General features: G+C 44.2%; 1 protein-coding gene across 1 annotated transcript; it reads left to right on the top strand.

The window, feature by feature from the left end:
• The first annotated feature begins 35,819 nt into the window (after window positions 1–35,819).
• Window positions 35,820–215,531, top strand: KIZ (kizuna centrosomal protein). Its single transcript, XM_040429697.1, has 13 exons — window positions 35,820–35,953; window positions 38,982–39,044; window positions 41,402–41,564; window positions 84,743–85,388; window positions 88,361–88,625; window positions 95,283–95,417; window positions 99,853–99,996; window positions 112,997–113,132; window positions 120,796–120,946; window positions 124,281–124,346; window positions 168,508–168,604; window positions 208,731–208,801; window positions 215,215–215,531. Exons 1-13 carry the CDS (start codon window positions 35,874–35,876, stop codon window positions 215,316–215,318), a joined length of 2,121 nt encoding a protein of 706 aa, XP_040285631.1. The 5' UTR covers window positions 35,820–35,873; the 3' UTR covers window positions 215,319–215,531.
• Window positions 215,532–288,358: the final 72,827 nt, after the last annotated feature.

The following is a 288,358-nucleotide window of genomic DNA, read 5'->3' on the forward strand; positions in this document are numbered from 1 at the left end:
CATGGCAGGGTTCAAAAGGGAAGTAGCACCATAGGGCTTTTGGAGGACAGATTGTGCAGGATTGGCTTTTGGGAGCTATGTCGCATATGAAGACACCCTGAGGTACCCCTAGAGTGGAAACCCCCAAAAAGTGACCCCATTCTGGAAACTACACCCCTCAAGAATATTTCAAGGTGTGCAGTGAGCACTTTGACCCATTGGGCGTTTCACAGAATTAGGAAACGCTTGGCTGTGAAAATGAAAAATTACAATTTTTTCCAGAAAAAGTTGCTTTACACTCACATTTTTCACTTTCACAAGGAGTAACAGGACAAAATGCACCCCACATTTTGTTCCCGATTTCCCCCTGAATATGCCAACACCCCATATGAGCTCCAAAAATGATGTATGGGCGCATGGCAGGGCTCTAGAGTCAAACAGCTAAATATTGATTTTGCTGACCTGAATTGGCAGACATGGATTTTAGGTGCCAAATAAATACCTGAGGTCCCCAGAAATGAAAAACCCCAACAAGTGACCCCATTTCGGAAAAAGCACCCTGTACAAACATTTTAAGTGGTAGAAAGGGTACTTTTCAGCAAACAGGTGTCTCACAGAACACAGAAATACTTAAGAAAGCATTTCAAAGCACATATTTGTGAAAAAAATATTACCAGCAGACCCCAATTTTTTTTCCCACAAGGGGTTAAAGGAGAAAATGCACCCCAGGTTGTGTTCCCCATTTTCTTCCCATTCAGGAAACACCCCATATGTGCTTGTAGCCTGCTGTATGGGTGCAGAGCAGGCAAACGGCAAAATATGAAATTTGCTGACAGGCCTGAATTGGCAGACATGGATTTTAGGTGCCATGTCGCATTAAATAAATTTCCTGAGGTCCCCAGAAATGAAAAACCCCAAGAAGTGACCTCATTTTGGAAAGAGTACCCCTGTACGAACATTTTAAGTGATGGAAAGGGTACTTTTCATCAAACAAGTGTCTCACAGAAGGCAGAAATAGTAGAGAAAGGATTTCATAGCACACATTTGTAAAAATGAAAAATTACTAGCAGACCCCAATTTTTTACTTTCACAAAGGGGTTAATGGAGAAAATGCACCCCAGCATATGTTCCCCATTTTCTCCCCTTTTTGCAAACACCCCATATGTGCTTGTAGCCTGCTGTACATATATATGGCGCTGGTGTCCTATGGGTTAGTAACTAAATGATTTTTGGGCCATAAAGGGGTTGTAAACAAGGGTCAGAATGATGAAAAAGGGTTGTATTATGATAGTCTGCAGCAGCTGAGGTGTGTGTTATGAAGTTCTGCAGCAGCCCAGGTGTGCATTGTTATGCTCTGCAGCAGCTGAGGTGTGTATTATGAAGTTCTACAGCACTTGAGGTATGTATTATATTTAAACGATTTTATTGAGTTTACATATATTATAACATCGTTAACTGCAAGCCACAATAAAGATATTTGTAAATCAGCAAGACAATGTCAGTACAATTTTAGTTTTACAAATTCAAGCGTAAAATGGGTGCTATCGGATGTGGCCTAGTAAAGACACCAGATCGACTGATAAAGAAAGTAAAATGGGAAAGATAAAAGGAGAAGAGATAAGAAAAGAAGAGAAGAGGGGAAGACGAGGGAAAAAGGAAGGAAAGGAAAAGAAAAAGAAAAGGGTGGGGGGTGTTATTCTTGTATGTATTTGATAATCTCGGCGGTAAAGACCTCACATTTGTAATGGTGCAGAACCCCAAACAACCAGACAGAGTTTAAACAATGGTGGATTTATTAAATGACGGCAGTACAGTCCAGACATCATATGCAGGTAATCAATCCAAATAATAACTTGTGCAGGAAAACTCACAAGGGACAGCCAGACCAGGCCAAAGTTCATATGCACAGAAATAGTCTGTGCAACATAGTACCTAGGGACGAGACATTTCCAGGGTCCGATCCGAGGTCCAACACGAGACAAACTGTTCCGCATAGAAGTTTCCCACAGGCAGTCTCTAGAGATGGATTGATGAAGTCAGAGGTCATGCACAGGTAGTCTGGAAGAATGTGAACAGCAACATACACCCGGGTTGTCAAAACAACAGTGGGCACTGACCAGCCAGGGAGATCACCTCTTAAACACCTGCTAGCCAATCACAGAGTGCCATGTGTCTTTTCCTCATAGGCCATATGATTATCCTAATCCCTGACACTTGTGCGGCCTTGGCTGGTCATTGATCACTTAACCCATGCCTGCCTTCTAATCTACTAGAGCTTATGTACAGGTATATTCCCCGTCAGCGGCCGACGTAGCGAATAAGATGGGAGTACGTTCGGTCGCCTGACGCCTTTGCGAACCTCCTCTCAAGCGTGCACGCGGACGCTCAAGCGGCCCAGCATGGATACCCGATCGCGTCGGCACGGACGCCGGAACCGCGTCCGCCCGCAAAGGAGTCGGAACCGAAGATTCCGCAGGCACATGTGTGACCTGTCCCGCTACTCCAATGGGGTCCCCCGCAGGCCGAGCCCCACGAGAATTCCTGGTGGCCCCACTGGGCCGTGAAACAGGAGAGTGTCTTACAACAATACTGGCGATTCCTGCAGGAATTTTCTCAATTGGAGAGCAAGTGAAGGAAGTCTGGAGAATTCTGAAAATCTATCCATGTCGACCAGATCTTTATATATCTGGAGGACTGATTATTTGCTTTCGTGGAAATCTCTTCCATTCTAGCAATATATAGCATTTCTTGGTACCATTCTCTCAGGTTAGGTACATGTGTCAAACGCCAATGTCTAGGTATTACTGATCTAGCTGCCGTGATACAGAATCTCAGCAAGCTCTTTTTTTGAGATGCGATGGAGCCCGGCAAGATGGAGAGGAGCACTATCTGAGAGGAGCTGCGAACCGTTTTCTGGGTGATACTGTGGAATATGTCAAAAACTTTATCCCAAAATGTTTTAACCAGTTCACACCCCCACTAAACGTGTAGCATTGTACCTTTCTCTTTGCCGCATCTCCAGCAAAGATCAGAAAACTCGGGGAATATCCTATGTACTCTAACTTAGTACCTGTACCACCGGGACATGATCTTGTAGTTTTTCTCCTGTGCCGAACATGCCATAGAGAGCTTTGCTGGTCGGCACGATCAATATCTGCTTCTAATTCTTGTTCCCGCCCTGAGACAAAGCTTGGAGTGTCTTTATATAAGTCTGCCAAAAGGTTTCGGTAGAGCTGAGAAATCAGGTGTGTCGGCGGAGATGACAGCGTAAATAATTTTTCAGTCTCTGTCAGAGATCTCCCAAAAGTGCATTCCTCTCCAACAGAGGAAACGTATGACTTCAGTTGTTCATATTCCAGCCATGAAATCCGTACATTAGGTAATTTTGCCGCTAATGCTGAAAAAGAGGGCAGGGGGTTCCCCAACAGTAGATGGTTGAAACGAGGATCGTCTATAGCACGCATGCCAAGGAAAAAGTTCCTGCCTGTACTAGCGGGGAAGGCTGTGTTGTGAAAGATCAGGGTAAGTGGGCTGAGTCTTCTGGCGCAAATGTCTTTCTGTGTCAGGGAATACCACAGTTTAAGAGTTTGTCGTAGTAAGGCGTTCTTTTTGGTCAATTGTGGGCGGGCTTCAGGAGCAATCCACGGGGTATATTTAAGAGGAAGAGGATATAAGGACTGTTCTAATCATACCCACTGTTTCCTTTCCCCATTACACTGCCAATCAAGTAATCTTGTAAGGGATGCCCCCATGTGGTATAGTTTAAGGTCAGAGAAACCCACTCCCCCTTGAGACTTGGGTCTAGTTAAAGTAGAGAATCCTATCTGAGGACTAAGCTGTCTCCAAACAAATCAGGTGATGGCTGTTCTCAATTTCCGGAAATTTCCGGATGAGGGTGGTGTTAGTGGGATGGTCTGGAAGATGTACAGGAATTTTGGTAGGATGTCCATTTTAAGGGACGTTTATTCTACCGAACCATGACAAGCTATTTTTGTTAAACGCATTCAGTGTAAAAAGGTGATCCATATTTGCTGGAATATGAATTCACAAATATTTAAGCGAGGATGGTTGATGTCTAAATGGGAATGAGGGGAGGAGTCTTGCAAACTCACTTTGAGAGATAGATATATTGTGAATTTCAGATTTTGTGTAGTTAACCTTGAAGTTGCTTAAATGGCCAAATCGTTCGAATTCGCTTAAAGGGATTCTGTCATGACATTTGAGGCCTATAACCTAAACATATGGCCAGGTCCCTACTAATAACCTGAATCCGAAACTGTCCTTATTAAATGTGCCTGTGGTTCTATTAGCACATAAAACAGTTTTTTATAACCTGTCATTCACCTACCTAAGGTGCCCAAGGGGACGTCGCTTCATACAGGGTGCCCGGCTGCAGCCATCTCTGTCTGGTGCCCAGCGCCGCCTTCCCACTAGAAATCACCGCCTTCCCTTTCTATAGAGCCGCCTTCCTCACCTCAGCGCACACCAGATCACCCACATTCAGGTCTGGACCAGACACACGTCTCTTATCCGCCACACGCTTATATCTCTCACTCATCCTCTTCAGATTACCCTGAATCTTTTGCCAAATAAATGACAAAGACGAGGAAAATCTCTCCTCATCAGGTAAACCAGAAGACCCCTCTCCAGAGAATGTCTCAAACTGTGGATGACACCCATATGCACCAAAAAATGGTGACTTATCAGAGGACTCTGGCGACGGTTATTTAAAGCAAACTCGGCATTCGACTGCGGGTGAGAAGCAGAAGAAAATGACAACTGAATCCCCAAGCGAGAACAGAAGGCCTTCCATAATCTGGAAACAAATTGCGTGCCCCTATCAGAAACAATGTCTGAAGGAATGCCATGCAATTTAACAATGTGATCAACAAACGCTTGCGCCAACGTCTTAGCATTGGGTAACCCAGGAAAGGGAATGAAATGCGCCATTTTGCTAAAACGGTCCACTACCGCCAGAATCACAGTCTTCCCTGAGGAACGAGACAGGTCCATAATGAAGTCCATGGACAGATGCGTCCAAGGACGGGAAGGAATGGGTAACGGGAGGAGAGAACCCGATGGTTGTGAATGAGGGACCTTGGCACGAGCGCAGGTCTCGCAGGCTGCCACAAAACCCTCAACCGTCTTACGAAGAGCCGGCCACCAGAATCTCCGAGCAATGAGATCTACTGTGGCTCTACTCCCCGGGTGCCCAGCAAGGACAGTATCGTGGTGCTCCTTAAAAACCTTGTGTCGTTTTTCTTCAAATATGGTCACCCTGGAGAAAATATAGGGAATTCTCATAGTTTATTTTCCTACACTGAATGTCCTCATCTGTAACATTATTGACAAGCTGTGTGCTATGCACAAGAAACTACTGGTACCTTTTCATGTCTACCTTTTGTTGTTACAGTTATGTTACTAATTGTATTGAATATAATACCTATACCCCCGTGTTGGGACTGTCATAGGTTCATTTTCGCTTCATTTACGCTTCTTGCACTTATATCTGTAACTTGCGTGTACAAGATTGTATGTATGATTTCTACTCATGGATATTTGTGACTAACTAGTAAAAACAATAAAAATTGTTAATTATAAAAAAAACTAAAAACTTGTGTCGTAAATAGAGATGGCCCGAATAGTTCGCCAGCGAATAGTTCCCGGCGAACATAGCTTGTTCGCGTTCGCCGCGGCGGGCGAACATATGCGATGTTCGGTCCGCCCCCTATACATCATCATTGAGTAAACTTTGACCCTGTACCTCACAGTCAGCAGACACATTCCAGCCAATCAGCAGCAGACCCTCCCTCCCAGACCCTCCCACCTCCTGGACAGCATCCATTTTAGATTCATTCGGAATCTGCATTCTCAGTGAGAGGAGGGACAGTGCTGCTGCTGCTGATTCAATAGGGAAAGCGTTAGCTAGGGCAGTGCTGCTGCTGATTCAATAGGGAAAGCGTTAGCTAGGGCATTGTTCTGTGTCCACAGACTCATCTGCTGTAAGGACAGCGTCCTGACAGCACCCCAAAAAGCCCTTTTCAGGGCTGGTACATCAGTCTGCTTTTTTTATTTTATTTTATTTTATATATACATATATTGCAGTTGCCTGCCTGTGTGTGAGAGGCTGCAGGCTCAGTCACAGACAGTACTGTGTGCACACCATTCATACAGGGTGTGACAGAAAACACCTCGCAGATAAAAAAAATTATATTTAATATTTTTCTGCAATCACAGTTGCAAGCCCGTGTGTGTCAGGCCCACACAGACTGTATTGTGGCCACTGGCTAGTGGCTAGACCTCCACTTATACCGTTACAGGTTGTCACTCACTCACAAATACCTTGCAGATAAAAAAAAATTCTATTTAATATTTTTCTGTGATCTAATCCCATTTGCAAGCCCGTGTGTGTCAGGCCCACACAGACTGTATTGTGGCCAATGGCTAGTGGCTAGACCTCCACTTATACCGTTACAGGGTGTCACTCACTCTCAAATACCTTGCAGATAAATAAAAATTATATTTAATATTTTTCTGTGATCTAATCACAGTTGCAAGCCCGTGTGTGTCAGGCCCACACAGACTGTATTGTGGCCACTGGCTAGTGGCTACACCTCCACTTATACCGTTACAGGGTGTCACTCACTCACAAATACCTCGCAGATAAATAAAAATTATATTTAATATTTTTCTGTGATATAATCCCATTTGCAAGCCCGTGTGTGTCAGGCCCACACAGACTGTATTGTGGCCACTGGCTAGTGGCTAGACTTCCACTTATACTGTTACAGGGTGTCACTCACTCACAAATACCTCGCAGATAAATAAAAATTCTATTTAATATTTTTCTGTGATATAATCACAGTTGCAAGCCCGTGTGTGTCAGGCCCACACAGACTGTATGGTAGCCACTGGCTAGTGGCTAGACCTCCACTTATACCGTTACAGGATGTCACTCACTCACAAATACCTTGCAGAAAAAAAAAATTCTATTTAATATTTTTCTGTAATATAATCCCATTTGCAAGCCCGTGTGTGTCAGGCCCACACAGACTGTATTGTGTCCACTGGCTAGTGGCTAGACTTCCACTTATACTGTTACAGGGTGTCACTCACTCACAAATACCTCGCAGATAAATAAAAATTCTATTAAATATTTTTCTGTAATATAATCCCATTTGCAAGCCCGTGTGTGTCAGGCTAACACAGACTATATTGTGTCCACTGGCTAGTGGCTAGACCTCCACTTATACCGTTACAGGGTGTCATTCACTCACAAATACCTCGCAGATAAATAAAAATTCTACAAGGGTCTCAGAGGTAGACGATTGTATGCCCACATACCTAAGACTTTGTGACACCTGAAAACCCTATAATAGTGAGGGGACACGACCACCGGCTCCCTGCACTTCATACGGAGGGAGTCAGGGTCACCTAGAATCAAGCCGGCAAGGAAACACAATACATGAAAGGACTTATCTGAACAAGCAGCAGCAGAAGCCTCCAGCAGTGAACACTTCAATCCAGGAAGTAGTATAAACTGCAAAGTGAGGCAGTATGGGAGGGAATATAAAGGAAAGAGGATTAGTCCAAATAGGTGACACCTGGGAGAAGGAAATGAGATGAGAAAGTGAAACCAAAACAAAGAACATCATGCAAGAGGTAGAGAAGAACGTCTGTCAGACCTTCTCACAGAACTGGTGGTGACATTCCCACTGCATGGGTAGAGAAGTAGCATCAGTGGCATGAAAAGTCTTCAGTCATTTTTTGAATGTCTGCCACACACATACTTAAGGAGGTTGTCATTTAACCTCCAGTTCCGTGGCTTAGGGGCTTCATCGGGTAGTTCTACCGTCAGATAAATCGGTGCGTGGTCAGAGAGCAGTATGTCCCCGATAGAGGCCTGTGGTTTCAATGCTACTGTGTGGTGACTAACAAGGAAGAGGTCTATGCGGCTATAGGATTGGTGTGGGGGGGAAAAGAATGTATAATCTTTACCTTGTGGATGAAGAATCCGCCAAATATCTACAAGCTGGAGAGAGTGTAGATGCGAAAGTAAGGATCTCAGTTGCTGGTGAGGAGCTGCGCTCTGACCTGTAGAGGAATCCATAAGTGGATCCATTGTAAAGTTAAAGTCTCCACCGACTATCACCTGTCCCTCAGCAAACTCAGACAGTTGGAGTAGGAAAGATCTGCAAGTAGAAAGCTGTCTCTGGTTAGGCAGGTACCAATTAACCACAATGATTAAGGTCGAGTAAATCCGCAAATTAAGAAACATAAAGCGCCCTCTCCATCCATCGCCACGTCCACCACAGTCCCGTGAAGGGATTTGTACAAGCCCACAGAGACTTCCCTCGAACGCGAATCGGAGCTCGGGTTATGATGCCATTGTGTAAAGTACCTATCCCGTAGCACCGGCACATGCCCTTTTTTTAAATGTGTTTCCTGCAGGAGCACGATTTGTGTTCTCCATTTATGCATATGGTAGAGGATCTGAGACCTCTTTTGAGGAGTCCTGAATTCCCAAACATTCAGGAATCCTATTTTTAAGGAGGTCATCTTTCTTAGGTACAAGTGGAATAAAATAAATGGATAAAGTGAGAAAGAGAAAGAAAAAAAAAGAAAAAAAAAGAAAAAAGGGGGGGGGGGGGTGGAGAAAGAGAAGAAGAGGGAGGGTGGAAGCAATGAAAAGAGGAACAAAAGAAGGAAAGGAAACGTTAAGACAGGTAAAGATCAAGAGTAAGACTTGGAAGATATTGAATTGAAGAGAAAATGGCAGGAGAGATTGCCAAGTCTAGTCCAATACTTAGATTGGAGATTTCAGGATAATGCTAAGGACATAGAAAGGAGGGAAAAGTATATCTCACATCAAGAGAGACGTGAGTCCCTATGTGGAAGTGAGCTTTCAACAGGGGAGCTACCTCCTCAGAACAGGAGGGACCCTGTATGATAATCTCTGCAGAATAATAATAAAATATGAACATCATCACTATATAACCATTAATGTCTAGCAAGCCATAAGCCCTTACTCATAAAGTTATTCTATTAATATAAACATGTCTCAGAGGCTAGTAACATCTATATGATTTTTGACACTATGCCCATGAGGGCTAGCCCCCAAAGGGACCTGGCCCCCCCAAAAAAGGAAGCTGCGTCCCCCGAAGCCAACCAGCACGGGAGGGCCATGCAAACATCTCAACATTTGCGAACATATAACAGGTCTGAACCAAGGCCCCACTTCGAATTTTGCTGTTCAACGACAACTTCAAATCCAGGTGTATGTATCAACAACACATACATCTATGTCTAGAATGTTTGGCGAGAGCCCTGAGCGGCCTCAGTACGTGGAGCCCTCAGCCCCCCGAGCTGGCCACCCGCCAGATCCCCCCCCCAGGCGCCAATTTAGGTTGTGTATATCACTAGATTAGGCATCACTCGTACTAGGCATGACGCCATGTTCAAGGGGGTACACCGTCCAGACACCCCCCACCTCCATGGAGAGCTAGGACCCAGCGAGCAGACCAGCACGGGAGAGCCAGATAGACCAGCTAGGAATTGTAGCCCTGTAACAGGGCCTAGCTCGGCTAAACCGAGCATCAACAATAAACATTATATTAAAACTCTGAGACAGCTTCTAAAGTAAACGTATTGAGCAAATTGCCAGAGTATCCCCCAACAGGCCCGGACAGCTTTGTTTCCTGACAGTCTACCTCTATGAGGGCACCAGCCAACCCAGCTGGTAGTGCGACAAGCTTTCCGGCGCGGTGGTTTGGCTTCCCTCTGAGGCATTGGTGCTGTATCCCTCGGGATTCCATTGGGAAGAGAGGGCCATTCCGAGATCTCCACTAATGCAATATTTAACGCTGCAGAGAAGGTTGGTAAATCACTGGGGTGTCGCAGGACCACCATCTGACCATTTACGAGGGCTTGTAAGCAGAAAGGAAATCCCCAAGTGTACACAATTTTGTGTTGTTGTAGGAGGGAAAGCAAGGGGCGCAAGGCTTTCCGTTTAAGGGCTCTTTCACACCTGCGTTATTGTCTTCCGGCATAGAGTTCCGTCGTCGGGGCTCTATGCCGGAAGAATCCTGATCAGGATTATCCTAATGCATTCTGAATGGAGAGTAATCCGTTCAGGATGCATCAGGATGTCTTCAGTTCCGGTACGGAACGTTTGTTGGCCGGAGAAAATACCGCAGCATGCTGCGCTTTTTGCTCCGGCCAAAAATCCGGAACACTTGCCGCAAGGCCGGATCCGGAATTAATGCCCATTGGAAGGCATTGATCCGGATCCGGCCTTAAGCTAAACGTCGTTTCGGCGCATTGCCGGAGCCGACATTTAGCTTTTTCAGAGTGGTTACCATGGCTGCCGGGACGCTAAAGTCCTGACAGCCATGGTAAGTGTAGCGGGGAGCGGGGGAGCAGTGTACTTACCGTCCGTGCGGCTCCCCGGGCGCTCCAGAGTGACGTCAGGGCGCCCCAAGCGCATGGATCACGTGATCGCATGGATCACGTCATCCATGCGCATGGGGCGCTCTGACGTCATTCTGGAGCGCCCGGGGAGCCGCACGGACTGTAAGTATACTGCTCCCCCGCTCCCCACTACTACTATGGCAACCAGGACTTTAATAGCGTCCTGGGTGCCATAGTAACACTGAAAGCATTTGGAAGACGGTTCCGTCTTCAAATGCTTTCAGTACACTTGCGTTTTTCCGGATCCGGAGTGTAATTCCGGCAAGTGGAGTACACGCCGGATCCAGACAACGCAAGTGTGAAAGAGGCCTTAGTAAAGTATAGCGTGAAAGGTCTGACAGAAGTTGCATGTTGGAATCTCTAAATTACACCTGACCAGCTTCTCTGGATTTCTTCATTATGGCTTCCTTTTGTTGATAGTGGTGCACTCGGCAAATCTAACACTGTTTCGAGAAGTAGGTTTAGGCCCCAGGGCGCGATAAGAGGTTGTTGAAGAGAGAGCGTAGTGGTGCCAGGGCTCGTGTGGGAACGGGCAAAAGGACCAGGGAGATGTGAATGCTTTGTACTCACCGCTTCCTGGTCCTCTGTAGGTAATGCTTGAAGTTAAAATATACCATCGGATTGGAGAAAACTCTGATCCGATGGTATATTCTAAATCCGAGGCGTTCCCATGGTGATGGGGACGCTGCATCATTGGTGGGCAGTGTGCCCTTCCCAGTATTAAAATCATTGGTGGGCAGTGCGCCCTCCTCCCGCCCTTCCCAGTATTAAAATCATTGGTGGGCAGTGTGCCGCCCCCTCCTCCGGTATTAAAATCATTGGTGGGCAGTGCGCCCTCCCCCCCTCCCGAGTATTAAAGTCATTGGTGGGCAGTGCGCCCTCCCCAGTATTAAAATCATTGGTGGGCAGTGCGCCCTCCCCTTCCCCATCATTGGTGACAGCGGCAGTTCCGATCGGAGTCCCAGCAGTGTAATGCTGGTGCTCCGATCGGTTACCATGGAAGCCAGGATGCTACTGAAGTCCTGTCTGCCATGGCCAGTTACTCTGCAGCATTATACTTACATGCGCTGTGGCTGCCCGGTTGCTTCTTTTTCTTATAACTCACAGGTCTGTGCGGCGCATTGCTGTAAGCATAAGCAATGTGCCGCACAGACCTGTGAGTTACAAGAAGAAGGAACGCCGGGCGGCCACACCGCATGTATGCTGCTGACTAACTGACCATGGCAGCCAGAAAGGACTTCAGTTGGTGTCCTGGCTGCCATGGTAACCGATCAGAGCCCCAGCATTACACTGCTGGTACTCCGATCGGAACTGCCGCTGCCACCAATGATGGGGGGGGAGGGCGCACTGCCCACCAATGATTTTAATTCTGGGGAGGGCACACTGCCCACCAATGATTTTAATACTGGGGAGGGCGCACTGCCCACCAATGATTTTAATACTGGGGAGGGGGGGGAGGGCGCACACTGCCCACCAATGATTTTAATACCGGGGAGTGGGGGGCGCAGTGCCCACCAATGATTTTAATACTGGGGAGGGGGGAAGGGTGCACTGCCCACTAATGATTTTAATACCGGGGGGGGGGGGGAGGGTGCACTGCCCACCAATGATTTTAATACCGGGGAGGGGGGGAGGGCGCACTGCCCACCAATGATTTTAATACCGGGGAAGGGGGGAGGGCGCACTGCCCACCAATGATTTTAATACCGGGGAGGGGGGGTGCACTGCCCACCAATGATTTTAATACCGGGGAGGGGGGCGCACTGCCCACCAATGATTTTAATACCAGGGAGGGTGCACTGGGGGCTGATGGAGAGGCACTGGGGGCTGATGGAGAGGCACTGGGGGCTGATGGAGAGGCACTGGGGGCTGATGGAGAGGCACTGGGGGCTGGTGAAAGGCACCGGGGGCTGATGGATAGGCTACTTGGGGCTGCTATGAGGCTACTGGGGGTTGCTATAAGGCAGTGCTTCTCAAATGGGGGGGCGCCAGGCTCCGTAAAGGGGGGCTCGTTCAGGGCCGGCCTTTGGGGTGTGCGAATTTCTTCTGTACAATGCCAGCAGGCAGGCCGGGAGGCCGGCGCGTCCCTCAGTGATGTCACGTGCCTGCGCCGCCTGCTTTATGAATGAAGCAGGCGGCGCAGACAAGTGACGTCACTGAGGGACGCGCCGGCCGCCCGGCCCGCCTGCCGGCATTATACAGAAGAAATTCGTATATACGGTACTATTAGGAGTGAGGGGGGCATGTTTAATAACTTTAAACGGCGGCGGCGGGCACACAGAATCTGTGGATGGCACATTTAAGGGTGGGGGTCTGTGGATGGCACTGTTATGGGCTGGGGGGGGCACTGTGGATGGCACTGTTATGGGGTGGGGGGGTCTGTGGATGGCACATATATAACAGTGCCAGCCACAGATCCCCCTGTAACAGTGCCAGCCACAGATCCCCCCCATAAGTGTCCGTCATCCACAGATCCCCCCATAAGTGTCCGTCATCCACAGATCCCCCCATAAGTGTCCGTCATCCACAGATCCCCCCATAAGTGTCCGTCATCCACAGATCCCCCCATAAGTGTCCGTCATCCACAGATCCCCCCATAAGTGTCCGTCATCCACAGATCCCCCCCATAAGTGTCCGTCATCCACAGATCCCCCCATAAGTGTCCGTCATCCACAGATCCCCCCATAAGTGTCCGTCATCCACAGATCCCCCCATAAGTGTCCGTCATCCACAGATCCCCCCATAAGTGTCCGTCATCCACAGATCCCCCCATAAGTGTCCGTCATCCACAGATCCCCCCATAAGTGTGTGTCCGATCCACATTTCTTTCTTTTTTTATTCTCTTATACGTTAATAAGGATACAGTGTTATGCAGAGGTGTACTTATAACAATTTTATAGACAAATGATACTATTTACAGTCGCGCGGGGCGCGCAAAATGTTTTCTTCTTCCTAGGGGGGGCATGACAGAAAATAATTGAGAAGCACTGCTATAAGGCTACTGGGGGCTGCTATGAGGCTACTGGGGGCTGCTATGAGGCTATTGTGGGCTGCTATGAGGCTACTGGGGGCTTCTATGAGGCTACTGGGGGTTGCTATGAGGCATGGGGCTCTTATCTGAGGTCTGATTTGGGGTCATTCATATTGGGGTCTGAGCTGAGGTGTGATCTGAGGTCTTATTGGGGTCTTATTAACATTGGGGATTGTATTGGGGCTGTTAGCTGAGGTCTGATTAACATTGGGGGTATGATTGGTGGTCTGACCTGAGGTGTCATGAACATTTTTTTTTTTCCCCGGAGCAGCTTAGAGAAAAAAGGCCTCACAGTCTCCCACACTCCTTTTGCCCAGCCAAGCCTGCCAGCACCCCTGAGGCCAAGCCTGTCAGCACCCCTGAGGCCAAGCCAGCCAGCACCCCTGAGGCCAAGCCATCCAGCACCCCTGAGGCCAAGCCATCCAGCACCCCTGAGGCCAAGCCATCCAGCACCCCTGAGGCCAAGCCTGCCAGCACCCCTGAGTCTTCAGAACTGTAAGTAAATTATATATAAGGGGAGCTTATAATATGAAATAGACTAATTATGTCTGAACAGACATATAGCGCAAGTTCCAGTTTTTGTTTCCGTTTTATGTTGCACTGAATTTTCTGCGAAATATATATATATTTTTTTTTGGGGGGAGGGGTCGGGTGGCAGTGGATCTTGGGTGAGTTCCCACACTTTTTTTTTCCCAGGACTTGACCCCTGCCTGGTGCCACTTCTTCAGAGAAGCCTCGTACTCTGATATTATTACACCTCTCTCTGTTCTCAGCTTCGTCTAACATGTCTGCAAGGTGCTGTATTTGGAAAGCATGTGAGGTTATGAAAGCATCTTGAGCTCCTTGTTTAGCAGCCACTGCTGTTACAGATTGTTACATGGATGTCACTTTTGCCTCCAGGGAATGCACCTCGTTCCTAATATTTTTTACTTCTGCCTATAGGCCCTTTCTAATCTGGAAATATAGGACTCTGGTTGCCACCCTGGTTGGAATGGTGGCAATGCGTGCATGTAGATCTCTTAGTTCAGTGAGGGTCGAGGTCTCTGTGGCAGCCTGTGTGGCCATGATGTTTGTGGTCAGAGATTTACCCGCATGGAATACTGGAGTGGTATCGTGGGCTGTGGGGCTCGGCGAGTGTTGCTAAAATAAGGGAGTTTTTCCATTCCCCATCTCCTCACTCACTTGGTGTAGCCGAGGGAATGGCGGCTTCCCGTGCTTCCACTTCCAAGCCACATGGCGACAGTAGGTGGGTATCACGTGCTGGGTGTTCCCCTGTTGTGTCAGACTCCCACTCCATAGCGTGGGTCTCCTCCGGTTCTCCTCCCGAGTCACCGTGATCTCTAAAGTCAGTCTCCAGAAGGGCGGGAGTCGTCAACTTCTCGACCGCTGAATCTGTGCGCTCTCCCCAGGAAGATGCGCTGAGAACCCGAGGCAAGGAACCTCTCAATACTCTGAGGAGGTGTTTTCCGGCTGGCTGGTGGTCGGCTGCAGACTTCTCTTCTTTCTGATGCCCATAGCTGATGCACTGGTTGTGAGTATATCGTCAGTTAAGGTCCCTCTGGTTGTTCCAAGGCAGGAGCTGAAGCAGCACACGTCTCTACTCCTCTATAGCCAGGCCACACCCCTTGTGTTATGTATTATGAGGTTCTGCAGCAGCTGAGTTGTGTATTATGATCTTCTACAGCATCTGCAGTGTGTTTTATAATCTGCATCAGCTGAGGTGTGTATTATTAGGTTCTGCAGCAGCTGAGATGTGTACTATGAGGGCCTGTCGCAGCTGAGGTGTGTATTATGAGGTTCTGCAGCAGCTGAGGTCTTATGTGTATTATGAGGTTCTGTAGCAGCTGAGGTGGGTATTAGGAGGTTCTGCAGCAGCTGAGGTGTGTATTAGGAGGTTCTGCAGCAGCTGAGGTGTGTATTAGGGGATTCTGCAGCAGCTGAGGTGTGTATTAGGAGGTCCTGTCGCAGCTGACGTGTGTATTATGAGGTTCTGTGACAGCTCAGGTGTATTAGGAGGTTCTGCAGCAGTTGTGTGTTTTATGAAGGTTTATGCAGCAGCAGGTCCCCAAGGTACTGTTTTAATATTGGTGTCTTGTATAGCAGAGGAATCTTTGTTCTCACAGGCCCAGATGTGACTGCTACCTCTTAACCACTATATCTATGTCACTAGCCAAAGTGACTCTGCAGTCTTTGGGAGAACTTTTCATGGCGGACGGGGGCGAATGGGGAAGAAGGTGAATGACTCCAGTCAGAGAAAGATCAGTTGTGACTAGACTAGCGTTAGGGATTCTGTTATGGCTTTCCGTTATAACATGGTTATAACGGAAAATAACGGAATCCATAAGACGGAAGGACGGATCAGTTCTTCTGCCCATAGACTTGTATTATGAAGGAATGCAAAACGGAAGCCTTTAAAAGGCATTCCGTTTGCTCTCCGTCCTAATAGAAGTCTATGGGAATCAAAACGGATCCGTCTGGGTCCCGTTATGCAAGACAGAAAACTAAGTCCTGTCGTTTTCCGTCTTGCATAACGGAACCCAGACGGATGCGTTATGCTTTCCCATAGACTTCTATTAGGACGGAAAGCAAACGGAATGCCTTTTAAAGGCTTCCATTTTGCATTCTGTCTGGGCATGCCGTTATTTTCCGTTGTAACCATGTTATAACGGAAAGCCATAATGGAATCCCTAACGCTAGTGTGAACCCACCCATAAACAAAACAAAAAAAGTACAAATGATGTAAATAAGAACCAACAGTCGTTGTGGGATGTGGATGTGAGGGGTTAGTGGTGTTCTGGGTTAGCCCATAATAACATCCTATAAAAGCTGAGAGTTGTAGTTCCTTCCTATTATACCCCTATCCCTGTAATGTCTATTGAGGCCCGTGATAACAGTGTGGACATGCTGGGAGCTGTAGTTCTCTCCTCTTAAAACCCTCACCCAATAATGCTGGCTGATACCCTATAATAACAATCTGAACATGCTGGAAGCTGTAGTTCTCTCCTCTTCCGTCCTATTATACCCTCTCCCTGTAATGTTCACTTATGTCCAATAATAACAGTCTGGACATGCTGGGAGTTCTAATTCTCTCATCTGTTACCCCTCTATGTATTGTCCTCTCATTTCCAATAACAACCTGGTCATGATGAGACTTGTAGTTCTCTTGTCACTATGATGTTCTGCAGCATCTGAGGTGTGTATTAGACTTTGTTTACATCTGCACTGGTGACTTTCACTGTTCTGCTCTGTCATAGCAACACAACAATGAAAATCACAGTAGTGCTGGATCTGGCACATCACGGACAACAGCACCTGATGGATCCTGCGGACTATGATGAGATCTGATGGGTTTCCATCATGAGGCCTGGCAGGCTGCAAAATTGCGTCCAGCATTTATGGCCTGATCTGTGACTCAGTCCCGTAACACAGATGTGATCAAAGCCTTATGTGTTCTGTAGCATCGGATTATCATGTTCTGTGCAGCTGAGGTGTGTATTATGAGGTTCTGCAGCACCTGAGGTGTGTATTGTGAAGTTCTGTAGCAGCTGAGGTGTGTGTTATGAGGTTCTTCAGCTGAGTTGTGTATTATGAGGTTTTGCAGCAACTGAGGTGTGTATTATGAGGTTCTGCAGCAGCTGAGGTGTGTATTATGAGGTTCTGTAGCAGCTGAGGTGTGTATTATGAGGTTCTGTAGCAGCTGAGGTGTGTATTATGAGGTTCTGCAGCACCTGAGGTGTGTATTATGAAGTTCTGTAGCAGCTGAGGTGTGTGTTATGAGGTTCTTCAGCTGAGTTGTGTATTATGAGGTTTTGCAGCAACTGAGGTGTGTATTATGAGGTTCTGCAGCAGCTGAGGTGTGTATTAGGAGGTTCTGTAGCAGCTGATGTGTGTGTTATGAGGTTCTTCAGCTGAGTTGTGTATTATGAGGTTTTGCAGCAGCTGAGGTGTGTATTATGAGGTTCTGCAGCAGCTGAAGTGTGTATTATGAGGTTCTGTAGCAGCTGAGGTGTGTATTATGAGGTTTTGCAGCAGCTGAGGTGTGTATTATGAGGTTCTGTAGCAGCTGAGGTGTGTATTATGAAGTTCTGTAGCAGCTGAGGTTTGTGTTATGAGGTTCTTCAGCTGAGTTGTGTATTATGAGGTTTTGCAGCAGCTGGGTTGTGTATTATGAAGTTCTGCAGTAGCTGAGATGTGTCTTACGAGGTTCGGCAGCAGTTAAAGAAACAACAACTGTGACCGGATTAAATACTTTCGTTTTCTATGTCTGCACCTTGTAAAATGTTTTAAAATTCCTTTTATTAGCAAGTAAGGTAGTTCTTAATTATTTCTACAAAGGGGGTGCTATTTGCCTAATCTGCCTGGGCACCAAAATTCCTTGTCCCAGCCCTGTACCTCTGCCAGCACACATCACACTTTGACCTGACTGACCAGTCCCGACCTGACCTGATCCAGAAGCTCCACCAGTCAAGACTCCAGTCCAGCGGAGTCGAGTGGATATCCGCCTTAGGCCTTCACTGCGCTCTGCCATAGTGACAGCTGGCTGTAGCAGCACAAACAGTAAGTCAGCATTGGGGGGACGGGACAGTCGCAAGCACAGTTCACGGGGGGGGATGGAACGCTATTTAAAAGTAAGACTAGGTGCACATTTACAATCAGATTACAGGATTCTGTTCCAGCATAGCCGGAGCAGGTAGTCGGAGGGGCTAGGGGTGGGTAGTGGGAGGGGCCAAGGCATGGGGACCCAATTCAGATTTTTGCTATGGGGCCTAATGATTTTGATGTGCGCCCCTGGCCATGAATATTAAAATCCTAGATAAATTGCTATAACTCGTAGGGTATGGCCACAAGGAGTGGGCATGCTTTTGGCGGGTTGCGGACATGCTGTGGTGTAGAACTGCACAGCCAATTAGCCTGCAGCTGCCTTTCGTTTAACACAATATTGACTGGCATACCCACTTCTCCAACCCCAGCGTTCTTCTGCCCTACAGGTCGGAGCCCTTCCTCTGCCATCTGCTTTTCCACTTTTTCCACATTATCTAATGTTGATGAAAAAATTTCATCAGGAACATCCAGCTCCTCCTCTCTTTGCATCTTGCTGACTTTTCTAGGAAGTAAAGCCAGCAAAAGATGAGAATGGTCATCATTAAGACCTGGCCCCCCTAAGGGGTGCAAGACTGGATGGTATTAGTTGGCACGCTGGCAGTGGAATCATAAAGGCTTCCATCTTATTGGTACTGAATTATTCTATTAATCATTTTCAGCAACACTGTCCCTAGCGCATGAGCACTTGCCATGTCTCTCCTTATGCTCAGCTAACAGGACAATGGCAGAGACCACGCGGGATGAGGGTTTTATAGGTCTGTGACATCACAGGGGATGCCTATCTGTGGATTGGCTGGCTACACGGTGATCTTGCATTCCCGAGCTTGTCTCCTCTACGCTTAGTTTTGCTTTGTAACACGTGCAGCTGCCATTTTAGGCAAACCTGATTAGTTACCATAAAGCGCGAGGAAATTTGGATTCGTTGTGAATTGAAGTTTTTCTAAACTTTGGACCAAATTCCGCTTCAAATGCTTTGCGTCACTCAACACTACTCTTTAACATTGTCTGAGTTTGACCCTTTACGGGTATCTTATTATGAATGCGTGCTGGCTTGTGACTTTTTTCAACATAAGGAACCATTGGAGATCCCATGGTGATATTAATATAATTTGCATGTGACTGAAAGCCTCCATGTAGCCCCATCCTAAATGAGAATCATAAACTGATGCCATCTATGAAACTGTTCAGTGACTAGCAATTCCTTAAATGTCCAAAAATATTTTAGGAGGTTCTCAGCATCAAAGCATTGATTGATATATGTCAGGTAACGCAGCCTCTGCTTTCCAAAGGGAAGGTGATTGAGTTTAATGGATGCCGATATGAATTTATTCCATCATCCCCTGCTGTTGTAAGCCTCATACATGAATTCTGAGCACTTCTTACTACAATGAACTAAAATCCTAGTAGTATCCCTGTATTTTAAGATTACTTGGACAAAATGTCTTACATTTCTGCTAGCAGGAGTCTGAGGCATCTTCCATAGGGCACAGAACTGATTTCACAACCTAAGACCTTGAACTTCCCTGCCAAGCAACACGCTCATCTATATTCTGGGCACTATAAGTACTCCTCATACCTTTATTTCTGAGATCCACCACCAGGGCAGGCCCTTTCAGAGTCCCTGTTGTCTTCTAGTGGAATGGAGAGTGTGGGGGCAAAGACCCCTTACTCTAATTTATGCTGAGTTCCAAATCATTATTGGCCATATATTTAGTAATGGGTACCCATTGAGGATTGATTGACCGACACTCAGTGATCAAACAAGTCTTTGTTTATTCAAACAAAATGCATCTAATGTTATACTGTCTTGGCGAGGAGGGGGTCATGACCATATTTGTACATATATGTGCTTATAGAAACAGAAAATATGAAACAACCAGAATATTAAAACCATTAAATGGGACACAATATAGTATAACTCAATCTTTATTAATTAAAAGAGAATAAATAAATACATGATACAACAAGATACAATTACATGTAATGGTAGCAGTGCAGGAGTGTACTGCGACAAGTCACGTGTCACGCCCCCTGAAGAAGCGAGGCGAAACGCGCGTCGGGTTGGTGCCATCATCCTCTCTCCTCTCCTGGTCAGTATTAGCTGCTTCATGTCCTCTCTTTCATCCATTGCTCCTTGTCCTCTGGCTGCATGTATGTCAGTACACTGTTTATGTGTTGGGATTCTGGACACAGACCCCACTCTGACTTCTATGTAGCGGTAATACTATGGGCAGGGTGAAATGATGTCATGAGGTCAAGTATTGAGTTGCCTACTTTCTGCGCTGCTATATATGCATAATTACATTGGTATCGCAGCACTGTAGGTGTGTACTCTCCTTGACAGCGCTTAACATACCATAGGATCAATATTTTTGTAGGAGGGACGGTGGTTGTTATACTTGTCGCAGTACAGTCGTGGCCAAAAGTTTTGAGAATTACATAAATATTGGAAATTGGAAAAGTTGCTGCTTAAGTTTTTATAATAGCAATTTGCATATACTCCAGCAGGGGCGTTGCTAGGGTCTAAAGACATCCGGGGCACGAGCCCACGTGAAGCCACAGCCCCACCCCACGAAGCCACGCCCTCATAGGCATCGGGGGCCTTCACAGTAGTTATTAACCCCTTTCAGCAGTCACCCCTTCAGTGAATGGGGGACTGCTGAAAGGGGTTAATAACTACAGTGAAGGGCCTAGCCGTCTGGGCAACCCTACAGATCATCCTAACCTATGGTCAGCCTAATTTAAAATGAAGCAAACCCCCCAACTATAAACTAATCACAGAAGTTGTAACCCATCAACCCCCCTTGTACTTGTTCCGCTACTTGCAGGCTGTGCGGGCATGAGTTCAGATTTTCAGACCGAAGTGACAGAAGTTTTGAACTCATTTTCAAACTTACCCGTATTTTTCGCCCTATAAGACGCTCCGGCCCATAAGATGCACCTAGGTTTTAGAGGGGGACAATAAGAAAAAAATATTTTTCATTACACCCGAGGTCAGACCACCAATCAGACCCCCACTGTTAATTAGACCTCAGCTGACAGCCCCAATAAGACCCCCAATGTTAATAAGACCTCAGATCAGACCCCAATGTGAATGACCCCAATCAGACCTCAGATAAGAGCCCCAGTGCCTCATATCTGCCCTCTGTGCCCCTCTTTAGCCCCCCAGTGCCCCTCTTCAGCCCCCGTGTCCATCTTCAGCCCCCCAGTGTCCATCTTCAGCCCCCCAGTGCCTCATATAAGGTCCCAGTGCCTCATATCAGCCCCCCAGCAGCCTCATAACAGCCCCCAGTGCCTCATAACAGCCCCCCAGTGCCTCATATCAGCCCCCTAGTGCCTCATATCAGCCCCCCAGTGTCTCTCTTAAGCCCGCCAGTGCCTCATATCAGTCCCCAGTGCCTCATATCAGCCCCCCAGTGTCTCATATCAGCCCCCAGTGCCTCATATCAGCCCCCTAGTGCCTCATATCAGCCCCCCAGTGCCTCATATCAGCCCCCTAGTGCCTCATATCAGCCCCCCAGTGTCTCTCTTAAGCCCCCCAGTGCCTCATATCAGTCCCCAGTGCCTCATATCAGCCCCCAGTGTCTCATATCAGCCCCCAGTGCCTCATATCAGCCCCCTAGTGCCTCATATCAGCCCCCCAATGCCTCATATCAGCCCCCCAATGCCTCATATCAGCCCCCCAGTGTCTCATATCAGTCCCCAGTGCCTCATATCAGCCCCCAGCAGACTCTTTTAAACCCCCAGTGCCTCACATCAGCCCTCAATGCCCCTCTTCAGCCCCCAGTGCCTCATATCTGCACCCAGTGCCCCTCTTCAGCCCCCCAGCAGCCCTCTTCAGCCCCTCAGTGCCTCACATCAGCCCCCAATGCCCCTCTTCAGCCCCCCCAGTGCCTCACATCAGCCCTAATGCTTCTCTTCAGCCCCCAAGTGCCCCATAACAGCCCCCCAGCAGCCTCTTTTCAGCCCCCAGTGCCCCTCTTCATCCCCCAGTGCCTCCATCAGCCCCTAAATAAAATAAAATTAAAAAAACACTTACAGTTCCTGCTCCGGATGCTGCTCCTCTTCACCACTCGGTAATCCTCTTGTATAGTCTGCTGTGCAGCCTTCACAGTGGAGCGCCGAGGACCAGGAAGTAAAAGGTGAGTATAGCTCTTCCCGGCCAGCATAAACATTCGGGGCACTGGAAAAAACATTCGGGGCTCCAGCCCTGACAAACTCCAAGAAGTGATTATGAAAGAATGGGTTGCTATCAGTCAGGAATTGGCCCAGAAGTTGATTGAGAGCATGCCCAGTCGAATTGCAGAGGTCCTGAAAAAGAAGGGCCAACACTGCAAATACTGACTCTTTGCATAAATGTCATGTAATTGTCGATAAAATCCTTTGAAACGTATGAAGTGCGTGTAATTATATTTCACTACATCACAGAAACAACTGAAACAAAGATCTAAAAGTAGTTTAGCAGCAAACTTTGTGAAAACTAATATTTTTGTCATTCTCAAAACTTTTGGCCACGACTGTACACTCCTGCACTGCTACCATTACATGTAATTGTATCTTGTTGTATCATGTATTTATTTATTCTCTTTTAATTAATAAAGATTGAGTTATACTATATTGTGTGCCATTTAATGGGTTTATTGTCAGTTCTACACACATATTCTATTATTCTAATATGTATTGGTTGTTATGTAACAGATATCAGCTTGACCACAAATTAGGAACCTAGTTTCTCGGAAAATTATACAAGGAAACGATACCAGGTGCAAACAGCTAAAACTGCAATGACATTTAAAAATGAAAAAGACAGAAGAGGAAGTATGTGAAATATGTAACCATTATTTTAAAATAATCACAAGCACTTCAACCTTTTAAGATGGCTGACATGAGACAAGAAAAGATCTCCTATCCCTCACAGAGAGTAGCCTCATGACAGCAAGGACTGGTCGCTTCATTCTTACTTGTATTTATACATGTATTTTGAATAAAGATGTTATTTAAGATTTAGTAGTGGTGTGGTGTTGTGTTTTTTTTTTTGTTTGTTTTTTTCATCCGTGAATTAAAGACGGTAGAATGGCAGGAAACATATGCATTCCTGACCATGGACATCACAGCCCTCTACACAAATATACAACATGATCTAGGTCTCCAGTGTATCAGAACAGTCCTAGAAGCAGACACCAGCCTCAAACCCCCTCAAATAATGTTCCTGTTGGAAAGTTTACACTTCATACTAGAAAATAACTACTTTATATACAATCGTACCATATATCGCCAGTGTAAAGGGACTGCGATGGGGACACGAGTAGAGCCTTCTTTCACAAATCTATTCATGGGGGGATTTAAAAAAATACACATCGCCAACCATCCCATCCATAAAGATCGTATTGTATACTTTAAAAGATACATTGACGACATATTCATCATATGGAATGGAGATTAAATATCTGCCAAGTCCTTTAGCGAGTCCCTTAATTGCACCGATTGGGGAATCACTTTTAGTCTGAACTTTAATAAAACAGAAATAGAATTTTTGGATATTAACATCTCCAGTCAAAACAACATCATCTCTACAAAAACCTACTTTAGGTCTGTTGACACAAACAGTTACATCCATTACTCCAGCTTTCACCATAAAAAAATGGTTACAAAATATACCATATAGCCAATGCAAACGAATAAGGCGAAACTGCACTAATGAAAATGACTTCATACAGCAAAATCACATTATCAAAAAAAGGTTCTCTGAGAAGGGATACCCCACTCGGCTACTAAAAAATGCAATAACAAAAAGTTTATCGTCATCCCAAGAGGAATGCCTAGCAAAAACTATAAAGAAACACGAAGGACCAGACCATATAAACTTCATAACACAGTACAGCACCTCGAATAAATACATCATAGAGACACTGGCCAAACACTGGCACATATTACTTCAGGACCCACACCTAGCAAAACATCTCTCCTGTAACCCAAAAATTACCTATAGACGGGCCCCAACCATCAAGAGCATCCTAGTCCCCTGCAAACCCAGACAGCATAATATCAAGGAAAATAGCTCTAAAACAATAACATCAACGGAACTGGGGAGTTTTAGATGCAGATCAAACCTGTGTCTGTGCTGAAAAATTATCACTCACAATCAGACGACCTTCATTTCAAAATACAATGGAATAATTTTTCCCATAAAACAGCATATGACGTGCCACTCCATGTACGTCATATATCTGATTGAATGCGGGTGCGGCCTACAGTATGTGGGGCGGACCATGCAAGCACTACACTGTCGTATGAATCAGCACAGATATAATATCCAAAGACAATATCAGAAACACAGTCTCTCAAGACATCGCGCCTCTACACCGGATAAAGAAAAGTACCCCATTAAAGTCACCCCAATAGAGTACATACCAGAAAACCCATTCAATCGAATTGACAATTTACAAAAACGGGAAGTCTTCTGGATTTACCAACTTGACACCCTAACCCCGCACGCATGGTCTAAACGAAATAATCATATAACAATACACCAATACCCACCCCTATACACGTATTTTTGACAATACATATATTTATCATCAATGTATATATATATATATATATATCCACAAGTGTTGTTGAATATAATATATGGCTCATTAATCTGGACCTACTCCTTTTAGACTCAGAGGGTGGGGATGTGCGTATGAATGCATGTAGATGCGTGCGTGTGCAAATATGGATGCACGTACAGTACAGACCAAAAGTTTGAACACACCTTCTCATTCAAAGAGTTTTCTTTATTTTCATGACTATGAAAATTGTAGATTTACACTGAAGGCATCAAAACTATGAATTAACACATGTGGAATTATATACATAACAAACAAGTGTGAAACAACTGAAAATATGTCATATTCTAGGTTCTTGAAAGTAGCCACCTTTTGCTTTGATTACTGCTTTGCACACTCTTGGCATTCTCTTGATGAGCTTCAAGAGGTAGTCCCCTGAAATGGTTTTCACTTCACAGGTGTGCCCTGTCAGGTTTAATAAGTGGGATTTCATGCCTTATAAATGGGGTTGGGACCATCAGTTGCGTTGAGGAGAAGTCAGGTGGATACACAGCTGATAGTCCTACTGAATAGACTGTTAGAATTTGTATTATGTCAAGAAAAACAAGTAAAGAAAAACAAGTGGCCATCATTACTTTAAGAAATTAGGGTCAGTCAGTCAGCCGAAAAATTGGGAAAACGTTGAAAGTAAGGCTATTTGACCATGAAGGAGAGTGATGGGGTGCTGCGCCAGATGACCTGGCCTCCACAGTCACCGGACCTAAACCCAATCGAGATGGTTTGGGGTGAGCTGGACCGCAGAGTGAAGGCAAAAGGGCCAACAAGTGCTAAGCATCTCTGGGAACTCCTTCAAGACTGTTGGAAGACCATTTCAGGTGACTACCTCTTGAAGCTCATCAAGAGAATGCCAAGAGTGTGCAAAGCAGTAATCAAAGCAAAAGGTGGCTACTTTGAAGAACCTAGAATATGACATATTTTCAGTTGTTTTACACTTGTTTGTTATGTATATAATTCCACATGTGTTAATTCATAGTTTTGATGCCTTCATAGTCATGAAAATAAAGAAAACTCTTTGAATGAGGTGTGTCCAAACTTTTGGTCTGTACTGTACATGAGTGCATATGGTCATTTGCATGCAAACCCATTCAGTAATATATGTTTTGGTCCTCTAATGTGCGGACCCCACTAGTACTATTACTATTGTTATTTGTTATATGATTTGTCTAACAATAGGTCACAACTTTTAGATCTTTTTTGTGTATCATTTAGTGCACTTTTTAATGTGTGTATGATATATGCATCTATGTATCTTAAGAAAAAAATCACCCCCATAAATTAACCATAAAAATAGGACCCTCTGCCCCTTCCTCTCCCTCCTCTTTTACCTTTAAACCATTTATCTATGTATTTATTCATTCACCTACTTCTACTACTGATTATTCCCACATATGTGTGCATATGACTTACATACATATACATATGTGCATATAAATTTGAATCCATGCGTCCGTGATAGACCTAGACCTGTATATGCAATCCATGTCAACACCTTTGGTCTAGAATATATAACTCTATACATATAAAGTCAGGTCCATAAATATTGGGACGTCGACACAATTCTAATTTTTTTGGCTCTATACACCACCACAATGGATTTGAAATGAAACGAACAAGATCTGCTTTACCTGCAGACTGTCAGCTTTAATTTAAGGGTATTTACATCCAAATCAGGTGAACAGTGTAGGAATTACAACAGTTGTGCCTCACACTTGTTAAGGGACCAAAAGTAATGGGACAGAATAATAATCATAAATCAAACTTTCACTTTTTAATACTTGGTTGCAAATCCTTTGCAGTAAATTACAGCCTGAGGTCTGGAACGCATAGACATCACCAGACGCTGGGTTTCATCCCTGGTGATGCTCTGCCAGGCCTCTACTGCAACTGTCTTCAGTTCCTGCTTGTTCTTGGGGCATTTTCCCTTCAGTTTTGTCTTCAGCAAGTGAAATGCATGCTCAATCGGATTCAGGTCAGGTGATTGACTTGGCCATTGCATAACATTCCACTTCTTTCCCTTAAAAAACTCTTTGGTTGCTTTTGCAGTATGCTTTGGGTCATTGTCCATCTGCACTGTGAAGCGCCGTCCAATGAGTTCTGAAGCATTTGGCTGAATATGAGTAGATAATATTGCCCGAAACACTTCAGAATTCATCCTGCTGCTTTTGTCAGCAGTCACATCATCAATAAATACAAGAGAACCAGTTCCATTGGCAGCCATACATGCCCAAGCCATGACACTACCACCACCATGCTTCACTGATGAGGTGGTATGCTTAGGATCATGAGCAGTTCCTTTCCTTGTCCATACTCTTCTCTTCTCATCATTCTGGTACCAGGGCCGGCCTTTGGGGTGTGCGAGCTGTGCAGCCGCACAGGGCCCCATGGCAACAGGGGCGCCCGGCGGCCGACACAGCTCGCAGTCGGTCTCTTACAGCAGGCCGGCCCGAGATTGTGTGAGGCGAGCCTGGCGAGCTGAGCCGCTGCAGCTGCCAGGTCAGGTTCCGGAGCGTGGAGGAGGAGCTTAGGGGCGCAGGCGCAGCGTCCAAGTGCTGTGCCTTCACAGAGAGCCGCGGAAGGATCCGCTCAATGTGCGAGGGCGGCGGCCGGTGCTCTGCAGACAGGGAGGGAGCAGAAGACTTCAAATAGTGAGTACCTGTTCTTATTGTTTTTTTTACCAAATATCTTTCATTAAATGGGGGCAGGGTCTAATTAAGGGGGGCAGGGGACAGGATAAGGGTGACAGACACTGGGTATGATTAAGGGGGAAGGGGACTGGATAAGGGTGACACTGGGTATGATTAAGGGGCAGGGGACTGGCTTTGGTTGACACTGGGTATTATTAAGGGGGGCAGGGTACTGGGTAAAGGTGACAGGGTATGATTAAGCGGGGCAGGAGACTGGCTATGGGTGACACTGGGTATGATTAAGGGGGCAGGGTCTAATTGAGGGGGCAGGGGACTGGCTTTGGTTGACACTGGGTATTATTAAGGGGGGCAGGGGACTGGGTAAAGGTGACAGGATATGATTAAGTGGGGCAGGGGACTGGCTCTGGGTGACACTGGGTATGATTGTACTTGTTTGCACTTGCACTTAAATTATCTGTAATTAAAAAAAAAACTTTGTTACAAAGATTGTTTTCCTCTTTTTGTATGTTTAGGTGAACAGGGGGGGGGGGAGGGGGATGCCACAAGATTAGCTCGCACAGGGCGCCTGAACACCTAAGGCCAGCCCTGTCTGGTACAAGTTGATCTTGGTCTCATCTGTCCATAGGATGTTGTTCCAGAACTGTGAAGGCTTTTTTAGATGTCGTTTGGTAAACTCCAATCTGGCATTCCTGTTTTTGAGGCTCACCAATGGTTTACATCTTGTGGTGAACCCTCTGTATTCACTCTGGTGAAGTCTTCTCTTGATGGTTGACTTTGACACACATACACCTACCTCCTGGAGAGTATTCTTGATCTGGCCAACTGTTGTGAAGGGTGTTTTCTTCACCAGTTAAAGAATTCTTCGGTCATCCACCACAGTTGTTTTCTGTGGACTTCCGGGTCTTTTGGTGTTGCTGAGCTCACCGGTGCGTCCCTTCTTTTTAAGAATGTTCCAAACAGTTGTTTTGGCCACGCCTAATGTTTTTGCTATCTCTCTGATGGGTTTGTTTTGTTTTTTCAGCCTAATGATGGCTTGCTTCACTGATAGTGACAGCTCTTTGGATCTCATCTTGAGAGTTGACATCAACAGATTCCAAATGCAAATAGCACACTTGAAATGAACTCTGGACCTTTTATCTGCTCATTGTAATTGGGATAATGAGGGAATAACACACACCTGGCCATGGAACAGCTGAGAAGCCAATTGTCCCATTACTTTTGTTCCTTAACAAGTGGGAGGCACATATGCAAACTGTTGTAATTCCTACACCGTTCACCTGATTTGGATGTAAATCCCCTTAAATTAAAGCTGACAGTCTGCAGTTAAAGCACATCTTGTTCGTTTCATTTCAAATCCATTGTGGTGGTGTATAGAGCCAAATGTTAGAATTGTGTCCATGTCCCAATATTTATGGACCTGACTGTATATAGATGATATTTACTGATCTATATCTCTGTATACATATATATCTACATCTTTCTCTCTCTCTCTATATATATATATGTATATAGATATATAGATTGATCTGCAATGTGACAGGAAGATCTGCCTGTGTGAGCTAGGAGATGATCATGTGACTGTGTTTGTATGCGAGGTTAGGTTGTGCAGTGCAGGGGGCGGGGAAGGGCAGATTATTCACACCCACAAATATTCATGAGAGCTCAGGCATTGTTGTTACACGCCCCCACAGCTTTGCTGCAGCATGTAAACAAAGCATGAATAACAGAACTATACAAAGGTGTATGTTTTTTTCTCTTAAGAAATCAAGCTTAACTAATGTACAGTACAGACCAAAAGTTTGGACACACCTTCTCATTCAAAGAGTTTTCTTTATTTTCATGACTATGAAGGCATCAAAACTATGAATTAACACATGTGGAATTATATACATAACAAACAAGTGTGAAACAACTGAAAATATGTCATATTCTAGGTTCTTCAAAGTAGCCACCTTTTGCTTTGATTACTGCTTTGCACACTCTTGGCATTCTCTTGATGAGCTTCAAGAGGTAGTCCCCTGAAATGGTCTTCCAACAGTCTTGAAGGAGTTCCCAGAGATGCTTAGCACTTGTTGGCCCTTTTGCCTTCACTCTGCGGTCCAGCTCACCCCAAACCATCTCGATTGGGTTCAGGTCCGGTGACTGTGGAGGCCAGGTCATCTGGTGCAGCACCCCATCACTCTCCTTCATGGTCAAATAGCCCTTACTTTCAAAGTTTTATTAATTTTTCGGCTGACTGACTGACCTTAATTTCTTAAAGTAATGATGGCCACTCGTTTTTCTTTACTTAGAATTTGTATTATGGCAAGAAAAAAGCAGCTAACAGTCTATTCAGTAGGACTATCAGCTGTGTATCCACCTGACTTTTCCTCAACGCAACTGATGGTCCCAACCCCATTTATAAGGCAAGAAATCCCACTTATTAAACCTGACAGGGCACACCTGTGAAGTGAAAACCATTTCAGGGGACTACCTCTTGAAGCTCATCAAGAGAATGCCAAGAGTGTGCAAAGCAGTAATCAAAGCAAAAGGTGGCTACTTTGAAGAACCTAGAATATGACATATTTTAGTTGTTTCACACTTGTTTGTTATGTATATAATTCCACATGTATTAATTCATAGTTTTGATGCCTTCAGTGTGAATCTACAATTTTCATAGTCATGAAAATAAAGAAAACTCTTTGAATGAGAAGGTGTGTCCAAACTTTTGGTCTGTACTGTATATGTGTGTCCTGAAGAGTTTTATAAGGTGTTTTTTTTCCCCATAACTCGGATAACCCCTTTAATGGTGCTGCACGTGTCACGGTGCTCCTACCTGGATACGCTGGACCCCAGGTGTGGCCTTCCGAAATGCAGAAAAAGGGGTAGTGGTCAGTGGCGCACCTACAGGGGGGGTCCAGCGGGTCTGGACCCCCCCTAGAACAACCAGACAAAATTTTTATTTTTAATCCTTCGCGCGCCGCATTCTTATTTTCCTGCAGGGCTTTTAGAATCGCCAATTAAAGAATCAGCGCAACACACTACACCCTTTCCCTTGCATTTTTAAATATAAAGGGGACTTTGAAAAATTGAATTAGCACAGCGCACTACACATGCCACATTTTTTTGCCTTTCGGACCCCCCCTAAACAAAATTCCTGGGTGCTCCCCTGGTAGTGGTAGTAGGGGATGAAGAATAAATTTGAGTCCAGACCTTGTGATGAAGTTGATAACAGCTTTACTTTCAATAAACCTTTCTCCAAATGATTTACAGGCTTTGTCTTGGTTTCCAGAAGGCTTTGGCATTAACTGTGGCAGGCAAACTCCTCTCTGTTACATCTGTTACTCTCTGGGTCTGCTGTGCTAACAGGCTGACTATAGAACTCAGCTTCTTCTTTATACTATACTTCACTTTCTGTGGTCTGGTCTGTTTCTAGCTTTGTCCAGGGAACTTTACTCCTGGTTTGTGAGGCTTCCAGCTTCTGCTTCCATATCCAGCTGAGCTGAAGGTGCTCCAGCTGGCCTAGACAAGGCTCATCCCGCAGGGACGGGCTCCTGCTTCCTTCCCCTAGCAGGGGGTACTCTCCACTAACTAGAACTCCACCCTCCCTGCAGCAAGTGGGACACGCCTACCACAGAGGAGGGTGTTAGAATGGAAAGGAAAGCTCCATTCTCTCTAAGATACAGTCCTGATCAAAAGTTTAAGACCACTTGAAAAATGGCAAAAAATCATATTTAGCATGGCTAGATCTTAACAAGGTTCCAAGTAGAGCTTCAACATGCAACAAGAAGAAATGGGAGTGAGACAAAACATTTTTTGAGCATTCAATTTAATGAAAACAACGAATAAACTGAAACAGGCTGTTTTTCAGCTGATCAAAAGTTAGGACCACACCTCCAAAAAAAAACTAAACCCCCCCAAAACAGAAATCCAACTTCCAAACATGAAAGTAATGAGTAGCGCCACCGTTATTGTTGATCACTTCAAAAATTTGTTTCGGCATGCTTGATGCAAGCGTTTCCATGAGGTGAGTGGGAACATTTCTCCAAGTGGTGAAGACGGCCGCACGAAGGCCATCTACTGTCTGGAACTGTTGTCCATTTTTGTAAACTTCCCTTGCCATCCATCCCCAAAGGTTCTCAATTGGATTTAGATCAGGGGAACACGCAGGATGGGCCAAAAGAGTGATGTTATTCTCCTGGAAGAAGTCCCTTGTCCTGCGGGCATTGTGTACTGTAGCGTTGTTCTGTTGAAAAACCCAGTCGTTACCACACAGACGAGGGCCCTCAGTCATGAGGAATGCTCTCTGCAACATCTGGACATAGCCAGCGGCCGTTTGACGCCCCTGCACTTCCTGAAGCTCCATTGTTCCACTGAAGGAAAAAGCACCCCAGACCATTATGGCGCCCCCTCCACTGTGGCGCGTAGAAAACATCTCAGGTGGGATCTGCTTGTCATGCCAGTAACGTTGGAAACCATCAGGACCATCAAGGTTAAATTTTTTCTCATCAGAGAATAAAACTTTCTTCCACCTTTGAAACTCCCATGTTTGGTGCTCTCTTGCAAAGTCCAAACGAGCAGTTATGTGGCGTTCAAGGAGACAAGGTCTTTGAAGACGTTTTTAGTTTTTCAAGCCCTTCAGTCTCAGATGCCGTCTGATGGTTATGGGGCTGCAGTCAGCACCAGTAAGGGCCTTAATTTGGGTCGAGGATCGTCCAGTGTCTTGACGGACAGCCAATTGGATCCTCCGGCTCAGTGCTGGTGAAATTTTTTTGGGTCTTCCACTTGACTTTTTTGTTCCATAACCCTCAGGATCATTTAAGAAATTCCAAATGACTGTCTTACTGCGTCCCACCTCAGCAGCGATGGCGCGCTGTGAGAGACCCTGCTTATGCAGTTCAACAACCCGACCACATTCAAAAAGGGAGAGTGTTTTTGCCTTTGCCATCACAACGTGTGACTACCTGACAGAAAATGACAATGAATCCACATCTTTGCACAGATTTGGCCTTTTAAAGGCATGTGGTCCTAAAATTTGGATCAGCTGAAAAACAGCCTGTTTCAGTTTAATCGTTATTTTCAATTAATTGAACGCTCAAAAAATGTTTTGTCTCACTCTCATTTCTTCTTGTTGCATGTTGAAGCTCTACTTGGAACCTTGTTAAGATCCAACAATGTAAAATATGATTTTTTGCCATTTTTCAAGTGGTCTTAAACTTTTGATCAGGACTGTAGCTCTGCCATGTATGCTACCACCTGCTGGTGAACCAGGCATATTACACTTGAACAGTTACAAAATAAGAAAAAGGAATACACATTTTGCAGAACCTGGAAATTAATACATAAAGATGACACGTGGTTAACCATAGGAGATAGTAGTGGGGTGCAAAAGTGGTAATGCACCTCTGGGACTTTACATAAACAGGTTGTGGCATTTCCTAGAAAATAAAAACCATAATTTTTTTATGTAAATGAGGGCTTCAATGGTTATTTCTCAAGCATAAAATATGCAGTACACTAGAGGAAAATGAAATAAAGAACACCTGGAAGACTTACTGCGATTGAGCTGAGACCGACAAAGTATAAACTGCTAGTGGTGCTTGGTCCCTTCTGCAGCAGGGTGTATGTTGAGGCATGGTCACATTAATACTGGGTGGCATCTCCCTTTGCTGTGATACAGCCTGCCACTCTGACATTGTAACGGTCATACAGATGCTGGATATCCTCCTCTGGTGATTCCAAGATCTTTCAACTTGGACCCGTAGTTTAGGTGGTTGTTGGCTGCTGTCCATCGGAGATCTGTTAATGCATTCAGCCCAAGACATTCTCAATAGGGGAGAGATCTGGTGATGAAGTTGGCCAGGGGAGCTGCTGGATATCATGAGAAGCATGTTGTATAGAGTGGACAGTGTGTGGGCAGGTGTTATCTTGTTGGAACACCATGTCTCCTAACTAGGTTTGTCATCTGACTGGTAAACCACCACCCTGGCAGAAGACCTCTGTAAATATTTTATTTTTACTGGCACATTGAAGTGCTCGTAATTTTTAGCAGTAGTGATCCTTAATAAAACCTCAGATCAGAGCCCCAATCTGAATGATCCTCAATAAGACCTCAGATCAGAGCAGCAATGTGAATAAGACCCCCATTCAGACCTCAGATCAGACCCCCAATGTGAATGATCCTCAATAAGACCTCAGATCAGAGCGCCAATGTGAATAAGACCCACTTTCAGACCTCAGATCAGACCACGATGGGAACGACCCCCAATCAGACCTAAAATCAGAGCGTCAATGTGAATAAGATCCACCAATCAGACCTCAGATCAGAGCGCCAATGTGAATAAGATCAACCAATCAGACCTCAGATCAGGCCCCTATGTTAATCAGAGCAGACAAAAACTAAACAACTCAACTCACCTTTCCTGCTCTGAACGCTGCCGCTACTCCTGTGATTCAGAGCTCCTCATAGGCTTCCTGGCACGCTGTGACTCAATGTCAGCATGAGATCACAGAATGCACCGCAATCCTTACGCTGTGCCCAAGTCACAGGAAAGAATGTGGCCGAGAAAGCCCAGGAAGCGGTGACTACAGAGTCCGCACAGGGTGTGCTGCATTCACCGCTCCCCGGTCCTACTGTACTAATAAGTGCTTCCATAACAGAAGCGCTCATTAGTATTCACCCCATAACACGCACTGACATTTCCCCCCCCACTTTGGGGGGGAAAAAAGCGAGAAAACTATAGTACATCAATTACCTAGTTTCTGCAAAACCATCCATGATAGGAGCAAATAGGCAAATTTAGCAGCAGGAGCTCCTGACAGATCCTCCAATACAGATATGAATATGGAATATGTAATTAATCCCCCAATCAGTTATATTATACTTGCTCTCTGATTATCCCATATAGAATAAAGGAGCGAGAAGATGAGTGTTTGCCATATAATCCCCCCTGTGCCTAATTAGATGATGTTTACCAGTGTCCGGGTCACAGTATCAGATTATATGCAGCAAACACACAAAGATCAGTAAAGTTTCCATGTTACACTGCACCCCCTCTCCATACCTGATCTAATAAAACCAGGATAGGTCATCATTATCACATCAGTGGGGGTCTGGGTCCCGGCAGTTTCAGGGAGCCATCACGCTCACCGGAGTTCTGGTGAGTGCAGCTGGCTCCCGGCAGCTCTCCAACCACAGCGCTGCTGATAGTACAGTGTATGTGCTTTGTGTTGCAGCTCAGCGCAGCGCTCATGGATTGATCTGATATTGATGGCCTGTCCAGAAGATAGGTCATCAATATTAATTACCGAATAACCTCTTTAAATCTGCATGGTCAAGCACAGGAGTCAGTAAGACTAGTTTCACACCAGCGGCAAGGGACTCCGGCAGGCTGTTGCGGCGGGTAAACAGCCTGTCGGATCCGTGCTGCCGATAGTGCACGCGTGTCCCCGGACTACCGCTCCGGCCCCATTGACTATAATGGAGGCGGGCTGGGGTTCCGGCGGCAGCACATGCCGAGAGGCGGCCGGAATAAAAGCACGACATGTCATACTTTTATTCCGTCCACCTATAGTCAATGGGGCCGGAGCGGTAGTCCGGGGGCATGCGTGTACTAGCGGCAGCACGGATCCGACAGGCTGTTCACCTGCCGGAGTTCCTTGCCGCTACTGTAAAAGTACCCTAAGGTAATCTGCGACTACAGCAATTCAGGACTCGCTGCTGTGAGGGACATTGTCAAGACACCCTTCACATGTGGTCACTCCCCGGCCAGATGTGCCTTCAAAAACCTGTAACCTGCAATGGACATTACAACCATTATTGCCAAGGTCCTGTTGCTCGCCATAGAGATACTATAGTAAGATAGTGTACAAAGAGGACCATAACTCCCATCCTTGCCTAAGTCTATACAGCGCTATCTGGGAGAGAATTGCACTGTGACTGCTATAGTTAGATGTACTACAACTCCCATTTTGCACTACGGTAAACAGAACTTTTATTTTTCCACCACTGGCCTGGTTTCCGGCACTCTACACGTCCTGCCCTGCACCCATCCAGACACCTAACATCAAGGACACCTCAGGCACCATCAGGCAGGAGCCCCAGAGTGCCCTAGGGAGCAATGGTGTGAGGACAACCAGAGCCACTACCACTCCCATCCTCCGCTCCTCCCAGGTCACTGCACATGTAACACACATCTCCACATGGCCCCAGCCTTGTACCCTGTAGGTAGCCCTGCAAGGTAGATATATAAAAGGGCAGTGCCATGAATCATGTGACGGTACAGGGACCCCCTGCTGCTGACATTTTGATTTCTCCCATCTGATTTCTCGCCTATCACAGACACAGAGCAGCTTTCATCAAGTCTTAGGAAGAAGGCAACAGAATGCAGCACGTGACCAGCCGGCGCGTGTCACGTGACAAGTCTTGGCTTCCTCGGTTGTTATGGTTTCCAGCGGCCATGACACGCCGCGTTGCATTCTGGGCTGGGAACCGCACAGAGATACAGAGGGCTCTGCTTTGGAACGGCGCTCGGTGTAGCCGGTGAGCTGGAAATCATGGCGGACGGAGCGGAGAATCACACTGGAGGGGACTTTGATAAAAGACTCACGGAACTGCGGTACAGCCTGAGAGACTGGTGAGTGTGGGAGGAGCTAACCGCCCGGGAGACTTGATTTTATAGGGTGAGGTGAGGGGCCACCAGTGCACTAGTGCAGCCGTAAAGTGAGAAGGGGCCGCACATAGCAACCAGACAGGGAAGAAGCTTGAGGCTGGTTGCTAGGGGCAGCATAGTGGTTTTTGCATACATTATATAGGTGCTCAGCTGGCCTAGTTATGGAGCTGGGATCTCTGGGCAGATGCTATGTGTAGGGTAATGAGTACTGATTAGCACTAGTACTGGTTGGGGGTAGTAGAAGAGTGCCCCCTCTTGGCTGAGGGATCATGTGAACAGTGCCCCCTCTTGGCTGAGGGATCATGTGAACAGTGCCCCCTCTTGGCTGAGGGATCATGTGAACAGTGTCCCCTCTTGGCTGAGGGATCATGTGAACAGTGTCCCCTCTTGGCTGAGGGATCATGTGAACAGTGCCTCCTCTTGGCTGAGGGCTCATGTGAACAGTGCCCCCTCTTGGCTGAAGGATCATGTGAACAGTGCCCCCTCTTGGCTGAGGGATCATGTGAACAGTGCCCCCTCTTGGCTGAGGGATCATGTGAACAGTGCCCCCTCTTGGCTGAGGGATCATGTGAACAGTGCCCCCTCTTGGCTGAGTGATCATGTGAACAGTGCCCCCTCTTGGCTGAGGGATCATGTGAACAGTGCCCCCTCTTGGCTGAGGGATCATGTGAACAGTGCCCCCTCTTGGCTGAGGGATCATGTGAACAGTGCCCCCTCTTGGCTGAGGGATCATGTGAACAGTGCCCTCTCTTGGCTGAGGGATCATGTGAACAGTGCCCCCTCTTGGCTGAGGGATCATGTGAACAGTGCCCCCTCTTGGCTGAGGGATCATGTGAACAGTGCCCCCTCTTGGCTGAGGGATCATGTGAACAGTGCCCCCTCTTGGCTGAGGGATCATGTGAACAGTGCCCCCTCTTGGCTGAGGGATCATGTGAACAGTGCCCCCTCTTGGCTGAGGGATCATGTGAACAGTGCCCCCTCTTGGCTGAGGGATCATGTGAACAGTGCCCCCTCTTGGCTGAGGGATCATGTGAACAGTGCCCCCTCTTGGCTGAGGGATCATGTGAACAGTGCCCCCTCTTGGCTGAGGGATCATGTGAACAGTGCCCCCTCTTGGCTGAGGGATCATGTGAACAGTGCCCCCTCTTGGCTGAGGGATCATGTGAACAGTGCCCTCTCTTGGCTGAGGGATCATGTGAACAGTGCCCCCTCTTGGCTGAGGGATCATGTGAACAGTGCCCCCTCTTGGCTGAGGGATCATGTGAACAGTGCCCCCTCTTGGCTGAGGGATCATGTGAACAGTGCCCCCTCTTGGCTGAGGGATCATGTGAACAGTGCCCCCTCTTGGCTGAGGCATCATGTGAACAGTGCCCCCTCTTGGCTGAGGGATCATATGACTCCTGTAAATAACAGAGGACACCTTTACTAATACTGGGGTACTACTGCTATAGTGTAGCATGTGCCATATTGTCAAAGACATGTGATTGGAGGTGATAGTGCAGCTACTGAGCTATGCCAGGTTGAACCTGCCATAGTTAACCTGTTACGTGCAGTCAAAAACATGAAGGCTGTGCCCGGGGGAGGGTTGGGTGCTATAGAAAGCATGCAGTAGATTGTAAGGTCTTGTGGGCAGAGTCCTCTCCCCCGCTGTACCAGTCTGTTAATAGTTTCTTTTTTTTCTTTTTTTATATTTGTGTAACCCCGTCTGGATGTCCAGAGCCATGGACTTAATGGAGCTTTCAAATAAATAATAATAATAGACATCAGTGCCCCCTTAGGGCTGATGACGTAATTGGCCTGCGCAAGCGTTCTGACCTCTGGGACTCCCACCTACATTTTGATTGAAGGGACTGTAGCTCCTCATGATTCTTCTGCATTTCTCAGGACGGCACCGCCCCAGAGGAGCCCCAACCTCTTTGTTCTTGTGATTGGTGGATGTCTGAACACTGACAAGTGACCTACAGCATATCCTGTGATGGTGGAACAAATCCTTTAGCCCCTTGGGAACCACCACCATATGTTACAGTACTGGTGGCAGGTACTTAAAGGAGTTTTTTTTTTTTTTTTAACTTTACCAAAGTGATGGGGGGGGGGGGGGGGGGGGCTAGTAAAATAAAAGAAAAAACCTTTACTTCCTGTGACTGCTCTGATTAGGGGCTGCAGCCCATGAAGTGCAGTGGTGACTGTCCATATACCGATGCAGCCAATCAAATACCGTAGTGTATGGCACAACACAGTGTATGGTGTAAGGTACTTTTTATTATTATTATTATTATTATTATTATTTTACCAGGCCCCCAGTCACTTTGGTAAAAAAAAAAAAAAATACATCTTCAGACAGCCCCTTTAATGACCAGCTATGTAAATGTGCCGCACAGTCGTGGCGCCAGCATGCAGTACTGACACCTTGTTGCAATGGCCAGGATCAGTTAGCTCTAATCCTGACCATAAAACCCCTTCAATACTATGGTCAGTAGTGACTGCAGCATTTAAATGGTTAGACAAAGAGAGTCACCTCATTTGTACCACTGCAGCGGGATCTTGGGGTGCTGACGGGTTCTCAGGGCACCCAGATCGCTGTTTTTTTCCCCCCCAATAGATTCCAGGTCTCGCAGGAACACAAAGTCCTATTTTATAACTTTTTGAAGCCAGAATTCTGGAGTGATGGCATAATAGATCAGGGCCACGGTGTCCAATATTTCTCTTCAAAATGGAATAACCCTTTAAGTTAGGGGCGCTATTGCATGTGTCGGTATTGGAGGATGACCCCATGTTCTAGCTCTGGTGCTGTACGCCCTCCTTCTAGACTTATGTAGGAAAAGTCGTCACATATCTGGAAGGTGAGACAGGAGGGGGGCTGGAGGGTGCAGATCCGGGGCACTGCTCAGGCCCAGGCCTAATTAGACAGTTGGTTTTGGTTTTCAGCTTGTTGGCTCTCCTAGAAGTTTGAAAGTTTTAATTCTGTTTCCTGATTTCTATTTCTATGTTGCAGTGAATTAAAAAGACTGGAATTGGAAAAAAAGATGTCTCGCTACCACTCATCCAATGCATACTTGTAAGTACGACTGACATCTACATCCCTAACCCCTTGAAGGACATGCATGTCATGGAAGGCTTTGTGTAAAGGACTTCACGGGATGAAAAATGGGAGCTTGGCAGTGATTGACACTTAAAGGGGTTATCCAGGAATTTGATATTGATGGCCTATATGACCTAATGAGCGCTCCTTGAGCGTGTAGGCCTCTTTCTTGGGCTACTTTCACACTGGCGTTTCGGCTTTCCGTTTGTGAGACCCGTTCAGGGCTCTCACAAGCGGTCCAAATCGGATCAGTTTTGCCCTAATGCATTCTGAATGGAAGAGGATCCGCTCAGAATGCATCGGTTTCCCTCCGTTCCGTCTCCATTCCACTTGCAGCGTTTTGGTGTCCGTCTGACGAAACTGAGCCAAATGGATCCATCCTAAAACGGATGCATGGGGTTGTATTATCTGAACGGATGCGTTTGTACAGATCCATGACGGATCCGTGCAGTGGTTATGTGGCCTTGGTGCGCTCAGTCCCGCGCAAGCACAGCTGCTATACGATGTACATGCGATACAGCGGGAAGCTGTGAAGAGAGCACAGCTCTCACCGGAGCGCCAGTTATCGAAGAGCCTCTTCAAACAGGTAATCAGTGGCTCCTGAGTATCGACCCCCGCCAATCTGATATTGATGACTTATTCTGAGTATAGGCCGTCTATATCAAATTTCTGGATAAGTCCTTTAACTAAGACCCACAAATTTGCCTGCAGTTTCTGTCGGTTAGGGCATGGCCTGATTTATTGACTGTCAGTGTTAAGGCTCCTTTAAACGACCGTATGGTGCCCACCCATTCATTTCAACGGGGCCGCAAAAGATACAGACAGCACACCGCGTGCTGTCCGCATCCGTATTACCGTTCCGCGATCCCTGCAAGAAACATTGAGCAAGTCCTATTGCGATTTCAGACAAGAATAGTAATTTCTATCATAGTGCCGGCCATGTGCGGTCCGCAAAATGTGGAACGCACACGGGCTGGTATCCGTGCATTGCGGATCCGCAATTTGCGGATCACGTTGGGAGCCTGGCAGTGATTTTCTGGCAGCTGTAACGGCTGGTATAAAAAAAAAAAACTTCTGATTCTGGCGGTTTATTCGCTGAAGTGCTATGGTCAATGCGGTCTGCGGCATCCAAGGTGTTTTAGGAGGGATCTTGCTCTGTTTGGCCTCAGGATAGGTAATCTATATCAGATCAGCGGGGGGCAACTATCGGCACCCCCTCCGATCAGCTGTTTGAAGAGAAAGCAGCCTTCGTTGTTTACCTGCTCGCTGCCGCAGCATTGAGCGGGTGCGCTTACATCTCAGCTGTCCCATTCACTTCAGTGGGACGGCTCCTTCCTATTCAATTGAAGCTGGAGCCGTCCCATAGGAGTGAATGTAACTGCACCTGCTCCGCAGGTAAACAATGAGGGCTGCTTTATCTTCAAACAGCTTATTGGTGGGGGTGGCGGACCCCTGCCGATCTGACATTGATGAGCTTTTCTGATGATAGGCCATCAATATAAATAAAGCAGACAACCCCTTTAAAACCTAGGCCCACAGGTCTGCCGTGAACTACTGCCTAATAGTCTGCCTGTTACTGTGACACTGACTAGGTGCTCGAAATCATTATATTAGCCCTCAAACCAACACTGCTTCATGTTCACTTGAGGGATAAAAAATAAAAAAAATAGGTAAAATGAAGTTTAACAAAACAAAATATCCCCCTCCAAAAATAAATGAAACAAGCCCATTTTACTTGAATATATATATATATATTTTTTAACAATTTACTAAATAAATACATATATGGTGTTGCCACTAAGGGTATTCCCATGTGGGACATTTATGGCATGTCGATAGGAAGATAACCCTGAATTGAACAGAGAGCAAGCCGTCCATGCACGACCGCCCTCCGTTCCCCTTACTGCCGCGTGACCTCTGAATATACCTGAACGCACTAGCTTGGCTCTTCTCAGAAGTCCTGCGCAGGCGTGACTTGCTCTCTGTTCACTCCCAGTCTGGAGACAGGTGTCGGTCCCAGAGTTGCTCCTATCTGATGTGTGCCATAAATGTCCAAGGTGGGACAACCTGCAGAATACAATGAACTTATTAGGTATTTATTGTATGATGGCAAAAGGTGGAAAAAAAATGCATAAAACTTGTAGAAATGGAGAAATTACTGAGCCACATTTTGTCCCCCCCTCTCCCCCCCAAACAAAAAAATTAAAGAAAACATATCAATAACGATGAAAAGCGAAGATATTGCTTGGTCCTCAAGGGGTTAAAGTGGCATTTCAGATTCGGGTAAAGTAAGTAAGGTAACTTGCTAATGATCACGTCATCCTTATTTCAAGGTGTCGTCGGCCGTACGAAAGGTTAAAAAACTCTTTGAGAGACATCTGTGAGAAGGAGAAGAAGGCGCGTCTCCGAAATCAAGCATTCCTGCAGGAATTTGGAAGCCTTGAGGCGCGCTTGAGTTTTCTCATATCCAATTCAAGGATATCCCAAAATATGAAGGTATTATATATACGGATGGTTTACTTTGTATTGAGCATAACCAATTTTTTAAAGGTTCAAAATAGAGAACTGTAAAAACAGCAAATGATGTGATCCGGTACAATCGCTGGAGCAGTTCTCGGTCACAGTGCGGACAGGCTTCCATCCTCTGCCAGCTTCTATTCCCTATGTATAAGATGAAAGGGCGCCTCACCAATTCTTCCTGTTTAGGCGCACAAGACTTTGCCCCTGCAGTCAAAGACCTAGCAATTCAAATCCAGCAGGATGCAATGTATTCCAGTATTAAAGGGATTGGCCTGTGTGGGACATTGATTGTATATTGCTAGGATATGCCATTAGTGTCATCTAGAAGCAGGTCCCACCTTTGGGACCCACTGCTATCTGGAAAACAGGGCCCCCAAAGTGAAGTAGAGCACACTGCGCATGCGCTGCATTCATCACCATGGGAGTTGTTCTGAAAAAACGGCCATGCAAGCGCACTCAGCTGTTTTTGGATGTTCCCTAGTGGTGATTGGAGAGCGCACACTCCGCTATGGGACTGCTGGAATTAGTCGAGCAAGCGCTTTGCTATTTTTGAAGCTCCCGTAACTTGAATGGAGGGTGGGGGGGGGGGGGGGGGGGGTATACATGGGCACAAAGTGATGACCTCATCAAGTAATCCCCTGATGACGTCACTCAGGTCAATAAATAACCAATCACATTGGGGCTCACAAGTCCCTACATAATAACCCTGCAAAGTGCCATTAGGACCTGTAGTGTTCAGTGTCCGGGGCTAGGGAATCTATAGCATCCTGATCGCCGATAATCCGGCTTCAATGAAAGTCAACTGTGGCTGCGCAGCTGTCAGGTCAAACACTGCACATGAAAAGGCCAGAGGAGAAGGCAGCATGAATCCTGCCAGAGCTCCAGCATCTCTATGTGCCCATGGGCATGCAAAGATGATGTGCACGTGCCCACCCCATAAGCTGTAAAAGATGGCATTTTTTTGGTATTCAAAACAGGAAACATTAAATGGACAAAATGTCACAAGATTTGTTACTACAGCAGCAATGAGAAATTCCATAGTAGCCGTACTTCAAATTTCTCTCAGTCTTAGGCCTCATGCACACGACCGTTGTCGTGTTCCGTTGTTACGTGATCCGTTTCCGTTTTTGTTTCCGTGTGTCTTCCTTGATTTTTGGAGGATCACCAGACATGAACGAAAGTAAAAGAAAAGTCTAAGTCAAGTTTGCCATGCAAATGATAGGAAAAAAACGGACGCAGACGTGGATGACAATCTTGTGTGCCTCCGCGTTTTTTCACGGTCCCATTGACTTGAATGGGTCCGCGAACCGTTTTCCGTGAACAAAATAGGACAGGTTATATTTTTTTTGTTGGACTGGAACCACGGATCACAGACGCGGATGACAAACCGTGCATTAGCCGAGTTTTCAACGGACCCATTGAAAGTCAATGGGTCCGCAGAAAATCACGAAAAACAGAACAACGGACACGGAATAAAACAATGGTCGTGTGCATGAGGCCTTAGGCCTTGTTCATACAGTCAGTGTTTGACCAGTGATTCCCATCAGTAATCATGAGAAAAAAACAGGAGTGAAGCCTACACAAAGACATGGTATAATAATGGATTGCCTAAAGCATCCTATCCTGTTATACGGATCTACAGCGAAAATATGATCTTCTTGGATCCTTTTTTTAGATACATACAGCTTTGAGGCACTTTAATTGCCCTCTGCTTGAGCTCCGATTTCACACTACTCTTACTTTAAATCTCAAGGTCCTAGATCAGGGATCAGCAACCTTCGACACTCCAGCTGTTGTGAAACTACAATTCCCAGCATGCTCCTTTCATTTCTGTGGGAGTTATTAGAAGAGCAGAGCCCATCTCATTCATCATTTTCTAAAATGGTCTAAATGTAAGACAGCAAGGAAGCCGTCTTACATTTAGACTCATGCAGGATAGGCCGAAGATACACTGGCACCTCTTTTAACTTCAGCGGATCCACCGCCAGCGATAGGGGTTATTAAGACCGGTGTCTAAAACGCCAGTCTTAATAAATGACCTCCCTTGTGCTTAGGAGGGATAGGGTGAAACTACAGGGTAATCAAGTTTTGCCATATGAAAGCCCTTCTCTTACGAATTATGCATCCCCCCCCCCCCCCTCCCCTCTAACCGTTTCTCTCACAGATAATCCTTTTATGTAGTCCTGGAATCTATTGAGTTACACTGACATAATGATGTCAGTGTAATTCAGTAGATACAGGTCCTGCAGGGTCACACAGCATTATAAATCATTATAACGCTGTGCAATCCTGACAGAGGAGCAGAGTTCAGTACGGGAATCTTACACTGCCGCACGCAGCGAGTTTCTTGCACTGACCTCGCTTGTCTGTGTCTGACTTAGGGTATATGCACACAATGTGGATCTTCATACAGAAACCCTCAGCATGATACAGTAGCAGCAATGTTATAAAAGGATAACTGTCATATTTTCATCAAAAAATCCATTTTAGCATATGTTGCTGCTGCAGCAGCATTATACATAAAGCAGTCTTTAGTTTCTTCACTTACCACTGTTTTCCTTGAGTTTTCCCCTTAGTTACGGCTGTTTTGAATCCTACATTATGAGGATCTTCTCAAGATGGCTCCTCTGCCAGTTCTCTGAGGCCAAAACTGCTTTCCCTCAGGTCACATACAAACTTGCTGTAGCCAGCAGCTTCCTGCTAGCCAATCAGATTGGATTACTGAGAGACACGCCTCCTCACTCTGAAGCCTAATGCAGGCATGCACTGTGAAGGACTGCCCCTCTGTCTTCCTAGCCGGAGACAGATGAGCCCTAGCAACGGTCTTTTAAGGGAGCAGTGGAAAGGGACAGAGGACATTAATGAAAGCTGTTATTATAAGGTAATTACAGATCTTTTGGCAATCATTGACAGACTAACTCAGGTATACATGCCTAGCTCTAATAAACTAGCAAATAAAAAAAAAATATGACAGTTATCCTTTAAGATTTTCTAAACCTCATGCACATGGTGCATTTTTTTATTTAAATTTTTTAACCTGCAGTGTGGATTTTGAAATCTGCAGCAATGTGAATTGTTTGTGTGGATTTTCTGCGGTGCAAAGTGTGAGCTCTGGGGCAAATCTGCATCATTATCCAGGACTTAATCCTCAAATGACATAGTGCGGAAATGCAGCAAAATTCGGAATTTGGAAAACTGTGTGCCTGGGGTTGTTTGGTGGGAAGCACATTAATTTCTGCAGGCCCCATTCAGATGAATGGAACTGATTTTCAGTCACAGAAATCTCTGCAACTTAGGCTACTTTCACACTAGCATTAATGTTTTCCGTTATTGAGTTCCGTCATGGGGTCTCAATACCGGAAAAAAAACGCTTCCATTTTTTGTCCCCATTCATTGTCAATGGGGACAAAACGTAACTGAACAGAACGGAATGCTCCAAAATTCATTCCGTTCCGTTCTGATGCTTTCCGTCCTGGGATGCGGAGCAAGACAGATCTGTCATGACCCACAATGCAAGTCAATAGGGACGGATCCGTTTTCTTTGACACAATCTGACACAATAGAAAACGGATCCGTCCTCCATTGACTTTCAATGGAGTTCATGACGGATCCGTCTTGGCTATGTTAAAGATAATACAACTGGATCTGTTCATAACAGATGCAGACGGTTGTATTATCAGTAACGGAAGCATTTTTGCTGAACCCTGCCGGATCCAGCAAAAATGCTAGTGTGAAAGTAGCCTAAGGCTGAGTTCACATGGGCGTTGCGGGAAAAGGTGCGGGTGCGTTGCAGGAACATGCACGATTTTTCCGTGCGAGTGCAAAACATTGTAATGCGTTTTGCACTCGCGTGAGAAAAATCGCGCATGTTTGGTACCCGAACTTCTTCACAGAAGTTCGAGCTTGGGATCAGTGTTCTGTAGATTGTATTATTTTCCCTTATAACATGGTTATAAGGGAAAATAATAGCATTCTGAACACAGAATGCATAGTAAAATAGCGCTGGAGGGGTTAAAAAAATAATAATAATAATTAAACTCACCTTAGTCCACTTGATCGCGGAGCCGGCTTCTCTTCTGTCTTCTTCGTTGCTGATTGCAGGAAAAGGACCTGTGGTGACGTCACTCCGGTCATCACATGGTCCATCACATGATCCATCACCATGGTAAAGGATCATGTGATGGATCATGTGATGACCGGAGTAACTTCACCACAGGTCCTTTTCCTGCAATCAGCAAAGAAGGAGACAGAAGAGAAGCCGGCTCCGCGATCAAGTGGACTAAGGTGAGTTTTAAATTTTTTTTTTTTTAACTCCTCCAGCGCTGTATTCAGAATGCTATTATTTTCCCTTATAACCATGTTATAAGGGAAAATAATAATGATCGGGTCTCCATCCGGCAACCGTGCGTGAAAATCGCACCGCATCCGCACTTGCTTGCGATTTTCACGCAGCCCCATTCACTTCTATCGGGCCTGCGTTGCATGGAAAACGCACAATATAGAGCATGCTGCGATTTTCACGCAATGCACAAGTGATGCGTGAAAATCACAGCTCATGTGCACAGCCCTATAGAAATGAATGGGTCGGTATTCAGTGCGGGTGCAATGCGTTCACCTCCCGCATTGCACCCGCGCGGAATACTCGCCCGTGTGAACTCAGCCTAAATCTGCTGCGTGGGAAGGCTCCCTTAGGCCCCTTTCACACGAGCGTGACGGATTAGGTCCGGATGCGTTCAGGGTGCGTTCAGTGAAACTCGCACTATTTTGCAAGCAAGTTCAGTCAGTTTTGTCTGCGATTGCGTCTTGTTGTTCAGTTTTTTCCGTGCGGGTGCAATGCGTTTTGAAGGTTTACAAACAACATCTCTTAGCAACCATCAGTGAAAAACGCATTGCACCCGCACTTGCTTGCGGATGCGATGCGTTTTTCACGCAGCCCCATTCACTTCTATAGGGCCAGGGAAAAGAACGCAGAATATAGAACATGCTTCGATTTTTACGCAACGCAGAACTGAAGTGTGAAAAACAACGCTCATGTGCACACACCCATTGAAATAAATGGGTCAGGATTCAGTGCGGGTGCTATGCGTTCATGTCACGCATTGCACCCGCGCGGAAAACTCGCTCGTGTGAAAGGGGCCTTAGAGCGCCTTACATCACATATTTTTGTAGTGAACAGAGATGAATTCAATTAAAGGGAGTCTGTCACCACATTTGGACATTTTAGACCGCTTACATAGCGTTCTGGCATAACTTTAGATGAATCAAATGGTACCTTTGTTGTGTTCTTCTGCGGTTCACCTGCGGCAAAAACGGGCTTTTATTCATATGTAAATGAGGTCTCCGGCCAACGGCGCGAACCCAGCTGCAAAGAGGCGGATCAGAGTTGTGCAGGAGAAGAGGAGGGTATCGCAGTGCACATGCTCCGGCCAAACGAGGCAGAGCGCAGGCGCGGGATTTCGCTGGGAGAGGAGGACGACGCAAGGGAAGAGGCTGGGGCGGGGATATTAGCAAAAGAGGATGAGCAGCCTGGGCTCCAAAGAAGTTAACGTCGCCCCTGGGCTCTTGCGAGCCCTAATTTACATATGAATAAAAGCCAGTTTTTGCCGCAGGTGAACCGCAGAAGAACGCAACAAAGGTACCATTTGATTTGTCTCAAGTTATGCCAGAACGCTGTGTAAGCGGTCTATAATGTCCAAATGTGGTGACAGACTCCCTTTTAATATAAAAAAAAAAAGTTGCCTCTTTACAATAAAATTTGGGCTGTGAGTCAAGCTCCTAAAATATGCAATTATACCAGGAGTGGGGTGAAGCTGCTGTGAAAAGCTGTGATTTACCCCTCCGCTCTCAGAGTTGTCACTCATTAGCTTCCTTTGTTTCTATTAATATTGTTATTTCACCTTATTCCAATGCAGAATAAAGACAATGTATCCACTAACTAACTGAACAAACTTCATGGCAAGGGTAAAATGTTAGTTTTCCTAACGAAATGCTTGCACTTGACACGCGTGCCTGATAATTACCGAGTGTTTATTCTTATTAAAGCCTTTTAATAAAGCCTATGACCATGTAATAACTTGTCGACTCCTGTCTATAGCAAGTATTCCACAGCAGTGGTTAGAATGAATTGCTACTTTCTGAGCATTCGTAAGGACAATAGACCGGTGTACATAGAAGAAAAGATCAAGGATTAATCTACAAATAAGTGTCTATTGTTAAACTCGTTCATTCATGTCACCTTAATATTAGACATTTTTGTAGGAAATGCTTCCTGTAGGAACGTTGCTGTGTAGTGCATGGCTAGCGTGAGAGTCCTTGACAGGCATCAGTGACACACCCCATCCGAAATTAGGGAATTTTCTGCTATGTCCTGAGGATAGATCATCATTATCAATTTCTGGATAACCCCTTTAAGGTTAAGGTTTAGTGAACATTCAGTGCCACCAATACAAGGACGCAGCAGTGTTTTGGACACATTGGGGGTCATTTATTAAACAGAAATATACCTAAATTAGGCGTATTTCTGGTTGCGCCGCAGTCTGCGACTTCTCCCCGCTCACGCCAGGTCTAAAAAAGTGGGCGTCTAGTTTGGTCTAGGAAGCTGTCTTACATTTAGAAGTGGTGGTGGATCCGCTCATGTAGAAGCCAGCGCCTCTTCATAACTGCGGCGGATCCACCGCCAGCGCAGGGCCTTATTAAGACCGGTGTCTAAAACGCCAGTCTTAATAAATGTGCCCCATTGTCCTTTATCAGGCTGGATTGGTGGACAAGGCTGGAGACCAGTCTTACTCCTTCTTGCATCATTAGATTTGCCTGTTGTCCTTGACTTAAAACAATCTTTGTAACAAACAGGTTTTTTTTTAATTACAGATAATTTAAGTGCAAACAAGTACAATCATACCCAGTGTCACCCATAGCCAGTCTCCTGCCCCCATTAATCATACCCTGTCACCTTTGCCCAGTCCCCTGCCCCCCTTAATCATACCCAGTGTCACCCAGAGCCAGTCCCCTGCCCCCCTTAATCATACCCTGTCACTTTTACCCAGTCCCCTGCCCTTCTTAATCATACCCAGTGTCACCCTTACCCAGTCCCATGCCCCCTCAATTAGACCCTGCCCCTCTTAAATTAAGGGTGATAGACACTGGGTATGATTAAGGGGGCAGGGGACTGGATAAGGGTGACACTGGGTATGATTAAGGGGCAGGGGACTGGCTCTCGGTGACACTGGGTATGATTAAGGGGGACAGGGGACTGGGCAAAGGTGACAGGGTATGATTAAGGGGGGCAGGGGACTGGCTATAGGTGACACTGGGTATGATTAAGGGGGGCAGGGGACTGGATAAGGGTGACACTGGGTATGATTAAGGGGCAGGGGACTGGCTCTGGGTGACACTGGGTATGATTAAGGGGGACAGGGGACTGGGCAAAGGTGACAGGGTATGATTAAGGGGGGCAGGGGACTGGCTATGGGTGACACTGGGTATGATTAAGGGGGGCAGGGGACTGGGTAAGGGTAACACTGGGTATGATTAAGAAGGGCAGGGGACTGGGTAAAGGTGACAGGATATGATTAAGGGGGGCAGGAGACTGGCTATGGGTGACACTGGGTATGATTAAGGGCCTTATAATTTGCCAGTAAAAAGGGAACCCCATAATGCCCCCCAATAATGTGCCAGTTAGTGTCCCCATAGATGCCCCCCATCATGTGCCAGTATCAAGTGTCTCTCTCCTTCCCACCCCCCATGTGCCAGTATCATAGTGCCAACCCCCCATGTGCCAGTATCAAGTGCCTCTCCCCCCCCCCCCCTATGTCCCAGTATCATAGTGCCATCTCCCCCCCAAAAGTGCCAGTATCAAGTGCCTCTCTCCTCCCCCCCCCATGTGCCAGTATCATAGTGCCATCTCCCCCCCTAATGTGCCAGTATCATTGTGCCATCCCCCCCCCCTCCCAATGTGCCAGTATCAAGTGCCTCTCTCCCCCCCATGTCCCAGTATCATAGTGCCACCCCCCCCCCAAAAGTGCCAGTATCAAGTGCCTCTCTCCCCCCCATGTCCCAGTATCATAGTGCCACCCCCCCCCAAAAGTGCCAGTATCAAGTGCCTCTCTCCTCCCCCCCCATGTCCCAGTATCATAGTGCCATCTCCCCCCCCCCAAAAGTGGCAGTATCAAGTGCCTCTCTCCCCCCCCATGTCCCAGTATCATAGTGCCATCTCCCCCCCATGTCCCAGTATCATAGTGCCATCTCCCCCCCCCCCCCAAAAGTGCCAGTATCAAGTGCCTCTCCCCCCCATGTGCCAGTATCATAGTGCCATCTCCCCCCCAATGTGCCAGTATCATAGTGCCATCTCCCCCCCAAAAGTGCCAGTATCAAGTGCCTCTCTCCCCCCCATGTCCCAGTATCATAGTGCCATCCCCCCCCCCCAAAAGTGCCAGTATTAAGTGCCTCTCTCCAAACCACCCACCCCCCATATGTGCCAGTATCATAGTGCCAACCCCCCCATGTGCCACTATCATAGTGCCAACCCCCCCATGTGCCAGTAACAAGTGCCTCTCTCCTTCCCCCCCATGTGCCAGTATCAGGTGCCAACCCCCCTCCCCCCATGTGCCAGTATCAAGTGCCTCCTGCTCCCCCCATGTGGCAGTAACAGTCGGGTATTTAAAAAAAAAAACACTTACCTCCATGTCAGCGATGTGATGCAGGCCTCTTCCTGTGTCCCGCGCTGTATGTCCATATATGGAGTCAGTGCTTGTGTATTTCAGAAAAGTTTCTGCTGGGACTTGAACTCACAACCTTCTGTATCAAAGGCAAGGCACTTAACCACACAGCTATAAGAGCTACATAGCTACTGACTGAAAAAATATGAGACTTCTACTGTAGACTCGTTGATAGCTTTGATAGCCAGGGTACATCCATACACATGACAGCTGCCCCAGCACACTCAGCTCTACAATATCTCTTTATATGATAGCTGCCCCAGCACACCCAGCTCTCCTATATCTATACACCTAACAGCAGCCCCAGCACACCCAGCTCTGCTACACATGACAGCTGTCCCAGCACACTCAGCTCTGCTACATCTATACATATGACAGCTGCCCCAGCACACCCAGCTCTGCTACATCTATACACATGACAGCTGCCCCAGCACACTCAGCTCTGCTATATATCTATCTACTGTATACTAATACTTAGAGATATATATATATAGATATAGCAGAGCTGAGTGTGCAGGGGCAGCTGTCATGTGTATAGATGTAGCAGAGATGGGTGTGCTGGGGCAGCTGTCATATATAGAGATATAGTAGAGCTTAGCGTGCTGGGGCAGCTGTCATGTGTATTAGATGTAGCATAGCTGGGTGTGCTGGGGCAGCTATCATATAGAGATATAGCAAAGCTGAGTGTGCTGGGGCAGCTGTCATATAGAGATATAGCAGTGCTGGGTGTGTTGGGGTAGCTGTCATGTGTATAGATGTACACTAGCTATAACAGCTATAACAAAGTCTACAGTAGAAGTCTCATATTTTTTTCAGGCAGTGGCTATGCAGCTCTTATAGCTGTGTGGGTAAGTGCTTTGCCTCTGATACAGAAGGTCGTGGGTTCGAATCCCAGCAGACACATCTCTCCTTCTCCTGAGGACAGTAGTACAGATGACTATGCCTGGAATTCGTCAGCTTCGAATCTCGTAAATGAGAAGCGTGCAAGTTGTGACACAGGCAGGGCGTCTATAAAGTAGTAAGGGCGCTGCCGGGAGGTGAGAGAAGGCCGCCGCCGTCCTGCATGTCCTTACAGTGTGTGGTGTTTGTGGCAGTCGCTACACAGTCTGGCCCTGGCTGCCGAGTGCCCCTGTTGCCATGGCGCCCTGTGCGGCTGCACAGCTCGCACACCCCAAAGGCCGGCCCTGTCTATCATTCCAGTTACCTTCCAGCGAGGACAGTGTTGTGACCACTATCAAAAAGGCTGTCCCACAAAGGACACAGGATAGGTAATAAAAGTCTGATCCCTAGGGCTTGCTCCAGAGCACTTTGTTCCTCCTCACGGTATGCAATGAAGAGTTTGAATTGAGCGGCGGTCGTGCATGTTCCCTTCCTGCCCATTCAATGTTTATGGTGCTGACAGAAACTGCTTGGCTGTTTCCTTTGACTAGGCCAACAGTCAGACTCCTCTTTCTGTACAACCACTACACCAGTGCCTCTGTAGTCTATACAATATATAATACAATTTAAAAGGTTTTCTGCAGGTTCTGTCCTCAGAATAGGTCATCAATAGAGTTGAGCGAACACCTGGATGTTCGGGTTCGAGAAGTTCGGCCGAACTTCCCGGAAATGTTCCGGTTCGGGATCCGAACCCGATCCGAACTTCGTCCCGAACCCGAACCCCATTGAAGTCAATGGGGACCCGAACTTTTCGGCACTAAAAAGGCTGTAAAACAGCCCAGGAAAGAGCTAGAGGGCTGCAAAAGGCAGCAACATGTAGGTAAATCCCCTGCAAACAAATGTGGATAGGGAAATGAATTTAAAAAAAAAAAAAAAAATGACCCAATATCAATTGGACAGAGGTCCCATAGCAGAGAATCTGGTTTCACGTCAGCAGAGAATCAGTCTCTTCATGCCATAGCAAAGAATCTGGCTTCATGTCAGCACAGAATCAGTCTCTTCATGCCATAGCAGAGAATCTGGCTTCATGTCAGCACAGAATCTGTCTTCATGTCATAGCAGAGAATCAGGCTTCACGTCACCCACCACTGGAACAGGCCACTGTCACACATTTAGGCCCCGGCACCCAGACAGAGGAGAGCGGTCCCGTAACAGAGAATCTGGCCTTATGTCAGCGCAGAATCTGTCTTCATGTCATAGCAGAGAATCAAGCTTCACGTCACCCACCACTGGAACAGGCCACTGTCACACATTTAGGCCCAGGCACCCAGTCAGAGGAGAGAGGTCCCGTAACAGAGAATCTGGCTTCATGTCAGCACAGAATCTGTCTTCATGTCATAGCAGAGAATCAGGCTTCATGTCATCCACCACTGGAACAGGCCACTGTCACACATTTAGGCCCAGGCACCCAGGCAGAGGAGAGAGGTCCCGTAACAGAGAATCTGGCCTTATGTCAGCGCAGAATCAGTCTTCATGTCATAGCAGAGAATCAGGCTTCACGTCACCCACCACTGGAACAGGCCACTGTCACACATTTAGGCCCCGGCACCCAGACAGAGGAGAGCGGTCCCGTAACAGAGAATCTGGCCTTATGTCAGCGCAGAATCTGTATTCATGTCATAGCAGAGAATCAGGCTTCACGTCACCCACCACTGGAACAGGCCACTGTCACACATTTAGGCCCAGGCACCCAGGCAGAGGAGAGAGGTCCCGTAACAGAGAATCTGGCCTGATGTCAGCGCAGAATCTGTCTTCATGTCATAGCAGAGAATCAGGCTTCACGTCACCCACCACTGGAACAGGCCACTGTCACACATTTAGGCCCCGGCACCCAGACAGAGGAGAGCGGTCCCGTAACAGAGAATCTGGCCTTATGTCAGCGCAGAATCTGTCTTCATGTCATAGCAGAGAATCAGGCTTCACGTCACCCACCACTGGAACAGGCCACTGTCACATATTTAGGCCCAGGCACCCAGGCAGAGGAGAGAGGTCGCGTAACAGAGAATCTGGCTTCATGTCAGCACAGAATAAGTCTTCATGTCATAGCAGAGAATCAGGCTTCACGTCACCCCCCACTGGAACAGGCCACTGTCACACATTTAGGCCCCGGCACCCAGACAGAGGAGAGGTTCATTCAACTTTGGGTTGCCCCGCAATATAATGGTAAAATGAAATTAAAAATAGTATTGAATGAGGAAGTGCCCTGGAGTAGAATAATATATTGTTAAGGGGAGGTAGTTAATATCTAATCTGCACAAGAGATGGACAGGTCCTGTGGGATCCATGCCTGGTTCATTTTTATGAACGTCAGCTTGTCCACATTGGCTGTAGACAGGCGGCTGCGTTTGTCTGTAATGACGCCCCCTGCCGTGCTCAATACACGTTCAGACAAAACGCTGGCCGCCGGGCAGGCCAGCACCTCCAAGGCATAAAAGGCTAGCTCTGGCCACGTGGACAATTTGGAGACCCAGAAGTTGAATGGGGCCGAACCATCAGTCAGTACGTGGAGGGGTGTGCACAGGTACTGTTCCACCATGTTAGTGAAATGTTGCCTCCTGCTAACACGTTCCGTATCAGGTGGTGGTGCACTTAGCTGTGGCGTGGTGACAAAACTTTTCCACATCTCTGCCATGCTAACCCTGCCCTCAGAGGAGCTGGCCGTGACACAGCTGCATTGGCGACCTCTTGCTCCTCCTCTGCCTTCGCCTTGGGCTTCCACTTGTTCCCCTGTGACATTTGGGAATGCTCTCAGTAGCGCGTCTACCAACGTGCGTTTGTACTCGCGCATCTTCCTATCACGCTCCAGTGTAGGAAGTAAGGTGGGCACATTGTCTTTGTACCGGGGATCCAGCAAGGTGGCAACCCAGTAGTCCGCACACGTTAAAATGTGGGCAACTCTGCTGTCGTTGCGCAGGCACTGCAGCATGTAGTCGCTCATGTGTGCCAGGCTGCCCAGAGGTAAGGACAAGCTGTCCTCTGTGGGAGGCGTATCGTCATCGTCCTGTGTTTCCCCCCAGCCACGCACCAGTGATGGGCCCGAGCTGCTTTGGGTGCCACCCCGCTGTGAACATGCTTCATCCTCATCCTCCTCCACCTCCTCCTCATCCTCGTCCTCCAGTAGTGGGCCCTGTCTGGCCACATTTGTACCTGGCCTCTGGTGTTGCAAAAAACCTCCCTCTGAGTCACTTTGAAGAGACTGGCCTGAAAGTGCTAAAAATTACCCCTCTTCCTCCTCTTCCTCCTGGGCCACCTCCTCTTCCATCATCGCCCTAAGTGTTTTCTCAAGGAGACATAGAAGTGGTATTGTAACGCTGATAACGGCGTCATCGCCACTGGCCATGTTGGTGGAGTACTCGAAACAGCGCAACAGGGCACACAGGTCTCGCATGGAGGCCCAGTCATTGGTGGTGAAGTGTGTCTGATCCGCAGTGCGACTGACCCGTGCGTGCTGCAGCTGAAACTCCACTATGGCCTGCTGCTGCTCGCACAGTCTGTCCAGCATATGCAAGGTGGAGTTCCACCTGGTGGGTACGTCGCATATGAGGCGGTGAGCGGGAAGGCCGAAGTTACGCTGTAGCGCAGACAGGCGAGCAGCGGCAGGGTGTGAACGCCGGAAGCGCGAACAGACGGCCCACACTTTATGCAGCAGCTCTGACATGTCGGGGTAGTTGTGAATGAACTTCTGCACCACCAAATTCAGCACATGCGCCAGGCAAGGGATGTGCGTCAAACCGGCTAGTCCCAGAGCTGCAACGAGATTTCGCCCATTATCGCACACCACCAGGCCGGGCTTGAGGCTCACCGGCAGCAACCACTCATCGGTCTGTTGTTCTATACCCCTCCACAACTCCTGTGCGGTGTGGGGCCTGTCCCCCAAACATATGAGTTTCAGAATGGCCTGCTGACGTTTACCCCGGGCTGTGCTGAAGTTGGTGGTGAAGGTGTGTGGCTGACTGGATGAGCAGGTGGAAGAAGAGGAGGAGGAAGCTGAGTAGGAGGAGGAGGAGACAGGAGGCAAAGAATGTTGCCCTGCGATCCTTGGCGGCGGAAGGACGTGCGCCAAACAGCTCTCCGCCTGGGGCCCAGCCGCCACTACATTTACCCAGTGTGCAGTTAGGGAGATATAGCGTCCCTGGCCGTGCTTACTGGTCCACGTATCTGTGGTTAGGTGGACCTTGCCACAGATGGCGTTGCGCAGTGCACACTTGATTTTATCAGACACTTGGTTGTGCAGGGAAGGCACGGCTCTCTTGGAGAAGTAGTGGCGGCTGGGAACAACATACTGTGGGACAGCAAGTGACATGAGCTGTTTGAAGCTGTGTGTGTCCACCAGCCTAAATGACAGCATTTCATAGGCCAGTAGTTTAGAAATGCTGGCATTCAGGGCCAGGGATCGAGGTTGGCTAGGTGGGGATTTACGCTTTCTCTCAAATGTTTGTGAGATGGAGAGCTGAACGCTGCCGTGTGACATGGTTGAGATGCTTGGTGACGCAGGTGGTGGTGTTGGTGGTACATCCCATGTTTGCTGGGCGGCAGGTGCCAACGTTCCTCCAGAGGCAGAGGAAGAGGCCGAGGCGGCGGCAGCAGCAGCAGAAGAGGCCGAGGCAGCAGCAGAAGAGGCCGAGGCGGCAGCAGCAGAAGGGGCAGCAGGGGGAGCCTGAGTGACTTCCTTGTTTTTAAGGTGTTTACTCCACTGCAGTTCATGCTTTGCATGCAGGTGCCTGGTCATGCAGGTTGTGCTAAGGTTCAGAACGTTAATGCCTCGCTTCAGGCTCTGATGGCACAGCGTGCAAACCACTCGGGTCTTGTCGTCAGCACATTGTTTGAAGAAGTGCCATGCCAGGGAACTCCTTGAAGTTGCCTTTGGGGTGCTCGGTCCCAGATGGCGGCGGTCAGTAGCAGGCGAAGTCTCTTGGCGGTGGGTGTTCTGATTTTGCCCACTGCTCCCTCTTTTGCTACGCTGTTGGCTCGGTCTCACCACTGCCTCTTCCTCCGAACTGTGAAAGTCAGTGGCACGACCTTCATTCCATGTGGGGTCTAGGACCTCATCGTCCCCTGCATCGTCTTCCACCCAGTCTTGACCCCTGACCTCCTGTTCAGTCTGCACACTGCAGAAAGACGCAGCAGTTGGCATCATCAGAGACGTGCTGAGGTGGTATTCCCATGTCCTCATCATCAGGAAAAATAAGTGGTTGTGCGTTAGTGCATTCTATCTCTTCCACCCCTGGGGAAGGGCTAGGTGGATGCCCTTGGGAAACCCTGGCAGCAGAGTCTTCAAACAGCATAAGAGACTGCTGCATAACTTGAGGCTCAGACAGTTTCCCTGATATGCATGGGGGTGATGTGACAGACCGATGGGCTTGGTTTTCATGCGCCATCTGTGCGCTTTCTGCAGAAGACTGGGTGGGAGATAATGTGAACGTGCTGGATCTACTGTCGGCCACCCAATTGACTAATGCCTGCACCTGCTCAGGCCTTACCATCCTTAGAACGGCATTGGGCCCCACCAAATATCGCTGTAAATTCTGCTGGCTACTGGGACCTGAGGTAGTTGGTTCACTAGGACGTGTGGCTGTGGCAGAACGGCCACGTCCTCTCCCAGCACCAGAGGGTACACTAACACCACCACGACCATGTCCACGTCCGCGTCCCTTATTAGATGTTTTCTTCATTGTTCCCGTTCACAACAATTTTGAGAATTGCAAATTTGGGAATGCTTTTTCAACCCAGAACAAAAAGTCTGCTTTTACGGTCACTACAAATAACTTGACCAGCTAAAACTGTGCAGATTTGGTTGAATAGAGATGTGAGACCTGTTTTTTTTTTGCGCTGTGTGACAGTTATAGGTTTAATCACAGAATGACACTTCTATCAGCACGCTAGCGTGTGTCTTAGGTTTTTCTGAATTACACTATCAATACCTTCAATGTAAGATTTTCTTTTTGGGATAGATTTCAAGTAGGCCTCAAATACCACAAACTAGTAATTTTGAGAATGGCAAATTTGGGAATGCTTTTTCAACCCAGAACAAAAAGTCTGCTTTTACGGTCACTACAAATAACTTGACCAGCTAAAACTGTGCAGATTTGGTTGAATAGAAATGTCAGGTCTATTTTTTAGGCGCTGGGTGACAGGCTCAACTTGCCCCTGATGTAATATATGGCCAAAAAATAACCACACTGTTGATGGTTAAATGCACTTGGGTGACACAGGCTCAGCCTGCAGCTGATGTAGTATATGGCCAAAAAATAATCAGACTGTTGATGGTTAAATGCACTTGGGTGACACAGGCTCAGCCTGCAGCTGATGTAGGATATAGCACAAAATAACCACACTATCGATGGCTAAATACACTTGGTGATAGCTCGTGCTGGCGCACCACAAGTCACAAAATGGCCGCCGATCACCCCAGAAAAAAAGTGATCTAAAAACGCTCTGGGCAGCCTCAAAAAAGTGAGCAAGTCAATAATAACACTTTAATGATCCACAGCTGCAGATCGATCACAGAATCAAGTCTTTTGGAGGAGTTAATCTGCCTAATCTCGCCCTAACGTCGCAGCTGCAACCTCTCCCTATACTGATCATAGCAGAGTGACGTGCGGCGCTACGTGACTCCAGCTTAAATAGAGGCTGGGTCACATGGTGCACTGGCCAATCACAGCCATGCCAATAGTAGGCATGGCTGTGATGGCCTCTTGGGCCAAGTAGTATGACGCTTGTTGATTGGCTGCTTTGCAGCCTTTCAAAAAGCGCCAAGAAAGCGCCGAACACCGAACCTGAACACGGACTTTTACGAAAATGTTCGGGTTCGGGTCCGTGTCACGGACACCCCAAAATTCGGTACGAACTCGAACTATACAGTTCGGGTTCGCTCATCCCTAGTCATCAATATATGATCGTGTGGGTCCGAGTGAAGAGCCACGTCCTCTTTCTAGGCTAGTTATGTGATGCTCATTGGTCACTTGGCTTATGTGCAGCTCATTCCATAGTGAATATGCATCTAAATAGAATCAGAATAGGCGGCACTCACCAGATAAGTGGGTATTACTCTGGCCTGAGGAAGCGCTAAGGCGCGAAACGGCCATCGCCACGAGCTACATGCCTGCGATGTATTTCTCCGCCCCATGCCTGTACTGGTGACTAGTTTTTGAGTCCGGAATAAAGAATATCCACTTATCTGGTAAGTGCCTCCTCCTATTCTGTTTCTGTTTGGATGCCTATTGTTAAGACTGGGAAAAGGGCTGGAGCACTGCCAGTGTTGGTACAGAAGAACCGGTCTGGGACATATAACAGCATTGAAGAGATAAGGAGCAGTGCCACCCCATCTGTGTTCTACAACTTGAGTACCCTTTAAAGCAGAGGCGTATCTAGTGAAAATGGCGCCTATGGCAAGCACTGAAACTGCGCCCCTGTCAAAATATTTTAAACCCATCTTTCAGATAACCTTAACAAAAAAAAAAACACGATAGCTCTTTTGTAGAACCCCCATAAAAACTTACAGTTACTTGACTTGGCCCTTGGGGATCTCGGACGCCACTTCAACACTTTGGCCGGGGGCTCGGCGGAGCTGATGTTGTGCTTTAACCTAATGAGAAAGATTTCATAATAAGGATTTGGAGAAAGGGCAGAGGGATAGCAGAGCAGGGAGAGGCTGGTGCTGCTACTAGGGGGTCATACCATGGGGGAGTAATAAAGCCCACCATAATGCCCCCCCAGTAGTAATAATTCTCCTTATAATATGCAAAACATTTGTAATGCCCCCAGTTGAGCTAATGTTCCCATAATGTGCCAATATAAAATACCCCTTCTCAGTGCCCCCGTAGATGACCCCCATAGTGCCCCCCCCTTCCCCATAGTACCCACCATAATGTGTCCCAGTATAAAATGCCCCTATACAGAGCCCCCATATAAAATATCTTCTTTTTTAGCCTCAGTAGATGCCCCTATAGTGCCCCCCAATAATCTGCAGTAAGATGTGCCCCCATAGATGCCCCCAATCATGTGCCAGTAATAAGAGCCCCCCCACCATCATGTGCCAGTAGCCAGAGCCCCCCCATATCATGTCAGTAGCCAGAGCCCCCCCATATCATGTGTCAGTAGCCAGAGCCCCCCATATCATGTGCCAGTAGCCAGAGTGCCCCCAATCATGTGCCAGAAATAAGAGCCCCCCCACCATCATGTGCCAGTAGCCAGAGCCCCCCATATCATATGCCAGTAGCCAGAGCCCCCCTATATCATGTGCCAGTAGCCCCCCTTATGTGCCAGTAGCCCCCCTATGTGCCAGTAGCCCTCCTTATCATGTGCCAGTAGCCCCCCTTATCATGTGCCAGTAGCCCCCTTATCATGTGCCAGTAGCCCCCCTTATCATGTGCCAGTAGCCCCCCTTATCATGTGCCAGTAGCCCCCCTTATCATGTGCCAGTAGCCCCCCATATCATGTGCCAGTAGCCCCCCATATCATGTGCCAGTAGCCAGAGCCCCCCCCATATCATGTGCCAGTAGCCAGAGCCCCCCCCCACCATCATGTGCCAGTAGCCAGAGCCCCCCCATATCATGTGTCAGTAGCCAGAGCCCCCCCATATCATGTGCCAGTAGCCCCCCTTATCATGTGCCAGTAGCCCCCCATATCATGTGCCAGTAGCCAGAGCCCCCCCCCATATCATGTGCCAGTAGCCAGAGCCCCCCCCCCACCATCATGTGCCAGTAGCCAGAGCCCCCCCATATCATGTGTCAGTAGCCAGAGTGCCCCCATATCATGTGCCAGTAGCCAGAGTGCCCCCATATCATGTGCCAGTAGCCCCCCATATCATGTGCCAGTAGCCCCCCTTATCATGTGCCAGCCCAGTAGTCCCCCCTTATCATGTGCCAGCCCAGTAGTCCCCCCTTATCATGTGCCAGCCCAGTAGCCCCCCTTATCATGTGCCAGCCCAGCCCAGTAGTCCCCCCTTATGTGCCAGCCCAGTAGCCCCCCTTATGTGCCAGCCCAGTAGCCCCCCTTATCATGTGCCAGCCCAGTATTGTACCTATATAAAAAAATAAAAAAAAATAATACACTTATACTTACCTCCAGCAATGCGATGCGATGCAGGCCACCTCTTCCGTCTGTGTGTCCCTCGCTATACGGCTCAGGCGACGCGATGACGTCATCGCGCCATCACCGGCCTCTGATAGGCTGCCAGCACTAAGCCGGCAGCCTATCAGAGGAACAGGAGGGGACACACCTCTCCCTCCTCTGCCGCAGCACAGACAGGCATCTGTATTGCCGTCCTGAGGACGGCAATACAGATGACTATGGAGATGAGCGCTTCCGCAATGGAGGCGCTCATCTCCTGCTCTGCCCTGCCGCCGGCCGCGGCCGCCCCCACTTGTCACCAGGGCCGCAGCGCTGGGGTGCGGGGCCCGGGCACCCACTGCACCCCGTGTAGGATCGGCCCTGGTCGCCCCCCCCGCTTGGCGCCTATGGCACTAGCTATGGCTGCCATAGCTTGGATACGCCACTGCTTTAAAGTGAATGTACGCCACTGTGCTTGGTAAGCTTCAGGGAGACTGGTGCGCTCTTGAAACTGATCGGTGGAGGTGCCAGGTGTCGAACCTCCACCAATAAGTTGTTGATTACCTGCCCCAAGGATAGGCCATCAATATTGAACTCCTGGAAACTTCCCACTCTCACCTACAAAGCTCTCTACTCAGTTTCACTGCCCTATATCTTCTCCCTCATCTCTGTCTACCACCCTATTCATCCATGCCCTCCATTCTGCCAAAAATGTAACCTCCTCCACTAACCCCACATTTCAGGCTCTCAAATTGCACCAGGTCTCTCGTATGCGCTTCCCCAGACAATGAGATGCATTCCCAAGATCCACAGTGTTAAGTGTGCCCTAAAAACCACATCTTAAAGTTATGTAAAAAAATAAATAAAATAAAAAAAATATGAAAAATTCTAATCACCCACTTTCCCAATTTTACATATAAAATTAAACAATAAATAAATAAACATAACAGGTGTCGCTGCGTCTGAAAATGTCTGAAATATTAAAATATTTTTTGCCTGTGTAGCGTTCGCTGGAATGGGGGAAAAATGTGATTCGCCATTTTTTAGTCCGCTTGTACCTCCCCAAAAAATGAATAACCGTTATCAAAAAGTTGTATGTACCCTAAAAATTGAACCAATAAAAACTACAGTTCTTCCCACAAAACATAAGCCCTCATGCAGCTCTGTAGACAGAAATATAAAAAAGTTATGGCTGTTAGAAAATGGCAATTCAAAGAAAATGTTTTTTTTTTTCTAAGTTTTTTTTAAAATTTTTAGTAAAACAAAAAAACCTACAAATTTGGCATTGCTGTCATTTTACTAACCCCCAGAATAAGGATGTCATGTTATTTTTTAAGCACACAATGAGCACTGTAATATCAAAAGGCAAAAAACCTTGTTGGAATTGTTTTATTTTTTTTTACTTCAATTCCGAAGAATTTTTTTCTAGTTTTTAAATCGGAAAATACAACTTATCCTGCAAAAAATAAGCCCCCATACGGCTATATGAACAGAAAACCTAAAAAAAAAAGTATGGCTATTGGAATGTGGGGAGTAAGAAATGAAAATGTAAAAACTAAAATGGGCCCAGTCCTTAAAGGGGTTGTCCGGTTTCAGAGCTGAACCCGGACATACCCCCATTTTCACTCAAGCAGCCCCCCTGACTTCAGCATCGGAGCAGTTCATGCTCCGATGCTCTCTTTTGCCCTGCTCTGAATTGCGCAGGGCAAAGGCATTTTATGGAGTTCCAGTGACGAACTGGGCTCCCCATAGGGCTGCCAGGCGGAGGCTTCCACCCAGCAGTGAGCCCGGTGACGTCACTGTAAAACGGCTAGGGCAGCGCTAAAGTCCGCCCATCAGAGACGGTGACGTCACCGAACACACTGCCGGGCGGAAGTTTCCACCCGGCAGTGTGTTGTTGTAAATAAAAGAGCCCTTGCCCTGTGCGATCTAGCTCAGGGCACGGGAGAGCATCGGAGCATGAAATGCTGCCTGGGTGAAATTATGGATATGTCCGGGTTCAGAGCTGAACCCGGACAACCCCTTTAAGGGATTCATTCAAATGTTAAAGGGATTTTACTGGGTAAATTCTCAGAGAACGGGCAAATAAAACCAAATTGTCTAATCGACATGGAGAAAGATGAAAATACAGTACATCACGTCATTCACTATTTCAGCTATAGGGGAAAAAAAAAAAACTATTAAAGGGGTTGTCCGGGTTCAGAGCTGAACCCGGACATATCCCCATTTTCACCCAGGCAGCCTCCCTGACAAGAGCATCGGAGCAGTTCATGCTCTGATGCTCTGCTTTGCCCTGCGCTGAATCGCGCTGAAGCCGCCCATCAGAGCCAGTGTCGTCACCGAACACACTGCCGGGTGGAAGCTTCCACCCGGCAATGTGTTATTGTAAATAAAAGAGCCCTTGCCCTGCGCGATCCTGCGCAGGGCAAGGGAGAGCATCGGAGCATGAACTGCTCCAATGCTCAGTTTAGGGGGGGCTGCCTGGATGAAATTATAGGTATGTTCAGGTTCAGCTCTGAACCCGGACAACCCCTTTAAGGCTGGGTTCGCATCACCGTTTAGTTTTCCGTTCTTCTGATCCGTCAGAAGAACAGGAAATAAAAAGAACCCAAAAGACAGATCCTTTAGGGCTCATGTACACCACTGTTGTTGTTTTGCAGTCCGCAAATTGTGGATCCGCAAGACGCGGATACTGGCAGTGAGCATTCCGTATTTTGCGGAATGGAACAGCTGGCCCCTAAAACAGTAGAACAGTCCTATCCTTGTCCGTAATGCGGACAATAATAGTACTTGTTTTGATTTTATTTTTATTTTTTTTGCGGAATGGCCATGTGGACGTACGGAAACGGAATGCACACGGAGTCATTTCCGTTTTTTGTGGCCCCATTGAAGTGAATGGTTCCGCATACGGACTGCAAAAAAACGGAACGGACATTGAAAAAAAATACGTTTGTGTTGCAACACAGTGAGAGGTTTGGTCTGGGAAAACGGGTATTATCCTCCCAGCATGTGCTGCTGGGCTGATTTACAGCTAGGTTAGGTCAAATACCGGACCGGATTTTAAAGGGAACCTGTCATCAACTTTATGCTGACCTCACTGAGGACAGCATAAAGTAGTGACAGACATGCAGATTTCAGCTGTGTGTCACACACGAGCTAATAATAAGTTGTTGCCGAGAACCAGCTTTATAATCAATACAGACCAGGCCTTGAAAAGAGTCACATCTACCTGAGAAGAGTCATGGTTAATCAAAATCTCCTGCTCTCTCGCCCATCTGCTGATGATTGGCAGTTCTCTTGTAGAAAACTAGGTAGAAGACTGTCAATTATCAGCAGGTGGGCAGGGAGAACAGGAATTTGTGAATAACCATGACTCTTCTCAGGTAAATTTTACTCTTTTTAAGGCCTGGGCTGTATTGATTATAAAGCTGGTTCTCGGCAACCACTTATTATTAGCTCATGTGTGACACACCGCTGAAATCTGCATTTCTGTCACTACTTTATGCTGTCCTCAGTGAGGTCAGCATAAAGTTGATGACTGGTTCTCTTTAAGTGCCGATCCAGGTTTTGTCAGCACCTGGCTGTCCTTAAATAGGCAGCTGGGCTCAGAAGCGATGTCTCTGTGTTGGGATCTCGGAGCCTTGTGTCTGGATGAAGGCTTGCTACCTGTTTGGCGTGAAAACAGGTTGGTGCTGCTATGAGTAAGGACTCTTTGAGGCAGAATCGCCTCATGGTGTGAATTACCACCAACACCGCAAGGTGACTTTTTGCTTGAATATGACTGCTTGTTTTGTCACTTGCCTAAAGTCTGAATAAAACACTGAACTGTTTGATCCAAATAACTTGTTGTTGCCTCTATACTGCGTTCGCTAATTTACCAGATCGAGTCCCCACAATTAGTGGAGGATGCGGCAAGAGCAGTGAGGCTGGCGTGGTGTTGTATGTCGTACATTAAACCAGCTGTATTACAACCAGTGCCCCGAGACAAAATGGAGGCTGTTGTGAAGGCCCTCATGGAGGCTAATCTGCAGCAGCAAGAGACAAACCTGCAGCAATGTAAGGCTAATAAGCAGCAGCAGGAGACTAACCAGTTGCTGCTACAACACGTGATGGCTTTGCAGACAGCAGGAGCGTCCACGATGCCCGGAAAGCAGTCCGTGCCGCGATTCCTAAGATGACGCTGCAGACGACATCGAAACCTACCTGGCGATGTATGAGAAAGTGGCCATCAGGGAAAAGCTACCCTGTGACCAGTGGGCTGAGGTCATCGCTCCGTTCCTGACATCCGATTCCCAGCGGGTGTATTTCGACTTGCCGGACGATCAAGCGGCCGACTACCAAAAAGTAAGGGGTGAGATTTTGGCAAGACTGGGGGTGAATGTGTTGGTCCGGGCCCAGTGGGTACATCAGGGGGGAAACCAGAACCCTGGGAACCTGAGACCAAAGGGCCAACGGTAGGGGTGACCGCCACTTCTGTGAAAGAGGGGGAGACAACCCCGCTAAGTGTGATTGTGGGAGACGTGGGGCAGAGTCAGTGTTTCCCCGTTTTGTGGTTCATCAGGATATGTTGTATCGGGTAAACAAACTACGTGGTGAGCCTATTGAAGAGTTGGTGGTCCCCAAGGCTTATTGCAAGCTTGTGTTAGATCTAGCCCACCAACACATTCTCGGGGGTCACCTGGGGCTGCAGAAAACTCAGGATCGTATTCTACAGTGGTTTTACTGGCCCAGCATATTCAAAGAACTGAAAGAGTTTTGTAAGTCTTGCCCGACCTGCCAGATAACTAGCCCCCAGCCACATTTCCGTAGTCCCATAGTACCTCTCCCGAGTATCGAAGTACCATTTTACCGAATAGCTATGGACCTCATAGGCCCAGTACCGAAGTACGCCAGAGGGCATTAACACATCTTAGTCGTTCTAGACTATTCCACTCGGTACCCAGAGGCAGTGCCACTGTGACATACCTCGGCCATACTCATAGCTAAGGAGTTAATGGAGATGTTTTCCCGAGTAGGACTACCTAAAGAGATTCTGACCGACCAAGGGACCTCTTTTATGTCCAAGGTGATGAGGTAACTCTGTTAGTTGCTGCACATAAAACAACTACAGACGTCCATTTACCACCCGCAAACGGACGGTCTGGTAGAAAGGTTTAACCAAACATTAAAAAATATGTTGATAAAGGTAGTGTCTAAAGATGGGAAGGACTGGGACCTCCTTCTGCCCTATCTCATGTTCGCAGTGCGAGAGGTACACAAGACCTCTACTGGGTTCTCGCCCTTTGAACTGCTTTATGGCAGACACCCTTGCGGTCTCTTGGACGTGGCCAATGAGGCGTGGGAACAACAACCCACTCCACATAAAAGTGTCATTGAGTATGTTACCCAGATGCAAGATCGGATAGAGACAGTGTTGCCTCTTGTTAGGGAGCATATGGAGGCAGCTCAGCGAGCCCAGAGTCAGGTCTATAATCGGCAGGCTCGGGTCCGGATCTTTAACCCGGGTGATCGGGTTTTGGTTCTGGTGCCAACCGTGGACAGTAAGTTCCTGGCTAGGTGGCAGGGGCCCTACGAGGTACTTGAGAAAATTGGAGATGTAAACTACAAGGTACACCAGCCAGGACAGCGAAAGCCGGAGCAGGTTTAACATGTGAATTTACTCAAACCGTGGGAAGATAGGGAAACCTGTACAGAAGACAGCCCGTGGCCAGGTTTTCTAGGAGAAGAGTCACCGGTGACACCAATAATGCATGCCCTGCCCAAGGTCCACAAGCAGATCAACCCTCCCCCCTTGTGACCAATAGTATCAGGGATGGGATCCCTAACGGAACGCCTGGGCAGTTGGCTGGATAACGTTTTACAGCCAATGGTGAGGCGTGTTCCGGGGTTCTTAAGGAACACGTCTGATGTCCTGAGAGCCATGTATAATTTAAAGTGGCAACCAGAGTATAAATGGATTACAGCTGACGTTGTGGCCTTATACCCATCTATCCCTCACAGGGTTGCTTTGCTGGCTATGGAGTTTCACCTACATAACTATACCAGACACAGTGATATTTTTATTGATTATGTTTGTGAGGTTACAGAATTCCTATTGCTTCACAACTACTTCATGTTTGATGATAGTTATTATCTCCAGATACGTGGAGTGTCAATGGGGGAGAAATTCTCGCCCTCATTGGCTAACCTAACCATGGCTTATTGGGAGGAGAAATATATTTACAGCCTAAACAATCCTTTCAGCTCTGGATTGGTCTGGTACGGCAGATTCATCGATGACCTGCTCTTTATATGGACGGGCGATGTGTCTGCCATCCCAGACCTCCAGAGTTACCTTAACAACAAGGATTATAATCTGCGGTTTACAATTTACATGTCACATGGAAACCACAGATATAAACTTTTTGGATCTGACGTTAAGTGGCCATCCAAACGAGGTACGGTAGTACGTACACGAACCTTCAGGAAAGAATCAGCTGGCAATTCCATTCTTAATGCCAAAAGCCACCACCCACTCCATGTCATCAAAGCAATCCCTGTGGGGGAATACATCCGTGCCATGAGGAATTGCAGCTCTAGATCTACATTCAAAGATGAATGTGTTTTGATAGACAGTAGATAAAAAAACAGGAATTATCCAGACTGGATGCTGTCCGGAGGCAAAAGTATAATAATGCAGAAAACAAGATTTAATAGGCTGTTTGGAAATAATGACAAATGTTAAGAAGAGCTCCCAAAAGGTAATGGAGAAATGTGGAAGTGAAAAGCAGGGTGAAAAGCCTACTTTGGTACTCTCATATAGCAAACAATTTAATAAAATACGCAATATATTGAATAAATGTTTACCAATTCTATATGACGACAAGATTTTATATGATGCATTGAAGTCTGGATGCCATGTGGTTCCAAGAAGGGCTCCCACCCTGTCCAATTCCCTTTCTCCATCCCTGTTTTCGTCTAGAATAGGTGCCAGAAATGGGGGGGGGGGGGGGGGCGGGCAATTGGCTGAGTTACATTGGTTTTACTAAATGTGGGGGTAGCCCATGCAAGACATGCAGTTTTGTTGTCCCCAAAAAGCATTTTGACAACCTTGAACACTCCCTTAGTTTTGCTATAAAAAGCTATATTAACTGCAATACCAGGGGCGTAAATAGGGTATTAGAACACCTCAATTATATTGCTAATCCCGTTCTGATAAATATCTCTAATGCGGCCAAACACTTTGTTCAGGCTCACGCCCGCCGAGCTAGGTCCTTTTGTGCCTATGGTATAGAAAAAGTGAGTGCACCCCTACGCGGAGGAGATTTTTCGTCAAAAACTTCTCCTCCGTGAAGCATATTGGATTTTTAGGTTAAACACGAGGGTTCCTGCGTGTTCCTGAACCTGCAGAAGGAATGAATGTGTATATACCAATGATTGCAATATATGTTATGGATCCAGCATTGAGACATTCATGTCCTGTCCCAATGGAGTTAAATATAATGTGGTGATAAACCAAACGTGGGTTGTTATTACCTGTGATTTTAGTTATGTAACATGGAGCCGTTCACACTGTGCGTTTTCTGGTCCTGACCATGTTATATAGAGGAACAAGAGTGGCAGAGGTTAATAGGGCGTAGGATGAAATCCAATATGCAAATGTAAAAACTGCTGACAGCCTCTCCTCTAAACAGTGTGCATGAGCCCTTATTTTGTGCCTCTGTTGTGCTCATTTAACATCCGTTTTAGCCATTTCCGTCTGAGATCCGTTATTTTTAGATGGGAGAAAACATTTTTTGTGGAGCTATTTTCCACCTGTCAAAAATAACAGATCTCTGATGGAAATGGCTAAAATGGATGCAAAATTAGCATAACGGATGCTCAAAATAAAGGGTCGGACTTGTTTGTTTTCTGACGGATCAGAAAAACGGAAAATGAAACGGTGATGTGAACCTACTAAGGTCTCATGCACACGAACGTGTGCCGGCTGTGCCCGTATTGCAGGTCTGCAATATGCGGGTATCGGCCGCCTGCACCCCGCATCACGGATGCGGACCCATTCACTTGAATGGGTCCGTAATCTGGAAGGTCCGGTGTGGAACGGAGGCATGAAGCACTCTATCCGTTCCTCCGCACTGCAAAAAAGTAGTTAATGCACTACTTTTTTTGTGGTGCGGACAGATTACGGACCGGTCTGGATCTGTCTGCAGAATCCGCAATGATGTTGCCCGTGCATTGGGGACTGCAAATTGCGGTCACCAATGCACGGAACGGCTGACCAACGGCCATGTGCACGAGGCCTTAGGGCCAGTTCACACACTTTTTTTTTTCATTGAATTTGGAGCGTTTCTGCCTTAAAATTAGCTCCAAAAAAACGAATGGAAAAAAAACAAGCAACCTCTATGGGGCAGAATCTGCATTGAAATGAATGTGAAGCAGAAGAAAACAGCTCTATGTAGGTCCATACATTTTTTGTGCGTTTTCTGCGCGCAAATCTGCTTCAAAAATCGTGCATTTTTTTCGCATTGATTGATTTATTGATTTATTAAGCGTGTTTTTCAAAATCAGTCACGTGAACTGGCCCCAAGACTATAAAATATTTCCCTTTCCAATTGAATTCTCAGTAAGGAGGATGCCTGTGTCTGGTAATCCACGCAGCACATGGACTAGCGCTCCCGGCTTGGTTTCCGTCTTTGCCATGATCAGGCGTATTCGTGTTCTAAACACACATTACAAAATATCATTTATGCCGGGCCACAAAGCACAACAGAACGTAGCAATTCCATTTTGTTTGTTGTGTACTTTATCCCCCTCTTTTACAAAGGAGAGAAAGCCGATTACATATCTCCGGGACTGGCAGGAAAAAATAAATAAAAAAAAAGTCTGCCGGAAACCGCTGAAATGTATTCGCTTATGTATCTGTAGCAATGCAGGCTTCTAATCCCTCCTACTATCTCCATATAAATGATGCCGTTCAAGGCCATTGCTTCTTTCTTGACTTAAAAAAAAAAAAAAAAAAAGAAAAAAACAGCAAAGCCCTTTTCAGATGAAATATCTAAAAAACATGGCGTAATAACTTGGAGCATGCTGGCAAGTGTAGTCACTTGTGACTGCGTGAATCCCCCTCAGCGAGTCAATATTGTAATAAGCAGAACTGGTAACATCTCTCCATTATTCAGAGGAGCCAACAGCGTGCTTGTCCCTTAGGCTGCGGCATTCATTAAGAAAAGCTTACTGGGCTGAAAGCTGGAAACAGATGATAACAGGATATGATTTTCATATTTAATGCATCCCCTTGGAAGAGTCTGTGTGCTGCAGATTGATAGAAGAATCTACTGCTACTTTACTGAAAGACTTTCTAGTTTGCCCTATAGCTACCGATGGAATCATTCAGCCAAGAAATTACCTTTTTCCTCTTTTTTACCTGCTTTATATATCTGCCAAGCAGGCAGCCGAGCTGCCAGTGAATGTTATTGTGCAGTTAACTGTTTGGTATTTAAGACGCTTATCAGAAAAGAAACAGAGGCCATACGTTTTTTTTTATTTATTTTTTTATAAGTAGGAATAAGGTTTGAGTTTTGCTTTTTGCTTTTATTTTTTTTCCCCCTCCTCCTCGGTATTTTAGTTGACATATAAATGTGAGTTTGCTGGAAGTTGTTTCTTTAGTTGTCTATGCTTTTTTTTCTTTCTTTGTGACTATTAAAAGTTTGGGGGGGGGGGGGGGGGATGTGTGTGGTGTATGGTTGCGATATATGTCCAAGGGGGTTGGCTTTGATCTGTGCATAATGATGGGAAAATGCTCATGAAAGGGGCGTTACGGGGCCAGAAAGGCTTTTTAGGGTGATAGGTGGGCTTAATGGAAATAGGCACATGGGCTTTGATACCTGCCTATTCCTTCTATTCTTCTCCCGGCCAGTGAGAATGAAAGAGGACTTGTCAAATATGAGAAAAGAGAGAAAAGTTAAAGTGACTGTTCAGTCATGGGGTGAAAAAACGGATTTTAAAAATCAGTACCTATAAGGAATACGTTCTTAAAAGGGGTTTCTAAGATTCTGATATTGATGACCTATGCTCAGGATAGGCCATCAGTATCCGAATGGCGGTGTATGACTCCCACCAATCAGCTGTTTGAGGAGGCAGCTTACCAAGAACAGCACCGTCCATTGGATATCTATCGGCCATGCTTGGTATTGCAGCTTGGCCCCATTGACTTGAATGGGACTGAGCAGCGCCTAGACATGATGACACTGGCCTAGATACAGCAGAGCTGAGCTGTGATCAGTGCCTACAGGACGTCTGAAGCATTCCTGCCTCATGCTGCTGCAGGTTCCCTCCCTCTAAAGCTCTGCTTTCTCAGATTGTGTGAACCCAAGTCTATCCCAGACTCACCAGGAGATCAATGCATGGAGAGCTGATTTCTGTTACAGCAGGGGAAACATGATTACCTACCTCCCAACTTTTGAAAAGAAGGAAGAGGGACACTTTATGTGAGAATTGTGCCCCTTCACAGATTATGCCCAGATATATGCCCCCTCACAGTAATATGCCTAGATATGTGCCCCCTCACAGTAATATGCCCAGCTGTGCCCCCCTCACAGAAATATGCCCAGATATGTGCCCCCTCACAAAAATATGCCCAGATATGTGCCCCCTCACAGTAATATGTCCAGCTGTGCCCCCTCACAGTAATATGCCCAGCTGTGCCGCTTCAGAACTATTCCCAACTGTGCCCCTTCAGAAATATGACCAGGACTGTGCCCTCTTCACAGAAAGTTAAAAAAAGAAAACTTTACATACTCGCTTCCTTCAGCAGCAGCAGGATCCATGTCTGCCGCACTGGTCTGTGGAGGAGGAGCAGAGGCTGACTGTTGACCGGCCCCGCCCACTGCACAGACCTGCAGGGGGGAGGAATGATGGAGCAGGGAGCTGATGGTTCTCTGCTTCATCATTACAGGCAGCTGTTGCTGCTTCCTATGAAAGCAGAGACAGCTGCCAGAAAGCGGGACATACCTCCCCTGTACCGGGACCGCGGGACAGCCCCTGAAATCCAGGACTGTCCCGCTAGATCCGGGACAGTTGGGAGGTATGTGATTTGTATAGTACAGATTACTAATCCACCACTGATAAAAAGGAAATGATCAGGTAATTGCTGCACATATTGAAGGGCATGAGCCTCAGGAGGTAAGGAGGTGCAGGTAGCAGCTGACAACCCCAGTGGTTGGAAGGTGGTTTGGTCCCATGACCGCTATCGTCAATCATTGAGCTCAGCGGTCACGTGCTTGAAGGCCTTGCCACTAAACAGTGATTTGCTGCAGTGATCATTGGACCAAGTAACTTCCAGTCTGGCCAAAAGTTGTGGTAACGGGGTAGGTGCGCTTGAACGGCAGGACTGCAGAGTGGTTTTATTAATTGGGCACACCTTCAGATGACTGGGGTTGTCAACTCCTAAGCCAGACAACCCCTTGAATTCTTGGGCTGAATTTCCTATAAGCGTAAAAGACCTAAAACACTACTCTCACCTATCTGTGAACCTGCTGACTAATTTTTCTACTTTTTATTTTACATTTTATTCTGCATTCTGATTTGGGCAGTGTCTGCTGGATCCTTCTCATTACAGCTCAAGACTCTGTCTTAGGGCTCATGCACACGGCCGTTGTGCTGCTGTTCCGTGCATTGGGGACAGCAAATTGCGGGCAACATCCATGCGGGGGCCGGGACGGATTGAAACGCATTCAACTTGAATGGGTCCGTGATCTGTCCCCACCGTAAAAAAATAGAACATGTTCTTTTTTATTTGCGGTGCGGAGGTACGGACAGAAACACCACGGAAGCACTCCGTAGTGCTTACGTGGGGTTCCAATCCATGCTTCCATTCCGCACCGCACCACATCTCCCAGATTGCAGACCCATTCAAGTAAATGGGTTCGCATCTGTGATGCTGGATGCACACGGCCGGTGTCCATGTATTGTGGACCTGCCGTATGCGGGCCGCAATACAGCCACGGCCGGGCAATGGCCGTGTGCATTTGCCCTTTAGTTTGTGATGGTCATGGCAGATTTTCCTCTTGGATTTTGGCACACAGAATCTTCTCTCAATCCTCCAACTATCTGTACTTTAAAGGTGATTTGGAGTTTTGTATCAGATGGATTACTTTAAAGAAAAAAATATTAAAATATCCGCACCCTTTAAAGATTCACACAAGAATAGCCCCTTGGAACAAAAAAATTAAAATTACATGTACATCACCAGTAAGAGGAAGATCACGCCATAATCCTGCACTTATGACTGGGATCAGAGAAAATTCAGATCCTGGACATTTAACCCTTTCAGGACAGCTAATTTTCGTTCATTTCATAGGGTGGGGATGAAAAATAACCATTTGAGGGCTTATTTTTTGTGGGACAATTTGTATTTTTTAATGGCACCATTTAATTTACCATATATTACATGGGGGGGGAATAAAAAATTCCGCTATGTTTTTGTTTTTACAGACTTCACACCTGCATTAGGGGCTCTGTTCTTGGCCTCTGTCACAGATTCCCTTAAAAAGACTGGACCAAACACTCCTGCATGCAGAACGTTGTCGGTAAAGAACAGGAATATGAACGAAATGTGAACGGGCTCCATTGTAGTTGAGGAAGTCTGCTAAGCTCCGTTTGGATCAGTTATGTGCCGTATCTGGCACTGTCGTTAATTCTGTTGTTTTGCTTCTCTAACGGTGTAGAACAATGGAAAAAATAAGCTGTGCTGTGAACCTGGCTATATATACTGTCTGTATAATATATTTATATATAAATATATACATACATACATATCATTTATTAAGACCGGCGTTTTAAACGCGGGTCTTAATAACCCCTATACCTGGCGGTGGATCCATCAACGGATCTACCACCACTTCTAAATGTAGGATCTACCACCACTTTTAAATGTAAGACGGCTTCCTAGCTGTCTTACGTTTAGACCTTTTTCAATGCCTAAACCAGACCTAGAAAATGGTAAATGAGACAGGCCTACTGGTCCTTTCCCACCCACACCTCACCCACTATTTTAGACCTGGTGTGAGCGGGGAAAAGTCGCAGATTGTGGCGCAAAGAACCTTTGCGCCACAATCTGCTCCAGAAATACGCCTAATATAGGCATATTTCTGGTTAGTAAATGACCCCCATAGTTCCTATTATGTTACTCGTTTAAAAAATTTAAGCTTAAAAACATTTTTTTGCATCATTATATAGCCATAACTTCATTATTTTTCCATCTACAGAGCTGTGTGAGGGCTCATTTTAGGGTATTAAAGATTTTTAGATCACTTTTAATTCATTTTTTTTAACATGAAAATTATTTTTATTTTTTCCATTAGGCCGTTTATTACACAAAAAAAAATGTTTTTATTAGGTTTTTTTTGTGTGTAAAATTAGAAAAGGGAGGTGATTTTAATTTCTAATATTTTTTTTATTTTTTATTAAATTTTCAAAAACATTTTTTACTTTTTTCATTGTGCTTTGTAGTCCCCTTCGGGTACTTGTACATGCAACCTCCTGTTCACTTGTGTCTAGACTTTAATAAAATACTCTAGCAGTTTTTGGGATTTTCACAGGCTGCCTGTCAGGCCATGCTTTGGGCATGACTTTGCAGGCAGCTTGCTATGACAGGCCTGGGAGCCTTCACAAGTTCCCAGTCTGCAATTGCAACAAATCAGAGACCTGTCCTTTTGCTGCGGGTGCTCCGATCCGAGGGCAGAGGCAGCCCCACCCTTCTGTCTAACCTCACAGATGCCACAGTTGCTATTGACAGAGGCATCTGAGGAGTTAAATGACTGTAATCAGATCATCTCCAATCCCGGTCACTGCTGGTGGGTGTCTGCTGTATGACACAGCCGGTACCTGCCACATATGGAGCAAGCTCAGCTCGTGAGTAGTGTTGAGCGAACTTGTGTTTTAAGTTCGGCGTCTAAAGTTCGGGTTATCGAAGAATCCCGTTATGGATTCCACTACCACGGACCATAACGGAATTTAGAATCCATAATGGGATACTTCGATAACCTGAACTCGAACTTTAGACGCCGAACTTAAAACACAAGTTCGCTCAACACTACTCGTGAGTCCTCTCCATACAACTACTTAAAGCATATGACATACAGGGACGTCGTATAGAGTTAAAGGGGTTGTCTTTCAGGATAAAACTTTTCAGAAAAAGAACATTTTTAAAAGATAAAATAATTTTTAACATTACTTACCTCAACAGTCCGTTGCCACTGCTGTTCTGACGCTTAGTGGGTCACCGCTGTTCTCCACTTCCTGGTCCTGTCTCGACACACTGGAACTGGAAGGAAATGCCTGTTCACTCAGTAACTGGCCGCTCTTTATGACATCCATATGCAATAATAGAGCTTATGTATAGGGGCTGTGGTGACAGGACAACCCCACAAAATTAACTCTATTACTGCTTGGTGAAGTTCTTCATACCCTTTCAATTTTTTTTACATTTTGTTAAGTTGCGCCCTTGTGCAAAAAAAATAAAAAATCAAGTTTTCCCCCATCAGTCTGCTCTCAATACCTCATAATGAGAATTTAGAAATGTTTGCAAGGTTATTAAACTAAAATTTCAGAATTATTCAGACCCTTTTCTATGACACAGCTCTGGGAACCACCCATTTCTCTTGATCATGTTTGAGATGTTTCTACACCGTGATTGGAGTCCACCCATGGTAAATTCAGTTGATTGGACATGATTTGGAAAGACTCTGACAATGCATATCAGAGCAAAAACCAAGCCATAAGGAGGAAAGAACTGCCTGTAGAGCTCACCCCTGTTTTAGGCTCTCCAGGTCTCAAGTATGATAAAGTCAGAAGTCCTCAGAGGACCTACACTCTACTATTATGTCACTTTGTTTGCATGGGCACTGTCCCTATAATCTCGCTTTTGCTGTAGTTTACACTTTTGGTGTATGCGTAGTAGTCATGTGCGCTGCTGGGGAAGCAGAGACAGATGCACTGTACATGCTCCAGTGGTGGCAGCTAGGATGAAGGTGCGAGATTACAGGGCTCGGGAAGTGGATATAAGTGAGAGTGGAAGAACTCTGGTGTGCTGAGTGGCTTGGAGTCCCCTGGTGCTTTGATGACCTACTTAACATATTAATAAAATGTTAATTTTCTCAGGATGGTACAACAGAAGATCACAAGACAGATATTGATCAGCAGGGTGAACCCCTTTAGAAATTCTGCACAGATTTATAGGGTCTATCCTGCTGGTAGATTTTCTTTAATGTATGGGGGTTATGTAATACCAATAAAAATATGTCAAACAGGATTTACCTAACAAAAAGTGGCCATACACATTAGATGAAAGAAGCACTCCAGTACTTTATTCATTCATTATACACCCATTGTGCCTCTACATACAATGGTGATGCCGTCACGTGATCCAACGGTAACCGCTAGGTAGGCCCCTGTTGTACGTGTTGTAGGAAGGGCTTACTTGTCTCACTCCCTGCAAGTGTGCCTCACTTGCTGCACCCAGCTCTCCCCGCTGAGCGGCCCCACCCTCTGTAAGGCTAGTTCCACGCTAGCGGTAAGTCATCCGGCAGGCTGTCCCAGCTCTCTGGATCTAGCATTTCCGGACAGTACCTGAATGCCCTCTGGCCCCATTAACTTTAATAGGGTCTGACGGAGATCAGGCCGCAACCCTACAATTATGCCTAGAATCGGCCGGACAGAAACCTCTGCCGCAGAGGACAGTGATTGGCTGCAGCAGTCCCATTCTATATACCAACAAGTCGCCGTTTCAATTTGTAAGCAAGCAGCAGTGGGAGGACCGGACCAGTGGCGCAGAGAACGAGGTATATAGTGCATGCTTTTTATTTTTGCCAATTGTGGGGCTTGTCCAAGATTTTTTTTTTATGACCTTGGACAACCTCTTTTAATTGAGACAAAAAATAAAACAACAAAAAGAGCTTCTTCAATTTTGTCAGGAGAGGCCAGGCGTCTAATGTGTGCAGGGTGTCAGGACGTAGGCAAGCTTATCTGAGCGTGCATGCGTATACGCTTGGGATGAATATTCGGGCAATATTGTCGGCATCACATCCCCAGTTTACAAGCTTGCTGGCTTGTCAGCTGTTCGGTGCAGTGTCTGTCCACGATTATGTGCCCATGTGAAAGGGCAGTAAAGAGGTTGTCTCACTTCAGGAAATGGCACTTACTAAAGGCGCTGGCCTATGCCTCTCAGTCCCGGCAACCAGAGACACTGGCGCTTTTTCCTATAGTGTGCAAGCACGACGACCGCTGCTGGATTGCAGGGTGGCCATACACCCTGGATGTGAGAAGTGTATAATGTGATGGAAAAATGAATCCAGCCAGCAAAGAAGGCAATATTGACAATCACAATATATTGGCAAGTGCCTTGTATTAACCACTTCAGCCCCCAGTGCTTAAACACCCTGAAAGACCAGGCCACTTTTTACACTTCTGACCTACACTACTTTCACCGTTTATTGCTCAGTCATGCAACTTACCACCCAAATGAATTTTACCTCCTTTTCTTCTCACTAATAGAGCTTTCATTTGGTGGTATTTCATTGCTGCTGACATTTTTACTTTTTTTGTTATTAATCGAAATTTAACGATTTTTTTGCAAAAAAATGACATTTTTCACTTTCAGTTGTAAAATTTTGCAAAAAAAACGACATCCATATAGAAATTTTGCTCTAAATTTATAGTTCTACATGTTTTTGATTAAAAAAAATGTTTGGGTAAAAAAAAAATGGTTTGGGTAAAAGTTATAGCGTTTACAAACTATGGTACAAAAATGTGAATTTCCGCTTTTTGAAGCAGCTCTGACTTTCTGAGCACCTGTCATGTTTCCTGAGGTTCTACAATGCCCAGACAGTACAAACACCCCACAAATGACCCCATTTCTGAAAGTACACACCCTAAGGTATTCGCTGATGGGCATAGTGAGTTCATAGAACTTTTTATTTTTTGTCACAAGTTAGCGGAAAATTATGATTTTTATTTTTTTTTTCTTACAAAGTCTCATATTCCACTAACTTGTGACAAAAAATAAAAAGTTCTATGAACTCACTATGCCCATCAGCGAATACCTTGGGGTCTCTTCTTTCCAAAATGGGGTCACTTGTGGGGTAGTTATACTGCCCTGGCATTCTAGGGGCCCAAATGTGTGGTAAGGAGTTTGAAATCAAATTCTGTAAAAAATGACCTGTGAAATCCGAAAGGTGCTCTTTGGAATATGGGCCCCTTTGCCCACCTAGGCTGCAAAAAAGTGTCACACATCTGGTATCTCCGTACTCAGGAGAAGGTGGGGAATGTGTTTTGGGGTGTCATTTTATATATACCCATGCTGGGTGAGAGAAATATCTTGGCAAAAGACAACTTTTCCCATTTTTTTATACAAAGTTGTCATTTGACCAAGATATTTATCTCACCCAGCATGGGTATATGTAAAAAGACACCCCAAAACACATTCCTCAACTTCTCCTGAGTACGGGGATACCAGATGTGTGACACTTTTTTGCAGCCTAGGTGGGCAAAGGGGCCCATATTCCAAAGAGCACCTTTCGGATTTCACTCCTCATTTTTTCCTGAATTTGATTTCAAACTCCTTACCACACATTTGGGCCCCTAGAATACCAGGGCAGTATAACTACCCCACAAGTGACCCCATTTTGGAAAGAGGACACCCCAAGGTATTCCGTGAGGGGCATGGCGAGTTCCTAGAATTTTTTATTTTTTGTCACAAGTTAGTGGAAAATGATGATTTTTTTTTTTTTTTTTTTTTTCATACAAAGTCTCATATTCCACAAACTTGTGACAAAAAATAAAAACTTCCATGAACTCACTATGCCCATCAGCGAATACCTTGGGGTCTCTTCTTTCCAAAATGGGGTCACTTGTGGGGTAGTTATACTGCCCTGGCATTCTAGGGGCCCAAATGTGTGGTAAGTAGGTAAATGACCTGTGAAATCCGAAAGGTGCTCTTTGGAATGTGGGCCCCTTTGCCCACCTAGGCTGCAAAAAAGTGTCACACATCTGGTATCTCTGTATTCAGGAGAAGTTGAGGAATGTGTTTTGGGGTGTCTTTTTACATATACCCATGCTGGGTGAGATAAATATCTTGGTCAAATGCCAACTTTGTATAAAAAAATGGGAAAAGTTGTCTTTTGCCAAGATATTTCTCTCACCCAGCATGGGTATATGTAAAATGACACCCCAAAACACATTCCCCAACTTCTCCCGATTACGGAGATACCAGATGTGTGACACTTTTTTGCAGCCTAGGTGGGCAAAGGGGCCCATATTCAAAAGAGCACCTTTCGGATTTCACAGGTCATTTTTTACAGAATTTGATTTCAAACTCCTTACCACACATTTGGGCCCCTAGAATGCCAGGGCAGTATAACTACCCCACAAGTGACCCCATTTTAGAAAGAAGAGACCCCAAGGTATTCGCTGATGGGCATAGTGAGTTCATGGAACTTTTTATTTTTTGTCACAAGTTAGTGGAATATGAGACTTTGTATGAAAAAAAAAAAAAAAAAAAAAATAAGCATTTTCCACTAACTTGTGACAAAAAATAAAAAATTCTAGGAACTCGCCATGCCCCTCACGGAATACCTTGGGGTGTCTTCTTTCCAAAATGGGGTCACTTGTGGGGTAGTTATACTGCCCTGGCATTTTCCAGGGGCCCTAATGTGTGGTAAGTAGGTAAATGACCTGTGAAATCCTAAAGGTGCTCTTTGGAATATGGGCCCCTTTGCCCACCTAGGCTGCAAAAAAGTGTCACACATGTGGTATCGCCGTATTCAGGAGAAGTTGGGGAATGTGTTTTGGGGTGTCATTTTACATATACCCTTGCTGGGTGAGAGAAATATCTTGGCAAAAGACAACTTTTCCCATTTTTTTATACAAAGTTGGCATTTGACCAAGATATTTCTCTCACCCAGCATGGGTATATGTAAAATGACACCCCAAAACACATTCCCCAACTTCTCCTGAGTACGGCGATACCAGATGTGTGACACTTTTTTGCAGCCTAGATGCGCAAAGGTGCCCAAATTCCTTTTAGGAGGGCATTTTTAGACATTTGGATACCAGACTTCTTCTCACGCTTTGGGGCCCCTAGAATGCCAGGGCAGTATAAATACCCCACATGTGACCCCATTTTGGAAAGAAGACACCCCAAGGTATTCAATGAGGGGCATGGCGAGTTCATAGAAATTTTTTTTTTTTTGGCACAAGTTAGCGGAAATTGATATTTTTAATTTTTTTCTCACAAAGTCTCCCGTTCCGCTAACTTGGGACAAAAATTTCAATCTTTCATGGACTCAATATGCCCCTCACGGAATACCTGGGGGTGTCTTCTTTCCGAAATGGGGTCACATGTGGGGTATTTATACTGCCCTGGCATTCTAGGGGCCCTAAAGCGTGAGAAGAAGTCTGGAATATAAATGTCTAAAAAATTTTACGCATTTGGATTCCGTGAGGGGTATGGTGAGTTCATGTGAGATTTTATTTTTTGACACAAGTTAGTGGAATATGAGACTTTGTAAGAAAAAAAAATAAAAATTCTGCTAACTTGGGCCAAAAAAATATCTGAATGGAGCCTTACAGAGGGGTGATCAATGACAGGGGGGTGATCAATGACAGGGGGGTTGATCAATGACAGGGGGGTGATCAATGACAGGGGGGTGATCAATGACAGGGGGGTTGATCAATGACAGGGGGGTTGATCAATGACAGGGGGGTTGATCAGGGAGTCTATATGGGGTGATCACCACAGTCATTGATCACGCCCCTGTAAGGCTTCATTCAGACGTCCGGATGCGTTTTGCGGATCCGATCCATCTATCAGTGGATCCGTAAAAATCATGCGGACGTCTGAATGGAGCTTTACAGGGGGGTAATCAATGACAGGGGGGTAATCAATGACAGGGGGGTGATCAGGGAGTCTATATGGGGTGATCACCACAGTCATTGATCACGCCCCTGTAAGGCTTCATTCAGACGTCCGGATGCGTTTTGCGGATCCGATCCATCTATCAGTGCATCCGTAAAAATCATGCGGACATCTGAATGGAGCTTTACAGGGGGGTAATCAATGACAGGGGGGTGATCAGGGAGTCTATATGGGGTGATCACCACAGTCATTGATCACTCCCCTGTAAGGCTTCATTCAGACGTCCGGATGCGTTTTGCGGATCCGATCCATCTATCAGTGCATCCGTAAAAATCATGCGGACATCTGAATGGAGCTTTACAGGGGGGTAATCAATGACAGGGGGGTGATCAGGGAGTCTATATGGGGTGATCACCACAGTCATTGATCATGCCCCTGTAAGGCTTCATTCAGACGTCCGGATGCGTTTTGCGGATCGGATCCATCTATCAGTGCATCCGTAAAAATCATGCGGACATCTGAATGGAGCTTTACAGGGGGGTGATCAGGGAGTCTATATGGGGTGATCACCACAGTCATTGATCACGCCCCTGTAAGGCTTCATTCAGACGTCCGGATGCGTTTTGCGGATCCGATCTATCTATCAGTGGATCCGTAAAAATCATGCGGACATCTGAATGGAGCTTTACAGGGGGGTAATCAATGACAGGGGTGTAATCAATGACAGGGGGGGTGATCAGGGAGTCTATATGGGGTGATAACCACAGTCATTGATCACGCCCCTGTAAGGCTTCATTCAGACGTCCGGATGCGTTTTGCGGATCCGATCTATCTATCAGTGGATCCGTAAAAATCATGCGGACATCTGAATGGAGCTTTACAGGGGGGTAATCAATGACAGGGGGGTGATCAATGACAGGGGGGTGATCAGGGAGTCTATATGGGGTGATCAGGGGTGATCAGGGGCTAATAAGGGGTTAATAAGTGACGGGGGGGGGGGTGTAGTGTAGTGTAGTGGTGCTTGGTGGGACTTTACTGAGCTACCTGTGTCCTCTGGTGGTCGATCCAAACAAATGGGACCACCAGAGGACCAGGTAGCAGGTATATTAGACGCTGTTATCAAAACAGCGTCTAATATACCTGTTAGGGGTTAAAAAAAACACATCTCCAGCCTGCCAGCGAACGATCGCCGCTGGCAGGCTGGAGATCAACTCTCTTACCTTCCGTTCCTGTGAGCGCGCGCGCCTGTGTGCGCGCGTTCACAGGAAATCTCGGCCATCGCGAGATGACGCATATATGCGTGACTCTGCGCAGGGCTGCCACCTCCGGAACGCGATCCTGCGTTAGGCGGTCCGGAGGTGGTTAAAGGGGTTTTCCAAGATTTTAAAGGATAACTGTCTTTTTTTTTTTTTTTTGGAGTATTGGATTGTGGTGATTAATATCTCCTTGGTGGCCCTATTTAAACTTTTCACTGTGTATTCAATTACCCCTTAATTCAACAGTTTAGTTCCCTCTACTGCCTACTTTTACCTGTGCTTAAAATCAGGTTGCTATGCAGGTCCGTCCTCTGTGTGCCAGGGACTGTAGGTAAATGATTAAAGCCAGGTCCTCCCCAGCAGCTGATAACAGTGCCTGGGCTGTGTGCACTTCTCCCTGTCCCTGCGCTTGGCAGACGCTCCCTCACTCAGCAGAGCTGGAGAATGCAGAGTTGGAGCAGCGCAGAGCAGGGAAGGGAGATCTGCCGTCTGCTCAGTGTATAAATGAAAGCAACATGTGGTAAGAGGACCCCTTTGTGCTGCAGGAGATTAACCCTTTAGGGGGGGAGGGCTCTGGTTACTGACACTTTTGGGGGGCTATTGTTACTGGCTAGTGAGGGCAGGCGGGATTAGCCTCAGGGTGAGGGCAGTGGCGGCCATCTTAACTGAATAGTGAGATTGCAGTTTTATGCAGACTGGTTGCTAAGGGCTGAATCCTATTAAATATGGGGTAAGTCAGTCTAATAGTAACTTATTCTGGAATATCATGTTATTAGTAACTACATATATGAAAATTTAAATTGGGGTCTAAATGTGACAGTTATCCTTTAATACTGGATACTGTAGGTCATCAGTATCTGATCAATGGGGGTCCGACACCCAGGATCACCATGAGTCAGCTGTTTGAGAAGGCAGCAGCACTCTTGTGAGCGCCGCGGCCATCTCCAAGCTTTCCCTAGGCCTGTGACGTCATGTTCATCAGTCACGTGGCCTAGGCGAAGCTCTCCCCATTGAAGTGAATGGGGCGGAGTGTGATACCAAGCACAGCCGCTATACAATGTACAGCCCTGTGCTTGGTGAGCTGTGAGGAAACCATGGCTGCTGCCTTCTCAAAGAGCTGATTGGCGGGGGTCCTGGATGTATGACCCCAACCGATCAGCTACTGATGACTTAGGGTCCATTCACACGTCCGCAATTTCGTTCCGCATTTTGCGGAACGGAATTGCGGACTCATTCATTTCTATGGGGCAGCACGATGTGCTGCCCGGACACGGAATTACGGATTCGCACTTCCGGGTCCGCACTTCCGTTCTGCAAAAGAATAGAACATGTCCTATTCTTGTCTGCAATTGTGGACAAGAACAGGCATATTCTATTAGTGCCGGCAATGTGCGGTCCGCAAAATGCGGAACGCACATTGCCGCTGCCCGTGTTTTGCGGATCCGTGAAACACGTTGCCGACGTGTGAATGGAGCCTAATCCTGAGGATAGGTTATAAGTAGTAAAATCTCAGAAAACCCTTTTAACTTTGTCTACATGATTTTGGACAGCTCCTTTGGAAAATGAAAAAAGGAATCTGATTGGTTGCCAGTGTGATAAATGACCCCAACTGTCTTTTATTCATTATAATTACTGCCTGCTGGTGTTTAATCCGTATAGTAATGTGCACATCCACCTACTGCGGTGGTAGCTCATGCTCAGTTCTATCCTTCAACTGCGCCCAACCATATCCATTGTTAGAAGCTGTGGCAGGTACAGGTAGAGAGCTGTAGCAGAAAGGACGCGCCCCAAGTTGTTAGCCTGGGAAAAAAAAAATCTAGCAGAGCAATGAATGGGGAGATCTCTGGATCCATGTGGGGTACAGGGCTGGTTCTAGCTTTGTACAATTGTACCATGTACTATTTGATGTCTGATTTTCATTTACATCAATCATAGCAAAACCCCTTTAAAGGGAATGTATCTCTTATAATGTATTTACAAATGAAAACCAGATAGTTCCACATTCCTTTTTTTAATCTGTTGTTATTTTCTAATTGTACATTCTTTTTATTCTTTATTCTGTGCATGTTTATGGGGGTAGCCATCTTGCCTGAGCTGCTGTTAGCAGTATTCAGAGATATGCTTTACAGCAGCCCCATAGACCACTGGAACCTGTAGTCTGGAGATGACTTATTGACATCTATGGGAGAGTATTGTAGACATGCCCTGTGACCTCTGCAGAGGTGATTGTGCAGGGAGGGGGAGGAACAAGTGACCATCACCTGTTGTGAGTGGTGGCATCCTGTTTTATCTAGATCAGGGATACAACTCCCACCCTGCCCTGCTGTAGGCTGTCCAGGCATGCTGGGAGTTGTAGTTTTGCAGCAGCTGGAGGGCAGCAGGTTGGGCATACCTGATCTATATATAGGTGTTATTTGTCACTGTAAGGCCCCTTTCACACTAAAGATCCGGATTGGGTCCGGATGCGTTTAGGGTGCATTCAGGAAAACTCACACCTTTTCGCAAGCAATTGCAGTCAGTTTTCTCTGCGATTGCGTTCAGTTGTTCAGTTTTTATTGCGCAGGTGAAATGCACATTGATGCGTTTTTCACGCGCGTGATAAAAAACTGAATGTTTACTAACAACATCTCTCAGCAACCATCCGTGGAAAACGCATCACATTCTCTCTTGCTTGCGGATGCTTGCGTTTTTCACGCAGCCTTATTCACTTCTATGGGGCCTGCGTTGCGTGAAAAAACGCTGAATATAGAACATGCTGCGATTTTCACGCAACGCACAAGTGATGCGCGAAAAACAACGCTCATGTACACAGACGCATTGAAATGAATGGGTCCGGATTCGGTGCGGGCGCAAGGCGTTCGCATCACGCATTGCACCCGCGCGGAAAACTCGCTTGTGTAAAAGGGGCCTAATTCCGCCTGTGATAATGAGATGACTGCTGAGAACTGATCTGTACGCCCAGGAATTGTCAGCCTATTATGACGCTCAGTGGCCAGAATAAAAACGCCAAGAATCCAGGACTGTTCTATATAGATAGACGTGTAAAATAAAAAAATAAAAATCCTAAGTATTTATAAAGAATATATTTCACAAAAGCTCATTTAAACACCCAGGTCGTTTGCCGATGACCTATTCCCTTTAAGTGAGAACACTTGGAATTTGGTGTACTTTACACAATGGTAAGGAATCTTTATCCAGCGTCTTAAAAGCATTTTAATACTCGCTTTTGAAAACAAAAGATGTCATTTTAAAGAAAGACCGTTCAATTCTCTCTTAAAGCCCCACAACCTCTATTTTCCCCAGATGCCGCAAGTTTTCCGACAGGCAGAAATTAACACAGGCGCAGACATGTCAAGAAGAATCTATCATCCGGCAACAATCTTCATGGGCCGCCAAATGTCAGCCAACTTGAGCATTGAACATTGCCTTACACGGAGGAAATCTCCCCAGCCCACAAAGAGCTTTTCTATTTCTGACCCACATTCAGCCAGACAGGCAGCAATAAACAGCAAGGTGACAGACAGCTGTGTAGTGCCGGCTAATAGTGATACTCAGTGCTTAAATAAGCCTGACAAAATAGATGGGGAGACATCATCCTTCCAGATTAGTCCAAAAATGCCGGTCACATCCATCGCTTCTTCTGAGGACGCGAGAACACACCGCGCCGAGATCGACAAGACTCAAAGTGGTAGGAAACATTTAGTTGAAAGCAGGCAATCTGCACAACTTAGCTCACAGACTCTGAAAAGATTAAGTCCAGAGAACAGAACAGGGGATTTACGGAATGACAGCCCAGGCGGCAAGGTGGAAGATGCATTGATGTATGAAAGGCTGGTTCCTAATGAAGAGAGATTTACACACGCGAGCCCCTCTGGATCTCCCCCTGATGCCTCTGATTACATAAATAACCAAACATCAGATAACCGCAGCGCCGGTGGAAATCTGTCAGGTAGGATGCCTTTACTTCTAGATTTATTTCTCCTTTTTATCCTACATTATTTTTGCCTTTTTCTTTGATGTGTTCTTTATTGTCCTTGGTCTTGCTGCAGGTAATCTTCTGAGCGAAAGTGAATCAGCAGACGCCTTCATAGTTGCGCTTAAATAAGGTTCTTTCCTAAAGTCTGTAGAGTTAGTATATTGGGTATTCATGTGATATTTGAGATATTTGTGATCGTTTTTGCCTTTTTTATTTTTTTTATCCCCTTTCACAAAACTTTGATCAGTCTAGCGCAGAAACTTACCGTCTCCTATTCTATAGACCGAAACTGCGTCTTCTGAGTTGAGTCATTTGTGAATATATCCTGACTAGCAGAGTTGTTCCTGCCTGAAGGAGGAGTAATCCAGAGCTAGGGATGTGCAGCCCTGAGGAGATCCGATTCCTTGCAGTTGCCCCTGGAGGTCTTACTACACTATAGACTGAGGTCTCAGGTGGCTTATAGTTGGTTTATGGATGGTGGCATGTTCCCTACATTATGTATATCACAGATGATACAATTCCTTATTATACTACCCTGTGGTTATCTACGGATACGTGCCATAGGAATTTTTTTTTTTTTTAGATAATAGCATGAACATTGCTCATAAAGAGACCTTCAACTAGTTCAGAAGACATGGGGGGGGGGGGGTTTATCATGAGGAGAATATCTGAAGTCAGTTTTCATTTATTCTGCGTTTGCGTACTCTGCGCCAAATTTCATCCAACACTTGGGTCTACAAATGCTACTCCAGTTTCTGAACTACCTCCCTTATTGGAGTGACTTTTGGATTATTTTTTTTTGCAACTTTTTAACACAGTTCCTTCCAGTCATAAATTGGGAGTGAACTCATTGACATGGCTAATCACACCCACTTTCCAACCTACTTTTTGAAACTGGAGCGAGTGGTGAAAAAAAAAAAAGTCACAAAAATGTTGTGCAAGTGACACAAGACAGAATTCTGGAGTTTAGGGAATGATTAATCCTCCCCCGCCCCCATTGGGTGGCATTGTCTTACTACAGGGCGAAGTTTGGTGTATTTCCTCTTCAGTGCACAGTAAAAATGAATATGTCCCCATGTTAAGATTTGTATTTAATGTCTTGATTTGGTCTCCACAATTAAATTTCAAACCTTTTCACATTAGAAATAAACATTAATAAGGAAGGTGCACTACTGTGGATGCAAACAAACAAGTCTGACTTAACCCTCAAACTGGTGTCAAAATTGAGAATTTAGCCAATATATCCTTATCTGAAGGAAAGGCTTGAGCCCGAGCACCACGCCAAGGTATCACTACTGTGGATGCAAACAAACAAGTCTGACTTAACCCTCAAACTGGTGTCAAAATTGAGAATTTAGCCAATATATCCTTATCTGAAGGAAAGACTTGAGCCCGAGCACCACGCCAAGGTATCTCAAGTAGCTCAGGACCGAACGCTAACCTACCTGTGCCGTCTTTTCACATTAGGCCAACCTCACTTTCCATCTATACATTTTTGTTGCTCCCTCACTTTCTTCCCTGGCCCTGGAGTTCCTACTATGTTATCCCCAAGCCCGTCAGTCCTGTCCCCTCTTCAAGTGAGCCCATCTGACATCACTTCCTGTGGAAGGATCTGCGAGCTTCTCATTGGGGCGTTCTGCTAAGTGAGGACTGAATGCAATTCTCCAACACTTGAAGCTCACATCCGTATTTTGACCAAAGCCACATTTAGGAGGCTTTGGAGCTTTGTTGTATTGACTCATATAGACAGCAACCAGTTTTTTGTGTGTTATGATGTATGGAGTATCTGAGGACCAGAATTTTAAAGCTATAGCCAAAAAGATAAATGTGTCTCCAGCTTTATATGCAATGATTTGCAATTACCCACTACACTTTTGCTAACTTTTATCGAGCTGAGGGAATCCAAAAGGGAAGTCCCGGCGAAATATATGGTAATCTCATGTCCCCTCTCCATAGTCTATAGCCTGCACTTTATAACCTTAGTCAACTTGCAGGATAACAGGCTGAACTGGATGGACAGGTGTCTTTTTTTTCAGCCTTATAAACCATGTTACTATGTATTATACTAAATACATCCAATGCATCGCTCCTCAATATATGATCTAAGGCAGTGTTCATATCACATTAGGAGCCCCATGTTGGAAGTATACCATTGGTAGGATCGCCCGGCATGTACCTCCAGTGGAAGACAGAGACGTATCCCAATGTTTAGGCTGATAGGATTCCCTGGTTTTAAAAAAAAAAAGACTTTTTGGAGAAGATTTATCAAAGACCGGTGTTTCACTGCTGGGGGGTGCTACTAATTAATGGTGAGTTGTAGGCCTTGTAATAAATTAGGCGCATCTTCTCACAGTCCGTGCGCCAAACTACGGCAGCTCTCTTTATTCATGTAAGAAAATTGCAGTTAATGAAGATAAATTCTTTCTTTTTTCTGGCCATATCCTTGCGCCTTTTCTGAAAGTGGAGATGGCGGCCTAAAAAAGGCCACTTGCAGCAACATTTTGTTGCAGTGGCTTTTAAAAGGGCACAAACACTGTGTTTACGACTTTTTTCCATCAGAAAACTTGTGCAAGGAGATGATAAATCTCCTCCTTAACTCTATACCTTTGTGTGGAATGGTGTAGTCTACTGGACTATTTCATACCAGAAAAAAGGTATACTATTGTATGCCGGCCCAGCAGAGGACAAAAGGACACTCTTTTGGTGTCCGTTGGGTGGACACGTTTATCATACACTGGGAAAAGCTCTCAGTTTGTATGTGCCAAACATAGGGCGCTATTGTGATGTGAAGAGTGCCAGCCTAGTCCATAACAACCAATCAGATTGTAGCATTCATTTTTCCGGAACATGTTTAATAATGAAATAATGGCTCAGTCATGGATGACTCCATGGATACAAGCAAGGTGGTGTGTGAGCTTTGTCCAACTGTAGTTTGTTTTATTCAGCTTTTCCTCCAGCCTCAGAAAACGACGACAGTGATGTTCTTGACAGCAGCAGTGACCTCACAGTGTCCATCACTGAATCAGAAGATATGTGCGCTGCTGATCTTCTGGACGCCATTGACTGGAAAAAAGATCCACTGGAACCACAAGCCAAAAATGAACAGGAGGAGAAAAGTGTGTCCAACAAGAAGCTCCCAAACAGCAAGATCGCAAGTTCCCCAGAACATATATCATATGAGGATTCTTCATCGATCTCTGCAATTAGCCTGTAAGTCTAAGAAAATTGTTACTTAACTCTATCACAGGGGTACTTGAGCACTTTTTGTAAAGGTCCTCATACCTTTGTCTGGCATTGGATGAAGGTCTGAGTGGAAAAAATGTAAGGAAGGAGAACACAAGTGGCAGGTAGCACGCTGCGGCAATTTTATTTTTTCTTTACGATAAGCCATGCATCTAATCCCGCCCAATCCCCTTTGTGCCCCTAACTAATGGTGTTGCCTTACTGCCTTCCCACACCAATGATGCCCTGTAGAGCCTTGTAGACAGTAATGATGCTGCTTAGTGACCCCCTGACAGTAATGATGCCACGTGCCCCCCACACAGTATTAGTTAGCCCTACATTTTCTGATGCTCCTAAGTACCCTTTCTCATAGTAGAATGTCCCCTCACAGCAGGATGATCCCTAAGTGCTCCCCACAAAGTATGGCATGTAGTATGTGATGATCTCTTTCTAACAAAGCTAGAACCAGCCCTGTACCTCACATGTATCCAGAGATTTCCCCATTCTTTGCCCCAATTGTTCTGCTAGATTGTTTTCAGGCTGACAGCTCAGGGAGTGTGTCCTTCTGCTGTGGCTCTTTCCCTGTAACTGCCACAGCTTCTAACAGAAGATGTGGCAGGTGACAGTTGAAGATTGAAACTGAGCACGTGCGACCAACTCAATGAGTTGGACAGGAAATAAGAGAGCGAACAAACAGCAGGTGGCGCTATACAGATACATTTTTGAATAGCTCATTGGCTATACTAAACTTTTAATTACATGCAGTTATAAAAGTATTCAGATCCAGTTTCTGGTTTGAAAAAGGTATAATATTTTTTGTTGCTCCCCATACAGTATGAGACCCCCTTAAGTGCCCCCCCACACAGAGTGATGCTCCTTTAAGTGCCTTCCACCATAATGTGATGCCCCTTATTGATTCCAATTTAAATACTCACCTACCCCAAGTTCCAATAAAACATTCTGTGATTACAGCAGCCTCTGCAGTGTTGGGAAGCAGACAATCTGCTGTGTGAGAGGGTTGTGATCAACAGACAGTTCTAGGGGAGAAGTGGCAAGAGTAATGGGATCTTAGCAGGCTTGTAGAAGCATCTACTCTAATGTGTCACATGGCAGACAATGACAGCAACTTCCTGCAAACGCTGCTGTAATTCACGTCAGGGGGAGCAGTGCTGCAGTAACTACACAATGGACAGAGCTGTGTAGTTTCTGTGACACTGGAGCTATTGCGGAACAGCTAATCGGCGGGGATGTTAGACCCCCGCCGATCTGATATTCAAGGCCTAGCCTAAGGATAGGCCATCAAAATCATATAAAGTATTAAAAAGGTAACCCAGTCTGATACTGTCAGCACTATTTGATCAGTGTCAGACTGTGCTGGGACATGGCCCATTGACAAGGAGAGTGGTAAAGCCAAGTTGTTGATCTACTCAGTCATTTCCAAGAGGAGTAACAGAGAAACGGCTCAATAGAGAAGAATGGACACTCTCGATTTGTTATTTTATTGGGAATAAAAGTAGTTAGTAAAGCAAATATGTAAGGGGAGCCGACCGATCCTCTGTTATGTCTGCCTAAAGGATCCTTCTGAGCCAAACTTACACCATGTCTAATACGGGTTGTGACCCAGGAATTCTCTCTTTGGTGTCATTCTGTATGTCGTGCACTGCTCCAGCAGGCCCTGTCTAATTCTTGCCTGGAGTGCTTCTTTAACTGACCGACATCCTAACTTTGTTGAGCACTTTACTTGCAGCCAGGAGATTACCCATTAGGCCACTTCACATTTGCGTTTTTCACGAACGCACGCTATCTGCATTTTCCATGGAGAGTACACGTACCCATTGACTTCAATGTGTTAGTTTACACATCGGCAGAGACATGCGCTACTTTGGTCTGTGATGCGGACCAAACACGCCCATTGAAGTCCATGAAAAACATATGGCATCCGTGTTCTCTCATTGTTTCACGGACCATTGGTAGGAGATCTTCTGGAAATTAATTTTCAGCTGAGCAGTCTGTGGAATACGGATGATACACGGAGGGCAAAAACCAGACACGCAACTTAACACGGATCCTTCAAAGACATCTTCACGGATTAAGTACTTTATGGGAGAGATTAGTTTGTGCCTGAAAAGTGGCATCAAAAAGTCGCAAACTGCAAGGGCTTTTCTCACTTCAGCAAATGGCATTTATCATGTAGAGAAAGTGAATACAAGGCACTTACTAATGTACTGTGATTGTCCATATTGTCTCCTTTGCTGACTACATACATTTTTCCATCACAGTATACACTGCTCGTTTCCATGGTCACGACCACCTGCAATCCAGCAGTAGTGGTCGTGCTTGCATACTATAGGAAAAATCGCCAACCACTATAGTGGCCCAGACCGTATAGTGCTTTCACACTGTAGAAAAAAGTGCTGGACTATGTACACTCCCGCGGTCCTGGCCACCAGAGAGGTTGGCGCCTTTTGCTATATTATGCAAGCACGACCACTTGAAACGAGCAGTGTGTATTGTGATGGAGATATGAATCCAGCCAGCAAAGGAGACACTATGGACAATCACAATACATTAGTAGGTGGTTTGTATTAACTTTCTCTACATAATAAATGCCATTTGCTGAAGTGAGACAACACCTTTAAATGTGACACCAATTTTAGGTGGGACGCCACCAGGCACTGGTTCGCTGAAAATAACTTTCGCATAGCTGTGTATACACATACATCGAATCTGGAATGCTGCATATATATTCTTTTAAACCTGTCACAATTTAGATCTTTGTACTAACTTTTTACTAATTTTAATCAACTGAATCCATCTCAGACTATTGACTATATTTGTCTAATATTTTCTAGTTCTACATACCATGATTCTGGACTTCTAGCCCAATACAGGGTGTTTTATCATCACTTTTTCACATTATTTTTCTTCATTCATTTATCCATTTTTCTAATTTACACCACTCGCTCCTCTCCCTGTAAGGCTACTTTCACACTTGCGTTGTTCTTTTCCGGCATAGAGTTCCGTCACAGGGGCTCTATACCGGAAAAGAACTGATCAGGTATATCCCCATGCATTCTGAATGGAGAGTAATCCGTTCAGGATGCATCAGAATGTCTTCAGTTCAGTCGTTTTGACTGATCAGGCAAAAGAGAAAACCGTAGCATGCTACGGTTTTATCTCCGGCTAAAAAAACGGAAGACTTGCCTGAATGCCGGATCAGGCATTTTTTCCCATAGGAATGTATTAGTGCCGGATCCGGCATTCAGAATACCGGAATGCCGGATCCGTCCTTCCGGTATGCGCATGCGCAGACTGAAAAAAAGGTGAAAAAATTAATGCCGGATCTGTTTTTGCCGGATAACACCGGAAAGACGGATCCGGCATTTCAATGCATTTTTTCGACTGATCAGGCATTTTTAAGACTGATCAGGATCCTGATCAGACTTACTAATGCCATCAGTTAGCATACATTTTGCCTGATCCGGCAGGCAGTTCCGGCGACGGAACTGCTTGCCGGATCTCTCTGCCGCAAGTGTGAAAGTAGCCTAAATTGGGAGTGACCTATATTGATAACGTTTCTATTACTACCCAAATAAATATAGTTTTTATTCTATACACACACCTCATATAGAGTGCCTGTCTTCCTATGTTCCTTTAAAATAAAATAGTTGCAAGTGACCTATTTTTACACCTTCCTCACCACTTTTCCAAAAGAGGGCATGGCAAGGGCAAGAAGAGGGCATGGTGAGCCACCACCACAAATCTATCTTCGTTTATGCCAGTTTATAAAGCCAGAAATCGACGTCAGCTCTCATTGCTGGTTAGGCGCACCGACTGCCAGAGGATGCGCTGAATTTATGACTAGGCCTGCACCTTGTCATAAATTAGGCGCATCCTCTGGCAGCACAGGAGATATCGAGACTGGAGCAGAAAGCATCGGTCTTGATAAATCTCCTCCTATGTTTTACAAAAGAGGCTCAAAAATGATCCCAAAGCTTGTGCTGCCAGAGGAACTGGCTTTTATTCCTGCCCTGCTTTAGCCGGGATGAAGGGGACCAGATTTATTGTCTGCTGTAGAATGTAAGAGATATAACTCAAGCCGTCGCGTTAATCAGACCGTCTCCAGGAAGCAACCTGTAAAAGAGAGGAACCTAGTGTTTGATGACCTCTGATCCCGAGCCTGCTGCAGATTGTCATAAATTCTGTTCTCCTTTCTGCTGGTGTCCCTTCCTTGTCCTCCTCCTTATTATCACCATCCCCTCAAGTGGCACCCAGAAAGACCACCCAGACGTAATCACAATGGAGAAAAATGAGCTATCTTCCAAGATAAAGGTTTGGCGAGACTAGTTGAGGAATGGAAGAAAAGCCCTGCTTATCTGAATCGGGGGGTTATATTCGAGCTAAAACAAACACTCCAGTGATGGATGCACAGCTGCCGGCAAACTCTGCCCCGGCTTTATTGTCATATTCTGTCCCGAAAGATACAGCCGTCCATTCTGCAGAGCTAATGGTATCTATTGTATGACTTTTGTTGTAAAAGAAAGTCAAATGATGCTCTCAATAATTCCCATCCCAAAAAAAAAAATGGCTTGAAAGCGGGCCAGGATTCTGTGTGGCTCGACAGATATCTGATTCTTGTAGTGCCTATTTACGTTAAACCCTACACAAAGCAGGCGGTCTGGACGTGAAGGCTGAATGGCCATTTACAACGCTGTAAAAAGGATTAGCAGATTTCTATTGTTACAATGTTTAAATCTTAATTTGCATTATTAAACGACTGAAGCCTTCACCAAATCCTCATTTGTCCACCACAAGATGTAGATGTGCGTGTCTGCAGGTGGTCCGTAGATCTGATCTCAACCCAAGAGATAGCTGGCGCAGGCGGCTCCTCTACACTCATCAATTGTTCCTGCCTCTCAAGACCCTGGCAGAGGTGCTGGCAATTACCCCGGCACCTCCATGAGTTATTAATTATCAGCTGGTCTCCTTATGCGTGAAGGATTTATGTTTTATGATCCTTCATCATATTTTTAGTAAACTTGGTTCACGACAGGCAAACACATTAGGATTTTCAAGTCCACTTGAGTACAAGAGGCCTACACCAGTGAGTCTCCTCGCTATTGCTACCAGTTTATTGCTGAAGGCTTATTCATTAATGCTACAAAACCATTAGCCTTACGAAACCAGATTCTGTAGCCTGATGGTGGTGTAAAAGCGCATTTAGATGCTGAGAGGAGCAGCCGATTGTCGACAGTCGGCTGCTCCTTAAAGGGGTTATGCCATGATTGATGTAAAAATGAAAATCAGACATCATACAGTACATGACAACCTCTTTCTAACAAAGCTAGAACCAGCCCTGTACCTCACATGGATCCAGAGATCTCCACATTCACTGCTCCAAATGCTCTGCTAGATTCTCTTCAGTCTGACAGCTCAGTGGGTGTGTCCTTTCTGCTGCAGCTCTCTCCCTGTAACTGCCACAGCTTCTAACAGAACATATGGCCGGTGGCAGTTGAGGATTTAAACTGAGCACGCTCGACCAGCTCAGTAAGACGAACAAAAAATAAGGAAACGAACTAACAGCAGGTGGCGCTATACCGATTCATTTATTGAGGTTATACTAAATTTTAAATTACATGCAATTGCAGAAGTATTTAGATCCAAGTGCTGGTTTGAAAAATGCAGAAATGTATTTTTCGTGACACAACCCCTTTAAGTGGAAATGAAGTAAATTCAAGGATCTCCTCCACAGTTTGAGGACAAGCGATTACTGCTGCTATTGCTTGTCCCCAAAATCATTGTTCCTGGGCAGCATTGTTCCTGTTTTAGACAGCATGATCTGCTGCCCGGGAATAATGTTTGAGGTGTCCGAACCTCAGGTAATTTCCCTCATTCATTGGGTGATCCATGGCACCCTTAGACGGGCAGATTATTGGGAACGAGTATTCGTAGGACCTTTCATTCCAGATAATTAGCCCAAACATCACGCCATGTAACTCCAGCTTTAGTCAGCCAGGGAGATACTGAGTGCCTCCAATAATTAGGCTATCCTAAAATTAGGTTTTTGGAGATGCTAGAAAATCTCTGGGGCAGGCTTATCAATGTACTGACGTCTGTTTTATGGTGCGATACATTGATATGTATGATATTGGACCTTATGAAACCCCCTACACCACTTCTTCTGATGTGTCAAGAGTGGGATGAACTTCACAATATAACCCCGTGGATGGATACAGAGTTTGCTGCACTGGGTCGTACATCAGTGTTGACATTCATCAAACAAGAGAAGTATGGTGCAGCATATACCCACAAATATAGATGTATGGATACGTCCCTACTTCTGGTCCATGGGACCTCATCTTCAAGCCAGCAGTGATGTTGATGGATAGCTTGGCGATGACGTGACAAGCGTGTGCAGGAATCATCACTGGAGTCTGAATTGACATGGTGGAACGCCAAAAGAATAGATGCTGTGAACCTGACAACAGGAATAGCAAGGAGGTCCTGAAGGCCCGGTTGTCAGGTTAAACTGCTGTTAATTGGCATGCGATTATTTGTCACATGAGAGATTATCAGGATTTCTGTACCATTAGTTGGTGGCCTTTTTTGCTGTAATTATTCATGTTTTTTTTTTTGTCCTTCTAGAAATAACCTGTCTAGCAAAGGATTCATTCATTTGCTTCAGTGCATAGAAGGTATGCTGAAACGGATGGAAGCCGTTCCTATGCAATTGTACCAGGATACCGGTGTCAGCCACAAGAGAAGGGATTATCTCATTAGGTATTTATTATAGGAAAACTACTGCTTGATATATGTGTGTTATTCCAGAATCACTCATGTAGTTTTTGCGGCAGTTTTTGAGCAAAAGCCAGTGGAGGGGATAAAAAAAAAACGTATAAAGGAGAGGTTATTATTTCTCCCCTCTTTTATATTCACTCCCGTGTTTTGACTCAAAAAAGCAACACAAAAATTGCAATTCTGAATCCAGCCTTAAAGTACGTTCACATGGGATTTATACACTATTGGTGTTGAGCGAACTTGTGTTTTAAGTTCTGCGTCCAAACTTCAGGTTATCGAAGAATCCCATTATGGATTCCGCTACCACGGACTATAAAGGAATTTGGAATCCATAACGGGATTCTTCGATAACCCGAACCCGAACTTTGGACGCAGAACTTAAAACACACGTTCGCTCAACACTATACACTACAAATTTGCTGTCGCAGATTTGTGTGCGGTAAATCCACAGGACAGGACCAGCAGATTGGATGAGATTTTATCAACTACAGTGGTGCTTGAAAGTTTGTGAACCCTTTAGAATTTTCTATATTTCTGCAAACATATGACCTAAAATTACATTATATTTTCACACAAGTCCTAAAAGTGGTTCAAAATAACCAAACCAAACAAGTGGGTAAAAAATATTAGACTTGGTCATTTATTACGTAAAGTGATCCAATATCACATTTCTGTGAGTGGCAAATGCATGTGAACCTTTAGAATTGGCTGTTAATTTGAAGGTGAAATTAGAATTGGAAGAGAATTAGAGTCTGGTGTTTCATTAAATGGTATGACAATCAAGTGTGAGCGGGTGACCTATTTTATTTAAAGAACATACAATCTGTAAAAGTTTGACCATCACAACACATACAAAAAAAGGAAATTTCTAAAGACCTCAGAAGAAGAGTTGTTGATGCTCAGCAGGCCGGAAAAGGTAACAAAATCATCTCTAAAGAGTTTGCACCGCCGCCACTAATCCACAATAAGACATATTGGGTACAAATGGAGGAAATTCAAGCCCATTATCATCCTCTCCAGGAGTGATTGACCAACAAAGGTCACGCCAAGAGCAAGGCATGTAATAGTCTGCACAGTCACAAAGGAACCCAAGGTAGCCTCTAAGCAACTAAAGACTTTTCTTACATTAGTTAATGTTAATGTTCATGAGTCCACAATGAGGAGGACACTGAACAACAATGATGTGCATGTCAGGATTGTAAGGAGAAAGTCACTACTCTCCAAAAACAACATTGCTGCCAGTCTGCAGTTTTCTAAAGATCACATGGACAAGCCAGAAGGTTATTGGAACAATCACACCAGATACTGAAAGCAAAGGTTTCATGGGATCATTCTCCTCAATAATAAATGACCAACTCTAGCATTTTTGACTAATTTGTTTGATTTGGTTATCTTTACCTAATTTTAGGACTTGTGTGAAAATCTATTAGGTCAAATTTATGCAAAAATATAGAAAATTTTGATCACAAACTTTCAGGCACCGCTGTATCATCCACATGCTGCTGAAAAAATATGTAGTGTATATTGACCAGAGATGTGGATTTTTCCCAACAAATTATTTCTCGTTTGAACAGACACTAAAAGTAGTAATTTATTAAAGGAAATCTGTCACCGGAAAATTATGTATTATTTAAATCATGGGTGGTGTACGCAGTCTATGATAACCCCATGCACCTCGTCATAAATAAGGAGTAGCATTGGCAGTCCCGTGTACCTAAACTGGTATCTATGCCATCCCCTGGCTGGCATAGATTTCTGTTTACTCCAGAAAATTATTGGCCTTGCCCCCTCACCATCCTCGCCATGCCCCTTCTTCGGGAAAGTGACGAAGGTAGCGAAGAAATGCCACTTGTGCAGAAAAGTTTTCACACCAGAAAACTGGCAAAAAATAAGATAAATCTGGACCCATGTTTTTATGTTAAAGTTTTTGTTTTTAGAATGTTTTGTGATTATCGTTTAAATTTTACATATTATTATCTATATCTATATTCAAATATCTAAAATCGTACAGTTTTTACTCTGGCCACTAGGCCTAATAATATGTTGAGTCTTTCTGTTCTTCTGTACAGGTAACATTTCAGTAGCTATTGCATTATCATCACGAGCAGGATTACAATAACAGATAACACCTCTGTATAGATAACACAGAATCCACCATTCACAATAGGTGATATGAAAGCTTATCTATGACCTCCAAAATTCTGCACAGGTCACAGATCATGGCTACAAAAATCTCCTATAGACGTCAGAGGTCCAATCCTGTCAATTGTGTCTATGACCCATGTGGCTGCTCTGAAATAACAGGAAGTCTTGACATATTTTAGGACTAATGGCCAGTGTGAAAATTACCAAAAGTTCTAAAAAAGATATATTTAACATGAAAACTTGATTTAAACAATAGGTCATTTTCTGACTTCCAGATTTATCTAAGTGGCTGATTCTGGATGATAAATCTGGTCCAATTTTGGTGCATGGTGTTGCACTGAAGGCCAGGCTCCCTTTCCCGCAAACTCACACCTCTTTACAGCAAGGCCGCACCCCCTGTAAAATCCAGCAGAAACTTGCCTCCTAAATGTGGCCTGCGGCATATGCACCAGAATTCTGGCACATTTTCATTACTGAAAACATAGCTCATTTTTATTTTTAGGTTTTAAGGGTAACATCCAGGTTTTTGCTTAGGGGTCTTCTGTAGAATCATGGTTTCTCATTATTTTGCCCCTAGATTCAATTTTAAGATTTGTCGCATTGCAGACAACATGGTTAGATCCCCTGTTTAGGGATCATACAAAAATTCTACCATGAGGACAGTCAATACAGGTGTTCACCAGTGAAATATCCATGTAGATTGGTTTGATCTGAGTCTGAGGATTCGTATGTTGAGTCGAGTTTCAACTTATGATATCCCAGGAAAGACCATTTTAATTTTGGATCCTGAGGCCATTATATCTTGAGAGACCACTTGTACCAATCTAACGTCTGATTTACTTATGGCCAATTTCATGGGATATTTGGCCCTAAGAATGGGTATTTCTTTTAAAATAATAGAAAACATAATTTTTTATTTATTTTAGCAGTACTATAGTGTTTAAAATGAAATACAAAATATTGTCCTGTAGTGGTCAGCACAGAGAGATAAAACTCCTGGATACATAGGCAGCCTACTGTTAGTTTACTGCTGCTGTGAGGGAAATGTTATCTGCTGGTTAGTAAATTAGTAGAATCAGGATAACACTATGACAGCCCTATTGTTCTCTTGAAAGGCCTAGATAAAGATGTCCATAGAAGAGCATTGCAGATATCAGTGTAATGTGTGATACTCTAAGGCCCCTTTCACACTTGCGTTGTCCGGATCCGTCGTGTACTCCATTTGCCGGAAGTGCCCGCCGGATCCGTAATACCGCAATTGAACTGAAAGCATTTGAAGACGGATCCGTCTTCAAAATGCTTTCAGCGTTACAATGGCAGCCAGGACGCTGTTAAAGTCCTGGTTGCCGTAGTAGTAGTGGGGAGCGGGGGAGCAGTATACATACCGTCTGTGAGGCTCCCGGGGCGCTACAGAATGACGTCAGAGCGCCCCATGCGCATGGATGACGTGATCCATGCGATCACGTCACCCATGCGCTTGGGGCGCCCTGACGTCATTCTGCGTTTTTCACGCAGCCCTGGCCCCATAAAAGTGAATGGGGCCTCAGTGAAAAAACGCATTGCATCCGGAAGCAAGTGCGGGTGCAATGCATTTTTCACTGATGGTTGCTAGGAGATGTTGTTTGTAAACCTTCAGTTTTTTATCACGCACGTGAATAAACGCATCAAAACGCATTGCACCCCCGTGGAAAAAACGGAATGCAATTGCAGACAAAACTGACTGAACCTGCTTGCAAAATGGTGCGAGTTTCACTGAACGCATCCGGAGCCAATCCGTCATGCTCGTGTGAAAGAGGCCTAATTGATTCACTACATGGAGGCCGTCTACGGTCACAGTGATTGTCTGACTGAGACAGTCAAGCGAGACTGTCTTCCCTGCTAAATGTCCAAACAAAGAAGAAAGAGTCAAGACAGGAAATAGGAATCAGGTGACTTCAAAAAATGATAACCAGGAAGACATCTACCCATTTATTTTTGTAAAAAATAAAAAACATTACATAGTGATTCTGATAGTAGTGTGCCTTTCAATAGTTTTTCTGGTTTTATTTAAATGAAAAGTTCAGCAATTTTCTAATCAGGGTTTTTCAAGGTGGCAGCTTGTGATGGCTATGTGAACGACCTACAGTAGTTATTTGCTGTTGTTATATCTCCATGTTCTTTACTTTTTTTGAACTCCTTAAATCTTCAAATCCATAAAGTTTTATTATTTTATTATTTTTCCTATTTTTACGGCTGTGTATTCCTGGTATGGTAACACCTCTTTATCTTCTAGTCTATGTAATCAGATGAAGCCTCTTAAAACAGAAGACCTCGAGGCCTGTACTGCACTTGTCACCCGCCAGCTCCAGACAGACAGTGGAAGATTCTTACGCAAGGAAAGCAATGGCGACCACAGTCTGGACCAAGATGAAACCAGGTAAAGTGATGATCAGGAAAGTTTTATTTATTTTATACCGCGGCGCTTTACGGACATTAGCATCAAGCTGTACCCAAAAGAGCTCACAATCTAAGGTCCCTATCAGTATGTCCTTGGAGTGTGGGAGGAAACCGGAGTACCCGGAGGAAACCCACGCAAACACGGGGAGAACATACAAACTCATTGCAGATGTTGAGTGCTAACCACAGAGCCACCGTGCTGTTATGATATTTATTTCATGCTGGTTTTTCAAACAGAAGCAGTTAATATGGGAAATATTATGGAAAAATAAATTTTTTATCTTTTCATCCGTTTTTTCTTCATAAGCTACCCAAGTAAAATACGCCATCTTGAGCAATAAGAACTTGCCCCTAGCAATAAAGTCAAGGAGGGTTAAATGGGTATTCCGGTAGTTTGAAGTTATCCCCTATCGACAGGATAGAAGATAACTAAGATCAGTGGAGGTCCTACCACTGGACCCCCCCAACAATCATGAGATTATAGGTTCTGTACACCACAGGCCCCCCAAAATAACAGTCTGCCCACAATTCTATACAGGATGTGGAAGTGAAAGGATCTTATGGGGAGATGCAAGTAACGAAAAATTAAGATTATTCCACCCAAATTCTGCCCATTATTTTGAATTTTGTGGTACACATCTTATTTTGACAACGTCTGATAATGGGGAAACCTCCTTAAAGGAAATGTGTCACCAAAATGTTTTTCTATCCGTTAAAACCAGATAGTGACACATCTCCTTCCTTTCTAATCTGTTTTTATTTTCTGATTACAGATTTATTTATTTTTTAAATCTATTTCCTGAACATGAAATTGGGGGCGGCCATCTTGCCTGATCTGTTCTTAACAGCATTTAGAAAGCATTAACAAAAAATGCTTTACAGCAGCCCTATGGGCCGTAGACACAATGGTCAGGAGGGGACCTCATTGACTTCTATGGGAGAGTTTTATAGGCATGTTCTGTGCCCTGTGCAGAGGTCATCATACAAGGAAAGAATAGATAAGCTCTGACAATCGCCTGCTGTGAATGGTGGATCCTGTCTTATCTATACCCAGAGGTGATATCACTATAGGCAGGATTAGAATGACAGATAAGCAGATAACTTCAGTAAAGGGATCTGTACAGACCAAGAAGTGGCACCTATTATTAGGCTCAGTGACCAGTGCGAAAGCTGCAGAATTTAATGGTTTTTGTTTTAAGGGTACTTTCACACTTGCGGCAGAGGATTCCGGCAGGCAGTTCCGTCACGTATGCAAACTAATGGCATTTGTCAGACTGATCTGGATGTGGCTCTGTCTGACAGATGCATTGAAATGCCGGATCCGTCTCTCCTGTGTCATCCGGGAAAACGGATCCGGTATAAAACGGAGCCGGATCCGTTTTGCCGGAACACTTAATGACGGATCGGACACTAATACACTTCAATGTATATTAATGCCAGATCTCGCATTCTGGCAGGGGTTCAGTCTTTTTGCCTGGAGGGAAAACTGCAGCATGCTGCAGTATTTTCTCCGTCCTGAAATGGCAAAAAGACTGAACTGAAGATATCCTGATGCATCCTGAATGGATTTCTCTCCATCCAGAATGCATTAGGATAAAACTGATTAGTTCTTTTCCGGTATTGAGCCCCTACGACGGAACTCTATGCCAGAAAAGAAAAACGCTAGTGTGAAAGTACCCTAATATAGATATTGACATGGAATAATAAAAAATAACATCATAAAAAATTCTTTAAAAATAAAAACGTGATTTAAACAGCCTTCCAGACACACAAGTGACTCTTAGGCCTCATGCACACGGACGGTTTTTTTTGCGGTCCGCAAAACGGATTTCCGTTGTTTCGTGACCGTTTTTTCATCCGTGGGTCTTCCTTGATTTTTGGAGGATCCATGGACATGAAAAAAAAGTCGTTTTGGTGTCCGCCTGGCCGTGGGGAGCCAAACGGATCCGTCCTTACTTACAATGCAAGTCAATGGGGACGGATCCGTTTGACGTTGACACAATAGGGTGCAATTGCAAACGGATCGGTCCCCATTGACTTTCAATGTAAAGTCAGGAGTCCCTATTATACCATCGAATCGGAGTTTTCTCCAATCCGATGGTATATTTTAACTTGAAGCGTCCCCATCACCATGGGAACGCCTCTATGTTACAATATACCATCGGATTTGTGTTAGATCGTGAAAACTCATATCCGACAGTATATTCTAACACAGAGGCGTTCCTATAGTGATGGGGACGCTTCAAGTTAGAATATACTACGAACTGTGTACATGACTGCCCCTTGCTGCCTGGCAGCACCCGATCTCTTACAGGGGGCTGTGATCCGCACAATTTACCCCTCAGGTGCCGGACCTGAGGGGTTAATTGTGCGTATCATAGCCCCCTGTAAGAGATCAGGTGCTGCCAGGCAGGAGGGGGCACACCCTCCTCCCTCCCCAGTTTTAAATTCATTGGTGGCCAGTGCGGCCCCCCCTCCCTCCCCTGTATTACTGTACATTCATTGGTGGCCAGTGTGCCCCCCCCTCCCTCCCCTGTATTTAACTCATTGGTGGCCAGTGCGGCCCCCTCCTCCCCTGCATTACTGTACATTCATTGGTGGCCAGTGGGCCCCCCTCCCTCCCCCTCCTAATTAAAATCCCCCCCCCCATCATTGGTGGCAGCGGAGAGTTCCGATCGGAGTCCCAGTTTAATCGCTGGGACTCCAATCGGTAACCATGGCAACCAGGACGCTACTGCAGTCCTGGTTGCCATGGTTAGTTAGCAATTTTAGAAGCATTATACTTACCTTCGCTGTCTGTGACCGGCCGGGCGCTCCTCCTACTGGTAAGTGAAAGTTCTGTGTGGCGCATTGCTCATAGCACAGACCTGTCACTTACCAGTAGGAGGAGCGCCCAGCCGGTCACAGACATCGCAGGTAAGTATAATGCTTCTAAAAATTGCTAAGTAACCATGGCAACCAGGACTGCAGTAGCATCCTGGTTGCCATGGTTACCGATCGGAGCCTCAGCGATTAAACTGGGACTCCGATCGGAACTCTCCGCTGCCACCAATGATGGGGGGGGGGGAATTTTAATTAGGAGGGGGAGGGAGGGGGGCCCACTGGCCACCAATGAATGTACAGTATTACAGGGGAGGGAGGGGGGGCCGCAATGGCCACCAATGCATTTAAAACTGGGGAGGGAGGGGGGTGTGCCCCCTCCTGCCTGGCAGCACCTGATCTCTTACAGGGGGCTATGATACGCACAATTAACCCCTCAGGTCCGGCACCTGAGGGGTTAATTGTGCGGATCACAGCCCCCTGTAAGAGATCGGGTGCTGCCAGGCAGCAGGGGGCAGTCATGTACACAGTTCGTAGTATATTCTAACTTGAAGCGTCCCCATCACTATGGGAACGCCTCTGTGTTAGAATACACTGTCGGATCTGAGTTTTCACGAAGTGAAAACTCAGCTCTGAAAAAGCTTTTATGCAGACGGATCTGCGGATCCGTCTGTGTGAAAGTAGCCTACGGCCACGGATCACAGACGCGGATGCCAAACTTGTGTGCATCCGTGTTTTTTCACGGACCCATTGACTTGAATGGGTCCGTGAACCGTTGTCCGTCAAAAAAATAGGACAGGTCATATTTTTTTGACGGACAGGAAACACGGATCACGGCCGCGGATGAACAAAGGTGCATTTTCCGAGTTTTCAACGGACCCATTGAAAGTCAATGGGTTTCCAGAAAATCACGGAAAACGGAACAATGGCCACGGATGCACACAACGGTCGTGTGCATGAGGCCTAACCCAGTCTAAAAGATACAGTACATGTTGATTTGTCATATGATTTCTATGTTTTTTCTATTCTACTGGTCTACTGGGAAAGACCTGGTTTTATAATATATAAACTATCTTTGTGCTTGTGGGTGCTTGCTTTATGACAATCACATCTGTACTTGTGACCATTTACCTTTTTAGATGTGATTAGACTGTTATTATAAAAATGTGATCTCATTATTTTTACAGCCATTTCTTAAGCTGAAAGGATTTGGCTCAAAACCGAATACAAACATTCCTGGACATATCAATTATAATTTTTTATGCATATATGAAATACAGTAATTTAGATGACTGACTGTTGGATTCCATGGGATTACTATAAAAAGAATGGAATAGTCACCATATATATCTGCAGGGAGATAAAAAACAATGTATAAATATAGATGTAAAAACGTCCTATTGGGATACAGTAATGGGTCAAACTACTTAGATTAATAAAAATATGTAGCACAAACAATAAGATTGTAGCTAAAGTGAAAGGAAAATTTATAGCTAAGGGTGCCTTCACACGCAGCAGATTTTGTGGCAGAAAATTCCAAGACTGAAAATCAGTTCCATTCATTTGAATGAGGCAGCAAGCGCATGGATTTCTGCAGGCCTCCTTCAGGTGAATGGAACTGATTTACAGTTGCGGAATTTTCTGCCGCACGTAAAGGCACCCTAAAAGTAAAAAGCTACTGTGACTTAACAGGAGGTATAATTTTTATAAAGTTAGAGGAGTTGTGCAGTGGCAGATATTGATGACCTATCCTTAGGATAGGTCATCAATATCAGATCGGCGAGGGTCCGACTCCCGACACCCCCACCGATCAGCTGTTTGAAGAGGCCTTGGGGCTCGTGCAAGCACTGTTTCCTCTTCATTGTTAACCTGTATGCTGTCTGTCTTGTAGTGGAGGTGCAGTGTAATTACAGCTTCAAGGGAATGGGAGAGGAAGCTCTATTTCACTCTTTCCTCAACCCGGAGTCAACAAAATGGTGTATGTGCCCATCATCTCCCACCTAGACTACTGTAATATCCTTTTCTTTGGTCACCCATATAACACTTTTTGGTGCCCCTCTAGTCCATCCTCAACTCTGCTGCCCGGTTAATCCTCCTGATTTCTCCTCCACCTCTCAATTCTCCTAATTTCTCCTCCACCTCTAGAATTCTTCCATTCTATTTCATTCTTTCTCTTTTCTTAAAGGATAACTGTCGTATATATATTTTTTGGAGTATTGGATTGTGGTGATTAATATCACCTTGGTGGCCCTATTTCAACTTTTCACTGTGTATTCAATTACCCCTTAATTCCACATTTTTTGTTCCCTGTACTGCCTACTGTGTTTAAAATAGGGTTTCTAGGCATGGTCCGTCTATCTGTTGAAGGACGGAGGAAGCAGAAGCACGCTGCGTGCAAGGTCAGAATACTGACAGCCAGGGACTGTAAGTAAATGATTAAAGCCAAGTCCTCCCCAGCAGCTGATAACAGTGCCTGGGCTGTGTGCACTTCTCCCTGTCCCTGCGCTTGGCAGACGCTCCCTCACTCAGCAGAGCTGGAGAATGCAGAGTTGAAGCAGCGCAGAGCAGGGAAGGGAGATCTGCCGTCTGCTCAGTGTATAAATGAAGGCAACATGTGGTAAGAGGACCCCTTTGTGCTGCAGGAGATTAACCCTTCAGGGGGGAGGGCTCTGGTTACTGACACTTTTGGGGGGCTATTGTTACTGGCTAGTGAGGGCAGGCGGGATTAGCCTCAGGGTGAGGGCAGTGGCGGCCATCTTAACTGAATAGTGAAATTGCAGTTTATGCAGACTAGTTGCTAAGGGCTGAATCTTATTAAATATGGGGTAAGTCAGTCTAATAGTAACGGATTCTGGAATATCATGTTATTAGTAACTACATATATGAAAATTTAAATTAGGGTCTAAATGTGACAGTTATCCTTTAAGCTTTCTTTTCCCACCTTGTTTTCATGATTTCTGTCCTTGCTTCCTTTTTCTGTGCCTTCTTTTTCCATTTTATCATTTTCTTACTGCCCCATTCTCTTTCATTTTAGTATACCTCTTAAGTCATGCATACAGTACTTTTGTCTCCGCTTCAAAAATCTTCCTCTGAGAGGAAACCTAACAGACCCCATTATAGTCTATGGGGTCTGTAGGCTCCGTTCTGCTCAGTTATGTGCTATTACCGAGCAGGAGAACGGAAAGGCTGAACGCTGATGTGAACTCAGCCTTACATATAAAGTACTGTAACAAGTAGCGCATCCTGTTATGTGCCTCAGTCGAACTGCACACAAGGCTCCGGACCCGCAGGCGCAACAGCTTCAGTTGCACCTTGTAGGAGCCGCACACGTCCTGTTTCTTTAAGAGTTCGTGCACGCCCCTGATTCCGCCTTCTCTCCAATCCCGGCCAGGCACCACCTTTATAAGGGTGCTTCCCCCTTCCTGTGATGCCTGAGCAATATTGTAGTTTTCTACAGCGAAGGTTCCAGCTCGTAGTTCCTGTGTTGTTAGCCTGTATCCTGACCTCTGCCTGATCCTCCTGTACCTCGCTGCTCTAAAGTGTATGATTCGGATTGTCGACCACGCCTCTGTCTGCTGTTCAGCATGTTACACCTGCTGCACCTGAGCTACTCGGCTCCAGCTTCCGCATCTTGGAGCGGGATAAAGGGTGAAGACCAGGGGAACACTTAGATCCCGCTCCCAAGTTTGGCCCAAAGCCAAACCGGTAAGTGGCACAGCGGGTCCACACCCGTTGGAGCGTTACAAGTACTCATTTTTCTCTTTCATTATTATTCTTAAAGAATGTATGAGCCAGTTAATGTAGCTTCTTAGTTTATGACATGTTGCATTGTTGTCTGAATTAAAAATTATTGAACACAATTTAAAAAAAAGTATTTTTAACTTAAAATAGTCATTTCTTTTTTGTTATACACTCCGCAATATTGAAATTGTAGCAACAAGAAGGAAAAGTTGTAGAATTATGGAAATCACATTGACACGTTAATGAAATGCAAATGATAAAAAATGAGAACAAAATATTGAAAACCTCTTGATTTATTCAGTATCGAGTGTGAGCGCCACATGCAGAAATAAATGCACTTACATGCCTTGTCATGTTATCAATGAGGTTATTAATGGTTGTCTGAGGACTGCTCTGCCACACTGAATGCACTTGGGCACGCAAATCATCAAGATCTACTGCTGGCAGTTCCCTTTGCATTCGCAAACCAATGACGTCCGAGATGTGCTTGAAGGGAGACAAGTCCGAAGACGTTGCATGACATGGTAACGCTTAGGCAACGCATACTGTAGCATGGAAAACATCTTTTGGGACGTTTTGGCGAAATGGCTGTACCAATGTAACTCTGTTACTGTATCTGCAATGAAGAATAGAGGGGTCTGCCTACCATAAATTATACCAACCCACACCATATTTCAGGTAGTAGGAGCAGTCGGATATTCCCTTGTGAAGGCCTCTGCGTGGTCTCAGCACCAATCTTCAACTATCATTGCTTTCGATTCAAAACCATAATAGCCTTTGAGAGCGGTAGCGTGACGTCAATGTAGCTGGATGTCTGGCTCACAGCCTAATGTCTTGCAGAGCCTTCTGATGATTTGTATAGACATTGTTTGCCGCCCTAGGCTTGGGATGTGACGTCTAATTTCACTTGCAGTACAACATGGATCAATACGTCCCATTTTCCTAATCTGATGATCCATTCATGCAGAGTTTTGCCTCTGTGCACTTCTTGCTGTTATTCCAGTTCATTGTTCTCCCAGCCCTCGGGACACTCAGTGTTGAACAGTGCTGACTTCTCGGCCTAGGAGCATAGAGATCTGCTGGAATGATAAACCAAGGTCTCTCAATTCAAGGATTCGGTACCTCCCAATGAGTTTCTGACAAGTGACAATAACTTACATGTTGATGAACAACAGACATCACACAATCATCTCACATGACTTAATCCGATTTTTCAAGTTTCATGTGGCTAAAAAACTTTGCTTTTAGTTTGGCTTCTTGGTCCCTCCCACATGCCACATATTGAAGCTAGGTGCTTGAATATTCGATCATTCAGAGATCTTCGCGAAACCTGTCACTTCCATGATTTGCTTAACCTTATGACTTGTGCTTCTTGGTGTTGTAATTTCAGTGTTGAGGAGTGTAGTTGGACAGCAGTGTAAATATGTTTTAGACTGGTGATCTCCGACCTATGGCTCCAAGGCAAGGGAGGACAAATACAAGAGAGGGCCCCTGTGCAAGTCCAGCAAAGGGGCCCCTTGCTCTCAAAACGCTCACTATAGAGCTCCTCGATGCCTCTCTAGCCATTCATAGATGCATGAGAATGAAATGTCTTAGCTCAGTCCATTACATACAGTCTAAGGCTACATGCACACGACCATGCCATGTTTTGCGGTCTGCAAATTGTTGATCCGCAGAACACGGATGCTTACTTCACGTATTGACATATCCCTCCCTGCCTCCCTTTTCTGTTCTGACACTTACCTTTTCTTTCATGTTCTGGTAATTTCCTTTTCTTTCCTGTTATTTCTCATTCTCTTTTACAAAAGTTTTTCTTCCATTCTATTTCATTCTTTCTCTTTTCTTAAAGAGGACCTTTCATCGGTCCAAACATTGCAAGATAATTATGAGGCTACATAGAGCGGCGCCCAGGGATCTCACTGCACTTACTATTATCCCTGGGCGCCGCTCCGTTCGCCCGCTGTGTCCTCCGGTATCTTCACTGAATTGGTTAGACTAGGCGGAGTCTGCCCTGTTTCACCCTGGGAGTTTTTTTTTCTCCCAGGCTGTGAGCTCTGCGCTGCGATTGGACAGCGCTACAGCGAGAAGGAACGCCCAGGGTGAAACAGGGCAGACTCCGCCTAGTCAAACCAATTCAGTGAAGATACCGGAGGACACAGCGGGTGAACGGAGCGACGCCCAGGGATAATAGTAAGTGCAGTGAGATCCCTGGCGCCGCTCTATGTAGCCTGATAATTATCTTGCAATGTTTGGACCGATAAAAGGTCCTCTAAGTTTTCTTTTTCCTTTTGTCCACCTTGTTTTCATAATTTGTGTCCTGCCTTTTTCCATTTTATCATTTTCTTACTGCTTCATTCTCTTTCATTTTAGTATAGCTCTTAATTTTCCTTTATATTTCCTGTCTGTTGATTTTCTTTAAAAGGAGCCTATAACCAGGAAATTTACTGCAAAATCAGACACACTGGGGGGCATTTATCAATGTATTTGCCTCTTAATAAATTAGGCGCATCTCACTCCGGTGCAGGGAGATCAAGATTGGCGTATGGATACGCCAGTCTTGATAAATGTACCTCACTGCATTGGTAGAGCTAACTCATCTGAATGTAGTTATGCCTTTCACTTAGTGACTCGTTGCTTCATTCTGGAGAAACAGCTATAGATTTAGAATGTAAATCAGTTTTCCCTTAGTCCCGTCAGCAGCACAAGATATGGGAAATGCTCCACCCTGTGGGCTGATAGGAGAGATGGAACTTTTCATTGAAACCTGGACACTAAATATAAGGTGCCCCAAACTCCACCTTCTTTTGTATTATTTTAAATTTTTGTTAGCAGACTGACTAATATCATAAGAAGTGAGCCTTGTGCTGTTGAAGGGACTAAGGGAAAACAGATTTACATTCTAAATCTAATGCTTCCCTTAAATCCTTACAGCAGCACAACATATAGGGATATAGTAAATGTGGAATACCCTAGGGAGAGACCTCTTACAGAGCTCTCAGAACTGACTACCAAAGAAAGTCTAGTTTGAAGATCTTTACAAAGACTTATCCTGCAATAGTAATGAAGATTATAGCAGGTAGATAATCCTGACTTCTCCTTGTAATCTAGAGTTCAGAAAAAGAAATATGTAAGACGGTCTGGTAGTCCACCTATCTAGAGGGAGGACAGCAAAAAACACAAGCGGGTGGATTTTGGGGCACCTGATATATAGTGTTCAGATGCCAATTAAACATTCCATCTGTCCTTTCATCCTGCAGGGTGGAGAATTTCCTATATGTGGTGTTGCTGTAAGGGAAGTACTTTTAATCCATATGCAAATGATCACTTAAGTGCAGTGAGGACAGACTCAATCTATTCTATACCCTTCTGCTTCTTCTACCAGCCCTCGGTGCACTTAAAGGGATTGTCTCAAATGGTATTTATCATGTAGACAAAATTAGTACAAGACACTTACTAATGTATTGTGATTGTCCATATTGTCTCCTTTGCTGGCTTGATTCATTTTTTCCATCACATTATACACTGCTTGTTTCCAGAGGTTATGACCACCCTGCAATCCAGCAGCAGTGGTCGTGTTTAAACATTATAGGAAAAAGCACCAGTGTTTCCAGTGGCTGGGACTGTGGGAGCGCATATATACAAGTATATGTAGCAGCTCTCGAGCCGGCCACCTGGTCTCTACTCCTCAGTGGCTGTAGCCCCTGGTAATGAGCAGTGTATTTGATGGAAAAATGTATTAGGCCAGCAAAGGAAGCACCATGAACAATCACAATACATTAGTAAGTGCCTTGTATTAACTTTATCTACATGATCAATGTTATTTGCTGAAGTGAGACAGCCCTTTAACTGATCATTTTCGTATGGATTAAAAGTAATTTTTCTCCAGAATGAAGCAACAGATCACTAAGTGAAAGGTATCATTTCATTCGGCTCAGCTAGCCATACAAGGCATTGTGCCTGGTTTAACCCCTTCACAACATCTGGCGTACATGTGCTTCGGATGTCGGGTCTTTAAAGATGGCACCCGGAGCAGAGCAAGCGCCATAGCCACCAGGTGCCTGCTGTTTCAATGTCTAATGTCTGCGATCGGAGGTAATGCTGACCGCAGACATTTAATGCCTCAGATGCCATGGTCAAATGAGAACACGGCGTCTAAGAAGGCTAAAACCCGGAAGCGTGTGCTTCCAAGGCAGAACGATATCACCCTGCAGAGATTGGGGAAAGCGTCATGCATGTCATGAGCCTGTACTAGGCTTCTAGGCTCATTACTTGTATATTACAATTCAGGCCAGCAGGTGGCAGCACTGCACTGTAATATACCTATTTCTGCATAGCCTAATGCAACTGCTACAAGAGGACATAGTTTTAAATTAGAGGGGCAAAGGTTTAAAAGTAATATCAGGAAGTATTACTTTACTGAGAGAGTAGTGGATGCATGGAATAGCCTTCCTGCAGAAGTGGTAGCTGCAAATACAGTGAAGGAGTTTAAGCATGCATGGGATAGGCATAAGGCCATGCTTCATATAAGATAGGGCCAGGGGCTATTCATAGTATTCAGTATATTGGGCAGACTAGATGGGCCAAATGGTTCTTATCTGCCGACACATTCTATGTTTCTAATGGAGAAAATTCCATTAGAAACATAGAAACATAGAATGTGTCGGCAGATAAGAACCATTTGGCCCATCTAGTCTGCCCAATATACTGAAAACTATGAATAGCCCCTGGCCCTATCTTATATGAAGGATGGCCTTATGCCTATCCCATGCACGCTTAAACTCCTTCACTGTATTTGCAGCTACCACTTCTGCAGGAAGGCTATTCCATGCATCCACTACTCTCTCAGTAAAGTAATACTTCCCGATATTACTTTTAAACCTTTGCCTCTCTAATTTAATTTAAAACTAGGTCCTCTTGTTTCAGTTTTTCTTCTTTTAAATATTCTCTCCTATTTTACCTTGTTGATTCCCTTTCTATACTAATTGCAATCTCATGAAGTTGGAGTCCCCTTGGGGATGTAAAAAAAATAAAAATAAAAAAAAGCTTTGAAAAATATAAAATAAATAAATAAACATTCAAATAACATCATGGGCATCGCCGCGTGCAAAAACAGCCGTACTATTAAAATATTTTAAAAAAAGTATCCAATATGGTGAATGGCGTAATGGAAAAAAAATAAAAATGGCCGATTCATCGATTTTTTTTTTTTTTTTTTTTTTTATCACTACTTCCCAAAACAATGTGATAAATAGTAATCAAAAAGTAATACACACCCCAAAATGGTATTAGCAAAAACTACAGATTGTCTTGCAAAAAGTGAGCCCTCATACATCTTGTGTTGTGGGGTCAGAATACAGCGATGACCAGAATTTTTATTATTTTATTTTTTTTCAAAAGTTTCTTTTTTCAGTATTAAAATGCAAGACAAACTATACATACAGTATGTGGTATCGCTGTAATCGTACTGACCTGGAGAATGAAGAGCACAAGTCCCTTTTACCACATAGTGAACGCTGTAAAAACAAAACCCATAAAAATTTTATTTTTCTTTCAATTCCACCCCATTTGAAATTTTTCCAGCTTCCCTCTACATTGTATGGCATATGAAATGGGGGCATTGGAAAGTACAACTTGTTCCGCCAAAAAAGAATCCCTCATACTATGCTATGTGAATAGAAAAATAAAAACGGAATGGCTCTGGGAAGGCAGGGAGTGAAAAACAAAAATTAAAAATCGCTGCGTCAGGAAAGGGGTTAATAGTGAGTTTCTTGGTGACAGACTCCCTTTAACATATGAACAATTTTTACAGCTATGCTTCATTTTAAATATCGCCAATGATTTTCTCTCCAACAAAAAAAAATTATTGCATTCTTTACAATTGTAGGGCCAAATTGTGACCTAGTTTTGGGGAAAAAAAATCATTGAGAACAAAGCAAAACAAAAGTAAGTTGTACCCGACCCCACAGGTACTTGTAAAACCTTGAATGCCTATAGGCAGAAGTGTTGAGTGTGTTGGGTAGAAAGCACGCGCTATTTTATGTCTTTTGTACATAATTGCTGCCTTTGTTTAGTAACATTTCATGAGAACGGCTCGCTGCATTTTTCTACTAAATACAGAAGTATTCGTTGCAAAAGTGACACTTGGTAAGCAGATGTGTTATTGTGTCAATGGTTTCATGTTACTAAGTACACTGAGGCACTACTGTTCTTGTAGATCCTAGAACGCCACTTATAGCCTGAAAACCTTGACTGACAGAAGCTACATGAGAGCCGCGAGACGACATCAACAGTATTATTATTTTTTTTCTCCGAAAAGACAGAAAAATAAATCAGATTTTTAATTTAGATGGCTAATACATTGTTATACAAATTTTCAAGATAGGGATCTTGTTTTTAGTAAAATTGTCATTTTCTTACAGGACAATCTCAGCATCCTTGCGAGAGCATCTGCTCGGCCATATATCTTTCTTGAAAGAACGTGGGATTTTGAAAGGCGGCGTTCCAGCAGGTTTTGCTAACGTATTGATGCTGCATGATGAAATGAAATCTCAGCAGGTAGGCGATGCCTATTTTGATAATCAGTGTGCCTTGATATTTTAACAAGTTGGATGTTTGCAACACTTTTTTTTTTGTGAGGAGACAAGTCTTCCAGGTTTAACCGTTTTTTCTTACAGCAAGCTCCTTGGTACACGCTGCCCCAGTGTCAGAGGTGAAATAGGGCAGTTTATAATAATCTGACATCTGACTTTAATATAATGTTCATCCATCCATACTCTTCTACTCATGGATCTGGTCTGCACCTTGTGTGCTTAAAATTAAGCTCTACTTTGGAGTTACTTTAAATGTTTTATTAATGGAGGACATTATGATCAAACCCTTAAAGGGGTTGTCCAAGTTTTTTCTTTTTTTTCTTCTTTAACCTCTTAGTGACCAGCCTGTTTTGGGCCTTACTGACCAAGCATTATTCTTCCTTTTTTCATCGTCGCGTTCCAATAGCTATAACTCTTTTATTTTTCCATCTACTGTATATAGCTTTAGGAGGGCTTGTTTTTTGCGGGACAAGTAGTAGTTTTTAATGGCGCAATGTTTGGGTACACATAACTTTCTGATTAACTTTTAATAACTCTTTCTGGGAGGGAGATGGGAAAAACACCAATACGGCCACTGCGTTTTTACGTTATCAATTTTATGACATTCATTTTTCGGTATAAATAACATAATATATTTATTCTCTGGGTCACTACGGTTACAGTGATACCAAATACATATAGTTTTTTTTTTTCAGTTTAACTACTTTTTTGCAAAAAAAAACCTTTTTTAAAAAGAAAAAATAAGTTTTTGCATTGGCGCTTCTCAAGACCTATAATTATTATTATTTTTTCTTTCTAAGGAGTTGTGTGAGGGCTTGATTTTTGCGGGACAACTTTTATTTTTCATTGGTATAATTTTGGACTAAATGGCGCTTTTTGATCGCTTTTTATTAAGTTTTTTCAGTGGCAACTAAGAATAAATTAGCAATCCCTATAGTGCATTGCATTTTAATATCAGTGCTATTCTGACATTGACCAGCAGGCTGTGCCAGAGAGGCACAGCCTGCTGGAAATTACTCAAGGCTGGTCTGGGGCCTACACGAGACCCCAGCCAGCCTTAACACTCCGATGGGAGACAGAGACAGAGGGAGTCTGCTTCCTCTGTCAGCACTTTACATGCACGGGCGCCTTTGCCCGCGGCATTTAAAGTGTTAAACAGCCCGGATCGGCACTCCTGCCGGTCCGGGCTGTTAGAGCAGGGCCGCGGCTCTCATGTTTAGACTGGGCCGCTGTAAAAAAGCGGTGGCCCAGCCTAAGGCCCCTTAGTGACCACCGTAAAAAGGCGTATGGGTGGTCACTAAGGGGTTAATTTGCCTCCCAGACAGAGCTACCAATGAAGAAGTCCATACTCACCTGCTCCCCGCTGCTCCCTCGCTCCCAGGCTTAACTGGACTTCCAGCCTTGGCTGTCAACTTCTGCATGGATGGGGTTACATACACCACTTCAGCGAATGACTCGCCTCAGTGGAGACATGTCCCCAAGTAGCATGTGACCCAGCAGTGATGCGCCGCTTAGAGACATGTCACCACTGAGGCTATTCATTGTCTTCAGCAGCGCATGTGATGCCGTCCATGTGTAAGTTGACAGGCTGGGACTGGAAGTCCTGTGCAGAGACTATGGGAGTCAGTGAGCTGGAAGGGAGAGGCAGGGAGCAGGTGAGAATGGGTTTCTCCGTGGATATTGCTGACTGGGGGAGGATTTAAAGGCTATGTACACTTTCGGTAGCATTTTTTTATATGATTGTACTTTACTCATTTTGAGCAAAAAATTTTTTAACTGTTAACTGTTTCCCCATCTGTGTGAATGGTACTTTCACTTTGTGGCGTTCATCTAATAAACCTTATCTCTAAGCTATTTAAAGGTCATAAACACTTATTTAAGCCACATTCTAATAAGTAAGATAAGGATTGAGCTATAATGAGTATTTAGGAGTTCAGAGAGCAAAGATAAGGAGCCGTCTGCTGAACTGCCTGGAACAGAGTCAAAATTCAGAGCCTGCTACTAGAGAATGTCCAGGCTTCACAGAGAAAGGGATTTAACAGTTTTAATAAAGTCTAATTGAAAAAATGATGTTTCTCTTAAAATGAGTACAATGCAATAATAATAATAATAATAAAAAGGGGTACATGGCCTTTAATAAAAAAAATATATATAAACCTGGACAATGCCTTTCATATAATAGTAATATAGGAATTGCACCCTAAATAATAAACCTAAATGTATAATTCCCAGTCACTTACAGTATATACAGAAAGGCCACATCTTCAAAAGTAGGTACTATTTTTAACAAACAATGAAACAACACTCTGCAAACACAAATAATCAAGTAAATACAATAGTGCTATACTCACTGTAGAAAATGTACTAATGCTACGTTATAAATTTGAGATTCTTTGCAAATACATTTTGTACAAATTATTTGTGCCTGTCCGCCAACGTCAAGGTGAACTTTTAGTGCAAGTACATAGCTGAAGCCTGCTCTCCCTGCATTTATTGGAGGCCATTTGGCACCAGGAGGTGGGCGTTTCCAATATAGGGCAATTAAACATTTAGCAGCTGGCACCAGGGCCTCGAATAGTCTTAAGGACCAAGTTAAACACCAATATGAGGGGGTCTTTGGGGAAATGAACATTGAAGACTAACTGTAGTAGACGAGTCACCTCAGACTGGACAGGTCCAGAATATATGGAATAGTAAAGCCTCGGTGAGGAACATCTCCAGCATAGGTCTGGTATTTCCGGACCACGAGAACAAATCTGTTCAAAAGTGGAGAGGGGTGGCAGAGCCCGATAACCCATTGCCACTTGGCAGCAATGTACAATTCTGTGGTAATGAAAGGCCATATTAGGTGAAAGATTACCGTAAATCTGTTTTGGAGGTCAGTAAAAGGAAGGTGAGGGGTGAAGAGAAAGAAAGTAAGGGGTGAGCTTAGAGTGGACAGATTGAATCTAATTCTCCATTTAAACCACACCTCATTAGTAAACAACCTTAACCCCGTGGTTGGTATAGAAGCAGGGAGCCCCCCCAAATCAAAGTGCCAGGGCCAACCAAAGCCTCTCGATCTCAGTCCATCTGTTATAAGAATGAAGTGTAGTCGATGAGGCTATGTGCCTGAGATGTGTAGTGAAATAGTATAACATAATACTAGGTGACATACCCCCACGAGAGGTCGGAGCTATCAATGTATGTTTGGAAAAATCTACGTATGTCTCTTATAATGTCACACAAAGCTAACAAACGCGGACTGAATAGACCGGAGGACCCCAGCTGGTGTCCGTACAGGGAGCGTTTCAAATAAGTAGAGGAATGCATGCCCTGCTCTTTTGAGGTTTATCCACAGATTTTCAAAACCTTCAGCTTGCGCCCTTTGAGGTAGTCTATTGTAGATTTTGAGGTGTGGATCATTATCCATTTGTAGAAGCCATCCTCTTTTCAACCTCAGCTTTTTTTTACAGTTGGTGTAATGTTTACTGAGAGAGTTTGCTGGAATTTCATTGAATCGATTCCTCTACCAGTGAAATGTTCCCTGTGCCATTGCAACACAGCCCAAAAGCATGATTGATCCGCCCCATGCTTAATGGTCTGAGAGGTTGAAATTCTGTTCCCTCTTTTCTCCAAACATACCTTTGCTCATTGTGATGAAAGAGTTGTATTTTAACCTCATAGGTCCATAGGACTTGTTTCCAAAATGCATCAGGCTTGTTTAGATGTTCTTTTGCAAACTTCGGACACTGAATTTTGTGGTGAGGACACAGAAGAGGTTTTCTTCTGATAACTCTTCCATGAAGACTATATTTGTACAGGTGTCCCAGAAAAAGTGCTGGCCTCTCTGGTGGCCGAGACCGCGGGAGCACACATAGGCTGGCGCTTTTTCCTATAGTGTGCAAGCACGACCAACGCTGCTGGATTGCAGGATGGCCATAACCATGGAAACGAGCAGTGTATAATGTGATGGAAAAATGAATCCAGCCAGCAAAGGAGGCAATATGGACAATCATAATACATTAGTGCCTTGTATTCACTTCCTCTACATGTTAGATCATGGATGCTCAACCTGCGGCCCTCCAGCTGTTGCAAAACTATAACTCCCAGCATGCCCGGACAACCTACAGCAGAGCATGATGGGATTTGTAGTTTTACAACAGCTGGAGGGCCGCAGGTTGAGCATCCCTGTGTTAGATGATATTTGCTGAAGTGAGACAACCCCTTTAACTGTTCACAGTGACCGTAAGTTTGACCACGGTTGTTCAGACTTTTGAATGCCACTGTAGGTCATCAATATAATAAAAAAAAAGCTGACAATCCCTTTAAGGTGATCGCAAAACACAATTTCAGTGTAAAATATGGTAAATGGCCAAAAAAAGAAAAGGCTGAACTCCCATAAAAAGCATTGGAGAATTTAATAAAGCGTGTAGCTTTGATTTCATCAAGTGCAGGAAATAGTACAAAAAGAGATATTTAGATATGTCTCATTGAGACTTCAGGAAAGTGATAAAGAGCCCTGAGCGGTATTGAGGAGCGTGAATCCTCCTATTATTCCATGATATTCCATGGTTTCGCTTTCATTGGTATGTCTTAGTTTGACATTGTCCTCTAATAGCTTATTAAAGGGAACCTGTCATCAACTTTGTGCTGTCCATACTAACGGCAGCATAAAGTAGAGACAGGTGAGTTGATTTCAGCGGTCTGTCATTTATAAGGTAACAGTAAGTGGTTGCCGAGAACCAACATCACAATCATTGCAGACTGGGCCTGGAAAAGAGTCACGGCCACCTGAGAAGAGTCATGGTTATTCATGAAGTCCTGCTCTCCTGCCCACCCAGTCTTCTACCTAGTTTTCTCCCTGTCTCTCTAGGAGAGAACTGCCAATCATCATCAGGTGGGCGAGAGAGCAGGAGATTATAATAACCAGGACTCTTCTCAGGTAGATGTGACTCTTATCAAGGCCTGGGCTGCAATATTTATGATGCTGGTTCTCGGCAACCACTTACTTTTAGCTCATGTGTGACACACAGCTGAAATCTGCATGTCTGTCACTATTTTATGCTGCCCTCAGTGAGGTCACCATAAAGTGGATGACGGGTTCCCTTTAAAGCATTCTTCTCCTTTTAATAGACTAGCCTTGAAGTCTTTTCCTAACTAGGAGAGTATCCTTGGAATATGCTCTTTGGGGCAAAGCAAATTGACCTCTTATTGGTGCCTTTTGTGAGCGGCGTGACAACAGCAGAATGCATCGAGAAGTAAGCAAGTATGATTCAGTCCATTATAGCAGATGCCTGTCAGCCCAGCTTTGAGGAATGGAAGGCGGTTAGCTTCATTATCACGAGGATGGAATTCCCATCAAAACTGGGAGGACGCTCATGTGCATTTGTAAAGTGCCTCCTATTTGTTCTTGAATTAGAATAATAACCCCTCTTGGCTTTATGGCCTTCATTTAAGTACTAAAGAAGAGAACTAATGAATCCAGTTTCATTGTTGTTCAAAAAAAATAATGGGTCGTCAAGGATTAGGGTACTTTCACACTCGCGGCAGAGGAATCCGGCAGGCGGTTCCGGATCCGTCAAAACGTATGCCAACTGATTGCATTTGTAAGACTGATCAGGATCCTGATCAGTCTTACAAATGCATTGAAATGGCGGATCCGTCTTTCCGGTGTCATCCGGAAAAACGGATCCGGCATTTATTTTTTTCACATCCTCTTTGGTCTGCGCATGCGCAGACCGGAAGGACGGATCCACGATTGCTGTATTTTGAATGCAAAATATGGAAAAAAAATGCCAGATCCCGGCATTCCGGCAAGTGTTCGGGATTTTTGGCCAGAGATAAAACCGTAGCATGCTGCGGTATTATCTCCGTCCTGAACAGTCAAAAAGACTGAACTGAAGACATCATGAACGGATTGCTCTCTATTCAGAATGCATGGGGATAAAACTGATCAGTTATTTTCCAGTATAGAGCCCCTAGGACAGAACTCTGTGCCGGAAAAGAAAAACGCTAGTATGAAAGTACCCTTAGAAATAATGGGGGGACATTTATTAAGGCCGGCATTTCACACGCCAGTTTTAATCTATCCCTCTCTGTCGTCAGACGTTCTACAATTTTTGACAGGCGTAAGCATCTGTGCAGTGATCTGCGCCAAAATGGAAATCTAAGCAAGCAAGCGAGGCGGTGTACCTTCCCGGTATAACTGACGCCATTCCCTGGTGTAGATTATAATAAATGTGCTGCAGCGGCTCTGGTCTCCTCTGTGCTGCCCACTTGTTTGTAAAGTGGCGAAGTGGAGGGAAAGTTGCAAAAATTTGCACAAGCATGGCATAGAGTTGATTAGAGTTTTTTTTTAGTTTTTTTTTTAAAGAAACCTCTCTTATTCATAGACTTTGTTTGGTCCTGTAGCTCATCCAAGAACTCTACAGGGTGAATCAAAAGTCCCAGGACACCCTTTTATTTCAGGAACAAAAAGGAAAATGAAATATCTGAATTCCCCAGCAAGTAATGGGTGAGGGGGGCTATCTTTTAGGCTATGCCCGAAACATGGCTGCCATCTTAAAAGCCACCATATTGGATCAAGGGCAAGGGTACAACCAATTTTCACAAGACAGGTATCGTTTTAATCAGCAGGATCCACCCTACCAGGCAGCATGCCAGGTTTATTAGGGTTAATCTAGCTGACAAGTGCTCTTAAGGAAATAGGGTAGATTTCAAGGTTCAGCCACTTTTAAAACAATTTTCCTGTTTTCCTCTTGCAGTACATGAAATGCTTTCTCATGATCTGTTCTGAACAGTCTCCTTATATTGATAAAAATGGTGAAATTCTAAAAGAATTGCCTTGATATTTTGCAGCGGACACGTCCGCTCCGCAGACATGCCTGTAATGGTAAATACTTGTACTCCCCGTAGTTTAACAATTCGGGTGCTCCTTTTCCTAGAATCCTTCTGTGTGTAGTTCTTCTGTTATTCCTCCTAGAAAGTTATGAATGCATTGACCACTAGATGTTACCAGGTGGGGGTGCTGACAGTGCCACACTGTATGGACACACTCATTTTACAAGGGAAATGGTCAATTTATTTATACATTTCTATGAGGCATAATAGAGGAACGGCACCACATAGAGTGATGAGAAAAGAAGGACAGGAATTGTAATTTCATGGAGAATACAGTTATTAAAGGGATGATCCTATCTTAACATTTATGTAAGTCCCACCTTCTCAAGAATGGCGTTCTGTCTTGTGACCACCATACTTGGAGAGGTGGCTCATGCTCATTTCATTCACTTCTACGGGAGCACTGAAAATAGCCATGTTAGCATGCGCTCCCACCTCTCCGCTCACCAGAGCAGCAAGGCGGGTGAGATAGGCGTGGGTCCCAGAGCCAGTACCAAAATTTCTGTCCAGTAGATATTATCAGCATTCAATCTGTCTCCTTGTATTACAGTCTTACATTACTGTGTGCATTGGCTCTGAATGCGATTTTTATAATTGATTTTGGTCAAGTGACAAATTTAAACCTCTCCAAGCATAAGCGTGCCTGGCGGACCTCTACGTGATGACACTGCGTTCTTTTGTATGTCAATTGATACTCTTGCTGTGTTAATGAGCATATTGTAGGCATTCCCGTGTTGTCATTGTAGGGTAACCTGAACGTTGCCGGAGATTTCAACAATCCTACCTCAGTTTCCAGCACAGACGAACAAAGCTCCAGCCTTCAGAAGAGGGATCAGACTGTAGATGGTCCTTACAATCGTATGCGGAGACATGAAGACTATCAAATAAAAAATGAAGGCAAGTTTGTTACCACAATGCCATGAAAGCACTCCTACTCCAGATAAGCAGGGGTGGACATATCCCAGGTAGCCAATGCATAGACATGTGCTGCTGCCAGTTCACTTTATCAGGATTTTTTATTCTATTATTTATGATCGGCTGAAGAATTTGAGTACCTGGCTCCTACAGTTTACACTAATTTGTCCACCGTGGCATACAAGTGTTTTGCAGGTTTGGCGCCATCTGTAGAGCAAGCAGAGCCTCCAGTTAAAGGAAATCTGTCACATGGATCAGCAATATGTAGAATAAAATACCTTATTTCTTGATGTACCCCTCATGCTGTACTTCTGGCTCTCAGTGCTGGTCTGGGCGTTTAGTTTCGGCCCTGGAAAGGAGTGCTTGGGATCTGATGGAGGGCGGGCTGGGCACTGATGGAGGGCGTTCCTGGGCACTTTTGAACGATAATGACGCCCCTCTGGGCCCCTTAGTCCCCTAATTTGCATAATCCATAAATTGGATTTACGTGAAAATGAAAGCCAGAAGCACAGAATGAAGGGCACATCAAAGAATAAGGTATTTTATTCTACATGGCAATAGTTGTACTTTCATATTGCTGATCCATGTGACAGATTTCCTTTAAGGGGGGTTGTTCCTCAGCATAAGTGTCATAAATATTCCATTTCAGCAGGATTCATAAACTGTATGCAAGGCATTTGTATACGTTTTGATCAAAATGCATAAGCCCACTCACCACGTCAAGGTATCCTCTTTCGAGTGGGTTCCTACTTTAATTTGGCGCACCTACCACTGCTGCTGCAGCACAGCGTCCACTGGTGGCGAGACCAAGCAGTCCAACAGCATCCCTTCAGTCAGACTAAGCCCCCTTGATGGCCAGCTCTGCCATCCCAGGTCCGTCTCTTTTTGAGCTAATGAATGACTTTAGGGATGACCTGGATTCCAGCCTGTAAATACTCATAAACATCTGCGGCTTTCACATCAGCTCTGGGCTTTTATGTTCTGATCCATTAGAAAAACAGAAAAAGGAAAAATAACTGATCTGTCTTATTTTCAGCATCAGTTGTGACCAGTTTGTGTCAGTTCCATCAGACATCATTCATGTTTGACAGGGTAAAAAGTCCTGCATGCATCATTTTTTTGTTCACCAGTCAAAAATAAGGCTACTTTCACACCAGTGTTTTTTCTGGATCTGTCATGGATCAGCAAAAACGCTTCTGTCATGATAATACAACCGCATGCATCTGTTATGCATGGATCCGGTTGTATTATGTCTTCTATAGCCAAGAAGGATCCATAATGCACTCCATTGAAAGTCAATGGGGGAGGGATCCGGTTTCTATTGTGTCAGAGAAAACGGATCTGTCCCCATTGACTTACATTGTGTGTCATGACTGATCCATCTTGCTCCGCACCACATGGCGGACAGAAAAACGCTGCTTGCAGCGTTATTCTGTCCGCGATGGGGACGCAACCAAAGTGAACGGAATGCATTCTGGCGCACGCCATTCCCTTCAGTTCAGTTTTGTCCCCATTGGCAAAGAATGGGGACAAAACGGAAGCATTTCCCCCGCTATTGAGATCCTATGACGACTCTCAATAGCGGAAAGGGAAAGCGAAGATGTGAAAGTAGCCTGACGCAGACTGATCGCAACTGATGTTCAAAAATAACTGATATCTGATGGAACTGACCCAAACTGATGCTCAAAATAATGGTAGATTCTCATCACTGTTTCATTTTCCGTTCCTTTAATCCGTCAGAAGAACAGAAAACAAAAAAAAAACGGATCCTTTATTTTGAGCATCCGTTATGTTCTTTTTTGCCTATGTTTTAGTCATTTCCATCTGAGATCCGTTATTTTAGACAGAAGATAAAGTCCTTTGTGGAGGACTTCTTCCGTCTAAAATAATGGATCTCAGATGGAAATTGCAAAAATGGATACAAAATTAGCATAACGGACTCTCAAAATAAAGGATCTTTTTTTTTTTTTTTTTCTGTTCTAATGGATCTGAAGAATGGAAAACGAAACTGTGATGTGACTCTACCCTGAGACGAATCGGTTATTAAAAAAAAAAATTTAGGCACATTTATTAAGACCAGTGTTTTAGACTCTGGTCTTAATAAAGCCCTACACTGGCTGTGGATCTGCCGCCAGTTCTAAATGTGAGACAGCTTCCCTGTTGTCTTATGTCTAGACCTTTTTCTATGCCTAACACAGGCGTAGAAAATGATAAATGAGACGGGCCTGCCATCCCGCCTACGCCGCGCCCACTTTTTCAGACCTGGCGTGAGGGGGATGAAGTCGCACATAGCGGCGCAACTCACCACTATCTGCGCCTGAAATCCCCCAAATACAGGCGTATTTCAGTATAATAAATGGCGCACTTTGTTTTCCTGACAAATCAGAAAGCTAAACGCAGATGCGAAAGAGCCCTGAGAACAACAACAATAAAAAATAAAAATAAAACTCAACCAGAAGCATTTCTGCATCTGATAAAAACAAACAGTAGATTTACCGTAGGTGAGCCGGTAATTGCGTGGTGATTAACCCCTTTTGTTCTTTTACATTTTGAAAACTGCAAATGTTTTCTATGATAGCATATCAACCAAATTAAGATGTTACATGGAGTGTTCCCCTTTTTTTCCCCCCACTGCTGCAAAATAACAGCACATGATTTGTTTTAATTATGTCAAGGCAGACCATAGAGAAAGCAATTATGTCAGCCCTATTCACCAAGAATCCATTTTAATAATCAAAGTTTAGTCTGGTATAATGACTGGGTAATATAGGCTCGCTGGGTTATCTTCCACAGTATCCATCTCATCAAAATCTAAAGAGCTCGGCAATTAGGATGAAAAACCCTTTATATGATTAAGCCGGGCACATTGATTTAGGTCTTTTGAGTGCATGCTTGTTTTATTCTCCGTGGAAAAAGCAACTTTGATTCCGGCTAATTAAGTTTGTTGGGGATTTTTTTTTGCACATGTCATGCTATTCAGAGAGACACTGTTGGCATTTATGTACAATTTTTCTTGTTTTTTTTTCTTTTTATTTTTTTATATCATCTAGTTAAAGCATAAATAATTTAAGAAGCCTGGTCGGCTCAATCATTTTTATGGCAGCTGAAGAAGGCCAAGAAGAAACCCATTTGATAAAAAGTTCACAGTAGGCTTTTCTTTTGAGAACCAGAAAGTAGGCGCCAAGATCAATAAACGCTAGATAACAACAGTATAAGGCAGAAAAATATACTCAAAGAGCAGGGTTTAACTGGAACTAAGCCAGCTCGGTCATCACGCCTTTGAAATGTTTCATTATTTTCTCGTCTCACCATACAGATGACACAAGCTCGTGTGAAGATGACAGCGGCGACGGAAAGTTTGGAGAGAAAAAACGTGTTCCAGGTAACGGTCATGTCAGGATGAAAGAAAGAGGCACAACACCCACAAGGGTATTAATACAAATGAGCTGCTATTTACTAAGCCCAATGTATGCCTGCGAAACAAAGGTGATGGCGCACTAACGAGTAGGAAGAGATGCTCGGAAGGCGAGTCCCACTGTTGCCGAGTGAAAATCACCTGACCTTTTGGGTTTCTCTCTGATTTGTGGATATTTTAGAATGATTAATGCTTGTAAGCTTGCTTCAGTAATTTCCCTGCAAACTGCAGATGTTGCGTATTTGCTCCTTGTCTTTTGTAAGTGGTTATGAGTTAGTCAGATGTGCTGCACGAAAAAGCCGCTCTCCTACGCTGACGTTAAGGAACACATCTCGATGGGTGTGATTCAGATGTGTCAGATTTAGATTTTTTTTCCCCCTCTGATTTATGCCTTTGTTTTCAGATATCAGAGAATGTACAAGGAATCGCGGGGCAAGGTTGCAATTAAGTAACCCTGTAAATGATCAGAAAGTGCCTTTATTAACAAATGGTACAGCATTGTGCAAGATACAAATACCTCCGATCCTACTTTTTCATATCACTAAGTACAATTCCACATTGTGGCTGATTTGTTGGATAAGGCGGGTGGATTTGATTTGATGAATTTTAATCTGTCATCTAAATGTATATTTATGACCCATGGTAAAAAAATGAAATATTTCTGTTAATGCCATGTTGTTACATAGTTACAGACATAAGTCCAGCAAGTTCAACCAAGGGATAGGTGGGGACGCGAATCCCAGAAGGAAGTGAGACTCAGATTTCTACACATTTTTCATTAATGTCGTTTACTTTTAAGAATTCATCTAAACCCTTTTTAAAACTGTCAGCTGTTCCTGCTGTGACCACGTCCTGAGGAAGTCTATTCCACAGATTCACAGTTCTTACAGTAAGGCCCCTTTCACACAGGCAAGTATTTCCTCGCGGATGCGATGCGTGAGTTGAACGCATTGCACCCGCACTAAATACCGACCCATTCATTTCTATGGGGCTGTGCACACGAGCGGTGATTTTCACGCATCACTTGTGCGTTGCGTGAAAATCGCAGCATGCTCCTCTTTGTGCGTTTTTCACGCAACGCAGGCCCCATAGAAATAAATGGGGTTGTGCGAAAATCACAAACATCCGCAAGCAAGTGCGGATGCGGTGCGATTCTCACGCACGGTTGCTAGGAGACGATCGGGATGGAGACCCGATCATTATTATTTTCCCTTATAACATGGTTATAAGGGAAAATAATAGCATTCTGAATACAGAATGCATAGTAAAACAGCGCTGGAGGGGTTAAAAATAAAAATAAAAAATTTAACTCACCTTAGTCCACTTGATCGCGGCCCGGCATCTCCTTCTGACTTCATCTGATCTCTGTGCAGCAACAGGACCTTTGGTGACGTCATTCCGGTCATCACATGATCCATCACATGATCTTTTACCATGGTGATGGATCATGTGATGACCGGAATGACGTCACCAAAGGTCCTGTTGCTGCACAGAGATCAGATGAAGCCAGAAGGAGATGCCGGCTACGCGATCAAGTGGACTAAGGTGAGTTAAATTATTATTTATTTATTTTTTAACCCCTCCAGCGCTGTTTTACTATGCATTCTGTATTCAGAATGCTATTATTTTCCCTTATAACCATGTTATAAGGGAAAAAAAATACTATCTACAGAATAGAGTTGTTGCGATACCAAATTTTTGATTCGGTTTCGATACCATGAAAAAGTATTGCGATACTCGATACCATTCGATACCACGCGAAAAAAATAAACAAAAAAAGCCACGTGCATTCCTCATTTTTAAAAATGGCGAATCGCGCAGTTTTTATTTTATTTTTTCTGTTCCGGCATTCACCACCTAGATTTTTTTTTTATATTTTAATAGTTTGGACTTTTCTGACGTGGCGATGTAATATGTTTATTTATATATTTTATATGTGAAATTGGGAAAAGGGGGGTGATTTATACTTCATATTTTAGTGGTTTTTTTTTTTTTCACTTTTTATTTAATAACTATTTCCCCCCTTAGGGGCTAGAACCTGGGATCTTTCATCCCTTTTCCTATTCACCCTGATAGATCTCTATCAGGGTGAATAGGACTCCACACTGTCCCTGCTGCTCTGTGCTTTGTGCACACAGCATCAGGGATGTTACCATGGCAACCAGGGCTTCTGTAGCGTCCTGGCTGCCATGGTAACCGATCGGAGCCCCAGGCTTACACAGCTGGGGCTCCGATCAGAAGCTGCCACTGCACCACCAATGAGGGGGAGTGGAGAGGTCCCTGTGGCCACTGCCACCAATGATTTTAATACTGGAGGGTTGAGAGGGGCCGGCGCACTGTGCCACCAATGATTTTAATGGGATGGGGGGATTGAGGGGGGGGGGCACACTGCACCACCAATGATTTTACCCCTTTATACAGGAGGCGGGTACTAGCAGATCAGCGGCAGTTAACTGCCGCTGATCGCAGCTCCCTGTCAGGGGCAGGGTGCCGGCAATGCGATTCTGCTGCCGGCACCCGCCTCCTGTATGTGTTAAAGACTGACTACTGTATATGAGTCCAGACTTTCACTATTAGGCCACACAGAGCGGCGCCCAGCGATGTCTCAGCACTCACCATTTAGTCCTGGGCGCCGCTCCGTTCGCCCGCAGTGCCCCATTACTGTCTCCTCTCCTGCTCCACATGCTGCTGATTACTATCGGAGCGATGGGAGGAGACATCAGCTTCACTAGTGGGCGTTCCTTCTCCCTGGCTGTAGCGCTGTCCAATCGCAGCGCAGGGAAAAGGAACGCCCACTAGTGAAGCTGATGTCTCCTCCCATCGCTCCGATAGTAATCCTATCATTGGTGGCGCAGTGCGCCCGCCCCTCCTCCGCCCCTCTCTTCTCATTGCCGCCCCTCCTCCACCCCCTCTCTTCTCATTGCCGCCCCTCCTCCGCCCCTCTCTTCTCATTGCCGCCCCTCCTCCGCCCCTCTCTTCTCATTGGTGGCAGCGGCAGCAGCACAGGGGGGAGGGAGGACAGCTTCCTTCTCCCCGTGCTGCTGAGAGAGAACATGAGCGCGCCGATAGCAGCGCGCTCATGTTCAGAGATACTAGACTGCGCAGAAGCGCAGCCCAGTATCGAAAAAACGGAAATCCCGGTATCGTATCGATACCGGGACAAAAGTATCGATTGGGTATCGAAATTTCGATACCCGCAACAACCCTACTACAGAACACCTATCCCAAGCCCGAACTTCTGTGAAGAAGTTTGGGTTTGGGTACCAAACACGCGCGATTTTTCTCACGCGAGTGCAAAACGCATTACAATGTTTTGCACTCGTGCACGCACCCGCACATTTTCCCGCAACGCCCGTGTGAAAGGGGCCTAAAGAAGCTTTGACGCTTCTGGAGACTGAACTTTTTCTTCTCCAGTTGGAGGCAGTGCCCCCTTGTGTTTTGAGGGCATTTTACATGGAACAGTTTTTCACTGTATTTTTTGTATGGCCCATTTATATACTTGTACAGGTTAATCATGTCCCCCCCTTAGTCGTCTCTTCTCAAGACTAAATAAATGTAATTCTTTTAATCTATCTTCATAACTAAGACCCTCCATGCCCCTTATCAGTTTAGTCGCTCTCCTCTGTACTTTTTTCAGCTGCAGTGCATCCTTTCTATGGACTGGTGCCCAGAACTGAACTGCATATACCAGATGAGGCCGCACCAACACTTTGTAAAGTGGTAGTATTACATCCCTGCCCCGTGAGTCCATGCCTCGTTTAATGCATGACAATATCCTGGTGGCCTTAGAAGCAGCTGATTAACATTGTATGCTGTAATTTAATCTACCATCTACAAGGACACCCTAATCCTTCTCTATAAGTGACTCTCCCAGTGTTACATCACCTAGGACATATGAAGCACAGAAATTATTACTACCAAGATGCATAACTTTACATTTATCCAGATTGAACCTCATTTGCCAAGTTGATGCCCAGTCACTCAGAGTGTTCAAGTCAGCTTGTATATTATGGACATCTTCCATAGACTGTACAGTACTACATAGCTTAGTGTCATCTGCAAAAATAGAAATGGTGCTATTAATCCCGTCCTCGATATCATTAATAAATAAATTAAATAATAGAGGGCCCAGCACTGAACCTTGGGGTACACCACTTATAACCCGGGACCATTCTGAATAGGAATCATTGACCACAACTCTCTGGACACGGTCCTTCAGCCAGTTTTCAATCCAATTACAAACTATACTTTCCATGCCTATAGACCTTGCTTTACCTATTAAACGTCTATGAGGGACAGGATCAAAAGCCTTTGCAAAATCCAGAAACACTACATCCACAGCTGCCCCTCTGTCCAGGCTTCTACTCACATCCTCATAAAAACAAATCAGGTTAGTCTGACAACTTCGGTCCTTGGTAAACCCATGTTAGTTATCACTTATAATATTATTTACAGTCACATACTCCTGTATATAGTCCCTTAAGAGTCCTTCAAACATTTTTCCCACAAAAGAACTTAAACTAACTGGTCTATAATTGCCTGTGGAGGAACTAGATCCTTTTTGAATATGGGCACCACATTTGCCTTGCACCAATTACCTGCCACTGTACCAGTACATAGAGAATCTTTAAAAATAATAAACAGGGGCACAGCAATGACTGAACTGAACTCTTTAAGAACTCTTGGGTGTAAGGGCTCTTTCACACCTGCGTTATTGTCTTCCGGCATAGAGTTCCGTCGTCGGGGCTCTATGCCGGAAGAATCCTGATCAGGATTATCCTAATGCATTCTGAATGGAGAGAAATTCGTTCAGGATGCATCAGGATGTCTTCAGTTCCGGAACGGAACGTTTTTTGGCCGGAGAAAATACTGCAGCATGCTGCGCTTTTTGCTCCGGCCAAAAATCCGGAACACTTGCCGCAAGGCCGGATCCTGAATTAATGCCCATTGGAAGGCATTGATCCGGATCCGGCCTTAAGCTATTGCCGGAGCCGACATTTAGCTTTTTCTGAATGGTTACCATGGCTGCCGGGACGCTAAAGTCCTGGCAGCCATGGTAAGTGTAGTGGGGAGCGGGGGAGCAGTGTACTTACCGTCCGTGCGGCTCCCCGTGCGCTCCAGAGTGACGTCAGGGCGCCCCAAGCGCATGGATCACGTGATCGCATGGATCACGTCATCCATGCGCATGGGGCGCTCTGACGTCATTCTGGAGCGCCCCGGGAGCCGCACGGACTGTAAGTATACTGCTCCCCCGCTCCTACTATGGCAACCAGGACTTTAATAGCGTCCTGGGTGCCATAGTAACACTGAAAGCATTTGGAAGACTGTTCCGTCTTCAAATGCTTTCAGTACACTTGCGTTTTTCCGGATCCAGCGGGCACCTCCGGCAACGGAAGTGCATGCCGGATGCCAACAACGCAAGTGTGAAAGAGGCCTTATCCATCTGGACCTGGAGCCTTGTTCACATTTACCTTTTTTAACTTCTCTTGGACCATATCTACAGTTAGCCAATTTAGTATATTACTAGATGTACTGACAGCCCCGGCACCACAGATATCAGCTCCTTTCTCTTCTTTTGTATATACAGTCGTGGCCAAAAGTTTTGAGAATGACACAAATATTAGTTTGCTGCTAAACTGCTTTTAGATCTTTGTTTCAGTTGTTTCTGTGATGTAGTGAAATATAATTACACGCACTTCATACGTTTCAAAGGCTTTTATCGACAATTACATGACATTTATGCAAAGAGTCAGTATTTGCAGTGTTGGCCCTTCTTTTTCAGGACCTCTGCAATTCGACTGGGCATGCTCTCAATCAACTTCTGGGCCAATTCCTGACTGATAGCAACCCATTCTTTCATAATCACTTCTTGGAGTTTGTCAGAATTAGTGGGTTTTTGTTTGTCCACCCGCCTCTTGAGGATTGACCACAAGTTCTCAATGGGATTAAGATCTGGGGAGTTTCCAGGCCATGGACCCAAAATGTCCACGTTTTGGTCCCCGAGCCACTTAGTTATCGTGCTGGAAAATGCATTGTTCATCACCAGACTGTTGTTGGAAGAAGTTGCTGTTGGAGGGTGTTTTGGTACCATTCTTTATTCATGGCTGTGTTTTTGGGCAAAATTGTGAGTGAGCCCACTCCCTTGGATGAGAAGCAACCCCACACATGAATGTTCTCAGGATGCTTTACTGTTGGCATGACACAGGACTGATGGTAGCGCTCACCTTTTCTTCTCCGGACAAGCCTTTTTCCAGATGCCCCAAACAATCGGAAAGAGGCTTTATCGGAGATTATGACTTTTCCCCAGTCCTCAGCAGTCCATTCACCATACTTTCTGCAGAAGATCAATCTGTCCCTGATGTTTTTTTTGGACAGAAGTGGCTTCTTTGCTGGCCTTCTTGACACCAGGCCATCTTCCAAAAGTCTTCACCTCACTGTGCGTGCAGATGCGCTCACACCTGCCTGCTGCCATTCCTGGGCAAGCTCTGCACTGGTGGCACTCCGATCCCGCAGCTGAATCCTCTTTAGGAGACAATCCTGGCGCTTGCTGGACTTTCTTGGACGTCCTGAAGCCTTCTTAACAAGAATTGAACCTCTTTCCTTGAAGTTCTTGATGATCCTATAAATTGTTGATTGAGGTGCAATCTTAGTAGCCACAATATCCTTGCCTGTGAAGCCATTTTTATGCAACGCAATGATGGCTGCACGCGTTTCTTTGCAGGTCACCATGGTTAACAATGGAAGAACAATGATTTTAAGCATCACCCTCCTTTTAACATGTCAAGTCTGCCATTTTAACCCAATCAGCCTGACATAATGATCTCCAGCCTTGTGCTCGTCAACATTCTCACCTGAGTTAACAAGACGATTACTGAAATGATCTGAACAGGTCCTTTAATGACAGCATTGAAATGCAGTGGAAAGGTTTTTTTGGGGATTAAGTTAATTTTCATGGCAAAGAAGGACTATGCAATTCATCTGATCACTCTTCATAACATTCTGGAGTATATGCAAATTGCTATTATAAAAATTTAAGCAGCAACTTTTCCAATTTCCAATATTTATCTAATTCTCAAAACTTTTGGCCACGACTGTACATAGCTAAAATACCCATTTAGTAAGGCCTCCTGCACACGACCGTTTTTTTCCCCCGTTTACTGGCCGTTTTTTGCGTTCCGTATACGGAACCATTCATTTCAATGGTTCCGCAAAAAAAACAGAATGTACTCCGTATGCATTCCGTTTCCGTATTTCCGTTTTTCCGTTCCGTTTAAAGATAGAACATGTCCTATTATTGCCCGCAAATCACGTTCCGTGGCTCCATTCAAGTCAATGGGTCCGCCAAAAAACGGAACACATACGGAAATGCATCCGTATGTCTTCCATTTCCATTCCGTTTTTTGCGGAACCATCTATTGAAAATGTTATGCCTAGCCCAATTTTATCTATGTAATTACTGTATACTGTATATGCCATACGGAAAAACGAAACGGAAACACAACGGAAACAAAAAAAGGAAAAACGGATCCGTGAAAAACGGACCGCAAAACACTGAAAAAGCCATACGGTCGTGTGCAGGAGGCCTAACTCTGCCTTTTCCTTATCTTCAGTGACTAACCCCCCCCATTACCATTATTTAGGGACCTACCTGCTCATACCTTGGTTTTTTAGCATTTATATATTTAAAGAATTTTTGGGGATTTGTTTTGCTCTCTTTTTGCCACCTGCTGTTTGTTTTGTATTTTTGCTAATTTTATCTCCTTTTTACAGATTTTATTGTTGATTTGCCAGTTGAAACGTTTTTCGCAGCCCAAATAGGACATGGGATCTAGATTTGCCGAGCTGCCATCAGTAGACTGGTGAGCCAGAGGCATTCAAGATGCAGAGATATTGGTTGCTACAATTAGATGTTTCAGTCAATATCAAAAGTGCTTGTGGCCATGCCTGTGAGCCATCTGCTCTTTCCATGATGATGCTAAGTTTTTAGGACGGCAGGGTTTTGAGTGCTGAGATCCCTTCAGATCGCTAGAACGGGGAGAGAGAAATGCTCACAGTGTCCTCTCTCCTCACTGCAAAATACAGAATCGAGACGCGCTCATAGAGGACTCCTCGTTTTAGCGATTGAGGGGGATTTCAGCAATCAGACCTCCACTGATCAAAATCTTTAAGCTGCCCTCAAAAAGAAAGGAGTGACGAAGACCCTGATTCCACTGTCACTTTTTTTTCTTAGTTTTCATAAAAAACACACTTTATTATTTGCAGTCAGAGTGCAGAGTCCTCATGAGGCTCGATGAAACACGACTGTATTTTTGGTCCACATATGATCCGCATTTTTTGCAGATCGGATGCTGACCCATTAATTTCAATGAGGCTGCAAAAAATGCGGACAGCACACCGTGTGCTGTCTGCCTTAGTATGTTCGTTCCGTCACTCCTGAAAAAAAAAATAGAACAAGTCCTATTCTTGTCCGTTTCTGGACAAGACATTTTTAACATAGGGCGGGATGTGTGGAACGGGAAGTTGCAGAACGCACATGACAAGTATCCGTGTTTTGCTGATCTGAGACTTGTGTACTGCAAAGCGGTTACAGTCGTGTGCATGGGGTCTAATCATGTGCTGACTGACAGCTTTCTGCCTATACTGTGCATATCAATTATCAGTGGGTGGGCGGGGGAGCTGGTAGCCGGTGAATATCCATGACTCCACTGCGCATGCACAGCATTGAGAGGACTTCACCATGCATCTCCTGCCATAGCTAAGTACTGCAAGGAAAAAGGTGAGACATAGGGTGTTTGTAACTATTTTATGCTGTGCACAGATAGGGTAGCACATACCTGATGACAGATTTCCTTTTAAAGTGGCCAGCGCCGTCATGAAAGTTAGTTTGGCGCAGCCAAGTGAGTACTTCTCACTGAAGGACATAGGAGATAGATGCCAGACACTCCTGACAACACAGTACCTGACAACACTAATAGAATTAGAAAAGATAAAACCTGTGTGTGATTTTCTTCACCGTTATAAGCTGTTGAGCAAGACTGCAATTGAAAATCTTAATATTGACTGGTACTTTTAGAGTGCTAAATATATATACAGTGTGTGTGTGTGTGTATGTGTATATATATATATATATATATATATATATATATAATTATATATATGTGGCAAATTGAAATTGCAAATGTTCTCTAATGCTTTACAGATGGAGCCGACCCATACAGCAGTTAACCGAATGTTTTTAGTTTTTTTTTCCTAGTGGCTTTTTCATTGCATTTATCTTCAGATTTCAGACTCTACACAATTTCATCTCCCGTCGTGCTGATTAGTATTAGTAATGGCCTGTGACCTTAAACTCATATGAACATTACCTACTGAATTTCAGCATGCAGTCACTTCTTATAATGAACCTGTAAAAAAATAAATATATATATATATATATATATATAGAATTTGCAATTAATAAGGTGGTGTTTTCTATGCAATTAGATCTAGTCTTGTGGATATGAACCACACACATTGTTAGCAAGTAACCCTAGATCCACCCATGTCTCCTCCAGATAAATGATATGTCCTTCTAGCACATCTCCATTAATGGCCATCATGCAAGGTATTATGCATGTAGACAGTGTATCCAATTGAAGAGCGACATACATGTGCTGTAATAAAAGCAGCTATTCTGCCCAATTCCTTTGGACTCGAAATTAAAATAATGATTTGCGGAAATATACCCTCGTTCCCCGTTCCAGCTATATAGTCTCTCACTTTTTCCCTTGCTGTGTGTTTGAAGATGGAGCAAAGCGCAGTAGGGTGCCCCAGGGAGCCACAGCAAGAGCACTGTATTGTCAATTAGCTTTTCTTTTTTTTGTTGTTATTTTAGTAAAACTGATTCTTACTTACAAAATCTCTCACTTATTAGAATTTTAATTACTGGCTACAGAGCACATTTTCTCAGTACAGAAATCTTTAAAGACTAGTTCTAGTGAAACATACAGTGATAAATGACTGTACATAAATAACACTATAGCATCGCTACCCACCCGGCTTGCACAGTTTTATGTTTGCGGTCATACCAGACATTTTAATGTTTATTTGCTAATATTAAGTACCGTTAACTTATATAACCCTTTGTGTGGGGTTAACTGAGGAATTGGGGCCATTTTATGTGCCTTTAAGTACTCGCAGTATTGATTGCCATTTTAGTCTTGAGAAGAACAGATTGATTGCAGTTGGTGATAACCTTTAATAGACCGGGAGAGGAGTTCTCGATGATGAAATACTTCGATTTGAAAACCGCAAAGATTCTTGAACAGACCTCCAAGGTTTGGAAAATCCTCTTCTCCATATATGAGGCTAACTGGAAAATCACCAACAGGGGCATAGCTATAGGGGGTGCAGAGGTATCAGTCGCTACTGGGCCCAGGAGCCTTATGCCGCATAAGAAGACACCACTATTATAGAAAGTGCATGCTGGTCAAGTTACACCTCTGGCAGGAGGGAAGGGTTTAGGTCAAGAATTTGGCATGGGGGGGTGGTGCCATTTTAATTTTTGCAGGAAGGCTATGTGTTCCCCTGCCTCTTGGCACAAAGGACTGAGGGAAGGGAGGGCCCAAGTACCAGGACCCATGAACCTTTAGCTACGCCCCTGCTTTTAAACCTATAGGAGCTCACTATGTTCCATCATTCGGCTCTTTTAAAATGACCTCCTGACACTCACCATAATCTTATCATGGATGCAATGATATTTGTATTTCCTTTATTGATGATTTTGAGGATTGTCTGATTTTATTCATTGGCGGAACAACTACCATATGGCATGTAGGAACAGTAGATTAGAGGTTAGTCCATCTAGAACTGGGGTACTCTAGTACTTTTTGTAAAGGTCCACATACCTGAGTCTGCTGTAGGATGAAGGTCCTGAGCTGCAAAACAAAAAAAAATATATAAGGAGGGACAACCCCATTGGCGTGTAGCGCTGCATTGTTTTATTTTTTTTACAATAATCCACACCTCCAAGCCCACCTAATCTCCTTTCTGCCAACCAAACAGTAAGAATGTCCTTTCAGTGCCCCCTAACAATAATGATGCCCCTCAGACAGTATGATATCCCTTTAGTGCTCCAAAGAGTATGATGCCCCTGAGTGCACCCTCACAGCAGGGTGATCCCTTGGTGCCCCCACACATTATGATGCTCCTTAGTGCCCCTGACACAGTGCTAAGCCTCCTTAGTTCCTCCCCACAGAGTATGAATATCCCTTAGCTGCCCCTCACACAGAATGAGCCCCACTTAAAATCCCCCAGAACAAAGTAATGTCCCCCTCACACAGTATGATGTACCCTTAAATGTCCCCCACACAGTATGATGTACCCTTAAGTAGACTTCACACAGTGCTGCCCCCTTAAGTTCTCCCCACATAGTATGATGCCCCTTTAAGTAGCCCCACACACAGTGATGCCCCTCTCATAGATTATGCCTCTTAAGATGGCCCCAACATTGATGCTTGCCTAATAATTATGCACCCTTTGGTGGTCCTCCTCACAGATCTATGCCCAGCCCAGCTCCCCACCCAGTTATGCCCCCTAGATGGCCCCCCACACACAGTTATGCCCCCTTTAGTGGACCCCCACAGAGTTATACACCTTTAGACGCCTTCCCACAAAGTTATGCGCCCACAGTGCTGCCCTCTCCAGTGCCTCCACACATAGTGCCCCTTTAGGTGGCCCCCAAACAGTGATGCCCCCCTCATTAATTATGGCCCCCAAACAAAGTTATGCCCCTTTTAGTGCCATCACAGTTATGCACCTTAGGTGGCCCCCCACCCAGTTATGCCAGGTTAGATGTGCCCCCCACAGAGTTATGTCCCCTTTAGTGTCCCCCTCACAGTTTGCCACTTAGATGTCCTCCTTCAAAGGATTATGCCACCGTATATGCCCCCCCCACACACACACAGTTATGCCGCATTACTCCCCCCCCCCCCCCCCCACACACACACACAGAGTAGTGCCTCCAGTGTAAAAACTCACCTATGATATGTTCCCCTGACCAACAGAGTGCGCTCTGTTTGTGGCAGAGCGCAGCAGGCGTGATGACGTCACTACATAGAGCCTGCATGCACTGGACTCCGAGCAGCACGGGAATGGTGAAGCAGGGAGCTGACTGCTCTCTGCTTCACCATTCTATTCAACTGGATCTGTGTCGTGTACAACCTTCACAGTAGTTTTGTACAGATGTTATGCCCACATTGTGCCCCATTAAAGTACTTAACCCTTCACTGTGCCCCCCTTCACAGTAGTTATGCCCTCATTGTGCCCCTTCACAGTAGTTATGCCCTCTCTGTGCCCCTTCACAGTAGTTATTCCCTCTCTGTGCCCCTTCACAGTAGTAATGCCCTCTTTGTGCCCCCTTCACAGTAATAATCTGCATTGTGCCCCCTTCACAGTAATAATCTGCATTGTGCCTCCTTCACAGTAATAATCTGCATTGTGCCCCCTTCACAGTAATAATCCCCATTGTGCCTCCTTCATAGTAATAATCCCCATTGTGCCCCCTTCATAGTAATAATCCCCATTGTGCCTCCTTCACAGTAATAATGCCCCTTAATAGTAGTAATGCCCATTGTACCTCCTTAATAGTAGTAATGCCCTTTGTGCCCCCTTGACAATAATAATGCCCATTCTGCCCCTTCACAGTAATATTGCCCTCTGTGCCCCCTCCATAGTAAAAATCCCCATTCTGCCCCCTTGATAGTAGTAATGCCCTCTTTGCCCCTTCATAGTAGTGATACCCTCTGTGCACTGTGCCCCCTCTATTTCTAGAAATGCCCATTGTGCCCCCTCCATAGTAGAAATGTCCATTGTGCCCCCTTCACATTTGCAATGCCCATTGTGCCCCCTTCAAATTAGAAATGCCCATTGTGCCCCCTCCAGAATAGAAATGCCCATTGTGCCCCCTCTGTGTTAAAAAAAACACAGTAACTACTAACCTTGTCCCATTCCTGAAGCTCACAGTCCTCTCTCCCCTGCAGACACAGATCGCTCTGCAGCACAGTGTGGGCAGAGTTTATGCAGATTTCCAGGGTTCATGCTCCCCCCACACAGGCCGGCAGCGCGATCTGTGTCTGCAGGCTGAATGGTGGAGCAGAGAGAAGTCTTCCTGCTTCACCATTCAGAGTGCGGCTGGCCTGAAGGAGGGGAGGAGCGCGGGGAGCAGAGCGGTGAGTGACAGGACCCAGCTCCCTGCGCTCCAGCAATGAGCGCTTCTATCTGTATTGATGGAAGTGTTCATTGCTTCTGGACTCTGGCACCCCCTGAGAGCGGGCACCCGGGTGCATGCAAGGATCCAGACAGCTGGCAACCATTCCACCAGTTGAGTACCCCTGATCTAGACCTTTACAGCATATCAATAGGATATGTCTTAAATGTATGATCGGTGCTGGTCCCACCTTTGGGATCAGCTCCTTTTGAAAGATAGGGGGCTCTGCCGTAAATGGAAAGTATTCTGCACATACACAGTATCCTCTGTACTCACTGCTTTGAATGAGAATATTCCTGTTTAACCCCTTAAGAATGTGGCTCTTTTTGGCCTTAAAGAGGATCTATCATCTAGATGGCCCCAGGTGTTTTATTTGAAAAACTCTTAGCCCCAAGTAAAATAAGTAATTCTCTAAATATACAATAGTGTGAAACAAATTCTGTAAAGGTCCAAAGAGATAATGCAAATGACTGACTCCCCCTAAGCTGTGCTCCCCTAACCAACCGACCCCACAGTGGCATACACTGTCAGAGCCACGAGAGCTCGCTAGTGATCAGAAAATCGCATGAAATCTAATCTAAAGATTAGCTGCCCTCCAGCTGTTGCAAAACTAACAGCATGCCTGGACAGCCTACAGATATCGGGGAATGTTGGGAATTGTAGTTTTGCAACAGTTGGAGGGTTGCAGGTTGGGCATTTCTGGCCTACAGCATTCATCTAGTACTTTTCAGTGTAACTACTACATAAGTGCGCTAGACTGTGCTCTTTAAAAGGCACCTGTCAGCAGATCTGTTCCTATTACACTGGCTGACCTGTTGCATGTGCATTTGGCAGCTGAAGACATCTGTGTTGGTTACATGTTTATATGTGCCCACATTGCGGAGAGAAATGATGTTTTAATATATGCAAATAATAGAGCTCAGCAGAGAGAGCTGAGCCTATAGCTCCTAGACGCTCACTTGCATATATTAAAGGTATTTTCCAGGGTTTCAATATTGGTGACCTATCCTCAGCATAGGTCATCAATATCAGAACGGCAGGGATCCGACACCCAGCACCCCCGCCGATCAGCTGTGTGAAGAGAAGGCACAATCCATGCATGTGTGCAGTCTCCTGTCTCTCTTCCTGCTCGCTGTCGACATAGCAGCGTCAAACAGGAAGAGAGACAGGAGACGGCACGTGACTTCTCTACATACAGACGACACCTGGGACCCCCGCCGATCTGATATAGATAACCTACCCTGAAGATAGCTCATCAATATTAACCCCTTAAGGACCAGCACCGTACATGTACAGCGCTAGTGGACGCAACTTAAGGACCAGCACCGTACATTTATGGCGGATTGATCGGGCGGGTGCAGGTGCTGCTCCCGCCTAATCAGCGGCAGGGGTCCGGCAGTCACTGATTGACGGACCCCTGCTGTATGCGCCGGCATCGGTGAAAACACTGATGCCGGAGCATTAACCATTGCACTGCTGCAGTGAGCGCTCACGTATACGGCACATGCGGTATCCTGCCGGGTCCAGGGTGTCCATCGGGTCCCCGCGCTGCTGTGACGCTGCTGTGGCCAGCCCCCTGGATCTCACAGGCAGGAAGCTATAAGTGTATTACACACATGTAATACACTTAAAGCCAATGCATTACAATACAGAAGTATTGTTATGCATTGTAAAGGGGATCAGACCCCCAGAAGTTGAAATCCCAGAGTGGGACAAAAATAAAAAGTAAAAAAAAAGTATAAAAAAAACATTGTTTTCCATAATACAAAAAATAGTTTCCCAAAATAAAACACAATTTAAAAAACTAAAATTGAAATACAGACATATTTCGTATCACCGCGTCCATAACCACCGTCTCTATAAAAATATCACATGACCTAATCCATCAGGTGAACACCGTCAAAAAAATAAAATAAAAACTGTGCTAAAAAAAAACAACATTTTTTTGTCACCTTACATCACTAAAAGTGCAACATCAAGCGATCAAAAAGGCGTATGCTCCCCAAAATAGTACCAATCTAACCGTCACTTTAGCCCGCAAAAATAATACCCTACCTAAGACAATTGCCCCCCAAAAAATAAAATATATAGATCTCAGACTATGGAGACACTAAAACATGATTTATTTTTTTGTTTCAAAAATGCTTTTATTGTGTTGAATGTAAAAAAATAAATAAAGTAGACATATTCGGTATTGCCGCGTCTGTAAGAACCTGCACTATAAAAATACCATATGATCTAACCCCTCAGGTGAACACCGTATTTTTTTTTTTATGAAAACGGTATCAAAAAAGCCATTTTTTGTCACCTTACATCACAAAAAGTGTAATACCAAACGATAAAAAGTAATACGCACCCCAAAATTGTACCAATCAAACCATCATCTCATCCCTAAAAAAAAATGAGCCCCTACATAAGACAGTCACCTAAAAAATAAAAACAACTATGGCTTTCAGAATATGGAGACACTAAAACAATATTTTTTTTCGAAAATACTTTATTATGTAAAACTGAAACAAACAACCAAAAAAAGTTGTCATATTTGGTATTGTCGTGTCCGTAACAACCTGCTCTATGAAAATACTATATGATCTAACCTGTCAGATAAACATTGTAAATAAAAAATAAATAAAAGCGGTGCCAAAACAGCTATTTTTTGTTACCTCTTCTCACAAAAAGTGTAATATAGAGCAACCAAAAATCATATGTACCCTAAAATAGTACCAACAAAACTGCCACCTTATCCTGTTGTTTCCAAAATGGGGTCTTTTTTTGGAGTTTCTAGGGGTGCATCAGAGGGTCTTCAAATGTGACATGGCAACTTAAAATTATCTTAGTGAAATCTGCCTTTCAAAAACCATATGGCAGTGATGGTCAGTTCGCAGTGTTCGCCCGCGAACACATGCGGGCTGCCATCTTGACTCGCAAGTCCGGCGATGCACAGGTAAGCCCTTACCTGTGCCGCGAGCTGGTCTGAAACAAATGCGGTCACCGGGAGCAGGCAGTTTCAGAACAGCCTCCGGGGGCCTTCAACGGGCTGTTCTAGGAACTGTCTGCTCCCGGTCACCGCATTTGTTTCAGACCGGCTCGCGGCACAGCACAGGTAAGGGCTTACCTGTGCATTGCCGGACTTGTGAGTCAAGACGGCAGCCCGCATGTGTTCGCGGGCGAACACTGCAAAATGGCCATCACTTCCATATGGCGTTCCTTTCCTTCTGTGCCCTGCCGTGTGCCCGTACAGCAGTTTACAACCACGTTACAGAATCAGGGTGATACAGTAAATATTGAGTTTTGTTTGGCTGTTAACCCTTGCTTTGTTACTGGAAAAAATGGATTCAAATTGAAAATTTGCCAACAAAGTGAGATTCTGAAATCTCATCTACATTTTCCTTTAATTCTTGTGGAATACCTAAAGGGTTACCAAAGTTTGTAAAATCAGTTTTGAATACCTCGAGGGGTGTATTTTCCAAAAAGTGGGCGGCCATTTATGGGTGGTTATGTAAGTCTCACAAAGTGACTTCAGACCTAAACTGGTCGTTAAAAAGTGGGTTTTGGAAATTTTCTGAAAAATTCCAAGATTTGCTTCTAAACTTCTAAGCCTTCTAACGTCCCAAAAAAAGGAAAATGTCATTTACAAAATGATCCAAACATGAAGTAGACATATAGGAAATGTAAAGTATCACTATCTATTTTAAAAGCAGAGAAATTTAAATTTAGAAAATTGCTAATTTTTTCAAATTTTTGGTGAATTTGGTATTTTTTTTATAAATAGAAATGAGATATTTTTACTCAAATTTACCACTGTCATGAAGTACAATATGTGACAAGAAAACAATCTCAGAATGGCCTGGATAAGTAAAAGCGTTTTAAAGCTATCACCACTTAAAGTGACACGTCAGATTTGCAAAAAATGGCCTGGCCCTTAACCACCTCCGGACCGCTGTACGCACAGACGCGTCCTGGAGGTGGTTGATTCATTCCGAGTGGACGCATATACGCGTCATCTCGCGAGACGCGAGATTTCCTGTGAACGCGCGCACACAGGCGCGCGCGCTCACAGGAACGGAAGGTAAGAGAGTTGATCTCCAGCCTGCCAGCGGCGATCGTTCGCTGGCAGGCTGGAGATGTGTTTTTTTTAACCCCTAACAGGTATATTAGACGCTGTTTTGATAACAGCGTCTAATATACCTGCTACCTGGTCCTCTGGTGGTCCCCTTTGTTTGGATCGACCACCAGAGGACACAGGTAGCTCAGTAAAGTAGCACCACTACACTACACTACACCCCCCCCCCCCCCCCGTCACTTATTAACCCCTTATTAGCCCCTGATCACCCCATATAGACTCCCTGATCACCCCATATAGACTCCCTGATCACCCCCCTGTCATTGATTACCCCCCTGTCATTGATCAACCCCCTGTAAAGCTCCATTCAGATGTCCGCATGATTTTTACGGATCCACTGATAGATGGATCGGATCCGCAAAACGCATCCGGACGTCTGAATGAAGCCTTACAGGGGCATGATCAATGACTGTGGTTATCACCCCATATAGACTCCCTGATCACCCCCCTGTCATTGATCACCCCCCTGTCATTGATTACCCCCCTGTAAAGCTCCATTCAGACGTCCGCATGATTTTTACGGATCCACTGATAGATGGATCGGATCCGCAAAACGCATCCGGACGTCTGAATGAAGCCTTACAGGGGCATGATCAATGACTGTGGTGATCACCCCATATAGACTCCCTGATCACCCCCCTGTAAAGCTCCATTCAGATGTCCGCATGATTTTTACGGATCCACTGATAGATGGATCGGATCCGCAAAACGCATCCGGACGTCTGAATGAAGCCTTACAGGGGCATGATCAATGACTGTGGTTATCACCCCATATAGACTCCCTGATCACTCCCCTGTCATTGATCACCCCCCTGTCATTGATTACCCCCCTGTAAAGCTCCATTCAGACGTCCGCATGATTTTTACGGATCCACTGATAGATGGATCGGATCCGCAAAACGCATCCGGACGTCTGAATGAAGCCTTACAGGGGCATGATCAATGACTGTGGTTATCACCCCATATAGACTCCCTGATCACCCCCCTGTCATTGATTACCCCCCTGTCATTGATTACCCCCCTGTAAAGCTCCATTCAGACGTCCGCATGATTTTTACGGATCCACTGATAGATGGATCAGATCCGCAAAACGCATACGGACGTCTGAATGAAGCCTTACACGGGCGTGATCAATGACTGTGGTTATCACCCCATATAGACTCCCTGATCACCCCCCTGTCATTGATCACCCCCCTGTCATTGATCACCCCCCTGTCATTGATCACCCCCCTGTCATTGATCACCCCCCCTGTCATTGATCACCCCCCCTGTCATTGATCACCCCCCCTGTCATTGATCACCCCCCCTGTCATTGATCACCCCCCTGTCATTGATCACCCCCCTGTCATTGATCACCCCCCTGTCATTGATCAACCCCCTGTCATTGATCAACCCCCCTGTCATTGATCACCCCCCTGTCATTGATCACCCCCCTGTCATTGATCACCCCCCTGTAAGGCTCCATTCAGACATTTTTTTGGCCCAAGTTAGCGGAATTATTATTTTTTTTTCTTACAAAGTCTCATATTCCACTAACTTGTGACAAAAAATAAAATCTCACATGAACTCACCATACCCCTCACGGAATCCAAATGCGTAAAATTTTGTAGACATTTATATTCCAGACTTCTTCTCACGCTTTAGGGCCCCTAGAATGCCAGGGCAGTATAAATACCCCACATGTGACCCCATTTCGGAAAGAAGACACCCCCAGGTATTCCGTGAGGGGCATATTGAGTCCATGAAAGATTGAAATTTTTGTCCCAAGTTAGCGGAACGGGAGACTTTGTGAGAAAAAAATAAAAAATATCAATTTCCGCTAACTTGTGCCAAAAAAAAAAAAATTCTATGAACTCGCCATGCCCCTCATTGAATACCTTGGGGTGTCTTCTTTCCAAAATGGGGTCACATGTGGGGTATTTATACTGCCCTGGCATTCTAGGGGCCCCAAAGCGTGAGAAGAAGTCTGGTATCCAAATGTCTAAAAATGCCCTCCTAAAAGGAATTTGGGCCCCTTTGCGCATCTAGGCTGCAAAAAAGTGTCACACATCTGGTATCGCCGTACTCAGGAGAAGTTGGGGAATGTGTTTTGGCGTGTCATTTTACATATACCCATGCTGGGTGAGATAAATATCTTGGTCAAATGCCAACTTTGTATAAAAAAATGGGAAAAGTTGTCTTTTGCCAAGATATTTCTCTCACCCAGCATGGGTATATGTAAAAAGACACCCCAAAACACATTCCCCAACTTCTCCCGAGTACGGAGATACCAGATGTGTGACACTTTTTTGCAGCCTAGGTGGGCAAAGGGGCCCATATTCCAAAGAGCACCTTTCGGATTTCACTGGTCATTTACCTACTTACCACACATTAGGGCCCCTGGAAAATGCCAGGGCAGTATAACTACCCCACAAGTGACCCCATTTTGGAAAGAAGACACCCCAAGGTATTCCGTGAGGGGCATGGCGAGTTCCTAGAATTTTTTATTTTTTGTCACAAGTTAGTGGAAAATGATGATTTTTTTTTTTTTTTTTTTTTTTTTTCATACAAAGTCTCATATTCCACTAACTTGTGACAAAAAATAAAAACTTCCATGAACTCACTATGCCCATCAGCGAATACCTTGGGGTCTATTCTTTCCAAAATGGGGTCACTTGTGGGGTAGGTATAATGCCCTGGTATTTTAGGGGCCCAAATGTGTGGTAAGGAGTTTGAAATCAAATTCTGTAAAAAATGACGAGTGAAATCCGAAAGGTGCTCTTTGGAATATGGGCCCCTTTGCCCACCTAGGCTGCAAAAAAGTGTCACACATCTGGTATCTCCGTACTCAGGAGAAGGTGGGGAATGTGTTTTGGGGTGTCATTTTACATATACCCATGCTGGGTGAGATAAATATCTTGGTCAAATGCCAACTTTGTATAAAAAAATGGGAAAAGTTGTCTTTTGCCAAGATATTTCTCTCACCCAGCATGGGTATATGTAAAAAGACACCCCAAAACACATTCCCCAACTTCTCCTGAGTACGGAGATACCACATGTGTGGCACTTTTTTGCAGCCTAGGTGGGCAAAGGGGCCTATATTCCAAAGAGCACCTTTTGGATTTCACTGGTCATTTACCTACTTACCACACATTAGGGCCCCTGGAAAATGCCAGGGCAGTATAACTACCCCACAAGTGACCCCATTTTGGAAAGAAGACACCCCAAGGTATTCCATGAGGGGCATGGCGAGTTCCTAGAATATTTTATTTTTTGTCACAAGTTAGTGGAAAATGATGATTTTTTTTTTTCATACAAAGTCTCATATTCCACTAACTTGTGACAAAAAATAAAAACTTCCATGAACTCACTATGCCCATCAGCGAATACCTTGGGGTCTCTTCTTTCCAAAATGGGGTCACTTGTGGGGTAGTTATACTGCCCTGGCATTCTAGGGGCCCAAATGTGTGGTAAGGAGTTTGAAATCAAATTCTGTAAAAAATGACGAGTGAAATCCGAAAGGTGCTCTTTGGAATATGGGCCCCTTTGCCCACCTAGGCTGCAAAAAAGTGTCACACATCTGGTATCTCCGTATTCAGGAGAAGTTGGGGAATGTGTTTTGGGGTGTCTTTTTACATATACCCATGCTGGGTGAGAGAAATATCTTGGCAAAAGACAACTTTTCCCATTTTTTTATACAAAGTTGGCATTTGACCAAGATATTTATCTCACCCAGCATGGGTATATGTAAAAAGACACCCCAAAACACATTCCCCAACTTCTACTGAATACGGAGATACCAGATGTGTGACACTTTTTTGCAGCCTAGGTGGGCAAAGGGGCCCACATTCCAAAGAGCACCTTTCGGATTTCACTCGTCATTTTTTACAGAATTTGATTTCAAACTCCTTACCACACATTTGGGCCCCTAGAATGCCAGGGCAGTATAACTACCCCACAAGTGACCCCATTTTGGAAAGAAGAGACCCCAAGGTATTTCGTGATGGGCATAGTGAGTTCATGGAAGTTTTTATTTTTTGTCACAAGTTAGTGGAATATGAGACTTTGTAAGAAAAAAAAAAAAAAAAATCATCATTTTCCGCTAACTTGTGACAAAAAATAAAAAGTTCTATGAACTCACTATGCCCATCAGCGAATACCTTAGGGTGTGTACTTTCCGAAATGGGGTCATTTGTGGGGTGTTTGTACTGTCTGGCCATTGTAGAACCTCAGGAAACATGACAGGTGCTCAGAAAGTCAGAGCTGCTTCAAAAAGCGGAAATTCACATTTTTGTACCATAGTTTGTAAACGCTATAACTTTTACCCAAACCATTTTTTTTTTACCCAAACATTTTTTTTTTATCAAAGACATGTAGAACAATAAATTTAGAGCAAAATTTATATATGGATGTCGTTTTTTTTGCAAAATTTTACAACTGAAAGTGAAAAATGTCATTTTTTTGCAAAAAAATCGTTAAATTTCGATTAATAACAAAAAAAGTAAAAATGTCAGCAGCAATGAAATACCACCAAATGAAAGCTCTATTAGTGAGAAGAAAAGGAGGTAAAATTCATTTGGGTGGTAAGTTGCATGACCGAGCAATAAATGGTGAAAGTAGTGTAGGTCAGAAGTGTAAAAAGTGGCCTGGTCTTTCAGGGTGTTTAAGCACTGGGGGCTGAGATGGTTAAAGGGGTTATCCGAGTTAATAAAAAAAAAAAAAAAAAAACACTTAAAATCCATCAGGATATACATATAATTTGGTTAAGCTTGATTTCATCAAGTTAAAACCCATAGTTGCACCTTTTCATGGTCCTGTCATTGCTTTGTTTACATGCTGAAGTACAAGGTGAGGGGGCGTGTAACAACAAAGCCTGAGCTCTGCCTCATGAATATTTCTGGGCGTGAACAACCTGACCTTTCCCTCACCCTGCTCTGCACTTTGCATAAAAATAAATAAATCCACACACAGGGCAGAAGATCTTCCTGTCACATTGCAGCTGCACAGTGTAAGTTATGTTATTTTACATACATTTCTTTCATGTTTGGTTTTGTTTCTAGTCTAAAAATTTTCTTTCTGTTATTACAGTATATCAAGGAGGACGTATTTGCACTAATTTCAAATTCCGTCACCATAGAAAATGAATGGGTCCGCACCCGTTCCGCTAAATTGCAGAACAAATGTGGACCCATTTGCGGATGTGTGAATGGAGCCTAAGGCTACTTTCACACTAGAGGCAGGATTGATCCAACAGGCTGTTCACCCTGTCGGATCCGGCCAGCCGCTCTTTTGCCGTGCCGCTGGACTGCCGCTCTGTCCCCATTGACTATAAAGGGGACGGTGGTGGAGCTATGGCGCAGCACGGCAGTGCACAGCGAGCGGCCACTTGACTAAAAGTCCTGGATTTTCGACTTTTTATGGTACTTTCACACTAGCGTTAGTGTGATCCGGCAGGCAGTTCCATCGTCGGAGCTGCCCGCCGGACCCGCCAATAAGTGTGACAACTGACAGCATTTGTAGACGGATCCAGGTGCGGATCCGTCTAGAAATGCATTGCAATAACGGATCCATCTATCCGCTTGCCATGTCGATGGACGGATCCCTCTTGCAGTCTTTTTCACAGTTTTCATGTTCTGCGCATGCGCAGACCGGAAGGGCGGATCCGTCCTTCAGTTGTTTTGCAACGCCGGATCCGCAAGACAGCTCCGTCGTCGGAGCTGCGTGCCTGCTGGATGCGCCGATCAGTGTGCCAAGTGACAGCATTTGTAGACGGATCCAGGTGCGGATCCATCTAGAAATGCATTACAATAACGGATCCGTCTATCCGCTTGTCATGCGGATGGACAGATCCCTCTTTCAGTCTTTTTCACAGTTTTCCTGTTCTGTGCATGCGTAGACCGGAAGGACGGATCCGTCTATCCGCTTGTCATGTGGATGGACGGATCCCTCTGTCAGTCTTTTTCACATTTTTCATGTTCTGCGCATGCGCAGACCGGAAGGGCGGATCCGTCCCTCAGTTGTTTTGCAACGCCGGATCCGCAAGACAGCTCCGTCGTCGGAGCTGCGTGCCTGCTGGATGCGCCGATCAGTGTGCCAAGTGACAGCATTTGTAGACGGATCCAGGTGCGGATCCATCTAGAAATGCATTACAATAACGGATCCGTCTATCCGCTTGTCATGCGGATGGACAGATCCCTCTTTCAGTCTTTTTCACAGTTTTCCTGTTCTGTGCATGCGTAGACCGGAAGGACGGATCCGTCTATCCGCTTGTCATGTGGATGGACGGATCCCTCTGTCAGTCTTTTTCACATTTTTCATGTTCTGCGCATGCGCAGACCGGAAGGGCGGATCCGTCCTTCAGTTGTTTTGCAACGCCGGATCCGCAAGGCAGCTCCGTCGTCGGAGCTGCGTGCCTGCTGGATCCGCCGATCAGTGTGACAAGTGACAGCATTTGTAGACGGATCCAGGTGCGGATCCGTCTAGAAATGAATTGCAATAACGGATCCGTCCAGCGGCACCGTCAAATAGTGGCAGGGCGGATCCGACAGGGTGAACAGCCTGTCGGATACGTCCTGCCGCTAGTGTGAAAATATCATTAGCATTATCTGTATCTAAGCAATATCTATATTATTCAAATATATATTCAATATGGATATTGCTTAGAAAAATACATATATTGGTGGCAGATAAGGATTTTATATAGCTGAATAATGATGATGATAATAATGATGGCCAATAATTTATTTATATTTCCCAGGGGGTGTTGAATGTGTACTAGTGTGTGGGGGGGGGGGGGACCCAGGGCTGTAATAACGATCCCCAGATGCAGAGGGGAACGTTTACAAACTGCCACCTCTAGCCCCAGTGAAGGAGGGACAAACATACCCTGTGCTGCTGGAGATCACCTCGGCTCTGGTTTGTACTGCACATGAGCGATCGCATAGCAGAGCCGAGGCAGTGACAAGAGCTGGAGGGGGGAGGGCACCAGAGGCTCTGACGTCTCGTTTACACAGCCTGGACACACCCTCAAGCAGAGAGAAGCTTGTAAACGAAACGTCACCAGCAGAGCAGAGCCGGGCAGTGTGAGGAGAGCTGGAGGGGGGAGGGGGGAGGGGGGAGGGCACCAGAGGCTCTGACGTCTCGTTTACACAGCCTGGACACACCCTCAAGCAGGGAAAAGCTTGTAAACGAAACGTCACCAGCAGAGCAGGCTTACTGACGTCAGGGGTCACATGACCCAGAACTGAACTGGCCAAACAGTGATAGATAGGTAATGAAAGTGATTTTAAGAATCTTTCACTGGTCTACAATAAATGCAATTAGAATAGATTTATTTAAGTCGGATAACCCCTTTAAGGTGAAAAATGGCAGGGTCCTGAAGGGGTTAAAAGTTTGGAAAACCCTTTTAAAGCATAATAATTTTAGCTTATTTACTGATCCACTTCACTTTTACAGCAGAAAACCATTTTTTCATTTACCAATTCTGTAAATGTTCAGTACTTTTATCTGCGTTTATTTGTAGGCAATCCCACTGTTTTGTTACAAGATGTAAAGAATAAAATTGATATAGATGAAGATAAAATTAAGGAATTTGGTGATGTGTCTGATATTGAAATTCCTGGTAAGTATTTGCAATATATGCACATAACATGATCAGCAAAGGTTTTAGGTGCATTACTCATGACAGCCATGAAGGGAGTTGTTATAGTCTGCTGTCTGTACACATAACAGCCTGTGAGTCTTAAGGCTGGGTTCACACTTGAGCGTTTTACAGCGCGTTCAAACGCGCTGTAAAACGCTCAACACATGAAAACCAATGCTTCCCTATGGCCCTGGTTCTCACTTGAGCGTTTTACAGCGCTGAAAAACGCGCTGTAAAACGCCCTATGCTCAAACAAGTACTTGAGCTTCTTTGGGGCGTTTTGACGCGCGTTTGTGGCCATAGGACATTGCAGTCAATCACACAAACGCGCGTTTACTATTGCAAAAAACGCTCGTCAAAAACGCGCGTCAAAAACGCGCGTTAAACGCGCATATCAAAGACGCTCAGGTCTGAACCCAGCCTAAAAGAGTTGTCAAGCACATAAAAAGTTGTTTGAAAGTGCTTCAAAAGGAAATTAATAATAATATATTTTGTCCCATCTCAATATTTATAGCATAGCGCTTCGGGTGGGACCTGCTGCCGTCTCCAGAACGTAGCCCCCCAAAGTGAAGGAGAGCACACGCTTCATGTGCAGGACCCCCCTGTGCTTCCTGCCTGTCTGTGTCAATGACATGCTCCCTATCTAAGATCAATAGCTAAAAAAAAAAAAAAAAGTAAAAAAATGTTTTTTTTACTAGTAAAAAAAAAATTATAATTTGTTTCAAGTAAAAAAAATAACTTCCTTTCATCATAAAATAATGTACTATATAATAAAAAACTGAAAATAAAAACAGACATATTCATTATCACCGTGTCCATAACAACCTGCTCTATCTAAGGCTACTTTCACACCTGCGTTAGGTGCGGATCCGTCTGGTATCTGCACAGACGGATCCGCACCTATAATGCAAACGCTTAGATCCGTTCAGAACGGATCCGTCTGCATTAAATTGTAGAAAAATTTCTAAGTGTAAAAGTAGTTCAGACGGATCCGTCCAGACTTTACATTGAAAGTCAATTGGGGACGGATCCGTTTGAAAATTGAGCCATATTGTGTCATCTTCAAACGGATCCGTCCCCATTGACTTACATTGTAAGTCTGGACGGATCCGTTTGCCTCCGCACGGCCAGGCGGACACCCGAACGCTGCAAGCTGCGTTCAGGGGTCCGCCTGCTGAGCGGAGTGGAGAACAAACGGTGCCAAACTGATGCATTCTGAGCGGATCCGCATCCACTCAGAATGCATTAGGGCTGGACGGATCCGTTCGGGGCCGCTTGTGAGAGCCTTCAAACGGAGCTCACAAGCGGAGCCCCGAATGCTAGTGTGAAAGTAGCCTAAGATCAATAGCTAAGCCAGCCCCTTCTCTAGCTCTGAATCAGTCATGATGGGAAGGGGGCTGGCTTAGCTAGAGATCAGAGTCACTTAGTGAGCCTCCTTCTTTACGTCACCAACAAAGAGGGATGGAAGCTCCTTTCCTATGGTAGAAGAAATGTGGAAGTAAAGCTTTCTGGACCTCAAGAGGGTCTCTGAAATCAAGACATTTTAATAATTTCCTTTTGCAATACAACCAGACAACTTATTTCACTGGAAATATTTAATATTATTTGTGAAGCCATGAGTCAGGATGACCCACCACAAGATTATCTTTTTTGGAGGCAGTTCCTGCCTTGTGCCTTACTTTTGAACCCTTTGTTTCTAGTGAGTGTTAGAAATGAAGTTTTTCAACTAGTAAAATGTGTATTAGTTTATGTTAATGAAAGGGTACTGAAATGAAGGGCCCTGCTAGCAATGTGGGTATATCACAGGATGCTGAACGTAAAGGGGGAGAATTTATTATGCCAGATTTATGGCACAAAGTCCCCAAGCCACTCTAGTAGGAGGGTGGTGCAGAAACTGGAGCCCGCAAAGTGAAGGAGACCAGACTGCACATGCATGGCCACCCTCCTTTCATTTACATGGGAGTGCCGAATATAGCCGAGTGCTGTCTCGGCTATTTCCGACAGCCCGATAGAAGTGAATCAAGTGATTTCCATTCATTTCTTTTGGACTTCTGAAAATCGTTGAGTGTGCCGCTTGGCTATTTTCGGCAGTCCCATAGAAATAAATGGAGGGCAGTCTACTCTCCGTCACTTTGTGGACACCGTTCTAGAGATTAGGGGCATAACCTAGTGATATGTCCCCAATATATAAGGTGGGGTCGAACCCCTTTAACCCCTTCCCGCAATATCACGTACGTGTACATGAGGGAATAGGGTCTATTGCCGCATCCCCACGTACATGTACGTGTTCTGATCGGGTGGGCACAGCTGTTGCTGACAGCCAGCTCCCTCCTGTATCTGCCGGCATTGCATTATCCGCTGATGCCGGCAGATTACCCTTTCACATGCTGCAGTCAGCGCTGATAGCGGCACATGCGGAGTTTGCAGAGTGAGGGGGCTCCCTCTGACAGTGGGCCGATGGTTGCTATGACAGCCCCGATGCTTAACACAGGCATTGGAGCCTGCCAGCCCAGGAGATCAGGCCCCCAGGCTGGGTCTCCTAGGCAACTGTCAGCTTCTTACATTGTAAGACGCTGACAGTGCAATGCAGCACAATACAGCATATATTGTACTGCATTGAAATAGGGATCAAACCCTGAAAAGTTGAAGTCCCACAGTGGGACAAAAAAATAAATAAAGTAAAAATAAATTTTGACTAGTAAAAGAAAAATTAAAAAAAATGAAAGTTTCAAGTAAAAAACAAAACAAAACTTCCTTTCATCAAAAAATAAAGTACTGTATAAGAAAATAAAATGAAAATAAAAACAGACATATTCGTTATCACCTCGTCCATAACAACCTGCTCTACACAAATATCACATTATCTACCCCCTCAGGTGAACACCGTAAAAAAAAAATAATAATTAAACTTACATCATAAATAGTGTAATGCCAAGCAATCAAAAAGACCAAAATAGTACCAATAAAATCATCACCTCATCCAGCAAGAAATGAGCCCCTACATAAGACAATCGTCCAAAAGAAATATATGGCTGTCAGAAAAAGGAGACCATAAAATAAATGTGTGTGTGTGTGTGTGTATATATAGTACATAAGGCCGAAAAAAGACATTTGTCCATCCAGTTCGGCCTGTCATCCTGCAAGTTGATCCAGAGGAAGGCAAAAAAAAACTGTGAGGTAGAAGCCAATTTTCCTCACTTTAGGGGAATAAAAATTTCCTTCCCGACTCCAATCAGGCAATCAGATAATTCCCTGGATCAACGACCCCTCTCTAGTAGCTATATCCTGTAATATTATTACACTCCAGAAATACATCCAGGCCCCTCTTGAATTCCTTTATTGTACTCACCATCACCACCTCCTCAGGCAGAGAGTTCCATAGTCTCACTGCTCTTACCGTAAAGAACCCTTTTCTATGTTTGTGTACAAACCTTCTTTCCTCCAGACGCAGAGGATGTCCCCTCGTCACAGTCCTGGGGATAAATAGATGATGGGATAGATCTCTGTACTGCCCCCTGATATATTTATACATAGTAATTAGATCTCCCCTCAGTCGTCTTTTTTTCTAACGTGAATAACCCTAATTTTGATAATCTTTCAGGGTACTGTAGTCCCGCCATTCCAGTTATTACTTTAGTTGCCCTCCTCTGGACCCTCTCCAGCTCTACTATGTCTGCCTTGTTCACTGGAGCCCAGAACTGTACACAGTACTCCATGTGTGGTCTGACTAATGATTTGTAAAGTAGTAGGAATATGTTCTCATCACGGGCATCTATGCCCCTTTTGATGCAACCCATTATCTTATTGGCCTTGGCAGCAGCTGCCTGACACTGTTTTTTGCAGCTTAGTTTGCTGTTTATTAAAATTCCTAGATCCTTTTCCATGTCAGTGTTACCGAGTGTTTTACCATTTAGTATGTACAGGTGACTTGCATTATTCCTTCCCATGTGCATAACTTTACATTTGTCAGTGTTAAACCTCATCTGCCACTTCTCTGCCCAAGCCTCCAGTCTATCCAGATCCCTCTGTAGTAGTATACTGTCCTCTTCAGTGTTAATTACTTTACACAGTTTAGTGTCATCGGCAAAAATTTATATTTTACTATGCAAGCCTTCTACAAGATCATTAATAAATATATTGAAGAGAATAGGGCCCAATACTGACCCCTGAGGTACCCCACTAGTGACAGTGACCCAATCTGAGTGTGTACCGTTAATAACCACCCTCTGTTTTCTATCATTGAGCCAGTTACTTACCCACTTACAGACGTTTTCTCCGAGTCCGAGCATTCTCATTTTATATACTAACCTTTTATGTGGTACAGTGTCAAATGCTTTGGAGAAGTCCAGATACACGACATCCATTGATTCGCCGCTGTCAAGTCTAGGACTTACCTCCTCATAGAAACTGATTAAATTAGTTTGACATGACCGATCCCTCACGAAGCCATGCTGATATGGCGTTATTTGCTTATTTCCGTTAAGATGCTCTAAGATAGCATCTCTCAGAAAACCTTCAAACAGTTTACCCACAACAGATGTTAAACTTACCGGCCTATAGTTTCCAGGCTCTGTTTTTGGACCCATTTTGAATATTGGCACCACATTTGCCATGCGCCAATCCTGTGGGACATTCCCTGTCAGTATAGAGTCCGCAAATATCAGAAATAAGGGTCTGGCTATGACATTACTTAATTCCCTTAGGATACGGGGGTGTATGCTATCCGGTCCTGGCGATTTGTCTATTTTGATCTTTTTAAGTCGCTGTTGTACTTCTTCCTGGGTCAGACAGGACACTTTTAATGGCGAATTTATTTCAACATTCAGCATTTCATCTGACAGTTTATATTCCTCAGTGAATACACTGGAGAAAAAAATATTTAACAGCTTTGCTTTCTCCTCGTCGCTCTCTGCGACTCCTCCCTCATTACTCTTTAAAGGGCCGACACCTTCAGATTTATACTTTTTAACATTTATATAATTGAAGAACATTTTAGGGTTAGTTTTACTCTCTTTGGCAATTAATCTCTCGGTCTCTAGTTTGGGCGCTTTTATTTGTTTTTTACATGTTCTGTTTTTTTCCTTATAGTTTTTCAGTGCTTCCGTGCTACCCTCCTGTTTTAGTGTTTTATATGCTTTCTTTTTGTCATTTATTGCTTTCTTTACAGTTCTGTTTATCCACATTGGTTTCTTTTTGTTCCTTAACCTTTTATTCCCATACGGTATGTACCTCTCACAATGAGATTTTAGGATGTTTTTAAAGATATCCCATTTTATGGGTGTATTTTTATTTTTGAGGACTTTGTCCCAGTTAGTTAGGCCTATGGCCTCTCTTAGTTGGCTAAATTTAGCTTTTTTGAAGTTTGGTATTTTCGTTCCTCCCTGTAGAAACGCTCTTTTGAATGATAATTGGAAGGTTTATATATATATATATATATATATATAAATTTTTTTAAAGTAGACATATTAGGTATTGCCGCATATGTAAGAACCTGCTCTATAATCTCATAATATCACATGATCTACCCCCTAAGGTGAATGCTGTTAGAAAAAATAAATAAAAACTGTGCCAAAAAAAAAATACACATTTGGTATTGTCGCGTCCGTACAAACCGGCTCTATAAAAACAACACATGATCTATCCTGTCAGGAGATCTCCGTAAAAAAAAATAAAAAAATTAATGTGCCATTTTGTGATACCCGTATTTTTCGCTTTAAGACGCACCTAGGCTTTTTAGGAGGAAATTAAGAAAATAAAATATTTTGAACTAAATGGTGTGCTTTTGGTGGGTTTTGAACTAATGCTGTGCTGTGGATGGTGCACTGTTGTGGGGATCTGTGGAGTACACTGTTGTGGGGATCTGTGGAGTACACTGTTGTGGGGTTCTGTGGAGTACACTGTTGTGGGGATCTGTGGAGTACACTGTTGTGGGGATCTGTGGAGTACACTGTTGTGGGGATCTGTGGAGTACACTGTTGTGGGGATCTGTGGAGTACACTGTTGTGGGGATCTGTGGAGTACACTGTTGTGGGGATCTGTGGCGTACACTGTTGTGGGGATCTGTGGAGTACACTGTTGTGGGGATCTGTGGAGTACACTGTTGTGGGGATCTGTGGAGTACACTGTTGTGGGGATCTGTGGAGTACACTGTTGTGGGGATCTGTGGAGTACACTGTTGTGGGGTTCTGTGGAGTACACTGTTGTGGGGTTCTGTGGAGTACACTGTTGTGGGGATCTGTGGCGTACACTGTTGTGGGGATCTGTGGCGTACACTGTTGTGGGGATCTGTGGCGTACACTGTTGTGGGGATCTGTGGAGTACACTGTTGTGGGGATCTGTGGAGTACACTGTTGTGGGGATCTGTGGAGTACACTGTTGTGGGGATCTGTGGAGTACACTGTTGTGGGGATCTGTGGAGTACACTGTTATGGGGGGATCTGACCCCAAAACATTGGGCCCTAGTCATAGCAGCCATCACATATAAAGTGTATGCAGCAGCCCTTAGCAGTGCTGCTTTGTTAAACTTGCAGTAATCACTTATCTGTAAGCGGTACTCGCCATGCACACAGAGGGCAGGCTGGCAGCGCACGTCACTCACTCAGTCATTCTCTGGCCCCGCCCACTTCATTAAGTGGGCGGGGCCGGATCATGACTGAGTGAGTGACGTGCGCTGCCGGCCTGCCTGCTGCGTGCATGGTGAGTACCACTTACAGATAAGTGATTACTGCTAGTTCAACAAATCAACTCTGCTAAGGGCTGCTGCATACACTTTATATGTGATGGCTGCCCAGCTTAATGAAGTTTAGTGACTGCACTGGGCCCCGCTACTACCCAGATAGCGCCCCCATTTACATGTCACTGGTACATCGCAGGCCGCTATGCCTATGCAGCACAGCATGTAATACTGCTGTATTCGCTTTATAAGACGCACTGCCATTTTCACCCCACTTTTGGGAAAAAATGTGGGTCTTATAAAGTGGAAAATACGGTAATTTGCCTTACAAAAAGCGTAATAATGAGTGATCAAAAATCATATGTTGCCCCAAAATAGTACCACTAAAACTGTCACCTTATGCCGTAGTTTCCAAAATAGGGTCACTTTTTGGAAGTTTCTACTGTAGGAGTGCATCAGGGAGTCTTCAAATGCGACATGGCAACTTAAAATTATCCCAGTGAAATCTGCTGACCAAAATCCATATGGTGCTTTTTCCCTTCTGCGCCCTGCTGTGTTCCCATACAGCAGTTTAGATCCACATATGGGGTGTTTCTGTAAACTGCAGAATCGGGGTAATAAATATTTAGTTTTGTTTGGCTGTTAACCCATTCTATAAAAATAGAAAAGCTGCAAAACAAAATAATGAAATTTTTCAATTTCACCTCCATTTTCCTTTAATTCTTATGGAACACCTAAAGAGTTAACAAAGTTTGTAAAATCAGTTTTGAGTAATTTGAGGGGAGTAGGTTCTAAAATGCGGTCATTTGTGTGTGGTTTCTACTATGTAAGCCCCACAAAGTGACTTTATAACTGAACTGGTCCTTAAAGTGAGTTTGGAAATTTTCTTAATTTTTTTTTTAATTGCTTCTAAAATTCAAAGCTTGCTAATGTCCTAAAAAATGATGTCAACATAAAGAAGACCTATTGGGAATGTTAAATAATAACTATTTCATGAGGTATCCTCATCCGTCTTAACCCCTTCACGCATTTGAACGTTAATGTATGTCCAAATTGCAAGTAATTTACTGCATTTGAACAGAGCAGAGACACCGGGGAAGCCGACAAGGGCCCAATCAGAGTGGTCCCTTGCCGTCAAGCACTCCGATTGGTTAGTCTCTGCAGACTAACCAATCGGAGCGCTTTGGTGTAAAAAATGACGGTTTCGGGCTAGGATCTCCATGCTGCCACTGTACCCCAATTTATATAATGTCCCCCAGTGGCCCTAGTAATTTAATTGCCCCGTAATGCCCCCCAGATGCCCCCATTGCCTTTTGCCAGCCGGCCTCAGTGTGATGGCAGCGGCTCAGGAAAGGAGTGTTAGCTGTAATTACCGATCTTGACCGTTTAACCCCACAGATGCCGCGGTCAGCAGCCGCCTGTGGAATCCATGGGGTTGAGAGGGAGCTCCCTCTGTCTTACATTGGGCCGCCGCTGCTGCGATGGCAGCGGCTCGATGGTTGCCATGGCAACCGGACGCCTTACAAAGGTGTAACTGCCTTACATGTAGTGTAACTGTAATAAACACTATCAGTGAAGGCCCCCGGCGGCTGTTCTCGGGACTGCACAAGCACAGGTAAGAGTCAAGATGGCAGCCCGCATGTGTTCGCTGGCGAACACTGCGAACTGGCCATCACTGAACACTATACAGTGCATTGCAATAGATGAATATTGCAATGCACTGTATAGCCATCAGGCCCACTGGATCTTCAAGATCCAGATGAGTTTTGATAAATAAATAAAAAGGGGGGGGGGGAGGTAAAAAAAAAATATACAAATTTAAATAAAAATTGTCTTTTCTTATATCCGTTCATTTATGTCCTAAATTTTTTTTATAAATTAATAAATACATATAATTGGTATCGCCGTGTCCGTAACAACCTGATCTTTGAAAGTATGATATTACTAATCCTGCGCGGTGAACGCCGTATAAAATAATGTAGAAAAAAATTATGGAATTGTTGTTTTTGTCACCTCACGTCCACAGAAAAATAAATAAGTGATCAAAAACACAAAAGTAATTTTATTGCTGAAAAAATAGTAAAACATAAAAAACTACATAAATTTGGTATCGCCATAACTGTATCAACCCACAGAATAAAAGTCATATAATATTTACCACAAGAGGAGCCCCATTAAAAATTGAAATAGAAAACAGACAGAATTGCCATTTTTGCCCACTACACCTCCATAAAAAAACTGTATAAAATGTGATCAAAAAGACATATGTACCCCAAAATGATACTAATAAAAACTACAGCCCGTCCCGCAAAAAACAAGCCCCCACACAGCTACATTGGTGAAAAAATACAAATGTTATGGGCCCTAAACTAATTTTAGCAAATTACATGTTAGAAAATCCTGATGCCGTTCCTTCCCTTCTGAATGCTGCCGTTCCCCCAAACAGTGGTTTATGACCACGTATGAGGTATTGCCGTATTCAGGAAAAAATGCATAACAAATTGTGGTGTGCATTTTCTCCTGTTTCCCATAATTTAGAGCTAAAGCAACTTTATATTGGAAATAAAACAAAATTTTTCATTTTCACAGCCATCTGTTTCTAAATTCTATGAAACGCTTGTTGGGTCAAAGCATTTACTTCACCACAAAATTTATTCCTTGAGGGGGGTAGTTTCCTTGAGGGGGATAGTTTCCTGAAAACCATTCCAGCAAAATCTGCCCTCCATTAACAATATGGCACTCCTTTCCTTCTGAGCCCTGCCGTGTGCCCATACAACAGTTTACAACCACATATGGGGGGTTTCTGTAAACTGCATAATCAGGGTAATACATTTTGAGGTTTCTTTGACTGTTAACCCTTGATGTGTTCCAGGAAAATTTGATTTAAATGGATAATCTGCCCCAAAAAAATGTATTTTAAAATTTCCCTCCATTTTGCTTTAATTCTTGTGGAACATCGAAAGGGTTAATAAAGTTTGTAAAATCAGTTTTGAATAACTTGAGGGGTTTAGTTTCTAAAATGTGGTCATTTATGGGTTGTTTCTACTATGTAAGCCCCACAAAGTGACTTCATAACTGAAATGGTCCTTAATAAGGTGGGTTTTGGAAATTTTATTAAAAATTAAAAAATGTGCTTCTAAACTTCTAAGCCTTCTAATTTCCTAAAAAAATAAAAAGACATTTACAAAATTATGCCAACATGAAGTAGACATTTGGGGAATGTAATGTAATAACTATTTTATGAAGTATCACTATTCATCTTAAAACCAAAGAAATTCTAATTTTGAAAATAGCTAATGTTTCCAAATTTTCTGCGCATTTTTTATTTATTTTTATGCATAAAGGTAAAACATATCAACTCAAATTCACCACTATCGTGAAGTACGATATGTCACGAGAAAACAATCTCAGAATGGCTTGGATAAGTAAAAGTGTTCCAAAATTATTGCCACATAAAGTGACACATGTCAGATTTGAAAAATGGGGCTCTGGCATTTGGTCTAAACAGGCTGTCGCTTGAAGGGGTTAAAAACAGAGAGATTCAAATCTGAAAATTTTTCCAAATTTTCCGTAAATTTGGGATTTTTTTTAAAATAAAATGTAAAACATATTGAATAAGCAAAAGCATTCCAGAGTTATTATCACATACATTGAAACATGTCAGATTTGCAAAATGTGGCTTGGTCCTGATGGTGAAAACTGGCTCTGTCTTGAAGGGGTTAAATATGAGACAAATTTAACAACCAACATGCACCATTTGAGAAATTTTATCCAGAGCACGCTATCGCGGACTCAAGGTAAACTGATTTCAAATATTACCTTCATGATAAATTCCACCAAAGAGTTTTGTGACCAAGACCAAGGCCAAACTTCTGACATTAACATTGGATCTTTTGTGATCATGAGGCTGATTAATTTTAATGCAATGATTCTTATTTTAAAAGTAGAGAGGGATGATGGGGAAGGGGTAAGCAGTGAGTACAAGCTGGAGCACCTGTCATAACGATCCCATTACATCCATGGTACACAGAGATCACTCTTCTGCTAGACACATGTTGCTTAGAAACACCTCCTCTCAGGATATTGAACATTCTCCTCTGGATCTTCAGCCTTTACTGACAAGTAGTCTTATTATCTTTGTGATTTAATATATGTGACAGCAAAGGCATTGTATGTATGTGTATCCTGCACAGGCACATACCGATCTGAAAACACACGAGGCACGTGTCATGTCTCTTTTTATAAGGCTAGGTTCACATCACATTTCAATCATCCGCTTAGCAGATCCATTTAACAGATACTCAAAAAACTTGTACAAATGGAGGCCAACAGAAGGGCATCTGTTTGCGAACGTTTTACGGTACATTAACTTAAATCTTAATAAAAAAAAAAAGTGGCTGTACACAAAAGCATGGTCGACTCTGCTTTTGTGTCTGTTAAAAAACAAACAAAAAAAAAACAGATTTTCTATGATTGAAAAATAATGTTAACCCAGAGGTGTCTTTCAGCAGTTTTCTCCAGTCTCCCTATTAAGAACACATACTGTATACTCTCAGCTAAGAATGTATATTTATGAGGAGGTCAGGAGAGATAGTTGACGGACAAATGAGTGTTCGGCCGAGAGCTGTTGAAGGTGTCTGGACACCATTAGTGTACAGTAGGAATCCAGACCTAACATGCAAACCCCAGATGATCCTTATGTTACTAGTTGGGTCGCCAATGTGCTTACTCTTAATTACCACCATCCTATAGCTCCAAAACCACATCCACTAACATTTTATTTTTTTATTGAAAACTGACAGCTTTTCAACAAAAACAGTAAAAGGACATCCTCCAAAATCATAAATGGTTTTCACATTATTAAGAGAAATATTAAGTTGATTGGGGTTCAACTGCTGAGACCCCTAACTTGATAAACCTCCAGTGCACGGCTACACTGCACTTACTATTTGCTCTATTTATATATACAACCATAATCGTATCTGCAGAATAAAGTTAAAAGGGTTGTCTGACCCCAAAACTAGTTTTAGTTATGGCTATAAAAGTGTTTAACGTAAAGAAAAAAGGGGATGGGGAGTAAAACAGGATATGAAGTGGTAGATAGGTCAGAGAGGTGTCATAATACATTGGTGGGTGGAGATTATAAGGGTACTGGATAGGGAGATTCGCATGTTACAAACTAACATACCAAGCTATATCGCCCAATGTAGTGGAGATGATGCCAGAATGCCAGCTTTAAAACAAGACCAGGCCCATATCTCTAGCTGCTACCAATCCTGAGATTAAAGCAGCCCTCCCCTCGTCACCCTGCTGCCCGAGCTTTGCTCGGGCTGAACTAAGTAGTGACTGGCGCAAGGCAAATATAGTTCCCATATTCAAAAAGTCAGATTAAAGGGGTTGGCCACTTTATCGTTACTGTTGACCAATGTGTTTGTAAGATGACTTTATGACACTGACTAATATAGTCTTTGATGAAATTCTGCACCATTTTTTATATTTCATAAGGTAAGCACTGTCCAAAGGGAGGACTTGTCCATAAAATGGCTGCTGATGGCGGGTCATGTGTCCAGACAGATCACCTCCAAGTGATGCCTCCTCCATTCAAATACACTGCACCTGCCATCTGCACTTGTTCTATTGGGAATTTAGTGAAGGTGCAATGTGTTTGTCTGGAGTATACAACACATGGAGGTGATTTGTCTGGTCCCATGACCCTCCATCAGCAGCCATTTTATAGACTGGACCTCTGTGTGGATAGTACAAAAGACTCTGTAAACAAGGGAGCAGACCTTATGAAATATAGAAAATTGTGCGGAATTTCAACAAAGGTTATATTAGTAAGTGTCCTATAATTATCTCACAAACACATTGGTCAAACAAAAATAGAAAGTGGCCAACCCCTTTAACTTCCATTGTGGGAAAAATGTTTGAAGGACTCTTAATGGACTATATACAGGAATATATGACTGTAAATAATATCATAAGTGATAGCCAGCATGAGTTTATGAAGGATAGAAGTTGTCAAACTACAGCCGAATTTACACTGGCCAGTTGTCATGCCTATTATCGGGAACAAATGTTAGTACAAACGCTTGTTCTCCATAATCAGCCTGTGTAAATGTGCTGTAGATCACCCAATCGACGTGCAAAAACGTATTCATTGGGTGAAATCATTTATGCGGAGACTGAAATCATTGTTTCTGGGCAAAAGATTGTGCTGTGTAAAATTGTAAATGCAGCTCTTTACTTCCACTGACGAGCAGGGAGTTATCAGTTCCCAATAAACTTAAAAAAAAAAAAAAATTAAAAATAGCCATTCTTAAAATGTATTTTTATAGGCCAGACAACCCTTTTAACCACTTAACAGTTTTACCCGAGCTCTGAGAAACGGTTTTGAGAAAAGGACTTAATGTTCAGCTGGTCTAGGGCGGCAGGGTGAGGGGGGGGGGGGGGGCTTTTTTAGCTGCTATCTTGGGATTGGTAGCAGCTAGAGATATTGGCTTCGTCTTGTTTAAAAACTGGCTTTCCAAGCTGTCAAACAAGACCAGAATCGCATCAAAATGCTTTTACTTTCACTTTCAGCTGTATTCACAGTCAACCTGATTTTTAACAGCTATATCTTCCTATGTAGTGCAGATACTTCTGTAATTCTGGTATGGTTTAAAAGCTTTGAAGGCCAGTTTTCAAACAGGGCCCATATCTCGAGCTGCCACCAATTCCGGGATATGAGGGGTTAAAGCAGCCCTTCCCCCTCCAGTCTGGAGGAGGAGGGGGCAGTTTGGGAACTGACAGCCTACAGGAGAAAAGAAAATATTATAAAAATATATACATTTGGCATTATACTTATATCACCCAGTGAATGTGGTAAATAAATTCCACAAAACACTGTTAAAATTCATTTTTTTTTTCTTTCCCCCTAAAAATAAAATAATAAAAGTTCTTTAATATACTATATGTACCCCAAAATAGTTCCTAAAAAACGACAACTCATGCTGCAAAATAAATAAAAATTCTGAAGAAATTAAAAAGTTATGCTGTAACACAGAGGGGGAAATGTTACTGGTCCTTAAGGCTAAAATGAGTCAGTAAGGAGTTAAAAAATGTCCTTGTCTCATTCTTAGAATCACTTAATCCTCAGAACCATATAAACACTTTGAAGAGTCATATTCAGTGTCACTGGAGAAAGTGAACGTCTCAAGGTCACTTGTTTCTCGCCCTCGCTGGCATTTAATACATGTAAATAAACCCCCAAGATGTATCAGTGAATACACCTGCGAAAATGGTCTGAGGGAGAACTTAACAGCTACTGTCAGTGTGACACTAATGACTTAATTTAGTGGCTTTGAAGTGAGAGGTTATCAATGCAAGCTTAGATTTTTAGGCAGGGCGACCAAAACAGCAGGGGGAAACCTTTCATGTATTTTTGAAGACTTCAATGCAATCCTATTTGCTTTAAAAAAAATAATAATGTGGAAACCAAGAAATTGAATAAAGCTTCCCTTTTTTTTTTTAAATAAAAAAAATATCTCTTTTAAGAAAACTAGTTTTGCCCAAAGTTGAGGGAAGTAAACAATATCTGGCTAATGACGATGGCTTTGAGTAGGATTACTGGACAGATTTACTCTAATAATCCACTTACGATGCCTTTGCTATCGCCGGCAGACTAGGACAGATATAAAGCTTCCTCTGTACTGTTCGACTGATCAGCGTGTCCTTGATTTCATGGTTATTACGTGTGGCCATTTTCCTTTATGCCGTTCATGTGATCATAGAATTATATTGTTTCTCCCTAAAGTTTAAGTGATTTAGGGATGAAGTTAAACGCAGGCGCCTGGTCGTATCTTCTAATTATAGAATTTAAATGATCAGGGGGTGCGCTTGCCCGACGTATATAATTTTGAAAGTCTTCCTTGTGTCCTGTCTTGGTATTTGCTCTATCCTATAATTTGAACAATTTTTTTTTTTTATCGAGACAAATCTGTCTATCATAAAATAAATGCATTAAAGCATAAGTAAATGAAATTATACAAGGCTTATTCCACTGCAGTAAATGATGACATATCACTAGGATTTGCCTTACCTCACTAAAGGGCCCTTTACATGGCTGAGAATCCTCCAGATAATCGCTAATGAGCATTCATAGGAACGCTCATTGGCGATTATCTGGTGGTGTAAAGGTGCCACGATTAGCCAATGAACGAGCGAAACGCTCTTTCATCGGGTAATTCAATCGCTTGTGTAGGCACCTAAATCATCGGAAACAACGAGTCTATGGGGATAAGCGATGGCATTAGTGATCGCTCCTCCCCATACTGTGGAGGAGATTGCTGCATGTAAATACGTTGGTCTCCTTCACGGAGGAGCAGGCAATTGTTGGGGAAAAAACGCTTCCTTCCCGACAATTGCCTGCAAAATTGTCCCGTTTAAAGGGGCCTTAACTGATATGGTTTCAACTTGACACTGTGCAGAAAACTACAACATGCATCATTCAAGTGAATTGAGCTTGGCAGGTTGAGAGTGGCAGACAAAAAAATCTGAGGGGGTGATGCTCTTTACCTGGTATTGTACCCACTTTGTTCTAGGATTGTGGTGGATTTCAGTTGTCCCAGTATTCGGCTATGTTTTACCAATATGTTACTGTTTTGGATACCCTTTTAAACAGAGTAATCCCCTATCCACTGTTAAATTGGTGGGGGTCTTACTACTGGGACCTCCTCCAATCATGAGAATGCTGCTGCTCCATTTATCTCTGTGGGACTGCTGGAGATGGCCAGTAGAGCCTCAGTCCATATGTCTGACTGCTAATCCGTTCAAATAGGGGACATTGGACCTATTATCTTTCATCCAGACTTTTGCATTGCACTGCCCTATAGCTATAACAGAACATTAAAAGTATCCCCCGATCAAGTGATAAGCTGGGACATATTCATAACTTTTGCCCCTCTGTGTGATCTTGTCCTTACTACTGTCCTCTCCCTGGGTCAGGTAGGGTTTAGGCTAAGTTCACACGAACGTGTGTGATCCGTGGCCGTATTGCAGCCCACAAATCGCGGGCCGCAATACACGGCCACAGTTCCGTGTAAATTCCGCATCACGGATGCGGACCCATTCACTTCAATGGGTCCGCAAATCCAGAATCGTGGAACGGCCGCACGGGACGGGACCCCTCGGAAGCACTACGGAGTGCCTCCGTGGGGTTACGTCCCGTACTTCCGTTCCGCAAAAAGATAGGACTTGTTCTATCTTTTAGCGGAACGGCCGGATCGCGGACCCATTAAAGTGAATGGGTCCGCGATCCGATGCGGCAGACCTACGGCCGGCGATCGTGCATTGCGGTCCGCTATTTGCGGGCCGCAGCACAGGCACGGGTCACACACGTTCGTGTGAACTCTGCCTTATATGGGCTTCAACCTCTGTGGTCACATTATAGTGACCTCAGCAGAGAGCAGAAACCAAGCAGCAGTGCCGACTACAGGAGACACCCCCTATCGCTGCCCCCGTTGTTGCTTTGACACGCCCATGGACATAGCATCACAGAAAATAAAGAAGAGTTGCATGGATATGGTCATGTGACCACAGCCCAGAAACATGTCATAATTTTGGTCTTAAATTACGTTCTGATAATTTTTTTTACTTATTTGTATAGGGGGTTCAAGCTCCATTTTCTGATAGAGGCCTCTAAATCCTCTGTATCAAGAGAGAGAGAGAGAGAGAATAATCTGCTTGCCAGAATTGAATCTTTTTACTTTGTCTGTGCAGGGGATTTGCCACTTTATATTATAAAAGTGGACCACTAGAATGTTGTGCTGGTTTCCAGTGACATGTGTCGGTGACATAGGCAGTATAAAGAAGCCAAGATCAGTCGGTAGTCAGTACAGATATGTATCCATTTTTACTGCTCCTCTAACTACCAACTCTGCCTCAATCTACTGAGGTGACAAATACTGCTCTGGCCCAAAACAGTGAACTTAATGGATTGTGGCACTAATAAATGTTATATTAATGGTGTTTTGATCAGCTGTTTAAAGAGAAAGCAGTGCTCATTCAAGTGCTGCCTTTTCGACACTGTTTACTTGCTCACCATTGCAACTGCAGTGGTGATCAGGTGTAATTACAGCTCAGCCATCCCATTTACTTCAATAGGACGGCTCCTTCCGATGCAAGTGGATTGCGACGGCGAGCAGGTAAACAATGAAGAGAAGGCAATGCTCGTACAAGCGCTGCTTTCTCTTCAAAAAGCTGATTGCCGGGAGTGCTGGGTGCCAGTTCCCCACCATTATGATATTGAAGCCCTATCCTGAGGATAGGTCATCAATATAAAAAGAAAAACAGACAACTCCTTTAATATAATGCAGTATGAAAAATTTCTTTCTGTTACAGAGTTGTGAAATATTCTCTTAACTTCATTATAATGTCACTCCTTGGTGTGTAATCTGTATAGTAATGCGCACCTATTGAGGTGGTCGCAAGTGCTCTGTTCTATTCTTCAATTGCCATCAGTTATAATTACTGTAAAAACCTGCGACAGGGTGGTTTCAGACAAGTGAGTTCAATGCGAGAAACACACTGTGTGTAAGCGTCATTTCCCGTTATGACCTCTGCTCCTCTGACAGGTTCACACAACATTATAATGAATTATATTGCTGCGTGGCCCTGCGAGACTTCGAATTTACTGAATTGTTCTGACATAATGCTGTCAGTAGATACAGGTGTGGCAGGAAAATACAGCATTATAAATCATTATAATGCTGTGTGATCCTGTCGGAGGAGACGAGGTCACAACTGGAAATCATGCTTACACACACATCCGTGTTTCTTGCATTGAACTCGCCCATCTAAGCTTGGCCTTACATGGAGAGACCTGCATCAGAAAGAACACACCCCCTGAGAAAGTCCACACCACCTGAGCTGTGATAGGGAGAGAGCTGCAGCAGAAAGACACACCCCTTGAGAAAGTCCACACCACCTGAGCTGTGATAGGGAGAGAGCTGCAGCAGAAAGACACACCCCTTGAGCTGTGCTAGAGAGAGCTGCAGCAGAAAGACACACCCCTTGAGCTGTGCTAGGAAGATAATTGCAGCAGAAAAGGACACTTGAAATAAGCAGAGCAGTTGGAACAATGAATGTGCAGATCTCTGGATCCATGTGAGGTACAGGGCTGGTGGCTTTAGCTTTGTTATGAAGAGACTGTCATGTACTCTATGAGGTCTTATTTTAATTTTTTACATCAATTATGGCATAACCCTTTTAAGCTTAGCAGTGGGGAGCTGTGAACCAGTCACACTTTAAGGGCTGATGTGTAACGAACGGGGAGGGGGTTTGCTGCCATAATGAGGTAGCACCTCAGATTGTATTAAGGCTCCAGGACTTTGGGTCTGACTTTTCTTGGTGTCTTGGGTCTGAATTAATTGTAGGTCTGAATTAATTTTGCCATTTAGTGTCTGAATTAATTGCAGGTTTTGATGTCTGGGGTCTCATTTAATTGTGGGGTTTGACATCTGGGGTCTGAATAAATTTTGCTGTGTTTGCTAAACAAGATAAACCTTTTTTTCCCCCAAGGTTCCTCAATGCCAACTGCCCCATAACTTGTCCTGCAGAAACTTGACTTTGTCATAAGAATAAGATGGCAGCCCCCATAATCATGTTTAGGAAACAGAATAAATAAATCTGGAATAAGAAAATAAACAGATTAGAAAAAAGGATGTGTGTCACTATCTGGTTTTAAGTAGCAGAAAAAAAGTTTATTTACGAAATTATGTCTATTGGAATGGCAAAAACCTAAAAATGACATTTATATTTACCCATTATGTGTTGAGCAAGAAGATTTTAGGGTGCTGCCACACATTCATGGGTTGTTGTTGTTTTTTTATACAGTTTTTGAAGCCAAGAAGTGAGACAGCCCCTTTATAGTGACCCTCCCAGTTCAATATTTTTTTTTACATGAACTAGGGAATGAACAGAACACTTGCATGGTCCCTTTTTTATGTTTGTAGTTGTAGATCCGCTAATTCCCAAGCTCCTCTTCTGCCAATAAAGTTGGCTGCACCGATTGTCAGACTGATGCATACTGTGCATCCGTAGCCCTAGGCGCTTCCTACTACTCCAGCCCTGCTCTTGGATTGGCCAGCCCTGTTCACGTGAGCAGCGCTGGCCAATCTAAGAGCACCCAGAAGTGTTTTGGGCTACTGTTTTTGGCTAGCTTTCTGATCGTCCCCCAGTTAATGTGAATTTTTTTACTGGAACCTGAGGGTCACGTTGATACTTCTCTCCTTTTATAATTTTGGCTTAAAAACTGTATTGTAAAACCTGAACATGTGGCAGCTGCTTTCGAACTGCTTTGTGCCTTGTGACTTTGAGTTTGCTTCTAGTTTCTAAAATGTATTTCTAAAATTAATTTTCCTGGTTTGTTGTGATTTTGGGATTCTAAAACATTTTCCATATGTTTATCCTGCGTTTGGATTCCAGGGTTACAACAGGACCATTCTAATGTAAGAGGAAGTTCAAGGAATAAACAGAGTTCAGAACGTACCATATCTTCAAGTGAACCAAGCCCAATACACAGGTAAAATAAAATGAGAAAAATAGAATTCTACATGTTTTATATTTGATTCATTGTTGCGTTTAGTTTGGTTTCCTAAAACTACAATTGCTGTTTGAGTTTAGAATTTTTTCACAAAGCCCAGGTATTGTTGTGCAGCTGTTGTCTTCTCATTTTAAGACTCAATTGACATTGCACTGAACCTCAAATTAACGCGTACAGCTGCTCTCCGTAGGGCTACTTAGAGACCAGACAAAGGCAGTTGTCAGGCAGAGAGCTGACATAATGCAGCAAGAGTCTTGAAGAAATAAAGTGCTGCATTTATTCTAGCTGCTATTGACCGAATGTAAACCAAGCTTCGCTCATTACAGATAGTATGTTTTATTCAGAGCCAGACTTTTATCACTTTCTCTTTAATGTCCAATTTAGTAATCCTTTATTCAATTAAATCAATAACATAGGTGCTCCTACTGTACGGGAGAAAAGAAGATTTTCAAAAAATAAGTGTCCATGTGTCTTATTCTCTTTATTTGAAAGTTGTATTTATTGTAGATGGGTGAAATGATATGTAATTAATTTAGAACATACACTAAATACTAAACAAACTATACAACAAGATAATAAACTATATTGTGGGAATATGTGCAGCAGTACCTCATCTGTCTGCAGAAATGTGGATTCTACATGGACAGAAACAAAAATATCGACACCCAAAGCACTGAGAATAGTGTAATTCCAGTTTTAGGCTGGTATCACACAGAAGTTGTTTTTTTTTTTGTGACATTTAGCATTTTTGGGTAAATCTTTTGCTGACTTTTTCTACCATTTTAGGCAAAAAAAGCTAATTACAGATGATGCATGGAAGTCTATGGTAAATATTAATGAGGTAATTTATCAGAATGGTGTAAAGTAGAAGTGGTTAGTTGCCCATAGCAACCAATCAGATTCAACCTTGCATTTCCAAAGGAGCTATGAAAAATGAAAGGTGGAATCTGATTGGTTGCTATGGGCAACTAAGCCAGTTCTACTTTACACCAGTTTGATAAATGACCCCATAAATTCAGACAAAAAGGCATCATTTTTTAGTGGCTTTTTTCACCCTTGAGGTGTATTTTTTTTTTGTGACAATAGCATTTTTTTTGTTCACATTGCAACATAGTCTAGGTCTGACATTCTCCCCTAGGCCTCCATATTTTTTTTTTTTTTTTTCAGCTTAAAAAAAACATGTTTTCTTTTGTACTGTCTGGCATTTTGTATGCTTTTTTCCCCCATACAGATCTGCAGAGGATGTGACATTACAGGGCGCACATACTTTCCTCTTAAAAAACACATTTAAAAATTCCTAATGCTCAATAAGGGCAAAAATACCTCAATAATTTTACAAAAAATCCTGATCAAGTATGGCGTTTTTGAGGCTTTTATTTTGGTCTAAAAATGTGTGTGAATAATCCCTTAAAGGAGAAGTGCAGGATAAGAGAAAAAGGGTCTGTTTTTTTTTTTTCTACCAATAGTGCTACCCTTGTCCATGGGCTGTGTCTGGTATTGCAATGCAGCCACATTCACTTAATTCAGCTTAACCCCTTTCTACAGGATTGGCGGGGGTCCGCCTCCTGGGGGGAACATTCTCCCTTTATATAAATGGAGCTGTGGTCATGCATGCACACTGACGATCCATTCAGCTCTGAGGGGCCTCCGGAGATAGCTGAGTGCTTGTACTTAGCTACAAGCGAATAAAGCCCCAGAAACGCATGCGATCAGACACCTGTGGATAGGGGATACGTTGCCTCAATGTGAAAACCCCTTTAAGGTGACCATATTTTTTGACTTGGGGATGTACAGTTTCTTGACTGTTAAATGTAACACCTCTCAAAACGCTTAATCCTATTTCCTTAAAGGGCATCTGTCAGCAGATTTGTACCTATGACATTGGCTGTCCTGTTACATGTGCACTTGGCAGCTGAAGGCATCTGTGTTGGTCCCATGTTCATATGTGCCCGCATTGCTGAGAAAAATGAAGTTTTAGTATATGCAAATGAGCCTATAGGAGCAACAGGGGAGTTGCCCTTACACCTAGAGTCTCTGCAACTGCTGCGGCTTCTGCACTTTGCTTGACAGGGCCAGGCGTTGTGAACATCATGCCTACCTGGACCTGTTAATCAAAGGGGAGAGGACATGGCAGAAGCATAGAAAGCAGAGCCTCTAGGTGTAATGGTAACGCCCCCATTGCTCCTTGAGACTCATTTGCAAATATTAAAACTTCATTTTAATGCGGGCACATATAAACATGGGACCAACACAGATGCCTTCAACTGCCAAGTGCACATGTAACAGGTCAGCCAGTGTCCATTATTATTTATTATTAAAGCACCATTCATTTCATGACGCTGTACATAGGATAAGGGGTATACATACATTATACAGACAATTGCAATAAGCATGGACAAGACGAGTTACAGAATGGTACAAAAGGAGAGAGGGCCCTGCCCGCGAGGCCTTACAATCTACAAGCATAGATAGAAATCTGCACTTTAAAAGGTAATCACTTCTTGCTTGTGAAGATTTTATTTTTTTGATGATCTGGACAGGAATCAGATCAGCTAATTTGAAGAATCTTTAGTTTCTCAATATCTTTAATATTTTATAATTACAAAAAACAAAATGGCTGCACACCATTATATATACAAACAATAGAGCTAAGAAATAGGGGTCATTCTAGATAAAAGTGGTACAATACCAACTATAAATGAGTATACATGAATAATGGAAGCTCTTAGCGCACATTTTTTTAATAAAGTACAATGTATATAACGGTTCAGATGTCATGTATAGGAAAAGCATGCTTCAGATTTCCACAGCAAATTCACATCACATAGGAGGAGATATACAGGCAGCTTCCAAAAAATTAAGATTTTCAGGTTAAGTGGTCATTGTACTTTCACACAACTTTGCATAAAATGCATAGTATGGGCAAATATAAGACACTTTATAATATATTTTTCTTCCCCCTCTTTTCTAAACTAACTTTTTTTCTGAAATTTGTGAACAACCTGTCTTGACAAGCTGCCTGCTCTCTGAATAATCAGATTGCATCATCCCATAGAAGTCTATGGAGAGGGGAGGAGGAAGGAGGGAGGATGTGCAGAGAGAAACAACACAGGAATTATTCAGCAACTAATAGCAAGTGTTATATCACCAAAAGTGATTCATTCACATCTATACCGTTCAGTACTTCTATATAATGTCCTATATATTGCTTCTGGGTGATTGTGAGTGACTCAGAAATAGCTAGTAAGCAGAAAACGCTGTCTCCACAAATCCTAGAATGTGTCTGCTTGGTATTTTTGATGCAGATGGCTTGCAGTAGCCGATTGTCACTGGCATCCAAAGAATGCTTTACCAAGCCCGAAAAACCCTAGCGGCAAAATGGATTCAACCAGTGCCTCCTGTACTCACAGAGTTTATAAATAGAATGAATGTTGTGATTCGGCTGGAGAAGGGCATTTACCTAAAACGCAACTGTCTCTCTAAATTTGAAAGTATATGGGGCCTTTGGATTGACAGGTCTGGAGTATGTAGCCCTTGGCTGGCCCTCCAGAGAAGTGGTCTGGTCACTGCGGGTTAGATGTGACATAACTGGATCTACATACAAATCGTATATCTGGATTTAGTTCTCCAGGCTATGTGGTGTTCGTTGCCGTCTATATCTAGCTATGGATACAGTTTCTTGGTTCTACATGTGGAATATGTCTCGGTTGGCTGTCCCGGGAAATTGGGTTGTGGAGTTGCTATTGAAATCAGATTTCATTACATGTTCTGTAATGTATGTATCCCTCTCTGTTTATTGCTGTGGGGATTGCTTGATAAATCCACTACCTGTACTTAAAGGGGTTGTCCGAGTTCAGAGCTGAACCCGGACATACCCTTATATTCACCCCGGCAGCATCCCTGAGCCTAGCATCGGAGCATCTCATGCTCCGATGCGTTCCCATGCCCTGCGCTAAATCGCACAGGGCACGGGCTCTTTTGTTTACAATAACACACTGCCGGGCGGTAACTTCCGCCCAGCAGTGTGTTCGGTGACGTCACCGGCTCTGAGGGGCGGGCTTTAGCTCTGCCCTAGCCGTTTTACTGGCTAGGGCAGAGCTAAATCGCAATTTAGCGCAGGGCAAAGGAGAGCATTGGAGCATGAACTGCTCTGATGCTCATGTCAGAGGGGCTGCCTTTAAAAGAAAATGTTTATTATTGTTTTTCAATAAAAAAAAACATCTGATTAAAAAAAGAAAACGCTGTCTCCATGTGTAGTCTATGGGGAGCACCCTCCGCCTCCAACACTACTGAGAATTAAGAGACGCAGCATGTAAAGGAAAAAACGGTTAAAATGTCAGTTACAAGTCATATTGCGGTCAGATATATCGCTATCACTCATGTATATACATGGCAGCTTTTTCTGAAAAGTAGTCGGAAATAACAGGTACACTTTAAAGGGGTTGGCCGCTTTCTGATTACTGTTGATAATTATGTATGTAAGATGACTATATGGCACTTACTAATATAGACTAGGTTGAAATTCTATGCTCTTTGCTATATTTCATAAGCCATGTCCCATTGTTGGGCAGATTTTCTGTGCTGTCCACACAGAGATCCTGTCCATAAAAAAGCTGCTGATGGGGGGTTTATGACCAGATATATCACTCAGTTCTCCGTTGAAATACACTGCACCTGCCATCTGCACTGTTAGGAGTTTAGTGCAGGTGCAATGTGTTTGAATGAAGGAGGCTGAGCAATGTGTCTGGTCACATGACCCTCCATCAGCGGCCATGTTATGGTGAGGGCCTCTAAGTAGACAGAACAGAAGATTTGCCAAACAAGGAGACATGGCTTCTGAAATGTAGCAAAGAGCATAGAATATCATTAAAGGTTATATTAGTAAGTGCCATAGATTCACCTTACATGCACATTGGTCAACCATAAATGGAAAGTGGTCAACGCCTTTAAATTAAATTTAAGTATTAGCCATGTACCTTTAGAAGAGGGTAAGACCTAGAGTAAGGGGCTATTTAGCAAGGAGTCAAGGAATTTGACAATCATTGCCCTGGAGCCTACCCATCTATTCCAAATTTTAACAAATTGATCCTCACAACCTTTTTTTTTTTTTTATACGTCCATTTGAACAGAGGTGGAAAAAGATCGACTGATTGAAATCGGTCCTGGAGGGTAGGCAAGGCATGACTCTTCCTGGCTGCATCTATAGAATCTCCTAGATTCAGGGTGATCACCTTCATTGGTAGCTGCACATCCAGTCTGTCTATCTAATCATGTATTTACGTGTGTTTATCTCTCTTTGTTTTTCTCATGACTTGCCTAATTTCCGGAAAAAAATCTGGAAAAATAAATCCATATTTAGAAACTGGAACATAGATCTCAGCGTAGATGTTGTAATCTTAGACAGGTTAAAAACCCAGAGATAAAATTGCTCTGATGTGCAAACCCAGAATGAGATCTTATGTCTGCTTTTCTAACCATCTTAGGCCTTGTTCACTTCCACGTCGGATCTTGTGGGCTTCGTAGCAGATTCCATCAAAAAGACCTTGTCCCGTAAAAAAAAAAAAAAAAGGTTCCCAAATGAAAACGGAATGGGCTCCATTGTAGTGAATGAAGTCTGTTCAGTGCCGTTTATCTGTTATGTGCTGAATCCGGCAATTTAGTGATTTTCATTGTTCCGCTCCTATAATGGAGCAGAACAACAGAAATATATAATGGTGATATGAACTCATCCTTAATCATATTTCTTTTTAACATGTACCTCTGATTTAAATTTTTTTTTTTTTACTGAATATACATATGAACGAAAAAAATGACCAGCAATTTCTTATTCCTTTGTTATGTTGGAGTACTTATGGGCTGAAACGGAAGTATTCGGGAATCTAAACTTTTCTGTTTTAATAATATTTTATGGAATTTCAAGGTTGTTATCCTTTTTGTTGTTGTTTAATCTCAACATGCTCACAGTGCCCAGACTTACAAGTGACTTATGATGGACGGGCACTGCGCTCCCAGGTCTAGTTCCGTTGCGGGCACTTCCGGGATTGCATGCCATACATTGGGCACGTGATCCTAGCCCAGTTTCAACCCACAGTGTACAAGGATTTCGCCTGCTCAGTAAGGCAGACGTAACATTATCATAAGTTAAGTCTTGTATGTCTGGGCATAAAAAAAAAAAAGGAAAACCCCTTTAAATCCAGAGAGACCATTAAATCCTGTATTACAGCAGAATATAGTAAATCATTAGTATTTTTAATTTATTCAGATTCTAAGATGAGATGTAATATTTCTGCCACATATGGTTCCCGTCAGCTGCTTTTCATATTGCCTTTTAGAATTTCCTGTATTATATCAGTGATGAGTACAGCTACTTGACTAAAGAAATGGCTCTGTAAAGTGAACATTACAATGGCCACACATTCAGAACACTATGTTAATTATTACTGATCGCCGCCACTTAATTAATGGACTTTCCAGATGAGCTAAGAAAGCAACAGTACAATGTACAAGTCATAGGCCCTCAGCAAAACACATGAAAACTTGATCTACAGCCACAGCACTCCTCTATGGAGTACAGTGATATATTTATCTGCAGCAATTATTCATCTTTGCTTGCCTGAAGACTGACTATAGAGCTTCCTTTATTTTATGTATTTTTCTTCCCTTTCCTTTTGCTGATCCACATAAATCATGCGGAGTCATAAAAGACTATACCATTAGGGAGAATCCACTTCCAGGATTCAATGAGCCTCATGTATGAGCAGGATCAAAAGCAAAATCCAGCATTAGTCAGTAAAAAAAAAAAAAAAGAATGATCTGGAGACAAGTAATAGCAGGAAATATCAGTAAAAATTTATTGTACATAATACATCGATCAACAGTTCCTTCTGTGCGGCCTGGCATTTTTTAAGGATGAAATAACGTGTTCTGTGCATTCTGCCAGCATAATTCTTTTTATCCTACCATTATTTCCATCAGTTCCAAAAATGAAACCCTGAAATAATGTTTATATTTACAGTCGTATTCCCGATCCCCGATTTTATGTATCATTAGAAAATGTCAGCATTTACATTAAAATGTTAATGTTTTTATTTTATTTTTTCATAAAAATACAGAAATATTTGTGATTTCACACTGGTCACCGGCAGGCAAACACAGCAAGCTTACATTTCCTGATTTCTGGATCTCCCACTTTTCAGCTTTGTTGTATAGACTGTCACAGGGTCAGCAGAGGGATCTCATTAGTGGAAGGAAGATTTAAAGGGGTATCTTTTCCGGTTGTTTCAGGTTATCCCCTATCCACAGGATAGAGGATAACTATTAGATCGGTGGGGTCCTACCGCTGGAACCCGCACCATACCCTCTGCAGCCCCCCTGAAATGAACGGAGCAGCTGGTCCCACATGTGTGCGGTCGCTCCATTCATTTCTATAGGAGTTCTGGAGATAGCCAAGCGCTGTTCTGTTCATTACAGGGGGCCCCTGTACTAGTGATCGGTGGGGTTCCCAGCAGTAGGTCCCCCACCGATCTAATAGTTATACCCAATCCTGTGGAATGAACAAATGACAGATGACACGTATGTTTTAATTCTTGAAGTCTAGGTAAGGCTGGATATTAACCACTAATACGCCCTTTTTACTGATGTAAACATAGTTTGTTTGTTTTTTAGCTAAACAGCTGGCTTTAATCAATCATTACATGTACCCAAAATGGTGCATTTAAAACTAGAACTTGTCCTGCAAAAAGTAAGACCTCATATAAGTACATTGATGAAAAAACAAAAAAGTTATAGCTCTTGGAATGCGATAAAAAAAAAAATGTGCTTGGGCACTAAGGGGTTAATACTATACTTACACATAAGGCCACGTATGTATCTCCCCTTCTGCCTTTTGTACCTTTTGGGACAAGCAGCGCTCCGTGTGCTTCTGGAGAATGTACTAGCCTTCAATTAACTTCCATTTACTGCATCTGCCAAAAAGCGTGCACACATACTGCAACCCAGGCAGTCCAGGAAGGACGTGTCTCCAATATCGCAGTTTTTAAAAATAAAAAAATGTCTACAACATTAAAGAAATGAATCAACTCATAAATACCGAGCACAGAATTTCAGCACCACATTTGCTAGGTATTTTTGTGCCTCACTTGACAAGGTGAGTGGCTTCTGTGGGAAATGGGGCATGTCTTAATATGCAACAATGTGCGCCAAAATTTTACTGCAAATTCGACAAAGGGGGAAATTCATCATTCTCCCTAGCCCACTTTTTTTGGCTTAAAAAGGTTGCAAAAACTGTTTTACAATTTTTCCAATGCCATTGCAACTTTTCCAAGTTGCCCTTACCAGGTTTATGAAAGGGGATATGGTGAGGGCAGGGTGGGTGGAGGGTATTGGCTCCGGCACATTCACCAGAAACTGGCGTTAATAATGATCGAAACTGGCATAACTAATCACAGCTCCGAGATGCCGTAGATTTTATCCTGGCATACGGACAGCCGGAGGAGGCATTTACTTTATGACAAGGCCTACGCCTTTTCATAAATGTAATGCCTTCCCCAGCAGAGCAGGCCCTATGGAGACCGGCGCAACAGATGAATCAGGGGCAAAGTGTCTAAAGATGCCCAAGATTTATCATACGGCATGTACATTTTCTGTCTAGTCTGCTTACACAGTCAAAATTTTTATCTTCTACGTACTTATAATTCATTACTAAATTAAGATTTCGTATCTTAATTTAGTAATGAATACATTTTATTTAAAGGGAAACGCCACTCAAAGTAAATTTTCCTATGTGTTCCATCAAGAAATTCTATGTGTCAGTCTGTCATCTGTTCTTTTTCTTGCTACTTCTATATCTATATAAATTTACAAAGGGGAATATAAAGGAAATATAAATGGTGAGGATAATCACACTGTCTTGCCAGCAGGCAGAGAGGGTACTACTGACCCTAGCTGCCCATGTGATACTGCGCTCAGACATCACAGGGCTGATAACTGAGCCCAAAGAGAGCATCATTTAACATGGCGTCTGATTAGAAGCAGACAGGAGGCTGATCTGCAGGGAAGTGAGTGTAATCTACTACAAGAAGTCCGGGAAGGGGGTGGAGTGATGAACTGATGTGTGTCCGAGTGCATCTTTACTTCTTTGGGTGTATTCTTCCACACCTTGTGCTACAACAGCCACGCTTACATTTTTGTAATGGTGGCAGCTACATTCAGTGTAATAGAAAGTATAAAAAATTGTCCCAGTCTTTGTTCATGAGGCTATAACATAACAGTTCAGAGAACTAGTTCTATTAAAGAGGACCTTTCACCAGATATCTATAATCTATTTATTATACTACCTTATAGTGCATCCCCCAGTGATGTCTTGGCAATTTTTTTTTCTTCTAAACAACCCCCCGTTCTTCCGCTGTGGTCCCCGTATCTTTTGCCGCCTCATATGCTAATAAGGCGACTTGGTTATACTAGGCGTGGACTTGAAGTTCTCCTGAGCGCGGTTATCTTCTTCCTGGCTGCGAGCGCATCCAATCAGAGCGCCCCGCTCTTAGCCAGGGAGAAGGAGCTCAAGTTCTCGCGAGAATCTTTCGTGAGAACTTGAGCTCCTTCTCCCTGGCTAAGAGCGGGGCGCTCTGATTGGATGCGCTCACAGCATTGGATAAGGATGTCATCAGTATAAAAGAAGTTAGAAAGCCCCTTTAATGCAAATGCTCGTACCCCTCTTCTCTCATATACTCTACATTAAGTCAGATTGGTGAACTGTTTTATGGGGCAATGATTGCGATCAATCTTTCCTTTATGAAAGTAAAAGGCCCTTAAAGGGGCATCTGTCAGCAGATTTGTACCTATGAAACTGGCTGACCTGTTACATGTGCGCTTGACAGCTGAAGGCATCTGTGTTGGTCCCATGTTCATATGTGCCCGCATTGCTGAGAAAAATGAAGTTTCAATATATGCAAATGAGCCTCTAGGAGCAACAGGGGCGTAGCCATTACACCTAGAGGCTCAGCTCTCTCTGCAACTGCTGCACCTTCTCGTCTTTGATTGACAGGGCTAGACGTGAGAATGTTTTCACTGCCTTGCCCTGTCAATCAAAATGTAGAGGACATAGCAGTTGCAGACAGAACTGAGCCTCTCGAAGTAAAGGAAACACCCCCATTGCTCCTAGAGGCTAATTTACATATATTAAAGCTTTATTTTTCTCCGCAATGCGGGCACATATGAACATGGGACCAACACAGATGCCTTCAGCTGCCAAGCGCACATGTAACAGGTCAGCCAGTTTCATAGGTGCAAATCTACTGACAGATGCCCTTTAAATATTTTAAGGCCAGTTAGGCTTTTCATAGCTGATTTGACTGTGTTGGGACCTAATGTGGAGAGCCAGTAAATGGAAGTTTATGGAACACACTTACACGTTATATACACTGAGGTTTTCACAGGAGTTTTAGAGCTAAATTAGATTATTTTATTTGTCGTTTAAAAAAAAAAAATATCTTGCCTTAAAGGGGTTGTGTTAAGCCAGTACATACTGATGACATCTATTACAGAAAGAAGCAACATGTGTAAGAGTACACTATTCACATTTTAATATCCAAGGATCAAGATAGAGAATTTTTGCTTTAGTTGATACATTGCTTATTTTTAGAGCATTGCTATAAATGTGGGGGGTAATCCCATTGCCTACAGCTGCTAGATGGCACTAGGAGAACATCCTCAGGGAATTTCATATCTTCAGGCCTGCCCCTCCTTTATTAACTCATGGTTCCACCTATCAAAATGAATTGTAAGTTTTTTACATAATCTAAAAGGTTGCATATAGGCATCTCTAGTAAATATCATTGTTGTGTGACATTACAGAGAACGCCAATAGGCTTTTAGAAGCCTTAAGGCCCCTTTACACTGCCTGAGCTTTGGGCAGGTAATCGGTAACAAGCATTCATAGAAATGCTTATTAGGGATTATCTGCTACTGCAAAGGTGGCGCCAATGAACAAGCAAACCGCTAGTTTATTGGGTAATAAGATTGTTTGTGCAGACACCTAAATCATTGTTTTCCGGCAGCAGAACGTGCCGTCTAAACAGCCTCTGCTTCCGGCAAACAATGATTCTGTATAGGGACGAGCGATGGCATTAGCGATTGTTCCTCTCCATACTGTGAAGGAGATCGCTGCATGTAAATGTGCCGGTCTCCTTCACTGATGAGAAGATACTTGCCAGGAAGGAACACTTCCTTCCCTCTAATCGTCTGCTTAATTGAGCAGCGTGAAGGGGCTCTTAGATTCTGATACTTTATCTCACTTGTGATTAAAATAGCACTGATATCAGAACCCATTGGAGTGCAGGTATTAAAGGAAATATTAATTATTCATATTTTGTGTTAATATCAATAATTAATATTCATAAATAGGCATGAGTCGTCTATTGAGGACTCCGCCTATTTATACCTTCAAAGAAACTACCTCTTATGCACTTGCACTTTTTCCCTGAACTGCGTGCACTATATTATTACGGCGGCGACTACTACAATAAATTACTATACGCATTACTTTGAATAATAAAGGAGTTTATTAAAACAATAACACATTTACAGTCTAATTATTGCTATAAGTATATATATATATATATATATATTCATATCAATGGATATATAAATATATATACAGTAATATATTAACAACACTACAATACACCCAAACTACGCTACACACAGTACAATATAATACACAATTCCACCCCAAACTCTACCTAAAAATACACTTAGGCCTCTTTCACACAGGCGTCGCGTGTAAAGGGCCGGATAGGATGCGGGTGCGTCGTGGGAAAATGCGCAATTTTTATGCGCGAGTGCAAAGCGTTTTAATGCATTTTGCACGCGCGAACCTGGACTTCTTCACAGAAGTTCAGGTTTGGGTTAGGTGTTGTGTAGATTTTATTATTTTCCCTTATAACATGGTTATAAGGGAAAATAATAGCATACTTAATACAGAATGCTTAGTAAAATAGGAATGGAGGGGTTAAAAAAATAATAATAATTAAACTCACCTCATTTACTTGTTCGCGCAGCCCGGCTTCTCTTTGGTCTTCTTCTTTGATGACCAGGAGGAAAAGGACCTGTGGTGACGTCACTGCGCTCATCACATGGTCCATCACATGATCCATCACCATGGTGAAGAATCTCTTGTTGAGGAGGTTCTCCCATGGACAGATACGTAGGTCTTTACAAGGCAGGTCAGAATTTCTGGAATAAGAGGTGATGTCCTAGTACCCAAATTCTAACTGTGGGAAAGAACACTGCACTAACTGACATTCAGTCCCTCCCTTACAAACTTCACCGTTCTTGGGGTTAAAGTGGCAAGTAACTTAGTAGAGGATGGGGCCTGTCCCTAGAGGATCTACTCTCTTCCCCATTCACACAAAATACAGGTAGTGTGTGTACCCACAGAGACTTATGCCACAAGGCATATCTCTCTACACCTCCAAAGACACAGGTAGGTCACAGACCCACGTGTCAATGGGAAAACAACTATAAGATGCAAATGTGTGTACAGCCATATTGTAACTCACTGCGATACGTTGGGCGAGTTTCCCTGAGTATAGGCTATCACATATTTGCACCTAGAGTGTCCATGGGTACACAATTGACAAAGATACAAATAAGAAGTAACACTTTCGGCGTTGCAGGACCAAATCGGAGTCGAGTCCTTGACCCCTAACTTCATCAGTATAGGACTTTCTGACTGGCCTTGTTATAGTCACTTGGCCAGTCTTCTCATCCAGTTGTTGATAAAAGTTCAATAACAGTCCAAGGTATGACCACCGGTTAATAAGGACGATCACCAGGTGGACGGGCAGGTTGAAGAGCAAAGTCCCTTTGAGATGGTATCCAAAGCAGCCAGGACACAACGGAGTCTTTTTCCATGGCATCTCGGAGACTCGGCTTCTCTCTGCTCTTTCTCACTGCTCTAAGGGGTATCTGGTCGGATATCCACCTTCTTAGCTGGGTGTAGTTGGGGTTCTTTTCTCCTGCTCCATTGTATCCATACCTAGGACAAAAGACAGTACAATCCGCTCCTGGGGGAATTCTCCCCTCATGGTGCAATTAGTTGTCTAATACCAGCACCAATACCTTTGTGTCACGGGGAGCCAAAGGCGCACTCGGTCTCCCATCAGCCGCAGACCTGCTGCTTAGCTTCGGGAGCAAGGATCTGTGTTTGGCCTCGTTCCCAGGGCGGCTTTGCTAGCTGGGAGGCTCCCTGCTCCTAGGTCTGCCTTGAGCGCCGAGCTGATCACTCGGTGCTTGACTTGTCTGTCTGTCGGTCATGTGACGCTGGCCACGTCACATGACCCTCAGACCCCACTATAAATACAAACAGCCTGCGTGCCACAGGTTGCCTGTTAATTCTAGGTTCCTGGCTATTTGTTGGACTACTGAATACTCACCTGATCCTGTTCCCTGACGATCCTTTGCCTGCTCTTCCTGTACTGCGCATCTCTCCTGGTATCCTGACCCCGGCTTCCACCTGACGATTCTTTGCGGACTCCTGTTGTACTTCGTTTCTCTCCTGGTATTTGACCTCGGCTTTTCCTGACTATTCTCTGCTCATTCCTACGTACTGCGTAGCTCTCTAGATATTGACCCGGTCCGTTCACGTTCCGTTATTTGTCTTGTCTGTCTTCCCAGCACGTATCCTAAGTTGGGGACTGCCGTCTAGTTGTCCCCTGTCATTAGGACTTGTGAGGCAAGTAGGCAGGGCCAGGGGTGAGGGTGGAGCGCAGTAGTCACTATCCTCCCCCCTGTGTGTAGTGTACGTGATCGTCACAGTTTAACAGGCCGTAACCTAACCACTGTATCATGAATCCTCTGGTGACCCTGACTGACCATGTCTCTAACCTGACGCAGATGGTGCAAGAGCTAGGGGAGAAACTCTGTTCTTTTGAGTTAGGAAAAGGTACTTCCATCCCTCAGGCCTCCAGTCCGCATTTAGAGCCCCAGATTAAGCTTCCTGAGCCCTTTTCTGGATATCGGAAGAAGTTTCTTTCCTTCAATGGGATACTCTCTCCCATTGATTCCGGATTTATTTAACCAGGTTCTGGGGGCAACCTGGTTTTCTAAGATTGACATGAAAGGGGAATATAATCTAATCCGAATCAAGGAGGGAGACGAATGGAAGACGGCGTTCAATACTCCGGCAGGACACTTTGAATATCAGGTTATGCCTTTTGGATTCAGCAATGCCCCAGCTGTGTTCCAAAACTTTATGAATGATATTCTTAGAGAGTTTTTAGGTAAATTTGTCATTGTCTATCTTGACGACATTTTGATATTTTCTCCTGATTTCAGGTCTCATGTATCTCATGTTAGACAAGTATTAGAGGTGTTGAGGGAGAATCAGTTGTCCGCTAAACAAGAGAAATGTGTCTTTGGTGTACAGGAGATACTGTTTCTAGGGCATGTCCTGACCCCTCACGCCTTCAAGATGGATCCTGGTAAGGTACTAGCTATTAAGGAATGGGTAAGACCTTCATCCTTAAAGGCCTTACAACGGTTCTTAGGTTTTGCCAATTACTACCGTAAATTTATTAAGAATTTTTCAGTAATTGCTAAACCGTTGACCGACCTCACTAAGAAAGGGGCGGATTTGGAGAACCGGTCTACTGAGGCCATTACTTTCGTTTGAAACCCTAAAAAAGGCATTCAGTAGCGCTCCCATTCTGATCCAGCCAGATCAGGAGAGACCTTTTATTGTGGAGGTGGATGCGTCTGAGGACGGCGCTGGAGCAGTCCTTTCACAAGGTCCTGCTAGTCTAACTAACCTGAGACTGTGTATTCTTTTCCAGAAAATTTTCTTCGACCGAGAGAAACTACGACATAGGGAATTGGGAGTTGCTGGCCATTAAGTGGGCATTTGAGGAGTGGGTGCATTTTCTGGAGGGGGCAAGGCATTGTGTAACTGTTGTCACTGACCATAAGAACCTTATGTTTCTCGAATCTGCTAAGAGGTTGAATCCCCGTCAGGCCAGATGGGCACTGTTTTTTACTCGTTTTGAATTCTCCATTACTTTCAGGCCTGGAAGTAAAAACGTGAAGGCTGATGCATTATCTCGGAGCTTCCATGCTTTTCAGCCTACAGAGGCACCGCCTGAATCCATCCTACCAGCAAATATCTTTGTAGCAGCCTTAACCCAAGATATCTCGGCTCTCATTAAGGCTGAACAACATCTGGCACCGGCAACCACCCCAACAGATAAGTTGTTTGTCCCCATACAATTTCGTCTCCAGCTGTTGGGTGAGTGTCATGATTCTGCCTTTTGTGGACATCCTGGTTTTGAGGGCACTAGAGAGCTGGTTTCTAGATCTTATTGGTGGCCCACTCTATTTAAGGATGTCAAGTCCTACGTGTCAGCCTGTGAGGTTTTTGCTAGGTCTAAGACACCTACGACCCCTACCCATTCCCAGTAGACCCTGGTCCCATATCTCGATGGACTTTATTACTGACCTGCCGCCGGCGGAGGGTAAGACTGTGGTTTGGGTAGTGGTCGATAGGTTTAGCAAGATGGTTCATTTCATTCCTCTGTCTAAACCTCCGAATGCCAAGACCCTGGCGTCTATTTTTGTGAAAGAAATTGTACGGTTACATGGTATCCCGGAAAATATTGTATCTGACAGGGGTGTGCAGTTTGTGTCCAGATTTTGGAGGGCTATCTGTCAAAGATGTTATATTTCGTTGTCTTTTTTTCTCTGCCTACCACCCTAAGAGTAATGGGTAGACTGAACGCCTTAATCAGTCTGTGGAACAATTCCTGAGGTCGTATGTTGCTGATGACCAGCAATTATGGGTAAAATACCTTCCGTTGGCTGAATTTGCTTTGATAATGTTAATTCTTCTGCTGGGGTCTCCCCTTTCTTTTGTAACCATGGTTTTCATCCCCGTTTTCATTCTGGGTCGTCCATCTCCTCCTCTAACCTTGAAGCGGATAAACTCTTCTTCGAACTGTGCACAGTTTGGGCCCGGGTTCAATCGAACCTAGAAAAGGCTCAAAGTTCTCAAAAACTCAAGGCCGATAGGAGACGTTCCAAGGGGGTGAACTTTCAGGTTGGGGATAAAGTATGGTTGTCCTCCAAGAATCTATCTCTCAAGGTAGCTTCTAGAAAATTTGCTCCTCGTTTTATTGGACCATATAAGATCACGGAGGTGATTAATCCGGTATCGTTTAAGTTGGAGCTGCCCGAGTCGTGCCACATTCATAATGTATTTCATAAATCTCTACTTAAAAACTATTTTGAACGTATTGTACCGTCAAAAGCCTCGCCTCCGCCGGTTCTTGTTAATGATGTTGTTGAGTATGTGGTGTCTAAGATAGTGGATGTCAGGAGAGTGCATAATTCTTTACAGTACCTGATTCACTGGAAGGGGTATGGACCCGAAGAGAGATCTTGGGTACCCGCCAGGGAGGTTCATGCTCCTAGACTTGTTCGAAAATTTCATTTAGAACACCCTGAAAGGCCATCGCCTGAAGTCTTGGGTCCGGTTGCCCCTCGTAAAAGGGGGGGGGGGGGGGGGTACTGTCACAGGGCGCCAAAGGCGCACTCGGTCTCCCATCAGCCGCAGACTTGCTGCTTAGCTTCGGGAGCGAGGATCTTTGTTTGGCCTCGTTCCCAGGGCGGCTTTGCTAGCTGGGAAGCTCCCTGCTCCTAAGTCTGCCTTGAGCCCAGAGCTGATCACTCGGTGCTCGACTTGTCTGTCTGTCGGTCATGTGACGCTAGCCACGTCACATGACCCTCAGACCCCACTATAAATACAGGCAGCCTGCTGGCCACAGGTTGCCTGTTAATTCTAGGTTCCTGGCTATTTGTTAAACTACTGAATACTCACCTGATTCTGTTCCCTGGCGATCCTTTGCCTGCTCCTCCTGTACTGCGCATCTCTCCTGGTATCCTGACCCCGGCTTCCACCTGACGATTCTTTGCGGACTCCTGTTGTACTTCGTTTCTCTCCTGGTATTTGACCTTGGCTTTTTCTGACTATTCTCTGCTCATTCCTTAGTACTGCGTAGCTCTCTAGGTATTGACCCGGTCCGTTCACATTCTGTTATTTGTCTTGTCTGTCTTCCCAGCACGTATCCTAAGTTAGGGACTGCCGTCTAGTTATCCCCTGTCATTAGGACTTGCGAGGCAAGTAGGCAGGGCCAGGGGTGAGGGTGGAGCGTAGTTGTCACTATCCTCCCCCCTGTGTGTAGTGTACGTGACCCAAGAGTAGAGAAAGGCATTGGGCTGACCTTAATCTCATAGGACCCCTCATTATCTCAACACTGGTGTGTGTGAACACCAAACTATCAGAGGATCGTGTCCTCTGCTTCACATCCCTCTGCACCAACAGATAAGGATGGCCACCCTAATAGGGTAAGACATCCGAGGGGAGCTGTGAATGAAGCACCATCTTTTTCTTGATGGCACGGTATCCTTGTCTTACTCATGTGTACTCAGGCTGATTTCCCCCTGTCATCCTGTCTTGTTGTGGCCAGTAGAATCCTTGGCATAAACCATGCCTTGACTCTTCAGGACTCCACAATACAAAGACAGGCCACACTCTGCTGCCAATCATTCTGTGTCCAATCCCCATCAGAGATGTGTTACCTGATCGGACTAGAAAGTAAGTGCGCAGTGCAACATTTCACCAATGTTGTCTGTCCGCCCCAATCCCCAGTATAACACAGGCCTACCGAAAACCTTGAGCAAAACAGTGTTATCTGCATCGATCAGAGACCTTGGTTGCACATCGTGACATCCCACTAAACCGTGTTCCAATGTCACCTGTAACTGCAAACCAACAACTTTCTCAATTCACAGTATAACACAGTTCTACTCAAAGAGGACACAATAATAATTCAAAAACAGCAGTGACTGGACTCACAGCTGGGAATGTAAACTACAGGACTACCCCCATCAACATAAAAACAACATACAAACAGATAACAAAACACATGACATCAATATACAAACGGTATAACAAATAGTACAGGGGTGTCAAATATTTTCTAGCCTAGATTGGCCATTCTGACCCCTCAGTGCCTGGGGAGGCGTATGCTGATTTATTACTTAGATCCCATTACTGGACACATTGCAATTATTTGCACAAGGGCAATTCCTTGCAATGTGTCCTTTGTTCCCACACCTGAAGCACCTGACTTGGCTTCCTGTCCTGTGTGTTTTGTGTTTTCCTGATTCGCAGTGTTTCACTATATGACCTAAGCCAGCACATGCAAAACATCTGATGTTTGCCCTGTATGGCTTAGGTCCATCTCTTCACGATATTTCTTTTTCCCAAAGTCAGGGAAAAATCTCTGTTAGTCTGTACAGGCTCGGATTTTGGGAGATTTGGCCTGTCACAGACTAATTTCCCCCTTTTTGCCCTGCACATGGCAAAATTTTTGGAGATTCTGGCCATGACTTTAAAGAAAAAGAAAGCACCATTTTTGTAATTTTTTTGATGACCTGTTGCATGCCAGATATTAGCTGGGATCTTACAGCTACCTCATCCTTCAATTTGGCTACCGTCACGTCAGTAGAGGCAGTACATTCCTTGAAGGCCTTGATCTCAGCATAGGACTGATTCAAATGAGCCTCAATCTCCTCCTGCCTCTGCAGCTCTACCAACTGTGACTCTATACTAGCCACCTGCGTATCCCGGTCAATGGTAGACTGTACATTCTCTGCCCGCTGTGCCCGCAATGCCGAAACCTGGTTCGAGTTACTGGCACAGCACTGGCAATGAATTGTCGGAGGAGTTGTCTCTGTTGACCGAGACACCAGTGCAACATGCTTTGACTTGCAGATGTAAACTAAACTCAAATGTATGCACAAGTTTGGCTAGCATCTGAAGCCGTTTGGTTGCCTTATTCAGTACCGTCCTTTTGATAACACATAGCTTGTCATAACTACAAGCCTGTGCTACCAAATCGGATCGCAGAATTTCTGTTGACTTGTAAGTGGTGGGGAGGGTGGGGTTGAATGTACTATATTTAGCTAGGTGTTGCAGTGTTGAGAAGTCCATTCTTAAGTTTTGTTGAGAGGCCAACTTCTCTGGAGCTGACTTTTCCTGTCCTTGTTGCTGCATGGATGGGGGGCCTCTTGTACCAGGAAGACCTTCTCCCGACCAGCCACACTTCTTCTGATTAGCTACAACGGTGATGGTTCTCTCACAGTGACGGTATGCGACGGCTTCTTCAGTGGATGCTCGCACGTGTTCGAGGTTCGTAAAAGGCAACGGAAAATCGTTAAAGGAAATATTAATTATTAATATTTTGTGTTAATATCAATAATTAATATTCATAAATAGGCATGAGTCGTCTATTGATGACTCTGCCTATTTATACCTTTTAAAAGAAACTACCTCTGTTGCACTTACACTTTTTCCCTGAACTGCGTGCGCTACATTATTATGGCAGCGACTACTACAATAAATTACTTTGAATAATAATGGAATTTATTAAAACAATAACACGTTTACAGTCTAATTATTGCTATAACTATATATTTTCATATCAATGGACATATAAATATATATACTTATAGTCGCACACAGTTATATATTAACAACACAACAATACACCTAAACTACGCTACACACAGTACAATATAATACACAATTCCACCCCAAACTCTACCTAAAAATACACTTACACTCACACACACGTTATATCAGCAGCAGCCCACCCAAGCTGGTTATGTACTGTCCCTACGAGGCATAAAGGGGTTTTATGGCCAATGCAGGGGTAGATACACCAGGGGTTAAATTTCCGGAAAAGGGTACAGTGGGCAAGGAACCTCAGGGTTACAGGGAATGCAGGGGGTATAGGCTGTGGTCTGTAAACCAAGGTTACATAGCAGCAGGGGTTAATATGGTTGGGCAGGTATATGAATCTATAGAGCAGTGGGTATTGCAGGGGTTAATGAAGAATATGGTTGGGGCAAGGGTTAATGGTGGTATAGGGAGGTAATCAGTGGCGTCTCTAGCTTTCAAATTTTGGGGGGGCACACTGGGGGCCAGGACAAAAGTAGGGGGGGCAGCTATAACAACGATACATTTACACAAGTACGCTTAGAAATGCTGCAATACTTTACCCAATACCTAAAACCGCAACAGGGAAGAAAAGTCCAGCTGTCTGTGGATGACACTTTTATAGAGAGGGGGATCTGTGGATGACACTGCTATGGGGGGGATCTGTGGATGCCACATACCGTATATAGCATCTTATGCTATATGTGTCATCCACAGATCCACCCCATGACAGTGTCATCCCCATTTCCCCCTCCATAACAGCGTCATCCACAGATCTCCCTCCCTATAACAGTGTCATCCACAGATCTCCCTCCCCGCCTCTCACAGGAGTGTACATATATAAAATAAACATATTTCACATGAACACTTACAGTTACTTGGCTTGGCCCTTGGGGATCTCGGACACCACTTCAACACTTGGCCGGGGGCTCGGCGGAGCTGATGTTGTGTTTTATCCTAATGAGAAAGATTTCATAATAAGGATTTGGAGAAGGGGCAGAGGGATAGCAGAGCAGGGAGAGGCTGGTGCTGCTACTAGGGGGTCATACCATGGGGGAGTAATAAAACCCACCATAATGCCCCCCAGTAGAAATAATTATCCTTATAATGTGCAAAACATACCCCCTTATGCCCCCAGTTGAGCTAATTTCCCCCATAATGTGCCAGTATAAAATACCCCTATATAGTGCACCAGTAAATGCCTCCATAGTGCTCCTCTCCCCCCTTCCTGCTAGTGCCCCCCATAATGTACCAGTATAAAATGTCCCATATATCGTGCCCCAGTAGATGCCCTCAGTGTCCCCCATAATTTGCAAGTATAAAATACCCCTTCTTAGTGCCCCCCGTAGATGACTCCATAGTACTCCTCTCTCCCCTTCTCCATAGTACCCACTATAATGTGTCCCAGTATAAAATGCTACTGTACAGAGCCCCCCATATAAAACACCCCTTCTTTGTGGCCTCAGTAGATGCCCCTATAGTGCCCACCAATAACGTGCCAGTAATAAGTGCCCTCAATAACGTGCCAGTAACAAGAGCCCCCCAATGTGCCAGTAATAAGCCCCATCACATGCCAGTAACAAGAGCCCCCATCACGTGCCAGTAATAAGCCCCCCATCACGTGCCAGTAATAAGCCCCCATCACGTGCCAGTAATGAGCCCCCCATTACGTGCCAGTAATAAGCCCCCCATCACGTGCCAGTAATAAGCTCCCCATCACGTGCCAGTATTAAGCCCCCCCATGTGCCAGTATTAAGTCTCCCCCATCATCATGTGCCAGTATTAAGTCTCCCCCCATCATCATGTGCCAGTATTAAGTCCCCCCATCATCATGTGCCAGTATTAAGTCCCCCCATCATCATGTGCCAGTATTAAGTCCCCCCATCATCATGTGCCAGTATAAAGTCCCCCCATCATCATGTGCCAGTATAAAGTCCCCCCCATCATCATGTGCCAGTATAAAGTCCCCCCCATCATCATGTGCCAGTTTTGTAATAAGCCCCCCCCAATGTGCCAGTAACACTATTGTAAAAAAAAACAAAAAAAAACACTTATACTTACCTAAGTGTCAGCGATGCGATGCAGCCTCTTCCTGTGTCCCACGCTGTAATGTAAGGCTCAGGCGGCACGATGACGTCATTGCGCCAGCCTCTGATAGGCTGCCGGCCTAGTGCCTGCAGCCAGGGGCGTACATAAAAATCACTGGGCCCCATAGCAGGAATCTAAATTGGGCCCCCATTCCCCTTTTATAGCCCCTCCCTTTGTTCCATGAACTATTCTTGCTGCTGCGTTTTATAATTTATGCCATCAGGGCCGGATTGGGATTACAAAACAGCCCTGGCACACAAAAGAGGTATGATAGATGCAGATGTATATTATATACAGCAGTGTACAGTTATGTGAGGTACGCAGTATAATATATGCAGTGTGTACAGGTATATAGTATATTCCCTAGTGTTCTGATATGTGAGGTACAGGGTATAATAGATGCAGTGTGTACAGGTATATAGTATATTCCCTAGTGTTCTGATATGTGAGGTACAGGGTATAATAGATGCAGTGTGTACAGGTATATAGTATATTCCCTAGTGTTCTGATATGTGAGGTACAGGGTATAATAGATGCAGTGTGTACAGGTATATAGTATATTCCCTAGTGTTCTGGTATGTGAGGTACAGGGTATAATAGATGCAGTGTGTACAGGTATATAGTATATTCCCTAGTGTTCTGATATGTGAGGTACAGGGTATAATAGATGCAGTGTGTACAGGTATATAGTATATACAGCAGTGTACTGATATGTGAGGTACGGGGTATAATATATGCAGTGTATACAGTATATACAGTAGTGTAATATGTGAGGTACGAGGTATAATAGATGCAGTGTGTACAGATATATAGTAATTACAGCAGTGTATTGACACCTCGTACCTCAGATATCAGTACACCGCTGTATATACTATATATCTGTACACACTGCATCTATTATACCTCGTACCTCACATATATAGTATATACAGAAGTGGACTGATATCTGTACACACAGCATCTATTATACCTTGTACCTCACATATCAGTGCACTGCGGTATATACTATATATCTGTACATATTGCATGTATAATACTGTGTAATATATGCAGTGTGTGTGTATGTATGTGTGTGTATCTATATATATATATATATATATATATATATACACAGAGCAGTGTATTGATGTGACACATAGAAGGTATAATACTGTAGATGCAGTGTTTATAGAAATATGTGGTCAGTTATGCATTATAGTCACTGTGAGGTACATGAGGTAGTGGTAACTGTCTGAAGTAGTATACATGAGTGAGCAATGAGTAAAAACAGGGCATGGAGGGGGGGTAAATGATGAGAAGTGGAGGACCTCCTCTTACCTCTCCATTCCAGTCTGTATAGATCAATGCAGAGCTGCTTGTGAACTTCTAATACTTGCTGTTAGGGGTTGAAGGACCTGTGATGATGTCATCACAGGTCCTGGCAGATGTACCTTTGAAACCTAGGAACTACACCATTTTTGGTGCAGTTCCTTTGCTAGATTCTGCAGGACCTGTGATGTTGAAGATGATGTCATCACAGGTCCTGGCAGATGCACTGTTCTAACCTGGGAACTACACTTTACACTGTGCAGTTCCCTTACAGGACCTGTGATGACATCATCAAAGGTCCTTTAGCTTTAGAAAGGTAAACAGGATTAATTAGGGGGCGGGGCCTCTCCTCCACTTCGGTGCCTGCCTGCAGCCTATCAGAGGAAAGGGAAGGGACACGCCTCTCCCTCCCCTGCACCTCCGCTGGCACAGGCAGTTTACAATGGAGATGAGCGCAATGGAAGCGCTCATCTCCCTGTGCCCGGCGGCGGCTGCTCACTTGGGGGGGGGGGGGGGGTCATTTTAGTTGGGGGGGGGCACATAGGGGGGCACAGCATGATGTAGGGGGGGCCTTGGCCCCCTCTGGCCCCCCCCTGGCGACGCCACTGGAGGTAATGCAGGACAGCAGTGAAGTGGTTGGGGTAAAGGGTTACTCAGCCAGTCCAGGAATGCTGGGGCTGCATGGCTCAACCCTTCTTCCTTCATGGAGCTGCTCGGTCCATCTCTTTCTCTTCCATGTGTGTCTCTGTTTGTGGTCATGAAAGCCCCCCCCCCCCCCCCGTCATAGGTAGGGGGGACGTTGTTTGGCCATAAGGCAGAGGTGTGGATAACCCATGCTATAAAAACAGGTTTAGCATGTCTTGTTTGGGGTCTGACTAGATCTCTGGTTAGGAAGCCCCCTGAAGACAAAAGCCCCCTGCAATCTCCTGTCCTGAGGTGACCAGCAAACGGGCCTATCCTCGTTAGCATCTCTGTGCTACCTACCTGCCGGGAAGCAGTTTGGCTGTTTCCCAGGTACTAGGCAGACAGCTCGACTCTCTATGCAGCCTTAAATCAATTACCCCCACCAACATGGCTGCTGGCCTTGTAACAGCTGTTATAAACCTAACACATACAAATACATATCCCACTTGGCCATTCAGGGCCAATATATATACATATATTGATATATACATATCAAATATATATATACGCCTACCTGGCACTTCCCTCTACAGCAGGACACAGATGTCCACTACTTTGTCTCGTAGTTAAGACCAGATGTTCATCTTCAAACAACGTCCTGACTTATTATCAGCCAATAATGAATGCTTTTTCTTACCATTCAGTTGTTTCCATCAAGATCACGCCTGGTCATTTCTTCTTGTAAACTGATGTGTCAAGATTCAGATTGGCCGTTTTTTTACAGCAACACCTACTTTTTCCCTAAACACATATCATGTCTTTTGGCATACACCTGAAATAAATGCTTGGTCTATGCCAGAGTACTATGCAGAGAAATGGAGAGTGGCCATGCAGGTGCAGCTGCTTTCCCTGCACTTCAGGGGCCCCATTCCGGAGATAAGAGCTGGTTTCTGAGGTAGGACATGCTCCTATCTGATATTGATGGCATATCCTAGCAATATACTATCATTCCCAGATGGGAATACCCCTTTAAGGTACCCATACACATTAGCCTAAAGTTGATCAGAACAGACTAACAGCGAATGATCGTTTTGGCAGACCCATGGCATTATTTATTACCACTGTCCTGTTTAGTGCTACATACAAGCCCATTGACAAGGATGATAAAAAACAGCCTGAAAACATAAGATTTATTAAAGAGTCTTTCTCCCCAGGAAAACCTTTGACCTATTACTCAGGATCCCCTAATAGAGCAAAGAACAAGTCACAGACAAGAGCTGTCCTATGTATCATTGTTTGTACGAGTGTCCCATTGTTGTCCCATGTATAATTGTATGTATGTATTTCTTAGTCAATAGCAGTTAAATATTAATAATAAACTAGAAAATCTACAATTTCTGGGGAAATTGTGTGAATTGTTCTTGCCACCACCAGTAGTCTACAACTGGAGTGGGCGGAGTAACTGGGTGGAGTGGCTTGAGTAATTGTTGTGTGGTTGGAGTGGCTGGAGTAACTGTGGAAAGGTTGGAGTGGGCAGAGTAGCCGTGGACATTTTTAGTGGCAGCACGGATAGCTGAACGTTTTGATATAAGATTTGTGTAGGTGGGCTTGAAAATGAGGAAGTGGTGGCAGTTTAGAAATCATGTCCTGATTTTTCAGCTCACACTCTAGCTTTTGTCAGCTCCCACTCTAGTTTTGAACATTCTGCCATTCATTCCTATGGGACCAATTTCGGGCACAAAACGCTGATATTTCGTAAACCGTTCGGCGAAACGTTCCACAAAGTAATAGCACACCAATCGGGAACATTCCACACGTTTCAGTATTTTTCGGTCTATGTAGTGGGAGGAGTTAGGGTGGTAAATTTGGCTATAATAATAGGAATATACACTCGCCTAAAGAATTATTAGGAACACCTGTTCTATTTCTCATTAATGCAATTATCTAGTCAACCAATCACATGGCAGTTGCTTCAATGCATTTAGGGGTGTGGTCCTGGTCAAGACAATCTCCTCAACTCCAAACTGAATGTCAGAATGGGAAAGAAAGGTGATTTAAGCAATTTTGAGCGTGGCATGGTTGTTGGTGCCAGACGGGCCGGTCTGAGTATTTCACAATCTGCTCAGTTACTGGGATTTTCACGCACAACCATTTCTAGGGTTTACAAAGAATGGTGTGAAAAGGGAAAAACATCCAGTATGCGGCAGTCCTGTGGGCAAAAATGCCTTGTGGATGCTAGAGGTCAGAGGAGAATGGGCCGACTGATTCAAGCTGATAGAAGAGCAACGTTGACTGAAATAACCACTCGTTACAACCAAGGTATGCAGCAAAGCATTTGTGAAGCCACAACATGCACAACCTTGAGGCGGATGGGCTACAACAGCAGAAGACCCCACCGGGTACCACTCATCTCCACTACAAATAGTAAAAAGAGGCTACAATTTGCACGAGCTCACCAAAATTGGACTGTTGAAGACTGGAAAAATGTTGCCTGGTCTGATGAGTCTCGATTTCTGTTGAGACATTCAAATGGTAGAGTCTGAATTTGGTGTAAACAGAATGAGAACATGTATCCATCCTCTGATGGCTACTTCCAGCAGGATAATGCACCATGTCACAAAGCTCAAATCATTTCAAATTGGTTTCTTGAACATGACAATGAGTTCACTGTACTAAAATGGCCCCCACAGTCACCAGATCTCAACCCAATAGAGCATCTTTGGGATGTGGTGGAACGGGAGCTTCGTGCCCTGGATGTGCATCCCTCAAATCTCCATCAACTGCAAGATGCTATCCTATCAATATTGGCCAACATTTCTAAAGAATGCTATCAGCACCTTGTTGAATCAATGCCACGTAGAATTAAGGCAGTTCTGAAGGCAAAAGGGGGTCCAACACCGTATTAGTATGGTGTTCCTAATAATTCTTTAGGTGAGTGTATATGTGAGATAACAGTAAGTGGTCTTGCCATGCTAGAACACTTAAAGGGAACCTGTCACCTCCAACAAACATCCCAAGTTGGCAGCAGTACCTTAGAGTAGCCAGCAGCATGTCACCTGCAGGCAGATGAAGCAAAAGCTGTAAAAACGTTCTTTAATCCCCTGCCCGGTGCGCTTCTCTAGTCAGGCTTGAAGTCATGGAGGCAGCGGCCTCCTTGCTTCAAGTCACGGTAACCACGCCCCCTTCCCTGCCCCTTCGCTGTGACTGACGGCGCTTATGCACGACAGTTCGGCTGGCTTTGCTGAACTGCCGGCTGTCAGTCACAGCGAAGGGCAGGGAAGGGGGCGTGGTTACCGTGACTTGAAGCATTGACAAATTGATTTTACCTGAAATAGTGTAAAAAAATAAATAAATAAGACGTCATCACCGACCACGCGAGATTTCGTGTTAGATCTTCAATCAAGATGGCGGCGGCCATCAAATGGATGAGGTAAGTATGATTTAATTGAAGTAGAACTCCCAGCAAAATGTTTATTCTCTGACCTGCTAGAAAGTGATGTCATGTGACCAACTCTCTGATCTCCAACTGACACAGGACAGGAAGTTACTTCTCTATCATTCCTAAGAGACTGACATTGAGGCTCCTATAGGAATACATAGAGAAACTGACTTCCTGTCCACACATGAGATGCTGTGTCAGTTAGAGAGTCTGATTGCTGGTCACATGACACAGCTGAGGGTCAGAAGGGAGGGGATAGCTTACAAATGCAGCCACTGGTAAGAAAATTACATTCACTACAGATTACATTGTGTAAGAGATATCACTTGACACAGAATCCTCGCAAAATTTATGGCCGGTAGCCACATGCAGATCTGAGCCATGACAAACTGCAAATCCGTGCAAGAAATCCAACAATCAGCATCAGATTTCTGATGCAGATTTTGCTGCAAATGTTTCCAGTGGAAAAATACCCTTTTAGGCCTGATGCACACGACCGTTGTGTTCCGTTCAGCAAAATGGGGTTCCGTTGTTCCGTGATCCGTTTCCGTTTTTGTTTCCGTGTGTCTTGCAAATGATGGGGAAAAAAACGGATGCGGACGCGCGGGCGCGGATGACAATCTTGTGTGCCTCCGCTTTTTTTTAGCGGTCCCATTGACTTGAATGGGTCCGCGAACCGTTTTCCGCGAAAATAATAGGACAGGTTATATTTTTTTGACGGACTGGAACCACGGATCACGGACGCGGATGGCAAACGATGCATTAGCCGAGTTTTCAACGGACCCATTGAAAGTCAATAGGTCCGCAGAAAGTCACGAAAAACGGCACAACGGACACGGAATAAAACAACAGTCGTGTGCATGAGGCCTTATACTGTGTGTAGGTGATTAGATGACATTTTTTATTATTATTTATTTTATGGAATGTTATTTTATGACATGTGCCTAAAAGCAGAAAATGGTATAACATAAAAAATGATCCAGTAGTCACTCGTTAAATCCCTCCTCCCCCCGCTTCAGTTATTCCCCGCTGGTGCGGTGATGATGTCATATACACTTGACAGCTGCAGCCAAACACTGGCCTAAGCGAGCAAATGCCATACATGCAAGTAACACCGCGGAGGCCTATGATTCACACATGTGAATGGTTCATGTGATGTCATTGCTGCAGGACCGGCAGCACTGGAGAAGTGGAGGCATTAAATGGTTGAGTGCTCGTTATTTTTAATTTACACTATTCCCTGCTTGTAGGCAAAGCTCATAAACCCTCGCCAATTTTGAATAGTTATGGGGGGAAATGATAATTTTCTCCCCGTGCGCAGATGAAAACATCCGGTGTTGGGGGGAGCAGCCAATGGCAGGCGGTGACAAGGATGAGCCTCCCTAGCATCCTCCGGTGACGCTAGGGAAGCGCATCCCTGTCCCTGCCTGCCATTGGCTGCTCCCCCTCCCCCCGACACCAGATGTTTTCATCCACGCACGGGGAGAAGAAGCAGGAAACACGGGGAGACAAGTAGATTCAGTGTGAGGGGCCTCGGCATATAGGGGACATTTTTTAGTCTCGGACAACCCCCTTAGGTCTGTCTTTACTTGCACCAAATTAATGAAATGGTGCACAGTAATAATATATTTGGTGCTAGTGCAATGTGGTGTATGCCTGTGCCTGTAAACATACACTAGGGGGTTGCCTGACGTGGATATGCAACTTTTTTTTTTCGATTTTCATAAATAAGACTTGGGCCTCTTTCACGCGAACGTCGCGTGTGAGGGCTGGATTTGCCTGCGAGTGGGTTGAGTTTTGTATGCGATTGCGTTGCGTTCTTCAGTCTTTTCTGCACGAGTGCAATGCATTTTGCACGCGCGTGAGAAGAAACCTGAATGGGGTACCCAGACCCAAACCCAGACTTCTTCACTGAAGTTCGGGCTTGGGATCGGTGTTCTGTAGATTTTATTATTTTCCCTTATAACATGGTTATAAGGTAAAATAATTGCAGTCTTAATACAGAATGCTAAGTAAATTGTGGATGGAGGGGTTAAAAAAAAAAATAATTAAACTCACCTCATCCACTTGTTCGCGCTGGTGATGGACCATGTGATGAGCGCAGTAACGTCACCAAAGGTCATTTTCCTCCTAGGCCATCAAAGAAGAAGAAAGAAGACGAGCTGGGCAGCGCGAACAAGTGGATGAGGTGAGTTTAATTTAATATATATATTTTTTTTAATCCCTTTTATCCATAATCTACTAAGCATGCTGTATTAAGAATGCTATTATTTTCCCTTATAACCATGTCATAAGGGAAAATAATAATGATCGGCTCCCCATCCTGATCGTCACCTAGAAACCATGCGTGCCTTAGGCTACTTTCACATCTGCGTTTTCCTTTCCAGTTTAGAGATCCGTCATAGGATCTCAAGACCGGAGGAAAAAGCTTCAGTTTTTTCCCCATTCAATGTCAATGGGGACAAAACTGAACAAACCGGAACGGAGTGCACCAGAATGTATTTTGTTCCATTTCGTAGGGTTCCCATGACGCACAGAAAAGGGCTGCATGACTCATGGGTACTGATCAAGACGGATCCGGCATGAAACCTAATGTATGTTAAAGATAATACAACCGGACCCATTCTGAACGGATGCGGACGGTTGTATTATTTGCCAGATGCGGTTTTGCTGATCCCCTGCCGGATAAAGCAAAACCGCAGATGTGAAAGTAGCCTTAAAGGTGTTAGAATCTAAAATCCTGACCTACTTTTCACTCCACTTCTAAAAGTGGCAAGGCTCACCAAATTCTGCAAAAATATGCACCAAAAATGTTGCGCGCATGCACTTGCAACCTATTTCTGCCACAAGCCTGGCATAGCAGATTTTATAAGTGTACCTCTCTGTTTATATTTGTGGTCATCTTAAAAAAAATAAAAAATTCTGTAATGTGGAAGGACAGGCATTTTTATTTACTTCTTTATTTACTTCATATACCTGTTAGAATTCATTTTAGCTGCTAAGAGTCTGCAAAGGCTGGGCCTCTCCGCTACCAAAACTATTATTGAAAATACTCAGTTTCGGCCTCCACTATTGCTGATTTTTTTAAAGTAGATATCCAAAAATTTTGACAGAGGAGGTATTGAACTTGTAGATCTTTTATGCAAAAATACACTTTTGCGTTATGCAAAAATACACTTTTGCGTTATGCAAAAATACACTTTTGCGTTGTTTTTTTAAAATTAAAACTCATTGCAAACAAAAAACACAATTGGCACAATTTAAATAAAAAAAAAGTACAAAAATAATTTTAGGTTAAAAGGTGAAATGCCGTCTGTGAAAATCCTTGCCCCCTTTTTTCATCCCTACAAGTGGTCTTGTCTGTATCGCTCCACAGTGTGCCCTCCATGCCATCAGTGTCTTTTTCTCTTGAGATTATTTTTGTGATCCCCCTTCCCACAGGTGCCTGCTAGATACTTGGTTAAGCGAGTTGTTTTAGATTTTTCTGTCTCAGCCCTTTGTAATATGGTTAATCCTTATTTAAAGAGCCTCATAATAGCGTTCTTCTTGCCATTGAAGCTTATTTCCCTAACAGCCGAGTGATAATAGTCTGTTTTTATTTTTACGTTTCGCAGCAGCACATGGTTCGGCGTACTTGACATCGGTCTTGGCAGGGAGAGATTACGTTTGGTGAAAGAGACGCTTGGTATAGACAGAAAGCAGGGAGCTCAGGTGCTCACTTCTTTGTGATTGACGTGCAGCGAAATTTCTTCTAGGCTTACTTTTAAAGATTCCACTTATGGCAGTCACTTCTTGTGCTTTATTGCTTTTACAAGTGGTCTCGAAGCCCCGTACTTGAAAATAAACATAACAGTGCTGTTACTGCCATGGTGCTTTTTTTTTTTTTTTTTTAAAGTCTTCTTTGCTCTGTTTTGTCAGCGAGCTGATGAGTGACATCAAAGCGGACCCCGCTGGACCTAAATTAAAAAAAAAAAATGGCTTCCTCTGATGTCCTAGAGACAATAATTATGATGTGCCAGTTAGGTCCAAACTACAGCTGAGGGATTTTACTTTAAAGCAGAGGATTGGGTGCAAAAAAAAAAAATGCATTTATAGCTCTTTGTCCGCCACCTCATTATGTGTGGGTCTGATTCATTAAGTAATTGGTTTGCAGTTGTTTACATGAGTATTAAGGCCTTCTATTCATAAGCCTTTGAGAGATACATTGTGCAAATGTTGCATGTTATGAATGCCGAATGAGGGGCAGGGGGCCAGTCCTATTGGCTAAACACTGTACTCTGTTGAAAAGCAGGAGAAAGGGATTGGGTGCTGCTTTGCATAGCAATGACTTTGCTTTAATAAGCTTTAGAGATTAATACACACAAGCTATAAAAGATGCAAAGAGATACTCTTAGCACATTTAAACATGCTCATTTCACCATTGTGGTCCCGAAGACTGAAAGAATTGAGTTCTTTCATATTCATTTATTTTTTTTTTTTTCCCCCCCCCCCCCCCCCATCCTATGTCTTTTAGAGGAAGAAACTTAATAGAATCCGATGTTTATTGTATTATAAATCAAGGGACAGAGCAAGATCTGCAACAGTTTATTATTAAAGATTCATTCAATGTAAATCTTTTTCTGCCATTGTCATTTCCTATAGCAAAATCATTTTGTGGTTGAATGGCGATAAAAGGCGTAATGTGCAAAGAAGTGAGTCTTAATAGGACGCTGCTCTCTGAGTAAAGACCACTTGTTCCCCTTTGTGCAGGAGAACAGGCCAGCTTCCTCCTCTTCAGGACGCGCTGTTCGGCCTTCCACCATTAAAATGCATTCTGTTTCTTTTCCATAAAACATTTTGTAAAAAAAAAATATAATAATAATAATAAATCCAACAGGGGTACACTTGCCCCTTGGTTATCAAAAAAGAGCACAAGGTAAAATGATCAGCGCTCGCAGCTAAAACAAGAAGAACCTCATCAATGTTATCTGGTAAATTCTTCACTGACCGCTTTGGATTAAGGCAGATTTTTTAGAAGCTTTTGGAAGCAGACAATATACTTGTGTGGGATGTTGACCGTGTAATAATGAAGAAGCCGGAGGAGGTCGCTAGATACTGAGCCATGCTGAGCTGTGAGATCAGAGCCCGTGTGTGTGTAGAGAAAACGCTTACATGGAAAGTTATACACGGCTATTACTTTTATAGGAGATTTGATATTTGTTTATTTTTAATGAATGTATTTTACTTTATTTATAGTTTATCTGCCAAGGAAAACCCTGATTAAATGAAGACGAGCTGCGGTTATAACTTTACCTTATTTAGGATTCTGATTTTTCAAAAGTTTCTTTTAAGTTTTTTTTTTACCTTTTTGACGAATAAAAAGGTTCAGCTTTTTTTAAAATCATTTTATATATTAGCACAACTTTACTTAAAGGGGTTGTCAGGGATTGGGGACATTGGTTTAATTGTTTAACAAGGACATAAATATCTCCTACATGACTGTCCTACCTTTCCCATACTTTTCTGATGCCCCGTGTTCATTACACAAATTCTCAGCCGGAATTGAGTCTTTTCTCACATTCAGTGACGTGCCGGGTCCCTTCTGCAGAGCGAAGCCGCTTCTTCCACTTCGCAGGGAAGCCCGGTGACGTCACCATCAGCCGCAGGCATCATGCAGATCGCTCGGAAGGGGCGGTACCTCGGCGGCAACAGAGCGCGCTAAGCCACGCCCTTCCGGTGACGTCACTGGGCAGGACGTGTTGTTCACAATGAAGGAGGCAAGGGAACTAAGCGGAATCTGATTCAAGGGGGGCGGATGCATGGAGGACGTGGTGATGTGCGGCAGGAGGCAGAATAACAATGAGGGGGCGGAGTCACGGCGGAGATGAGAGTTGTCTGAAAGCACGTGATGCCGCGCTGCACTGGGACCCACAGTGCAGAGCGGCAGGAAGTTGGACAAAAATAAACAGATGTAAACAGTGCATGGGGGACCGTCGGAGCCGTGTAGAAATGGCGAAAATACCTTTAAAATACGGTATATAAGTACACTTAAAAAAAAAAAAAAATAATAATAATTTGATCACGGACAACCCCTTTAACTAGTTTAAAGTGCAGTAAACTGCAAGTGGATCATTTTTGGTTTGCATAAGAATTTTTTGTATTTTTTACAGCAAGAATATTGCAGTCTGTAATATACCAGAAACCTGATGGATCCCTTATAAGTTAATGGGTCGTGCCGGTGGTCGATGCTGGCGTGGACAGAGTTTTAGAAACTCGTTTTACTTAGATATGATATTGATCTGCAGACCTTTATGTACAGAGATTTGACTATATACATTCTTATAAAGTGAGTGCTATATTTTAAAATCTAAAATCTTCGACCATAAATCTAAATGTTTAACACTTTTATATAGTATTGTATTATTTATAGGGCTGAGGATTATAAAGCCACTTTCTGGCATCAATGCTGGGTTTCGGCGGGTCAAAAACCACTCCATGTGGCTGTTTTTCTCCAGCCAATACTCAGCATTTATGCTGGAACAGGCTGCTGGTTCTCCTAACGCTAGTGGAAAGCTAGCAAAATAATTTTACGTTTAAGTTATTGAACATAAGGCGATTTATTGTGGGCACATAGCAATAATATTGGAACAAATAAATTGCTTAGACTTCTAGATCAGGCCTTATACGCATCCTTCTGTTAATCCTTGTGCTGTTTGCAGTTTGTTAAAAATACCATTAGATGGCAGTAATATACATATTTTTTCAGTTGGGATTGCTCAACTAGCAGATATGTTTCATTAGTATTAATATACACAGATAAGCCATATCATTAAAACCACCTGCCTAATATTGTCTAGTCCCCCACCAGTCCAGTCCAGGCACCAGCTTCAGATCCTTTAAATCCTGTAAGTTGCAGTGTGGGGGCTTTAATGGATCTGCCTTGGTTTTTCAGCACATCTGACAGATGTTTGATCAGATTGAAATCTGGGGAATTTAGAGGCCGAGACAAAACCTTGAATTCTTCGTCTTCTTCCTCAAATCATTTTTGAAGAATTATTGCTGTGTGGGAGGTTGTATTGTCCTGTTGAAAGAGCCCACTGACTTCAGGGAATACTACAGCCATGAAGGGATGTACTTGGCCTGTACAATGTAGGTGTCACGTGTCAAGTTAGTCCACGTGAAGGCCAGGACCCAAGGTTTCCCAGAGCCTCACATTGCTGTACACGTGATATATAAGAAAACGTGATTCATCACACAAGGCCAGCTTCCTCTATTACTTCATGATCCAGTTCTGCTCATTGTAAGTGGAACTGGACAGGACTCAGCAGGGGTACTCTGACCGTTCTGTGATGCTGTGTGTTATGACACCTTTCTGTCGTAGCCATCAGTAACTTTTTTTTTAGTAGTTTGCGTTGCTGTAACTCTTGTGGGATTAGTTGGGCTATTCTCTCCATATAAATGACCTCAAGCTCCCATGACCCTGTCGCCGGTTGACCAGTTGTCCTTCTTTGGACCACGCTCTGTAGTCACTAGCCACTGCATACCAGGAACACACCACAAGACCTGACAGAGATTCTCCGACCGAGTCTTTTGGCGATCACAATTTAGCCCCACTGCTAGTACACCCACTGATCATTAGAATGGTCCCAAGCCCCCCCCCCCCAATTAAGGAGGAGTTTGAAAGGGGCAGCAGTCAAGCATACATGCTGCCTCTCTATTCAAAGTCTATGGGACTGACAGAGATAGCCAAGTACAGCATTCGGCTGTTTCTGCCAGCCGTTCCTAACAGGGTTTTCCATGATTTTAATATTGATGACCTGTCCTCAGGATAGGTCATCAATATCAGATCGGCGGGGATACGACACCCATCACTCGCATCGATCAGCTGGTTGAAGAGAAGGTCACACTTCATGCAAGCACCGCCTTCCTTTCATTATTTACCTGCTCGCCGTCGACATTGCAGTGGTGAGCACGTGTAATTACAAGCCGTTCCATTAACTTCTATGGGGCGGCCCATTCCTATACACTTTCCTATAGGAATAAGCCGTTTCGCAGAAGTGAATGGAACGGCTTGTAATTACACGCGCTCACCGCTGCAATGTCGACGGCGAGCAGGTAAACAGCAACCAGCTGATCAACTGGGGTGCCAGGTGTCGGATCCTCGCTGATCTGATAGGTCATCAATATTAAAATCACGGAAAACTCTTTTAATGGATCGACAGCTCAGCCCCGAAGTGCACCTGGCCATAGGTAGCCAGGTAGCTGGGGCACCGCAGTGCAAGGGAACACTGTGATTAATATCTTCATAGTTAATGGGATATTTTGACAAGAGACACATATGGCATGTCCATGCATAGAATATGCCACAAATGTCTGCAGGTTGGAGGGGTGGGGATAGGGGTACCTTAGGCTACAATGGAAAAGATAGGTATAGCCAGGTTCCCCTTTATCCCCTTTTCTTTACAGACCGCTAACCAGGGGACCTGCTTACCCCCGTAAAGTCTGAAAGTTAATTAAGTCTATAGTATTTAATTTATGGCAATGTTCCTACTGATATAATAGTGAAGTATATCTGTCTCTGTGAGGCACCACCAGCACGCTGATTGATATGCCAATTCCTTCCCAACTCCTGGATGAAATCTATGAATTCATATCAATGAATGAATAAAAAGCTGACGAATATGCTGGACTCTTGCTGGTCCCAACAGACACGTCTCAGGTTATGTACGTACGAGAAAGGAAAACCTGTAAGTATTGTTATATGGAAATGATAGTGAGGGCCGACTTGATGACAGGTTCCTTTTAAATAGTGAGTATACAATATTTTGTTATTTTTAGCCTTATCTAGCTTATAGTCTGTAAAAACTCTCTAAGCCTTCAGTAAAAGGAAGGCCATTGATCCCTGACCCTTGCAGGTCTTTGTGGCTCTGAATGTTTGGGAATAGTGATGAGCGAAGCGAGTTTTGGATGCTACATACGAAGTCCCTTCGTTCAAAACTACGGATTAATACTGTATGGAGATACATCCCCGCACTGTATTAAACTGTATGGGCTCCGACGAGCTGAAAAGTGTTATTCTGTTCTGAGGTACCAGTCGAAACCAAAGCCGAGTTCGGGTTTTAGAGTGGTTTTCCACTTTAAAAATCAACTACCGAAGTAATTTAACGAAGTCACGCACGACTTCGCGAATAACTAACTTTAGCTCATCGGAGCCCATACATTCTAATACTGTAGCGAGACGGATCTCCTTACAGTATTATTCCGAAGTTTTGAACAAAGCGACTTCGGATGTAGTATCCAAAGCTCGCTTAACTCAACACTATTCTGGAAGTTTTGCGGAGGGCCCTTCTCCATTTGGAGAGGGTTTGCAATAGGCCGCATCCTTGTGCACCTTTTTGTGAGGAATGCTGCACTTTTTTAATAGCTCTTGGGTAGACATAGCACATAAGAAACCTATATAAAGCCCAAAACTAATATCCTGGACCCACACCTGAACAAATCAGAGAAAACCAATGGAAGATGAATGGGTCACTCAATAAGCAAAAACACATATGAATACAAAGTAATCACAAAATGACATAATTTTTATTGAACATTTCACAAAGACATGATTAGCACAAACCACAGGACATTTAAAAACCAAAAGGACCGATGGTGGGTGGTCAGTGTACAATAATAAAGTGCAAGTGCAATATTAATGGTCAGCATCTGATAGTAAAAATTGGTGTAACCAATCAATTTAAGCTCAATAATAAATAATATCAAAATTCATATCTCAATACATCCGAACCCCTTTGCCATATCAGTGATGTCACATAACGCACATCACATGAAATACATAAAGCATAAGGGCAACAAAATATCATGAGCACATAACAGATACTGACCAACCGAACTAAGACACCGAACCGAACTCATGAAAGAATAAAGTTATGTTAAAACCAAGCACATCTTTGTTTTTCGTGTGAAATTCCCAATAGGTTTGATGTGTCACATGACCCTCTTCCTATTGAAAAAACAAAAGTTGGATTCAAAATGGCCGACTTCAAAATGGCCGCCATGGTCACCACTCATCTTGAAAAGTTTCCCCCCTCACATATACTAATGTGCCACAAACAGGAAGTTAATATCACCAACCATTCCCATTTTATTAAGGTGTATCCATATAAATGGCCCACCCTGTACAATGATAGCAAGGATAGCCTGTAGTAGCTGTTGATGTTGATGGATGTTGCAGTTAGATTGTAAGCTCTTATGGTTAGCGATCTATCTCCTTTCTCTCATTGTTATTGTTGATAACGTCATTTTTCTTGTTGCTTCCTCATTTGTAAAGAGCAGCGGAATGTGCTGGCACATTATGAATAAAGATGATTTTTATTATTAAAGGGGTTTTCCAAGACTTTTATACTGATGACCCATCCTCAGGCTAGGTCATCAGTATTTTATCGATGGGGGTCGGACACCTGGGACCCCTGCAGATCAGCTGTTTGAGAAGGCATTGGCTCTTGCAGTAACTCTGCTTGGTATTGCAGCTCGGCCCCATTCACTTCAATGCGGCTCAGCTGCACCTAGGCCACGTGACCGATGAATGTGTTGTCACTGGCCTAGTAAAAGTAGAGAGAAGGCTGCAGCGCTACTGTAAGCACCAGTACCTTCTCAATCAGCTGATCAGTGGGGGTCCCGGGTGTTGGACCCCCACAAATCAGATACCAATGGACTATCCTGAGGATAGATCATCAGATCATCAGTATAAAATTCTATAAGTCAGAATGCAAACTTTTCGGTACTTTAAACATTTTCCCGGCTGTCAACATTTCTTTTAGGGCAGAAAACAAATTTATAGGACACAACTGTACCCATTTACTGGTCCCTGTTGTGCCATTGAGAAGTTTCAAAGTAGTTTATATATGTTTCCTGCTTATTAGCCTTCTTGCCATTCACTGCTTCTAATGAGATTTCCTGATGTATATTTACTTAGCATAACTGATCTGCATAATTATTACATCCCTATTTGTCTGCCCAATGATCGGCAGGATGATCACCGATCGATGATAAAACCGTCAATCTGTGCTTGTTTGCATTGGCCTGCAATCATTCCTCCCCTATTCAGTTCTATTGGTTTTTAGCAGAATATTACACTGAGAGATGTGCTGCCTGATTATACCGGCCTGAAAATCCCTCAATCTAATAGGGGATTTAGTCCATTTTACAATGAATAAACTTCAGACAAAAACTGGCAACTACATAACCCGATCCTCAGCTTCATATTCCAGATCACTGTTTGATTGTGATTAGAAGACCAGACTCCGTCTGCTCCAGCTATTAGTCCAGAGCACTTGCTACTATATTCTGCAAATGCAGCCCCCTCTAGAAATGCTAGACCTATATGCCTCGTGAATAGGTTACAGGGTGCTCTTGGAAAGCAATACCGCACACATATTTGACACAAAAGATCAAAATAATTCCAATGTGACCTTGAAAAAAGCCATCTAGTACACAGAAAAGCAGACATTTACGGACAATCTTTTTTTCCCCACTCCATATGCATGAAAAGAGATCAAAGGTTGTAAACGGCCTTTCTTGAGCTCACAGTGCGCAGGAACGTTACAGAGTAATTATATCCATAGAAGCGTATACATTACATGTATGCCTGAGCTTTGGGATTCCGAATGCTATAATGCAAATAAAACTGAGATTCAAACTGGGAACATGATTACAAGCAGCAATTGAGAAGGACAGAATCCTTGAACTGAGAGACCTTGGTTTATCACTCCGGCAGATCACTACGCGCGTAGGACAATATCTCAGCAATGCTCAGTGTTGCGTGTGTCGCTGGTTTGGAGAACAGCAATGAAATTAAATGACAGAAAGAGGTGCACAGAGGCGAACCTCTGCACAGATGGATTGCCTGAGTATAAGAATGGCGCGTAGTGATTCTTTCAGTACTACAAGTGAAATTGGATATTGCATCCCGAGCCTAGGGCGGCAAACAATGTCTACACAAACTATCAGAAGGCTTTTGAGTACATTGGGCTGTGAGAAAGACATCCAGCTACAGGTGTTCCGTAAACCTCATGCCACTGCTCCCAAAGGCTATCATGGTGCACAGCAAGGTGACGATGGAGGCTGGAATGGAGGTCTATGCTCTTTAGTGAGGAGTCTGCATTTGTCTCAGACACAATGATAGCTGGAGAATAATCTAGAGACCACATGGGCAACGCCATGAAGAAGCCTTCACAAGGTAACATCCCAGGATTATGGTGTAGGGTGACATCTGTACAGTAGCTGGATCCCTCTAGTCTTCATTTTAGGTATACTCATAGCTCGGCGTTACATTGATTTGGTCATGGAACCAGTGGTACGGCCATTTCTCTAAAGTGTCCCAGCCAGGCTGCTTGTTGCTCTTTCTACTATGAGCAGCCCCTGTGGCATAAACACGCTACCATGTCCTGCAGCGTCTCGGGACCAGTCTCCCATAGAGCACATCTGGGACGTCATTGCTCGGGAATTGCAATTGGAGCTGTCAGCATAGAATCTTGATAATTTACATTCCTAAATGTATTCAGCGTGGCAGGACATTCCTCACAACCATTATTAGCCTCATTAATACTATGCCAAGGCATGTAAGTCCGTGTCTTTTTGAGTGCTGCGCTCATACTCAATACTGTAGAAATCGAAATGTTTAGAATATTTGTTTCCATTTTTTTTTTTTATCCTTTGCATATCGTTAACATGTCTATCAATGCTGTGACTTCTATAATTCCGCAACATTTCCTACATGGTATTGCAATTCCAGTGTTAAGGGGTGTATATCTCCAAAGAGTCAAAGAACGTATATATTTTATTATTTCCATGATGGAACTGAAGTTCATTGTGAGCTACATAGATCTGCCTTCAATAAGCACCCTCTAGTGGTGACTGTTGGCAACCTTAATTTTGATGACGTGAAGCTGCTGCTGTGTTTAGTGAAATAAAGGAGCTCTGACAAATTAATCAGCACAACATTTTGGATCATTTTACACTGAAAGAATATACACTTTAGCTAGTGAAATATCAGAATTTTAATGTGAATTAACAATATTCTCACCTGTTCTTTTTGTAATCTCTCTTTACAGAAAAGAAAATGCACCTACAGCAGCAGCAAATATGACACTTGGCAAAGGACCAAATAATATCAAGTCTAAAGGTGAGTATTTTACCTGATTGTAGGTATCCACACTTAGTTCCACTCCGACTCCCCATCTGTTTTCCTTCTGCACACATTTTGTCATGGGTAGCCAGTTTGAATATCTATGTCTTTGACTTGCAGTGGGAATGCAAACTACAAATAAAAGGCCATGCACTTGCTGCATTAAAGGGGTTATCCAATGTCTCAAACAGCCCCCCCATGTACCGGGCCCCTCCCTGTGCCGCTCCTGGTCCCTGCACTGCCGCTTCTCCCTGTACACGGATGAAAACATCTGGTGTCGGGGGGGGGGGAGCAGCCAATGGCAAGCGGGGGGGAGCCTCCCTAGCATCGTGGGTGACGCTAGGGAGGCTGGTCCCTGTCCTCGCCTGCCATTGGCTGCTCCCCCCCTGACACCGGATGTTTTCATCGGTGTACAGGGAGAAGCAGCAGCGGTGGTGTGGAGACAAGGAGCGGCACGGGGAGTGGGGTAAGTATATTACCTGTAAGGAGACGGCACATGGGGGGGGGGGGGGTATTTGTGAAATTTGATAACCCTTTTAAAGGAAATGTGTCATCAAAAATGTGATCTGCCAGTTAAAACCAAATGGTAACACTGCACCTTTTTTGTAATGTTTTTATTTTCTGATTGTAGATTTTTTTATTTTTATTCACTGAACATGATTATGGGGGCGGCCATCTTGCCTGATCTGTTCTTAACAGCATTTAGAAAGCATTAAAAATAGCTTTACTGCGGCCCCATGGGCCATAGACACAATGGACTCTGTGCCCTGTGCAGAGGTCATTGTACAAGCAAGGAATAGATAGACTTTGACAATCACCTGCTGTGAATGGTGGATCTTGTCTTATCTATTCACAGAGGAGATACCACTACAGGACGGTTTAGAATGAGTTAACTGCAGTAAAGTAATCTGTACAAACCAAGAAGGGGTGCCAATTATTAGACATGGCGGCCAGTGTGCAGGATTTTTGGTTTTAGTTTAAATATAAAAAGTGACATGGAAAATTAAAAATATTTTTTTCATCATAAATTATTTAAAAATATGCTAAACATAAAAAAGTGATTTAAACACCAGGTCATCTTCTGATGACGCATTCCCTTTAAAAGAGGTTGTACATATTACAGTGAATCGACAAAATCTGATTTCTGGATCCAGTTCTGTTTCAAATTGCTATATTTTCCTGAAGTTATTTGATCTCCTCCTTTTCTAAATGTAGACTGTGGGGAAAACTCAGGCCTCGCCAGTCCTTCCTCTGACTGAGAAGTGGAAGAAACCACCTACCGCTATCACTTAAACTGAAACTGAGGAAAAGCCAACCTTTAGTGCGCCTCCCCCAGACCCCTATATTGCGGACTAATGAATAAGCAACCTGATTTGCCACCTCTCCATCAAGACCTCTAAGGCTACCTGTACACTGTGCGGTTTATGCATCATTTTTCCATGTAGATTCTTGTGCAGAAAAAACACATCGTAATACAGTACCAGCAAAGTGTATGAGATAACACAGATTTCATGTAAACTTTGCTTTTTTTTTTCTTCCGTCCACAAATTGTCCTGCTGTGCGGATTTTGAAATCTGCAGCATGTCAATTGTTTGTACAATATTAGCCGCAACAAAAATATAAGTAACATATGCAATTATTGGTGCAGAAAGACATGTAAATCTGCACCTGTCAGTGGGTACCCTAAACCCACTGATTTCGATTTTAAATTTGTATGGGTTGGGGGGTGAAGACCACTGTTTTCCTGACAGATGTCTAAGGTATATGTTCGGGGGGGAAGGGGTTGAGCCCCATCGGGCCATTTATAGCTTATCATTAGGTAACGCCATAAATATCTGATACCGACTCCGCCGTGCATGTGTCACATCCTCTCTATTCATTGCCCTGGGGCTTTAGAAAATAGCTGGGCAAGCTACTTTTGGTAATCCCATTCCATAACTCTTCATTCATGGTGGGAATTCGTTCTTGAGATAGTAGCTGGTCTCAGAGGTGGGACCTGCACCTATTGGACACTTATTTTATTTATTTAATGCACTTCTATAGCGCTACTGTATTCCGCAGCGCTTTACAGACATTAGCATCCAGCTGTCCCCAATGGGGCTCACAATCTAAGGTCCCTATCAGTATGTCTTTGGAGTGTGGGAGGAAACCGGAGCACCTGGAGGAAACCCACGCAAACACGGGGAGAACATACAAACTCCATGCAGATGTTGTCCTTGGTCGGATTCGAAACTAGGACCCCAGCGCTAACCACTGAGCCACCGTGCTGCCCACTCTTATGTTATATCTTATCAATATGCCATAAAATGGGAATGCCCCTTTAACTTCTCCTATTCCCATTATAATACAGTGCTATCATGATACCTGAATTATCCTATAGAGCTCAGTATATACTGCAGATGTTGACATTTATTTTGTAATCCCTCTACAACATATACAGTATTTAAAAGAACAGGATTTATTACTTATCCCTGTGGAACCCTATTAGTGATCGCTAGACAATCTGAATATGTTTTATTAGTAGGGTTATATCAGTAATATTAGTAAAAGGGGTTGTTTCTTCCCAGAAGGAGAGCCACTCTTAGATTCATGTACTGTGTCTGGTATTGCATTATAGCTCCTGAAGAATCTTACCACCTAAAATAAATCTCTGAACTGCTGTCCACAGAAGAGAGTGACTGTTCAGGCAAGATGCTACCTGCATAATGATGTAAAGTAAATAAAAAATAAATTATTTTGAAAAAATCTAACCAATAACCACATAATACCAAACATTTCCACCTTATGACTGCACCATTCCTACGCTAGCATAATAGCCATTGCTCAATTAGTACTGCCATACAGTGCTCAAATGATGCCGCTATACAATGCCTAAATAGTCTTGCTATAAAGTGGCTATATAGTCCTTCATTATAGTGCTCAATTACCGTAATAGCACAATAATCTGCCCACCTAATACAGTACAGCCATATGATGTTCAAATAATGCCACAGTGCATGCCGTAATATGTCTTCTCACTAGACATATAGGGGGTCATTTTCGAAACAGAAATACGCCTATATTAGGCCGATTTCTGGAGCTGATTGCGGCACAAAGGTCCTATGCGCCGAAATCTGCAACTTTTCCCCACTCACGCCAAGTCTAAAGAAAAAGTGGGTGTTGCCTGGGCGGGGATGGGGACGGGCCAGCAGGCCCGTCTCATTTACCATTTTCTATTCCTGTTTTAGGTGTAGAAAATGGTCTAAATGTAAGACGGCAAGGAAGCTGTCTTACATTTAGAAGCAGAGGTGGATCCACTGAAGTTATGAAGAGGCTGTCGCCTCTACATAACTTCGGCAGAGCCACCGCCAGTGCAGGACTTTATTAAGACTGGTGTCTAAAGTCGTACATGCCTGCGCACTGACTGTAATTGTTTAAAAAAAAAAAAAGATGGACTGGATCCATAATCCAACCTTATTTCAAATTCTATGTCATGAAATTCTGTTAAAGGGGTTTTCCCATTAAGACCACTTATCTCCTATCCAAAGGATTGTCTGATTGTTGGTGGTACGACTGATGGGGCCCTCGCAGATCACAAGGAGGCCTGCACTGCTCCGTTGTTATCATGTTTAAATGTTGTCATGAGGATTTATGCCTCTTTTAGTGCATCCGATTATTTTATTTGCCTTAGCAGTAGCTGCCTGGCATTGGTCACTAAAGTCAAGGTCATTGTCCACCAATATCCCTCAATTTCTTCCATGGCGGTTTTAAACAGTGTTTTACCATTTAATGTATAATTGTTTTTTCAGCCACGTGCATGACCTTACATTTATCCACATTGAACCTCATTTCATCAGCGTCCCCAAATCTCTCTGTGATGTCCTCTTCTAGGTTTATTACTTAGCAGAGCTCAGTATCATCTGCAGAGATTGAAATTCTACTACATACTAACCTCTATAAAGGCTTTCATTAAACATATTTAAAAAGAAGAGGGCTCAGTACTGACCCATGTGGTACTCACGGGTGCCTGTTTCCTATCACTCAGCCAGTTGTTAACCCATGTGCACGTATTGTCCCCTAGCCCAGGCATTCCCATTTTATGCATCAGTCTTTTATATAGTACTCAGTCAAATTCCTTTATACTTCCACAGCATTACTATACATTCACAAAAAAATGGCCATGGAGAACAGACAGTGTCAGCTTTTTATGGCCATTTTTCAACCACTTTTGCATCCATTTTATGTCCGTCTGTCCATTTTTAATGACAGTTTTCTTCATCTGTGCTTTACGGCCATTAAAAACGTCCTTTAAAAAAATGGAAGAATTCAATTGGCCTTTTTTTTATTATTTTTTTATTTGAACCTCTGCAGAGCCCTCAGAGTACATAAAGCCCCCATAGTGATCTCTGGACATCAAGTGCCCCACCATAGCACCCCCAGTAAGATTAATACCCCCTTAGAGGCCCCTGGTATTATTAATGCCCCAATTAGTGGGCCCCAGTATGATTAACGCCCCTTTATTGAAGTGGATCTAGCAGGAAGAAGTCTTTCCTTTATATTTTTCCATTTCCTTCCAACACATTTCTTGCTTTGGAGTAAAAAAAACTTCCACAAAAACCTATATGTGATCCCACCCTTAGGAATCCATTACTGTGTACGAACTTGGCCCACCGGGGGATCCTCTGGTGGGCCAAGCCAACCCTGGTCATACACATTAGATGGTCGGCTGTTCCTTCCTGAATTGGCAGATTCTTCCACCGTTCCGCTAAGGTGTTCGCCATGTTAAGCATTTCCGCTGCTGTACTATCACCATGAGAAGACATTATCCTATTGAGCAGGCCAGGCTGACCCTGCTCGTACACATTAGATGGTCGGCCGTTCCGCTAAGGTGTATGCCACACTAAGCATTTCTGCTGCTGTACTATCACCATGAGAAGACATTGTCCTATTGAGCAGTTATCTCATTTCCGAATCTCTTACATGCTCTAATATGTATTTTGCAACATTCGTCCTCTCTATGTATATGCTCCCTTTATTTGTCCTAATTCTGGCCCAATTAACCATATGATTGTAACCTAACCTGTCGTTTTGCATGTAATTTTAACACGTCATATCCGTGGGAGTGAGATACTTGCTGACGGCGTCGGCCGTCCCCTCATCCACTTTGCATAAAGCGCACATATGCGCAATGACGTAATCAGTGGCCTGAGGAAGCGCGTCTGAGCGCGCGAAACGGCCGTCGCTGCTCGCAACTATGTGTCCGCCCTGGATCCCCACTGCTACCTGTTGAGGAAGCTACAATAAAGGATACTTTTTGATACACTTCGGTGAGTGCCGCAACTTTGTTTTTCACTTCTCTCTCCAAGTTGCCATACACATTAGATGGTCGGCCGTTCCCCCTAAGGTGTATGCCACACTAAGCATTTCTGCTGCTGTACTATCATCATGAGAAGACATTGTCCTATTGAGCAGGCCAGGCCGACCCTGGTCATACACATTAGATGGTCGGCCGTTCCCCCTAAGGTGTATGCCACACTAAGCATTTCTGCTGCTGTACTATCATCATGAGAAGACATTGTCCTATTGAGCAGGCCAGGCCGACCCTGGTCATACACATTAGATGGTCGGCCGTTCCCCCTAAGGTGTATGCCACACTAAGCATTTCTGCTGCTGTACTGTCATCATGAGAAGACATTGTTTGAGCACAGAGTCGGTTTCTAATTTATCTTTTTATAGGTTGTAATGTGACACTGGCTCTTTGTTATCTGGCTCTTTCTCCTGCAACAATACAAAATACTTATAAAATGTAGTCATGTAATAGCAAGAATGTCTAACCTACGACTGCGCTTTGTGTCTGTCTGAGAGCCTCGCTTATATAATGTTCTATTTTATTAGCCATGAATACTATCTGTCCCTGAATTCCGTTCTGCATGCGATCCTCGCATTTCTGCGCATACCTTTACTTTCTAAAGATTTCAAATAGTTCCTCCAACACAATAAATATCAAATGCCTGTCATCAGTCTCCAAGGGTAGTAATGTTTCATGTTATCCTGCCCTAATTGTAAGGGACACGTTTCCTTTGTTACTGACTCAGTCGTATTCTGAGTAATCTCAGTGGGATAATAGTACAGCTATTTGAGTGACACGCTCCCTCGTATTGTGTTCAGCACTTTCCTGCTTGTTTTCCAATTCTTACAAGTGTGACCTTACAACAACGCTATCATTTTGCTTTTGGGAAGCAAGGTAATTCATAGCCTGTCTAGGTGATAAGATGCTGCTGGGAACCTAGGCATTTGCTGTGTTTTCTTAGGTTTTGTGGTGCACTATTATCAGAGAATATTACATTTTTCTATATGTTTATACTTTTATTTATATCTATATATATATATATATAATTTGATTGTTACTCTGTTTTATGTCTTTTTTTAAGCTTTTTGGGGAGAGTCAGACGACAGCAGCTCAGATATTGAAGCCATTCTCAGACCACAAACAAATCGCACTGAGGCCGATGACTTTGATGACTTCTTCGATTAGAACACAGGAAGAAATAAAGGCCCCTGAGTTAAAGGGGTTATGCCATGATTGATGTAAAAAATTTAAATCCAACATTATATATGGTAGCACATGAGCATACATTTGTAACAAAACTAGAACCAGCCCTGTACCTCACATGGATCCAGAGATCTCCACATTCACTGCTCCAAATGCTCTGCTAGATTCTCTTCAGTCTGACAGCTCAGGGGGTGTGTCCTTTCTGCTGCATCTCTCTCCCTGTAACTGCCACAGCTTCTAACAGAACATATGGCTGGTGGCAGTTAAAGATTCAAACTGAGCACGCTCGACCAGCTCAGTGAGACGGACAAAAAAATAAGGAAAAGCACTAACAGCAGCTGGCGCTGTACAGATATATTTTATTGAATAACTCAGAGGCTATGCTAAATTTCAAATTACATGAAATTACAAAAGAATTCAGATACAGGTGCTGGTTTGAAAAATGTAGAATTTGCTTTGTGGCATAACCCCTTAAAACATATATAAAATGTTTACAGTATCTAATTCTTTGTATATGAATTTTTTGATTATAAATGTTTTTGCTTTTTTACTTTCACTATATTGTTTATTTTGTCAGTGTTCTCTGATTAATATTGTGTGCAAAAACAGGCATGTGTATAAAATTATGCAGCTATGAGTAAGTTCACATCACCGCTATATATTTCCGTTGCTCTGTTATAGGAGCTGAACAAGGAAAATAATAGAAGTGATGGATTCGGCACATAACTGAGACAAACTTATCTGAACAGACTCCATTTACCACAGTGAAGTCCGTTCAGTATGTGTTCAGGACCCTTTTTTTTTTTTTATTGTAAAGAGACCTAAAAGGCAACATGTCATGTTGAAAATGCAGTCCATTTTGCAGGCAGCATGTTTTAGAATCAGAGAAGCTTAGCAGCCTGATACAGTTTTGTGGGAAATTCACTCTAAGTGCCCATTGACTGTGTATTTCTTTCCGCATCCGTTCCACCATTTTGCGGACCTATTCATTTCAATGGGGCTGCAAAAGATGCCACCATGTGCTGTCCGCATCCGTATGTCTGTTCCGTGGCCCCAAAAAAAAAATAGCAAATGTCCTATTCTTGCCCGTATTTGCGGACAAGAATAGGCATTTCTATCATGAAGGAGGATGTTCCGTTCCGCAAAATGCTGAAGGCATGCAGCCTGTAACCGTGTTTTGCGGATCCGCAATTTGCGGTCTGCAAAAACTGATACGGTCGTGTGAATAAGCCCTAACTTGTATTTATTTATTTTTTTTCATTTTAATTCCTGAGTATGCGGAGCTTAGGAGTCCAGTTGGCAGCTTTCTCTGTATCCCTAGTCATTCAGGGAAGGCTGTAAATCATTGAGACCACGCACTGGACTCCTAAGCTTAGAATGAACAGTTATTAAAATGAATAAAATATATTTTAGAATGATGCATAACGCCATTTATGGATTTAATTTCCCTGCATCTTCTAACTTCCCGGGCCGCATTGCCCATTGTCCTAAATGCAAAACGGCGGCCACTGATTTTTGGCATGGAATATGGTCCTGTCCCCAGGTCTCGAAATTTTGGGAAGACCTGAAAAAAAAGCACTGGTCGATCTCCCTCCCCATTGAACCACAAACACTTTTGTTTCACTACATCCGTTTACCTACACAACCACCTACCTGCTTACAAAACATTCCTATCTTTCTTCACTCGATTTTTTTTGATCGCTAAGAGAGTCTTATTACATCACTGGCTCTCTGATTGCATGCCGGATATCTGTGGTGGTCTCGCAATTGCGAATATTGCTGAGGTATGATCGAATTGAGGCAGAAAGGCATAGAGAAAGTTCAGCTAAGAAATTCTTCCGAAAATGGAAAGTCTTTCTTATGGCACACTTCAGTCCCTCCGAAATATCGGAAATAGTCAAGCCTTTCCAATATACTTCCTGGTACCTTGTTTTCTCTCTAAAGGGGATTTAGGGGCCCTTTAAGTGTAACATGCTTTCTGTCAGATGCCTCCATCCTTCCCTACCTTCCCCTCCATCCCCTCTCTTTTCCCTTTTTTTTTATATTGTTAATTACAATATTTTGTTTATTTGCCATATGGATTAATGGAAGAGATACTTGTAAGGATGTCATGACGTAATAATCATTATCTTTGACATGTCCTTTTTACTGAAGTAATATTTAAGTCTTCGTCTAAAATTGTAATGTCCAAATAAAAAGAATTTGAAAAAAAAAAGAATAAAATAAAGTTTATACTGTATCCACAAAACTATGTATCAGTCTTCTCAATGCCTCCTGTTCTATAATGTTACCTGCAGTTTGGACAACATGTTTAATCCTTAGCCGATCTTCAGACAGATCAGAATAAAGCCTCATTCATATGACCATGTTTTCAAATTGGACACGGACCCATTCATTTCAATGGGGCAGAAAAAAATGTGGACTGCACACATATCCATGTGCTGTCCGCAGCTGTGTGGCAGTGCCGCAAATCAGAGAACTTGTCCTATTCTTGTCCATCTTGCAGACAAGGAGCCAGTGAAAAGTACAGGATGCAACCCATTTCCGAATCCTCGTTTTGTGTACCTCAAAATGAACATGGCCATTAGAATGTAGCCTAACTTGGACAACACACATAGCTGTGTATAAGTTTAATTGACTGTCCAACTATCTTATGTGTATGGGGGTACTCCCAACTCTCCCTTAATGGCACATGTCGACGCAGAGAAGGGATTAGGGATGTTGTAATCCAAGGTCACTGAATCATATCTTTAGTTTGGCGATTGCCAGGAGAATTTTACCTGCCTTACTGCATTGTGCCAACTGTAAAGTTTGGTGGAGGAAGGATCATGCTATGGACAATTGTCTGCTTCCAACTTTGTGGGAACAATTTAGGAAAGGCCCTTTTCTGTTCCAGCATGACTGTGCCCCGGTGCATAAGGCAAGGTCCATGAAGGCATGGTTGGGTAAATTTGGTGTGAGAACTTGACTGGCCTACACAGAGCCCTGATCTCAACCCTATCAAATATCTTTTGGTTGATCTAGAATGGAGATTGTGAGCCAGGTCCTCTTGTCCAAAATCAGTGTCTGACCTCACAAATTCTCTTATGGATGAATGCGCAAAAATTCCTACAGACAAACTCCAAAATCTTGTAGGAAGCCTCTTTCCAGTAGAGTTGAAAGCTGTTTAAAGGGTTCTTTTTTTTTTCAGTGTGCCCCCGTTTTTATGCAATTATAACTTTTATGATCTGCCAATTAGCCTCTGGGGGGGGGGGGGGGGGGCGTTGCACCTGCTCCTAGAGGCTCAGTTCGCCCACATCTTTCCACTCCCTTCTACTCTTGATTGACAGGGCTAGGCCAGCATTGGTCTCCTCCTGCCAGCCCTGTCTGCCAGTAAAATCTCGCACCTGCGCCATCCCGCTCAGTATTCGGCGAAGGCACAATGAGAGAAGGACACTCGCCGGCTTCCTCAATGCGACATACTCGGCGCAGTGAGGCAGCCGGCCAGCGTCCTTCCATCACTGCGCCTGCACCGAATACTGAATGGGACGGCGCAGGCGCGAGATTTCCGCGGCAGGAGGAGACCAACGCTGGCTTGGCCCTATCAATCAAGAGTAGAAGGGAGTGGAAAGAGGTGGGCAAACGAAGCCTCTAGGAGCAGGTGAATGCACCCCCCCCCCCCCCCTGCTCCTAGAGGCTAATAAGCATAAAAAGTTATAATTGCACAAAAATGGGGGCACACTGAAAAAAGAAAAATAGCAGAGTTAAATTCAGGTGACATTTGCACATGTATAATGTCAGCCTGTTTAATAGTGAAAAGTTTGGTGGCAGAAAGCCTTTAAGCTACTCCTTATTAATGCCTGTGGATTTAGAATGGAGTGACATAAAAGCTCCTGTAGGTGTAATATGTACATATTTATCTATATTCTGTATACTGTATGATTTAAGAATTGCTATAATAGGAAAATCCCAATAGAAAAGTAGAAACCTGTGACTAAATGTGCCTGCGGCAATTAGTGAGATGTAAAATGAGACATCAGAAAAGCTCAAAGCAACATCTTTAACAGAGATATCAAGGGCTGAGACCAATTACAAGTGGAACTGAATCCCATAGGAGGAAATGACACAAATAAGTACATAAAATAAAGGAGAACTGATAGGACTAGAACTACCGCACAGTCACAAAGGGATCATATTAACTGATTAGTTTATGCTGTGTTTATTGGTAATGGTGAGGCAGTTTTGCAAGGTTTCTGTCTGGCCATTAACAATGAACACAGAATATATCATTTAGTTCCAATCCGTTAATATAATCATCTTGCACAGCTGCACAGTACCCTGGCTGCACTGTGTGGCCATACCCTTACTTAATATATGTAGGTATAGACCATAAAGTGGAACTGAGGTAAAAACAGTAGTTTACCATAAGAATTCTCATCATTAAACATAATAATGTCATGAGAATGGGGGCCCCTACCCTGTGGAGCCCCCCTGAAATAGACATAGCAGCTGGTCAGAAAAGCGCTCCGCCGCTCCATTTATTTTTATGGAAGCGCCAGAGATAGCCAAGTACAGTGCTCGGCTATCTCCGGCACTTCCATTGAAATGAATGAATTGCGGCACGCATTTCTGAGCAGCCACTCCATCCATTTCTGGGGGACTCCATAGGGTATGGGGCCCCTGTTCTCGTGATCGTGGGGGTCCCAGTGGTAGGACCCCCACCAATCTGATAATATCCAGTGGATAGGGAATAACTTACTATAACTGGAATACCTCTTTACGACAGTTCTCTCTGCTCTGCAAGATGAGGTACTGGCTTGGTTATCATCCTACATCATGTCTCAAGACCTGTTTCAAAAGGTTAACTAATAGCCTAGCTGACTTCCCACTGGTGGCAACTTTTCTTTTTTAAAAAGAAAGCTAATTTGCATAGCTTAAGATGGTCATACACTAGAGATTTTGGATAAATGAAAAGGCTGATTTAGAACACCTTCTCCTGACCATTGGCACCATTTTCATAACATGAACAGATGTCCCAGATGCCATACAATGGCAAATATCTGTCAAAAACTGCTGTCTGCTGATTTTTTAAGTCATTGTTGGGTGCTGTAATAAGTCGTTCATGCCAAATGACAGATCTGAATCCCAACAATGACTAGACCACACATCAGGGTAAGGTAAATTGTCCTTTTTATCCAACTTATCGTTTTAAGTTAATGCATTGTTATCCAAGATGACAACTGACCAATCACGAATTACAAATTATGCTGAGATCCCTAATGTTTGACCAGATTTTTATTTGTGGCTCTCCAATATCTTACTTATAACTTGGATTTTTGTATATAATAATAATAATAACTAATAATAATACATATTCAAGGGTACTGTTGACCAGGTTGCACCAGTGCAACCAATTCTACCTTCTTTAGGTCTTCAAGCAGTGATAAAATTTCTGGCACAATATCCTAGAAGACATAATGAGACCACCTTATTATACAGTATCCACAGCAATAAGGACAAAACACTAATCTGAAAAAAAAAAAAAGGTCTTGTAAAAAAAAGTACACACTGTGTATTCCATTTTCTGATGAAAATAACTTTTTTATGCACAAAATTAAGTGTGTATCATTTTTTTTTTCTTGTCACATTGTAAAATGTGTTGACTAGAATTTCCCTATAACAAGTATATTCACCTTCTGTATTTCTTCCTGTCAGTGCTGTGGGTTTTTACACATTAATTACCGTGCTTTTGCCATGTACATTAATTTACACATATTTATAGCTAATTGCCATGTTCACTCAGATATATGCAAAGTTGATTGAGAACCTCCTAAATGCAGATTTCCACCACATCAAATTCCACCTGACCCCTTAAATCTTGGCAAAAATACAGATCTTTTTTTGAGATAATAATCACAGATAGCGAGAGCTTCTGAGCTGCAATCAAAGAGAAACAAACTTTGATGCTTTCAAATAAAAGCCACTGTGTGTTAGCAATTTACAACTCATAAATCAGTCGGCCAAAAAAAAATTGTAATGAGATTAGAACACCTGTAAACAATTCAGAAGAAAGGCACTAAATCCTGAGCCAATGAAAGAAAAGAGTTAATCCTTGATATGTCAAGACCAAAGTGAAGTGTCTATAGAGATTGGAGTGTTTTCTGTATATGGCAAGCAAATCTATGCATAAAAACACTTACAAGTCAAACACTTTTTTATTAAATCTGAATTAGAAATCGTTCTAAAAAACCGAAATAAATAGTACAGAGGTCCCTTAAGTTACCAAATAATTGGTTCCGGATGACCATTGTATGTCGAAACCATTGTAACTTTAGTCCATAACTCTATAAAAAAACTAGTAATTGGTTCCAAAGACCTAAAATGTCATCCTAGAATAAGAAAAAGTAAAGTTAAAAGCGGCTCTGTCACCAGGATCAACCCTATTAAACCAGACATTCTGCCTGGTAGGAGCTCATCATGCTTTGTTTTGTCTGTATGCTAAATAGCTGCATGGATATCTGTGCTTTGTATCACCCCCTGAGCTCTGCACACTCCCCCCTCCCCTTGATTGACAGGGCTAGACATGCTGAAGGCAGAGCTGTGTCCTAGCATCTACATATCATATACTATATGTACTACAGGGAGTGCAGAATTATTAGGCAAGTTGTATTTTTGAGGATTAATTTTAATATTGAACAACAACCATGTTCTCAATGAACCCAAAAAACTCATTAATATCAAAGCTGAATATTTTTGGAAGTAGTTTTTAGTTTGTTTTTAGTTTTAGCTATTTTAGGGGGATATCTGTGTGTGCAGGTGACTATTACTGTGCATAATTATTAGGCAACTTAACAAAAAACAAATATATACCCATTTCAATTATTTATTTTTACTCCTTGTAAATCTCACATTTGATGATGGACCACAGGTTCTCAATGGGGTTCAGATCAGGTGAACAAGGAGGCCATGTCATTAGATTTTCTTCTTTTATACCCTTTCTTGCCAGCCACGCTGTGGAGTACTTGGACGTGTGTGATGGAGCATTGTCCTGCATGAAAATCATGTTTTTCTTGAAGGATGCTGACTTCTTCCTGTACCACTGCTTGAAGAAGGTGTCTTCCAGAAACTGGCAGTAGGACTGGGAGTTGAGCTTGACTCCATCCTCAACCCGAAAAGGCCCCACAAGCTCATCTTTGATGATACCAGCCCAAACCAGTACTCCACCTCCACCTTGCTGGCGTCTGAGTCGGACTGGAGCTCTCTGCCCTTTACCAATCCAGCCACGGGCCCATCCATCTGGCCCATCAAGACTCACTCTCATTTCATCAGTCCATAAAACCTTAGAAAAATCAGTCTTGAGATATTTCTTGGCCCAGTCTTGACGTTTCAGCTTGTGTGTCTTGTTCAGTGGTGGTCGTCTTTCAGCCTTTCTTACCTTGGCCATGTCTCTGAGTATTGCACACCTTGTGCTTTTGGGCACTCCAGTGATGTTGCAGCTCTGAAATATGGCCAAACTGGTGGCAAGTGGCATCTTGGCAGCTGCACGCTTGACTTTTCTCCGTTCATGGGCAGTTATTTTGCGCCTTGGTTTTTCCACACGCTTCTTGCGACCCTGTTGACTATTTTGAATGAAACGCTTGATTGTTCGATGATCACGCTTCAGAAGCTTTGCAATTTTAAGAGTGCTGCATCCCTCTGCAAGATATCTCACTATTTTTGACTTTTCTGAGCCTGTCAAGTCCTTATTTTGACCCATTTTGCCAAAGGAAAGGAAGTTGCCTAATAATTATGCACACCTGATATAGGGTGTTGATGTCATTAGACCACACCCCTTCTCATTACAGAGATGCACATCACCTAATATGCTTAATTGGTAGTAGGCTTTCGAGCCTATACAGCTTGGAGTAAGACAACATGCATAAAGAGGATGATGTGGTCAAAATACTCATTTGCCTAATAATTCTGCACTCCCTGTATAGCTTCACCACACTGAGATCTGTTCAGAAAGCTATTCTACATATTACTGCTTTATTCACAAGCACAATATATTATTATAAAGACATCAGTAATAGGTGTTAGCTTCTAAGCATAGAAAAAAACTGACTTTTCTATGTGATAATGCTATAGCTCGGTGGAAAGTTGTTGGCCATGCATGCAGAAATCCTAAGTTCAATGAGAGACTTATATAAACTTTTTGTTCTGTTATTTTTTTCTCACATTTAACCCAAAATAAAGGATATGCTACAATAAATAATATATAATCATATCCTAACAATAGAAGGCCTATTCCTTTTTTATTCACAGGTACAATATATGATTATAAAGAAACTAGCAATATCTATTAGCTTTTTAAAGGGCTTCTGTCACCCCACTAAACGATTTTTTTTTTTTTCGTACTTATAATACCTATACTGCGATTTATCCATACATAATGTAATTAATCATTTTGGTTCAGTAGATACTGCAAAAAACGTACTTATATAATATGCAAATTACCTGTCTACCAGCAAGTAGGGCGGCTACTTGCTGGTAGCAGCCGCATCCTCCTCTCATAAAGACGCCCCCTCCTCATGTTGATTGACAGGGCCAGCGGACGCGCTCGTTCTCTGCTGGCCCTGTCTGCATTCAAAATCTGGGGCCGGCGCCGTACCTGTCTTGAGTCGGCGCAGGCGCACTGAGGGGAGGACGCTCGCTCGAAAGCTCCTTCCTCAGTGCGCCTGCGCCGGGTGTAGATGTGACGTCACCGGCGCAGGCACATTGAGGATGGAGCGGCCGAGTGAGCGTCCTCCCCTCAGTGCGCCTGCGCCGACTCAAGACAGGTACGGCGCCGGCGCCAGATTTTGAACGCAGACAGGGCCAGCAGAGAACGAGCGCGTCCGCTGACCCTGTCAATGAGGAGGGGGCGTCTTTATGAGAGGAGGATGCGGCTGCTACCAGCAAGTATTCGCCCTACTTGCTGGTAGACAGGTAATTTGCATATTATAAAAGTATGTTTTTTGCAGTATCTACTGAACCAAAATGATTAATTACATTATGTATGGCTAAATCGCAGTATAGGGATTATAAGTACCCAAAAAAATAAATAAAGAGTTTAGTGGGGTGACAGAATCCCTTTAAGCTTAACAACATTATTCTTAATATGAAAAGGATATAAAAATATCTGAAGGGAAAAAAAACTAGAAGTCTTTTCCAGGATTCAAACCTGGGATCTCTACATGCAAAACTACAGTTGCAAGAAAAAGTATGTGAACCCTTTGGAATGATATGGATTTCTGCACAAATTGGTCATAAAATGTGATCTGATCTTTATCTAAGTCCCAATAATAGACAATCACAGTCTGCTTAAACTAATAACACACAAATAATTTAATGTTACCATGTTTTTATTGAACACACCATGTAAACATTCACAGTACAGGTGGAAAAAGTATGTGAACCCCTAGACTAATGACATCTCCAAGAGCTAATTGGAGTGAGGTGTCAGCCAACTGGAGTCCAATCAATGAGATGAGACTGGAGGTGCTGGTTACAGCTGCCCTTCCCTATAAAAAAAACACACACCAGTTCTGGGTTTGCTTTTCACAAGAAGCATTGCCTGATGTGAATGATGCCTCGCACAAAAGAGCTCTCAGAAGACGTAGGATTAAGAATTGTTGACTTGCATAAAGCTGGAAAGGGTTATAAAAGTATCTCCAAAAGCCTTGCTGTTCATCAGTCCACGGTAAGACAAATTGTCTATAAATGGAGAAAGTTCAGCACTGCTGCTACTCTCCCTAAAAGTGGCCATCCTGTAAAGATGACTGCAAGAGCACAGCGCAGACTGCTCAATGAGGTAAAGAAGAATCCTAGAGTGTCAGCTAAAGACTTACAAAAGTCTCTGGCATATGCTAACATCCCTGTTAGCGAATCTACGATAAATAAAACACTAAACAAGAATGGATTCCATGGGAGGATACCACAGAGGAAGCCACTGCTGTCCAAAAAAAAAGATTGCTGCACGTTTACAGTATGCACAAGAGCACCTGGATGTTCCACAGCAGTACTGGCAAAATATTCTGTGGACAGATGAAACCAAATTATTATTTATTTATTTTTTTAAAATTTTCTCTTTATTCATCTCAAGAAACACTTACAAAAATAGGAAAGACAAAATGCATACTTTCCCATCCAGCTCCCTCCCCCCCACAATGCCGCCACCCCCGAGGGAAAAAGAAAAGAAAAAAAAAATTGTTTAAAATACCAGAAAAAGTCACCTTAAGATCTTTTCCAATTATTCCTTCACCCATTCCATACTGCCCGAACTCTAAGCCATTTATCGTATGAGCCTCTCTGCCTATACAAGATGGCCTCATAATCTTTGATTTCATTGACTAGTTTCAGCCACTGGTTGAAGTGAGGAGGGGTAACTGCAAACCAAGACCTGGAGATCAGGAGACGGGCCAAAAACAACACCCTAATCAAAAAGCACAGTTTTGGCTTCTGGCAGTTTAAAGCCGACAGATCCCCAAGGATCCACAGCTCAGGCTGGCAAGGGAGCTCCATCTGTAATCGTTGAGCAAGAAATTCTTGTATTGCTCCCCAATATCCATCTAGAAGGGGGCAATCCCAAAACAGATGAAGATAGTCTGCATTCGGGCTCCCACAACGTGTGCAGTTGGAGTTATCTCGTAATCCTCGCCTCTGAAGCCAGACCGGCGTTACATATATCTTGTGCATAATATTAAACTGAACAACTATGTGGTTAAAACTAAAAGAAACTAAACCCATATTCTTCAATACACTTTCCCAAGCCTCAGAAGATAAGTTAGGGTAAGTGAGTCTCCAGGACTTTTGTCCAGGCAAGAGACAATCCAAGAAGCGTGCCCTAATTAAGTGTTTATAACAGTAAGCTATCTTAACCTTTACGTGGTTCTTTTTCTTTATTAGACTGTGCAAAAAACTAGATGTGTCTATACTTAATAAAGTTTTATCCACAGTACTGCCAATTGTAACTGAAAATATCTAAACCAAACTACTTGTGCTATATAGTGAATATTCTTAGCCCTCCAATACTGCTGACAATCAAGGTCCCCAAGCTTTGGAAGTCTTTGATTTTGCCATAGTGGGGTGCAGACCAGTGAGGATGTAATAGAAAGCCAGCTCCTGATCAATGTCCAGGCCTTGGTAACCAGCTTAGCGAAACTTCCAAACTCCTGCCTCAGACTCAGTAGACATCCTGACTCTAATAGAGTAAAAAAGTCATGAAAGCCAAAATGGTCCACTCATTTTTTACATAGGTGGCTGGTTTCCCACTCATGAAAAAGGCATAGCTGAGACGCAATAAAATATCCCCTGAAGCTGGGAAGGTTTAAACCCCCCCCCCCCCCCCCTTTTCCTTCCCCCCGTTCCAGCGGCATTAAAAAGTAATTCAGTCTTACCCTCTTTCTCTCCCATAGCAAATCATTAATCATCTTCTCTATCAGTTTAAAGAATTTATCCTCTATCCAGACCATATTTTAATTTTAGACCTAATCTTCATCATAACTGGGAGTAGATTAAGTTGAACATATTCCTGGATATTAGCGGAGATCCAAGGTCCAGAAGTGGATTCTCAACTGACCATTGCTTTTCTATAGGGAGGAGGGTGGTTTTGGACCAGTTGACCTCCAGGCCCGAAAACCTGGAGTACGATTCTACAATCTCCATAACTTTTGGCAGGGTAGTATTGGTCTGTTGCATGAAGAACAGAATATCGTCTGCATATAAAGAAATCCAATCACGATCTCCCGCAATCCCAAATCCAAGAACGCCCGAGTCCTGTCTGATTTTTATAGCCAAAGGCTCAATATATATATTAAATAGGAGTGGCGAGAGAGGACATCCTTGGCGGGTACCTCTCTCCAACATAAAACTCCTGGTCAAGGTCCCATTCATCCTGAGCTTGGCTGAAGGGGATTTGTAAAGCAGACGGACCATGGCTATTAAACTTGGACCAAATCCCATTCTTCCCATCACCCTCCAGAGGAAGCTCCACTCGACCCTGTCAAAGGCCTTCGTGGCATCTAACGACAGGATCGAGCGGGCGGTCCCCCCAGAGGATTGAATGTTAGCAAACAAACTATGTATATTGTAATGGGTACCCCTCCCAGGCATAAATCCATTTTGGTCTGGGTGAATTAGCGATGTGATCACCTTGGAAAGTCTATTGGCCAGGACCTTGGAGAGCAGCTTAATATCAGTGTTAAGTAAAGAAATTGGTCTATAAGCACCCATCTCCAACATATCCTTATCTTTTTTTTTAATTATAACCATCAGTGCTTCATACATGGAGATCGGGAGGCCCTCTCCCTGCAACGCCTTTGTAAATACTTCTGAAAGATACGGGAGGACTATATCCCCATATTTCCTGTAGAATTCATACGGAAGGCCATCCAGCCCCGGGGACAAACTACCTGATATTGACCCAAGGGCCAAATGAATCTCCTGGATGGTAACCTCCCTTTCCAGGAGGCTCTTCTGGCTTTCTGACAGAACAGGAAAAGAAAGACCGTCCAGATATGCGTCCACGAGGCTGTCCGGCGCAGGAGGAGCCGCCCTATAGACCGCGGCAAAGTATTCCCAAAAGGCCTCAGCTATACCCTCCAAATCTCGCATGATCCTACCATCAGGCCCACAAATGCTGATTGTTTTCTTCCTCCTATTCTCTTGTTGCTTAACTATCCTAGCTAAAAGCCTACCTAGTCGTCCTGACTCCGAGAAATATTTCTGTCCCTTAAAGCAGTGGTCCCCAACCACCGGTCCGCGGCCCAGGACCGGGCCCTGGATGATTGTTTGCCGGGCCGCGGCAATACAGACAAGGAGAAATGCAGGAGCCGGCAATCTCCATACCAGTATGACAATCCCTCAGGCAGCTGCTCCCAGCCAATCCCAGTCCTTCTTTCATGTACACCTGATGTGAGAGCAGCTATAACAGGGCCGCTGATTGGTTAGTGGTAAGACAAATGCTGATTGGCTATAAATGGATTGGGGGCGGGGCTTATCGCAGTCGGAAGTGTAGTGTTTTCAGGTTAGTGTGGCTTGCTGTACATTACTCGGGCTGGTCACTACCTGCAGTGCATGACCCTGTGTGCTGTGTGGGCCCGAGCTACTGTCATGGGGTTGTCACTGTTACTGCCTGAGGTAGGTGATGCTTTGTGTTTGCATCATACAATAAGTTGGTTAAAAAAGCAACCTATGGCCTTAAGTGCACTACAAAGCCCAGCAAGCAATCAGCTATTTATGCCATGCAGACACTGAATACATATTGTATGGGGGGGGGGGGGGGGATTGTTGCCCCATGCAGTATAATGTCACCATTTTTCCCACCCCATGTAGTATAATGTCACCATTTGGCCCACCCTATGCAGTATAATGTCACCATTTGGCCCGTCCCATGTAGTATAATGTCTCCATTTGGCCCACCCTATGCAGTATAAGGTCACCATTTGGCCCACCCCATGCAGTATAAGGTCACCATTTGGCCCACCCCATGCAGTATAATGTCACCATTTGGCCCACCCCATGCAGTATAATGTCACCATTTGGCCCACCCCATGCAGTATAATGTCACCATTTGGCCCACCCCATGCAGTATAATGTCACCATTTGGCCCACCCTATGCAGTATAATGTCACCATTTGGCCCACCCCATGTAGTATAAAGTCACCATTTGGCCCACCCTATGCAGTATGTCACCATTTGGCCCACCCTATGCAGTATAATGTCACCATTTGGCCCACCTCATGCAGTATAGTGTCACCATTTGGCCCACCCTATACAGTATAATGTCACCATTTGGAACACCCCATGCAGTATAATGTCACCCCATGCAGTATAATGTCACCCGATGCATTATGTCACCTTGTCCCCAGCCACCTCGTACAGTATAATGTCTTTGTAGCCCCGTGCAATATAATGTCACCTTGGCCCCAGCCGCCTCATACATAAGGCTATATATTTTAATATGCACCTTGTGTTTTGTTATGCGCGTGAATCAGTCAGTGCCGACTAAACCACAACCCTTCGCCCCCCTACCCCTACCCCCACCCCCCGGTCCCTGGGAAAATTGTTTTGCATGAAACCGGTCCTTGGTGCAAAAAAGGTTGGGGACCACTGCCTTAAAGAACAAGCTATCGTGGGCCTTATCAAGGAGAATTTTTTTGAGGTCCTGACTGGCTTTCTGCATTTTCTCTCTATTTTGTTCCGTCTTCTGGATGATAAACTGCTCCGTAGTACTAGCTACTAAATTAGTTAATTCCTTCTCTCTTCTCTTAGGCCTCTTTCACACTTGCGTTGTCCGGATCCGGCGTGTACTCCACTTGCCGGAGGTGCCCGCCGGATCCGGAAAAACGCAAGTGTACTGAAAGCATTTGAAGACGGAACCGTCTTCCAAATGCTTTCAGTGTTACTATGGCACCCAGGACGCTATTAAAGTCCTGGTTGCCATAGTAGGAGCGGGGAGCGGGGGAGCAGTATACTTACAGTCCGTGCGGCTCCCGGGGCGCTCCAGAATGACGTCAGAGCGCCCCATGCGCATGGATGACGTGATCCATGCGATCACGTGATCCATGCGCTTGGGGCGCCCTGACGTCACTCTGGAGCGCCCCGGGAGCCGCACGGACGGTAAGTATGCTGCTCCCCCGCTCCCCGCTACACTTTACCATGGCTGTCAGGACTTTAGCGTCCCGGCAGCCATGGTAACCATTCAGAAAAAGCTAAACGTCGGATCCGGCAATGCGCCGAAACGACGTTTAGCTTAAGGCCGGATCCGGATCAATGCCTTCCAATGGGCATTAATTCCGGATCCGGCCTTGCGGCAAGTGTTCCGGATTTTTGGCCGGAGCAAAAAGCGCAGCATGCTGCAGTATTTTCTCCGGCCAACAAACGTTCCGTTCCGGAACTGAAGACATCCTGATGCATCCTGAACGGATTTCTCTCCATTCAGAATGCATTAGGATAATCCTGATCAGGATTCTTCCGGCATAGAGCCCCGACGACGGAACTCTATGCCGGAAGACAATAACGCAAGTGTGAAAGAGCCCTTAAATGATCCTCTCAATGCAGAGATATTACTGATAAAGAACCCCCACATATAGGCCTTCAAAGTATCCCATACACAACCAATACCAGCTGAGGGGTAATTGATCTCCCAAAAGGAGGTTATCTGTTTTTTAATAAGCTGATGGTCATCCATTATAGCCAACCAATATGGGTTCAATCTAAATAGCGAGTCTGATTTGGCCTGACCCGACCCTACCAGAATTTCTATGGAAAGGGGAGAGTGATCTGAGAGAGTTTTCGATCCATATTTAACGGATTTAATGTTTCTAATATTATCTCTATTGGTCAGTGCCAGGTCAATCCTGGACATTGACCTTCCTCCATTACTAACACATGAGAAGACACTCTTTCCCCTCCAATGTACTCCCACACATCCACAAAACCCGTCTCCCGGCAGAATCGTGACAGCAGCGTCTCAGTCCCACTAATTGTGGTGCTGGAATCTGCTGTCAACCTGTCTCTACTGGGATCCATCACATTGTTAAAGTCACCTGTCAGGACAACCCGACAGGCTGGCCACCATTCCACAAAGTAAAAGAAAGCAAGGCTATATGGCTGACCCCAAAGTCTGCCATAGAGAAAAACAAATCTTCCCTGATCATCTATCCAGGAGTCAGTCAGGACAAAGTCCACTGCGTGGTGTATCAAGACTGATACACCCCTGGAGTAACTGTTAAATTTTGAATGGTAGATCTGTGCTGCCAAGCCCCCCCCCCCCCTCAAATGGGGGGTCACCATCTCTGAAAAATGAGTTTCAACTAAGCAGACTATTCCAGGGAGATAGCTCCGAATTGCGTCTATCACTGCCTGTCTCTTAGCTCTCTCTCCAAGGCCCCTGACGTTCCAAGATAAAATCTTAACCATTAATCAACGGCGAACAAAAAAAACAAAACCCGGGTAGGCAGCATACCCCCATATTCCTCCCCCCTCCCCCTCCCCCTCCTCCCCTCCCCCTCCAACAGTCCACCAATATGTCTCCAGCAGACCCCCTAACTTGGGCCACCTTCCCCCCCGGCCACCTCCACCCCCCCTCAAAACTAAGGGTGACCACCTCAGCGTTCTCTAATCTCCATTAATAAATCCCTACAAATATTTGGTAGGGATTGACAAGAGAAGACGGGAGATGAATAAATAACAAGAGATGAAACCAAAGTTGAGTTGTTTGGAAGAAACACACAACACTATGTGTGGAGAAAAAGAGGCACAGCACACCAACATCAAAACCTCATCCCAACTGTGAAGTATGGTGGTGGGGGCATCATGGTTTGGGGCTGCTTTTCTGCGTCAGGGCCTGGATGGATTGCTATTATCAAAGGAAAAATGAATTCCCTAGTTTATCAAGATATTTTGCAGGAGAACTTAAGGCCATATGTCCACCCGCTGAAGCTCAACAGAAGATGGGTGTTGCAACAGGACAACGACCCAAAGCATAGAAGTAAATCAACAACAGAATGGCTTAAACAGAAGAAAATACGCCTTCTGGAGTGGCCCAGTCAGAGTCCTGACCCCAACCCGATTGAGATGCTGTGGCATGACCTCAAGAAAGCGACATCCCAAGAATATTGCTGAACTGTGACAGTTCTGTAAAGAGGAATGGACAAGAATTACTCCTGACCGTTGTGCATGTCTGATCTGCAACTACAGGAAACGTTTGGTTGAAGTTATTGCTGCCAAAGGAGGTTCAACCAGTTATTAAATCCAAGGGTTCACATACCTTTACCACCTACACTGTGAATGTTTACATGGTGTGTTCAATAAAAACATGGTAACATTTAATTCTTTGTGTGTTATTAGTTTAAGCAGACTGTGATTGTCTATTGTTGGGACTTAGATGAAGATCAGATCACATTTTATAACCAATTTGTGCAGAAATCCATATCATTCCAAAGGGTTCACATACTTTTTCTTGCAACTGTAACCACTTGTCACCAAGCTATAGCATTACCACATACAGATGTGTGTTTTTTCTACGCTTATAAGCTAATACATACTACTGGTGTCTTTACAATACTTGCAGCTTGATAATCATAAGGTAACTCGTGTAGGTGTGATATATAGACCACCTAGCCAAGTCAAAGAATTAGATGATCTACTAGTTGAGGAAATACAGTCAGGTCCATAAATATTGGGACATCAACACAATTATAACATTTTTGGACCTATGCACCACCACAATGGATTTGAAATGAAACGAACAAGATGTGCTTTAACTGCAGACTGTCAGCTTTAATTTGAGGATATTTACATCCAAATCAGGTGAACGGTGTAGGAATTACAACAGTTTGCATATGTGCCTCCCACTTGTTAAGGGACCAAAAGTAATGGGACAATTGGCTTCTCAGCTGTTCCATGGCCCGGTGTGTGTTATTCCTTCATTATCCCAATTACAATGAGCAGATAAAAGGTACAGAGTTCATTTCAAGTGTGCTATTTGCATTTGGAATCTGTTGCTGTCAACTCTCAAGATGAGATCCAAAGAGCTGTCACTATCAGTGAAGCAAGCCATCATTAGGCTGAAAAAACACAACAAACCCATCAAAGAGATGGCAAAAACATTGGGCGTGGCCAAAACAACTGTTTGAAACATTCTTAAAAAGAAGGAACGCACCGGTGAGCTCAGCAATACCAAAAGACCCTGAAGACCACGGAAAACAACTGTGGTGGATGACCGAAGAATTCTTTCCCTGGTGAAGAAAACACCCTTCACAACAGTTGGCCAGATCAAGAACACTCTCCAGGAGGTAGGTGTATGTGTGTCAAAGTCAACAATCAAGAGAAGACTTCACCAGAGTGAATACAGAGGGTTCACCACAAGATGTGAGCCTCAAAAACGGGAAGGCCAGATTAGAGTTTGCCAAACGACATTAAAAAAAGCCTTCACAGTTCTGGAACAACATCCTATGGACCGATGAGACCAAGATCAACTTGTACCAGAATGATGGGAAGAGAAGAGTATGGAGAAGGAAAGGAACTGCTCATGATCCTAAGCATACTACCTCATCAGTGAAGCATGGTGGTAGTGTCATGGCGTGGGCATGTATGGCTGCCAATGGAACTGGTTCTCTTGTATTTATTGATGTTGTGACTGCTGACAAAAGCAGCAGGATGAATTCTGAAGTGTTTCAGGCAATATTTTCTGCTCATATTCAGCCAAATGCTTCAGAACTCATTGGACGGCGCTTCACAGTGCGGATGGACAATGACCCAAAGCATACTGCAAAAGCAACCGAAGAGTTTTTTTAAAGGAAATAAGTGGAATGTTATGCAATGGCCAAGTCAATCACCTGACCTGAATCCGATTGAGCATGCATTTCACTTGCTGAAGACAAAACTGAAGGAAAAATGCCCCAAGAACAAGCAGGAACTGAAGACAGTTGCAGTAGAGGCCTGGCAGAGCATCACCAGGGATGAAACCCAGCGTCTGGTGATGTCTTAGCGTTCCAAACTTCAGGCTGTAATTGACTGCAAAGGATTTGCAACCAAGTATTAAAAAGTGAAAGTTTGATTTATGATTATTATTATGTCCCATTACTTTTGGTTCCTTAACAAGTGGGAGGCACATATGCAAACTGTTGTAATTCCTACACCGTTCACCTGATTTGGATGTAAATCCCCTTAAATTAAAGCTGACAGTCTGCAGTTAAAGCACATCTTGTTTGTTTCATTTCAAATCCATTGTGGTGGTGTATAGAGCCAAAAATGTTAGAATTGTGTTGATGTCCCAATATTTATGGACCTGACTGTAGCTAAAATGACATTGAAAGGGGAAGTTATCATTATGGGAGACTTTAATCTTCTTGATGTAAACTGGAATACCAAAATAGCTAGTTTTGCCAGGAGTACAGATATTCTAAATTCCCTACTGGGATTATCTCTACAGCAAGTAGTGGAGGAGCCAACCCGGAAGGAGGCCATTTTTGATTTAGTATTCACAAATGGGAATTTGGTATCTGATATTACTGTAGGGGAAAGCTTGAGATCTAGTGATCACCAGGCAGTGTGGTTTACTATAAGTACAGTGACTGAGTCACACCACACAAAAACAAAAGTTTTAGATTTTAGAAAAACTGACTTTTCTAAAATTAGATTAGTGGTATACGAGTCCCTTTCAGATTGGAACGGTTTCAATGGAGTCCAGGAGAAATGGGACTACTTAAAAGTGGCACTATTGAAGGCAACAGATAATTGCATTAGGCTTGTCAGTAAAAGCAAAAAAAGGAAGAGACCACTGTGGTACTCAGCAGAAGTGGGCAAAATCATTAAAAACAAAAAGATAGCATTTAGTAATTATTAAAAAAAAAAACTTAAAAAACGAGGATGACAGGCAAATTTATAAGATTAGGCAGAGAGAGGCCAAACAAGTTATAAGAGCTTCTAAAGCACAGGCAGAAGAGAAATTAGCTCAGTCAGTGAAAAAAGGCGATAAGAAACTAAAACAAGGAATTAACAAATTAAAAACAAAAGAAGGAAGGTATATGGAAGAAGATAATTAACTAGCTGACTGCCTCAATGAATACTTCTGTTCAGTTTTTACAAAGGAAAATGAAGGAAAAGGACCTCAGTTAGGAAGGAAGACTAGGACTAGTTAGGAATTAATCTTTTGATGCATGTGTCTTTACAGAGGAAGAGGTTCTAAGTCAGCTGTCTAAAATTAATACAAATAAGTCACAGGGGCCTGATGGGATACACCCAAAGCTATTAAAAGAGCTTAGCGGTGAACTAGCAAAACCATTAACATTAACATTTATTTAACCAATCACTGGTAACAGGAGTCGTCCCAGAAGATTGGAAATTAGCAAATGTTGTGCCCATTCACAAGAAAGGTAGTAGGGAGGAATCGGGCAACTATAGGCCAGTAAGCCTGACATCAATAGTGGGGAAATTAATGGAAACCATACTTAAGGAGAGGATTGTGGAACATCTAAAATCCCATGTATTGAAGGATGAAAAACAGCATGGGTTTACTTCAGGGAGATCATGTCAAACTAATCTTATAGATTTTTTTGATTGGGTGACTAAAATAATAGATGGCGGACGTGCAGTAGACATCGCTTATCTAGACTTTAGTAAGGCTTTTGATACTGTCCACATAGAAGGCTTATCAATAAATTGCAGTCTTTGTGCTTGGACTCCCATATTGTTGAATGGATTAGGCAGTGGCTGAGGGACAGACAACAGAGGGTTGTAGTCAATGGAGTATATTCAGACCATGGCCTTGTTACCAGTGGGGTACCTCAGGGATCTGTTCTGGGACCCATATTGTTTAATACCTTTAACAGCGAAATTGCAGAAGGCCTCGATGGTAAGGTGTGTCTTTTTGCTGATGACACAAAGATTTGTAACAGGGTTGATGTTCCTGGAGGGATACACCAAATGGAAAAGAATTTAGGAAAACTAGAGGAATGGTCAAAAATCTGGCAACTAAAATGTAATGTTGATAAGTGCAAGATAATTCACCTGGGGGGTAAAAACCCAAGAGCAGAATATAAAATCAGTGATACAGTCCTAACTTCAGTATCTGAGGAAAGGGATTTAGGGGTCATTATTTCAAAAGACTTAAAGGTAGGCAGACAATGTCATAGAGCAGCAGGAAATGCTAGCAGAATGCTTGGGTGTATAGGGAGAGGCATTACCAGAAGAAAGAGGGAGGTGCTCATGCCGCTCTACAGAGCACTAGTGAGACCTCATTTGGAGTATTGTGCTCAGTACTAGGGACCATATCTCCAGAAGGATATTAATACTTTGGAGAGAATTCAGAGAAGAGCTACTAAACTAGTACATGGATTGCAGGATAAAACCTACCAGGAAAGATTAAAGGACCTTAATATGTAAAGCTTGGAAGAAAGACGAGACAGGGGGGATATGATAGAAACTTCTAAATACATAAAGGGACACAACAAGGTAAAAGAGGAGAGAATATTTAAAAGAAGAAAAACTGCTACAAGAGGACATAGTTTTAAATTAGAGGGGCAAAGGTTTAAAAATAATATCAAGAAGTATTACTTTACTGAGAGAGTAGTGGATGCATGGAATAGCCTTCCTGCAGAAGTGGTAGCTGCAAATACAGTGAAGGAGTTTAAGCATGCATGGGATAGGCATAAGGCCATCCTTTATATAAGATAGGGCCAAGGGCTATTCATAGTATTCAGTATATTGGGCAGACTAGATGGGCCAAACGGTTCTTATCTGCCGACACATTCTATGTTTCTATTGTGCTTGTGAATAAAGCAGTAATATGTAGATTAGCTTTCTGAGCAGATCTCAGTGTTGTGAAGCTATAGTATGTATAGTATATGATATGTAGATGCTAGGACACAGCTCTGCCCTCAGCATGTCTAGCCCTGTCAATCAAGAGGAGGGAGAAGTGTGCAGATCACAGGGGATGTTACAAAACAGCGCTCAAAGGATTCGGCCTAGGGGATAATTATTAGATCAGTGGGGGTTCTACCGCTGGATATAGTTATAGTTATCCCCTATCCTGACAGAATTTTATGTTTCAATGATGTTTATTAAAGTTTTTCACAATAATAAGGTACATAGTACATTGTGTATAAAATAAAGGACATAACGTCCAGTCAAGTAGGCATAAACAAATAATACAAAGAACAAAAAGACATAGAATAAATTAATCAAAAATAAGGAAAATATCGAGTAGTCAGGGGTAGCAGTCATGCAGTTCAAAATTACGTGAGTTAAGTCCTAGATGGCGATCAGCAAAAAGCAGGCCCATATTTACCTCCATCCCTTAGTTGCATACGATATACACTGTAACCTATCAAAGTTTAGAGTAGAGCGAAAGATTGGCAGAGTGGGGAGAGGGCGACCAAGGCTCCCAGACAGTCTCAAACAAGGGAAATGTATCAGAGCGGATAGCTGACATCCGTTCGTATTGGTAAATCCTATTAACTCTATCAATCACCGCTTGGTAGCTCAAAATTGAGGAACGCCACTGAGAAGCAATATGTATCCTAGTAGCAAGCAGGATGAATTGGGCTAACTTGAACCTAGCATTCGTTAGTTTAGATGGCTTGTCTCCAAGCAGAAATACCGGGGGCCTGACAGAGTTTTAGCTAAATGTACCCCGAAATGGTGGCAATAAAAACCACAGCTTGTCACGCAAAAAAAAAAGCCCTCACATGACAAAGTAAAAAAATTTTTTTTAAAGTTATGGCTCTTAAAAACTATTTCAGCTAATTCTGTGTTAGAAAATCCAGATGCCGCTCCTTCCCTTCTGAGCCCTGGTGTATCCCTAAACAGCAGTTTACGACCACAAATGGAGTACTTCTGTACTTAAGAGAAAATGAGTAGAAAATTGTGGGGTGATATTCTCTTGTTATCCCTTGAGAGAAAAAAAGTTTGGGCCTAAAGCACCATTTTATTGTAAAAAAAATGTATTTTTTCATTTTCACACCCAAGTGTTATAAATTCTATTAAGCACTTGTTAGATCAAAGTGCTCGCTACAGCCTTTAAAAGAATCCTTTGGTAATGTAGTTTCCAAAATGTCTTCACTTTTTGGGGGTTTCCACTGTAGGGTACCTCAGGGTCTCTTCAGATGCAACATGGTGCCCAAAGGCCATTCCAGCAAGTCCTCCAAAAATCATAACCTTCTGAGCGCTGCCGTGTGCCCATAGAGCAGTTTACGACCGCATATAGTGTGTTTCTGTAAACTACGCTGCTTGAGACTATGTTCCCCGGTCCATAGTGAGTAGCACAGGGCACCAGCCCCTCTCCTCTTCACCTAAAAGGATCCGATCTTCCACAGACCTCCTCCTCTACAGGGTTAAGAAGATTGGCAGAATAGTGAAGCACCCTTTTGCAAGTTAGTTTAAAAGGTTTTATTCTACTCACAAGAGTTGGTAGACAAAAGGCATATAACAGGCATATAACACAATGAAACCGTCACGTTCCTGCCCGACCCGGGCAATGAAACAAAGGGAGAATTAATGATTTTTAGGTGATATGATGCGGGAAAGAAGTGTTTAGTAGCAGGTTTATGGAACACACTTATTAAACAGAACTGCGGTAACCCGTAAGGGCAAATATGTGAATAAGTGTTTATAATAGCAAGAGAAGTTTTTTCTCTTTTTTTCTCTTTGAATGTATAAGAAGATTATTGTTTGTATTCTTTATTATGTATGATTTGAAACTGTTGCCAGTAATTTTGGAATATGATCCGGATAAATACCGGCTCATGTAATGGGATAAGCTGGGCTATTTAAAGGGCCCCACTGCGGACATGCGCAGTTGTCGCCCCTGAAGAAGCGAGAGAGCGAAACCCGGGTCGGGCAGGAACGTGACGGTTTCATTGTGTTATATGCCTGTTATATGCCTTTTGTCTACCAACTCTTGTGAGTAGAATAAAACCTTTTAAACTAACTTGCAAAAGGGTGCTTCACTATTCTGCCAATCTTCTTAACCCTGTAGAGGAGGAGGTCTGTGGAAGATCGGATCCTTTTAGGTGAAGAGGAGAGGGGCTGGTGCCCTGTGCTACTCACTGTGGACCGGGGAACATAGTCTCAAGCAGCGCGGTTCCAAAACTTCTATTATCTGCATATCCAGTGTGAATTACCTACCACACTACTCCGGGACCAGCAGCAGCGCAAGTAATTGTCCGTGTTGGGACACAGGACTGACTTTTTATATTTTATTTTATGTTTCTGTAAACTGAAGAATTTGAGTAATAAATATTAAGGTTTTGCCAGTTTTGAATAGTTTAAGGGGTGTCGTTTCTAAAATGGGATGATTTATTGGTGGTTTCTATTATGTATGCCATACAAAGCGACTTCAGAACTGAATTGGTCCTTAAAAATGTTGATTTTGAAAATTTTCTTGAAAATTAACCGCTTTGCTCTCCGGCCGGCTAATGGATTTTAAGATGATGCAATAAACGCTGGGATTTTAACAGTGGCCTGATTGCTGGAATTTTTGCTTTTTTGCACTTTGGCTCAATGTAATTTTATAATACTGTTGAGGGGCCCTAATAATAAAATCTTTTAGTCCTCCTGCTGGGTGGGCCCCTTCTGAGTTCGGCCCCAAAGCAGCCAATTCCCTTGCTTCCCCTATAGCTCCACCCCTGATTAATAACTATTTTATGAGATATCACAATCTGTCTTAAAAGCAGAGAGATTCAAATTTAAAAAATAGTGATTTTTAAAAAAATAAATAACGGTAAAACATATTGACTTAAATTTACCATTATGATGACCTACAATGTCGTATTGGTCTGGTGTTTTTCACACATGTATTTTAACTAAGATAATTTGTATACTTCATGCTTTTGACAAAGGCAAGTGTTGCCCGAAACTCGTCAAGAAGTTTTTACCTGCTTATGTCTCGCATGAAATAAATAACCCGGTTTTTCATGTGGGCGGTGCTGGATTTTCCTTTCATGATGTACAATGTGTAATGAAAAAAAATTCTGAATGGCTTGGATAAGTAAAAGCATTTCAAAGTTATTACCACATAAAGTGACACATGTCAGATTTACAAAATTAGGCTTGGTCAGGAAGGGGGTAAATTACCTGGTCTGGAAGTGGTTAAATGGACTGGGCTGCAGTACAAAGCACAGCCACACCTGTATATACTGTATGGTGCTGTGTCTGGATGAAAATTATGTGACATATTTTTCTGTTGATCGATTGGTGTTCTTTTGGTTGGACAGCCGCCGAATATAAGCATTAGAGATGAGCGAAATTTTCAAAAATTCGATTCGCTCGTTCGCCAAATTTTTTGGGAAAAATTTGGTTCAATCTGAATATATTCGCGCCGAATTACGTTAAAAAACGGCTATTTCCTGGCTGCTGAGAGCCTTTATAGTGGTGTAGAACACTGTGCCTTGTAGTAACACGCATAGGGAGTCTGCTTTGGTAGTGAAATAATACTGTAAATCATTATGACATGCAGATGACAGGTGTCACTCTTAGAATCACTGCACACTTCACTTATTAGGGCAGTCACGTGGCGAAAACTGACCAAATTACTCAAGTATGAACTCAACCTTAGGCCTCATGCACACCACCGTTTTTTGGGTCTGCATCTGAGCCGCAGTTTTTGCGGCTCGGGTGCGGACCCATTCACTTCAATGGGGCCGCAAAAGATGCAGACAGAAATCCGTGTGCTGTCCGCATCCGTTGCTCCGTTCCGAGGCCCCGAAAAAAAATATAGCATGTCCTATTCTTGTCCGTTTTGCGGACAAGAATAGGCATGTCTACAATGGGCCGCCCGTTCCGTAAATTGCATAAGGCACACGGGCGGCTTCCGTTTTTTGCGGATCCGCGGTTTGCGGTCTGCAAAAAACAGCACGGTCATGTGCATGAGGCCTTACAGGTCGATGTTAGTGCCAAGAAGAAGAGCACTCCTTTTACACCATCGCCAGCTGATTCCACATATATGTTTTTAGAACCTGTTCTATTAAACGCTTATACAAGTAGAGCCCCCCAGAGTGGAGAGGATGTCAGCAGTAAGTTTGTGTTTACGTCACTGATTAATTTGCCCTTCCTCTGATCCGTCAGAACAATAACCCACAAAAAACGGATCCTGTCTGTGGAGCATACGCCTTTACTCGGTCAGCATTTGGTCAGTGATCCATCAGTATTGCTAATGCCAAAAAAAGAGGGCTGAATCTAAAACAGAGATGACACGTGAATAGAATATTTGCAATATTTGCATGTATTCTTTGTTTTGTACCCACTCCTGCTTTTGGCTACCAAATCATAAGCCAATTCTGATGGGACCATACAGGCATTACAGCTACTACACAGACAGGATCCGTTGTGCGTCTCATTTTTCCTTCCTTCTGACAGATCAGAAGAATGGTCAAACAAATGATGTCAGCGAGGCCGAAAGTCAAAATAGTGGCTGTGGGGGATTAGCTCTTTTCCGGTGGTTGCAATGACACACTTCTTCACAGACACCAGGATTTAGGGGCCAAACTGTGCTTTATTGTGGCACACGGCATAAGGAAAAACACACAAAGCCAAAATAAAATACCTTGCCCGTCAGGGCCCTATCTAAACACATAGGTTTCCCTGACTCACCTAAAGCGTGCCACAGTTCACACCTGTGATAAGATGCGGCTTTTCCCAGCCCAACCTCCAGCAGCCTCCAGGCTGCTCCCACACCAGTGTCTCTTGGGGGATAGTGGTCTCTCAGCCCTCCCGGCTCAGACCACACAGAGCCACTCCAGCCTTCTGTGTGCAAGTCCCCCAAAGTCCAGGCTATTGCCTAGCCTCGTGTCCCCTCAGCCTTGCCTAGCTGAGACCACACTGACAGAGCCTCACCAGGCCTCTGTCTGCACACTCTACAGAGTGAGACACACCCAAGATCCAGTAGCAGGATTAAATAGGATCCCTGGACATGAGCATGCCCTAAGTCCCGGACTGGAACCTGGGGAAACAACACCTCAATGTTCACATTGCCACATGGCCCAGTCATGAAATGGGGAGGGTACCACAGACTGTGCCCCCTTTATAGTGCCACAAACTGTGCCCCTTTATAGCGCCACACAATGTGCCCCCTTATAGTTCTCCACTGCCTTTTGGTCAGTATCTCTGAAAAATAAAAATAAAAAATACTTACCTGATTGCTACTCCATGCCGCAGTCCTGTAGGGCTCACATTTCTTCTAGGTCAGCCTGCAGCCCATGACCTAGGTCTGTCCCGGCGCAGACAGCACGCCGCAAGATGAGGTCATCCCGAATATGCAGGCATGATAAAATCATTACATGTGCCGCCTGCGCCGGGACAGAGAAGTCACAGGCTGCAGGCTGACCTGGAAGAAGCCTGCGCCCTACATAATGCACAGTGGCCCCGGCCACAGCATGCGCCATAAATTCTGAAGAAAATTCATGAACAGGATTTTTTTTCTGCTTGACGCTACAGACTGCAGAAAAAAATACCCTGTCCATAAATCTACGAATGGTTGGCAACCCAGCCTCTACAGCGTCCTGCCTCCTTAACAGTGACCTCCACAGCGCCCTGCCCCCTTAAAAGTGACTTCCATAGCACCTCGTGCCCTTAACCATGACCTCAACAGCGCCCTGCCCCCTTAACAGTGATCTATAAGGCCCCATTCACACAACCACATTTTTGGTTCACATCCGATCCATATTATTTGCGGATAGAATGCGGACCCATTCATTTCCATGGGTCCGCAAAAAAATGCGGACAGCACACCGTACAATGTCTACATCCATACGTCTGTTCCGTAGCCCCGCAAAAAAAGATAAAATACACTGCGTGCAGAATTATTAGGCAAATGAGTATTTTGACCACATCATCCTCTTTATGCATGTTGTCTTACTCCAAGCTGTATAGGCTCGAAAGCCTACTACCAATTAAGCATATTAGGTGATGTGCATCTCTGTAATGAGAAGGGGTGTGGTCTAATGATATCAACACCCTATATTAGGTGTGCATAATTATTAGGCAACTTCCTTTCCTTTTGCAAAATGGGTCAAAAGAAGGACTTGACAGGCTCAGAAAAGTCAAAAATAGTGAGATATCTTGCAGAGGGATGCAGCACTCTTAAAATTGCAAAGCTTCTGAAGCGTGATCATCGAACAATCAAGCGTTTCATTCAAAATAGTCAACAGGGTTGCAAGAAGCGTGTGGAAAAACCAAGGCGCAAAATAACTGCCCATGAACTGAGAAAAGTCAAGCGTGCAGCTGCCAAGATGCCACTTGCCACCAGTTTGGCCATATTTCAGAGCTGCAACATCACTGGAGTGCCCAAAAGCACAAGGTGTGCAATACTTAGAGACATGGCCAAGGTAAGAAAGGCTGAAAGACGACCACCACTGAACAAGACACACAAGCTGAAACGTCAAGACTGGGCCAAGAAATATCTCAAGACTGATTTTTCTAAGGTTTTATGGACTGATGAAATGAGAGTGAGTCTTGATGGGCCAGATGGATGGGCCCGTGGCTGGATTGGTAAAGGGCAGAGAGCTCCAGTCCGACTCAGACGCCAGCAAGGTGGAGGTGGAGTACTGGTTTGGGCTGGTATCATCAAAGATGAGCTTGTGGGGCCTTTTCGGGTTGAGGATGGAGTCAAGCTCAACTCCCAGTCCTACTGCCAGTTTCTGGAAGACACCTTCTTCAAGCAGTGGTACAGGAAGAAGTCTGCATCCTTCAAGAAAAACATGATTTTCATGCAGGACAATGCTCCATCACACGCGTCCAAGTACTCCACAGCGTGGCTGGCAAGAAAGGGTATAAAAGAAGAAAATCTAATGACATGGCCCCCTTGTTCACCTGATCTGAACCCCATTGAGAACCTGTGGTCCATCATCAAATGTGAGATTTACAAGGAGGGAAAACAGTACACCTCTCTGAACAGTGTCTGGGAGGCTGTGGTTGCTGCTGCACGCAATGTTGATGGTGAACAGATTAAAACACTGACAGAATCCATGGATGGTAGGCTTTTGAGTGTCCTTGCAAAGAAAGGTGGCTATATTGGTCACTGATTTGTTTTTGTTTTGTTTTTGAATGTCAGAAATGTATATTTGTGAATGTTGAGATGTTATATTGGTTTCACTGGTAAAAATAAATAATTGAAATGGGTATATATTTGTTTTTTGTTAAGTTGCCTAATAATTATGCACAGTAATAGTCACCTGCACACACAGATATCCCCCTAAAATAGCTAAAACTAAAAACAAACTAAAAACTACTTCCAAAAATATTCAGCTTTGATATTAATGAGTTTTTTGGGTTCATTGAGAACATGGTTGTTGTTCAATAATAAAATTAATCCTCAAAAATACAACTTGCCTAATAATTCTGCACTCCCTGTATGTCCTATTCTCATCCGTTTTGCGGACAAGGAAAGGCATTGTCACAATGGATCCGCAAAGCAGATAAAACACAGACGTCACATGAATGTCATACATATTTTTTGTGGACCACAAAATACATAAGGTCCTGTGAATGCACCCTTTACAGTAAGGAAAAATGGCTGTGCTGTTATAGAAGCCTGGTGTAAAACTGTGTGTATGTCAAGACTGAAGGACCTGCATTCTTCTATTGGCTAATAAGGGTCATGTGTCTGTGTGTAAGGCAGTTAGGATATTAGTGAAGAAAATGCAAGCTCCTATTGGCTAATAAGGGTTATGTGACTATATGTATGGCAGTTAGGATATGTGAAGAAAATACAAGCTCTTATTTGGCAAAAAGGCTTGTTCCCCTCGAGGCCTGCTATTGGCCCGGGCATATGGGGAGGCATTATAGACCGTGGATAACCCGTTTAATAATTGCGCACAATTAGCACAATTACTATTCATTAACCACTTACCTTTCTTTCATATTGTTCACAAGGTCTAAATTCCATGTGGATTTTGGTGCAAAAAAATGCAACAAATCCGCAGTTGATGAATTTGACTAGGCATATTTTTTATTAGGCCTCCTGCACACGACCGTTGTGTGCACCCGTGGCCGTTGTGCCATTTTCCGTTTTTTTTTTCCGTGAAAACTCAGAACCGACAGTATATTCTAACACAGACGCTTCAGGTTAGAATATACTAAAAGAACTGTGTACAGGACCCCCCCCCCCCCCCGCTGTAGTTAACACATTGGTGGCCAGTGGGCCCCCCCCTGTAGTTAACACATTGGTGGCCAGTGCGGCCGCCCCCCCTCCCTCCCTTGTAGTTAACTCATTGGTGGCCAGTGGGCCCCCCCCCTGTAGTTAACACATTGGTGGCCAGTGCGGCCGCCCCCCCCCCTCCCTTGTAGTTAACTCATTGGTGGCCAGTGGGCCCCCCCCTGTAGTTAACACATTGGTGGCCAGTGCGGCCGCCCCCCCCTCCCTCCCCTGTAGTTATCTCGTTGGTGGCCAGTGGGCCCCCCTCCCTCCCCTGTAGTTAACTTGTTGGTGGCCAGTGCGGCCGGCCCCCCTCCCTCCCCTGTAGTTAACTCGTTGGTGGCCAGTGGGCCCTCCCTCCCCCTCCTAATTAAAATCTTTCCCCCTATCATTGGTGGCAGCGGAGAGTACCGATCGGAGTCCCAGTTTAATCGCTGGGGCTCCGATCGGTAACCATGGCAACCAGGACGCTACTGCTGTCCCGGTTGCCATGGTTACTTAGCAATTTGTAGAACCATTATACTTACATGCGAGCTGCGATCTCTGCGTCCGGCCGGGAGCTCCTCCTACTGGTAAGTGACAGGTCATTAAGCAATGCGCCGCACAGACCTGTCACTTACCAGTAGAAGGAGCTCCCGGCCGGACGCAGAGATCGCAGCTCGCAGGTAAGTATAATGGTTCTACAAATTGCTAAGTAACCATGGCAACCGGGACAGCAGTAGCGTCCTGGTTGCCATGGTTACCGATCGGAGCCCCAGCGATTAAACTGGGACTCCGATCGGTACTCTCCGCTGCCACCAATGATAGGGGGGGAGATTTTAATTAGGAGGGGGAGGGAGGGGAGAGGGCCCACTGGCCACCAATGAGTTAACTACAGGGGAGGGAGGGGGGCCGGCCGCACTGGCCACCAACAAGTTAACTACAGGGGAGGGAGGGGGGCCCACTGGCCACCAACGAGTTAACTACAGGGGAGGGAGGGGGGGCCCACTGGCCACCAACGAGTTAACTACAGGGGAGGGAGGGGGGCCCACTGGCCACCAATGAGTTAACTACAGGGGAGGGGGGGGGCCGGCCGCACTTGCCACCAATGTGTTAACTACAGGGGGGGGGGCTGCCCCCTGCTGCCTGGCAGCACCTGCCAGGCAGCAGGGGGCAGTCATGTACACAGGTCTTTTAGTATATTCTAACCTGAAGCGTCCCCATCACCATGGGAACGCCTCTGTGTTAGAATATACTGTCGGATCTGTGTTTCACGATGTAACCTCATATCCAACAGTATAGTCTACCATAGAGGCGTTCCCATGGTGATGGGGACGCTTCAAGTTAAAATATACCATCGGATTGGAGAAAACTCTGATCCTATGGTATATTAACTCCTGACTTTACAGTGAAAGTCAATGGAGGACGGATCCGTTTGAAATTGCACCATATTGTGTCAACGTCAAACGGATCCGTCCCCATTGACTTGCATTGTAATTCAGGACGGATCCGTTTGGCTCCGCACGGCCAGGCGGACACCAAAACAACAGTTTTTTCATGTCTGTGGATCCTCCAAAAATCAAGGAAGACCCACGGACGAAAAAACGGTCACGGATCACGGAAAAATGGAACCCGTTTTTGCGGACCGCAAAAAAATACGGTCGTGTGCATGAGGCCTTAGTCTGAGTCTCACTTAGACTGGTCTCACGGAGGAGGGCACGATGATCCATGTGTGGTGGAATTGTAGCGGCCTACACCCTTTCTGGAACTTTGTGCACAAAACAATCAAGGAAGCGGCGAAAGCGGTGATTCCCAGGCATTGGAAATCCACCTCTTCTCCCTCACCCGAGGAATGGTTTGATGAAATCGCTCTGTATCAGAGACTGGAGGACCTTATCAGTATTACGCCTGCAGACATCTCACGATATGTGAAAACGTGGAGCCCCTGGGAAGCCTTTCGCTCCTCAAAGTCATTTAGGGATGCACATGTCTAATCTCTTCAAGGGAAACTGCAACCTCTTTCCCATTTCCCCCCTTCCCTCCCCCCTGCCCCTTTGTCTAATGTCTTATTTGTATGTCTCCTCTAGTAACTTTTATGTCCACTTGGGCATTTAACCCCATATTGTTTCATGGTTCATATTGTTTGATACCGGGTTATACAGTATATACCCTTTACAGTTATATAAACACCATACTTAATATGTTCATGTCACATGACTCTGTAACGGCTTTACTGTGTTATATTGGAAAATCTCAATAAAACATAAATGATAATTTTTTTTAAAAATAAAATCTGTCCCAATGGTGGCTGTGCCAGCGGTGTAAGGTCCAAGCCCGACGGGCCCCCAGCAATCCATAAAAGAGAATAATTACTGCAGCACTCTCTGTCTTCAGTCATATATGGTTTATTCATCAACCGTGCGATGTTTTTACTTCACAGAGTCTTTTTCAAGCATATGCATTATAACAGTGAAGAGCCCACTTATATACACCTAGTACCAAATAATAAAATTGGGGGACTGCCCTAATCAGGATCATCCCACCCTCACATAAATAAACACAGGTGTTATTTATGTGAAGGTAGGAGGATCCTGATTAGGGCAGTCCCCAATTTTATTATTTGGTACTAGGTGTATATAAGTAGGCTCTCCACTGTTATAATGCATATGCTTGAAAAAGACTCTGTGAAGTCGAAACATCGCACGGTCCAGTAGTGTGGCATCAGAGCGGGTGTTTAGTGCGGCATGGGGCCATAGTTACCCCAAGGAGAACTCGCCTGTCCACCCAAAATGTGGAGAAACTGACCTTTGTCAAGATCAATCACGCAAGGATCAGCCAGGATTTCCACCCACCAATGCCTGATGCATCAGATTAGATCATCCATGCTGCCTCACCCAAACCTTGACAAAAGAGACTGGTTTCTTATGGCTACTTGCCTCAGCTATTATTCTGATGCTGTGCTGCCACCCGCCTGATGCCACAAATCTGATGCCAAGTGCTCCTTCTTACACCCACCATCGCCAGTGGGTACTGTTAGTGCCACCCACCTCCCCACTCTGTCACCGGGTCACTCTGTGGTCTCCTAATGCTGCTGCCACCTTCACACTCACTATGTCACCTTGCCACTCTGTGGTCTCCTGATGCTGCTGCTAACACCACATTATGTCACCTTGCCACTCTGTGGTCTCCTGATGCTGCTGTTGTTGCCACCTCCACACTATGTCACCTTGCCACTCTGTGGTCTCCTGATGCTGCTGCCACCTCCACACTATGCCACCTTGCCACTCTTTGGTCTCCTGATGCTGCTGCTACCTCCACACTATGTCACCTTGCCACTCTGTGGCTTCCTCATGCTGTTGATGCCACCTCCACACTCTGTCATTGTGCCACTCTGTGGCCTCCTCATGTTGCTGCTGCTAACACCTCCACACTAACACCCCGATCCACCAATTAAACAGTATATTAAGCAGCCAGCAGTAGGGAAGACAGTAAATATGCCACACCGCTAATATGCAATCAGTATATAAATACCATATTGTTATCATATGTTACTTATAACATGTGTTCAATGTAAGATATGAAGCTGACATTCCAATAATGGAAGTATCATAAATCCCAATTGGGAGATACACATGGTGTAAGAACACACTGTTATCGCAATTCATGCGATTCTCTTATTCCTTGTGTGGTGCCAAATCAATTAGGAATGTAAGTATGAGCTCATAAAGCTTTCTCAATGAGACCAAAACAGGCTGGTATCAAGGAAAATATGCCATCTTTTATTCAAGTAAGGCCTCATGCACACAGACGTTTATTTTTGCGGTCCGCAAAACGGATTTCTGTTGTTCCATGATCCGTGATCGTGTTTTCTTCCGTGGGTCTTCCTTGATTTTTGGAGGATCCACGGACATGAAAAAAAAGTCGTTTTGGTGTCCACCTGGCCGTGCGGAGCCAAACGGATCCGTCCTGACTTACAATGCAAGTCAATGGGGATGGATCCGTTTGACGTTGACACAATATGGTGCAATTGCAAACAGATCCGTCCCCCATTGACTTTCAATGTAAAGTCAGGAGTCCCTATTAATATACCATCAGATCGGAGTTTTCTCCAATCCGATGGTATATTTTAACTTGAAGCGTCCCCATCACCATGGGAACGCCTCTATGTTAGAATATACCATCGGATTTGAGTTAGATCGTGAAACTCAGATTCAACAGTATATTCTAACACAGAGGCGTTCCCATGGTGATGGGGACGCTTCAGGTTAGAATATACTAAAAGAACTGTGTACATGACTGCCCCCTGCTGCCTGGCAGTAGGGGGCAGACCCCCCCCTCCCTCCCCCCCTGTATTTAACTCATTGGTGGCCAGTGCGGCCCCCCCCCCCCCCCTCCCTCCCTTGTATTTAACACATTGGTGGCCAGTGCGGCCGCCCCCCCCCCCTCCCTTGTATTTAACACATTGGTGGCCAGTGCGGCCGGCTCCCCCTCCCTCCCTTGTATTTAACACATTGGTGGCCAGTGCGGCCAGCCCCCCCTCCCTTGTATTTAACACATTGGTGGCCAGTGTGGCCAGCCCCCCCCTAATTAAAATGATGACCCCCCATCATTGGTGGCAGCGGAGAGTTCCGATCGGAGTCCCAGTTTAATCGCTGGTGCAGTCCTGGCTGCCATGGTTACTTAGCAATTTTAGAAGCATTATACTTACCTGCGATGTCTGTGACCGGCCGGGCGCTCCTCCTACTGGTAAGTGAAAGGTCTATGCTATAAGCAATGCGCCGCACAGACCTTTCACTTACCAGTAGGAGGAGCGCCCGGCCGGTCACAGACATCGCAGGTTAGTATAATGCTTCTAAAATTGCTAAGTAACCATGGCAGCCAGGACTGCAGTAGCGTCTTGGCTGCCATGGTAATCGATCGGAGCCCCAGCGATTAAACTGGGACTCCGATCGTAACTCTCCGCTGCCACCAATGATGGGGGTCGGTCATTTTAATTAGGGGGTGGAGGGAGGGAGGAGGGCCGGCCGCACTGGCCACAATGTGTTAAATACAAGGGAGGGAGGGGGGGCCGGCCGCACTGGCCACCAATGTGTTAAATACAAGGGAGGGAGGGGGGGCCGGCCGCACTGGCCACCAATGTGTTAAATACAAGGGAGGGAGGGGGGCCGGGCGCACTGGCCACCAATGAGTTAAATACAGGGGAGGGAGGGGGGCCAATGAGTTAAATACAGGGGGGGAGGGGGGGTCTGCCCCCTGCTGCCTGGCAGCACCTGCCAGGCAGCAGGGGGCAGTCATGTACACAGTTATTTTAGTATATTCTAACCTGAAGCGTCCCTATCACCATGGGAATGCCTCTGTGTTAGAATATACTGTCGGATCTGAGTTTTCACGAAGTGAAAAATCAGATCTAAAAAGCTTTTATGCAGACGGATCAGCGGATCGGTCTGTGTGAAAGTAGCCTACGGACAAGGATGACGGACGCGGATGGCAATCTTGTGTGCATCTGTGTTTTTTTCACGGACCCATTGACTTGAATGGGTCCGTGAACCGTTGTCCGTCAAAAAAATAGGACAGGTCATATTTTTTTGACGGACAGGAAACACGGATCACGGATGCGGCTGCAAAACGGTGCATTTTCCGATTTTTCCACGGACCATTGAAAGTCAATGGGTCCGCAATAAAAACGGAAAACGGAACAACGGCCGCGGATGCACACAACGGCCTAACATACACTTATATAGGAGATGTGAGGTAGACAAAAAGGGCGGTCCTTAAAGAAAGGTTATTGGCTCTGTGACAAAAAGGGAGTAGCTTGCCAACTTTCTCCCTGAGTTTCATTGGCACATTTGAAAATAGCAACCCCCCCACACACACACACACACACACACACACACACACACACACACACACACACACAGTGTCCTTAAAACAAAAGAGGCTCTAATCTGATTTGCTGCCATCTAGTGGACAGAAAAGAGTAATACAGGATGTTCACATTATCTATATAGAGAAATAAAAACCTATTTCTCACAAATCCCTCCTTTTGCGGTAAATAGATACAAGATTAATAAGCAAAGTGAGGTACTATCCCAACGCCCTAAATGGCGAAGAGCTGGACTTTCCTTATTACTTCACCAGGTCCCCCCAACTCCTTTTCGGGTTTGCTTTCATCTTGTTCTATTTATTCCGCAACTATCAACAAGGTTTTATTTGTTTTAGGACGGAATTGCGTTCCTCAAAGAGGTGCTCATAATAATCTTTGGTTTTGACAGTGTCACACTGCATGTACATGGTGTTTGCAGGCATGGTCGAATTGAACATTTTAAAAACAATTTTTCTAAAACAAGGAACCACACAACACCCTATTACCGCCAATACCAAAAATACTACCACCAGAGTAATTAACAGATTAGCCAACACACTAGACCAGTTCCCAAACCACTGTTCTAGCCATGAAGTAAGCGGGTTATTGATTCCAGAGTTTTCCGCTAGTTCATTAGATAAAGCCATCAGTCCTTTCTAAGCCTTGGTAATGCTTCCATCAGGGGCAGTGTTGTTCAGAATAAAGGTGCAGCAGGAACTTCCAATCATCTTGCAGACGACTTCTTTTTCCGCCAGGATTATGTCGAGGGCCAGTCGGTTCTGTAATGCCATCACCAATGAAGAGCTCAGTTGTTACGCTATTCCTTTCACCGCATCTCGGGTATAATTCACGAATCTCTGTTGATTATAATACAAATAGTTAATCCAGTCTACATTTTTATTTATGCCAATCATAGGAAATATTGATTTGAAACCTGTAGCTATCTGGTTTCTAGCCTTGAATTCACTCCTATAGCATCTATATAAACATGAGAATCAAAAGATATAGGGAGTGACCTCCTTTGCCATGACCGGACATTGGTTTGTTTACTGACTTGATCGCACTCAGCAGGCGAAAATAGAACAAATGGCATCAGCACCTTAATCAAGGTACATTGGCCAATCCATTCCATTTGTATCCTGGGTCGGAGTTTCAAGTCTTCACACAACCACCAGATATCCGAGTGTTGATAATCTTGCTTGATAAACCATCCGTCAGGGTAAGCATCAAGGTCACTACTTGTCCTATTTAGATAGATGTTATAGGAACAATATCCTGGAGGGAAAACTCCAAGGTCTTTTCCTGTACCATTGCAATTAAAACAGGTATAATTTCCAAGGTATGGTGTTATACCAAAACCCATATAGTCTCTCTCATGAACAGACTAATGTCCTGCAGTGGGAGGTGTCATTACTAGGAAAAGTTTCAGTGTACATCTTTAGGATGCACTTGAAACCCTCAGGATCGGTAACCTCATTCAAAGGAAAAGGTACTGTACCCAAATGAGGTCAAGCTGCAGCACAAGCTATGCAGTTGGATCGCTTCTGGGGAAAAAACGTATAGCGGATCCACTCTATCCATACATTTGTATCTGAAAACCCTGTCTCTAAGGCCAATTTGTCTTCATACTTTAGGTTGGCCAAATATTTAATGTCATCAGATGTAGGAGGTAGAGGTGTAACTAAACTTTGATCCCCTATTCTTATTATTGCTCTAAATACGGAATCTGGGATTCGCCCTAACTGTGCCTTTCCCCCTGTACCATATAGCATGAACAGTAAGGCATGCAAAAACATTACATCCCTTGCAGTCATTCCGGCACTTGATATTCAGGTACTTTTTTAGAGTGCGATGTGTGGACCCAATTAGACTTTTCTTCCAACTTTACAGCAGTGGCGGTGGTTAACAGTACTTGATGTGGACCCTCAAACCGTGGTTCTAGGACTTTACGCACGTGTCGTTTCACCACTACCCAATCTCCTGGTTGTAGAGAATGAGTTGCCTCTATACTGTCTGGATCTGGAAGAGAAGCAAAAACTTGGGAATACACATTAGAAAGTCTGTTTGTAAGACAGATAATGTACTTTGAAAGTCTACTATGCTGCATTTGGAGTTGTTGTGGAAAATAGAGTCCTAATCTAGGGGCATTCCAAAAGAGTACTTCATATGGACTCAGGCCTGTCTTCCGGTTAGGTGTATACCGGATAGAGAAGAGTTTCAAGGGTAGACACTCTGTCCATGGCTTATTCAGTTCAGCTATGGCCTTCTGTATTTTTGATTTAATTGTGCTGTTGAGTTGCTCTACTCTACCGCTGCTTTGTGGGTGATATGCAGTATGGAAAGCTTGTTCAATACCCAGGGCTCCCAATGTTTTCTTGCATGACCTCCCCTGTAAAGTGAGAACCTCGGTCACTCTCAATTGTTTCTGGGACCCCATACCGGCAAACTATCTCATTCAGAAGTTTCTTGGCTGTGGTTTGTGCAGTGGCTTTGGCCACAGGATAGGCTTCTGGCCACCCTGAAAACAGATCTACACATACCAAAATGTATTCTAGGGTCCCCACTTTGGGTAGTTGCATGTAATCTATTTGCAGCCTTTGGAAAGGGGAAATCAGGCCTGGGAGCGTGCCTCAAATGTGTTTTTACCGTTCTTCCTATGTTGTGATGGGCACAAATCATACAAGCCTGAGTGAATTTGGCTGCAGCTACACTGAATCCTGGGGCATACCAGTAGTTATAAACAAGAGCAGTCATCGCAGTTTTGGATAGGTGAGTATTCCCATGAGTGGCCTGAGCTGTGACTGGGAACAAGGTACGAGGCAAACACAGCTTTCATCTAAATTCCCATGTTCCTTTTGGGGTTGTTCTGCCTCTCCAATCTAGCATTGAAAGTGTGATCTCTGTAGCTTACAGTTCTGCTGAGATAGCGGTAACCATCAATCTTAGGTGAATTGGCGGACAGTGACTCGATCCAAACGACACCTTGTAGATCGTGAAGAAGTTTATTCCAAACTGTGCAGATCATACACCGATGAACAAATGGATAGGTCGAAAAATCATGCTGTGAGCAGCTAACAGAGCAAGTAGCTGAGATGAGGGGTGAAGCCAGAATGAAGAAGAGGGGAGGAGACAAGAGAGAGAGCAGAAGCTAGGGGAAGAGAGAAGGGACACACATAATGAAAAGGCAAACCATGCATGTGTAACATGATACTCCCTGTCGAAATCTATGATTTCTAATAACATTTATAACGATAATAACCTTGTTCAAGTCCATAAAACATAGATTTTTTTCTACTGGAACACCTGCCACAAAGAGAACAAAGGAACATAAACAAGAAAACATTACTACAATACTTGTAGAAAAGCTCTTGAAGTGGAACGGTAGGAAGTAGATAGTTCCGTGAGTCCATCTTCAGAGGGGAAGGCAGCAACAGCACCAGTCCTTCTTACCTCCCTTTAACAGGTTGCCTTGAAGGTCTGTCTTCAGAGGGGAAGGCAGCAACAGCACCAGTCCTTCTTACCTCCCTTTGTATCAGCCTGGTGTGATGAGTTCTTTACAAATGTGCCACTTACGACACACTCTTGATTTGTGCTATCCTTGCTTGCGAAGTGATGAGCAATGTGAATAAGACGCGCAGTCGCTCGTACAGCCGAAGACCACTTAGGAAACCGCTTAAAAATCGACGAGATTTCAGTTTTACCTTTGCTTCCACAGAGGTGTTAAGTGTAACTGAAATGGTCTTGATTTCCTTATCAGGGTCCGGCTGGACAAGTTCAAAGATAGACTCTACAGGCCTTGAGAAGAATTCTTCATTCAAGAGTACTGGTGGGGATATCCATGATATATCCAGAAATGTAACAGCAGGCACTGCACGACTGCCTAAGTTGGCAGGGTTAAGGTCGGTGGGTACATAGTGCCATTGCTCTGGCGTGGAGAATTTCCTGATGCGTTCCACTCGATTGCCGACATACACATGGAATTGTCTTGTTTGATTATGTATGTATCCTAGCACAATTTTGCTATCTGTGTAAAAGTCAAAGGAATCAATGTCAAGGTCTGTTTCGTGCTCTATAAGCTCAGCAATTTCAACAGCTAACATGGCTGCACAGAGTTCAAGCCTTGGGATGGTATGTGCAGGCTTTGGAGTTAGCTTGGTTTTGCCCATGACGAATCCTACTCCTATTCCACCGTTACAGTGTACAGCTCGGAGATAAGCTACAGCAGCTATGGCTTTCATGGATGCATCCGAAAACACATGGATCTCTAGTCTGGTGCCATTCTTCAAGGACGCAGGAGTGTAAGAGCGTGGTATCTTGAACTGTTCCAATGCCTGGAGGGACTGCTTACAGGATTCCCACCTTTGTTGTTTCTCCTTGGGTAAAGGGGTATCCCAGTCAGTGTTCTCTGTAGTGAGTTGTCTGAGTAATATCTTACCCTGAATAGTAAAGGGTGCTATGAATCCCAAAGGGTTGTAGATACTGTTCACTGCAGACAGTACTCCTCTTTTTGTGAAGGGCTTGTCGCAAGCTGATGTTTGAAATGTGAACGTATCTTGCTTAACATCCCACAGCAATCCAAGGCTGCGTTGTGTGAGGGAAAGGTCAGACTCTGGTTGGAATTCCTTGGCACTGACAGCATGATCATCGGAAGGAAATGCTCCCATTACCTAATTGCTGTTGGAGATGATTTTGTGTAGTCTTAGGTTGGCAGTGGCGAGCATGTTCTGGGTTCTGCTGAGAAGGTCAATGGCCTCTTCTTCCGTAGGTAGGGACTTAAGACCGTCATCCACGTAGAAGTTCCTTTCCACAAACTGACGTGCATCCGTCCCGAACTCCTGTTCGCCTTCTTGGGCAGTTTTTCTCAGTCCATAAATGGCAACTGCGGGGGAAGGGCTATTGCCGAACACGTGAACTTTCATCCGATAGTCTATGACCTCGTTGTTGACATCATTATTGAGATACCATCGGAACCTGAGGAAGTTTCTGTTATCTTCACAGACGATGAAACAATGAAACATTTGTTGAATGTCGGCCATAATGGCAATTGGCTCTTGTCTAAAGCAGAGTAAGACTCCCAAGAGGTTGTTGTTCAGATTGGGTCCAGAGAGAAGATTGTCATTGAGAGAAACGCCTTCATAGCGAGCGCTTGAGTCAAAGACCACTCTAATCTGGTGAGGCTTACGAGGATGATAGACACCAAAACACGGTAAGTACCAGCATTCTTCTCCTTGTATAAGAAGGGGTGCAGGTTCAGCATGATCTCTCTCAAACACCTTCTGCATAAAGTCGACCAAATGTTTCTTAAGCTCCGGTTTCCGGTTCAGGTTGCGCTCTAAAGAGATGAACTGTGAATCTGCGTGTTGTCTATTATTTGGAATTCTCTTCCTTGGAGTGCGGAATGGTAGCAGCACCACCCAGCTGTTAGAATCATCTTGATAGAACTCTTTACTCATGGTTTTCAAGAATTCCTTGTCTTCCATTGTGGCTGCTAACTCATTGTCTTTTGTGGTCACTTCAAACACTGTGTTACCAATGTTGTCATCCCGAAAGATAAATGCTTTCCTATCATCGAGTATGATGCGCTCTGGTGTACCTTTGACACACAGTCTTTCTTTCACACTATAGTGATGTTGTTGTCTTAGAAAGCAAGTAGTGCGTCCATTAAGCAGGACATGAGTTTTAAAGGAAGAAACCGAGAGAGGTTTCCTGGCGTTGCTACGACAGACGTTGCCAATAATGACCCAGCCAAGATCCAGATGCTGGGCGTAAGGTGCATCATGTGGGCCGTTGATTTGATGGCGCACCTTGTGCACCCTTAGGATGTCTCTCCCGAGTAGCAACAGGATATCAGCATTCTCATCAAAGGCTGGTATTTGATCAGCTATGTCTTTCAAGTGAGTATGGTGCAAGGCATCTTCAGGAGTGGGAATCTCATCCTTGTTAGTTGGGATCTGATTGCACCCAATGATAGTAGGCAAGGGTATTTCCAAGTCGCCGTTAAGAGGAGTAACTACAAGGTCACTGGCTCTTCTACCCCAGACTTCTGTAATCCCTGCACAAGTACCTAGGGTATAAGGTAGAGCACCTCCTGTTATGCCTAAGAGATCAAAGAACCTTGCACTTGCGAGAGATCGGTTACTCTGGTCGTCGAGAATGGTATACAGTCTTACGGCCCTTTCAGGTTTGCCCTTTGCGTATACGCGAACCAAGCATATCTTAGCGCAGGATTTCCCACAAAGTCCTTCCCCACAGACTTCAGTGCATGTTGAGAACACTGGGGTGGAGGTTGCTGTTTGTTCAGCGTGCTCCCCGCCAAGCTTTGCTCTGGGGGGGATGTCAGTGGATGGAGTAGTGCTGTGTTGGTTTAGATGAAGGGCTTGAACGTGGTTGTCACTACCGCATTCTATGCACTTAATGATGGCCTTACAGCCTTTTGCCAGGTGTTCTGTGGAAGCACAGCATCTGAAACAAACTCCAAATTCCTTTAAAAGTTTCTTGCGTTCCTGTAGAGGTTTCTTTCTGAAGCCGATGCACTTCTTAAGTGGGTGTGGCTTGTTATGTATGGGACATTGGCGATTCGGATCCTCAAGTTTCTTGTTTTGTCCAGTCTTCGGAAGAACCGTAGCAGGTGCAGGTTGAACATCAGTCCTTTTCACTGACACTGGACCCCTGTGGTCTCTGTGCGTTATGCGCGTGTTTGCAAGTCCTGGAGAAGGTGGACTAAGAGGGTTACAGTCACCGTAGAAGAAACTTGGGTCATTCTTAGAGTCCGCAATTTCCTTTATGAAGGTACAGAAGTAGGAAAAGGGGAGGAAAGGCTACCCCATACCTTTTCGTGTAAGTAGATCCTTGATTAACCCATTTTTCTTGGATGCCATATGGTAGCTTAAGGACAATAGGGTTGATGACACGAGGGGTGTCAAGGTAACTAAGACCGGGTTGGTGGGTGTCAGCCTTAGCTAGTTGAAGCTCTAGTACAGGGGTACTCAACTAGTTTTATTAAAGGTCCACATACCTGGGTCTGCAGTCAGGTGAATGTCCGAGCTGAACGCCAACAGTAAAGATGCCATGCGATCATGTGATCCATGCGCGTGGGGCGCTCTGATGTTATAGTGGAGCGCCCCGGGTAAGTCCCAGAATTAGTAATGGCCACATTAGTGCCCCAGTAAGAATAATGCCCCCAGTAAGACTAATGTCCCCATTAGTGCCCCCAGTAAGAGTAATGCCCCTATTAGTGCCCCCCTTCTCTGCTTTTGCAAAAAAAATAAAAAATAATTAGCATTCACCTGGCTGCGGTGAACATTCACTGCTGACTGCAAGCTCAGGACTGGTGCTCCAACGTGATGACGTCTTGTAGGTCCTGTCCTGAGCTTCTAGTCAGCAGGGAGTGTTCTCCACAGCGTGAGCAAATGGAGGTGGAGGTACCGTAATTTTATTAATTTTTTTACTAGCACAAGTAGCGTTGGAGGTAAAGGCTGTACTAATGGGCGTTCCATGATGGAAGCGCTCATTAGTAAGGGTACTTTCACACTTGCAGCAGGACGGATTCGACAGGCTGCTCACCCTGTCAGATTCATCTTGCCACTACTTCGCCGTGCCGCTGCTCTGTGCCCATAGACTATAATGGGGATGGGGGCAGAGCTACGGCGCAGCACGGTGAGAGGCCGCCAGACTAAAAGTACTACATGTCCGACTTTTTCGTCTGGCGGCCTCACGCCGTGCACTGCCATGCTGCGCCGTAGCTCCACTCCCGCTATAGTCAATGGGGAGTGGCAGTCCGGCGAAATAGCGGCAGGACGGATCTGACAGGGTGAACAGCCTGTCGGATCCGTCCTGCCGCAAGTGTGAAAGTACCTTAACAGTCCTTAGAGGAAAATTCTGGCACCGGCAAGGGAACTAGAATACCAGCCTTGCTGGTGAACTACTGGCCGGGTGGCAACCCAAGCCACAGAACAGACATATGATAGTTTTGTTCCGCATCCAATTCCCATTATTGGGGGATTGGATGCGGCCCCTTAATTACAATGGGGCCACAAGAGATGCAGACAGCACACTGTGTGCTGTCTGCATGTTTTTCCGCTCCATTGAAGCTAAGGGGTCCGCATCCAATGCCCCAATAATGGGAATTGGATGCGGAACAAAACTATCATGGTTAGATGGGGCTTTATCACTTTATTTAATCAGGTTACCTTTAATTTTAAAGAAGATGGCCCAGGAGAGATGGGAACACGACACTGACTGGAGTCCTTTCCTGCAGTCAGTGACGTGTTCCCGCCTCTCTGTAGCCCTCTCCACGCCCCCCTTCCTTCCCAAATGTGACATTTATTTCATTGGTGGCAGTGGTGATGTCCCTCCCCTCTCCAGCAGCACGTAAGTGTCCTTTGGAGCTTGAAGCTCCCTTACGTGCTGCCGCTGCTACAGGGGAGGAGGGACCTGTGAGCGCACTGAGGGAGGAAGCTCCCTCCATGTGTAGGTGCCGGATGAAAGCGCTGGTGCCTGCATGTGGAGGGAGCCGTCTCTCACTGCGCCCCTGGGGCAGGAAGAAGTGCGCCGCTAAGCTCCTCCTCCTGCACGTAACAGAGTGTGCAGGAGAGGAGGAGCGCTACATGTCTCACTGCGCTTAGCGCTCTGGGAGTGGGACAGGAGGAAGTGCGCCGGTAAGCTCCTCCTCCTGCACGGTACAGTGTGCAGGAGGAGGAGCGCTCTAAAGGATGGCCGGGGTCCGGACAACTGGCGGCCGCGGTCCGTATTTGGACCGCGGTCCGCCAGTTGAGTACCCCTGCTCTAGTAGAAGATCACTAAGTTCTTGAAGCTTTAGATTGTCTTTAGCTGTCATCCTTGGGAAGCCTTGCAACCTTTTGAGTAAGGCATCTTCGATGGCCTCAGAGCTGCCAAAGCTATGATCAAGTCTGTCCCAAGCAGCGTCGAGACCTGCAGCAGGATTGGAAATGTAAACGGTTTTAAGTCTCTTGATACATTCAGCTGACTGAGGACCTAGCCACCTGATGAGTAGATCCAATTCTTCTGCAACAGTGATATCTAATTCGCTGATTGTTGCTTTAAAGGTGAATTTCCAGCCTCGGTAATTTTCAGGATTGTCATCAAACATGGTGAGGCCCGTCCTAGTGAGTTCTCTGCGAAGGATGTACTTGGCAAACTGCGACATGTCTGTGTTTTCAGACTTTGGGTATACAATTGCAGGCGGAACAAAGTTAGTTGCATTAGCTGGTACATTGACGTTGAATGATTTGGGAACATAAGATAGTGCTGAGGCGTTTAACACTGGAGCTGGTGTACGGTCCAAAGGTGTGTTGGTTTGTAGCCGCATAATAGTGGATTGGTTAGAGGGTGGCAGGTTAGTGCGATAGTGTGGTAGGTAATTTCTATTCGGACCCGTTTCTGCCACTTGAGAAGGTGTAATAGATGTAGAGACAACACCTTGGTTGAGTTCTTTGGGTGCTATGACAGAGTGATGAAGTTTTGATGAGGTCTGTGATGACACTGATGCATAAGATATAACAGAGTGATGGCTACTGACACCTCCTTTATTGTCACTTACAGCCTGCTCTAAGACTCTTAGTCTTGCCATGTCTTTGGCGTGCTCACATTGTTTTTCTAAGACTTCTATTTCTGCTCTCTTCTTTGCAGCTTCAGCTTTCTTCTCCGCTTTCTTCTGTGCAGCCTCACCATTTCCGCTTTCTTCTGTGCAGCCTCAGCTTCCATTTCCGCTTCCCTCTGTGCAGCCTCAGCTTCCATTTCCGCTTTCTTCTGGGCGAAAACTGCCTGGATTTAGAAGCTTCTGCATCAGCGCAGGCTTTGATGAGTCGTTGGCTGAGAGTAGAAGATGTTGATCTTAAGGATTTGGAAGATCGTGTGGAGCGCTTAGAAGTTGTGGAGAGATGAGATGTAGATTCATGGAGATGTGCGATTTTTACATCTGTTTTTGTCCTTGTTTGTATTACTAGATCGTCTCTTTCAAGATTGAGCTCATTCAATTCCTGTAATTCTTTTAAGGAATTTTCTGTGTTGTACCGCTTTAAGAGATCAGCATATTTAGCAGACAGTCTTTGGTAGTTCTCATAGGCAGCATTCAACTGCTTAACAGCGCCCTCTAGGTGCAATACCTTATGAGTTGGTTGAGACAGAGCTGACATGCAAGTTTTAGAACATGAGTGGCTGATGTTCTGAAGCAGTTCTTTGCCAGCCTCATAGTTCTCTTGGACTTTCCAGGTTGGCTTCACTAAATGTTTTTGTTTTATGTGGCTTTGAGGATCTGACTCCTGGTCTGTTGGAAGTTCAGGTTCTTTCTGTGTATTAGGTTCCTCAGATTGTACATTGCCTTGCTGGTGCATTGTGATGGCAAGCAGAGGGTTAAATCACAAGGTATGTGTTTGCATAGAAATGTATCAATCTTCTGGCTCTGGGAGAGGGTTTCCTAGGCAACCAGTGGGAGGGGGAGTCAGAGAGAAGTTTAGCAATGGCTGCTGCAAAGTTAGTTTTGATTGCATACAGAGCTTAGATTGACTTGTAGGCAGAATGCAAGGCAGAATGCATGTGACAATACAGACAGTCTAGGAGCTGATTAAATAACAGTTGCATAAACAGTTTCTTCAATAATCTGTGCAGAAAACGGATGAATCTTATGCTGAGATTCACTTGCTGGCTGGAGTATACAGGCTTGTACATATATTCTGCTATATTCCAGTGTCCATATACATCTCACTATACATGCATAGCTAGCAAGGATCCCTTGAAAGATATTTAGCAGATCTTGTAAGATCCCTTCACTGATTTTTTGACTGTTCTGCCTCTCCAATCTAAGCATTGAAAGTGTGATCTCTGTAACTTACAGTTCTGCTGAGATAGCGATAACCATAATCTTAGGTGAATTGGCTGACAGTGACTCAATCCAAATGACACCTTGTAGATCGTGAAGAAGTTTATTCCAAACTGTGCAGATATACACCGATGAACATGGATAGGTCAAAAAATCATGCTGTGAGTAGCTAACAGAGCAAGTAGCTGAGATGAGGGGTGAAGCCAGAATGAAGAAGAGGGGAGGAGACAAGAGAGAGAGAGCAGAAGCTAGGGGATGAGAGAAGGGACACACATAATGAAAAGGCAAACCATGCATGTGTAACATGATAGGGGTCATCACAGCTCCTTTCTCTATCCATACTGCCTTTTCCTCTTTGGTTGCTTGAGACTATAAGGTTTTGAATGTTTTAAAGCTAATTGGCAGGGAGATTTGCTGTTGTACTGCTGCTATCCTTACAGGGTCATTTCTGGGTTTCTCTGCAGCAGCTTTTGCTGCCAGATGAGCTCGATGATTTCCTCGAGCTTTAAGGGTTTTTCCTGACGAATGGCCTTTAATTTTTATAATAGCCACCCTCGTTGGCAACAACAGAGCGTCCATTAGGGTTTTCACCCCTTTGCCATGTTTAATTGGTTTGCCATTTGCTGTAAGGAAATCTCTAGCCTTCCAAATTGGACCATAATCATGGGTGATCCCAAAAGCATACTTGGAATCCATATAGATGTTTGCAATTTTTCTCTCCGCATACCTGCAGGTCTCTTCCAAAGCCTTAAGTTTAGGTTCCTGTGCAGACATGTGAGAGGGCAGTGATTCTACTTTGATCATATCGTGCTGAGTGACAACTGCATACCCAGTATAAAACTTCCCCTGGACACCATACCATGATCCATCCACAAAGAGCTCTAAATCTGGGTTTTCTAAGGGAGTATCAACCACGTGATCAAACCCTGCTGTCTCTTGGGACATTAATTGGAGACAGTCGTGTTTATCTTCCGGGTCCCGAAGATACTCAGCTAGATGACTCATACTACTATTCCCTCCCCCTTCCAGAGGCAGAGTAGCTGGATTCAAAGATGTGAACCTTTTAATGGTGACATTTGGTGGCATAAGTAGTGCACATTCTAGTCTAAGGTGCCTGGCAGTGGACAGGAATTTTGTCTGTACTTGTGTGAGAATGGCCGAGATGTCATGAGGGACAAAAACAGTGATTGGATAATTGAGCACAATCTCAAAGCTTTTGTCAAGCATGAGTTGTACAGCCCCTACTGCACGGACACAAGATGGCGCTCCTCTAGCCACCGGATCAAGTCTGGCAGAGTAATATGCCACTGGATGCTGTTGGCCAGCCGTAGCTTGGGTGAGAACAGCTGAAGCGTGGCCAAGACACTCAGTGCAATAGGGTCTGAAATCTCTAGACCCAATGCTGGTGTGGAACTGATGACTAGTTTTAATGTATGGAAGTTCTCCACGGCCTCATCTGTCAATGAAAAAGGAAGTGAGGGGAGACAATCATACAAGGGTTGCATAAGAGCAGAGGCATTCCTGATCCAAGGCCTACAGTATGAAACTAGACCCAAATAGATTCTCAGAGCCCCCACAGTAGTAGGCAGAGGAATTTGTTGGATTGCAGTTATACGGTCTGGGGTGAGATATCTAATCCCAGCAGATATACAGTGCCCTAGAAAGGTGACAGTGGTACAACAAAATTGAAGCTTCTTGTGAGAAGCTTTACAGCCATTTGCAGCCAGGAAAGTGAGAAGAGACACTGAAGCTTGTTTACACACCTCCTCTCCTGGGCAGCAAAGAAGTAAGTCATCTATATATTGTAGTAAGACAACTCCTTCAGATGTAATGGGCCAATCCGCTAAAACCTGGGCTAAGGCAGTACTGTACATACTAGGGGGATTAAGTGCACCTTGTGGTAAGACCGTCCAGGTGCATTGCTTCCTGTCATGAGTGAAAGCAAAAAGATATCTGCCATCCGCATTTAATGGAACTGAGAAAAATGCATTTGTAAGATCCACCACAGTGAAAAAAGTAGCACTGTGGGGAATCTGTGCCAACAATGTACAGTACAGACCAAAAGTTTGGACACACCTTCTCATTCAAAGAGTTTTATTTATTTTCATGACTATGAAAATTGTAGATTCACACTGAAGGCATCAAAACTATGAATTAACACATGTGGAATTATATACATAACAAACAAGTGTGAAACAACTGAAAATATGTCATATTCTAGGTTCTTCAAAGTAGCCACCTTTTGCTTTGATTACTGCTTTGCACACTCTTGATGAGCTTCAAGAGGTAGTCCCCTGAAATGGTTTTCACTTCACAGGTGTGCCCTGTCAGGTTTAATAAGTGGGATTTCTTGCCTTATAAATGGGGTTGGGACCATCAGTTGCGTTGAGGAGAAGTCAGGTGGATACACAGCTGATAGTCCTACTGAATAGACTGTTAGAATTTGTATTATGGCAAGAAAAAAGCAGCTAAGTAAAGAAAAACGAGTGGCCATCATTACTTTAAGAAATGAAGGTGTCAGTCAGCCGAAAAATTGGGAAAACTTTGAAAGTAAGGGCTATTTGACCATGAAGGAGAGTGATGGGGTGCTGCGCCAGATGACCTGGCCTCCACAGTCACCGGACCTGAACCCAATCGAGATGGTTTGGGGTGAGCTGGACCGCAGAGTGAAGGCAAAAGGGCCAACAAGTGCTAAGCATCTCTGGGAACTCCTTCAAGACTGTTGGAAGACCATTTCAGGGGACTACCTCTTGAAGCTCATCAAGAGAATGCCAAGAGTGTGCAAAGCAGTAATCAAAGCAAAAGTTGGCTACTTTGAAGAACCTAGAATATGACATATTTTTAGTTGTTTCACACTTGTTTGTTATGTATATAATTCCACATGTGTTAATTCATAGTTTTGATGCCTTCATAGTCATGAAAATAAAGAAAACTCTTTGAATGAGAAGGTGTGTCCAAACTTTTGGTCTGTACTGTATGTGGGTTTGGTACCACAGGGGTATTAAAAACTGTAGCCTCATTAACAGCCCTAAGATCATGTACCATTCTATACTGCACTGGCTGACCTCTGCCCCCCCCCCCTTTCTTAATGGGGTACAAGGGAGTGTTACATGGAGAGGTGGTTTCAATTAGTACCCCATTATTGACAAAACCAAGTACTATTTTGGTGATAGCATCCGTTTGTTGTATACTGAGGGGATACTGCGCCTTTCGAGGTAAAGGAGCACCAGATTTACGTTCTATCATCATTGGAGGGACAGACAAACTACCAACATCTGTGGGTCCGGAGGCCCACAGAAATGCAGGTACTTGTTGCAGCAGAAGGGACACGCCTTCTTCAGAGAGTGTAGACACGTACATGTGAAATGGATTATAATCACAGGCTGCTAATAGACAAATTTCCTCTTCGCCTAGTTTGCCTTGCAACTTCACGGTACCATCAGGAAGATACGTTATCTGCGCATATATTTTCTGCAACAGATCTGCTCCTAGCAAATTAACAGTGGCGGTGTCACTAAGGGTTCATTCCCACGGGTCCATTCATCCGCAAAACACGGACACCGGCAATATGCGTTCCGCATTTTGCGGACCGCACATCGCCGACACTAATAGAATATGCCTATTCTTGTCCGCAATTGTGGACAAGAATAGGACATGTTCTATTTTTTCCGGGAACGGAAATGCGGACCCGGAAGTACAGGTCCGCATTTCCGGATCCGGGCCGCACATCGTGCGTCCCCATAGAAATTAATAGATCCGCAATTCCGTCCTGCAAAATGCGGAACAGAATTGCGGACGTGTGAATGGGGCCTAAGAGACGACTTTGTTGGTTTGGGGCAAATGCAATTTGTATTGGCTTTGTGAGAGGAACCTCATTACCATTTACTCCTACACATTGAATACTATCCTTAGACATGAGGGATCGTTTTACATGTTTGCTGTGGATAACAGTTTTGGCTGCTCCAGTTTCAATCAAAAAGGGGATAGGCTCCCCCCCCATTGATTGCCAAGGAGACAAGGGCAGGCCCTAAGGATTGCATATTTAATAGGGGCACAGCATTTGACTCTGGATTGCCAACTCAAGATTCTCCAATGCATGTCTGAGGTGTGCTCAAAACCCAAATCCACCCATCTTTGTTGGAGTCTAGTGAAAAATTTCTCCTCACTCTCTGTTCTGTCCTGATGCATATCAGACAATGTAACAGATTGATCACCTAATCGTTTTCTCCCCCATTCTGTGAGCTTCACTATGTATTGCTCAGCGGACAACAAAGTAGCATCGTCTCCCTCACAAGGTCCCACCGCAGAGGCTATAATCTGAGAGAAAGAATCACCAGCTTTAGGCCTCATGCACACGACCGTTGTTGGGTTCCGTTTCCGTTGTTCCGTTTTCCGTGATTTTCTGCGGACCCATTGACTTTCAATGGGTCCGTTGAAAACTCGGAAAATGCACCGTTTGTCATCCGCGTCCGTAATCCGTGTTTCCAGTCCGTCAAAAAAATATGACCTGTCCTATTTTTTTGACGGACAACGGTTCGTGGACCCATTCAAGTCAATGGGTCCGTGAAAAAACACGGAGGCACACAAGATTGTCATCCGCGTCCGTGATCCGTGTCCGTTTTTTTCCTATAATTTTCAAGGCAAACTTGACTTAGATTTTTTTTTCACTTTTCATGTCTGGTGATCCTCCAAAAATCAAGGAAGACACACGAAAAAAAAAACGGACACGGATCACAGAACAACAGAACCCCGTTTTGCGGACCGTGAAAAAATACGTGTGCATGAGGCCTTACACTGGACAAAATCTTCCAAATCCCGCCAACAACATGAGAAAGCTTTACGTATCTTTGCTAACTCCCTACAGAACGGCATGGATAAGTCCTCTGGATTGGGGATTCTACTCATCATGGCCAGCATCTCACTAGGGGACCAAGGGAGATACACAGGCTCATCAGGGCCATCATTAGGACCACTGAGAGGAGCAGCTTCAGGGGTTAGGTGCCTGGGCGTACGATAGGGTAGATTTGGCCGGGGTGGATTTGGTGTGGATGATACGACTGGGGAAACTGGGTGCAGCTGGTTTCGCACATCAAACAATGATGCTGGAAACCCCATATTTTTTTGTGTGTAAAGTCCACTAATGTCTAAAAGAGGACTTAGAGGGGTTGCCCGAGTTATATCAATATATGTTAAGGTGGCTTATAACAGTATTAAAAACACATTTGTAATTTACTCACAATATTTATTCTGCCGTATTTCACCACAGCAGATGCGGGTCCCGTGACGTCATCCACCAGGCTCCGTTGCTGATGTTTCGTGTACAGGCTTCTCCCTGCTTTAGGGAGTGGCCTGGCTCTGTACATAAAATGTCAGAGCCTTGTGTGCCCGCCCCCTTTCTCTTCTCTGGCTGCCTCGGGTCCTGTGAGGGATCGCACATGCGCGATCCTTACCAGTGCCGGCAGCCGTGCAGAAAGATTCAATGGTGTGCCCGCTCCCTCCCTGTGATCCACCAGTGTGCCCGTTCCCCTGCCTCTGTGTCTGGCGATCTTTACCAGCCTCAGCAAGTTACCATTTCCCCAGGGGCGTAGCTAAAAGCTCATGGGCCCTAGTGCAAGAGTTCAACTTGGGCCCCCCTTCCCTCAGTGCTTGTTGGAAAGGGGCAGGGGAGCATGTAGCCTTCCTGCTGCCTGATCAAACATTGAAAGGGCACCCCCTCATGCCAAATTCTTGACCTAACCCCTTCCTTACAGCCAGAGGTGTAAATTGACCAGCATGCACTTTCTATAATGCCAGTATCTTATGTGGCACAAGGGTCTTTGGGCCCCTCATGCTCCTGGGCCTGGTACGACTGCTACCTCTACACCCCATATAGCTACGCCCCTGCATTTCCCTACTCCACCGGCCATCAGAAACAAAACCACCCCCAGGAACATCACAAAGTAAATAATTGTCCATCATATAGATATGATATAGCTTACATACTTATAGCTGCCATATTGCTTAGATACATATAGCTGCCATATAGCTTAAAAAATAAATCCAAAAAACGAAGCAGCACTCCAACTTCAGGTGAAAAGGTGATAACCAGTGGCGTACACACAATCCATGGGGCCCGGTGCGAAACTGATCCATGGGGCCCCCTCCCCTTGGCCCCCCCCCAACCTGCCTCCACTACCCCTCCCCCCCTACTACCTCCCCTACCAGCGGTGTAACTATAGTGTTATGGGCCACAGTGCAAAAATATTTACAAAAAAGCGGCAGATTTTCTTACTAAGGGCTTTTTCCATGCGGCTAATCCGCTGCGTGAATGAGTGCCAAGCCCCATTCTGGACAGAAGAGACACGGAGCAGTAACATGATTGACTGTGATCTTTTTACTACAAAATCACGGTGACAACTTTATCTCACTGTGATTTTGTAGTAAAAAGATCACAGAGAGGCACAGAGCATTATCAATCATGTTAATGCTCTGTGTCTCTGCTGTCCGGAACAGGGCTTGGCACTCTTTCATGCAGCAGATTCTACGCACGGGATCCGCTCATGTGAAAGAGCCCTAAGCCCAATGCATGGCTACACTCACCCAGTCCTAATAAAATCTGGTCCTACCTCATCCAGGGTGTCGCTGGCGTGATGTCCGCTGGATCCAGAACAAGGTCCCTGTGGTGAGAAAAAAAGAATAATCTCATCAGGAAGGAATGGTGACTGCCCATGTGAAATCACCAGCAGGGGGCACTGTGCTGGCCTGTAAGACTGATGTATAGCAGGCTAATCTAGGACATTTCCCCTAAGTGCAACCACACAGTACTAATGCCCACCTTGTGGCCCCTCACAATAGTTATGCCCACCTTTGTTCCTGTCACAGTAGTTATGCCCAGATATGTGCCCCCTCATAGTAGTTATGCCAAATATGTGTCCCCTTACAGTAGTTATGCCCAGATATGTGCCTCCATCACAGTAGTAATGCCAGATTATGTGTCCCCTCACAGTAGTAATGCCCAGTTATGTGCCCCCTCACAGTAGTAATGCCAAATATGTGCCCCCTCACAGAAGTAATGCCCAGATTATGTGTCCCCTCACAGTAGTAATGCCAGATTATGTGTCCCCTCACAGTAGTAATGCCCAGTTATGTGCCCCCTCACAGTAGTAATGCCAAATATGTGCCCCCTCACAGTAGTAATTCCCAGATTATGTGCCCCCTCACAGTAGTAATGCCAGATTATGTGCCCCCCACAGTAGTAATGCCAGATTATGTTCCCCTAACAGTAGTTATGGCAGATTATGTGCCCCTTCACAGTATTTATGCCCAGTTATGTGCCCCCTCAAAGTAGATATGCCCAGATATGTGCCCCCTCAGAGTGGTTATGCCAGATTATGTGTCCCCTCACAGTAGTAATGCCAGATTATGTGCCCCCTCACAGTAGTAATGCCAGATTATGTGCCCCTCACAGTAGTAATGCCAGATTATGTGCCCCTCACAGTAGTTATGGCAGATTATGTGCCCCTTCACAGTATTTATGCCTAGTTATGTGCCCCCTCAAAGTAGATATGCCCAGATATGTGCCCCCTCAGAGTGGTTATGCCAGATTATGTGCCCTCACATTATATGCCCACATATGTGCCCCTCACAGAAGTTATGCCAGATTACATGCTCCCTGACAGTAGTTATGCCTTCATATGTGCCCCCTCATAGTTATGCCTTCATATGTGCCCCCGTCACAGTAGTTATGACAGATTAGGTGCCCCCTCAAATTAGTTATGGCAGATTAGGTGCCCCTCAGTAGAGATGCCTACTTTTGTGCCCCCTCACTCTAGTTGTGCCCATCAAACACCCCCCCCCCCCCCCCCAGTCTGCAGCGTTAGAAGAAACAAAAAACACTGTGGTGAAAAAAACCTGCCTCTTGCCTCAGGATTATGGCCCATATACTAACTTTGAAGGAGAATATAGACCGGCCGCACAGCCTAAATCTGTGGAACTGTTTTGGGCAGGAAAGCCATGCTTGCGGTCGGCCAAATGTGACTTCCATGGAATTCGGGAACCCCTGCTCGGATCTGGGTAATTTTTGGATATGTTGTTCACCCAGATCAGAGCTATCCATGGATGTATAAATTATGGGGATATGTGGGGTTTTGATGTGTTTTCTGTGTTTTGGGGAAAAATTTGTGTTCTCTGCCTGTGAGTGATGAAGTTAGCCCATTATGTTTGGTAATTGTATCACAGGCAGAGCCCATTGTGTTTTGGTAATTGTATTTTGTTGATTGCGTCAAAGACAATGCCTATTCTGTTATTGAGTGCGTCACAGGCAATGCCATTGTGTTTGTTAATTGCGTCAAAGACAATGCCATTGTGTTTGTTGAATGTATAGTTTTTGTGTTTAAACTGTAAAGATTAGCTGCTATGTTATGTCCTCAGTTCCCAACCAGGTCCACGGGAGTGGTACCCTTGTTTGAAAATGTGTATATAAGTCAATGCTTGTGTGTTCAATAGAGAGACCTGCTTTACCCCTTCATGAAGTTTTGGCTAATGTTTGGGGGATGGGATAACTACACTCTTGGGAATTGCTATATCACAATACTCCCCTGAGTATAAGCTCTTGTAAGAGCTTGTTCGTGGTTCCTGCTCTCTGGATTTAGGAGCGGTTCATCCACTGGAAGCTGAAGCCCGGTCTTGGGTCCAGCGTGGGTGAAGGACGGTGAGACCCCAACCAAGCTGCGGCAGTTTGTGGGGTCTGTGGTGGTTATGGTGTCAAGTTGAGTGCTTGGAGCCCTCGGGAAGCACTAGGAGCATCCATCAACGGAGGCACCCGGTCAGGGTGCCAGGAGATCCGTTACAACCACATACTTACCTTCTTCCCTGATGATGGCATTATTGCAAGTCAATGGGAAAAATGCCGGATGCGGCGTTCAGTCAAAGTGTTCCGGATTTTTGGCCGGAGGTAAAAATACAACATGCTACGGTTTTCTGAAAAGTCTGATCAGTAAAAAAAAAGACTGAACTGAAGACATCCTGATGCATCCTGATTGGATTGCTCTCCATTCAGAATGCATGGGAATAAAACTGATCAGTTATTTTCCGGATTTGAGCCCCTAGGACGGAACTCAGCGCCAGAAAAGAAAAAACACGAGTGTAAAAGTACTCTGAGATACATATAGCTCTCATATAGCTTAGCAAGTGTTCAGCAACTGTGAACGGCACAACACTAATCTGTGATGGCGGGTGCCCGCGGCTGATGAAGCAATCCAGGCTTAAAAAAAACAATATAAATCCAGGAAATCCACGGCACTTCCTTCAGTAAAAAAGTATTTATTCACCAGAAATACAACGTTTCGGTTCGTACACTGGAACCTTTTTCAAGCAGTGATGTGAAAGAGGTGTGCACATAACATATTTATAGCATGTTTCATATCAATCAATCAGTAACATAATTAAGTGCAATAAATAACATAATTCATCAAAATACATGTCATGATTCAAAAATACATGATTAAAAAGCCAGTGCAATTCATAATACACATTTCAATGACTTAAAGGGTTTCTGTCACCCCACAAAACTCATTTTTTTTTTTGGATAGTTATATTCCTTATAGCGCGATATAGGAGAATATAATAGTCTTACTTACTTTCATGCGGCCGATTCTTTAGAAAACGAAGTTTTATAATATGCAAATCAGGGCTCTACCAGCAAGTAGGGCGTCTACTTGCTGGTAGCCGCAGCAGAAAACCGCCCCCTCGCCGTGTTGATTGACAGGGCCAGCCGTGATCTCCTCCTCCGGCCGGCCCTGTCAGTATTTCAAAAATCGCGCGCCTCTGGTCATTCGGCGCAGGCGCTCTGAGATGAGGAGGCTCGTCTCCTCAGCACTCCCTCAGTGCGCCTGCGCGGATGACATCACCGAAAGAGAAGACGTCATCGGCGCAGGCGCACTGAGGGAGTGCTGAGGAGACGAGCCTCCTCATCTCAGAGCGCCTGCGCCGAATGACCAGAGGCGCACGATTTTTGAAATACTGACAGGGCCGGCCGGAGGAGGAGATCACGGCTGGCCCTGTCAATCAACACGGCGAGGGGGCGGTTTTCTGCTGCGGCTACCAGCAAGTAGACGCCCTACTTGCTGGTAGAGCCCTGATTTACATATTATAAAACTTCGTTTTCTAAAGAATCGGCCGCATGAAAGTAAGTAAGACTATTATATTCTCCTATATCGCGCTATAAGGAATATAACTATCCAAAAAAAAAAAAAGAGTTTTGTGGGGTGACAGAAACCCTTTAAAAGTATCTTAATTTGATTTGTGCAAGCAGTGAAACAAAGGGACAATTGTATATGCAAAAATATATAATCGTTTATTATAAAACAAAGAATATAAAAACAATACAACTGCAAAACAAATGATGAAGTTACAAAGTAACACCCAAAATATACCACACGGTATACCACACAAACCTATTCATTTCTATGGGTCCGTAAAAAAATACAGGCAGCATATAGGTGTCATCCATGTGCTATCTGCATCCATGCGTCTGTTCCGCAAATTATAGAAATTTTAGTTCTGTTAGGAAAATGCGGCATGCACATGGCCGGTATCTGTATTTTGTGGATCGGTGGTGTGCAGACTGCAAAATACAAAAGGTTGTGTGCATGAGGCCTTATTGGGATGTTTTTATGGTGTCTACCATTGGAATACAGTGGGGAAAATAAGTATTTGATACACTGACAATTTTGTAAGTTTTCCCACCGAGAAACAATTGAGAGCTCTAATTTTTATCGTAGGTACAATTCAACTGTGAGAGACTGGATCTAAAAAAATCCAGAAAATCACATTGTATGATTTTTAAATAATTCATTTGCATTTTATTGCATGAAATAAGTATTTGATCACCTACCGAACAGCAAGAATTCTGGCTCTCACAGACTTGTTAGTCTTTCTTTAATAAGCCCTCCTACTCTGCACTCATTACCTGTATTAATTGTACCTGTTTGAACTCGTTACCTGTATAAAAGACATCTGTCCACACACTCAATCAATCACACTCCAACCTCTTCACCATGGCCAAGACCACAGAGCTGTATAAGGACACCAGGGACAAACTTGTAGACCTGCACATTGATATCTAATAACCGTCTAATATACCTCCAGCCACATAATCAATAGTTCTTTTCTGTACTGTGAATGAATAGTTTTTGGGGCCTGTAGTCCACTGATAGGCAGTAAAATTGATATCCAATGACCGTCTAATATACCTCCAGCCACATAATCACTTGATGTTTTCTGTCCGGTGAATGCCTAATGTTTGGGGCCTGTACTCCCGTGGTCTAAAATAACATTTTTCTAGGCTCCAGCAGGGCACATTTTTGACAGTTTCCCTTTAAGATGCATAAAAATGGCCCCTGATTAAAATACATATTTTTTGTGGGAATTTTTGCCATTGATCCCCCTCTGGTATGTCACTGTCCATGTTGTGGGACAATTTGTGCACTTCTAGTAAGTATTTGGTGGCTGCAAATATGACCTAAAGGTTTTTCAGGTTCGCCTGCCATTAAAGTGAATGGGGCCCGCCACGAACTTGCGGTTCGCGAACATTTGATCGCGTTCGCGAATCGTCCCGGTCGATGTTCATTCATCACTAATAATAATCATAAGCAGGAAGACCCCTAATCGGCAAAATAGGAACTTTTATTCGCAAAATGGGTGGAGGGCACCATCTCAGCAATACCGCCAACATAATGGGAATGTGAATAGGTACCAGCAGGGTTATTCACGTGGTGAACAGTTTAGAAGTGGGACAGGCTACCAACAAAGACATTATAGGGATGAGTATAAGAAAGGGGAGGACACACGATCATATAATCAGAATAAGGCCTCATGCACACGACCGTTGTGTTCCGTTTCGCAAAATGGGGTTCCGTGATCCGATGCGGACGCACAGACGTGGATGACAATCTTGTGTGCCTCCGCATTTTTTAGCGGTCCCATTGACTTGAATGGGGCCACAAACCATTTTCCACGAAAATAATAGGACAGGTTATATTTTTTTGACGGACTGGAACTACATCCTAAGGCCTCATACACACGACCGTTGTTTTATTCCGTGTCCGTTGCTCCGTTTTTCATGATTTTCTGCGGACCCAATGATTTTCAATTGGTCCGTTGAAAACTCGGCTAATGCACCGTTTGCCATCCGCGTCCGTGATCCGTGGTTCCAGTCCGTCAAAAAAATATAACGTGCCCTATTATTTTAGCGGAAAACGGTTTGCGGCCCCATTCAAGTCAAAGGGACCGCTAAAAAACGCAGAGGCACACAAGATTGTCATCCGTGTCCGTGCGTCCGCATCCGTTTTTTCCCTATCATTTGCATGGCAAACCTGTCTTAGACTTTTTTTTACATTCCTTTATGTCTGGTGGTCCTCCAAAAATAAAGGAAGACACACGAAAAACATCATGGAACAACGGAACCCCATTTTGCGTAACGGAACACAACAACGGTCGTGTGCATGAGGCCTTAGTCTGGTGGTCCTCCAAAAATAAAAAAAGACACGCGGAAACAAAAACGGAAACGGATCACGGAACAACGGAAGTCCATTTTGCGGAACGGAACACAACAACGGTCGTGTGCATGAGGCCTAAAGCAGCTCCAGAGAAAATTTCCCCATCAAGGGATAAAAGGGATACAGATGAGTGAGGTGGGGGAAGGAAAGGAAGTGGAAAAGCAAATAAGGGGGACCCCACAAAAGAGAAGCCATATAAAGGAAAAAGAGGAGGAACGAAGCATAGGTCCGAACCCCAAAAAGAGCAAAGGGGAGAGGCAGGAATCTTCAACTTCAGCAGTTATGTACTTTCTGAATCAGAAAAGAGAGTACTAGGGCTTAAAATTTGCATCAATTAAGGGATTGAATAAATTTGAGGCATTTTTAGACGTCCATAAATATATAAGAAAACTGAATCTGGCCAAGTATTTTGTTAGTAATCAGACACCGGCATTGAAGAACGCGGGGCAAAATAATGGAATAATTCACACACAGTTACATGAAAGATCAAGGTTTTTTACTAAAAATAAGAATAATGAGTGTTTAGAGGCATTTAAGCGGGGAGTGTTGAAAGAAATTGAGAGGATTGATGTAAAACCGAGGCTATATAATATAACAAAGGAAGAAAAAGCGGCATTAGAAAATTTGGGGGGAAAAAAATGCAATATAGTCATAAAGCCGGTGGATAAAGGAGGAGGGTTGGAGATAATGGACACACAGAAATATGAGGCGGAGTTACAAAGGCAGATAAAGGGTAAGGAGACCTATCTTCTTTTGAAGAAAAACCCATTACCAGAGTTTAAATCAGAGCTGGATAAATTGCTAAATAAAAGGCCATAAAGAGGGAGCTATAAATAAGAAAGAATATGAGTATTTAACTATTAAAACCCCGGTAACGCCAGTTATCTATCATCTGCCGAAAATTCATAAAAGCCTTGTTAATCCTCCGGGGAGACCTATTGTCTCCGGAATAAATTCCCTAACCAGTAGACTAACAGAGTATATTGACTTTTTCCTTCAGCGATATGTTGTAAAATCACTGTCTTATCTGAAAGACACTGGAAATGTCATCGAATTGGTGAATAGTCTCGGACCCTGTGGGGATGATATATGGTTAGCAACGGTCAGGGCTTTTTTTCTGGCGGAACGCACCGGAACGGCGTTCCGTCACCTTTTGACATCGCAGCCTGCGATGTATCAGCGGGGAGGGACTGGGAGGAGGAGCTGGGGGCCGGCACGTTCACTGTGCTCCGGCCCCGCAGCTCCAGTAGAGACTTATACAATGTGTAATTAAATGAATAATAATTCATGCTGCCCCCTCAGTAGTATAACTTTCAATATATTGTACTCACAGGGCTACTGTTATCCTAATGCAGGCCGGCCGGGCAGACGAGCGGCAGCGTGACTGACTGACGTCACGTGCCTGCGCCGCCTACTTCATTCATAAAGTAGGCCGGCCTGCATTACGATAACAGTAGCCCTGTGAGTACAATATATTGAAAGTTATACTACTGAGGGGGCAGCATGAATTATTATTCATTTAATTACACATTGTATAACTGTACTGGAGCGGCAATGGGGCGTCTGTGCATGGCACTGTTATGGGGTGGGGGTCTGTGGATGACACTGTTATGGGGTGGGGGGTCTGTGGATGGCACTGTTATGGGGTGGGGGTCTGTGGATGACACTGTTATGGGGTGGGGGGTTTGTGGATGGCACTGTTATGGGGTGGGGGTCTGTGGATGACACTGTTATGGGGTGGGGGGTCTGTGGATGGCACTGTTATGGGGTGGGGGTCTGTGGATGACACTGTTATGGGGTGGGGGGTTTGTGGATGGCACTGTTATGGGGTGGGGGTCTGTGGATGACACTTTTATGGGGTGGGGGGGTCTGTGGATGGCACTGTTATGGGGTGGGGGGGTCTGTGGATGGCACTGTTATGGGGTGGGGGGGTCTGTGGATGGCACTGTTATGGGGTGGGGGGGGTCTGTGGATGGCACTGTTATGGGGTGGAGGGGGGTCTGTGGATGGCACTGTTATGGGGTGGGGGGGTCTGTGGATGGCACTGTTATGGGTGGGTGGGGTCTGTGGATCGCACTGTTATAGGATGGGGGGGTCTGTGGATGGCACTGTTATGGGGTGGAGGGGGGGTCTGTGGATGGCACTGTTATGGGGTGGGGGGGGTTTGTGGATGGCACTGTTATGGGGTGGGGGGGTCTGTGGATGGCACTGTTATGGGGTGGGGGGGGTCTGTGGATGGCACTGTTATGGGGTGGGGGGGGGTCTGTGGATGGCACTGTTATGGGGTGGGGGGGGTCTGTGTATGGCACTGTTATAGGATGGGGGATCTGTGGATGCCATCCCCAGATCCTCCACCCCATAACAGTGCCATCCCCAGATCCCCCATTAACAGTGCCATCCCCAGATCCCCCATTAACAGTGCCATCCCCAGATCCCCCATTAACAGTGCCATCCCCATCTGGGGGGTTTATTTGCTGGGCTGGACTTTTATAGCCCCCCCAAATTTTACTTGCATCCCTGTTCTCTAAAGGGGCGGTTTTAGAAGGCGGTCCTAGGGGTGGGTAGGGGGCGGTCTTAGGGTCGGTAGTGGGCGGTCCTAGGGTTGTGTAGGGGCGTGGCCAGGGGAGGGGGGGTGAGTTCCACCACCTTTTCTCTGAGAAAAAAAGCTCTGGCAGCGGTAGATGTTACCTCGCTATATACCATTATCCCCAAGGAATTAGGTCTAAGAGCAATAAAAGATGAACTGGATGGGGACCCAAATATGTCAAAATTACAAGGAGAGTTTATTTTAGACTGTGTAGACTTTTGTTTGAGCTACAATTATTTTTGGTTCAAAAAAACTTTTACCGGCAGAGGGCAGGGACGGCAATGGGGGCGAAATTCGCCCCCAGTTTCGCAAATCTTTTTATGTCATCGTGGGAGAAAGAAAAAATTAACCCAATCCTGTCTAAGATCACACAGTCCGGCATATTGAGAATTTGGCGAAGATACATCGATGACTGTCTTCTGGTCTGGGAAGGGGAAAAAGAATGTCTGGAGAAACTGATTGGGAAATTTAATGAAAATAACTGCAACTTATAATTCACAAGTAGTATTAGTAATGAGGCGGTGAATTCTTTAAATTTAGTTATACAGTCAGGTCCATAAATATTGGGACATAGACACAATTCTAACATTTTTGGCTCTATACACCACCACAATGGATTTGAAATGAAACAAACAAGATGTGCTTTAACTGCAGACTGTCAGCTTTAATTTAAGGGTATTTACATCCAAATCAGGGGAACAGTGTAGGAATTACAACAGTTTGCATATGTGCCTCCCACTTGTTGAGGGACCAAAAGTAATGGGACAATTGGCTTCTCAGCTGTTCCATGGCCAGGTGTGTGTTATTCCCTCATTATCCCAATTACAATGAGCAGATAACAGGTCCAGAGTTAATTTCAAGTGTGCTATTTGTATTTGGAATCTGTTGCTGTCAACTCTCAAGATGAGATCCAAAGAGCTGTCACTATCAGTGAAGCAAGCCATCATTAGGCTGAAAAAACACAACAAACCCATCAGAGAAATAGCAAAAACATTAGGCATGGCCAAAACAACTGTTTGGAACATTCTTAAAAAGAAGGTGAGCTCAGCAACACCAAAAGACCCGGAAGACCACGGAAAACAACTGTGGTGGATGACCGAAGAATTCTTTCCCTGGTGAAGAAAACACCCTTCACAACAGTTGGCCACATCAAGAACACTCTCCAGGAGGTTGGTGTATGTGTGTCAAAGTCAACAATCAAGAGAAGACTTCACCAGAGTGAATACAGAGGGTTCACCACAAGATGTAAACCATTGGTGAGCCTCAAAAACAGGAAGGCCAGATAAGAGTTTGACAAACGACATCTAAAAAAGCCTTCACAGTTCTGGAACAACATCCTATGGACAGATGAGAGCAAGATCAACTTGTACCAGAGTGATGTTAAGAGAAGAGTATGGAGAAGGAAAGGAACTGCTCATAATCCTAAGCATACCACCTCATCAGTGAAGCATGGTGGTGGTAGTGTCATGGCGTGGGCATGTATGGCTGCCAATGGAACTGGTTCTCTTGTATTTATTGATGATGTGACTGCTGACAAAAGCAGCAGGATGAATTCTGAAGTGTTTCGGGCAATATTATCTGCTCATATTCAGCCAAATGCTTCAGAACTCATTGGACGGCACTTCACAGTGCAGATGGACAATGACCCGAAGCATACTGCAAAAGCAACCAAAGAGTTTTTAAGGGAAAGAAGTGGAATGTTATGCAATGGCCAAGTCAATCATCTGACCTGAATACGATTGAGCATGCATTTCACTTGCTGAAGACAAAACTGAAGGGAAAATGCCCCAAGAACAAGCAGGAACTGAAGACAGTTGCAGTAGAGGCCTGGCAGAGCATCACCAGGGATGAAACCCAGCGTCTGGTGATGTCTATGCGTTCCAGACTTCAGGCTGTAATTGATTGCAAAGGATTTGCAACCAAGTATTAAAAAGTGAAAGTTTGATTTATGATTATTATTCTGTCCCATTACTTTTGGTTCCTTAACAAGTGCGAGGCACATATGCAAACTGTTGTAATTCCTACACCCTTCATGTGATTTGGATGTAAATACCCTCAAATTAAAGCTGACAGTCTGCAGTTAAAACACATCTTTTTTGTTTCATTTCAAATCCATTGTGGTGGTGTATAGAGCCAAAAATGTTAGAATTGTGTCCATGTCCCAATATTTATGGACCTGACTGTATATGTAGAGGGAGGACGCTTTAAGACTAAAACATATTTTAAGGATACAGATGTGAACAGGTGCATAGATACAAAAAGCTGCCATTATAAACCTTGGTTAGACAATATCCCGAAGGGCCAAATAAAAATAATACATCGTAATTGTACGGATGTGACTGTGTTTAGGGAGCAGAATCAGATTATACAGGATAGGTTTGTTGAAAAAGAATACAGAAGGGAGGAGCTACTCACCTGTAGGGAAAATATAAAAGATAATGGAAATTAAGAGAAAGGTGAAGGGGGGAGGAAAAATAAGGATTAGCGATTTTCTTTTCTAACACAGTACTCTGCGCAAGCCAGTCTTGTAAAGAATGCGATTAGAATAAATTGGGCGGTGCTTAAAAATGATCCGATCTTGGGAAATCCAATCCCAGATCGCCCTGAGGTGATTTTTAGAAAAGCCCCTAAGCTTTGCAATCACCTAGTACACAGTGCAATTCCCATGGATAGTGGGAAGAAAGGACAGAATAAATTCTTATGGTGTGGATTTTGCCTTCCATGTAAGAATAGGAGAAATGACAAAGAGAGAGACAGGTGTCCATAGTACATTCAAATAAAAAAGATATGGATTTCAAAGTTGTAGGGGAAATTACATGTGAGAGTTCAGGGGTGGTCTACATGCTGGAGTGCCCATGTGGCCTCCAGTATGTAGGTCGCACAACGAGAAAGTTGAAAACCCGGGTGCAGAAGCATATAAGAAATATAAAGAAGGGTCTCAAAACACATGGGGTCTCGTTACATTTCAAAAATGCCCATCAAAAAAAAACAAGAGGAATGACCTTTATGGAAATAGAATTGGTGAAGGGAAACTGGCGGGGGGAAACACTGTTTCGAAGATAGACTGGCAGGAAGTGAGGTGGATATATGAGTTAGCCACGATTCAACCGCAGGGTCTGAATGTAGAATTTGATTTGAAACCGTGTTTGGTGGATTAGGTCGACTCACTTTGCGACAATTCACACTCCAATATTGGAGTGAGTTGTAAAGTTGGGTCCACCTATTCGTACAGGATAGGTCAGCAAGAACCACATGATGTTCCCCTGGCAGGACATTGTAGGATAAGATTTTATGAATGGACCTTTTGATGAATGAAATGTGAGATAGTGTAAAGTGGTAGATGTAAACATGCATTTGATATACACTGAACAAAAATATAAACGCAACACTTTCGGTTTTGCTCCCATTTTGCATGAGCTGAACTAAAAGATCTGAAACATTTTCTACATAAACAAAATACCCATTACTCTCAAATATTGTTCACAAATCTATCTAAATCTGTGTTAGTGAGCACTTGTCCTTTGCCGAGATAATCCATCCCACCTCACAGGTGTGGTATATCAAGGTGCTGATTAGACAGCAGGAATATTGCACAGGTGTGCCTTAGACTGCCCACAATAAAAGCCCACTCTGAAATATGCAGTTTGATCACACAGCACAATGCCACAGATGTCGCAACTTTCGATAGAGCATGCAATTGGCATGCTGACTGCAGGAATGTCTACCAGAGCTGTTGCCCGTGCAATGAATGTTCATTTTTATACCATAAGCCATCTCCAAAGGTGTTTCAGAGAATTTGGCAGTACATCCAACCAGCTTCACAACCGCAGACCAGGTGTAGCCACACCAGCCCAGGACCTCCACATCCAGCATGTTCACCTGACAGGCAAGCAGAGCTGTTGAGAATAAAGAGCAAGGCCTCTTTCACACAGGGCGTCGCGTGTGAGGGCCGGATAGGATCCGGGTGCGTCGCGGGAAAATGCAAGATTTTTCCACGCGAGTGCAAAGCGTTTTAATGCTCACGCGTGAGAAAAATCGGCATGTTTGGTACCCAGAGCCAAACCTGGACTTCTTCACAGAAGTTTGGGTTTGGGTTAGGTGTTGTGTAAATTTTATTATTTTCCCTTATAACATGGTTATAAGGGAAAATAATAGCATTCTTTATACAGAATGCAAAGTAAATTAGGGATGGAGGGGTTAAAATAAATAAATAAATTTAAACTCAGCTCATCCACTTGTTCGCGCAGCCCGGCTTGTCTTCTTTCTTCTTCTTTGATGACCTGGGAGAAAAGGACCTTTGGTGATGTCACTGCGCTCATGACATGGTCAATCACCATGGTAATGGACCATGTGATGAGCGCAGTGACGTCACCAAAGGTCCTTTTCTGACCAGGTCCTCAAAGAAGAATAAAGAAGAGAAGACAGGCTGCACGAACAAGTGGATGATTTGAGTTTAACCTCTTTAGGACACAGGGCGTACAGGTACGCCCTGATGTCCGGGTACTTAAGGACACAGGACGTACCTGTACGCCCTGTGTATTTCCGATCACCGCCGCGCGGCGGGCGGTGATCGGAACAAAGTGCCTGCTCAAATCATTGAGCAGGCACCTCGGCTAAATGTGCGGGGGGTCCCGTTACCACCCCCATGTCGGCGATCGCTGCAAACCACAGGTCAATTCAGACCTGCAGTTTGCGGCTTTTCATGTTGCGGCAGCTGTGCCATCGGGTCCCCATGGGGCTGTAGGGGGGACCCGATGGCATGGAAGGCAGCGCGATGCCTTCCTGAGGCATCACCGCTGCCTTCCTGTGACGTGCCTGTGAGATCCAGCCCCCTGGATCTCACAGGCCGGAAGCTGTATGAGTAATACACACTGTATTACTCATACAGCCAATGCATTCCAATACAGAAGTATTGGAATGCATTGTACAGGATTAGACCCCCAAAAGTTGAAGTCCCAAAGTGGGACAAGAAATAAAGTGAAAATAAAAGTTGAAAAAATAAAGTTTCCCCCCCCCAAAAATGAAAAGTTTCAAGTAAAAATAAACAAAAACGTCATTTTCCCCAAATAAAGTTAAAAAAAATTGGTAAAAAATATGGGGATTTTTTTTTTTTTACATATTAGGTATCGCCACGTGCGTATCGACCGGCTCTATAAACATATCACATGACCTAACCCCTCAGATGAACACCGTAAAAAATAAAAACTGTGCTAAATAAACCATTTTTTGGTCACCTTACATCACAAAAAGTACAACAGCAAGCGATTAAAAAGGCGTACGCCCAACGAAATAGTACCAATCTAACTGTCACCTCATCCCGCAAAAAATGAGCCCCTACCTGAGACAATCGCCCAAAAAATAAAATAACTATGGCTCAGAATATGGAGACACTAAAACATCATTTTTTTGTTTTAAAAAAGCTGTTATTGTGTAAAACTTACATAAATAAAAAAAGTATACATATTAGGTATCGCCACGTCGGTATCGACCGGCTCAATAAAAAATATCACATGACCTAACCCCTCAGATGAACACCGTAAAAAATTAAAACTATGCTAAATAAACCATTTTTTATAACAAAAAGTGTAGTAGCAAGCGATCAAAAAGTCATATGCACCCCAAAATAGTGCCAATCAAACCGTCATCTCATCCCGCAAAAAATTAGACCCTACCTAAGATAATCGCCCAAAAACAAAAAAAAACTATGGCTCTCAGAATATGGAGACACTAAAACATGATTTTTTTTTTGTTTCAAAAATATTATTGTGTAAAACTTACATAAACAAACAAAAAGTATACATATTAGGTATCGCCGCGTCCGTATCGACCGGCTCTATAAAAATATCACATGACCTAACCCCTCACATGAACACCGTAAAAAATATAAAATAAAAACTGTGCTAAATAAACCATTTTTTGTCACCTTACATCACAAAAAGTGTAATAGCAAGCAATCAAAAAGTCATATGCACCCCAAAATAGTGCCAATCAAACCGTCATCTCAGCCCGCAAAAATCATACCCTACCCAAGATAATCGCCCAAAAACTGAAAAAACTATGGATCTCATACTATGGAAACACTAAAACATGATTTTAAAAAAATAAGAATAAAAAAATTGTATACATATTAGGTATCGCCGCGTTCGTGACAACCTTCTCTATAAAAATATCACATGATCTAACCTGTCAGATGAATTTTGTAAATAAAAAAAAAAACGGTGCCAAAACAGCTATTTCTTGTTACCTTGCCTCACAAAAAGTGTAATATAGAGCAACCAAAAATCATATGTACCCTAAACTAGTACCAACAAAACTTCCACCCTATCCCGTAGCTTCTAAAATGTGGTCACTTTTTTGGTGTTTCAACTCTAGGGGTGCATCAGGGGGGCTTCAAATGGGACATGGTATCAAAAAAACAGTCAATTCTGCCTTCCAAAAACCGTATGGCATTCCTTTCCTTTCCTTCTGCGCCCTGCCGTGTGCCCATACAGCAGTTTACGACCACATATGGGGTGTTTCTGTAAACTACAGAATCAGGGCCATAAATATTGAGTTTTGTTTGGCTGTTAACCCTTGCTTTGTAACTGGAATAAAATATAAAAATGGAAAATCTGCCAAAAAAGTGAAATTTTAAAATTGTATCTCTATTTTCCATTAATTCTTGTGGAACACCTAAAGGGTTAACGACGTTTGTAAAATCAGTTTTGAATACCTTGAGCGATGTAGTTTCTTAGATGGGGTCACTTTTATGGAGTTTCTACTCTAGGGGTGCATCAGGGGGGTTTAAAATGGGACATGGTGTCAAAAAAAACAGTCCAGCAAAATGTAAAATCAGGTTTGAATACCTTAAGGGGTGTAGTTTATAGAATGGGGTCATTTTTGGGTGGTTTCTATTATGTAAGCCTCACAAAGTGAGTTCAGACCTAAACTGGTCCTTAAAAAGATGTTTTTTGAAAATTTCTGAGAAATTTCAAGATTTACTTCTAAACTTCTAAGCCTTGCAACGTCCCCCAAAAATAAAATGTCATTCCCAAAATGATCCTAACATGAAGTAGACATATGGGGAATGTAAACTAATAACTATTTTTGTAGGTAAATTGAAACTTTACTAAGTAGAGAAATTGAAACTTGGAAATGTGCAAATTTGGTATTTTTTTTGGCAAATTTGGTATTTTTTTATAAATAAAAATTATTTTTTTTACTCCATTTTACCAGTGTCATGAAGTACAATATGTGACGAAAAAAAAATCTCAGAATGGCCTGGATAAGTCAAAGCGTTTTAAAGTTATCACCACTTAAAGTGACACTGGTCAGATTTGCAAAAAATGAAATAAGGCTGTGTCCTTAACCACCTCCGGACCGCCTAACGCAGATTCGCGTTCCGGAGGTGGCAGCGCTGCGCAGAGTCACGCATATACGCGCCATCTCGCGAGATTTCCTGTGAACGCGCGCACACAGGCGCGCGCGTTCACAGGATCGGAAGGTAAGCGAGTGGATCTCCAGCCTGCCAGCGGCGATCGTTCGCTTGCAGGCTGGAGATGTGATTTTTTTAACCCCTAACAGGTATATTAGACGCTGTTTCGATAACAGCGTCTAATAAACCTGCTACCTGGTCCTCTGGTGGTCCCTTTTGTTTGGATCGACCACCAGAGGACACAGGTAGCTCAGTAAAGTAGCACCAAACACCACTACACTACACCCCCCCCCCCCGTCACTTATTAACCCCTTATGAACCCCTGATCACCCCATATAGACTCCCTGATCACCCCCCTGTCATTGATCACCCCCCTGTCATTGATCACCCCGTTGATGGGCTGCATTCAGATGTCCGTATGATTTTTACGGATCCACTGATACATGGATCGGATCCGCAAAACACATACGGACATCTGAATGGAGCCTTACAGGGGGGTGATCACCCCATATAGACTCCCTGATCACCCCCCTGTCATTGATCACCCCCCTGTAAGGCTGCATTCAGATGTCCGTATGATTTTTACGGATCCACTGATACATGGATCGGATCCGCAAAACACATACGGACATCTGAATGGAGCCTTACAGGGGGGTGATCACCCCATATAGACTCCCTGATCACCCCCCTGTCATTGATCACCCCCCGGTAAGGCTGCATTCAGATGTCCGTATGATTTTTACGGATCCACTGATACATGGATCGGATCCGCAAAACACATACGGACATCTGAATGGAGCCTTATAGGGGGGTGATCAATGACAGGGGGGTGATCACCCCATATAGACTCCCTGATCACCCCCCTGTCATTGATCACCCCCCTGTAAGGCTCCATTCAGACATTTTTTTGGCCCAAGTTAGCGGAAATAATTATTTTATTTCTTACAAAGTCTCATATTCCACTAACTTGTGTCAAAAAATAAAATCTCACATGAACTCACCATACCCCTCACGGAATCCAAATGCGTAAAATTTTTTAGACATTTATATTCCAGACTTCTTCTCACGCTTTAGGGCCCCTAGAATGCCAGGGCAGTATAAATACCCCACATGTGACCCCATTTCGGAAAGAAGACACCCCAAGGTATTCCGTGAGGGGCATATTGAGTCAATGAAAGATTGAAATTTTTGTCCCAAGTTAGCGGAAAGGGAGACTTTGTGAGAAAAAAATATATATATCAATTTCAGCTAACTTTTCCCATTTTTTATACAAAGTTGGCATTTGACCAAGATATTTATCTCACCCAGCATGGGTATATGTAAAATGACACCCCAAAACACATTGCCCAACTTCTCCTGAGTACGGCAATACCACATGTGTGACACTTTTTTGCAGCCTAGGTGGGCAAAGGGGCCCACATTCCAAAGAGCACCTTTCGGATTTCACCGGCCATTTTTTACAGATTTTGATTTCAAACTACCTCTCACGCATTCGGGCCCCTATAATGCCAGGGCAGTATAACTACCCCACAAGTGACCCCATTTTGGAAAGACACCCCCAGGTATTTCGTGATGGGTATAGAGAGTTCATGGAAGTTTTTATTTTTTGTCACAAGTTAGTGGAATATGAGACTTTGTAAGAAAAAAAAAATAAAAAAAATAAATCATCATTTTCCGCTAACTTGTGCCAAAAAAAATACATTTCTAAGAATTCGCCATGCCCCTCATTGAATACCTTGGGGTGTCTTCTTTCTAAAATGGGGTCACATGTGGGGTATTTATACTGCCCTGGCATTCTAGGGGCCCTAAAGCGTGAGAAGAAGTCTGGGATCCAAATGTCTAAAAATGCCCTCATAAAAGGAATGTGGGCCCCTTTGCGCATCTAGGCTGCAAAAAAGTGTCACACATGTGGTATCGCCGTACTCAGGAGAAGTTGGGCAATGTGTTTTGGGGTGTCATTTTACATATACCCATGCTGGGTGAGATAAATATCTTGGTCAAATGCCAACTTTGTATAAAAAATGGGAAAAGTTGTCTTTTGCCGAGATATTTCTCTCACCCAGCATGAGTATATGTAAAAAGACACCCCAAAACACATTGCCCAACTTCTCCTGAATACGGCGATACCACATGTGTGACACTTTTTTGCAGCCTAGGTGGGCAAAGGGGCCCACATTCCAAAGAGCACCTTTAGGATTTCACAGGTCATTTACCTACTTACTACACATTAGGGCCCCTGGAAAATGCCAGGGCAGTATAACTACACCACAAGTGACCCCATTTTGGAAAGAAGACACCCCAAGGTATTCCGTGAGGGGCATGGCGAGTTCCTAGAATTTTATATTTTTTGTCACAAGTTAGCGGAAAATGATGATTCTTTTTTTTTTTTTTTTTCCTTACAAAGTCTCATATTCCACTAACTTGTGACAAAAAATAAAAACTTCTATGAACTCACTATGCCCATCACGAAATACCTTGGGGTGTCTTCTTTCCAAAATGGTCACTTGTGGGGTAGTTATACTGCCCTGGCATTTTAGGGGCCCGAATGCGTGAGAAGTGGTTTGAAATCAAAATCTGTAAAAAATGGCCGGTGAAATCCGAAAGGTGCTCTTTGGAATGTGGGCTCCTTTGCCCACCTAGGCTGCAAAAAAGTGTCACACATCTGGTATCACCGTACTCAGGAGAAGTTGGGCAATGTGTTTTGGGGTGTCATTTTACATATACTCATGCTGGGTGAGAGAAATATCTTGGCAAAAGACAACTTTTCCCATTTTTTTATACAAAGTTGGCATTTGACCGAGATATTTATCTCACCCAGCATGGGTATATGTAAAATGACACCCCAAAACACATTGCCCAACTTCTCCTGAGTACGGCAATACCAGATGTGTGACACTTTTTTGCAGCCTAGGTGGGCAAAGGGGCCCACATTCCAAAGAGCACCTTTCGGATTTCACCGGCCATTTTTTACAGATTTTGATTTCAAACTACTTCTCACGCATTCGGGCCCCTATAATGCCAGGGCAGTATAACTACCCCACAAGTGACCCCATTTTGGAAAGAAGACACCCCCAGGTATTTCGTGATGGGCATAGTGAGTTCATGGAAGTTTTTATTTTTTGTCACAAGTTAGTGGAATATGAGACTTTGTAAGAAAAAAAAATCCCAAAAAAAAATCATCATTTTCCGCTAACTTGTGACAAAAAATAAAAAATTCTAGGAACTCGCCATGCCCCTCACAGAATACCTTGGGGTGTCTTCTTTCCAAAATGGAGTCACTTGTGGGGTAGTTATACTGCCCTGGCATTATAGGGGCCCTAATGTGTGGTAAGAAGTTTGAAATCAGAATCTGTAAAAAATGGCCGGTGAAATCCTAAAGGTGTTCTTTGGAATGTGGGCCCCTTTGCCCACCTAGGCTGCAAAAAAGTGTCACACATGTGGTATGGCTGTACTCAGGAGAAGTTGGGGAATGTGTTTTGGGGTGTCATTTTACATATACCCATACTGGGTGAGATAAATATCTTGGTCAAATGCCAACTTTGTATAAAAAAATGGGAAAAGTTGTCTTTTGCCAAGATATTTCTCTCACCCAGCATGGGTATATGTAAAATGACACCCCAAAACACATTGCCCAACTTCTCCTGAGTACGGCAATACCACATGTGTGACACTTTTTTTGCAGCCTAGGTGGGCAAAGGGGCCCACATTCCAAAGAGCCCCTTTCGGATTTCACCGGCCATTTTTTACAGATTTTGATTTCAAACTACTTCGCACGCATTTGGGCCCCTAAAATGCCAGGGCAGTATAACTACCCCACAAGTGACCCCATTTTGGAAAGAAGACACCCCAAGGTATTTCGTGATGGGCATAGTGAGTTCATGGAAGTTTTTATTTTTTGTCACAAGTTAGTGGAATATGAGACTTTGTAAGAAAAAATAAATAAAAAATAAAAAATCCACATTTTCCGCTAACTTTTGACAAAAAATAAAAAGTTCTATGAACTCACTATGCCCATCAGCGAATACCTTAGGGTGTCTACTTTCCGAAATGGGGTCATTTGGGGGGTGTTTGTACTGTCTGGCCATTGTAGAACCTCAGGAAACATGACAGGTGCTCAGAAAGTCAGAGCTGCTTCAAAAAGCGGAAATTCACATTTTTGTACCATAGTTTG

The sequence above is a fragment of the Bufo bufo genome, chromosome 4, assembly GCF_905171765.1.
Source record: "Bufo bufo chromosome 4, aBufBuf1.1, whole genome shotgun sequence".
In the NCBI taxonomy this organism is placed as follows: domain Eukaryota; kingdom Metazoa; phylum Chordata; class Amphibia; order Anura; family Bufonidae; genus Bufo; species Bufo bufo.

What these genes read in the sequence shown, in the direction of transcription:
- KIZ (XM_040429697.1), top strand. Translation starts at nt 35,874, where the DNA reads ATGGCGGACGGAGCGGAGAATCACACTGGAGGGGACTTTGATAAAAGA. An exon ending in AGAAGGGATTATCTCATTAG is followed by an intron (nt 95,418 to 99,852) that starts GTATTTATTATA and finishes TTTATCTTCTAG; the next exon opens with TCTATGTAATCAGATGAAGC. An exon ending in AAATAATATCAAGTCTAAAG is followed by an intron (nt 208,802 to 215,214) that starts GTGAGTATTTTA and finishes TCTTTTTTTAAG; the next exon opens with CTTTTTGGGGAGAGTCAGAC.